General features: G+C 37.6%; 1 protein-coding gene across 3 annotated transcripts; it reads left to right on the top strand.

The window, feature by feature from the left end:
- Positions 1–99,383: 99,383 nt before the first annotated feature.
- RNF128 (ring finger protein 128) lies at positions 99,384–235,002 on the top strand. Of its 3 annotated transcripts, none has more exons than XM_045817551.1 (7): positions 99,384–99,909; positions 200,042–200,289; positions 215,592–215,663; positions 223,160–223,242; positions 224,364–224,460; positions 225,247–225,415; positions 233,718–235,002. In XM_045817551.1, exons 1-7 carry the CDS (start codon positions 99,504–99,506, stop codon positions 233,849–233,851), a joined length of 1,209 nt encoding a protein of 402 aa, XP_045673507.1. In that variant the 5' UTR covers positions 99,384–99,503; the 3' UTR covers positions 233,852–235,002. The 3 variants fall into 3 exon arrangements, with proteins under 3 accessions (XP_045673507.1, XP_045673508.1, XP_045673506.1); XM_045817552.1 differs by lacking the exon at positions 99,384–99,909 and adding an exon at positions 162,057–162,771 and having other exon boundaries at positions 225,251–225,415; XM_045817550.1 differs by lacking the exon at positions 99,384–99,909 and adding an exon at positions 162,057–162,771.
- The last annotated feature ends 53,356 nt before the right edge of the window (positions 235,003–288,358 follow it).

Below are 288,358 nucleotides of genomic sequence, written 5' to 3'. Positions count from 1 at the left end.
CAGTGGGAATTTCCCAGAAAAAATACTCACCTTCCTTTAATGCAGAGGTATCAAAGTCATTTTCACCAGGGGCCACATCAGCTTAATGGTTGCCTTCAAAGGGCTGAATGTAATTTTAAGACTGTATAAATGTAACTACTACTTAGCTAGGGGCAAGGAGCTTGGCACTGCCGCCAGGTAGAAACAAGGTGCTGGGCCAGATAAAACAAGGTAGAAGGCTGGATTTGGCCTGCAGGCCTTATGTTTGCCACCTGTGATTTAATGTGTTCTTGAAAGAGTGTCCATGCCAGCTGGAATGGAGATTACGCATAGGCTCAGAGAAATGGACCTTTATTTAACATGCCTGATTTGACTACAGCTACATTGGACACCAACAAAATATGGAAATATGGCATCATTTCTCAGGAGTCTAGAGAGCTACCTGGTTTTAGCTTCATTACTGTGGACTGCTTCTATAATGGAAGGCCCATTTTTTCTCACAGTAATGCACACAGACTTTAAATAGAACTTCACCTTCCTTTCCTGAAATAATTTTGCCAAAGCTACCATGCAATAACTTATAAACCATCATACCTATAACCAGACTATTCTACATAGCATCCTTTCTGATCAAAAAATTATTTCATACTAACATATAGCAATAGGCTGATATTCATGAAATTCATAGCTCTGGCCACTGACCATGTTTCCCACCATGATGAAGCAACTGGCCTAATGGAAAATTCAGTGGCTTCTAGATGACCCAGTTAAAGAGCCAGCTAGAAGACATCATCTAATGGGGCAGGACAATGACCTCTCTGATATATGTTCTCTAAATCGGCATCCAAGATATGGTTCTGTTTCTCCAATAGCCTTGACTCACAGGTTCAGGAACCAAGAAGTAAAAGTGTGTGTGGATACTTTCATTATTCCCCTACTAATCCACCAGCACAATGCTTGCATCCTGTTCCAATGAACTTGGATCTCCTGTTTCAAATGACTTAATTTTCAAATGACTGAATGCTTCCACCATGGGAATCAACAATGGTTCCATTGAACTTGTAGTTGAGATTACCATTTAGTCATTTTGGGTTACTCATGCCATTTAATCAATAGGAAAAGAGGGAGATCAGAATATTAATTGACCTGGTAGATTCTGATTATCAAGAGAAAATTTCATTGCTGCACAAAATGGGGTTTGTAATGCAAGAGTTTCCTAGGGATACCTCACAGTACACCCATGTCCTGTGGCTAAACTCAATGGAAAATGACAGAACTTCATACAAACAGGATTTGTAATGATCCAGAACTTCCAGGGATGAAGAATTGGGCCACTCCACCAAGCCAAGAATCTTGACCAGCTAAGTGGCTTGCTCAGGACAATGGGAATATGGAATGATTAGTGGAAGAAGATAGTTGTAGATACTAGTTATGACCACCAGATCAGTTGCAAAACATAGGACTGAAAGTCATCTGTATTTCTTCCTTATTTTTATATCAATATATATTAATTTATGTTAACCACTTTCATTTACCTCCCTTTCCCTCATTCCTTCCTATTTATATAAGGTGTGTTAATTATGTTTAACTTTAATTTCAGTGTACATGTTAAAGGATATGAAAGGGAACTCAGTAAAAATGAACATTACTTAAATAGATAAGGGACCATTGTTTTTCTTTTATGAAGAAGGTTAGCATATTTTCATTGTATATAAGATTGTTGAGTTGCATAATGAAAAGTGGAAGTAAGACTTTGTTCTTTTCTTTACTTGGAAGTGTGTATGGGTGTCAAGTTGACAAGGGCTGGACTATGGAAGTTCTGTAACATGTCAACTTGGCTAATAAAAACTATTTTTCCCATAATCCTTTCCATGTTTCCAGTTAGAGTTGGCCTACATAAATTTTGCCTAAGGTTTGGGAAAGCAGAAATGAAACAGTAGCTATGTTTTACTCTTGAAAGGATGATGCAGGTCAGGAGCCCTGTTGTGGATCACACATTTTTCTGTTCACTTGCTGTTCCCCCTTGTTGGCAGAGGCAGTACCCAGTCTCACAGCTCTAGGTACCAAGGTCATATTCTTCCAGCTTTTCTAATTTCTGGACTAGGTTCAAAAGTAACTTTGTAACAAGAATTCTACTTCTCTTACAAGTCATTCATGGCATCAAATTTTTAGACTTGATGATAAACAAAGTCCACAATGCATTCCAATGCAAAAAAGGAAAGCTACAGCTTTCATTTTCAAGTTGCCACTTTCCTCACATTTCCCCAGTTCATATTCATTATTACTCCTGACCAAGTGTCCTATGATTTAACGATCAGCACCAAAAGCCAAAGAAACAGCTGAAGCAAGATTGTTTTTACCAGTTTCCGCAATAGTATAAAGTCAAATCTCTATTATAAACCCATTCTTCTGGGGGAAAAGACTCAAGGACCCTCTGAGAGTATAAGGACATTTTAAGCAGGCAAAGTGGAAACTGTCCTGTCTAGACAGGGGTCATTTGAAACCCACCTTAAGTGACTCCTCCTTTCTTGAGAAAATCCCACTTATTTTGACCCTTACTGATTCTTTCAGCTACGCAGTCTGTAGTCAATACATTACATGTAAAGAAAGATAATTTAGTTATAGATTAATTTCACATTCAGCCTGTTTCCCCCAGACAAACTTTTTGCTCCTTATTTCCTGGGACTGTAGCACCTCTTTCTCAGTCCCTGGCAATATTTTCATTTTGTGTTGTTTCCAGCTTTATTGGGCAATAATTGACAAATAAAATTATACATATTTAAGTTATACAAATATACAAGATGATTATTTGCTATAGGAAAACCTTGTTTAATGATCATCACAATCAAGTTAATTAACATTTGGTTGATGGCTTTTAATAATGTAAAAATTCTTAGCACGATGATGCAAGAAAATGATGTACTGGTACTTGAGCAACTGAAAGATGTAAAAATTAAATTTTCATGGGTTGAGTAACCAATGACCTTCAACATTGAATTTATCTTTAAGTCAAATGAATACCTTTTGAATGAAGTTCTAATGAAAACATACTGCATGCTATCAGACTTCAATAATTCTGATCTCTCCTTCTCCAAAGGGCCAGAAATAATCAGCAGCATGGGATGAGAGATCTAGTGGAAAGAAGGGAACAATGTCACTGTGAAAACTAGCAGGCCTCAGAAGTGTGAGGTCTGTGAAAGTGGTGTATCAGCCACTAGGAAGGTGCCCAGCTATTCTTTCTTCACCTAATTCAATCTTCCTGCAGATAGAGTGTTGGATGTTACCACTGATTATAAACTGGGCTATTTTTTCCATGAAGTTCAGATCCCAAACTCTGTATTATTCTTCACTAATGAAGTGAGTGAATATAAGTGTGAAGAGTCTGCTGAACAGGTCCAAGAAGCTGTAGGTGAGGAGTAAAGCAATAATGAAGAACCAGAAGGTCCTGAAAAGGATCTGGACCCAACAGAGGGAAGCCTGAAAAACCCAGGTATTTGCATGTAGCTTTGAGTATCCTGACATACACCTGCTATGTTGTCCTTTATTTTTTTTGCCACAAACTAAATTATAAAAAATTGGTTAAAATCTAGTTGAAAACCACTTAATGTTGATAATACTTGTATGTCAGATAATATGGAATACAGCATGTTGTGAAATATACTTCATTCATAGTTACAGGTCCCCTGAGCTATAGCTTTAAGTCTCACATAAGTGGAAGATTCATCAGACCTGGTAGCAGAGACAATTATTTGCCTGAAACACAGTTATCAGGACAAGCTGCTAAAGATATGTGCCCTGAGAGAAGATGGCAGACAAGTGGAAGCTGAGTCCACTTTCTCTTGCCCCAAACTGGGATACTCAGGTGCTGTCAACAAAGAAACTGAGCATTCAAAGGAATCTTAGCTCATATGAAGTTCGTAAGGCAAGGAAAACAGATGTGCTTCACAGTGGGTGGTAAGGATATTTTAAGGGTTGTAGGGGAAATATCCTGCATGTCGCACCTGCAGCCACAGAGAGCCTAGTCAGAAATGGCAGCTTTGTGGCTCCCTCCGCTCCCAGGGCAGAGAACACTCAGACCCAGGCCAGGAGTGACTTGGATATACAAAGTTGGGGAGACCCAGTCTACACACACACAGTGCAAGAAGCACACCATAACTGCAACAGCAAACACCATCTGGGAGAGTGCCAAAGAGAAAGAGAGGAATTCCATCTGCACCTGGGACAGGTAGAGGCAGACCATGGCCAGCCATGAATTTGAGAAACATTTGGCTTTTTTGGAGAGGTAGTGTGTGTGTGTGAAAAAGTGGACAGTGACTCAGTACAGCAGTGGGTGTGCCCAGAGAGACTTTTCAAAAGGGGAGCTGAAGTATGCTGGGCAAGGACCATGTGCACAGCTGACCTGACATCAAAGGGAAAAGATTGAAAGTGCAGTTTGATCCCACCAACTACAGCTCGGCAGAGAGATCAGAAAGGTGCAGAGCAAGGGAATTTCTTGGCCCCATCCAGCACAGCTTGCAGACTGGAGGCTGCAGAGTGTGAAGTGTGGGACTGTGTCTGCTGTGAGGGCAGTGGGCTGGGAATTAGATGGGCAAGAGTTGACCACCTGAGATTATTTACAGCCAGGCAGAGCTCCCCTTCCCAGCTGGCACACATTAAACCTCCAGGAAAGAAAGGACACACCCAGCCTCTACCTCCTGCAGGATTGCAAGCATCACCAATGGGGAAGCTCTGCAAAACAGTCAGGACAGGCTCAAGAATCCCCTGCAGGGTGCATACCTGCAAGAGAAAGACAGAAAGAGAAACACCAAAAAGACCCATTTTAAACTTCTCTCAGGGAGACAAAATGCACTGGTTCTTAATACCCTACTCCAATGCCAGCAAGGCAGGGAGATCCGAAACTGGTGCAGCAACAGGGAATTAGTGACCAAGCCTCAGCTCACACACAGAGCTGTCATCAGCACTAAGCAGGAAGGAGCTGACCCTTTTATACAAACTGGTCCCTCCCTTAAAGTGGACAGCTAGATCATCAGAAACTATACATTATTGAAAATAAGCTGAGGCATACAAAGATGGGTGGTGCAGGGGCAGGGAGAATATAACCGCAATTTTCCCAGATAACTGAACAGTGCCTCCCAGGGGAGAGCTAGGGACCCCACACTCCTGCTTGCAATAGAAGCCTCATCTAGAGGCAGGTGAAGGTAGTACAGGTGGTCCAAAGCCAGAGGCAGTAACCAGAGGGAAAAGGGGAGGGAATTTCAGGGGAGAATGAGAAGTGTTTACAGGAACAAATATAAAGGACACATGGACAAAAACTAGGGGAAGTGGAAATGTCAGGGAGGTAGGGAGGAATGGGTGGGTGGGCTGGAATTGGGGTAAAGGACAGAAAAATGTACTTGAACAATGATTAAAATAATTTTTAAAAAAGCCAGAGGCAAATCCAGAAAGAGAAAACATAAGGCAAACACCAAACTTTGATGAGACAAATTCCACCTTGTTCTTCTTCAGAATTTGCATTATTTTTTCTTTTTCTTTCTATTGCATAGCTTTTTAATATTTCTTCTTTTGCTCCAATTTTATTTCACTTAATCCACTATTCTCTGTCTTGTATTTTCTATTCTTTTTATTTATATTTTTATATATTTTAAAACTTATCTTTATTTCAAATCTCACATTGTACTCTTCCTTTGCCTTACTCCATTTTGCCTTCTTCTTGTCCTTTCTTATTTTCATTGTAAATTTTATTTTCCCCATGTTATATCTTGTTCTTATATCTTACTCTTATTATTCTTCCTCCCTCTCTCCTCTCAAAATCATTCTTCATTCCTTCAGTCAGCTCACATTCTTTTTCCTGTTCTTATAATATTTTTATTTTCTTGCCACTTTTATAATTGTGGCTTGTTTGGTGTGGATATTGCAATTATTGCTGTTCTTCTTCAATTGTATTAGTATTTGTTCACTATTTTTTTTTAATTTCAAATCTCATATGTCACTTTCCCCATATCTTACTCCATTTGCCTTCTTGCCCTTGCTTTTTTTGAGTTTGGAATTATATTATCTCCCTTTCTTAGCCTCTATTCTATTCCTGACTCTTATTATTTCTCCTCCCTCAATTCTCTCAAAATAATTTTTTTTCACTGTAGAGCAGGGGTGTCAATTTCATTTTCACTGAGGGCCACATCCACCTTGCAGTTGCCTTCAAAGGTCTGGATGTAATTTCAGAACAGTATAAATATAACTACTCCTTAACTAGGGGCAAGTGAGGGAAACTTCGGACAGCAAATTTCCCCAGGCCTCCGCTGATGATAATAAAGAGTCATCCCAGACATAAACTTGTTGCTCCAGTGGGAAAAAGGGTGGTGGTTCCCTCTAGTAGAGAATGCCCTGAGCCCTTCTCTGGCATGGCTTTTATTAGTTAGGGTTGGGAAGGTGAGGGGGATACAGCACACATGCATAGCTTATCAATCAATGTCCAATAAGGTTATAGTCATAAAAAACCTAACACTATCTATAAATAACAATTGAAGAAACACAGAAATCTTTTCAGGTTGAGGTCTTCAAGAGATGCTGATGCCAGATGGCTATAAAGGTGTATGTCATGAAGTAGGGAGTTTCACTCTTTATGCCTTGAACTCAAACATCTGGGTTATAATGACAGAGCTTATCGCTGAGCAGAGCCAGCTTCAAAGAACAAAAATGTACATTTCAGGCCTGATTCCCAAGGAACCCTCAGTGTTAGAATCAAATCATGCCTGCCACCTGCTTTATGACCTGATTTTCCAGGGAGACTTACCAGCCCCTTTCAGAGCGTGCTCTTGCAGAGCTACAATCTCTAAAACCACACAGTGTGGTCCCCAACAGGCAAGGAGCTCTGCACTACCAATAGGTAGAAATAAGGTGCCAGGCCAGATAAAACAAGATGGAGGGCCAGATTCAGCCTGCAGGCCTTGTGTGTGCCACCTGTACTGTAGACACTTTATATTCTCTTTTCTCTTTAATATAAAATTCGTATTCTCTTTCCACTTTTATTAATCTCTACTGAGCTGTTGTTGTTATTGACCCTGTTGTGGTTTTTCTGCAATTTTACTCCCTTTGGTTCACTATATTTTTAATTTTATTTCAAACCTCATATTATACTCTTCCCTTTACTTACTCCAGTTTACCATTGCCTCCCCCTGTTTCACTTATGTTTCAAATTTTATTATCTCCCTTTCTTCACCTTGTTTCTATTCCCTACTCTTATTATTTTGTCATCCCCCTTCCTTCTCAAAATAATTTTCTCTCCTTTAGTCACCTCATATTTCTTTTTCCCTAGCTTATAATATTTTTAATCTCTTTCCACCTTTTAAAATTTTTGCTCAATTTCTGTTGATGTTGATGAAGTGCTAAGGAGGGATTTTTGCTATTGTCAGTTTGGTTTTTGAAGTAGTATTGCTTTCTTAACCAGCCCCTGTATAAGAGCATACAAGACATGGCAAGGGTTGTGACTGCCAGTAAGCCAGCCAGAGGTGAGAAATCACCAGTGAAGAAGCCATCAATAATTGAAGCCCAAGTACAACAGGAGAGACCACATACACTGAATAAAGGGCAACCTTAGAGCACCCATATCAGGAAGTAAAGTAGACAGCACCACTCTACCCAAAGAGCTCATACTACAGAAATCCACCCCATGAAGAGAGGCAGGCAAATCATAGCAACCTGAGATACAGAAACAAATAAAAAGAGTCACCTAAATTGGGGAGACAATGAAATAACACCCAAATAAATAGGCAAATAAGGATCCTCAGAAAAAGAGCTAAATGAAATTGAGGCAAACAATCTACCAGAGACAGAGTTCAAACTAATGATTATAAGGGTGCTCAAGAAACTCAGGGAGAATGCCAAGAAACTTTTTAGGAGCTACCAGGAACTTAGTGGGAACTACAGTGTCATGAAAAAGGACATAGAAACTTTGATTAAGAATCAGGAAGAAATGAAGAATACAATCTTTGAAATGAAAAATACAACATAAGGAATTAAAAGCAGACTACATGAAGCAAGGACCTAATCAATGAGCTACAAGACCAGGTAGAAATAAATACCCAGTCAGAGCAACAAAATGAAAAAAGAGTAAAAATGAATAAGGATATTTTGAGAGGGAGGGAAGATGGAGGAGGAGTGAATGGAAGTCACACTGACCTCCTCCCACAGAAAATCTGGAATTACAACTCAATTGTGGAGAAGCTACCCAGAACAAACAACTGAGCAATAGCCAGAGAGAAGCTGTATAACTTCAGACAGGCAGAAGAACCACATTTGGCACATGTCTGGTAAGGAATACAGTAGAGACTCAAAAGGGCGGACTGGGTGCCCACAGATGGCAGCACCACAGGAATAATTAAATGGCTGTTTGGACCACCCTGAGAAGAGTGAGGTCTAAATTCTAAGCTAGGAATCCCAGCCTGGAGCACTAGAGCCAAAAAAGTACACAGATAACAACCAAGAGCAAAAAGCAGCAGGGTGTTCTCTGCCAGAGATGGATGGGTGGAGATGCAAAGAGCTATTTAAAGGGCCAACACACAAATTTTTATTTTTAGACACTCACCCGGGCCTCTGACAAAGTCAGAGTGGCTGAAGATGCCTGAGGAGAGATGGGATGGAAGCTTTGGGGAGAGAACTGAGCGAGTAGACACTGGGATCCCAGTTTTGAGTTATCCCACAACTGTAGCAAACTTTGTCTTCGGGCAGACCCATCCCCTCTCATCAGCAGTAGCCTGAGGGGAACAACAGCCAGGACCCCAGGAGGGTGACTGTCCTGGCCCTTTGGTGCTTAAATCTGACTGTTCAGTGTAGAATGACTAGATTAACAACTAAGAAGACAGCCAGAGACAGCAGATCCCTGGCGAGGAATGGACTAGAGAGACTTGAGGAGAAACTGGGGACAGAGCTCTTGGGGAGAGAGCTCAGAGAGTAGCTGCAGGGATCCCAGTGCTGAGCCAACCCCTGGATGACAGCAGCCTTTGTCCTCAGACAGGCCACTTCCCTCCAAGCAGCAGCAGCCTGAGGGGAAAAAATAACCTCCATCCCAGGAGGGATACAAGCCAGCCCTACAGTGCTTAAACCTGAGTGTTGAGTGCAAAGTGACCAGATTAAAAATTGAAGGAGGCAGCCATGGACAGATCCCTGGAAGTATCTAACAGGATGCCTAAGGTCAGACAGGGTCAACATCTGACATCACCAGAGGCAGATCCAGAAAGAAAAAAAAAAGTGGTAAATACAAGAGGTTATCAAGACAAAAGCCACTGTGGTCTTCTCCATGATTTGTGATATTTTCTTTCTTGCATAGCTTTTTCACATTCATTTCTTGTCCAGCAAGTTTGTATATATTAAGACACTAGATTTTACACTGTAGTGTATTTCATTCACGTTTTCCCCTCCCTCCTCTTAACCCATTTCACCTTCCTCTTTCCACCCATTATTTTCATTTCAAATTTTGTTTTCTCTCTAGCTACAACTTGTGTCCATTACACATTCTTACTATTTCTCCCCATCCAGACACACAAAACCAATTTTCTTTTCAAGGGTCATTTCACATCCTTTTGCCCTGCTCTTAAAATCTGTGTTCTCTCTTCACCTTTAACAATCTTTGCTAGTTGGTTGTGGGTAGAATAGTTGTTGTTGTATTATTTTCTCAATTTTATCTCTACAGCTTCAGTAATTCTGTTTTTCATATATCAAATTTAACTGGTCCCCTCATATACACTTTTTTTGTCTCAAAGTTTAATTTTGCCATCTTAGCCTGTTTTTTCTTTTCTTTTTTGTCTTCTATTTCTCTTTCATCCTGCCCTTTACTTTTTCTTTATTCTACTTTTTTTCTTTTCCCTTACATTCCAAATTTTAATTTTTCCCTCTCTTAGCCTGGTTTTTATTCCTCACTCTTAGTATTCCCTCACCCTCTATCATTTCAAAATCACTTCCCATTCCTCCAAGCATCTCAGACTTTTTTGTTTCTTTTTCCCTTTCATTCCCACGCCAACAATGTCCATTTTAGCTTGTTTGCTGTTGATAGTACTGTGGTGGATCTTTCTTTCCAATTTGCCTCCTATATTTTTATTAAGTATTTACTATATTGCCTTCCTTTTTCTTTTTCTCTCTCACTTTATTTTATTTTATATTATATTTAAACTAAATATTATATACTTCCCTTCTCATACTCCGTTCCACATTTTTCATTAACTTTTGTACTCATGAGGTAAATTTTACCTTCTCTCTTTCCATTCCTCCAACTCTCAGCCCCTATTCATGTTCCTCCCTCTACCCTATCAAAATCATTTTCTTTGAGTAGGTTGTCTCGTATCCACTCTCCTTCCTTATAATAGTCTTAATCTGATTACTCCTTTATTAACTGGTTCACTTGCTGTTGATAGTGGGATTATGGGGGGATTATTTTCGTGGATGTGTTTGTTTCCTGGGTTTTGTGACTTTGTTCTGGAAGCACCTACACAACAGCACATAAGATGTGGTGGGTGGAGTAAGCCTCAGTCAACCAGATGCAGGGAAATACCAAACAAAGAAAGACCCAACAAAACCCAAAACCCAATTATATCCAGAGAACCAGCATAAAAGGCAAGAAGGGCATCTCAAGAGCATCAAGTTCATGAGGTCAATGAGACTGCTCCATTGAATCTCACAAACCTCCTAACATAGAAGTTCACACCACAAAGTCAGGGTGTCAAAACAGATCAATTTAAAAAGCAGAAGCAAGCAAGAAGAGTCCCACAAATAGTGGGAAGACAAAGAAACAATCTTCAATCAAAAGGTAAGGTGGAATTCTCAGAAAGAATGCTAAGTGAATTAGAGGCAAGTCAACTATCAGATATGAAGTTCAAATCAGTGGTTATAAGGAAGCTCAATTAGCTCAGTGCAAATTACCAAAAACTACAGAAAAACTATGAGTAACTTAATATAAACAAGAAAATGAAAAGAGAAACTATCAACAAGGGTCTAGGGGAATGAAGGATAAAATTTTTGAATTGAAGAACATAATAGAAGGAATCAAAAGGAGCCTCAATGAAGCAAAGGATCAAATCAGTGAGCTAGAAGACAAAGTAGAAAACAACTCCCAGAAAGAACAGGAAAACAAAAACAAACTCAAAGAGAACAAAGAGGGATTAAGAGAAATTCACGACAACAGAAAATGTAGTAACAACCATATAATAAGAGTACCAGAAGGAGAAGAGAAGCAAGAAATAGAAAACCTGTTTGAAAAAGTAATGAGGGAAAACTTTCATAATTTGATGAGAGAAAAAGCCACACAAGTCCAGGAGGCAGAGAGGTTCTTAATCAAGAGGAACCCAAAAAGTCCCATGATTAAGACACATTATAATTAAAATGGAAAATTTTAATGACAAAGAGACTATCTTAAATCTTAACGGCAGCAAGGGAGAAACAGGAAGTAACATACAAGGGAGCCCTGATAAGGCCAGCAGTTGACTTCTTAACAGAAACATTACAAGCCAGAAAACAATGGCAAGAAATATTCCGAGTGATGAAAGGCAAAGGCATGCAACTGAGATTAATCTAGCAAGTCTCTCAATTAAAATGGAAGGCAAAATAATGAGCTCCCCAGACAAAAGAAGATGAAAAGAATACAGCTGAACCAAACCAGCATTGCCAGATATGCTAAAATGACCACTTTAAGAAGAGAAAGAAAAACAGTGAGAAAGGAACAAAGGTACAAAGGGAGCAAAGTGGCAATGAATAAGTACCTATCAATAATAACCTTAAACATAAATGGATTAAATGCTCCAAACAAACTGCATTTAAAAAGCCAATGAATAAGAAAACATGACACACACATATGCTGTATACAAAAGACCCACCTTAGAACAAAAGACCTACACACACTAAAAGTGAAGGGCTAGAAACAAATATTCCAAGCAAATGGACAGGAAAAGAAACCTGAGGTAGCAATATTTATATCTGACAAAATAGTCTTCAAATGCTATAAAAAAAGACCTAGAAGGACACTTTATAATACTCAAGGAAGAACACATTAAGAAGACATAAACATAATAAATTTATATGAACCCAACACAGGATCACCCAAACACATAAGGAAAATCTAGGAGGACTTCAAGAAAGATATAGACAGCAACACACTTATACTAGGGGATTGTAACACTCCACTGTTAACAATGGATAGGTTTTCCAAACAAAATATCATCAAGGATATTATGGAACTGAATGACATTTTAGATCAATTAGACTTAACTGATATATATGGAAACTTTCACCTCAAAGAAGCAAAATATACATTCTTTTCAAATACACATGGAACATTTTCAAGAATAGAACATCCGATAGGACACAATGCAAGCTTCAACAAATTCAAGAAAATAAAAATTATATCAAGCATTCTCATGGCCCATAGGGGTGTGAAACCAAAAACCAACCTCAAGGAAAAAACTCAAAAATATTCAAGCTCATGGAGATTGAAGAGCACGCTATTAAACAATGAATGGGTTAAGAATGAGAACAAGGAAGAAATCAAAATGATACTGTAATTTGAATGAAAGTTAACACAAAACAGTCCAAAACTTACAAAACACAACAAAGGCAGTCCAGAGAGGGAAATGTGAAGCAAGACAGGTTAACCTGAAAAAGATACAAATACTTGAAACAAACAACCTAACCTAACATCAACAAGAACTAGAGGAAAACAAACAAAGCCATAAGTGAGTAGCAGGAGAAAATAACCAAGGACAGAGGAGAAATAAATGACATAGACACTAAAAGGACAATTGAAAAGATGAATAAATCCAAGAGCTGGTTCCTTGAAAAGATAAGTAAAATCAATAAACCTTTAAGCAGATGCATTGACTAAAAAAAGAGGAATGCCCCAAATAAATAAAATCAGAAATGAAAGAGGAGAGATTACACCTGATACCACAGAAATACAAAGGATTATAAGAAATTACTACAAAGAATTATATGCCAAAAAAATTTGAAAACCTGGGTGAAATGGACAAATTTATAGAAAAATATAATCTTCCAAAACTGAATGAAGAAGCAGGAAGCCTGAAGAGACAAATAACAGCAGACAAAATTGAAGCAGTAATCAAATACCCCTAACACACAAATCCCTGGACCAGATGGTTTCACAGGTGAATTTTACAAAACATTTAAGGAAGAGCTAACCCCCATCCTTCACACACTATTCCAAAAAATCCAAGAAGATGGAAGACTCACAGACTATTTTTATGAGGCCAGCCTCATCCTAATACCAATACCAAATAAAGACACAACAAAGAAAGAAAACTTCAGGCCAATATTGCTGATGAATATTGATGCTAAAATCCTCAAAAAAATATTAGCAAACCACATCCATCAATACATTAAAAAGATCATATACCATGTTCAAGTGAAATTCATCCCAGGGATACAAGGATGGTACAATATTTACAAATCAAAAAACATAATACATCACATAAACAACAGCAAAGACAAAAATCATATGATCGTATCAATAGATGTGGAAAAAGTATTTGATAAGGTACAGCACCCATTTATGATAAAAACACTCAGCAAAGTGGGAAGAGAGGGAGCCTTCCTCAATATAATAAAGGCCATATAGGAGAGACCTACAGGCAACATCATACTAAATGAGCTAAAACTAAAAATGATTCCTCTAAGTCAGGAACAAGACACTTTCACCACTTCTATTCAACATAGTATTAGAAGTCCTAGCCACAACAATCAGAAAAGAAAAACAAACAAAATTCTCCAAATTGGGAAGGAAGAAGCAAAACTCTCACTGTATGCAGATGGCATGATAGTGTACATCAACAAATGTTATAGATCCCACCCAAAAAACTATTTGACCTAATAAGTGAGTTTGGGAAAACAGCAGGATACGAAGTCAATATTCAGAAATCAAAGGCATTTTTGTACACCAACAATGAAACATCAGAAACAGAAATCAGGGAAAAAATCCCATTTGATACAGCAAAAAGAAAAATAAAGTACCTAGGAATAAACCTAACCAAGGAGTTAAAGGACCTGTACTCAGAAGCCTACACTACACTGAAGAAAGAAATTAAAGAAGGCAGAGGTACACAGAACCATATACTATGTTCATGGACTGGAAGAATTAACATCATCAAAAAGTCCATACTACCCAAAGCAATTTACAGCTTCATCACAATGCCCATTAAAATAGTAATGATGAATTACACAGATGTAGAACAAACATTTAAAAAATTATATGGAATCATAAATGACTCCAAATAGCTTCAGCAAATTTGAGAAAGAAGAACAAAATAGGAAATGTAACAATACATGATATCAAACTATATTACAAGGCCATGATAATCAAAACAGTCTGGTACTGGTATAAAAACAGACACATAGATCATTGAAACAGAATAGAGAGCTCAGAAATAGACTCTAGTCTCTATGGTCAATCAATACTCAACAAAGCAGGCAGAAGCATCCAAGCAGTAAAAATAGCCTCTTCAACAAATGTTCAGAGATCTGGACAGCTACATGAAAAAAAATTAAACTTGATCTTGCTTTTGATCAAGTACCTTTGTAATAGGTACTGGGCTAGCTTCCTTTTTAGGGCAGTAGTTTAAAGTAGGAATTAGTTTAACATTTCATATATGAGAAAATAGAGGCTTAGAGAGAGGATACATGATTTCCAAAATGTTACAAAGGAAATAAGTCTAAGAACCAGAGTAGAAATTAATTTTAGGCTGCATTCATACTGCTTCAGCCTAGATCGTAAAGAATGAGCAAGATTTGCAGAAAGTGAAAAGGGAATGTTGTTGCTAATTTTCTTGCAACTCTAGGTGACTCTGTTTTAGAGATTTTACTAAAAATAAAACAAATGATTCCTCAAGGATACAGGACTTCATCTAATTGAAAGCTGATGCTGCCACTTGTTCATTTAGGGATTCTCACTGATGAAGAAGCAAAACCTTGGTCTTTGAACACAGTGAATTATATTATGGAGTTCTTGCCACACAATATAGGCTAGGATAAATGTGGGTGAAACTCAGGTGATCTCTTAGTACACTTTCTAATACCACAATGAGCAGTTTGAAAGTTAATTTTTTTTAAAAAAGATGTTATAGCCCTGGCTGGTATAGCACAGTGGATTGAGTGCAGGCTGTAAACCAAAGGGTTGCTGGTTCAATTCCCAGTCAGGGCACATGCCTGGGTTTTGGCCAGGTTCCCAGTGGGGGCCACATGAGAGGCAAACACACATTGATGTTTCTCTCCCTCTTTTTCTCCATCCCTCCTTCTCTCTCTAAAAATAAATAAATAAAATCTTAAAAAAAAAGGTGTTACCCTAAGTGGCACATGGAGAACTGCAAGAATGTGTGCCTCAACTGAAGCAAACCTGAAGAATTCCAAACCTGTCAGAATAAAAAAAAATTGTAACTCTTGATTCTAATAAAAAACTTAACATAGACAGGGGGAGAGAAGATGGTGGTGAGATAGGTAGGAGTAGAGCCCAGTTCTCCCTATGCCCACTGGAACACCTAGCCAATCTTCTGAGGAACAGAGTGAACAACCAATGGAATCCCAGCTTATATGAAATTTGGAGGCCAAAAATTGCAGATGACATTGAAAAACAGATGGTGAGGAGATTGCGCTGGGATGGTGAGGTCCCTGGGATCTGTGCGGGGACCAGGGTTGCTGTGGCCCTGGGGTGGTGCCTGCCACAGGATATGGGGAGGAGAGTTAAATCACCATTCCCTCCCCTACAACAGAAGGGAGGGCAGCCTAGCACAGGGAGAGCAGCCTGGCACCAGGAGGGACCTGGATGCTGGAAGTTGCTGAGGGAAATAGAGATGAAGTTGGAGACACACAGAGGTGGTATACATCCAATTGGACTGTGGATGCCAGCACCAGAGAAATTGGGGTGCTGGATGACACCAGAAGAAGACAGGAGTTGGGCCTTGTCAGACTCTGACATGGATAGTCTCTGGACTGGTTGGAAATTTGGCCTGTGCAAAAAGCCATGCACTTGTTAAGAACTGCAGACAGCTGCTTTGTAAGGAACTCTCAGCAGCAGTCAGCATGCCTTAAGGGTGATTTCAGCCACACATACCGAAAGTGAGTGGCTGAACAGAACTGTGCACCCTGCTTGTCTCTCATTGTGTGCCCAGAGACATAAGCTGAGAAGAACCATGTGCCCACTTGTCTCTCACTGTGCACCCAGAGAGAGTAGCTGAGCAGAACCATGAGTCCTGCTTGTCTTAGGCTCCATGGGAATGTTTACTTGCACTGTGAGAAGGTGAGTGGCTGATTTTAGCCTGACAGCTCACAGAGGACCTGGGTTGGAGGCCAGGAAACTCTGAATATTGAGACCCAGACCTGGTCCTCATCCTCTCAAAACCATAGGAAGGGAGAAAAGTGAAGTCCAGCCCCCCTATTCCTGTGGCAACCAGGAAGACCAGCACAACTTGTTTAACAGGTTTAAAGTCAGCAGGAGGCTTCTTAGAATTTTTTTTCTTTTTGTATCCTCTCCCTTTTTCCCCACCTTTTTTTCTACCCCCAAGTGAGACAATAAGACATGGACTTATGAAGTGTCCATCTCTGGACAAGTGGATGGACAAGTGGATGGACAAGTGGATGGACACTTCATTCAATCTGGAGATTGAATGAGGGAGCACAAGGCTAACCCCCCAAAACTGAAAAACTGAGATAAATGTCACTTTGCTATCTCATAGAGGTGGCTTTTTATTGTTTATATGTATTATTATTATCTTTTCATTATTTTTACCACTTTTATTTTATTAGAATTTTTAAAATTTTTCTTCTTTATGTTTAGCTTTTCTCATTTTATTTTTCTGTTTAATTGCACTGTTTGACTGGTTTTCCTCATTCTCTCTTTATTGTATTTTAATTTTCCTCCTTTCATTTCATCCATATTGCAATAACACACAACTCTTGATCAGGGACGTTCTATTTTGTTTATCCAAATCCTATATTTTATGTCACATTATTGTTCCAGTAATATTGTAAATAATTGTTGTTCCATACAACTGTACATACTACACAGCAACTCTCCATGATCTTAACCCACTTCACTTCAATCCTGAGAATTATTATTGTTGTGGTTAACTCTATTATTTGTCATACTACATCTACTTTCTATCCTTTATTCTCATTATATCTCATCATCTAACCTTACACAAGTGCTCTGTTTTCTGGATTCAGCTTACAATCAACCTCCGTGCTAACAAGTTTTATCTTATAAGACTCTTTTTTATAAAAAGTGGCTAGTTGGGGGAAATATCACAGTTAATGCTATACTTATACAAAGAATCTCCTATCTCTTCTCTACTTGCTGGTACTTTAAATCCCATAAAGTACTCTCCTGTTGTCTTAATCCATATTGCCTACCCCCTGCCACTGATCACATACAAGAATAGGTGGGAACTACGAACATCAGTATAGTTGCTGGAGGAGAGAAGCCCTCAACAAAGGAACCACCAAAAGGTAAAAATTCAAGTACAACAAGAGAGCCCACACAAACAGAAGAAAGGGAAAGCCTAGAGCATCAAGACAAGAAGATCAAAGAGACCACACCACTGAATCCCATAGAATTCCTACCATTGGAGTTCACCCAACAAAGACAGCTAGTAGAGTGAAACATAAGGAAACACAGAAACAAACAAAAAGAGTCACCTAAAGTGGGGAGACAAAAAAAGAACATGCAATCTTAGGGAATGGAAGACTCCCCATTAAAGAGCTAAACGAAATGGAGGTAACCAAATTCAGATATAGAATTTAAAATAATGGTTATAAAGATGCTCAAGGAACCCACAGAAAACTACAAGGAACTGAGTGAGAACTACATCAGGATGAAAAAGGAAATACAAACTATAAACAAAAAACAGGAAGAAATGAACAATAAAACCTCAGAAATAAAAAAAAATACATTATAAGGAGTTACAAGCAGGCTGGATGAGGCAGAGAATCAAATCAGAAAGTTGGAGGATGAGGTAAAAAAAAAACTTGCTGATGGGGAAAGAAAAGGAAAAGAGACTCAGAAAAAATAAAGAGATGGTAAGGGAGCTGCAAGACAACACGATAAGTAATAATATCTGTATAATAGGGATAGAAGAAGAAGAAGAAGAAGAAGAAGAAGAAGAAGAAGAAGAAGAAGAAGAAGAAGAAGAAGAAGAAGAGATAGAAAATCTGTTTGAAAAAAGTAATGATGGAAGTTGTCTTTCATTGCCTGGCTTATTTCACTTATGATCTCACCATTAATAGCAACCTAATCAACAAAATGAACAACCAAGCAAAATATAGCCAAAGACATTGAAATTGAGAACAGGCTGACAGCAATCAGAGGGGAGAAGGGAGAGGATAATGGGAGAAAGGAGTGAAGGGTATTCAGGAATAATTATAAAGGACATACGAACAAAAAAAGGGAGTGGAAACCAGAGCTAGGAGGGGAGGGCTGGCGTGCTGTGCTAGGGTAGCAGGAAAAGGCAGAAAATTATACTTGAACAACAATAAAAATTTTTTAAAGTAATAATGGAAAATGTTCAAATTTGATGAGAGAAAACGTCACACAAATCCAGGAAACACAGAGAGTCCCAATCAAGAGGAACCCAAAGAGCTCCATTTCAAGACACATCATAATTAAAATGGCAAAATTCCAAGACCAAGTGAGAATCTTAAAGGCAGTAACAGAGAAACAGGAAATAACATACAAGGGAGCCCCACTAAGACTAGCAGCTGACTTCTCAATGGAAATGCTCCAAGCCAGAAGAGAATGGCAAGAAATATTCCAAGTAATGAGAACCAGAAGGCTGCAACCAAGGCTACTTAACCAGCAGGGCTGCCAATTAAGATAGAAGGCCAAATAAGGAGCTTCCAGACAAAAGAAGTCTAAAAGAATACATCTCCACCAAACCAACTCTGCAACAGATGCTAAAGGGACTACTTCAGGGAAAAGAAGGAAAAGAGTGAGAGAGAAGGGAAAACAGTTATGAAAAAAAGGCAATGAATAAGTACCTATGAATAACAACATTAAATGTAAGTGGATTAAATGTCCCAATCAAAAGACATAGAATAGCCTAATGGATAAGAAAGCATGGTGCACACATATGCTGCCTACAAGAGACCCATCTCAAAACAAAAGACCTCCACAGAATGAAAGTGAAGGGCTAGAAAAAAAATTTTCCAAGCAAACGGACAGGAAAAAAGCCAGGGTAGCAATACTCATAGAAGACAAAATAGATTTCAGAAACAGGGCCATAAAAAGAAACTCAGAAAGTCACTTCATAACAGGGAAGAACCCATCAGGGAGACATAAACATTGTAAATATATATGCATCCAACATAGAAGCACACACACCCAAAAATAAACATAAATAAAAATTTAGAGGACTTAAAGAAAGATATTGACAGCAACACAATTATAATAGGGAATTTCAGCACCTAACTGTAAAAGAGAGATAGATCTTCCAAACAAAATATCAACAGAGATATTGTGACATTGAACAACATCCTAGATCAAATGAACTTAACTGATATATAGAGAGCCTTTAATCACAAAGAAGCAAAACACATTCTTTTCAATTGCATATGGAACATTTTCAGACAGACCACATGGTAGGATACAAAACAAGTCTCAACAAATTCAAGAAAATTGAAATTATATCAAGCATTTTCTCTGACCACAAGGGACTGAAACTACAAGCCAACATCAAGGAAAAGAAAACATAAACACTCAAACTCATGGAGATTGAACAACATGCTATTAAACAATGATTGGGTAAAGAATGAGATCAAGGAAGAAATCAAAAAGTTTCTGGAAACAAGTGAAAATTAACTCGCAACAACACAAAACTTATGGGACACACAAAAGGCAGTCCTGAGATGGAAGTTCATAGTGATACAGACCTACTTAAAAAAAATAGAAATATTTCAAATAAACAACCTAACTGTACATTTTCAAGAATTCAAAGAACAACAACAAAGACAGCCCAGAGCAAGTAGATCAAAGAAAATAACCAAGATCAGAGCAGGATTAAACAACATAGAGATTAAAAGAACAATTCTAAGGGTCAAAAAATTCATGAGCTGGTTCTTTGAAAAGATAAATAAATTAACAAGCCTTTAAGCAGCCTCATCAAAAGAGAGAGGGCCCAAATAAACATAATCAGAAGTGAAAGAGGAGAGACTACAACTGACACCACAAAACTACAAAAGATTGTAGGAAATTACTATGAAAATCTATATGCCCAGAAACTTGTAAACCAAGGTAAAATGGACAAATTTCTAGAAAAATATAGTCTTCCAAAACTCAATGAAGAAGAAGCAGAAAGCCTGAACAGACCAATAACAGCAGACAAAATGAAAGCATTAATCAAAAAACTCCCAACACGCAAAAGCTCTGGACTGGACAGTTTCACAGGAGAATTCTACAAAGCATTTAAGGAAGAACTAATCCCTATTCTTGACAGACTACTCCAAAAAATCCAAGAAGATAGAATAGTTCCAAACTCTTTTTATGAATCCAGAATCATCCTACTCCCAAAACCAAAGACACAATAAAGAAAGAAAACTTCAGGCCAATATTCCTGATGAACATAGATGCTAAAATCTTCAACATAATATTGGCAAATTGCATTCAACAATGTGTTTACAAGATCATCCACCATGAAAAAGTGGGATTCATCCCAGGGACACAAGGATGGGACAATACTTGCAAATCAATAAATGTAATACACCACATAAACAAAAGCAAGGATAAAAATCACATGATCATATCAATGGATATGGAAAGAAAAATAAGGAATTAATCCAACCAAGGATGTAAAAGACCTCTACTCAGAAAACTACACAATTCTGAAGAAAGAAATTAAGGAAGACACAAATAAATAAAAACATATACTATGTTCATGGATTGCAAGAACTAACATCATCAAAATGTCCATACTACCCAAAGTAATTTATACATCAACAGAATCCCTCTTAAGGTACCAATGACACATTTCACAGATATAGAGCAAACATTTCAAAAATTTATATGGAACCATAAACTACCCCAAATAGCTGCAGCAATTTTGTAAAAGAACAGAGTAAAGTAGGAGGGATCACAATACCTGATATCAAACTGCATAACAAGGCCACTGTAATCAAAATAGTCTGATACTGTCATAAGAACAGACACATAGACCAATGAAAGTTAGAGATCCCAGAAATTAACCCAAGTCCCTATGGTCAATTAATATGCAACAAAGGGGACAGCAATATAAAATGGAGTAAAAATAGCCACTTCAACAATTGGTGTTGGGAGGTCTGGACAGCTACATGCAAAAAAATGAAACACGATCAACTTACACCATACACAAAAATAAATTCAAAGTGGATAAAATACTTAAATATAAGTCGTGGCACAATTAAAGTCCTAGAGGAAAACATTGGCAGGAAAATCTCAGACATTCCATGCAGCAACATCTTCACGGATATGTCCTCTAGAGCAAGGGGCATAAAGGAAAGAATAAACAGATGGGATCTCATTCATATAAAAGGGTTCTGTATCACTAAAAAACCCCAGCATTTTGAAAAATGAAAAGGGAATTAATCATATGGGAAAACATATTTGCCAATGATATTTTGGACAAGGGTTTGATTTCCAAAATACATCAAGAACTCACAGAACTCCACTCTAAGAAGACAAGCAACCCAATTAAAAATAGGCAAAGGACTTGAACAGACACTTCTTCAAGGACAAACATAGGGTCCAGAGACATATGAAAAGATGCTCAGTATGGCTAGCCATCAGACAGATACAAATTAAAGCCACAATGAGACACCGCTTCACACCAGTGAGAATGGCTATCATAAACAGAGACAACAAGAGTTTGAGAGGTTGTGGAGAAAAGGGAACCCTAGTGCACTGCTGGTGGGAATGCAGACTGGTGCATCAACTGTGGAAAACAGTATGGAACGTCCTCAGAAAACTAAAAATGGAACTGTCTTTTAACTCAGGAATCCCACTGCTGGGATTATATCCTAACAACCCTGAAACACCAATCCAAAAGAACCTACGAAACCCAATGTTCATAGCAGCACAATTTACAATAGCCAAGTGTTGGAAGCAACCTTAGTGCCCATCAGTAAATGAATGAATCAAAATACTATGGTACATTTACACCAGAAAGAAAGAAGGAGCTCCTACCTTTTGCAACAGTATGGATGGAACTGGGGAGCATTATGCTAAGTGAAATAAGCCAGGCAGTGAAAGACAAATACCATATGGTCTCACCTTTAACAGGAACCTAATCAACAAAACAAACAAGCAAACAAAATATAACCAAACTTTGGATAATAACCAAAGACACTGATATTGAAAAGAGGCTGACAGTGACCAGAGGGGAGTGGTGAGAGGATTATAGGGGGGAAAGGTGAAGGGCTTACAGGAACAATTATAAGGGAAACATGGACAATAACAAGGGGGGTGGACACAGGGGAGGGGGTGTAGGGTAGGCTGGGGAGGTACAGAGAGGTGGGGTGAAAAGGCAAACACCTGTACTTGAACAACAAGAAAAAATATTAAAAAAAAAAAACTTTACATAACCATCTCTGGCTGGTGTGGCTTACTGGATTGAGTGCTGGCCTGAAAACCAAAGGTCCACTGGTTCGATTCCTTGTCAGGGCACATGCTTGGGTTGTTGGCCAGGTCCCCAGTAGGGATGTGTGAGGTTCAAACATACATTGATATTTCTCTCCCTGTGTTTCTCCCTCCCTTTTCCTCTCTCTAAAAACAAAAACAGCCAAGCAAGCAAATATAACCAGAGACACTGAAATAAACCACAAAGTGACAGTAACCAGAGGGGATGGGGTAGAGGGATAATGGGGAAAAATAAGGAAAGGTCTGTCAAGGAACTTGTATAAAGGACACATGGACAACGCCAAAGGGGGTAGGTTTGAGGGTTAGAGGTGGGGATGGGTGTGGGGGAGGAAATAGAGACAACTGTACTTGAACAACAATAAAAATTATAAAATAAAAAGAAATGAATAAATAAATATAAAATTTAAAAAGAGAAAAAATCAGTAAAAAATAAATAAATCTTTTTAAAAAACTTAAAACAACTATAAAGTTGCCTAATATGTAAATTGGTTTTAAATTTTAGGAAGAGAGTATTGTGTCATCCATGTTTCACAGCTTGCCTGTGTTCCTGGTGCAGCTTGCTTGTACCAGGGGGAAATATGGACCTTTTACTCAAACAATACTACCTGTTCACTTTGACCTTTCTGGTAGTTACCTGAAATATCAACTCAGAGACTTGCCTTTTTTACCCCCTTGGGATTCTCTCAAGACAAGAGCAGCCTCCCTGACAGCATTAGCCAACAGCATTTAAGATCATTTACTATGCAGTTACCTGAGGCAAGGGACTGTACACACAGTATTTTGTTGTTGCTGTTGTTTTTATTGAGTTGGATGAGTTCTTTATATGTTTTGGGAACAAACCCCTTACCCAATACGTGGTTTGCAAATATTTTCTTCCATTCCATGGCATGTCTTTTTATTTTCTTATGATCTCTTTTGCTATGCCAGTACTATACTCTTGATTATTATAGCTTGGCAGAATAGTATGAAATCAGAAAATATAATGGCTCCTGAATGTTCTATTTTTCTCAAAAAAGTTTTGGCTTTTGGGGGACTTTTCTGAATCCAAACAAAATTTATGGGTTGACCATTGGAATTTTTATAGAAATTGCATTGAATCTATACATAGCTTTGAATAGTATGGATACTTTAATAATATTAATTCTTTTGATCCATGAACACAGGATATCTTTCCACTTATTTTTGTTTTCTTCAATTTGTTTCATTAATATCTTGTCGTTTTCTGTGACAGATCTTTCATTTTTTGCTTAAATTTATTCCTAAGTGTTTCATTGGTTATGCTACTATTTTGAATAAGACTTCTTTTTCAGATATTTTGTTGTTAGCATAAATAAAAGCAACTAATTTTTTTAAAGTGTATTTTATTATGTGATTAAAGTTGTCCCATTTTTTCTTCCCTTTATTCCCCTCTACTCTGCACTCCCCCTTCCACCATGACTCCCTCCCCACTAAGTTCATGTCCACGGGTTGTACATATAAGTTCTTTGGCTTCTACATTTTCCATACTATTCTTAACCTCCCCTATTTTGTGCCTACCATTTATATATGCTTCTTATTCCTTGTATATTTCCCCCATTCTTTCCCTCCCCCTCTCTGCTGATAACCCTCCATGCAATCTCCATTTCTGTGATTCTGTTACTGTTCTAGTTGTTTGCTTAGTTTGTTTTTGTTTTTTAGGTTTAGTTGTTGGTGATTTTGAGTTCATTGTCATTTTAGTATTCATAGTTTTTATCTTCTTTTTTCTTATATAAGTCCTTTAACATTCCATATAAGGGCTTGCTGATGATGAACTCCTTTAACTTGACCTTATCTGGGAAGCCCTTTATCTGCCCTCCCATTCTAAATGATAGCTTTGCTGGATAGAGCAATCTTGGATGTAGGACCTTGCCTTTCATGACTTTGAATATTTATTTTCAGCCCCTTCTTGCCTGTAAGGTTTCTTTGGAGAAATCAGACGATAGTCTTGTGGGAACCCCTTTATAACTAACTGTCTCTTTTCCTCTTGCTGCCTTTAAGATTCTCTTCTTCTCTTTAATCTTGGGTAATGCAATTATGATGTGCCTTGGTGTGTGCCTCCTTGGGCCCAAATTCTTTGGAACTCTCTGAGCTTCCTAGACTTCCTGGAAGTCTATTTCCATTGCCAGATTGAGGAAGTTCCCCTTCATTATGTTTTCAAATAAGTTTTCAATTTCTTTCTCTTCCTCTTGTCCTTCCGGAACCCTTATGGTTTTGATGTTGGAACATTTAAAGTTGTCCTAAAGGTTCCTAAGACTCTCTTCATTTTTGAATTCTTGTTTCTTTGTTCTGTTCTACGTAAATGTTTATTTCTTCCTTCTGCTCCAAAGTGTTGATTTAAGTCTCAGTTTCCTTCCCTTCACCGTTGGTTCCCTATTTTCCTTTATTTCACTTTGCATAGTCTTAATTTTTCCTCTATTTTGAGACCATACTCCACCATTTCTGTAAGCGTCCTGGTTACTAGTGTTTTCAACTCTGCATTTGATAGGTTGGCTGCCTCTTCGTCATTTAGTTCTATTTTTGGAGTTTTGATCTGCTCTTTGGTTTAGGCCATATTTCTTTAGCTCAGCACACCTGTTATGTTGTAAGCACCAGAGCCTTAGGTATTTTCCAGGGCTCACTTTGCTGCATTATGGTACTATTTGTGGGGGAGGGTGCTAGAGGGAACAATGACAACTGCTCGGCTTTCAGTTGGCTTTCAGTCACTTCCCCTGCTACCCACAAGCCAGTTGGGCCATTCTGGTGCTGAGTCCCACGTGGGTGGGTTTGTGTACATTCTAGGACTCTGTGGGTCTCTCCAATGAACTCTCCTGTGATCCTGGGAGTTACTTCTGCCACCAAAACCACCACAGCTTTTTACAGCCAGAGATTTTGAGGCTTTATTTTCCCATTCTGGAACCCTGAGCTACATGGTCTATCTTGCTCCCCATTTGTTCCCCCCAGTTTATCTGCATGTAAATATTGGACTGCTCCATCTGCCAACCACCGCCTTGCCCATGCAGTCCTCCAGCCACTGCCTTGTCATGTGTCCTCTCTGCCCCAGCTGCCCATCTCTGCCCCTTCTACCAATCTGAATGAACATTTCTTCTTTAACTACTTGTTTGTCAGACTTCAATACAGTTTTGTTTTCTGACAGTTCTGGTTATTTTTTTGTTTTTAAACTTGTTGTCCTTCTTTTGGTTGTTTGAGGAGGCAAAGCAACAGCTGATTTTTTATACTGATTTTATTATATCCTACAAGTTTACTGCAGTTATTGATTAGTTTTACTCTTTTATGTCAGAGTCTAGAATTTTCTCTATATAAAATCATATCATCTGCAAATAATAATTTTACATATTTCTTTACTACTTGGATGCCTCTTATTTCTTTTTTGTTATTTATATTTTAGAGATAGGGAAAGGGAAGGAGAAAGAGAGAGAGAGAAACATCAGTATGTGGTTGCCTCTCATGCACCCTGTTCTGGGGACCTGACCAGGAACCTAGGCATATGTCCTGACTGGGAATCAAAGCAGCAATGCTTTGATTCACAGGCCAGCACTCAATCCACTGAGCCATAGCAGCCAGGGCTCTTTATCTTGCATGTTTTCTCTACCTAGGACTTCCAATAATATGCAGAATTAGTGTTATGAGAGTGGGGATCCTTGGCTTGTTGTGGAGAATGCTGCATGTGCACTTGATAAAAATATGTGCTGCTGCCATGGAATATTCTATACCCTGTCTATTAGGTCCATTGTTCTAAAGTATAATTCAAGTCTAACTTTTCTTTGTTTATTTTCTGTCTGAATAATATACCAAATGTTGAAAATGTGTTACTAAAGTCCTACTATTATTGTACTTTTGTCTATTTGTCCCTTCATATCTGTTACTATTTGCTTACTATATTTAGGTGCTGTGATGCTGGTGCATATTTATTTAATTAATTATTTTTATTTATTTATTTACTTATTTATTCTAAGATTTTATTTATTTATTTATTTTTAGAGAAGGGAGGGAGGGAGGGAGAGAGAGAGAGAGAGAGAGAGAGAGAGAGAGGGAGAGAGACATCAATGTGTGGTTGCTGGGGGTCATGGCCTGAAACCCAGGCATGTACCCTGACTAGGAATCAAACCTGCAACACTTTGGTTCACAGCTCATGCTCAATCCACTGAGCTACACCAGCCAGGGGGTGCATATGTATTTATGACTGTTATAAATTTTGGCTGAGTTGACCCTTTCAGCATTATGTAATTACCTACTTTATTTCTTGTTAACATTTTGGACATAAAGTCTATTTTGTCTGATAATAGTATAGATACCCCTACATTTTTTGGTCTCCACTCACATGGGTTATCATTTTACATCTCTTCATTTTAAATCTATGTGTGCCCATAAAGTCTAAGTGAGCTTCTTGCATGCATAACATAGTTGTATCTTGTTTATATCCATCCTGCCACTAAATGACTTTTCTGAAAAATTAAATCCACTTACATTTAGAGTACTTAACTGATATGTAAGGACTTACTAATGTCATATTACTGTTTTCTGGTTGTTTTTGTATTTCTATTTGTGTTTTATTTCTGTCTTCCTGTTTAACTTTGTAAATTGGTAGTTTTCCATATTGGTATGCCCCGATTCCCTTCTGTGTAACTTTAGTGAAGCTATTATAGGTTTTTGCTTTGTGGTTAACATAAGGCTTAAACAAGACACCTTATATTTATAACAATCTATTATAAGATAATAACAACTTCAATCACATAAATCTCCCTGGCTACAGCCTGGGTTTTATTTTTTTAAATTTTCTTTTTATATTTTTTATTTTGTTTTTTAAATTACTTTTTGTTGTTGTTCAATTATACTTTCTCAGCGTTTTCTCCCCACCAATCCCCCAACCCCAGCCAAAACCACCTCCCTCCCTTGTTTCTACCCTCCCGCTTGGTTTTGTCCATGTGTCCTTTATAGTACTTCCTGAAAACCGTTCTCCCAACTCTCCCCTCCCCCTGCCCCTCTGGCTATTGTTACATTGTTCTTAATTTGAATGACTCTGGTTATATTTTGTTGGCTTTTTTCTTTTGTTGAATATGTTCCAGTTAAAGGTAACATCATAGGATATTTGTACCTCACTGCCTTGCTTATTTCACTTAGCATAATGCTTTCCAGTCCCATCCATGCTGTCGCAAAGTAGAGGAGCTCCTTCTTTTGCTCCGCTGGATAGTATTCCAATGTGTAAATGTATCATAGCTTTTGATCCACTCATTTCCTGATGGGCACTTAGGTTGCTTCTAGCACTTGGCTGTTGTAAATTCTGCTTCTGTGAACATTGGGGTGCATAGGTTCTTTTCAGTTGGTGTTTCAGGGCCCTTATGGTATAATCCCAGCAGTGGAATTGCTGGGTCAAGAGGCAGTTCCATTTTGAGTTTTCTGAAGAAATTCCGTACTGTTTCCACAGTCATTGCACCAGTCTGCATTCTCACTAACAGTGCACTAGGGTTCTCTTTTCTCCGCATCCTCTCCAACACTTGTTTGTTGATTTGTTTACGATGACCATTCTCAATGGTGTGAAGTAGTATCTCATTGTGGTTTTAATTTGCATCTCTCTGATGGCTAGTGATGCTGAGAATCTTTTCATATGTCTCTGGGACCTCTAAATGTCCTCCTTAGAGAAGTGTCTTTTTAAGTCTTTTGTCAATTTTTAATTGTTTTTTTTTTTTGTCTTCCTGGAGTGGAGTCATGTGAGTTCTTCATATATTTTGAAGATCAAACCCTTCTCTGAGGTATCACTGGTAAATATGTTTTCCCTTATAGTTGGTTCTGTTTTCATTTTAATGCTGTATTCTTTAGCAATGCAGAAGCTTTTTAATTTGATGAGATCCATTTGTTTATTCTTTCTTTTATGCCTCTTGCTTTAGGGGACATATCAGAGAAGATGTTCCTGTGTGGAAGGTTTGAGATTTTCCTGTCTGTGTTTTCCTGTAGGACTATTATGGTGTCACAACATTTCAGAAATTTATATGGAACCATAAATGAACCTGAATAGCTACAGCAGTTTTGAGAAAAAAGAACAAAGCAAAAGGGATCACAATAGCTGATACAAAATGGTATTACAAGGCCAATGCAATCAAAACAGCCTAGTACTGGCATACAAACAGGCGCATAGTCCAATGGAACAGAATGGAGAACCCAGGAAGAAACCCAAGTCTCTATGGTCAATTAATATTCGACAAAGGGGGAGGAAGCATAAAATGGAGTAAAAATAGCCTCTTCAAAAAATGGTGTTGGGAGATCTGGACAGCTACATGGGAAAAAAATGAAACTCGGTAGTAGTTGAGGGGAGGCTAAGATGGCATTGGTGTAGGAAGGAGCAGATTCGGCTTCCCTCTGCTCAGGGGAGAATATCGTGACCGATCTATGGAGTAGAGAAGCAAGCAACCAACATACTTCAGCATTTGTGATAATAGGGGACCAAGGATTGCGGCTGAACCGAAAAACTGGACCCTAACAGGAGTGCTGCAACAAGGTAGGGTCCCAGGGACCAGCATGTGGTCCTGGGGCTGCAGCCCCAGGCCCAGGGCCCACTGCTGGGTTTGCCACAGAGTCCTTTGGAGAGAACCGGGACAACTGCTTCCTCCCCAGCCAAACAAGGTCTGAGCTGCACTGGGAGGATTCCAGGTGCTAGCAAACACACAAGGGCTGTGAGCACCTTTGGAGGCTGTGGACACCACAGGGGCTGGGTTGCACAGCAGGCCCTGGCCCTCACAGTCACCAGTCTGGCTGGAGAGTTGGGCTGCGGGAGAAGCCAGTCCATTGTGCAGAGAGGCGGGCTTGAACAGGAGGAATTTCTCAAGAGGAAGGAGTGAATAGACAGACACTGTTTGGGGAATTCTCCTAAAGTGATCAGTCACTCCAGCCTCCCTGCCACACAGCCTTGGGCGCCAGGCACACAGGCACACGTGCAGGGAGAGCATCCCCACACCCCAGTCCACAGCAGTAACCCTGGGGAAAGACCTGATTCCCACACCCAGGTTGCAAGGCTGAGGAGCCTTGTTAGCTTCCCAGACAGTGAGGGAGCAAGTGCCAGCTCTGACCTAGGAAGAAAAGCCATACCAATCACCCCTCAGCCTGCCACAGCCAGTAAGAGCAGAAAAACCAGTTTGGACACTTTGAAACCAAGAGACTTTTTAATTTGATTCTATTTTTTTAACAATTCTTAATTTTGTAATTTTTATTGTTTTTATTCTCTTTTGATTTCTTTTTCCTCTCTTTCCTGATTTATTGTTTTATTCCTTCCTCCTTCCTCTCCTCCAATTTTATCTCTTCTTCCTTCCTTTGTCTGCCTTTACTATTTTTAATTTTAAAATTTTTTCTAAATACCTACAAGTGAGACAAAATCCTGCATCTGTGAAAAGACCAAAGTTGAACCCAAAGAAGGGGCATCACAACAGCTAGGACACTGAGACAAATTTCACTCTGCTATTACAGAGAACCTGCAAGTTATTGCATATTTGTATTATTATTATTTTTCCACTATTACTACATCTTTTTAAATAATACTTTTGTATCCCTCTTCTTTTTGTATAGTCTGCTTTGCTGGGCTGGATATATTGTATGACCTGACAGCTTTCCCCTGATATCTCTTTCCATACTGTATTGCTAATCTACTGTCTTTTAACTCACATGTGTCCCATTAGCACACTACTTGAGGTTCTGTACTCCCTATTCTCATTACCTAGATCTCATAGATTCTGTCATATGATTGTTGCCATAATATTATTGTAAATCACTGCTGTTCCATGCAATTGTAATTACTTCACAACCCCCCCCCCCAGATCTTAGCCCATTTCAAAGTTTCCTGCACTCTAATACTGTAGTGGTTAACTCTATTCTCTCACACACTACACCTATTTACTATCCTTTACTCTCACCTTACCTCAGAATCTGACCTCCCACAACCTCCCTGTTTTATAGATCCAACTCACAATCCTTCCTTCCACAACAAGAGTCTTATCTTCTTTCCATCCTTTCTAAAAATCAGCTAGCTGGGTGGAAGATCATGGTTAAAACTATACATAGTCAAAGGATCTCCTATCTCTTCCTTACTTGCTGCTACTGGAAATATCATAAAATTCTCTGTTGCTGTCTTAAACCATTTTGCCTTCCCCCTCCAACTGATGACCAAAAAGAATAGGTGGAGGTGGTGAACACCAGGATACCCACTGGAAGAGGAAACCCAACAACAAAGGAACCACTAACAGATAACAACACAAGAAGGTGAAGGAGGGAGTGGTAACCACACAAACCTCAATCCAAGACCTATCTGGAAATACAACTAAACAGTAGAGACAGTACCCAATACAAACAATTGAACAAGAGCAAGAGAGAATTCTTCAAACCTTATACACATGGAAGAACCTGCTTCAACACAAACTGCCCTCACTAGCACAACAAAATACAGGAGGTGGTGGACAGAGTGACCGTCATTTAACCAGTTGCTGGGAAGGAACCACCAAAGAAAGACCCAACAATAAGCAAAACCCAAAGGCAAACACAAAGCCAACTTAAATGACAGCCCAAGACCAGTGAGCTGAGGAGATCAAGGAAACTGCACCACTGAAACTCACTGCTATTCTACTAAAGAAGTTCACACCACAAACCCAGGGAGCCAGAACAGATCAATTTAAGAAGCTGAGGATAACAAGAAGAGTCTCACAAACAATGGGAAGACAAAGAAACAATTCCCAAATGAAAGGAAAGGAGGAAGCCCCAGACAGAATGCTAAATGAAATAGAGGCAATTCAACTATTAGCTATTGAGTTCAAAGCAATGATTGTTAGGAAGCTCAATGAGCTCACAATGAGCTACCAGAGACTACAGGGAAGCTACAATGAACTCACTGAAAACTACATCAGCATGAAAAAGGAAATAGAAACTCTCAACAAGGGCCAAGAGGAAATGAAGACTTCAATTTCTGAACTGAAGAACACAGTAGAAGGAATGAAAAGCAGAATCGATGAATAAGAAGATCAGATCAGCGAGCTAGAGGACAAAGTAGAAGAAAACACCCTGAAAGAGCAAAAAAGAAAAGGAGGCTTAGAAAGAATGAACAGGGATTAAGAGAAATGCAAGACAATATGAAACGTAATAATATCCGTATAATAGGAATACCAGAAGGAGAAGAAGAACAGCAAGGGACAGCAACCTATTTGAAAAAGTAATGATGGAAAACTTCCCTAATTTCATGAGAGAAAAAGTCACACAAATCCAGGAAACAGAGAGAGTCCAAATCAAGAGGAAACCAAAGAGGCCCACCTCAAGGCACATCATAATTAAAATGGCAGAATTTCAAGACAAAGAGAAAATATTAAAGGCAGCAAGGGAGAAACAGGAAGTAACATACAAGGGAGCCCCATAAGGCTAACAGCTGACTTCTCTATGGAAACACTCCAAGCCAGAAGAGAATGGCAAGAAATATTCCAAGTAATGAGAACCAGAGGTCTGCAACCAAGACTACTTTACCCAGCAAGGCTCTCAATCAAGATGGAAGGCCAAATAAGAAGTTTCCAGACAAAAGAAGTCTAAAAGAATACACCTCCACCAAACCAGCTCTGCAAGAGATGCTAAAGGGACTGCTTTAAGGAAAGAAAGGAAAAGAGAGAGAGAGGAACACATGTACATAAAAGACAATGAATAAGTACCTATCGATAATAACCTTCAATGTAAATGGATTAAATGTTCCAATCAAAAGACATAGAATAGCTGATTGGATACGAAAACATGACCCACACATATGCTGCCTACAAGAGACCCACCTCAGGGTTAAAGACCTGCACAGGCTGAAAGTGAAGGGCTGGAAACAAATTTTCCAAGCAAATGGATAGGAAAAAAAAATCCAGGGTAGCAATACTCATATCTGACAAAATAGACTTCCAAAAAAGGCCCATAAAGAGAGGCCCAGAAGGCCATTTCATAATACTCAAGGGAAGAATCCACCTGGAAGACATAAATATTGTAAATATATATGCACCCAACACAGGAGCACCCAAATACATAAAGAATATCTTAGAATACTTCAAGAAAGATATTGACAGCAATACAATTTTTGGGGGGTATTTTAACACCCCACAATAAAAAATGGACAGGTTTTCCAAAAAAAATATCAACAAAGATATTGTGGCATTGAACAATACCCTAGATGAAATGGGCTTTACTGATATATACGGAGCCCTCCATCCAAAAGAAGCTAAATACACATTCTTTTCAAATGTACATGGGACATTTTCAAAGATAGACCACATGATAGGACACAAAACAAGCCTCAACAAATTCAAAAAAAATTGAAGTCATACCAAGCATTTTCTCGGATCACAAGGGACTGAAGCTAGAAACCAACCCCAAGGAAAAAACCCTACACACTCAAAATCATGGAGATTAAATAGCATGCTATTAAACAACAAATGGGTGAAGAATGATATTAGGGAAGAAATCAAAAGGTTTCTGGAAACAAATGAAAACGAACTCACAACAACCCAAAACTTATGGGACACAGCAAAGGCAGTCCTGAGAAGGAACTTTATAGTGATACAGGCCCACCTAAAAAAGATGGAAACATTTCAAACAAACAATCTAACCCTACGTCTACAAGAACTCGAGGAACAACAACAAAGATAGCCCAGAGCAAGCAGAAGAAAGGAAATAACCAAGATCAGAGCAGAATTCAATGACATAGAGACTAAAAACACAATTCTAAGGATCAATGAATCCAAGAGCTGGTTCTTTGAAAAGATAAACAAAATCGACAAGCCTTTAAGCAGACTCATCAAGAAAAAAAGAGAGAAAACCCAAATAAACATGATCAGAAATGAAAGAGGAGAGATTACAACAGATACCACAGAAATACAAAGTACTGTAAGAAATTACTATGAAGAACTGTATGCCAAGAAATTGGAAAACCTAGATGAAATGGACAAATTTCTAGAAAAATATAATCTTCCAAAACTCAATGGAAAAGAAGCAGAAAGCCTGAACAAACCAATAACAACAAAAAAATTGAAGCAGTAATCAAAAAACTCCCAACACACAAAAGCCCTGGACCAGATGGTTTTACAGGAGAATTCTACAAAGCATTTAAGGAAGAGCTAACCCCTATCCGTCACAGACTATTTCAAAAAATCCAAAAACATGGAAGACTTCCAAACTCTCTTTATGAGGCTAACATCATCCTAATTCTAAAACCAGATAAAGACACAACAAAGAAAGAAAACTTCAGGCTAATATCGCTGATAAACATTGACGCTAAAATCCTCAACAAAATACTGGTAAACTGCATCCAACTGGACATTAAAAAGATCATACACCATGACTAAGTGGGATTCATTCCAGGGATGCAAGGATGGTACAATATTCGCAAATCAGTAAATGTAATACATCACATAAACAAAAGCAAAGACAAAAACCACATGATCATATCAATAGATGCGGAAAAAGCATTTGATAAGGTACAGCACCCATTCATGATAAAAACACTCAGCAAAGTGGGAATAGAGGGAGCATTCTTCAATATAACAAAGGCCATATATGAGAGACCTACAGCCAACATCATACTCAAAGGGCAAAAGTTAAAATCTTTTTCACTAAGATCAGGAATAAGACAAGGATGTCCACTTTCACCACTTCTATTCAATATCGCATTGGAAGTTTTAGCCACAGCGATTAGACAAGAAAAAGAAATAAAAGGCATCCAAATTGGAAAGGAGGAAACAAAACTGTCACTGTTTGCAGATGACATGATAGTGTGCATAGAAAATCCTATAGACTGCCAAAAACCTGCTTGACCTAATAAATGAATTTGGCAAAACAGCAGGATACAAAGTCCATATCCAGAAATCAAAGGCATTTCGGTACACCAGCAATGAAACAGCAGAAGCAGAAATCAAGAAAAAAATCCCATTTGAAATACCAAAAAGAAAAATAAAATACCTAGGAATAAACCTAACCAAAGAGGTAATAGACCTGTATTCAGAAAACTACATAACACAGAGGAAAGAAATCAAGGAAGACACAAACAAATGGAAACATATACCGTGTTCATTGATTGGAATTATTAATATCATCAAAATGTCCATACTACCCAAAGCAATTTACACATTCAATGCAATTCCTATTAAAGTACCAATGGCTTATTTCACAGACATAGTAGAAATACTTCAAAAATTTATATGGTACCATAAATGACCCTGAATAGCTGCTGCAATTTTGAGAAAGAAGAGTAAAGTAGGAGGGATCACAATACCTGACACTAAACTATATCACAAGGCCACTGTAATCAAAACAGCCTGGTACTGGCATAAAAACAGGCACATGGACCAATGGAACAGAACAGAGAGCCCAGAAATAAACCCAAGTCTATATGGTCAATTAATATTTGACAAAGGAAGCAGCAACATAAAATGGAATAAAAATAGCCTCTTCAACAAACGGTGTTGGGAGAACTGGACAGCTACATGCAGAAAAATGAAACTCGAGCACCAACTTACACCTTATACAAAAATGAATTCAAGGTGGATAAAAACCTTAAATATAAACCGTGACACCTTAAAGTCCTAGAAGAGAACGTAGGTAGGAAAATCTCAGATATTTCATGCAGAAACTTTTTTACTGACATGTCCCCTAGAGCAGGGGACATAAAGGAAAGAATAAACAAATGGGACCTCTTCAAAATAAAAAGCTTTTGCACAGCTAAACAAAACAGTATCACAATAAAAAGCGAACCAACTGTATGGGAAAACATATTTGCCAATGATACCTCAGACAAGGGTTCAATCTCCAAAGTATATAAAGAACTTACACGACTCCACTCTAAGAAGTCAAGCAACCCAATTAAAAAATGGGCAAAGGAGTTGAACAGACACTTCTCCAAGGAGGGCATTCAGAAGATCCAAAGACACATGAAACAAATTTCAGTATCGCTAGCTGTCAGATAGATGCAAATTAAAATCACATAGATACCACTTCACACCAGTGAGAATGGCCATCATAAACAAAGCAACAAACAAGTGTTGGAGAAGTTGTGGAGAAAAGGGGACCGTAGTGCACTGTTCGTGGGATTGCAGACTGGTACAACCACTGTGGAAAGCAGTATGGAACTTCCTCAGAAAACTAAAAATAGATTTTCCTTTTGACCCTGCAATTCCACTGCTGGGACTATATCCTAAGAACACTAAAACACCAATACAAAAGAACTTATGCACCCCAATGTTCATAGCAGCACAATTTACAATAGCTAGGTGGTGGAAGCAACCTAGGTGCCCATCAGTAAATGAACGAATCAAAAAACTATGGTACATTTACACAGTGCAATTCTATGCAGCAGAAAGAAAGAAGGAGCGCCTACCCTTTGCAACAGCTCGGATGGAGCTGGAAAGCATTTTGCTATGTGAAACAAGCCAGGCAGTGAAAGACAAATATCATATGATCTCACCTTTAACAGGAACCTAAACAACAAAACAAAGAAGCAAGCAAAATATAACCAAAGACAATGAAATATAGGACAGACTGACAATGACCAGAGGGGAGAGAAGATGGAATTTTAGGGGAGCATGGAGTTTACAGGAACAAATTTAAAGTACACATGGACAAAAACTAGGGGGAGGGTGGTAATGAGAGGGAAGTGGGGAGGGTTGGGTGGGTGGGCTCAAATGGGATTAAAAGGGATAAAACTGTACTTGAACAATGATTAAAATAAAATAAAATTAAAATTAAAAAAAGAAAAAAATTGAAACTTGATCACCAACTTACACCATACACAAAAATAAATTCAAAGTGGATAAAAGACTTAAATATTTATTTATTTATTCATTCAGTTTTATTTTACAATTTTTTAATTGTTTTTCAAGTACAGTTTTCTCCTTTTTCCCCCCACCACACCAGCCCTCCCCACCTTTCTAACTCATTTCCATGCCCCTCTAGTTTTCCATACATCCTTTGTAATTGTTCCTGTAAAGCCTTCACCCTTTTCCCCCTTTATCCCCTCCCGTCTCCCTTCTGATCACTGTCAGCCTGTTCTCAATTTCAATGCCTTTGCTGATACTTTGCTTGCTTGTTCATTTTCCTGATTAGGTTCCTGTTATTGGTGAGATCATATGGTATTCGTCTTTCATCACCTGGCTTATTTCACTTAGCATAATGCTCTCCAATTCCATCCATGCTGTTGCAAAGGGTAGGAGCTCCTTTTTTCTTTCTGCTGCATAGCATTCCATTGTGCAAATGTACCATGGTTTTTTGATCCATTCATTCACTGATGGATGCTTGAAGCACTTGGCTATTGTAAATTGTGCTGCTATGAACATTGGGGTCTCTAGGTTCTTTTGGATTGGTGTTTCAGGGTTGGTAGAATATAATCCCAGCAGTGGAATTCCTGAGTCAAAAGACAGTTCCATTTTTAGTTTTCTGAGGAAATTCCATACTGTTTTCCAGTCTCTGCACCAGTCTTTATTCCCACCAAGAGGGTGCTATTGTTCCCTTTCCTCCATATCCTCCCCAACACTTGTTTGTTGATTTGTTTATAATGGCCTTTCTCATTGGTGTGAAGTCATATCTCATTGTGGTTTTAATTTGCATCTCTCTTATGGTTAGTGATGCTGATCATATTTTCTTTTTTTTTTAAAGATTTTATTTATTTATTTTTTGGGAGGGAGGGAAGGAAGGGGGGGAGAGAGAGAGAGAGAGAGAGAGAGAGAGAAACATCAATGTGCGGTTGCTGGGGGTTATGGCCTGCAACCCAGGAATGTACCCTGGCTGGGAATCGAACCTGGGACACTTTGGTTCCCAGCCCGCGCTCAATCCACTGAGCTACGCCAGCCAGGGCTTGATCATATTTTCATAAGTCTTTGGACCCTATGTATGTCCTCCTTGGAGAAGTGTCTGTTCAAGTCCTTTGCCCATTTTTTAATTTGGTTGTTTGTCTCCCTAGAGTGGAGTCATGTTAGTTCTTCATATATTTTGGAGATCAAACCATTTTCTGAGGTGTCATTGGAAAATAGTTTTCCCATACAGTTGGTTTCCTTTTCATTTTAACGTTGTTTTCTTTAGCCATGCAGAAGCTTTTTAATTTGATGAGATACCACTTGTTAATTTTTCCCTTTATGTCCCTTCCTCTAGGAGACATATTAGTGAAAATAATGCTGTGTGGAATATCTGAGATTTTCCTGCCTATGTTCACCTCTAAGGCTTTTATTGTGTCATGGCTTATATTTACATCTTTTACACACCTTAAATTTATTTTGTGTATGGTGTAAGCTGGTGGTCTAATTTCAGTTTTTGCATGTACTTGTCCAGATGTCCCAACACCATTTGTTGAAGAGGCTATTTTTACTCAATTTTAATGCTTCTGCTTCCATTGTCAAGTATTAATTACCATGGAGACTTGAGTTTATTTCGGGGCTCTCTATTTTGTTCCACTGGTCTATATGTCTCTTCTTTTTAAAAAAAAACCTAATTTTCAGATTCTGTTTTTTTTAAGATTTTTTAAATTTATTTTCAGAGAGGGAAGAGAGGGAGAAAGAGAGAGAAACATCAATGTGCAGTTGCTGGAGGTCATGGCCTGCAACCCAGGCATGTACCCTGACTGGGAATTGAACCTGCGACACTTTGGTTCGCAGCCCATGCTCAATCCACTGAGCTACACCAGCCAGGGATTATATGTCTCTTCTTATACCAGTACTAGGGTGTTTTGAATACAGTGGCTCTGTAATACAATTTGACATCAGATATTGTGATCCTTCCTACAATGTTCTTCTTTCTCAAAACTTACTGCTGCAACTACTCGGGATCATTTATGGTCCCATATAAATTTTTGAAATGTTTGTTCTATATCTGTGAATTATGTTGTTGGTACTTTAATAGGGATTGTCTTGAATCTATGAATTTCTTAGGTTAGCATGGACCTTTTGATAATGTCAATTCTTCCAATCCACGAACATGGTATATGCTGACATTTGGTTGTGTCTTCCTTAATTTCTTTCTTTAGTGTTGTGTAGTTTTCTGATTACAGGTCTTTTACCTTTTTGGTTAGGTTTATTGCTAGGTACTTTATTTTTCTTGTTGCTATATCAAATGGGATTTATTTTCCTGATTTCTGTTTGTGCTATTTCATTGTTGGTATACAAAGTAGCTTTCAATTTTTGAATATTGACTTTGTACCCCACTGTGTTGCTAAATTCACTTATTAGGTCAGGTAGGTTTGGGGCAGAGTCTATAGCATGTTCTATGTATACTATCAGGTCATGTGCAAACAATGAGTGTTTTGCTTCTTCCTTTCCAATTTTGATGACTTTTATATCTTTTTCTTGTCTGATTGCTGTGGCCAGGACACCCAATACTATGTTGAATAGAAGTGATGAAAGTGGGCATTCTTGTCTTGTTCCTGATCATAGTGGGAAAGCTTTATTTTTTTCCCATTGATTATGATGTTGACTGTAGGTCTCTCATACATTCCGTATAGTATGTTGAGGTATGCTCCCTCTATTCCCACTTTGCTGAGTATTTTTTATCATAAATGGGTGCTGTAACTTATTAAATGCTTTTTTTTGCATCTATTGATATGATCATGTGATTTTTTTGTCTTTCCTTTTGTGTGTGTGATGTGTTATGTTTATTGATTTGTGAATGTTGGCCCTTCTTTGCATACCTGGGATGAATCCCACTTGATCATGGAGTATGATCTTTTTAGTGAATTCCTGGATGCAGTTTCCCAATATTTTGCTGAGGATTTTGGCATCCATGTTCATCAGCAATATTGGCCTATAATATTCTTTCTTTATTGTGTCTTTATCTGGTTTGGGGATTAGGATGATGCTGGCTTCATAAAAAGAGTTTAGGAGTCTTCTATCTTCTGGGATTTTTTTTTTTCAAGTAGTCTGTGAAGAATAGAGGTTAGCTTTTTCTCAAATGTTTTGTAAAATTCTGTGAAATCATGTGGTCCAGGGATTTTCTGTGCTGGGAGTTTTTGATTACTGCTTCAATTTCATCAGCTGTTATTGGTCTGTTCAGGCTTTCTGCTTCTTCTTCACTGAGTTTTGGAAGATTATATCTTTCTAGAAATTTGTCCATTTCACGTAGGTTTTAAAATTTCTTGCCATAAAGTTCTTTGTAGTTATGTCTTACAATCCTTTGTATTTCTGTGGTATCTGTTATAATCTCTCTTCTTTCATTCTGATTGTGTTTATTTGGGACCTCACCATTTTTTTCTTGATGAGTCTGCTTAAAGGGTTGTCAATTTTGTTTATCTTTTCAAAGAATCAGCTCCTTATTGATCCTTAGAATTGTGCTTTTAGTCTCTATGTCATTTAATTCTGCTTTGAGATGGTTATTTCCTTCCTTTTACTTGCTCTGAGCTATCTTTGTTGTTCCTCCATTTCTTGCAGTTCTAAGATTAGGTTGTTTAATTGAAATGTTTCTATCTTTTTAGGTAGGCCTGTATTGCTATGAACTTCCCTCTCAGGACTGCCTTCACTGTGTCCCATAAGTTTTGGATTGTTTTTTGTTCATTTTCATTTGTTTCCAAAAACTTTTTGTTTTCTTCCTTGATCCCATTCTTAAAACTTTCATTCTTTAATACCATGCTATTCAATCTCTCTTTTTGTTTTATATTTTATTTATTTTATTTTGTTTCTTTTAAGACAGAAGAAGAGAGCCTTAAAGAGGAAAAAAAAACATCAATCTGTGGTTCCCTCTTGTGATCCCCCTACTAGAGACCTGTTCTGCAACCCAGGCATGTGCCCTGACTGGGATTCCATCTGGTGACCCTGTGTTTCCCATGCTGGTGCTCAATCCATTGAGGCACACCATTCTGGGCAGAAAGTATGACAGCAGTGGGATCTGATATTCATTCTCAATGAATTTGAGTGCTTTTGAGCTTTTTCATTTAGGTTGGTTTTGTAGTTTCAGTCCCTGGTGGTCAGAGAAAATGCTTGATATGATTTCAATTGTCTTGAATTTCTTGAGACTTGTTTTGTGTCCTATCATGTGGTCTACCTTTGAAAATGTTCCCTGTGTTTGAAAAGAAGGTGGATTTTACATCTTTGGCATGAAAGGTTCTACATATATCAGTGAAGTTCATTTGATCTAGGACATTTTTCAATGACACAATATCTTTGTTGATATTTTGTTTGGAAGATCTATCCATTTTTGACAGGGGTGTGTTACATCTTTCATGAAGTCCTCCAAGGTTTTCCTTATGTATTTGGATGCTCCTATGTTGGGTGCATATATGTTTATAATGTTTATGTCTTCTTGATGGATTCTTCCCTTCAGAGTTATGAAGTATCCTATGGGCCTCTTTTTCTGGCACTTGTTTTGAAGTCTATTTTGTTTGTTATGAGTATTGCTACCCCAGCTTTTCTTTCCTGTCCCTTTGTTTATATATTTTTTCCAAATCTTCATTTTCATTCTGTGTAGATTTTTTTTCCTGAGGTGGGTCTATTGTAGGCAGCATATGTGTGGGTCATGTTTTCCTATCCATTCAGCTACTCTCTGTCATTTTATTGGGGCATTTAGTCCATTAACATTTAAGGTTATTGTTGATAGGTATGTATTCATTTACCCGCTTTGTACCTCTGTCCCTTTCTCTCTCACTCTTTTCCTTTCTCTTCTTATAATAATGCCTCTATTATATCTTGTAGTGCTGGATTGGTGGAGATGTATTCTTTTGTCTGGGAAACTCCCTATTTTGCCTTCCATTGTAATTGAGAGCTTCACTGGGTAAAGTAATCAGGTTTCCAGGCCTATGTTTTTCATTACTTGGAATATCTCTTGCCATTCTCTCCTGTATTGGAGTGTTCCTGTTGAGAAATCAGCTGCTAGACTTATCAGAGCCCCTTTGTGTGTTACTTCTTGTTTCTCCCTTGCTGCTTTTAAAATTATCTCTTTGTCTTTAATACTTGGCATTTTAATCATGTGTGTTGGAGCAGGCCTCATTGGGTTCATCTTGACTGGAACCCTCTTTGCTTCCTGAACTTACATGGTTTTTCCCTCTCCAGGTTTGAAAAGTTTTCTGTCATTTTTTCCAAACAGGGTTTCTGTGCCTTGTTCTTTTTCTTCTCCTTCCGATATTCCTATGATTCAATTTGTTGTGTTTCATGTTATCTTGGAGTTTCCTTAAGCTATCTTCATATTTTGGGGGTCTTTTTTCATGGAGGTTCTCTACCTGGGTATTTCTTCCCACCTTGTCTTTCAGCTCATGAATTTGGTCCCCTGCTTCATCCAGCTTGCTTGTAATTTCTTCTAGTGCCTTTTTATTTCCAAAATTTTGTTTTTCATTTCTTTCTGTTTTTGTTTATAGTTTCTATTTACTTTTTCATACTGTTGTAGTTCTCACTCAGTTCCTTGTAGTTGTCTGTGAGTTCCTTGAGCAACCTCATAACCATTCTTTTGAATTCTATATCTTGTAGTTTGCTTACCTCTATTTCATTTAGCTCTTTTAGTGGGGATTCGTCCATTTCTTTTGATTTCAGGCTTTTTCTTTCTCTCCCCATTTTAGGTGACTCTTTTTATTTGTTTCTGTGATTCCTGGTGTTCCACTTTACTAGCTGTCTTTGTAGGGTGAACTTCTATGGTAGGAATTCTTTGGGGTTCAGTGGTGTGGTCTCTTTGATCTCCTTGTCTGGATGTTCTAGGTTTTCCCTTTCTTCTGTTTGTGTGGGCTCTTTTCACTGTACTAGGGTTTTTACTTGTTGGTGGTTCCTTTGTTGGTGGGTTCTCTCCTCCAGCAGCTATTCTGATGTCTGCAGCTCCCACCTATTCTTGTATGTGATTCATGGCAGGGGGTAGGCAAAATGAATTAAGACAGTGGGAGAGTATTCTATGGGATTTAAAGTATGAACAAGTAGAGAAGGAGATCCTTTGCATAAGTACAGCATTAACCATGATATTCCACCCAACTTCCCATTTCTTATAAAGGTGAAAAAGAGATAAGACTCTTGTGGAGGGGAGAAAAATTGTGAGCTGTATCCAGAAAACAGCTCTTGTGCAAGGTTACATGAGGAAATATAGTGGGAGTGAAGTATAGAAAGTATGCATTGTGTGCGAGAGAATAGTTAACCACAGCAGTAATAAATCTCAGGAATATAGTGAATTGGTTTAAGATCTAGGAGAGATGCTGTGTAGTATTTACAATTATATGGAATAGCAATTATTTACAATAGTACTGTAACAACAATAATATGACAAGAAATAATGTGATTTGGATAAGAAGAATAGAAAGTACATGATCAAGAGTATTGTGTTATTGGAACATGAGTGAAGTGAAAGAAGGAAAATTCAAACACAATATGAAAGAGAGAATAAGGAAAACTGTCCAAACAATGAAATTAAACAAATAAATAAAATGAAAACTAAACAGAAAGAAGAGAAATTAAAATATGCTAATAAAATAAAATAAGTAAAAATAATGAAAATAATAATACATATAAACAATAAAATGCAAGTTCTATAGGATAGCAAAGTGAAATTTGTCTGTTTCTCAGTTGTTGGGGTTAGCCTTGTGCTCCCTCTTTGGACCTGTCTCTGGACCTTTCACAGGTCCACATCATATTGTCTCACTTGGAGGAGGCAAAAAAGAAAAAGAAAAAAAAAGCCTCCTGTTGACTTTAACTCAGAGAGTTCTACTGGTCCTCCTAGATACCACAGGATGAGGGGGGCTTGGCTTTGCTTTTCTCCCTTTATATGGTTTTGTGAGGATGGGGCCATGTCTTGGCTGCATATTCACAGTTGCCTAGCCTCCAGTCCAGGTCCTCCATGAGCTGCGGGACCTCCAGTTTCCATCTGCACAAGGCTGGTGCCTTTAATCCACCAGTTGTGCTGAGATCTGTGCATTGTGCTCCTTGCCCTTTGCAAGCCCACCGTGGCCAGAGCCCACCACAGGGCAAGTGCCAGTCAGCTGACAGGCAAGCAGTGCAAATTAGCTGCCGGGCTAGTGGCATGAGACAGTCACTGTGCCAGAGTTCCTTAAACAGCAACTGAGAGATTTTTCTTTTAGTAAAATCCTCTTGTTTAAGCCTGTCATTATTAACAAACTCCCAGATTTTCTAACCAGACCAGACACTATCTGGGTCAGGGTCCCCCACAACTCAACTCTTCTCCCTTCTCCGGGTGTCACCTGGCTTCCCAATTTCCCTGGTAATGACCTACCCAGTGTCCGCAATCCAGCATGTGAACACGGCCTCTGTGTGTCTCCCACTTCATCTTTATTCCCACCAGTGACTTCAAGCATCCAAGTCCCTCCTGGTGCCACTCTGTCCTCCATGCTTTGGAAGGGGAAGGAGCTGGTGATCTGACTCTCCTCCGAGTATCACGTGGCAGGCACCAGGCCGGACCGTGGCAGCCTTGGTCCCTGCACAGATCACAGGGACCTTCCCATCCCAACGCAATCTCCTTGCCATCTGTTTCTCAATGTATTCTACAATTTTTGGCATCCAAACTTCATATAAGCTGGGATTTCATTGGCTGTTCACTCTTTTCCTCAGAAGATCAGCTACGAGTTCCAGCTGGGCACCAGGAGAAGTGGCCTTTGCTCCCACCTACCTCACTGCCATCTTCGTTATTTGCTTATTTTTAGAGAGAAGGAGGAGAAAGAGAGGGAGAGAAACATCAATGTGTGGTTGCCTCCCATGTGTCCTCTACTGGGGACCTGGCCTGTAACCCAGGCATGTGCCCTGACTGGGAATCAAACCAATGACCCTTTGCTTCACACACCCACAGTCAATCCACTGAGCTACACCAGCCAGGACCTTTTGTTTTGCATTTCACAATTTACCTATTTTTATTTTTTATATTCATTAACAAATTATAATAGCTGTAGTTATTTTATGCCCTTTCCTTTAAATTTTATACTATAGTTAAGTGCTTAACCCTCCATCATATTACAGAATTAGAGTTTTCTAAATCTGACTGTATATTACTTTTACCACTGTGTTATATATTTCCATGTTACTAATTAGTGAGTGGTTTCTTTTTTCATTTCAGCTTGTAGAACTTTTAGCATTTCTTGAAAGGTAGATCTCATGGTGCTGAACTCCCTTATCTTTTCTTTGTTTGGGAAAGTCTTTATTCTTCTACATTTCTTAAAGGTTAACTTTGACAGATAGAGTATCATTGGTTACAAATATATTACATAGTTTTATTTCTACACTTTGAATATATCATTCCACTCTCTCCTGGCCTTTAAGGGTTTCCTAAAGATCTCTTGAATTCCTACTGGGTGTTTCCTTAAAGGTTACAACCTTTCTTACTAGTGTTGCTTTCAGTATTCTTCCTTTGTCTTTGATTTTTACAGCTTCATTATAATGTATCTTCAAGGAGGTTGTTGTTTTGGATTAAAATAATATGGTGATATATTACCTTAATCAACTTGAACATCCAAGTCTCATCCCAGGTTTGAAAAGCTCTGAGTTATGATTTCTTTTTTTATTGTTGCTCAGTTATAATTGCTCCACCTTTTCCCTATTGGTCACCCTTACTCCGACCCCTCACTCCCATAGTCATTCTTCCTCCCCTTGTCTGTGCCCATGAGTCCTCTAGTCATGTTCCTTTTCTTGACCCTCCCCCCTTCTTTTCACCCTTATTCTCCCTCCCCCCTCCCCTCTGGTCACTGTCATTTTATTCTTTTTTTCCAATTATTTGGTTCTATTGTGCCTGATTCTTTGTTTTGTTTATTAGTTTGCACTTATAGGTGAGATCATATGGTATTTGTCCCTCACTGCCTGGCTTATTTCACTTATCATAATGCTCTCCAGTTCCATCCATGCTGTCACAGAGGGTAGGAGCTCCTTCTTCCTCTATGCTGTATAGTATTCCATTATGTAAATATACCATAGTTTTTTTATCTACTAATTTATTGATTATCACTTAGGCTATTTCCAGCACTTGGTTATTGTAAATAATGCTACTATGAATATCGGGGTGCATAGGTTCTTTTGAATTGGTGTTTCAGGATTCTTAGGGTATAGTCCCAGCAGTAGGATCACTGGATCAAAAACCAGTTCTATCATTAGATTTTTTGAGGAAATTCCATACTGTTTTCCACAGTGGCTGCACCAGTCTGCATTCCCACCAACAGTATACAAAGTTTCCCTTTTTTCCACCACCTCACCAGCGGTTGTTTATTGATTTGGTTATGATGGCCATTCTGACCAGTGTGATGTGGTGTCTCACTGTGGTTTTAATTTGCACCTCTCTAATGGCCAGTGATTCTGAGTATCTTTTCATATATCTCTGGGCCCCCTTTGTGTCTTCCTTGGAAAAGTGTCTGTTCAGGTCCTTTGCCCATGTTTTAATTGGATTTCTTGTCTTCCAGGTGTGGAATCGTGTGAGTTCTATGTATAATTTGGAGATCAAACCCTTGTCCGAGGTATCATTAGCAAATGTTTTTTTTTTTTTTCATATGGTTGGCTCCCTTTTCTTTTTGCTGATGTTCTCTTTATCCATGCAGAAACTTTTTTGCTTGATGTAGTGCCATTTGTTTATTCTTTCCTATATATGCTTTGCCCTAGGGAATGTATCTGGGAAAATATTGCTTGGTGGAATATCTGAGATTTTGCTGCCTGTTTCTCTCTAGGACTTTTATGGTGTCATGACTTACATTTGAGTCTTTTATACATCTTTAGTTCATTTTGGTGTAAGTTGTTTATTATTTCTTTTTTAAAGATTTTATTTATTTATTTTTAGAGGAAGGAGGAGGGAAGGAGAAAGAGACAGAGCAAAACATCAATATGTGTTTGCTTCTCACATGCCCACAACCAGGGACCTTCCCTGCAACCTAGACATGTGCCCTTGACTGGTTATGGAACCGGTGACCCTTTGACTCACAGGCCAGCACTCAATCTACTGAGCCATGCCAGCCAGGTCTGGTTATGATTTCTTTAAATAGACTTTATTCTACAATCTCTCTTTCTTCTCTATCTGGACCTCCAATCATTCTAATATAGTGTTCCAAAAATTACATAGGCTCTCTTTATTCTTTCATTATTCCTCTTATTGTTGTTGTTGTTCTCCACTAACTGGATTATTTCAAACTTTCTATCCTATAACTCACTGATTCTATATTCTGTTTGGTCTATTCTGCTATTGATGTTTCCTACAGTAAACAACATGCGGGTTCCCCATGATACAGTGAAGCCACAAGTGAATCGTGACATAGCGAGGGATGACTGTATACTTCACTGGTGAGTACCCATATAAAATTATATGTTGTTAAAATTACACAGGTTTAAAAGTATAGAAAGTGTTTAAGAACATATTAAGTGTTTATAATAGTGTGGGGAAACATTAATAAGAGAGTGGGAAAAGTTTATAGGAGTGTGGGAAGGGTTTATAAAGCCTTAACATATATAAATATATATAAATAAATATAACAGTGCTACTTCACAGATTTTCACCTATTGTGGGTGTCTCTGGAATGTAACTCCCATGACAGATGAGGGATCACTGTATTTCAGTTTTCATTACATGCATTGAATTCAGCTCCAGAATTTGTTTTCTTCTTATTAATAATTTCTTTCTCTTTGTTAAATTTCTCACTTTGTTCATGTATTTTTCCTGATTTTATTTGTCTTTCTGTGTTTTTTTATAGTCCATTGAGTCTCCTCAAAATAGATATTTTTAATTTTTATCTTATAATAGTAGATCTCCATGGCTTTAGGTTTTATTACTGGAAGACTAATATGATCTTTTAGTAATGTCATATTTCGTTAATTTTCATATACTTTGGAGTTTTGTGTTTCTGGTTTCACATTTGAAGCAGCAGTCAACTCCTCTAATATTTATTAACTGTCTTCAGGAGAGAAATACCTTTTTTTTTCACTCCTTTTATAGATTCTGAGGCTTTCTCATATCTTACATGCATATACTTACTTCATGCTTCTTGCTCCCTCTTGTGGAAGAACTCTTAAGTTTTAATGTGTTTTCTCAATTCTACAACATGTCAGACTGACTGCTGGTAGCTTACCTTTTGTTTCCCATAAGTGGTGTTACAGTTCAAGTTTGTGGTTTTTGTCTTCGCTATAATCCATGGTTTGTTTTCTAGGCATAGTCCTTGTCTGCCAGAGCTTGTTCTTGTTATCACCTTGAGGATATGCATAACGATCTGACTTTAGAGTGCTCACAGGCCAGGTGAGAGGATCCATCAATTAAGTTTGCCTGTGGCTCACGGGCAGGCTTCTTCATGGAGTTCAGAATGCCCTCAGGAAAAAAAAGCCTTTTTAATGACCTTCGATATTTTTGCCTGCATCTTTCCTGATTTCCTCCCTCCCCTTAGTCATCTAGTTCCCACTTCAGTACTGTGGGTACTGCAGGAAAGAAATGAGTTTTTCCAGCAGTGGTTGACAGGGCATAGAAGCTGGCACTCACCACTCTTTTACCCTCATGGGAAAGGTTGCCCCTGGCAAGTCCACCCCCACCTTGTGAGAAGAGCAATGTTGGCAAAGTTCCTCTTACCTTTTCCAATGCACTCAAACTGTTACTTTTGTGAGGATGGTTCTCCAACAGAGTGCTGAAACTTCTCTCTGGAAATCTGGGCTTCTATAAAGACTCCATTGGGATCTCCCCAAGTCAGTGGTCTCCAGGTGTTACCTGACAGTGTCCAAAAGAAGCTGAGGCCAATTCACAGGTTCCACTTTGTTCCAAAGCTCATTCTGTGGTCTGTCTTCCTTATTATCCAGTGCACAAAAAGGCAATACTGTTCCTGGCTTCACTGGCATATGATGATAGATCCCACAGCTCCAGCAGAGGCATTTTTTTTAATTCAAGGTAGATGTCACATTATAGTTGTTAAAAGGGGGGACAAGAAAGAGACATGTGTTATGTCACTGTTGTTGTTGATATTATCTCCTCCCCATTCAATATTTTGTCCTAATTGGAAAGAAAAGAGTGAAACTATATCAATTTAAAGATAAGATGCTATACAAGTTCTGGCATAAATAATGCACTTTTTATTACAAAATATTTTATTACAAAATCATAAGCATGCAATTCTGTAACATAACACTATTGTACTCAAGTATACCATATGACAACTTAAATGAAATGTTCAAATTAAAACTATAAATTATTACACCCATATTATTACCCTACCAACCACGCTCAAGCAGTTCTGCCAGACCCTGTGTACAGAAAAACCTAAATAAATTCTAAAATTTCATAGAGCTAATAAACAAGTTTAGCAAACTTGTAGGATGGAAGATCAATATACAAAAATCACTTGCCTCTCTATACACTAGCAATAAACAATCTGAAAATAACATTAAGAAAACAATTCCATTTGACTTTATAAAAAATAATAAAATAATTAGGAATAATTTAAACCAAAGAAATATTTTACTGTAAACTGAAAATTATGAAATATTGTTGAAAGAAATTAAAAAGTCTAAATAAATGGAAAGAGATACATGTTTACATATTGTAAAACTTAATACTGTTAAGATGCCAATACTGCCCAAATTGATCCATAGATTCAATGCAATTCCTATCAAAATTCCAATGGTTGTTTTTTGTTTTGCAGGAATGGGAAAGCTAATCCTAATATTCATATGGAATGGAAGAGATTCTAAACAGCCAAAACAATCTTGAAAAAGAAACACAAAGTTGGAAAACTCAAAGTTTTTTATTTTAAAACTTACTACAGTCCTGGCTGGTGTAGCTCAGTGAATTGAGCATGGGCTGCGAACCAAAGGGCTGCCGGTTCGATTCCCAGTCAGGGCACATACCTGAGTTGCAGGCCAGGTCCCTAATGGGGGCCATGTGACAAGCAACCACACACTGATGTTTCTCTCCCTCTCTGTCTCCCTCCCTTCCCCTCTCTCTAAAAATAAATAAATAAATCTTTTTTAAAAAACTTACTACAAAGCTACAGTAATTAAGAGGGTATAGATAGTACTGACATAAAGCTAGACATATAGACTAATGGAATATAACTAACAGTTCAGCAATAAATCTGTATATTTATGGTCTATCCATTTTCAAATAGAGTTCCAAGAATATCAGTGATGTCACCGAGGGGGTCAGTGAGGAAAGAATAATTGTTGAAATAAATGATGCTGTAACAATAAGTTAGCCCTGTGCAAAAGAACAAGTTTGGAGGCATACCTCATGCAATATATCAAAAGTAACTAAAAAATGATAAAAAATCTAAATGCAAGAGCTAAAACTATAAAACTCTGAATCAAAGTAGGTGAATACCTTTATGACCTTGGATTATGCAATGGATTTTTAGATATCATACCAAAAGCATAAGCAAGAAAAAATAGACCAATTAAACTTCATCAAAATTAAAAATGATCATGCATCAAGAGACACTATCAAGAAAGCAAAAGACAACTCACAGAATGAGAGAAAACATGGGCAGACAATATATCTAATAAGTGTTAAGGGTAAAACTAACCTTATAAAATGAATAATCTCTTCTTTTCTACTGACTGAAAATATTGTATGAAATTTATGTCAATTGTTCTTTAACTATTTGTTAGAATTCTACAGCAAAACCACTGTGACTGGAAATTTCTTCTGAGACTTTTTAAAATTAAAATTTTAATTTATGTAATAATTATAGAGTTATTCAAATGAGTAATTTCATATTGATCAGTTGTGGTAGTTTGTGTTTTTCAAGGAAGTGTTCTATCTCATGTATGTTCCACATTTATGTGTGTAGTATTCTCTTATTATACTTTTAATACTTGAAGGATCTGTAGTTATATTTCCTATTTTATTGTGATATTGTTAATTTGTTTCTTCTCTTCTTTTTCTTTGACAGTTTTGCTACAAGCTTGTAAGTTTTATCAATCTTTTCAAAGAACCAGATATTTGATGATTCATTTTATCTATTGTTTCTCTACTTTCAATTTCATTGATTCCTACTCTTTATTTTCTTTTTCCCTCTACTTAGGATTTGTTTTTCTTTTATATTTGCTTGTTACTTTAGTAGGAACTTAGATTATTGGTTTGATATTTTCCCTTTTATCATGTATGCATTTTGCATATAAATTTCCCTTTTCAGTGCTGTTTTGGCTGTGCCCAACAAGTTTTGACATGTAGTGATTGCATTTCAATTTAGTTTTCTGAACTTTTATTTTTCTTAAAACTTGCTTCTCAACCCATTGGTTGTTTATTTATAAGTTCTATTTAGTTTCCAAGTATTTAAGATTTTCCTGTTATCATTTCTTTATTGATTTCTAGTTTGATTTTGTTGTGGTTGCAGAAAATTATTCTGTATGATTTCAATTCTTTTCATTTTGTTTAGGTTTATTTTATGGCCTAGAATACAGTCTGTCTTGATATATGTTCCATGGTCACTTGGAAACAACGGGTTTTCTACGATAATTTTATTTAGTGGAGTGTTCTAATGTTTCCTTGATCTTATTATTGGGGGTGTTGTTGAGATTCTGCTGATTTTCTGTCTAGCTTTTTAATCAATTATTGAAAGATGGATATTGAAGTATTCAACCATAATAGCAGAGCTGTTTCTCCTGTTTTTGCTTTACATATTTCACAGTTTTATTGTTTAACATATATTCTTTTATGATTGCTATATCTTTTTCATGGATTTGCCCTTTTATTAGTATATAATGTTCCACTCTATGTCTGGTAATTTCTTTTTTCTTCTAAAGTCTATTTTATATCACATCAATATAACCACTTCTTTTTTCTTTTAATTCACTGTATGATTTTTTCCATCCTTTTACTTCTACCTGCCCATATCATATGTTAAGTAATTTCTTATACACAATATATATTTGAGTCATGTTTCTAATCCATTCATCCGATCTCTGTTTTTAATTGGTGTACTTATATCATTTCTGGCCAGGAGAGATGAAAATTTTAGGCTCCTTACTTGGCCTTGTCTGACACCATTCCAGTGGGGGTGTTGAGATGTCTTGTTAATAACCTCAGAAGAGTGAAAGCCTAGATATTGTATTCTACTTTTTTCTAGCATGAGTGAGGGTAGGGACACAATACTTTATGTGGCATTTGACTAAAGTAGAGAAGTTACTGTGTAATTTTTTTTTCTTGCTAAGCTGCCCCTTTCCTGGCGCTTTGGCTAGAAATAGCAGACTTTCATGGGAGCTTTTGTTTTTTGTTTGAACCTGTTGAAGTATTTGGATTTTTCTCCATGCCTGGTGTATATAGGGTAAAAAAGAATACACCAATGTCATTCCTTGGGTCTTGAGGTCCCTGATTGATCTGCTTTTTCTCTACATTTCAGAGTCTTCTTATGTGTGTTTATATATATAATTCCCAGGATTTTCAGTTGTACCTAGTGGAATGAATAGGAAAAATACATCTACTCTATCTTTCTAGAAGTTAACAGATAATTGAATGCTCAGAAAGCAGCTGAATATATGAACCAGAAGTTCAAGGCAGAGTTTGGACAGGAGATATTAACATGGGAGTCACCATAAGATATATGACACATAAAGCATAATATTAGATGAGACCATTATATAGGGAGTTACTGTAAGTAGCAAAGAGAAGACATCCACAGACTGAGCCCTGAGGCACTCTAATGTTTAAAAGTTGGGGATATGAAAAAGATCCAGCAACAGAGACTGAGAAAGATAATCAGAAATGGAGAGAAACCTAAGAGACTATGGTTTCTAAGAAGTAGGTGAAGTAGTATTTCAGGAAGTAGAGTGTGGTCAATTGTGTCCATTGCTGTTAAAAATTAAGTCACCAGAATAATGAGAATGGACTATGGATTGTAGAAACAGATACAATTATTTGTTGACTAATTATATGACTGCCTGAGTGAATTATCAACTTAATTATTTTTATCAGGCATACATCCTCAAGATTATTATTAGTTACAATAATATAAAAAGCTATCCATCCAATCACTCTCTTGTATTTAAAGGATCTCTGACAAGAGTTTGTCCAGTCTTTAGTTAAGCACCTAACAGTGGCAATTAGCTCACAACTTTATAAAGAAGTAATTTTCATTTCCAGAGAGGCTCTAATAACTCTTTGTGCTATATACCTTTATACTTTAAATTCCTACTCATCATTCATTTCTGTTCTTTTAAAATTTTTTTACTGTTGTTCAATTACAGTTGTCCTCATTTTCCCCCATTACTCTCCACTGCCATACCCACGCCACCTCTCATGTTCAATCCTCCCTGCCCCCATTGTCTTTGTCCATGGGTCCTTTATACATGTTCCTTGACTTGACCTTTCCCCTTCTTTCCCCCATTATCTCCCTTTCCCTTACCCCTGGTTACTGTGAGTTTGTTCTTTATTTCCATGTCTCTGGTTCTATTTTGCTTGCTTGTTTGTTGATCAGGTTCCAGTTATAGGTGAGATCGTATGGTATTTGTCTTTCACCATCTGACCTATTTCACTTAGCATAATTCTCTCCAGTTCCATCCATGCTGTTGCAAAGGGCAGGAGCTCCTTCTTTCTTTCTGCTGCATAGTATTCTGTGATGTAAATGTACCATAGTTTTTTTAGAGATTTTATTTATTTATTTTTAGACAGAGGGAAAGGAGAGAGAAAGATAGGAGAGAAATATCAATGTGTTGTTGCCTCTTGTGTGCCCCCCACCAGGGACTGGGCCTGCAACCAAGGCATGTGCCCTGACTGGGAATCAAACCAGTGACCCTTTGGTTCACAGGTCAGTGCTGAATCCACTGAGCCACACCAGCCAGGGCTGTATCACGGTGTTTTGATCCACTTATTTACTGATGGGCATTTATGCTGTTTCCAGCACCTAGCTATTGTTAATTATGCTGCTGTGAACATTGAAGTGCATAGGTTCTTTTGAATTTGTGTTTCAGGATTCTTAGAGTTTAATGCAAGGAGTGGAATTGCCGGGTCAAAAGGCAATTACATTTTTAGTTTTCTGAGGAAATTCCATACTGTATATTTCTGTTTTTGTGGTCACACAATATAAAGAAATGCTGCTAAGTATTCAGAAGATACTTTTGATATTTGGAGGAAAACTTGCATTGCTTAACTTCTGCCCTCTTGGAGCCTTCCCAAGGGTGGCAGCTGCAAGGATGACATCCCCACAGGCAGACAGTACACAGTTTCAGGTGTACCATGCTTTGGTCCCCTTTCACCACTTCATCCCCAATTATACTCAGAAAAAGAAAAAGCCCTTCTAAGTCCAGGTGGTCACTGAGCAATGTTTCCCATTCCCACTTCTAAATAAATATATCTCTTCTCCTCTATGCCAGTTTTATCATTGGCTATCTTTCATCTTCCCTATGCTTTATTTATCACCAAGCAGTTAGAAGTCACTACTCTGAACTTATTAGAGGCCTGATGTTTACAATTTCTTGTTTAGTTTACTTAGTCTACAAGTCCTTACCTATCCACTACTCAGGTGCCCAACCCCTAAATCTGATGGTGTCTCAAATACCATTGCATATTCTAACACCAGCTCATCATAATACCATAACCAACTCACCTTGGGACATAACAGCAGAAAAAGTAGCCAGCCCACTTAAAATAATGTTGCTACAAGGTCATTCATTCTAGTGGGCATGAGAATCATTTCATCCCAGTTACTAAGCCTTCCTTCCATACATGGAGGAGAGAATAGTCCAGAAACGAGTATAACAGGTACAGAGGTAAGGTCAAGACAACATAAATGAATAAAAGTCACTGGCTGGCTGATTTCCCACACATTCAGAGAAACTTTTCCAGAGGAATTATCAAAGTCACCCCTCTACCAATAAACCTTGAATGAGAAACAACTCACTTTGACTTAATTGAAGAGTCGACAACAATTTCTGTGATTGTATTTTGTTGCAGCATGATTGGAATGTTTTGTTATGTGGCATTTTTGTTGTTTGCATAACTAGTTCTAGGATATGGGAACAGCCAATAGCATCTCAAGTAGTTCCACGCAGAGGGAAGAAATGTCCATATGCAATCAACACCTTGCTCCTACTTTACCACTCTTCTCCCATTATTAACGTTAAAAAATAAAGCCTTTCAACAACACATTATCAATTATGTACACTTTTCTGTTTTCCTGTGCCAGGAAACATTTACTTTTCAGTGTATATTATTAATTTCTCAACTATATTTTAAATTCATGTACTTTGTCAGTTAGAATTCATGTCTCAACAGTTAGAATTCATGTTCTACCTTCTATTTCAATCCCCATTTCTAGATCTGGTGGTCACTCATCTACCTCCAGCCCTATATGTTATTAAGCAGTTGGAATCCATAGCTCTCAGCATATTAGGGCAACTTGAGAAACAAATTGGCTACCTTGTTTTTGTTTTACCAGGCAGCAGCCCCACCAAAACAGCATAAACCTCAGAGCAGGACCTACATACACATTATCTTCACATTTCAGCTTTCCCAAAGCACCCAACATTCCTTTTTCTCCTACATTTCTGCTGCATGATCGATCATATCCTAACATCAAATACATTTTTAGAGAATTTAGGTTTTTTGGTAGCCAGTTTCTGTATCATCAGACTTTGTGCTTCAAACACGGCCTTAGCACAGTTAGAGTTATCACTACTGTTATCATTGTATTTTTTGTTATAGCTAGCTATAGTTAAAATTATTAGTTATGATTATGCTAGTTATAGTTATCTATAATTAGCTGAACTTAATATAGCTAGTTATAGTTACAAACTTGTAGTGCATTCTAGCTATAGTTAATTCTAGTCATATGTAGTTACCATTGCTAACTATATACTTGTAAATACTTATGGCTACTAATTAGCTATGGACACCATTCATAAATGCTAACTAGTAATGCTTATCAGACATGGCTACTAACAAGTTTTTTTTTTACTGATTATGACCCAAATTAGTTGCCGTTATTTATTGTGGCTACTAACTAGTTGTGACTACTGGATATGAATGGTGGTAGTTGTGTTTCCAGGTGATGACTGGTTTAAGTTGTGGTTATTTGTAGTTTTTATAAGTATTTTTAAAAGTCATATTTGGTTATAGTTATATATAGAATATTAAAATTATAGTTATTTCACCTAGAATGTAATAAACTCACAGATTTATCTTCAGATCTTCCAAAACTTTAATGATCAATGCATACTGGACAATACTATTTTATTCAATCACAAACAGACAACTTTATTATTTGAAGAAAACCTAGTGTCTAATGTCAACACAAAGTCAAATATTTTGGTATAGTGGAATATGGTTATTATTCTTAGGTATTTGTGATTATAGGTTGTGCCTACTAAGTCATGGTCACTTAAGACCACAACTAGCTGTGCTTATGACTTCTAACTGTGTGTTTGCTATGTATGGTTAGTTGTAATTATGATTAGTTATAATGATGAATGCTTATGGTTGTGGTTGATTAACTAGTTCAGATTGCTAATCATTGCCACCAATTAGTTGTAGCTATTGATTATGACTACTAACTTGTTCTGTGACTATTTATGTCTACCAGCTTGTTGTCATTGATAGTTGTGGGTGGTGAGAGTTTTGGATGTTATTGATTTTTAGTTGTTATTTGGAATAGCTGTGGTTCTTTATTTTGTGCTTGATTATTATTCTTTATTAGTTTTGGCTACTAGTTTGACAACTAACTACTCACAGATGTTATAGTGACTACTAAATATATGTGGTTGTTATGTGGCTACTAACTAATCGTAGTTACTCAGTACAGTTAGTTTGTGATTCTGTATTGTTATAGTTTGTTGTGCTTGTGTTTGATTATGATTCCTGACTATCTGTGGTTACTAATTATAACTATTAACCACTGTGGTTAGTAGTTGTGCCTGCTACTCAGTTGCAATTACAATAATAAATACTAACTATAGGCATACCTCATTTTATTGTAATTCATTTTATTGCACTTCATTTTATTGCACTTCACACATATTGCATAGGATTTCTTCCTTTTTTTTTTTTTTACAAATTGAAGGTTTGTGGCAACCCTGAATTTAGCATATCTATCAGCGTCATTTTCACAAAAGCATTTACTCACTTTGTGTCTGTTTCACAATTTGGTAATTCTCACAATATTTCACTTTTTCATTATTGTATTGGTCATAGCGATCTGTGATATTACTATTGTAATTGTTTGGAATCACCATGAACCACACCCACATAAGATGGTAAACAACCAATAAACATTCGGTGTGTTCTGATTGCTCCACTGACTGGCCATTTATCCATCTCTGTCCCTCTCCTTATGCTTCCCTGAGACACAACAATATTGAAATAAGTCCAACTAATAACTCTACAATGGCTTCTAAGTGTTCAGGTGAAAGGAAGAGTCACATGTCTCTCGCTTTATATCAAAAGGCAGAAATGATTAAACACAGTGATGAAGGCATATTGAAAGCTGAGATAGGCTAAAAGCTAGGACTCCTGTGCCAATTAGCCAAGCTATGAATGCAAAGGAGATGATCTTGATAGAAACTAAAAGTGCTACTCCAGTGAACACATGAATGATGAAAAAGCAAAAGAGCTTTGTTGCAGATGTGGAGAAAGTATAAATGGTCTGATAAAAGATCACATTAGCCACAACATTCCCTTAAACCAAAGCCTAATCCAGAGCAAAGCCCTAACTCTCTTCAATTTTTTGAAGTTTGAGAAAGTTGAGGAAGCTACAGAACAAAAGTCTGAAGATATCAGAGGTTAGTTCATGAGGTTTAAGGAAAAAAGCTTTCTCCACAACATAAAAGTGCAATGTAAAGCAACAAGTGCTAAGGTAGAAGCTACAGCAAAGCAAGTTATCCAGAGATTTAGCTAATACAATTAACGAAAGTGGCTACACTAAACAACAAATTTCCATTGTAAATAAAACAGCCTTAGACTGGAAAAAGATGCCATCTACAACTTTCATACCCAGAGAGAAGTCAATGCCTGGTTTCAAAGTTTCCAAAGACAAGCTGACTCTCTTGTTAGGGAGAAATGCAGCTGGGGGCTGTAAGTTGAAGCCAATGCTCACTTACCATCCTAAAAATCCTAGAGCCCTTAAGAATGATGCTAAATCTACTCCGCCTCTGCTCTATAAATAGAAAAACACAGCCTGGATGATAGCATATCTGTTTACAACATGGTTTACTGAATATTTAAGCCCATTGTTGAGACCTACTCTCAGACAAAAGATTTCTTTCAAAACAGTATTGTTCAAGCATGTAGTAATCCAAGAGCTCTTATGGATATGTAAAATGAGATTGCTATTTTTATGCCTGTTAACACAACAGCCATTCTGTACCCCATGGGTCCAGCAGTAATTTCAACTTAAGAAACACATTTTGGTATTTGTCTTTCACCAACTGGCTTATTTCACTTAGTATAATGCTGGAGTGGGGGGCAGTGATGCGAGGAAAATGGAGACAACTGTACTTGAACAACAACTAAAACATACAATATAATACAATACAAAAATCTCTCCAAGCTAAAAAAGAAGAAACACATTTTGTAAGGCTATATCTGCCATATATGGTGATTCACCTGATGGATCTCCAAAAAATCAATTTAAAAACTTCTAAAAATTATTCACCATTCTAGATTCCATTAAGAACACTAGCCATCAGAGAGATGCAAATTAAAACCACAATGAGATATCACTTCACACCAGTGAGAATGGCCATCATAAACAAATCAACAAACAAGTGCTGGTAAGGATGTGTAGAAAAGGGGACCCCAGTACACTGTTGGTACAGATGCAGACTGATACAGATACTGTGGACAACAGTATAGGACTTCCTCAGACAACTAAAAATGGACCTGCTTTTTGACCCAGCGATTCCACTGCTGGGGTTATATCCTAAGAATCCTGAAACACCAATCCATAGGAGCCTATGCACCCCAATGTTTATAGCAGCACAATTTACAACAGCCAAGTGCTGGAAGCAACCTAAGTGCTCATCAGTAAATGAGTGGATCAAAAACCTATGGTCCATTTACACAATAAAATACTATGCAGCAGAAAGGAAAAAGGAGCTCCTAGAGCAGCAGCACAGATGGATCCAGAGAGCATTATGATAAGTGAAATAAGCCAAGTGGTGAAAGATAAATACCATATGATCTCACCTATAAGTGGAACCTAATCAACAAAACAAAGAAGCAAGCAAAATATAACCAGACACACTAAAATAAAGAACAAATTAACAGTAACCAGAAGGGATGGGGAAGGGGGATAATAGGGGAAAGAATAAGAAAGGTCATCAAGGAACATGTATAAAGGTGCCATGGACAAAGCCAAAGAACGGAAGGATTGAAGGTGGGAGGATTGAAGCGGAAGGATTGAGGTGAGTGGGACAGGAGAAAGTGGTGGTGGGAAAATGGAGACAACTGTACTTAACAATAAAAAAAACTGATGCTGTGTTTTGAAAAAAATAGAATATGCTATTTTGCTGGTATTCTTATATCAGCATTCTTAACCATGAACACTCACATATTTGTTCAGTTTTTTATATAAGTGATATGAATTAAGAGAACTAAACTTAGCCACTTGAACAGATATCCTTTATTTTCATTGTTACAAAATAAAGATCTAGTAAATATCAGATATAGCAAATGAATTTATAGTTTTAATCATGCTCTAGAATATATTTATTCTCAAATGTTACTACAATATTACAAGTATTTACATGTATTTCTTCATTTCCTAATTTGTAAGACCATAACTATTTTGCCATGTAATTAGATTTAGATAAATTTTTTAAAAATTGAGTTAATGAAATCCCCCCCAAAAAACTGATATAGTTAAAAACAATTGATAGTTCTTGAAAATAGTTGAAGTCTTAAAGACATCATAATCTTATTTTCAGGGATTCTTTTTAGTCTATAAGTTGGTTAGCAAGGTGAACAAAGAATATGCTATCTAAGCCCTATCATTGAGGCTTAAAGTCTACTCAAGATTAACACATGTAAAATACTTGCATAAGCAAATTCAGACTAATACTCTACAGCTCTCTCTGGTGGAAGGAGTCAGAGTAATTCAGGGATCAATGTTAAAATGAGTTGATCAGTGAAAGCGTCATGGGGAAACAAAGCCTTTTTTTCTCTGTAAGAAATAACTGTTCACATTCTGTTTGTGCCCCATCAGAGAGACTCCTGCCGTTTTCAACTGTGCAACAGTAGTGACTTCAGTTATGTGCAGCCCATTGTACTCTCTAAGGGAAAGAGAAGTGTTAGATCCTTTATCTGAAGGAAAAGGTGTTAGATCCTTGTTGCTCCAAGTGTGGTCAAGAGACTGGCAGCACTAGTATCATCTAGATGCTTATAAGAAATTAACTGAATCTTAATTTGCATTTTAACAATTGTTCCAAGTGGTTCTTATATTTATTAAAGTTTGAGAAGCACTGTGTTAGATCCTCATCTTGGTATGTCCTCTCTGAAATGCACAAGTAATTTTGTGTTTTCATTTCCTCTTCTTTGAATAATACAGTTATAGTTTATTTATTTATTTTTACTGTTGTTCATTGTCTTCATTTTCACCTCACCACACCCATCCTCACCTCCCACCCTCAAATCTACCTCCTTTGGCTTTGCCCATGTATCCTTATACATGTTCTTTGATGGCCTTTCCCTATTTTCCCCAATTATTCTTCTCCCACTCCCTTCTGGTTATTGTCAGTTTGTTCTTAATTTCAATGTCTCTCGTTATATTTTGCTTGCTTGTTTTGTTGTTGTTGTTCTTATTGATTAGGCTCTACTTATGGATTAGGATTACTATTACGTGAGATCATATGGTACTTGTCTTTCACCGCCTGGCTTATACTACAGTGACATATTTCTTGTGTACAAAGTGAAAAGTTGTCAGAAATAACACTCAGGTGCCTAAACTGCTTTACCTCACCACCACAAGTGAGAGTCAAGTGTTTATTACTGGTGAGCAATTTCTTTGTATATACTTTGGAAATGTAGTATATTTCTCCTTCATTAAAATTAACTTTCACATTACAACATTCAACCACAAGATAACTCTATTTTGACCTTCATTATCACTAAAAGAATGTTTTAACAGAAAATATTTAGCCTGTGAAATATATTGCTCTTAGATTATTTACTATTGAAGCAATGATTTTGTGACTCACTAAAGAATTAATTGTATTTATATCCTTTGACTAACTTTAATTCCTGCTTGCTGTAAGGTAGGTAATCATAAATTGGTTGATAGATTGAAGACTGTTAGGCCCCATATCATAATAGGGATTCAATTACAATATCTTTAAATACTAAGTAAAACAAAAATGTGCATCTAAATTTGGCCCTGGGATCCCACATTTTACCTATGTAGCAGGAAGAGTTTCACTGCTTGTCTACTATTTACACATTATTTTTCTCTATTCCTTTTGAAAATGGGGTAAAAACAATGGAGATAATAGTTTCCTGAGGAATGAGGGAGGAGGCTAGAATGGTGTGATTACTGGAATGCCACCATATTAGTTATTAGGAAATTTGTCAAAAGAAGAGTCCTAGAAAGAGTATAACATGTATCTATGTCAGTAACTCATTTTATAAATACTAATAACATCAGACATAAACAGAACTTTTTTATATTGGAAAAATTTTACTTTTACAAATCTTTACAGGTCATTGTTTAATGTCTGTACTTGTTATTGGAGATTTTTACCTTTCATTGATAGTTACTGTGCATTAGATCCATGACATTAGGCTACATGATTTTATTTTCAGAGCCCTAGTGCAGTGATTTGAACAGCTCTTAAACAGATGCCATAGTAAAGCCTGCATATATTTCATTTAATATTAATTTATTTTCCTTACAAGCCACTTCACACACAATCTATTGAGGAAGCTAAAATAACTTTTGCTCCATTTTCTTAAAATGTGCCCACTTTTTTTAAGTTTATAATAATTTAGGTCATCTGAAGGGCTTTTCAGATGAATGGCTTTTACTTTTTTTTAGTCAAATCTCAGTTATAGAGTTCAATTTATTATACATTTAATTTACATTTTATTGTTGTTCAAGTACAGTTTTCTGCCTTTTCTTCCCAACCCTTCACACCACCCCAGTTCTCCCCACCTCCTTCCTCTGTTTCCACCCAATCTCGTTATTGTCCATGCATCCTTTATAATTGTTCCTGTAAACTCTTTGCCTTTTTCCCCCATTATCCCCTCCCGTCTCCCCCCTGGTCACTGTCAGACTGTTCTCAATTTCAGTGTCTGTGGCTACACTTTGCTTGCTTGTTCATTTTGTTGATTATGCTCTTGTTAAAGGTGAGATCATATGGTATTTGTCTTTCACTGCCTGGCTTATTTCACTTAGCAAAATGCTCTCCAGTTCCATCCATGCTGTTGCAATGAGTGGGAGCTCCTTCTTTCTTTCTGCTGCATGGAAATACATAGTGTAAATGCACCATAGTTTTTTGATCCATTCATTTACTGATGGACACTCAGGTTGCCTCTAGCACTTGGCTGTTGTAAATTGTGCTGCTATAAACATTGGAGTGCATAGGTTCCTTTCAGTTGGTGTTTCAGGGTTCTTAGGATATAATCATAGCAATGGAATTGCTTGGTCAAAAGGCAGTTCCATTTTCAGATTTCTGAGGAAATTCCATACTGTTTTCCACAGTGGTTGGACCAGTCTGCAATCCCACCAACAGTGAACCAGTGTTCCCTTTTCTCTACAACGTCTCCAACACTTGTTGTTTGTTGATTTGTTTATGATGGCCATTCTCACCGGTGTGAAGTGATAGCTCACACATTGTGGTTTTAATCTGCACTGCTCTAATAGCTAGCGATACTGAGCATCTTTTCATATGTCTCTGGACCCTCTGTATGTCCTCCTCAGAGAAGTGTCTGTTAAAGTCCTTTGCCTATTTTTTAATTGGGTTGCTTGTCTTCTTAGAGTGGAGTTGTGTGAGTTCTTGATGTATTTTGGAGAATAAACCCTTGTCTTAGTTATCATTGGCAAGTATGTTTTCCCATACAGTTCATTCTCTTTCCATTTTAATGATGTCTTCCTTAGCCATGCAGGAGCTTTTTAATTTCATGAGATCTCATTTGTTTATTCTTTCCTTTATGTCTTTTGCTCTAGGGGACGTATCAGTGAAAATATTGCTGGGTGGAATATCTGAGATTTTCCTACTTATGTTCTCCTCTGGGGCTTTAATGGTGTCTCGACTTATATTTAAGTCTTTTATTCACCTTGAATTTACTTTTGTTTATGGTGTAAGGTGTATGGTGTATTGTGTAAGGTGGTGATCAAATTTAATTTTTTTGCATGTAGCTGTCCAGATCTCCATTTGGTGGTGAGGCTATTTTTGTTTCCTTTTATGGTTCTGCCTCCTTTATTAAATATTCATTGACCTTAGAGACTTGGGTTTATTTCTGGGCTCTCTTTTCTTTTCCCTTGGTCCATTTGTCTGTTCTTATGCCATTACCAGGCTTTTTTTTTTTTATCACAGTGGACTTGTAATACAAGGTATCAGGTATGGTGATCCTTCCTACTTTGCTCTTCTTTCTCAAAATTGCTGCAGCTGCCCCAGGCAAATCACCCACCAGGTCTGCCACAGGATTCTTGAGAAAGAGCCAGTTCAAAGGCTTGCTCCCCTCCCAAACAAGGTTTGAGCAGCACCAGGAGGGATCTGGAAGTTTGAAGTCACTGGGGGCAGGGATACGAATGAAGTGACAAACACACAGGGGTCGTGTGCACCCAGCAAGAATGTGGAAACTGGTTGGGAAGAGTTGGGCAGTGATGGACCCTGACCTAGTCAGTCCCCAGTATGGTTGAAAAGTTGGGCTGTGCTCAAGGCCAGGTGCTTGTTTGGAGTGGCAGACTTGAATAAGAAAAAATTTTCAAAAAGAAAAAGAGAAAAAAGAGGCAATCAGTGGCTCTTTGGGGAATTCTGCTGCAGCAGCCACCCCCACCTCCTTTGCCCATACCCCCACCTCCTGCGCCCTTACCCCCACATAGCCACAGTGGCTGTGCTGCTGCTGTGGTGGCAGAGGCCCCACACTCACACCCAAAGCCTTGGGGAAGGTATGTACTTAAACCTGTGGCCCAGCGGCTGCCCATCATACCCCAGGACAGAACAGGCCTGACCCCGCCACCCAGAGGCACCTCGCAACTGGCCTCTGCACCCTGGGCACTGTAGGGCCAACTGGCTCTCTAAGATGAAGGCAGAGACACCCCCAAAGAGAAGAGCTGCAGACCTCAGGGAGTCAGCAATCCCCAGGAAGACTTAACTCAGTGGTGGGGGGGTGGACAGAACTATCCTGAAAGGACTCTGGGAGTCCCTAGCATCTAAGACAGCAAAGAGCGAGAAGGTGGTGTGTGAGTTGCCCCTAACTGGTGCACCTCAATGACAGTGCAACTGGTGGACTGAAGGCATAAGCTGGGTGCAGAAAGGCACAGGGGGCCCAGCAGCAAACTGAGGAACTGGGCTAGAGGCTGGGCAACTGGGAAGAGTGTGGCTCAGGAAGGGAGAAAAGTGAAACCAATTCCCTCTCAGCCTGCTGTAGCCAGGAGGACCAGGAGAACTGGATTGGCTGATTTGAAGCCAGCAAGAGGCTCTTTTTCATTTATTTTTTTAATTTTCTTTTTCTTTTAATTCCTTCTTTCTTTCTTTCCTTCTTTCTTTTTTTATTCTTTCTTCCTTTCGTCCTTTCTTTCCTTTTTAATTCCTTCTTCCTTCCTTCTTTTTTTCTTTTTTTTTTAATTCCCACAAGTGAGACAATGAAACCTGGAACTGTGAAAGGACCTAAAGAGCAGTCATCCCAACAACTGAGACATTGAGATAAATTCCACTTTGCTACTCCTGAGAACTTGCAAGGTATTGTATATTTGTATTATTATTTTTTCATTATTCTTACACCTTTTATTTTATTAGTGTTTTTATATTTCTCTTCTTTCTGTTTAGTCTTTTTCACTTGCTGTGTTAAATTGCATTGTTTGACTGGTTTCCCTTGTTCTCTCTTTCATAGTTTATTTTTAATTTTCTGCCTTTCATTTCACTTGTGTTCCATCAGCACACTACTCTAGTTCCCATACTACCTATTCTTGTTATTCAGATCACATAGATTCTGTCATATGATTTTTGCCCCTGCACTATTGTAAATAATTGCTGTTCCATACAATTGTAAATACTACACAACACCCCTCCAGGATCTTAGCTCACTTCACTCTTTCCTAAATTTTATTACTGTTGTGGTTAACTCTATTCTCTCACACACTACACCTATTTTCTATATTTTACTCTCACTTTACCTCATAACCTGACCTCTGACAAACTCACTGTTTTCTAGATCAAACTCACAGTTCGTCCCACCCCCCAAAAGAGTCTTGTCTCCTTTCCACCCTTTCTAAAACGTAGCTAGTTCAGTGAAATATCACACTTAACACTATACATATCCAGAGGATCGCCTATCTCTTCTCTACAAATTGGTACTTTAAATACCATAGAATAAATTCCCGCTTTCTTAAACCATTTTGCCTTCCCCCTTCAAATGATCACAAAAAAGAGTAGGTGGGAGCTGTGAACATCAGGATACCTGCTGGAAGAGGAAACCCACCAACAAAGAAAACCACAACAGATAACAATGGAAGAAGGTAAAGGAGGGAGTGGAAACCACACTAACTTCAGTCCAGGACTGATTTGGAAATAGAATTAAATGGTGGAGAAATGACCCACAACAAACAACTGAACAAAAGTGAGAAGCCTCATAACCTTGTACACACAGAAGAAACAGCTTCAACACAACCTGTCTACACCTGCACAACAGAATGCAAGACATGCTGGACAAAGTGACCCTCAGTTAACCAGCTGGAGGGAAGGACCCACCAAAGAAAGACCCAACAACAATCAAAACACAAAGACATACAGAGAGCCAAAATAAACAACAGCCCAACACCAGCAAGCTCAGGACATCAAGGAGACTGAACTGCTGAATCTCACACACCTTCTGCCATAGAACTTCACACCAGAAACCCAGGGAGATGAACAGATCAATTTAACAAGCAGAGGCTAACAAGAAGAGTCTCACAAGCAATGGGAAGGCAAAGAAACAATCCACAAATTAAAGTAAAAGAGGAGGCCTCAGAAAGAAAGCTAAATGAAATAGAGACAAGTGAACTATCAGATATTGAGTTCAAAGCTATGGGTATCAGGAAGTTCAATGAGCTCACAGAGAATTATCAGAAACTACAGGGGAACTACAATGAACTCACTGCAAACTATATCAACAAGGAAAAGGAAGTAGAAACTATCAACAAGGGCCAAGAGGAAATGAAAAATACAATATCTAAACTGAAGAACACAGTAGAAGGAATCAAAAGCAGGTTCAATGAAGCAGAGGATCAGACCAGTCAGCTAGAGGACAGGGTAGAAAAAAACACCCAGAAAGAGCAAGAAAAGGAAAACAGGCTCAAAAAGAATAAAGAGGGATTAAGAGAAATGTAGGACAACATGAAATGTAATAATATCCATATAATAGGGATACCAGAAGAAGGAGAAGAAGAGCAAGATATAGAAAATCTGTTTTAAAAGTAATGATAGAAAATTTCCTTAATTTGATAAGAGAAAAAGGTAACACAAATCCAGGACACACAGAGAGTCCCTATCAAGAGGAACCCAAAGAGGCCCACTTCAAGATACATCATAATTAAAATGTCAAAATGCCAAGACAAAGGGAGAAACTTGAAGGCAGCAAGGGAAAATAGGAAGCAACATTCAAAGGAGCCCCGATAAGGCTAGCAGCTGACTTCTCAACAGAAAAATTACAAGCTAGAAGGGATTAGCAAGAAATATTCCAAGTAATGAAAAAGAAGGGACTGCAACCGAGACTACTCTATCCAGTAAGGGTCTCAATTAAAATGGAAGGCCAAATAAAGAAATTCCCAGACAAAAGAAGCCTCAAATAATACACCTCCTCCAAACCAGCTCTGCAAGAGATGATAAAGGGTCTGCTTTAAGAACAGGAAGAAAAACTGTGAGAGAGGAACATGAGTAGAAAAACATGGCATTAAATAAGTACTGATCATTAATAACCTTAAATGTAAGTGTATTAAATGCCCCAATCATAAGACATAGAACAGCTGAATGGGTAAGAATGCATGACCCACACATATGCTGCCTACAAAAGACCCACCTTAGAACAAATGATCTACACAGATTGAAAGTGATGTGCTGGAAACAAATATTCCAAGCAAATGGACGGGGGGGAAAGCTGGGGTAGCAATTCTCATATCACACAAAATAGACTTAAAAAAAGGAGCGATAAAAAGAGACCCAGAAGGTCACCTCATAACAATCAAAGGAAGAATCCATCAAAAATACATAACATGGTAAATATATATGCACCCAACATAGGAGCATCCAAATACATAAAAAATATCTTGGAGGACTTCACGAAAGATATTGACATCAATACAATCAAGGTAGAGGATTTTGACATGCCACTGTCAAAAATAGACAGCTCTTCCACAACAAAGATATTGTAGCATTGAACAATGCCCTACATGAAATGTACTTAACTGATATATATTGAGCCTTTCATCCCACACAAGCAAAATACATATTCTTTTCAAATGCATATGAAACATTTTCAAAGATAGACCACCTGATAGGACACAAAACAAGCCTCAACAAATTCAAGAAAAATGAAACCATATCAAGCATTTTCTTTGACCACGAGGGACTGAAGCTAGAAAGCAACCACAAGGATAAAACCTGAAAACACTCAAACTCATGGAGATTCAATAGCATGCTATTAAACAATGAGTTGGTCAAGAATGAGATCAAGGAGGAAATCCAAAAGTTTCTAGAAAAAAATTAAAATGAACTTACAACAATCCAAAACTTATGGGACACAGATAAGGCAGTCCTGAAAGGGAAGTTCATAGTGACACAGGCCTACCCAAAAAAATAGAAACATTTCAAATAAACAACCTAACCATACATTTATAAGAACTCATGAAACAACAACAAAGACAGCCCAGAGCAAGTAGAACAAAGGAAATAACCAAGATTAGAGCAGGTTTAAATGACGTAGAAACTAAAAGCACAATTGTAAGGATCAATAAATCCAGGAGCTGATTCTTTGAAAAGATAAAATCCACAAGACTTTAATCAGACTTATCAAGAAAAAAGAGAGAGGACCCAAGTAAACACAAACAGAAATGAAAGAAGAGAGATTACAACTGACACCACAGAAATGCAAAAGATCATAAGAAATTACTATGAAGTTCTATATGCCAAGAATCTTGTAAACCAAGGTGAAATGGACAAATTTCTAGAAAAATATATAATATTCCAAAACTCAATGATGAAGCAGAAAGCCTGAACAGACCAGTAACAGCAGACAAAATTGACACATTAATCAAAAAACTTCCAACATACAAAAGCACTGGACTGAATGGTTTACAGGAGATTTTGCAAAGCATTTAAGGAAGAGCTAACCCCATCCTTCAGAGATTATTCCAAAAAAATTCAAGGAGAAGGAAGACCCCCAAACTCTTTATGAAGCCAGCATCATCATAATCCCCAAACCACATAAAGACACAAAAAAAAGAAAGAAAACTTCAGGCCAATATCGCTGATGAACATAGACGCTAAAATTCTCAACAAAATATTGGCATACTGCATCCAACAATATATTAAAAAGATCATACACGACCATCAAGTGAGGTTCATCACAAGGATGCGAGGATGGTACAATATTCGCATATCAATAAGTATAATACATCACATGAAAAGAAGCAAATACAAAAATCACATGATCATATCAATAGATGCAGAAAAAGCATTTGATAATGTACGGCACCTATTTATTGTAAAAACACTCAGCAAAGTTGGAATAGAGGATGCATACCTCAATATAATAAAGGCCACATACAAGAGACCTACAGCTGACATTATACTCAATGGGCCAATCTAAAAGCTTTCCCACTAAGATCAGGAACAAGACAAGAATGTCTGCTTTGACCACTTCTATTCTACATAGTACTGGAAGGCCTAGAGACAGCAATCAGACAAGAAGAAGACATTAAAGGCATTCAAATTGGAAAGGAGGAAGCAACACTCTCATTGTTTGCAGATGACAGGATAATGTACATAGAAAACCTTATAGACTCCACCAAAAAATTATTCAATCTAATATATGGACTTGGCAAAATTGCAGGATACAAAGTCCATTTTCAAAAATCAAAGGCTATTTTTGTACGCCAACAATGAAATATCAGAAACAGAAATAACGAATAAAATCCTGCTTACTATAGCAACAAGAAAAATAAAATACTTAGAAATAAACCTAACCAAGGATGTAAAAGACCTGTACTCAGAAATCTACACAACACTGAAGAAAGAAATTAAGTAAGTAACAAATAAATGTAAGCACATACCATGTGCCTGGGTTGGAAGAATTAACATCATCAAAATGTCTATACTATCCAAAGCAATTTATAGATTCAACAAATTCCCTATTAAAACACCAATGACATACTTCACAGGTATGGAACAAACACTTCAAAAATTTATAAGGAACCATAAACCATCCCAAATAGTTGCAGCAATTTTAAGAAAGAAGAACAAAGTAGGTGGGATCCCCATACCTGACATGAAACTATACTACAAGACCACGGTACGGTAATCAAAACAGTCTGTTACTGGCATAAGAACAGGCCCATAGACCAATGGAACAGAACAGAGAGCACAGAAATGAACCCAAGTCTCTATGGCCAATTAGTATTCAACAAAGGGGATAGAAACATGAAATGGAATTAAAATAGCCTCTTCAACAAATGGTGTTGGGAGGTCTGGACAGTTACATGCAAAAAATGAAACTCAACCATCAACTTACACTATACACAAAAATAAATTCAAGTTGGATAAAAGACTTAAATATAAATTGTGATACCATAAAAATCCTAGAGGAGAAGATAGGCAGAAAAATCTCAGATATTCTACACAGCAATATTTTTACCTATATGTCCCCTAGAGCAAGGGACATAAAGGAAAGAATAAACAAATGAGATCTCATCAAAATAAAAAGCTCCTGCATGGCTAAAGTAAACATTAGCAAAATGAAAAGGGAACCAACTGTATTGAAAACATATTTGCCCAGGATATCTTGGACAAGGGTTTGATCTCCAAAATATATGAAGAACTCACATGACTCCACACCAAGACAAAAAATCCAATTAAAAAGTGGGCAAAGGAAGACATAGAGAGGGCCCACTTCTCCAAGGAAGACATACAGAGGGCCCAGAGACATATGAAAAGATGCTCAGCATCACTAGCCATCAGAGAGATGCAAATTAAAACCACAATGAGATACCACTTCACACCAGTGAGAATGGCCATCATAATCAAATCAACAAACAATAAGTGCTGGCAAGGTTGTGGAAAAAAAGGAACCCTAGTAGACTGTTGGTGGGAATGCGAATTGATGCAGCCTCTGTGGAAAACAATATGGAATTTCCTCAAGAAACTAAAAATGTAATTGCATTTTAACCCAGCAATTCCACTGCTGTTTTTTTCCCTAAAAATCCCGAAACACTAATTCAAAAGAACCTATGCACCCCAATGTTCATAGCAGCACAATTTACAAGTGTTGCAAGCGGCCTAGGTGCCCATGGGTAAATGAGTAGATCAATAAACTATGGTACATTTATACAATGGAATACTAGACAGCAAAAAGAAAGAAGGACGTCCTACCCTTGGTAACAACATGGATGGAAATGGAAAGTATTATGCTAAGTGAAGTAAACCAAGCGGTGAAAGACAAATACTATATGATCTCACCTGTAAGTGGAACCTAATTAACAAAAGAAACTGGTGAGCAAAATATAGCCAGAGACATTAAAATGGACAACAAAGTGACAGTAACCAGAGGGGAAGGGAGAGGGAAATAATGTGGGAAAGAATGGAAAGGGATGTAAGTGAACATGAATGAGGAACCCATGGATGGAGAAGCCAAGAAGAGGTGAGATTGAGGGTGGGATGTGGGCATGGGTAGGCTGGGGGGAAGTTGTAGTGGAAAAATGGAGACAACTGTATTTGAACATCAATAAAAAATGGGACAAAATCAAAAAGAAGTTAGCATTGAGAAATAAAATACAATAAATGAGATATTATAATTTCTTCATTTCATTCTACTGATAATATTTACTCCATAAAAAGAGAAGGTGAACAATACCATGGTTAGATAAATTTTTTAAAATCATTTTCAGTGTCTCCTAAGAAAACAGAAAGCACCATAAGAAAGATTTTTAAGTAATGGTTGTTGCCTGATAAGCATTTACTAATTTGAATTAGTGACAAAAATATTGTGCATTTTTTATCATTATAAATTATTTCTAATTTGCTTATATTAGCAACTTCTCAAAATTATGTTCTTGTTCTTTTTTATAATGTCTTCTGCTTTTCTCAATTGAAGGCACTGAAAATAATTCTTTCAGTTAACTTATAGAGCATTTCAATATATAATGTGAGATTACTTACATTGCCTTATTTGATTCTCAACATCCCTGTAAGGGAAATACAAGATATATATTTCAATTTTTTAGAAGAGGAATCTGAGATTAAAAAAGGACAAAATATAGGATTTATGCATGTGTGTATGTATAATAAGTATTTTAAGTTTCTTTGCATGAAAGATACTTTTTAAGACAATAACATTAATTATAATTCTGTTATATAGATACGGGAGCGACATATAATAGAATCTATATGAATTATCTAAGCTCAATAAGTTAGTGAACAGGGCAAGATTACAGCACAACTATAGCCTCTGACATAATTTGTATAATATTTTGCCACTACACATCATATGTATCTTTATTTTCTCTCATTTTAGCCCTCTTAATCCTCTCTGTCCTCAGTTATCCTGCCATGCTTCTTTTTTCCATTTTTATTGTTGTTATGTACAGTTGTCTCCATTTTCCCCTACACTTATTATCTTTTCATTTTATCTCTCTTTTTCCAAGTTCCTCAGTTGATACACATAGACATTTTATACTCCACTTGTCATTTAGCAATTTTAAGATATTTAAGTCACACAAACAAGTGATTACATATTCCAGTAAAAATCTCCTAAGCCACATTGCAAAATTCTGTACAATATAATGGTGCTATTAGAGCTAAGAGAGCTTTCTTCTAATTTATTTCAGATGAAAAATACTTTTAATACCATGTATATAGAGAGCAGGCTGTCGGCTGTCCTGGCGATTTGGAGGACTGAGTGAGGGGTAGAGGGATTGAGCAAAAAAAAAAAAGAAAAAATTCATGGACATGGAAATCAATGTGGTGATTTCTGAAGAAGAGAATATGAGTGGAGGTGGAGGAGGATGTAGGAATAATAAATGGTGATGGCAGGAGACTTCACTTGGGGTGGTGAACACATAATACAATATATGGGTGATGTACTATAAAATTGTGCACCTGAAACCTGTATAATTTTGTTAATTAGTGTCAGCCCAATAAATTCAATAAAAAAGAAAAATTAAAATTAAAAACTATATACATGGTGTTTGATTAAAAATATATCTAATTAAGATTTTAGTTATTTACATTTCTCTCAGAATTAATGTTTTTAGCTTACTAATTTATAGAAATAATGTTTTCAAAAATCAAAAAATTAAAATTACAAGTATAATCTTTATTTACAATAATCAAGTGCTACAAGTAGTCTAGTTGCCTATCAGTAAACGAGTGGAGAAAAAAACCGTGGTACATTTACACAGTGAAATACTATGCAGCAGAAAGAAAGAACTCCTACCCTTTGCAGCAGCATGGAAGGAAATGGAAAGTATTAAAGCTAAGTGAAATAAGCCAGGTGGTGAAAGACAAATACCATATGATCTCACCTATAAGTGAAACCTAATGAACAAAACAAACACACAAGCAAAATAGAACCAGATAAGTGGAAATAAAGAACAAACTGACAGCGACCAGAGGAGACAGGGGAAGGGGGGAGGGGGAATGAAGAAGGTCTAGTCAAGTAACATGTATAAAGGACCCGTGGTAATGGACAACAAGGTGATGATTGACTTCAAAATCAGCCTTCAGTTCAGCCTTCTTTTTTCTTTCTATTTGGCCTCTCAACATTCTCAATATCCCCTACACCAACATTCCACATCCCTCCTCCCCCCCACCCCAGGTTAACCTATGCAGACAGTGTGGTTTGCATTCTTCCATATTGTAATGTCAATACTTCAAAATTATAATTTTTTCCAAATATTTAAAATCAATTTACTATTTTACTAATGATGTATTAAAATGATCATTTCACTGGATATAATATTTTATTTTTATTAAATATTTAATTGTTATTCTATTACAGGTGTCCCAGTTTTTCCCCTTTTGCCCTCATCCACCCAGTCCAACCCCACTCCCACAGTCAATCCCCATCCTGTTGTGCATGTCTATGGGTCATTCATACATGTTCATAGCCTAGTCCCTTCCCCTTCTTCCTACCCTTATCCCTTCCCTCCTCCCCTCTGGTCTCTGTCATTCTGTTCCATGTTTCTGTGCCTGTGGTTCTATTTTATTCATTAATTTATTTTGTTCATTAGGTTCCTCTTATAGGTAAGATCATATATTTGTCTTTCACTGACTGCCTTATTTCACTTAGCATAATACTCTCCAGTTCCATCCATGCTGTTGCAAAGGGTAGGAGCTCCTTCTTTCTTTCTGCTGCATAAGTATTCCATTGTGTAAATATACCAGTTCTTGATCCACTCATTTACTGATGGGCACTTAGGCTGTTTCCAGCACTTGGCTATTGTAAATAAAGCATGAACATAAGGGCGCATAAGTTCTTTTGAATTGGTGTTTCAGAATTCTCAGGGTATAATCCCAGCAGTGGAATTGCTGGGTCAAAAGACAGTTCCATATTTAGTTTTCTGAGGAAATTCCAAACTGTTTCTACAGTGGCTGCAGCAGTCTGCATTCCCACCAACAGTGCTCTAGGGTTCCCTTTTCTTTACATCCTCACCAGCACTTCTTGCTCATTGATTTATTAATGATGGCCATTCTGACCAGTGTGAGGTGAAAACAATTTCTTTTTAGTTCATTAATAACTTGCTACTATAAAAGAACAATATCATGTGGCATTCTACAACATGAAATTTCTGTATTTTATGCTTTTACTTTTGGAAATGCAATAGATAAACCTCATCACAGAAATATGCCAAAATCCCATACAATAGAAATCTTTCCTTATAAAAGCAGGCTTCACTTCAGCTGCAAAATAAAATGTTTCCCTTTCTTTCCATTCAGCACAGTTCAATAAATAGTTAGTGAGCAGATAATATGTAAAGATATAAAAATGAATAAAATGAAGTCTATAGTTTTATTGAGCTTATAGCAGAATCAGATGGAAAAGAAAGACTCATAAACCTGTAAATTCAATCCAGTGTGATGAATACTATGGTAGAAGTTTATTCATGGTGCTGTGAGAGTACACACAAGGAGCAGTAAGTCTTGACTAGCAATCAAGGATGCCTTCTTATAGCAAATAATGCCTGAGTTCAATTTTGAAGGATGATAGAAAGTTAACCAAGTAAAGAAAAGTGGGTATAAGGTTGTTCCTGGCTGAAAGAAAAGTATGAAGACTCAAAGAAGTATGAAGCTTATAAAAACTGTGGAATGAGATTAGAGAGTTAAGACAGATAGTTTTCCAGAATATTTGAACAAAACAACCATGAAAATAGGCCACTGAAATAATTTTTAAAGTCCTATCATAGAAAATGAAATATATATATATATATGTGTGTGTGTGTGTGTGTGTGTGTGTGTGCATGTGCACGCGCATGCATATGTGTCTGTGTGTGTATATATATCTTAGTTGTTATTTAATAAAGTTGAATACTTCCTTTTGTGGAATACTCCTTAAAAGAATATCTATATCTATAGCACGATTTGAGTAGCTATATATGAATATTTGTTCATAAGTTGAGTGTATTTTCCTTACATTTAAAAAATATATTTTATTGACTATGCTATTATAGTTGTCCTAGTTTTCCTCCTTGTCTCCCTCCATCTGGTGCCCCCCTCCAGCAATGTTAATACATGAACATTAGTTCATGTCCATGTGTCATGCATATAAGTTCTCTGACTTCTCCACTTCCTATATTATTCTTAGCATACACCTGTCTATTTTTTACCTACCAATTATGCTTTTTTTAAAAAATATTTTTAAAAACGATTTTATTAATTTATTTTTAGAGAGAGGAAATAGATGAAGAAAGAGGAAAGAAACATCAATGTGTAGTTGCCTTTACATGATCCCCCACTGAGGATCTGGCCCACAACCCAGGCATGTGCTCTGACTGGAAATCGAACCAGCAACCCTTTGGTTCACAGGTCAACACTCAGTCCACTAAGCCACACCAGCCAGGGCCAATATACCTCTTAATCCATGCACCTTGTTCCCCATTCTTCTCCTCCCCTTTTCTGCCTCATAACCCTCCAAATGATCTCCATTTCTATGATTCTGTTCCAGTCTGGTTGTTTGCTTAGTTTGTTATTTTTTTTAGATTAAGTTGTTGATAGTTGTGAATGTGTTGCCATTTTAATGTTCATAATGTGAACTTCATTTTCTTAAATAAGTCCCAAACATTTCATGTAATAAGGGCTTGGTGATAATGAACGCTTTTAGTTTTACCTTGTCTGGGAAGCACATTATCTGCCCTTCCATTCTAAATGATAACTTTCCTGGATAGAGTAATCTTCATTGTAGGTCTTTGTTTTTCAACACTTTGAGTGCTTCTTGCCAATCCATTTCTGCATGCAAAGTTTATTTATTTTTAGTGGTTTTCTTTTTTTAAATTTTCTTTTTTTATTATTTTTATTTTAATTGTTGTTCAAGTACAGTTTTCTGCCCTTTACCCCATCCCACCCCACCCCCTCAATCCTCCCCAAATCCCTCTCATTTCTGTCCTCCCTTGTTATTATCCCTGTGTCCTTTACACTTGTTCCTGCAAACCCTTCCCATTTTCCCCTGAAATTCCCTCCCCTCTCCTCTCTGGTCACTGTCAGACTGTTCTCAATTTCAGTGCCTTGGGTTATATTTTGCTTGTTTGTTTGTTTTATTGATTAGGTTCCCGTTAAAGGTGACATCATATGGTATTTGTCTTTCACGTCCTGGCTTATTTTACTTAGCATAATGCTTTCCAGTTCCATCCATGCTGTTGCAAAGGGTAGGAGCTCCTTCTTTCTTTCTGTTGCATAGAATTCTATTGTGTAAATGTATCATAGTTTTTTGATCCACTCATTTACTAATGGGCAACTAGGTTGCTTCTGGCACTTGGTTATTGTAAATTGTGCTACTATGAACATTGGGGTGCATAGATTCTGATCTCACCTTTAACAGGAACCCAATCAACAAAACAAACAAGCAAGCAAAATATAACCAAATACACTGAAGTTGAGAACAGGCTGACCATAATTTTTATGAAATGGTTTGTTATTTTTATATTTATTTATCTTTAGAGGGGAATGGAAGAAGAGAGGGAGAGAAATATCAATGTATGGTTGCCTCTCGTGCATCCACCACTGGGAACTGGCCCGCAACCCAGGCATGTGCCCTGACTGGGAATCGAACCACGATCCTTTGGCTTGCAGGCCCGTGCTCAATCCACTGAGCTACACCAGCCAGGGGAAGGAGAGAATCTTAAAAGCACCAAGGGGAAAGAAAACTGTTACCTACAAAGGAGATCCCATAAGACTAACAGCTGATTTCTCCAAAGAAAATTTGCAGGCCAGAAGGGGCTGGGAAGAAGTATTCAAAGTCATGAAAGGCAAGGACCTATATCCAAGATTACTCTATCCAGCAAAGCTATCATTTACAATGGAAGGGCAGATAAACTGCTTCCCAGAGAAGGCCAAGTCAAAGGAGGTCATCACTACAAAACCCTTATTATATGAAATGTTAAAGGTACTTATCTAAGAAAAAGAAGATAAAAAATATGAACAGTAAAATGACAACAAACTCACAAGTATCAACAACCAAACCTAAAAAACAAAAGCAAAAACAAAACAAAACTAAGCAAACAACTAGAAGAGGAACAGATTCAAAGATTCACAGATTCACAGAAATAGAGATCACATGGAGGGTTATCAGTGGAGAGGGGGAGGGGGCACAATGGGGGACAGTACCCTGACAACTCTCCATGTGATCACTATTTCTGTGATTCTGTTCCTGTTCTAGCTGTTTGCTTAGCTTGTTTTGTTTTTGTCTTTTTTTTTCTTTAGGTTTGGTTGTTCAACCTAAAATGACTCAACAACTGGGGAAAAGGTACAGGGAATTGGAAGCATAAATGGTAGGTACAAAATAGGCAGGGGAGGTTAAGAATAGCATGGGAAATATAGAAGCCAAAGAACTTACATGTATGATCCTTGGACATAAACTATGGTTGAGGAATGATGGTAGAGGGGTACAGGGCAGAAGGGAATAAAAGGGAGAAAAAATGGGACAGCTGTAATAGCATAATCAATAAAATATTTTTTAAAATAGTAAAAGAAAAGACTTCCAAAAATAATATGTACAGTAAAATGACAACAAGATCTCAACTATCAACAACTGAACCTGGAAAAAAAAAAACAACAAAAACAAACTAAGCAAACAACTAGAACAGGAACAGAATCACAGAAATAGAGATCACATGGAGAGTTAGTAACAGGGAGTGGGAGGAGGGTAATTGGGGAAAAGGTACAGGGAATAAGAAGCATAAACGGTAGGTACAAAATAGACAGGGGGAATTTAAGAATTGTACAGGAAATGAAGAGGTAGAAGAACTTATAGGTATGACTCATGGACATGAAGTAAGGTAGGGTAATGCTGGTAGGAGAGGGTGTGCAGGGTGGAGGTGAATAAAGAGGAGAAAAATGGGACATCTGCAATAGCATAATCAGTAAAATATATTTGAACAAAATAATGTTCTCTTATAGTACAATTCTGAATGTAAGTGTTCATTGGACCTAAGCGGTATTCACATGGATCAGTGCAAATTCTCCTCTTCTCTCCTTTTAACTCAGGCAAGACAATTTGTCCTTTCACCTTTTAATTGTCTGACATTTTAATACCTCCATAGTATAGCACAGTAGCATTGTTTTTTCTTATGAATGCTGAGTTATTCAAGCGTTATGCAATAAAATCCTTGAGGAATGCTACAAGTATGTGTAATCCCAATAGTGAAACCATTCAACCAACTATTATTTAAGTTACTACATAATATAACAAACTTATTTATATATTACCAAAATTATTTAGATATACCTATATAATGATGTGCCCATAATTACCTTTTTCACTTTCTGTTGTCATGTCCCTTTCCTAAGTATATGGTAAAGTTTCTACCAGTTTTTTTTAGCATATAAGGATATGACATTTAAAAGAGCATTTTACAAATGAGATATCATTGAAATAAAAAGCTTCTGCATGGCTAAAGAAATCAGCATTAAAATGATAAAAGAACCAACTATATGGAAAAATGTAATTGCCAATGACACCTTGGACAAGGGTTTGATCTCCAAAATATATAAAGAACTCGCACATCTCCATTCCAGGAAGACAAACAACACAATTAAAAAATGGGCAAAGAAAAAGAAGATAAAAAAACACGTACAGTAAAATGATAGCAAACCCACAGTTATTAACAACCACACCTAAAATAAAAACGGAAACAAACCAAGCAAACAGCTACAACAGGAATAGAACCACAGAAATGGACATCACATGGAGGGTTAGCAACAGGGGAGTGGGAGAGGGAGAGAGGGGGAAAAAGTACAGAGAATAAGTAGCATAGATGGTAGGTAGAAAATAGACAGGGGGAGGGTAAGTATAGTATGGGAAATGTAGAAGCCAAAGAACTTGTAAATATGACACATGGACATGAACTGAAGGGGAGGAATGTGGGTGGGAGGGGGTGTGCAGGGTGGAGGGGAGTGAAGGTGGGAAAACAGGACAACTGTAATAGCATAATCTATAAAATATTTAAAAAATAGGCAAAGGACTTGAACAGACACTTCTCCACGGAGAGCATAGAGAGGACCCGGAAACATATTAAAAGATGTTCAGCATCACTAGCCATCAGAGAGATGCAAATTAAAATCTCACAATGAGATACCACTTTACACCAGTCAGAATGGCCATCATAAACAAACCAACAAACGAGTGTTGGGGGTGTAGAGAAAAGGGATCCCTGGTGCACTGTTGGTGGGAATGCAGACTGGTGCAGCCACTTTGGAAAATAGTTTGGAATTTCCTCAGAAAACTAAAAGTGGTTCTCACCTATACGTGGAACCTGATCAGCAAAACAAACAAGCAAGCAAAATATAACCAGAGACATTGAAATTAAGAACAAACTGACAGTAATCAGAGGGGAGGTGGGAGTGGATAATGGGGAGAAAAGGGGGGAAGGGTTTTCATGAACATCTATAAAGGACACACGGAAAAAAACAAAGGGGGGTAGGATTGAGGGTGGGAGGTGGAGATGGCTGGGGTGGGGGTGTAGTGGAGGGGAAATGGAGACAACTGTACTTGAACAACAATAAAAATATTTTTAAAATATTTTTAAATAAATAAGAGCATTTAAGAAAGACTATTATCTGGGAATTTTTTGGTGAGTCTTTTTGTGTTGATGAAAATTGAGTGTCTGTTGTTTTTAAATAAGTTTTATCCTCCGTGCATGGGGGGGGGCAGTAAATGTAGACAAGTGTACTTGAAAAACAATAAAATAATTATAAAGAAATAAATAAACAAATAAGCAAGTCTTATTAGCTGTGCTTGATGATTAGTAAATTTTGGCATTAATGTTTACTGCAAACTGAATTTGAGTAGCCAGTTTTATGAGATGAGGTGTTTTATTTTTCCCTAGTCTATTTTAGAAATGATTATTAGTAGACTTACAGTGTTATTTCCTACACTGCATCTCCTTAGACTTCCAGAAATATCAGATTCCTTAATTAGTGGCCTAATATGTACTTACATATTTGTGCTCTCATGTTATTGCTTTATACACTATCCATTCCATCATACTTCTGCTATATGTATATGTTATTATTGAAATAAAATATCAAGGCAAAATTCTCAGCTGCCTACTAGTTGCTAGTGCCAGTATTCTTCCAAATGTCACTAACATGGTCACATGAAAATATTTGGTACCACTCTGCCAAATAAGTTAATATTTGTGAGAAGGACAAAAATTGCTAGAAGGGAAAACTGATGTGATAATTAGAAGCAAGGTGATTTATTTTGTGTTTTTCATGACATAACATAATTAATAATATAGTGTCCATTTAGCTCTGTGCCAAGCACTTTGCCTGAACATTTTTATAAGTTATAGTTAACCCCAATAAGGTGAACATTATTATCCCCTATTTAAGTATGATTACAGTGAAAGTCAGATTTACCAGAGCATGGGTAGCAGTGGGATATGAAACCAGATCTTTTTTTAAAGACCTTTTATTTTTTTTAATTTTTTAATTTTCTTTTTATTTTTTTATTGTTGTTCAAGTACCGTTGTCTCCATTTTCACCCCACCATGGCCCCCCGCCCCTCCCATCCCCACCTCCCACCCCTGAAACCACCCAGCATGGCTTTGTCCAGATCTGATTTAAATTTTTTCATTCCTCCCATGATTCCAACGTAAGATAAAAAAAGGTACAGAACAATGTAATGCAGTGACTTATAGTATATCATTGGTGTCATTTTTTAAACATTTTTATGAACTAGTTTATTTTCATTGCCTTGAAAATATGGAGACTTACTTTGCTCCACTACAAAAATTAAAAATTAAATATAACTAAATATGGTTTTGAAGTGCCAGCCCATATCTTGATGTTATTGGTAGTATCTGCTTCATGTATTCACTGTTATCTGAAGAAGTTACTATAGCATAATTTTGATGAATGTGTGAGATGCATTAGAAGGAAGAGAGAGAATATGAAGGACAGTGTTAATATTATAAGAAAAATCAGCCTATGTGATATTAAATGCAAGTAAATATTTAACTGTTTTACAATACTTACCAACTGCTTTTTACTTTTAGGTGATCAGTAACTGAAGTGGATAGACTGTGTGTCATCTGTATCTTGGATATCTGTAATCTGGGTAACAACAAAGTAGAAGACTATTTGCATAAAATTTATAGACCAGATAATACTTCTTAAAAATTGACAAATGTAATTATTACAGTTTATTAAAGAAGGCATTAATTTAAAGATAATCTATCATTTTATTGGTAATGCCAATAACTGTTTTTCTGCAAGAATATTACATAAGCTCTAAAGTTATTAAGTGGTCTAATGTTTGTCTTACATTTGGAGCTAGCACACTGCAATTTAACTCATTACTGAACTAGTTATCAGAAAAAGTTTTTCACCTGGCTGGTGTGGCTCAGTAGGTTGGGTGCTGGCCTGCAAACCAAAGGGTCACCGGTTTGATTACCAGTCAGGGCACATGCCTGAGGTCCCCAGTGTGGGGTGCATGAGAGGCAACCACACGCTGATGTTTCTATTTCTCCCTTCATTCTCCTCTCTCTGAAAATAAATAAACAAAATCTTTAAAAAAGAAACATTTTTGCATATCAAGAATATTTACTCTATTTTGATGTAACTATTATCTTGACTTGTAATAATTTATATTCACTGGCTTATCTGTGAAGTGTGTGTTTCTTCTAAAGCATCAGTGCAAGGCATCTTGACTTAGAAGAGTAACTTTTCATGGACATTTAACATCCTGCCACTTCTATTCACCTATAATGGGATCTTATAAATTGGTAATTTGAAGATTAAATGTTTCCAAAATGGTCAGCCTGAATTTTCTAAAACCAAGGTGGTTTCTATCATTTTCAAAAGCACACAGTAATTGTTATGCTCTAGTTGCCCCAATCTTTAGTTTGGTCAGCTGTATAGTATGCATACCAAATTAAATTGTCTTAAGGTTTTTTTGTTCTATATTTAATATCTTTATCATTCTTTATTAATGTTTGAACACAGTTCTCTCCATTTTCCCACCACCATTTTCCCCAGTCCCACCTCCCACCCTCAATCCTACCCCACTTTGGCTTTGTCCATGGGTCCTTCATACATGTTCACCTACAACCCTTTCCCTTCTTTCTCATGTTATTTCCCTCCCCTCTTCCCTCTGGTTACTGTCAGTTTGTTCTTTATTTCAATGTCTCTGGCTATATTTTGCTTGCTTGTTTGTTTTGTTAATTAGGTTCCACTCATAGGTGAGATCATATGGTATTTGTCTTTCACTGCCTGCTTTTCCACTCCCTACTGTGACTTCATATCCTTTGATTTCTAAATGTTTTACCCAGTCTGTGATCTTAAAACCAGAGGCTACAATATGTCTAGATTCTTGCTGTATTCATTTGTAATTAATTTTGGTACATGTAATGTGAGTTTTAAAACTGACTTTTTATCTCATGTTAACACTTTAAGTGTTCAAATTGAAAATATAAAACAGTAACTATAGGAATTTATTTTATTCAGGTTGTCTATTATACTTCATTTTAATTGTAAGTAGCCTTCCACATTTGCAAGGCCTTATGGTTGACATCTATGTGGTTGACATACATGTGCATCTATGACCATCACATGAGTTAAAAATTATTCTGTATCATGATGAATCTGATTATAGTTAAGCTACTAATTTGGGGGGTTTCCTTCTAGCCCTATGGTTCTGTGATTTCACATGAAATACATTTAAAATGTGTTGGCAGCTCATCAGCCTAAACATGGATGCTGCAGTTTGGTCCTAAATGTGTTAAGACTTTTCTTCTTTATAACTGTGTTTAAATGTTAATTAGAATTGTGAATCCATCTTGTGTTAAAATTTGAGTGTATTGTTAAAAAATTAAAATGCAATAACTTTTTTGGTCACCTGTGTCCTTTTGAATGGATTTTATATCTTTCTTCCATATTTTTGGTCTATGAGAGACCTACATGTACTTGCTAAATGAACCAGTGTGATTCTTCCATATGGGTGGAAAACTGTTGTTTTGTCAAATAAAATGTAGGTTTTTGTATTTAGCTATAATAAACTTTATAAGGCAATTCAATTTTAGGGCCACATAAATGTTGGGTAAAGAAATAATACTTAAGTAGCTATTGACTAAAACCTCAGGCTGAGATTTCAAAACTACACATTTTTTAAATTATATTTTATTGATTATGCTATTACAGCTGTCCTGATTTTTCCCCTTTGCCCCCTCTGCCTAGCATCCCCTACTCCCTCAAGCAATCCCCCCACCATTGTTCATGCCCATGGGTCATGTGTATAATTTCTTTGGCTATTCTATTTCCTATACTGTACTATACATCCCCATGACTATTCTGAAACTACCTATTTGTACTTCTTAATCCCCTTACCTCTTCACCCATTCTCCCCTTCTCCCCTCCCATCTGGTAACCTTCTGATAACCAACTTCTTTTCTCTTGCTTTTGAGAGTCTCTCTTTATCTTTAACCTTTGTCCTTTCACTAATGTTGTGTCTTCTAGTGGGCCTCTTCGTATCCATCATAATTGGAACTCTCTGTGCTTCCTGGACTTGCATGTCTATTTCCTTCATCTAATTAGGGAAGTTTCTTTCACTATTTTTTCAGATACATTTCCAATTTCTTGCTCTTTCTTTTCTCCTTCTGGCACCCCTATGAGGTGAATGTTGGACCTCTTAAAGTTGCCCCAGAGGCTGTTTATACCATCCTCATTTCTTTGGATTGTTTGGATGAAACGGAGAATCAATTCAATGATTTGGAGCATAAGGAACCAAAAAAACAACCATGCATAACAACAAGAAGAAAAAACAATCCAAATCATTGAATTGATTCTCCGTTTCATCCATTCTACTGTTGTTTCCCAGTAAATTGTTATTTATTTCAATTAGTGTATCCTTCATTTCTGACTGGGTCTTTTTCAAGCTGCTGATGTCCTCACTAAGTTCCCTAAGCATCCATATAAACAGTGTTTTGAATTTTGCATCTGATAGATTACTTAATTCCATTTTGTTTAGCTCTTTTTCTGGAGTTTTGATCTCTTCTTTCATTTGGGCTATGTTTCTTTGTCTACTCATTTTGGCAGCCTCCCTGTGTTTGTTTCTGTGTATTAAGCAGAGCTGCTTTGACTCTCTGTCTTGGTAGTGTGGCCTAATGTAGTAGGTGTCCTGTAGAGTCCAGTAGCACAGCCCCCCCTATCACCCAAGCTGGGTAGTTGAGGTGCACCTTTGTGTGGGCTGAGTACATCCTCTTCTTATGGTTGAGCCTTGGTTGCTGTTGGCAGATCAATGGAAGGGATTTACCTAGGCCAGTCAGCTGGGACCACTTACCACCAACCTCCTCCCTCTATGGAGGATCAGCTGGGCTGGGACAGGGTGGTGGTGCTCTGACTTGGTCTATAGCTATCTACTGGGTGCATTGGCCCTGGGGTTTTCCAGGTGGTACAGGCCAAGTTCAGCCCCCACCTGTATTTTGCCTGGGGCACCATGCCTGGGCTGTAAAACAATCTGAGATAGCTGCTACTTGTGCTGGGCTTGGAGATTCCCAGGTAAAGCCAAGCTGTGACTCTAATGTGGCTGCTACTAGGGCTCACTGTAGCCAGCTGTTGCTTGTTTGATAGGATTCAGGAGCCAAGACCAGCCATTCTTATGGAAAAGCTGTTTGGGTGAGCCCATAAGTTGGGTCAGGTAGATTCTCTGGGGATCTCCAAAGTAGGTCACACATTGTTAGCCATGTTGATGGAGTCTCAGATATGGCATCAGCCTATGAGCTCTGTGGGGAGAGGGCTCAGCAAAGAGACAATAGCCCCTGCTCACCCTGATGCCAGACACTTCAGTCTCCCCCTGCATACCACTGGTGCACTTCAAGCTGCCATCCTGGTGCTGGAGCTCACAGGGAGTGAGTCTGAGTAGGTGAGAATGTGTATGGGTTCCCCAAAAGGAACTGCTTGGGGCTCCAGCAGCCTCCTTCACATTCTCAATTCCACCTGTTTTCGCAGCCAGAAGTTATGGGGACTCATCTTCTTGGCCTGGAACCCTGGGCTTGGGGGACTGGTGTGGGGCTGGGACTCCTCACTCCCAAGATATCCCTCCTGAATTTTTATCCACATGGGTGTGCGGCCAGCCTGTTCCACATCCACACCCCTCCTTCAAGTCTGGATGTATGTGGTTTCTTTAATTCAGTAGTTGTCAGACTTCTATTCAACTTGATTTCTCACATTCCTGAGTGATGGTTATTCTGTATTTTAGTTGTAATTTTGCTGTGGTTTTGTGAAGGGGTGAGCCATGTCTGCGTACATTGCCATCTTGAGCAGAAGTTCCCAAAACTACACATTTTAATAGGCGTAATTTTTGTTTTCATATTGAATGAGATATCTGAACATTTTTTAATTTAGAATTTTTAACGAAAATTGTCTGACATTTTATTTTACATTTATAGTAATGTTTCTATGCAAATTTTGAGTTAAACATCTGTGTCCTTAGTTTGGGATGCTTCTAGATCACTACTGCAGCAGTACCAAACTACCCTCAGAAGACCTTAACTTCAAGTGACAATATGTGTTCATTAATTCCAGATCCAACACAAATTTATTACTGTGATGTCACCTTCATATAAACAAATCAATTAGTAAACTATGAAATATTATATAGTCTACCAGAAGACCACAGACTCTCACTGAAGTTTCTAATTTTAGATGGTACATAGATAAACACATTGAAATCCTTTGGTAAGCTATTAAAAGAAGAATCTTAGCACATGTTCGCTACACTATTTTTACTTCTTTGTTGGAAATATGGCTCATTCATTTTATTCACAATAAGAAGTGGGTTTTTAAAAAATTTGAAATCCTTATTTCGTTACACTAATACTATTTGATGTTTTTAGTTAGAAACTATACGGTAACATAAACTATAGATTATAACCAATTCTATTATTCATAAGTTATTTACATGGTTTATAATTGAGTTGGTTTCTATCTCACTTTTCAGTTACATTTTTTTCTTCCTTTTTTTCTTTTTCAAGCATTGCTACCCAAGAATTTGCAGGTAAATTGATGAGGAGGTTAAATATGTATTACTTGGTCCTGCTTTTTTCAGTAGCCAACTGATTTCAGTAAAGGAACTTAAGAAAGTGTTAAATTAATAAATAAAACAGCATTTAGAAACTATCTTATGATTCTAGTTATCTAAGATTGCATTTGAGTAAAGTCATATTATATTATATTTGTGCTAAGTATCCAAAAGATAATCATTAAATATAAACTTATTTCTTGGTCCAGGTCATGCTATTCACTATATTCTCCATCGTTTTTACATTGTTATGTTGATACCATTCTAGCTCTAAGGTTTTGTTTTCCTTTACACTTAAGAAATAAAAAGTAGATTTTCAAAAACAAAAATACATAAAGCTAGTCTCAAATCTATCTCTAAATACTTGTGGAACTTTAAAAACAGCCACTTGAATTGCTTGGCCTTAATATCCTTATCTGTAAAATTTGCAAAATTATACTCCTGCCCAGTTGCTATATAGCAGCAATTCTCACACATGGCTTCATATTAGTGTTACCTGGAGAGATTTATTTTATTTTCATTTTTATTTTTTGTTATATATTTTTTTCCTTTTTTAAATCACTTTACTGTTCTTCAAATACAGTTGTCTGCATTTACACCCCACCATCACCCCCACCACAGCCATCTCCACCTCCCACCCCGGCTTCCACCTCTGCCTTGGTTTTTTCCAAATGTCTTTTCTACTTGTTCCTGAGAACCCTTCCCCACTTTTCCCCATTATCGCCTCCCAACTCCCCTCTGGTTACTGTCAGAAGTGGTTTTTTTTTAAATTTTTTAATTGTTGTTCAAGTACAGTTTTCTGCCTTTTCCCCCACCCCAGCAAAGGATTCCAACCCTCCCCAAGTGCCTCCCCTGTTTCCACCCCGCCCCGTTATTGCACATGTGAAATATAACTGTGCAACCCCATCACCCTTTTCCCCTGAAACTCCCTCCCCTCTCCCCTCTGGTCTCTGTCAGCCTGTTCCCAATTCCAGTGTCTTTGGTTATATTTTGCTTGTTTGTTTGTTTTATTAATTAGATTCCTGTTAAAGGTGAGACCATATGGTATTTGTCTTTCATGTCCTGGCTTATGTTCTTAGAATAATACTTTCCAGTCTCATCCATGATGTTGCAAAGGGTAGGAGATCCTTCTTTCTTTCTGCTGCATACAATTCCATTGTGTACATGAACCATACTTTTTGATCCATTCGTTTACTCATGGGCACTTAGGTTGCTTCCAGCACTTGGCTATTGTAAATTGTGATGCTATGAACATTGGAGTGCATAGCTTCTTTTGGATTGGTGTTTCAGGGTTCATAGGATAGGATGTAATCCTAGTAGTGGAATTGCCAGGTCAAAAGGCAGTTCCATTTTTAATTTTCTGAGGAAATTTCATACTGTTTTCCATAGTGATTGCACCAGTCTGCAATTCCACCAACAGTGCACTAAGGTTTCCTTTTCTCTACAACCTCTCCAACACTTGTTGTTTGTTGTTTTGTATATGATGGCCATTCTGACAGGTGTGTGGTGGTGTCTCATTGTGGTTTTAATTTGCATCTCTCTGATAGCTAGTGATACTCAGAATCTTTTCATATGTCTCAGGACCCTCTGTATGTCCTACTTGGAGAAGTGTCTATTCAAGTCCTTTGCTCATTTTTTAATTGGGTTGCTTGTCTTCTTAGAGTGGAGTCGTGTAAGTTCTTTATATATTTTGGAAATTAAACCCTTGTCTGAGGTATCATTGGCAAATATGTTTTCCCATATAGGTGGTTCTCTTTTGGTTTTAATGCTGTTTTCTTTAGCCATGCAGAAGCTTTTTATTTTGATGAGATCCCATTTGTTTCTTCTTTCCTTTATGCCCCCTGTTCTACAGGACATATCAGCAAAATTATTGCTGCATAAAATATCTGAGGTTTTCCTGCCTATGTTCTCCTCTAGGACTTTAATGGTGTCACAAATTATATTTAAGTCTTTTATCCAGGTTGAATTTACTTTTGTGTGTGGTGTAAGTTGGTGTTCGAGTTTCATTTTTTTTGCATGTAGCTGCATAGCTCTCCCAACATCATTTGTTGCAGGGGTTATTTTTGCTTAATTTTATGGTTCTGCCCGCTTTGTCTAAAATTAGTTGACTGTAGATACGGCATTTTCTCTGGGCTCTTTGTTCTGTTCCACTGGTCTATCTATATGTTATTATGCCAGTACCAGGCTATTTTGATTACAGTGGCCTTGGAATACATTTGGTATCAGGTATTGTGATCCCTCCTACTTTGCTCATCTTTCTCAAAATTGCTGCAGCTACTCTGGGTCATTTATGATTCCATATAAATTTTGAAGTTTTTTTTCTATATCTGTGAAATAAGCCATTGGTACTTTAATAGGTATTGTATTGAATCTATAAATTGCTTTGGGTAGTATGGACATTTTGATGACCTTAATTCTTCTGATGCATGAACACAGTGTATGTTTCCATTTGTTTGTGTTTTCCTTGATTTCTTTCTTCACTGTTGTGTACTTTTCTGAGTAGAGGACGTTTACCTCCTTGGTTAGGTTTATTCCTAGATATTTTGTTTTTCTTGTTGCTATATCAACAATGGGATTTCCCCCCAATTTCTGCTTCTCATGTTTTATTGTTGGTATACAAAAATGCCTTTAATTTCTGGATATTGACTTTGTATCCTGCTGTTTTGCCAAATTCATTTATTATATCAAGCAGTTTTTTGGAGGATTCTATAGGATTTTCTATGTACACTCTCATGTCATCTGCAAACAATGGCAGTTTTCTTTCCTCATTTCCAGTTTTGATGCCTTTTATTTCCTTTTCTTGTCTGATTGCTGTGGCTATAACTTCCAATACTATGTTGAATAGAAGTGGTAAAAGTGGATAACCTTGTCTTGTTCCTGACCTTAATGAGAAAGATTTTAGTTTTTGCCCATTGAGTATGATGTTGGCTGTAGGTCGCTCATATATGGCCTTATTATGTTGAGGAAGGCTCCCTCTATTCCTTCCTACTCTGCTGAGTGTTTTTTTATCATAAATGGGTGCTGTACTTTATCAAATGTTTTTTTTCTGCATCTATTAATATGATCATGTAATTTTTGTCTTTTCTTTTGTTTATGTAATGTATTATGTTTATTGATTTGTGAATATTGTTCCATCCTTGCATTCCTGGGATGAATCCTACTTGGTCATAGTGTAGAATTTTTTAATGTATTGCTGGATGCAGTTTGCCAACATTTTGTTGAGGATTTCAGCATTTATGTTCATCAGTGATTTTGGCCTGTAGTTTTCTTTCTTTGTTGTGTCTTTATGTGGTTTGGGGATTATGATGATGCTGGCTTCGTAAAAAGAGTTTGGAGTCCTCCATTATTTTGGATTTTTTGGAATACTCTGTGACATATAGGGCTTAATTTTTCCTTAAATGCTTTGTAGAATTCCCCTTTGAAACCATCTGGTCCAGGACTTTTGAGTGTCAGGAGTTTATTGAATACTGCTTCAATTTTGTCTGATGTTATTAGTCTGTTCAGGCTTTCTGCTTCTTCTTCATTCAGTTTTGGAAGTTTATATTTTTCTAGACATTTGTACATTTCACCTTGGTTTTCAAGTTCCTTGGCATATAGTTCTTAGTAGTAATTTCTTACAATCCTTTGTATTTCTGTGGTGTCAGTTGTAATCTCTCCTCTTTCATTTCTGATTGTTGTGGAGGATACTTGCCAGCAGTATCCATCCCTGCTGCTGATGTTCATCGAAACATGAGAAAAACATACACAAGGACAACCGAGCCTTGAGGGGGAACAGTGACCAAACAGCCACTCTCTCTAGTGAAGAATGCCCTGGCCACCCTCTCTAAGGGAGAGCACCTTGTTCTCCTGCCCAAGCAGGCTTGTAGTAAACATATCAATACAGTTTGTGAATTACAAGTAGTTAGCTTTGAAAGGTGCTGGCAGAGCTCCTGCTGGGATCCTAAGCCAGAGATTTGGGGGTTTTATCATTTAAAAAGACTACAGGACTTAAAAACAGTTTCATTTCCTGCCTGTGCCTTCATATTCTAATTAAAGAGCATCCTCCAGCAAGCAGATCTCTCAGGATTTTGCATATTGTATCTTTCAGGCCTGATTACCCCAGGGGTCCACAGACTCTGGTTTGGACTGCACCACCCCTATTATTTCCACAGGCCTGAGTCAGGCAGAGGAGACAAAGGCAGCCGGGAGACTTGGATTTCTCAAGGACTCAGGCTTTGAAAAGCCAAGGGGGCAGGGGGCAGTGTCGATCACCCCTTCATTTCCACAGACCCCTGAGTTCTTCCCTTAGGGCATTCCCATGTGATCACATCTGTCTTAGATTCATTCTCTTTCCTAGAGAATTGTTACCCGTCACTGACTGCCGATCATGCAAAGGGAGCCAGGCATTAGAACAGGCAGTGTTCATGCCAGGGAAATAAGTTTTTGTCTCCTTAGTGTCTCCTGGTCCAGAGGTCTTTCACTCAGCCTAAATCATGGGGGGTTACAGCTTCCTGAGACCAGGCAGGGCGGACCTCAACAGATTTTGCTGATTTGGGCCACCTCTCTCTTTTTCTTGATGAGTCTGCTTAAAGCTTTGTCGATTTTCTTTATCTTTTCAAAGAACCGACTCCTGGATTCACTGATCCTTAGAATTGTGCCTTTAGTTTCTATGTCATTTCTTTCTGCTCCAACCTTGGTTATTTCCTTCCTTCTACTTGCTCTGGGTTATTTTTGTTGTTTTTCTTCAAGTTCATGTAGGCATAAAGTTAGGTTTTTTATTTGAAATGCTTCTCTCTTTTCTAGGTAGGCCTCTATCGCTATGAACTTCCCTCTCAAGACTGCCTTCTCTGTGTCCTGTATTTTGGGTTGTTGTAAGTTCATTTTTGTTTGTTTCCAGAAACTTTTTGATTTCTTCCCTAATCTCATTCTTGACCCATTCATTGTTTAATAGCTTGCTATTAAATCTCCATGAGTTTGAATGTTTTGTTGTTGTTTTTTTCCTTGAGGTTAGTGTCTAGTTTGATTCCCTGGTGGTCAAAGAAAATGCTTGATATAATTTCATTTTTCTTCAATTTGTTGAGACTTGTTCTGTGTCCTACCATTTGGTATATCTTTGAAAATGTTCCATGTACATTTGAAAAGAATGTGTATTTTGCTTATTTTTGATGAAAGTCTCTATCAGTTAAGTCCATTTCATCTAGGGCATTGTTCAGTACCACAATATCCTTATTGATAGTTTGGAAGTTCTGTCCACTTTTGACAGTAGCATGTTAAAATCCCCTACTATAATTGTGTTTCTGTCAATATCTTTCTTGAATTCCTCCAAGATTTTCTTTATATATTTGGGTGCTCCTACATTGGGTGCATATATATTTACAATGTTGATGTCTTCTTGATGGATTCTTCCCTTAAGTATTATGGAGTGACCTTCTGTGTCTCTCTGTATGGCCCTTTTTTTGAAGTCTGTTTTGTCTTATATGAGTATTGCTACCCTGGCTTCTTTTTCCTATTGATTTGCTTGGAAAAATTTTTTCCAGCCTTTCACTTTCCGTTTGTGTAGGTCTTTACTTCTGAGGTGGGTCTCTTGTAAGAAGAATGTCTCGGGCACTCTTTCTTATCCATTCAACTATTCTATGTATTTTGATTGGAGCATTCAATCCATTTACATTTAAAGTTATTATTGATAGGTACTTATTCATTGCCATATTTCATACCTGTGTTCCTCTATATATTTTTCTTCTTTTTCTTAAAGCAGTCTCTTTAGCATGTCTTGCAGAGCTGGTTTGGTGGAGGTGTATTCTTTTAGACTTCTTTTGTCTGGGAAGCTCTTATTTGGCCTTCCATCTTGATTGAGAGGCTTGCTGTGTACAGCAGCCTTGGTTGCAGGCCTCTGGTTCTCATTACTTGGAATATTTCTTGCCATTCTCTTCTGGCTTGTAATGTTTCCATTGAGAAGTCAGCTGCTAACCTTATTGGGTCTCCCTTGAGTGTTACTTCCTGTTTCTCCCTTGCTGTCTTTAGGATTCTCTCTTTGTCTTGGCATTTTGCCATTTTAATTATGTATCTTGAAGTGGACCTCTTTGGGTTCCTCTTGATTGGGATTCTCTGTGTGTCCTGGATTTGTGTGACTTTTTCTCTCATCAAATTAGGGAAGTTTTCCATCATTACTTTTTCAAACAGATTTTTCTATCCCTTGCTCTTTTTCTTCTCTTTCAGGTATCCCTATTACATGGATATTATTATGTTTCATGCTGTCCTGCATTTCCCTTAATCCCTCTTTATTCTTTATGAGCCTCTTTTCCTTTTCTTCATCTTTCCGGGTGTTTTTTTCTACCTTGTCCTCCAGCTCGCTGATCTGATCCTCTGCTTCATAAATCCAGCTTTTGATTCCTTCTACTGTGTTCTTCAGTTCAGAAATTGTATTCTTCATTTCCTCTTGGTCCTTGTTGATAGTTTCTACTTCCTTTTTCTTGTTGATATAGTTTGCAGTGAGTTCATTGTAGTTTCCCTGTAGTTTTTGGTGATTCACACTGAGCCCATTGAGCTTCCTTATAACCATTGTTTTGAACTCAATATCTGATAGTTGACTTGCCTCCATTTCATTTAGCATTCTGAGGCCTCCTATTTTCCTTTCTTTTGGGGATTGTTTCTTTGTCTTCTCATTGTTTGTGAGACTCTTCTTGTTCACCTCTGCTTGTTAAATTGATCTGTTCTGACTCCCTGAGTTTCTTGTGTGTACTTCTATGATAGAATGCATATGAGATTCAGCAGTGCAGTCTCCTTGATGTCCTGAGCTTGCTGGTGTTGGGCTGTCATTTAGGTTGGCTCTCTGTTTGTCTTTGTGTTTTTATTGTTGTTGGGTCTTTCTTTGGTGGGTCCTTTCCTGCAGCTGGGCAATTGAAGATCACTCCATACACCACAACTTATATTCTGTTGTGCAGGTGTGGACTGGTTGTATTGAAGCTGGTTCTTCTGTGTGTACAAGGTTTTGAGGCTTCCCTCTCACTCTTGTTCAGTTGTTTGTTGTGGGTCATTTCTCCACCATTTACTTATATTTCCAAATCAGTCCTGGATTGAGGTTAGTGTGACTTCCACTCCCTTTCACCTTCTTCCATTGTTATCTGTTGGCGGACCTTTTTTGGTGGGTTTCCTCTTCCATCAGGTGCACTGGTGTTCACAGCTCCCACCTTGCAAGTTCTCTGGAGTAGCAAATTGAAATTTGTCTCACTGTCTCAGATATTGGGATGACCCCTCTTTGGGTCTAACTCTTGTCTTTTCACATCTCCAGGTTTTATTGTCTCACCTGTGGGAAAAGAAGAATAAAAGGAAGGAAGGAAGGAAGGAAGGAAGGAAGGAAGGAAGGAAGGAAGGAAGGAAGGAAGGAAGGAAGGGGAAAAAAGGGAGAGAAGGAGAGAAAGGAGGAAGGAATTTAAAAAGAAGAAGAAGGAAGGAATAAAAAGGAAAGGAAGGAAAAAAGTAAGGAAGGAATAAAAGAAGGAAGGATGGAAGGAAGGAATTAAAAGAAAGAAGGAAAGAAGGAAGGAGGCATTTTTAGAAAAAGAAAATGAAAAAAAAAAGCCGTCTGCTGGCTTTAAACTGGTTAAGCATGTTCTGCTGGTCTTCCTGGCTGCATGAGGCTGAGGAGGGACTGGTTTCACTTTTCTCCCTTCCTCAGCTGCACTATTTTCTGTTGCCCAGCCTCTAGACCAGTTTATCAGTTTGCTTTCAGGCCCTCAGTGTCCTTCTTCACCCAGACTACACCTTTGGTCCACTAGTTGCTCTGTCCTTGAGGGGCACCAGTTGGTGAAAACTCACACACCACCTTCTTGCTCTTTGCTGTCCTAGATGCTAGGGACTCTCAGCGTCCCTTCAGGGTAGTTCAGTGCCCTCACTGAGTCAAGTCTTTACTGGGACTGCTGACTCCCTGATCCCTGCAGCTCCCCTCTGCAGGGCATTTCCACCTTCTTCCTAGAGAGCCATTTGGTTCTGCAGGGCTCTGGGTGCAGGGGCCAGGTGGGAGGTACTTTGTCCCAAGTGCTTGGTGCTTCAGGTGTGAGTGCCCAAGGGCAGTCACTAGACTGTGGATTGGGTACGCACCGACTTGATGCTTTGGGTGTGACTGCCTGTGGCAGCCAGGCTACTGATCAGGTATGTGCCATCTGGGGGCCACAGGGGTAGGGGTGCAGGAGGTGGGTGGCTGCTGCAGAGAATTCCTCAAACAGCCACTGAGTGCCTCTTTTTTCTTTTTTTGTTTTTGAAAAATCCCCCCTGTTCAAGCCCCATGATCCAATCAAGCACCTGGCCTCTCACACAACCCAGCCTGGCTCTCTCCCAAGAATCTTGCAGCAGACCTGGTGGGCACCGGGCCTATGGCTATAGTCACCCTGGTCCCCTCGCTGGTCCCAGGGACCTTGTTCTTAAGCACTCTCCTTACTGACAGACCTAGGTAGGCCTAGGAGGAATGGAAAATCACCAGGGAAGAAAAACTGTACCATTGAAAACTGTAGCCTGGGAAAATACCTGCCTGGGAAACTGCCTTCCAACCCTACCCAGGACAAACAGATGCCCAACTAAGATTGGGGTCTGGGGTTGGCCTATCCAACATAACAGGATGCAGCTTTAACTTGAGCCTGACAAGATATATCAAGAACAATGGTCAGCAAAAATGGCACCCAACAACCAGCTGTGGCCAATCAGACTCTGACACCCAAACCAGTTACCCTTGGAGGGTTTTTGCGCTTAAAAACCCTGCCCTAAGAACAACTGAGTGAGTCTTAACCTCCCTTGGTTGGCTCCCCAACCTCCTTTGCTTGGCTCCACTTTCCCTCTTATTTCCTGCTAATAAACCCTGCTTCTTAGCTCGCTGCATCCATCTGGTTTCTTGGGTGACTCCAGCCTAACACTTACCATCTGATTTTTCAATGTCCTCTACAATTTTTGGTCTCCAGTCTTCATATATGCTGGGATAATGCTGGCTGTTCACTCTGTTCCTCAGAAGACCGGCTAGGTGTTCCACCCATGCACAGGGGGGAGTGGACTCCACTCCAACCTATCTCAGCACCATCTTCCCTCCCTCCTCCAGATTGTTCTTAATTTCAATGTTGTTGGTTATATTTTGCTAGCGTATTTGTTTTGTTGATGGGTTTCCACTTAAAGGTGAAATCACATGGTATTTGACCCTCACCACCAGCTTATTTCACTTAGCATGATGCTCTTGTTACCTAGAAAGCTTTAAATTTACTATATACCTAGCATTATTCACAGTGGCTAAGACATGGAAAGAACCTAAGTGTCTCTCCATACATGATCAGATAAAGATATGGTACATATATACAATGGAATAGTACTCAGCCATAAGAAAATATGAAATACTGCCATTTGCAACAATATGGCTGGATCTTGAGAATATCATGCTAAGAGAATAAGTCAGACAGAAAAAGTCAAGAACCATATGATTTCACTCACATGTGGGATGTAAAACTGAAAGCAACAAATGAACAAATAAACAAATCCCCTAGACACAGACAACAGTATTATAGTTACCAGAGGGAAGGGAGGTGGAGGAGTAGTAAAGGGTAAAGAGTATTAAATATATGGTGACAGAAGGAGATTTTACTTTGAATGGTAAATAAACCATGCAATCTACAGAGAATATAATATAAGATTGTACACTTGAAATCTATATAATCTTATTGACCAATGTCACCTCAATAAATTTAAGTTTTAAAAACTACTATGCTGAGATGTGTGGAGGATACCCTCCAGCAGTATCCATCTCAGCTGTGGATGTTTGTCGAAACATGCTAAAAAACATACACAGAGATAACCAGGTCCTGTGGGGGAATAGGAACATAAGGGCCACTCCTCTCATGGGGAGCACCTAGTGTCCATACCCAAGCACATTTTTATTGAGAAAACAGACTTAGTTTGTGGATTCACAGTCTTGCAGAAAAGATCAAAAGATGTAAACAACTTACAATGGTGGGGACAGCGCTCCTGCTGAGATTCTGGGCAAGGTTTGGGGTTTTTAACATATTGCTTAAAGGGCTAGTTTTGTTTTCCTGTCTGTGCTTTTAAATTCCAAGTTAATAACATCCTCCAGCAAACAGATCTCACAGGATCTTGCATATTCTATGTCCCAGGCTTGATTACCCCAGAGGTCCCCCGTTTCTAGTCTGGGCTGTTTCACCCCTGCAGGCCTGAGTTAACAGAGAAGACAAAGGCAGCCAGGATACTTGGATTTCTCACATCCAAGAACAAAGACTCAGGCTTTGACAAAGCAGAAAGGGGCAGGGGTTGATGTCGATCACCCCTTCATTTCCACAGCCCTGCAAGTCTTGTCCCTGTCATTCCTTCATGAACGCGTCTGTCTTAGATTCATTCTCTATCCAAGAAAATTGTTACCCATCATTGACTGCCGTTCAAGAATGAAAAGGAGTGAGGCATATGAACAGGCAGCATTCATGCCAGGAAAATAAATTTTGTCTCCTTCAGTGGCTCCTGGTCTAGAGGTCTTTCACTCAGCCTAAGTCATGGGGGGTTACAGCTTCCTGAGACCAGGCAGGGAGGCCCACAACAAGATGTTTCCCCAAGTTTCTGATTTGGGGATGTGGCCTGGGCATCAAGATTGTTAACAGCTCCCCAAGTGATTCTAAAGTACAGACATGTTTTAAAAACACTGGTATATAATAACATTTCAAGCACTTGTTAAATTTATTAAAACTGAACCTTTGCCCAATACTTTGAACTTACCTCCTTTAGTTTCATCTCCTCTCAGTGCAGCTTTATCATGAATTGTGCTTACGGGAAGGAAATAATAAAAATTCGTAGTTCCTAAACATTCAGATCTAGAAAAGACCTAATAAATAAATTCTAATCCAACCTCTTTTTTCGTGAAATAAAGAAAAATGAAAAAGTCCCACTGAGGTTTTTGTTTCCTGAGAATATAGTACTAACTGTTGTAGAATCAGCACTTGTACAAACTTTTGGTTTTTAAGATACTTCAGAAATGTGCAGAATACCACCTAAATTACAAATAAACATAAAACATTTACAGATTGTAAGTTGAACAACAAAGAGGTTGAAATAAAATTACAGCAGCTAATCTGCCAAAATTAGAAGTAGAGCCCATACTATTCATCATGTATAATTTATCTGATCTAAAGTTTTTCAATTATAAAGTACATAAGAATTACCTGAAGAACTTATTTAAAATGAGAATTCCTAGATATTTCCCTCAGATTCTGATTCAGGATGACTGGGCATAGGACCCAGGAATTTTAACTTTCAATGCACTCCTAAGTGAGTCTAACGTAGGTTCCACAGACAAAATTTAACAATGTTGAATAAGCACTAGACCACTCATTCTCCAGCAACTTGCCTTAAGAGTTAACAGAGAAGTTGTATTGATGGGTATGTATTGTTTCAGGGCCTATTTTACTAAACTGTAAATTATTTTTAAAGTATAGAAAATTATTTTTTAATTATGATTCTCTTTCTCTCTCTGAAAGTCACTAAAGAGAACATAAAAGCACTCATATACAAGGTATATAATGCTGATTATCATATAAAGTCTTGCACTTCAAACTTCACAACAATTTAAAATTGTTTAATAGTCCTGGCTGGTGTGGCTCAGTGGATCGAGTGCCAGTCTGCAAACCTAAGGGTCATCCATTCAATTCCCAGTCTAGGGCACATGCCTAGGTTGAGTGTCAAGTTCCCAGTAGGGAGCATGAGAGGCAGCCTCACATTGATGTTTCTCTCCCTCTCTTTCACCTTCCCTTCCCCTCTATAAAAATAAATCTTTAAAAACTAAAATATATACTAAACTAAAAACTGTAAAAACTAAAAACTATAAATTTTTAAAAACTTTAAAATGTATAAAATCTTTAAAAACTAAAATAAAATAGTTTAATAAAGTTTTCGTTAATACACAAGCATTGCCACAAAGTGTTATGGGAAAGTCATCATTTTTAAGGCACATAATGATTTAACTTATGTAAAAACTATAATGTGAAGATTTGAGTGTTAATATTATTTAACAAAACTTGACTTCTAATGGATTTAGCGAACTCCTCACTAATCAGTTTTTAAACTATTTCAGGGAGAGTTTCCTTTAGAAACAAATTAATAACTGATAGAAAGAGGTTAAATCAAATTTCTAGGACTTTGCATTTTGAATACTGATGTTGAATTTATTACAGATGTCTATTAGCAATCATCAAACTAGAGATTTTCACAATAACGCTTCCATTTTCAGTTTGATAGTTTTTTGTCTAGTGCATACAGGCTTTATTGTGAGTTTTAACATCGATATGATAGTACTAATACCAAGATAATAAACTATTTGCATTTGCTCTTAAATTGACCATAAGCCAATACACAAGAGCTTTATACTTTTCAATTCAATTCCATGAATAATTATTAAGTGATTACTATGCGTAAAGTGCCATTAATGTCAAGCACTGTACTGGAGAGAATACACAGATGCATAATTGACAGCTATAATATGATAGAAAGGTTTATATTTACATTATGCTTCTGTTGGGGTTTATTCATCAGGTTCAAATGTACATTCTCTGAACTCTTTACCTCTACTGAGTGGTGTTAACTGCTGGTTTTCACCAGCAGGGTCCAGTGCAAAGTTAATATCTCAGATGCCTAAGAACATACAAGAAGTAGGAGGAAGAAATAGCCTCATTGATCACCTTCAACAATATCTCATATTTTTCTATTTTTTGTTGTTCTGTCCCCTTGACTCTAGTAGTCTTCCTGATTCCAGACTGCCTTCCTTGCACTTCAGATTACCATTGTGCCCACCCACTCTTTGACCTGGTGGTGTCTTTCTGCTTCTGTGACAGCATAATGTGTGTTTGTCTAGTTTGCTGACTCTTGACCCAATCAGACTCCTGATATCTTTGTTTGTCCTCTTCTCCATTTATATATTCCTTCACCAGCCCTTAGCACACACTAAAATCTCCCTGTCCCAGTAACTTGCCCAGAGCATCTGACCCCATAGCAATGATCAAGTACTGCTAGTGTCTAGTGCACTCCTGGTTAAAAACAGAGCTTACAACAAAGGAAGCATTGAAATAAATAAATATATCTATACATTTGAAATAATGAGAATGTAAAATTCTAAATGTTAAAAATTAAACCTTGAACAATTGTGTTAGAGTATAACACATAGGACATAAATATTAATGGAATGCAGCAACTCCTAAGTATCAGTCAATGAACAAATATTTGAGTGCCTACCGTGGGCAAGGTACTGTACTTGAAAGGATCTCTAGGCACTGAAATATGTTTACTTTTCAATGAATAAACAAGGTGCCACAAGATATTGCTTGGGGAGCCTCTTAATAACAATTAAAAATAAATAAGTCAAACGTATGTAAAATCAATTCTACTAATGCCATAGCAATTAAAATTATGGATCTTAACTTACTCTTGCCTAAATTGGTTGATAGCATATTTCAACAGGGCTTGGAAATACTGTTTGGTGTTTTAGATATTCTGAGAGAGGTAACTTTCAGACTTGTCATGTATATTGCCAAGAATCCAGTTCCTTGTTCCAATCCACTCCATATTTATGAAAGTGCATTAGCTGGGACAGTAGGGAAAAAATGTCCTCACAGGAAGTCATCCAACCCTAATATGCGGACATGTATAAGGTTGGTGGTATTGTTTATTACTAAATTAGGTCTGGTTAAGGATTACATGTGTGTACAGTTGGAGGAGGGGAAGGCCAAAGGGAATGTAGATAACTAAAGTGAAATAGAGCTGATGTATTCAGAGCTTGTGTTGCTTGAGGTGAGATCAATTACCTGCTTGCAACTGAAATTTCAAACTTCTGCTTAGCAGGGACCTGAGTGGACAAATGGTGACTGACAGTTGGAAATATCAGCAGACATCTTAAATTTTATGCGCAAATGAACAAGCAATGAACCAGGAGAATAAGTCCAGTTGTTTTCAGTTGCTTATATTTTTTACCTTTTTATTTAGAATCACAACATCTTTTCCAATGAATGCCTATGTAATTGTGAATTACTACAATGAAACCAGCAACTACACTACAACAGAGACATGTGAATGTGGTGTTTATGGATTAGCCTCACCAGTGGCTAATGCTATGGGGGTGGTGGGCATCCCTAAGAACAATAACCACCAAGCTTGTGACTACAACACTGAGTTTACTAATACTAAGAAGCCCTGGATTGCACTGATAGAAAGAGGTAATTGTACATTTTCAGAAAAAATTCAAACAGCAAGCAGAAGAAATGCTGATGCTGTTGTAATTTACAACAGTCCAGAGACTGGCAACCAGACGATACAGATGGCAAACTTCGGTAAGTAACAATACATAGATTTCCTCAAAAGAGTTAATGTCTTTGTTTATCTTAAAATGGCATTTCCATTTAAAATTACTCTAGGATCAGGCAATGAGGGTGTAAAACAATTTTACTTTAAATTTTATTGCCTGGCACTACTTGAAATTAATTTACTATTATTTGATATTTATAATCAATTTGGTTCAAGGACAAAAGGAATTTATGAACTGCTTCCTGTTTTCTTTAATGATTTTCTTAGCTTATTAGTTTTTCTTGTTGTGTCTTATATAATTTCGTTTTAATAATATGGGCTTTTACCTCTAAACATTAAAGAAAATAAATATTTTTACTTCATTGTTAATCTGTACTTTTCATTTTGATTCATTTTCTCATGTAGAAGGGCTGTTTGTATTCATGTATTACTATAGTTGCATAATGAACTCATTATGATTAAACAATAGCATATTGTAAGTGTGCAACATGTTTACATAAATGAAAATTCAACTGTCTGCTGCATGCAGGTGAGACTTGAATCTATTTGTGGAAATAATACATATGAAAGTACTATGTAAGAAACATTATACATTGCAAAGGATATGGCAGAAATAAAATAACATGTATAGTTCACATCAAAAGTAAAGTTTTCCCTTAGAAACATTTACTTATGACTTCTTAAGTAAATGTAATCATAAATTCATTAACTTTATAAGGGGATTTACTTCTCAGAATTACAATTTTTATTTTATTTTATAAAAAAGCCACATTGCAAACACATGATTTTTTTTTTTTTACCACTGAACAAAAGTATACTTCTGACCCAAGTTTTCTATACTTCAGGTGGGTATGGGTATTTTTCCCCCATACTTGGTGCCTCTCCATAATGGTAATAATAACAAACAAGGTAAGAGTTGACAGAACACATCAGGATAATTGGTGTTACCACTGTCAAGTTTGGCCTTTGAAAAAAATAATGTAAATTAAATTAAACAGGTGTCAGCATTATGAAAGAGAAAGTTAAATTTGCATTAAGAATAGTAGAGTAATTGGAACATTAAAGGTTGTACACATATAATAATGATAATTTAGTACTAATGTTTGAAAAACAAGCTGTCATTTTCCTGGATATTGAAAAACCAGGTGAGTGAATCTTTCAGCAGTACAAAATTATTATAAATGTACAAAACTCTACTTGCTATCTTTTGTAACATATCCTAGAAATTGCCAGAATTCAGACATTCAGACTTCATTTTTAAGAGCACTTCATAAGTATTCCCTATGTATTCTTATATTTTTATAAGAGTCTTTTATACTATATTTTTATACTTTTTTTCAATTTTATTTATTTTTGGAGAGAGGGGAAGGGAGGGAGAAAGAAAGGGACAGAAACATCAATGTGTGGTTGCCTCTCATGTGGCCCTCATGGGGGACCTAGCCTTCAAACCAGGCATGTGACCTGACTGGAAATCAAACCAGCGAACCTTTGGTTCGCAGTCTGTGTTCAATCCACTGAGCTACACGAGCCAGGACTATTTTTGTAGAAATAAATGAGGCAGTTTTGTGAAATGAAGCAGTTTTCTAATGAAAATTAGAAATTAATCTTGTTCTAAGGAAACTACTTGCTCTATGTTTCAATTTCTAGGTTCTGAATACTCTAGGTTCCCTTTTACATAGACAATCACATTCTACTTCTTCATTCCCTGGATATTTTTTAAAGTACAAAAAGTACAAAACTAAATGGTAATCCTGTATTCTTTTTTTAAGTATATTTTATTGGTTACTCTATTACAGTTGTACCATTTTTTTCTCCCTTTTATCACCCTCCACCCAGCACCTCCCTCCCTCCAGCATTCCCCCCTCTTTAGTTCATGTCCATGGGTTGTATATAAAAGTTATTTGGCACTCCATTTACCAAATATTATTAACTTTCCCCTGTCTATTTTGTGCCTAACAATTATGCTTCCTATTCCCTGTACCTTTTCCCCCATTCTCCTCCCACTACATCCCTGCTGATAACTCTCCATGTGATCTCCATTTCTGTGATTCTGTTCCTGTTCTAGTTGTTTGCTTAGTTTATTTTTGGTTCTGTTTTTGTTTTTTAGATTCAGTTGATGGTAGTTGTGAGTTTGTTGTCATTTTACTTTCACAAATTTAATCATCTTCTATTTCTTAGATAAGTCCCTTTAACATTTCATATAATAAGGACTTGGTGGTGATGAACTCCTTTAACTTGACCTTATCTAGGTAGCACTTTATCTGCCCTTCCATTCTAAATGATAACTTTCCTGGATAGAGTAATCTTGGATGTAGATCATTGTCTTTCATGACTTTGAATACTTCTTCCCAGCCCCTTCTTGCCTGCAAGGTTTATTTTGATAAATCAACTGCGAGTCTTATGGGAACTCCTTTGCAGATAACTGTCTCCTTTTCTCTTGCTGCTTTTAACATTCTTGGTGTGTTCCTCCTTGGGTCCAATTTCTTTGGGACTCTCTGGGCTTCCTGGACTTGTATGTCTATTTCCCTTGCCAGATTGGGGAAGTTTTCCTTCATTATTTTTGCAAATAAATTTTCAATTCCTTGCTCTTCTTCTCCTCTGGCACCCCTATGATTTGTATGTTGGAATGTTTAAAGTTGTCCCAGAGGTTCCTACATCTCCTCAATTTTTAGAATTCTAGTTTCTTCATTATGTTCCAGTTGAATGTTTATTTCTTCCATTTGTTCCATATCATTGATTTGAGTCTTGGTTTCCTTCTGTTTCCTGTTGTTTCCCTACATATTTTCTCTGTATTTCACTTTGTATAGCTTTCACTTCTTCCTTCATTTTGCAACCATACTCAATCATTTCTGTAAGAATCCTGATTACCAGTGTTTTGAACTCTGTAGCTGATAGGTTGGCTATCTCTTTGTTGCTCACTTCTTTTCCTGGAGTTTCGATCTGTTTTTTGGGGGTGGGGGGTGGGGGGCTATATTTCTTTGTCTCAGCACACCTATTACATTTTAAGGGGCAGAGCCTTGAGTGTTCATCAGGGTGGGGCAACCCACTTTGCTGCATTGTGGTGCTGCTTTGGTAGAGGGGTCAGAGAGGGAACAATGACTCTTGCTTGGCTCTCAACCTGCTTTCAGTCACTTCCCTCACTTCCCACAAGTGGATTGTGCCCTTTTGGGTGCTGATTCCAAGGTGGGTCGGTTTATGTATGTTCTAATATTTGATGGGTTTCTCTAATGGACTCTCCTGTGAGACTGGGAGTTTTTCCCACTGCCACAACTCCCACAGAATTTTACAGCCAGAGGTTTTGAGGCTTTAGTTTCCTGCACTGGAACCCTGATTTGCAGTCTGTCTTGCTCCTCAGTTGTTCCTCCCAGATTATACACATGTGAATAGGGGATTACCCAGTTGCCAGCTGCTTCCTCGAGTACCTGGTCTGCCAGCCTCTACATTGCAGTGCATCCTGTCTTCCCCAGCTACCCATCTCTTCCCCTCCTATAAGTCTGGATGAATGTTTCATCTTTAACTTTTTGGTTGTTGAACTTGTATACAGTTCGATTTTCTGGCAGTTCTGGTTGTTTTTTGTTTTTAAATTGGTTGTTATCCTTTTGGTTGTGTGAGGAAGCAAAGCACATCTACCTATTCCTCCATCTAGGCCAGAAGGCCTGTTTTCAAAACTTGCTTTGCAACATGCAGTAGGAGCCAACATCTAGTATAATGTAGGTACTCAGCCACTTAATTTAAAAGATTTACCAAAGGTCACTTACAAGTACATCTTACCAAGAGGTGTACACACAGTCATTTGAATATACAGCTCTGAGTCATATTCTCTCTCATCTATATCTGAAAAGCTGTGTTCATTACCTGTTGCAGAAAAGAGAGAATGTATACCAAGGAAATTATAGGATATCTCAATAAGAGGGTGATATAAAGGATTTACAAGATTTAGGCTTGCTTTTCATGATTTGAAGGAAGCAGGCTATTTAACAGCCATCCCATTTTGTCCAAGACTGAGGGCTGGAATATGGGACTTTTAGTGCTAAAACTAGGAAATCCCTGAGAAAACCAGACTGAATTGGTCACTCTAGCAGGCTTTGTTCTGGACTGGGATGCTGTCAGGACATGGGGATAATTCGGTGATTGGATTTTTAAATAAATCTGATTTTTAAGTGGGAAAGACTAACCCAAAGCTACAGCTATAATTGTTAAAGAAGCAACAGTCACTCATGTTAGCCAGGATTGCAGATATTTGGTAATTTTTGTGGCTTCGACACTGTTCATATTTTGACTGAGTTCAAACATAATGATGGAGTGGTCTTTTTTTTTTCCTTGATCTATTTATTACAATTACAAAATGACCTTTTCTCATGTGGATGTTCTATGAGATTGTTTATGTTCAATAAGAAAACACCAAGGCTGGATTGATAGTGACAAACCAGGCCCCAGATGCCAGGGGCTGCATGTCTCTTTCTCACTGACAATGCATTAGCTGTACAGCAGTGCCCTTACTGTTGTACAAATATTTTCTCTCCCCCTACTTTATATTTCTGTGCCTTTCCCATCCTCTATATGCTGCTTTCAAAGTCTCATAAAAGCCTAAGGAGTGCTTCTGCACCCCTTGCCTCTCATGGTTTCATGCTGTGGAGACAGAATGTCCTTCCTCCAGTGCCCAGTCTATTTATAGCCTCCATATTAACAGGATTGTTTTTGCTGAAGGGGAGAACTTACTGAGAAGAGCTCCCACTGAAAGGGAATGGTCTATAGCCTAGTACTTAGAGGTAAACCTTTAAATCAAAGTTTCCTAAATTGCAGTGTGTCTTGACTTGGCATTTGATGGGACTGGAAATAAAAGGATATGCTTATGGTATCCTTAAGTGATCATGTAACTTCACAATCCTTTCCAAATGATTCAGAAACTCCCATCCAGTTCTGTTCCAGATGTGCAAGAAAAGTTAGGACTCAGTTATTAAAACAGAAAATTCAGAACAAGTTTAGTACTTGCTCAGCAAACAGATTTTGAAAGTTAAATACTCTGTAAAATAGGTAAATTGCCTAAGAAATGCTTAAATTTGAATGTAGTTCATTTCAGCAAAATCAGTATTTTTGGAGAATGGTTCTTATGTTTTCACCATTTTAACTGTGTCCAACAAAGTGAGATTTGTAGCATTTCAGAATCCCCAAAACTCAACAATTCCAGAGCAATTAAGTGCATGGAAAGGAAGGGTTTAATCAGAGGAGCAAACTTATGTATTTTAGAAAAAAAAATATTTTCCAGAAATGACAGGAGAAATTTAAAAGTAATATAAATAAAGTGAAAAGATAATAACTTTAATAAGGTTTAGACTCATATACATCTAAAGAACAGCTAAATTTAAAACACTGATCAATTATAATTCAAGTGGATCTCAAATATGTCTGGATTTACTCATCTCCAAGACTTCATCCTCAGACCTCTGGAAGAACTTCCTAACTGATCTTTCTGCTTCTCTTGTCCTCTTCCAATCTCATTCCCAACAGTGAAACCAAAGTGGCTTTTTACAAAAAAGTAAGTCACACTCTGTTTAAAATACTGCAGTTGCTTCCCATGGCACTTAGAGTAAATGAAAATTATTTTTCATGTCTTTACCCCATCACGAATCACCTAGCTCCTGTCTACCACTTTGAACTCAGCTCCTTTCATCTACCCACACACTTACTGAGCACTAGCAATACTGGGTTCATTAAGTCCTTCAATTCCTCTAAACTCTTCCTACCCTTGACCTTGCAAGTACTCGATACTTTCCTCTTCTTCACTCCTACATATTAAACATAAAGTTCTGTTGACTCCACCTCCTCTATTACTTTCATTGAAGCCCAGGTCAATATTGTCTCTCACCTGGATTACTGTAATAGCCTCCCAATGGGTGTCCCTTCTACTATTGCCAGTCTACAGAGTTTAGTCTACATAGCAGCTAGAGTGATCCCATGAAAAAAGTAATTCGATCCCCACTGGAATAAAGTCCAGGCTTCACGCCATGTCCTATAAAGCCCTATATGAACAGACCTTATTCCATGCCCCTCTCTCTTATATTATTATGATTCAGTCCCCCTAGCCTTCTGTTTCTAAACCAATAGAGAAATATGAACAAGCTTCTGCACCTGCTCTTTCTTCTACCTAATTCACTAATTTCTTCTTCATATTTCCACCTAATGCTGCCTCCAAAAATATAATCATGTGCATTATGACCAATCTAGTTCAGGATACTATCATCTCTTACAATGACTACTGCAAATGTCCAACCAGGACTTCCAGCCAAGATGGAAGCATAGGTGGACACACTGTGCCTATTCACACAACCAAAATTAAGGACAACAAAAATTTAGAAACAAAAAAACAACCAGAACAAACAGAAAACTGAACTTTACAGAAGTCTGACAACCATTCATCCAGACTGGTGAGAGGGGCGGAGTCAGCAGCTGGCAAAGAGGGGTCGAGGCAGGAAAAACTGGTGTCTGGCAGACCCCAGGTGCACAGGTAGCAGCTAGCAGACCCCGGGTGTGGGGAGGCAATGAGCAGACCCAGTGAGGAACGCAAGGCTGCTGGCTGACTGCAGACACACATTCACATGCAGATAAACCAGGTGAAAACTGGGAGCAAGATAGACCACATAACCCAGGGACCCAGCGCTGGGAAATAAAGCCTAAAAGCAATGATTGAAAACACCTGTGGGGGTTGAACTGCAGTGCTGGGAGAGACTCCCAGCCTCACAGGGGAGTTAGTTGGAGAGACCCACAGGATCCTAGAATATACAGAAGCCCACCCACCTGGGAACCAGCACCAGAAGGGCCCAATTTGCTTGTGGGAAGTGGCAGAGGGGAATGAAATCTGACAGAGAGTGGAGCAAGCACCATTGTTCCCTCTCTGACCTCGCCCACACATACAACAGCACAACCCAGCAACTGGGGTGCCCTGCCCTGGTGAACACCTAAGGCTCTTCCCCTCATACATAACAGGCATGATCAGAACAAAGAAAAAAAAAGATGGCTCAAATGGAAGAACAAATGAAAGCCTCAGAGTCAATACTTTTAAGTAACCAGAGAGATAGCCAAACTATCAGATGCACAGTTCAAAACACTGGTGATCAGGATGCTCATAGAATTGGTTTGTTTTGATCACAAATTAGATGAAAAAATGAAGGCTACAGTAAGTGAAATGAAGAAAAATGCACAGGGAAAAAATAGTGATGGAAAGAAAACTGTGTCTGATATCAATGGAGTGGACCAGAAGGAAGAAAAAAACATAAAATCAGAAAAGAATGAAGAAATAAGAATTCAAAAAAATTAGGAGAGACTTAGTAACCTCCAGGACATCTTTAAGCATTCCAACATCCAAATTGTAGGGGTACCAGAAGGGGAAGAGGAAGAGCAACAAGTGGAAAACTTATTTGAACAAACAATAGAGGAGAACTTCCCCAATCTGGCAAAAGAAATAGACTTCCAGGAAGTCCAGGATGCTCACAGAGTCTCAAAGAAGTTGGGCCCAAGGACAAACACACCAAGACACATCATAATTACATTAGCCAAGATTAAAATGAAGGAGAGATCCTAGAAGCAGCAAGAGATAAGGAGACAGTAACCTACAAAGGAGTTCCCATCAGACTGTCAGCTGATTTCTCTATAGAGACCTTGCAGGCAAGAAGGGGCTAGAAAGAAGTATTCCAAGTCAGGAAAGACAAGGACCTACATCCCAGATTGCTCTATCCAGCAAAGCTTTCATTTAGAATGGAAGGGCAAATAAAGTGCTTCCCAGATAAGGTCAAGTTAAAGGAGTTCCTCATCATCAAGCCCTTATTATATGAAATGTTAAAGGGACTTATCTAAGGAAAAGAAGATAAAAAATATGAACAGTAAAAAGACAGCAAACTCACAGTTATTAACAACCACACCTAAAACAAAAGCAAACTAAGCAAACAAATAGAACAGAAGTGGAACCACAGAAACAGAGATCACATGGAGGGTTAGCAACAGGGGAGTGAGAGGAGGAGAGGGGGGAAAAGGTACAGAGAACAATTAGCATAGATGGTAAGGAGAAAATGGACAGAGGGAGGGCAAGAATAGTATGGGAAATATAGACACTAAAGAACTTATGACACATGGACATGAACTAAAGGGGAGAAATGTAGATGGGAGGGGGTGTGTAAGGTAGGGGGGAATGAAGGGGGGAAATGGGACATCTGTAATAGCATAATCAATAAAATATATATATGTTTTTAAAAATGTCCTCTAATCTGACCTCCTGCTTTTACTTCTGATGCCTATCCAATATTTTCTCTGCATGGCAGCCAGAGTGATGTTCTAAAACTATAGGTTATATCACATCATTCACCTACTCAAATCCCCCTGTGACTTTCTATTGTTCTTCAAATGAAATCTAAATTTTACCATTCCTTAAAGGGTTTATATGATATGGCCTCTGCTGGCCTTTGTAACCTAACAACACCAATCTCTCACCCTCATTATGCTTTGAACTTCAGATATTTTCTCCAACACCTGAAGCTTTTTCTTTCTGAGACCCCTTTTCCTTGCTTTTATCCCCATTACCACTATCACACACAAGTCCTCCAAATCACATTTTAAATATCTCCTAAGTCTCCCTCAACCACATTATTTCATGTCAAAACCCCACATTATTTAAACTGCTCATTTCTGTTTAAATGTCTTATAAGGCATAATTATTTTGTTATTTTCTCATAAATGTCTCTCCCACTTTAGTGTAAATTCCAGGAGGGCAAACACTATCTCTGCATGCTTGCCATTGTATCCATTATATTGAGCATAGTGCATGGTCTTCAGTAGTTGCTGAATAATGAAAAGTTTAAAAAACTAGAAAGCAATTTCTTCTTATATATGAAAAATTGGACAAGTTTAAATGAAGTAATTAGGTGAACACAGCAAACTATTGCATTTAAAATTGTTTTTATAATACTTTCTCCTTTAAAAACTCTAAAGATATAAAGTCCCCTTGTCTGCTCTTTTGCAGATAATACTTCAATGAACATAATTATGGCTTATAATTAAGGAAGCTATTGATATTGACCTTGCATCACTATTGATGTTGCTCTTGCATCTGACCAACCTGTTGAACTCCTACTAATTTTAATAGTTTGTCCATTGATTCTCTTGAATTTTCAAGATAAATGATCATTACTTTACATAGTTTTGCTTCTTTTTTCATATTAATTGTGCTTCTTAATTCTTTCCAGTGATTTTATTCCATTGCCTTGGAATCCAGTAGTGGTAATAGTGTACATTCTTGGTAATAGTGTACATCCTGATTTTACTAAAAAAAATGTTCCCACTGTTCTACATTAAGTGTATTGTTTGATAGAAGTTCCTGAGAGGTAGTCCTTGTCAAGTTTCAGGACTTCAGTAAGGCTTTTGAATCTTGTAACTATTACTGTAAAGCTAGAATATAAATATATATGTATATATGTATATAAGCATGTTTGTAGATCAACATACAGGGTGTGGCACAAATAACACCCCTTTTATTAAACAATCTTTTATTATAAAAATGATAAGCATGTAATTCTGTAACAATATCACACTCAAGTACACCATATGACATTTTAGGTTAAATGTCCAAATTAAAACTATAAATTATTCCACCCATATTATTACCCTACCAACCACATTCAAGCAGGCATCACTTCTGCCAGACCCTGTATAAATACAGATACAGTCACCTGCAGCTTAACAGCAGGGATACTGTACATTCTGAGAAATGGAACCTTAGGAAATGTCATCATTGTGCAAATATCATAGAGTGTTCTTATACAAACTTAGCTGGTATATCCTACTACACACCTAGGCTATATGGTATAGACTGTTGTTATAAATGCAGTCATAGTTGACAGATATGCTATTATGTCCCACATGACTGTATATGCATAATTGTAGCGTATGACGCAAATGGAAAAGCCAATGGTTTATTGTCAGGTTAGGATAAATAATACAGTGAAATACAGAAACAATAATTTAAAAGAACAGTTTCCTTATCCTTTTTCAGATATAGTTTTATTGTTGCCGTGAACAAAAGTAAATATATGTTCATTGCTTATACATATAACTTCAAGTTGAGTGCCAAGTTGTAAGATATAAACAAAATTTAAAAGCATCTTAAAAATTAGAAATATCAGTTATTAAAAAAGGTGAAGTGTCAGAATAAATAGTAACGAATAATAAATGTAGAAAAATATAAAAAATAGAAAAACATGGGCAAAAAGACTTATAGGCAAAATATTTTTAATTTTATTTTTCAATTACAGTCTATATTCAATATTATTTTATATTAGTTTCAGGTATACAGCATAGTTGTTAGAAAATCATATACTTTACAAAGTGTTCCCCCTGATATTTCCAGTACCCACATGGCACCATAACATAGTTATTACAATATTATCTATACACCCTATGTTATACTTCATATCCCTATAACTACTTTGTAACTATCCATTTGTATTCCTTAATCCTTTTGCCTTTTTTACTCAGTTCCCCAACCCCTCCTATCCTCTGGCAACCATCAACCAGTTCTCTGTGTCTATGAATCTAATTCTGATTTGTTTGCTTAATTATATTGTTCTTTAGATTCCACATAAGTGAAATCATATACTATTTGTTTTTCACTGACTGACTTATTTCACTTAACATAATACATGCTATGCCCATCTATGATATCACAAATGATAAGATTTCATTCTTTTTTAAGCCAAGTAATATTCCATCATATATATGTACACCTTTTTTTAGTCACACATCTATTGATGGGCACTTGGATTGCTTCCACATCTTGCCTATTGTAAATAAAGCTGCAATTAGTATAGTGGTGCTTATATTCTTTTGAATTCATGTTTTGGATATTTTCAGAAAAATTGCCAGAAGTGAAATCACGGGGTCATAAAGCAGTTCCATTTTTAATTTTTTGAGGAATCTTCATACTATTTTCCATTAGACTGCACCAATCTGTGTTCACACCAACAGTGCATGAGGGTTCCCTTCTTTTCTATTCTTCACCAACACTTGTTTGTTGATTCTTTTAAGTACAGCCATCTTTATGTATTCTTTGGAGAAGTGTCTATACAGGTCTTCTGCCCATTTTTTAATTGGATTATTTGGGAGATTAGTGTTGAGTTGTATGAGTTCTTTATAAATTCTGGATATTAACACCTTATTAGACATATAATTGGTGAATATGCTCTCCCATTCAGTAGGTTGTCTTTTATTTTGTGGATTTTTTTTATGTACACTTCTTTTTTAGTTTCATGTAGTCCCATTTGTTTAAATTTTCTGTTTCCCTTGCCTATCTTCCCTTGAGGAGATAAATTAGGAAAAATATTTATAAGCAAAATATTTGACAATCACATCATACCATGAGGTAAATAAAAAACACAGTCATTTAAAACACTGGTATGCTCATGATATGTACTAACAATAACAGAACACATTAGGTCTGGAAAACACATTGGTTATACTCAAAATTTATGAAATTTTACAAACATCACAAGTTTTAATACAATGTGTCTTGCAGTAACAGGATTTTGATAGTTCTCTCTCAAACTCTCACATGAATTTCCAAGTTCTCTTCTTGTCTCTTTCTCTTTGCATTCAGGCACATACATAATTACATAAGCATATGTTTTTTATTAAAAAGTCAAAGATACAGTATCTCTGGATGCTGGTCTCCAGAAAAAAAATAGCACATTTACTTTGAACTCTGTAAAGTACATTTCATTGCCCTTTCTCCATCTTAAAATAAAGTAATGTTTTATGAGCATCAAAACACATGCTTTTTGTTCATTAACATGTTCTTTGCTTAACTTTTGGCCTCTTCCTCCCAAAATTTTAGTGGTTTATATATTATTTTGTGATTTGCTGCCAGGGCATTGATTTTCCCCAAAATTGCTGACAATTATTTATCAGGAAAGAATTATGCACATGTGTGTATGCATAAATACAGAAAAGTATCTGAACAGGATTGTACAAAATAGATTTATTTCTCTTAAATACTCTCTCCCTTTCTTTATATAAAATATTGGTTTCAAAATCCTGTTATCTCAGCTAGCTCTCTTCCATCATGCAAGCCTATCTTCCCTAGGCAACAAGGAATTTAGGTAAATAAATTATATCATTTTGCATCTATACTTTCAAGTCTCACATCCTGCTCATTTAGGGAATTGTTAGCTATGCAGAGGCTACTCTGATAATGTATCTCAAGGTAGGTACTTTACTTGTTGCAACTGGAGACAACAAGACTTAAGCAAACAAACCCAAATTCTAACAAGTGATACTATCAGGACCTTTGCCAGAAATATGGAATGATAAATTTAGAAAAATGGTATTTTAGAACATCCCTCATCACATCATACAAGTGATAGCCTATGCCACCTATGCTCAGAACCTGCCATGATCACATAAACATTTAGCAATATAATAATATTAGTTAAAACTTTTTAGGTTTCTAGACGTATATCATATTTAATCCAAACTTTAATCATATGCATTCTCACTGTGACTTTCTAATGATGTCATCATGCAATGATAGTGGGCAAAAAAATAGTCTCTGACAATAATCAATACATTGACATCTCCTCAGTGGAAAGTACAGATAGAACAAAATGAAAACTTGTTTGCTAATTCACTTGCTTTCAATTTCTATTTTAAAATGACTGTCTCTTTGTTTCATTGTTCCTAATCATCAAAGCTCTCTTTTAAATTTTATTTTCAGTTACATTTTGCTTTCATATTTTTTTGTATTAGGTGTACAGCATAGTGCAAAGGTGTTAACCTCATTTTCACAGGGGGCAACATCAGCCTTGTGGTTACCTTCAAAGGGCCAAATGTAATTTCAGGACTGTATAAATGTAACTACTCCTTAACAGTTAAGTGAGAGCTCAGCACTGCCACTGGGTAAGAACAAGGTGCCAAACCAGATAAAACAAGGTGGAGGGCTGGATTCAGCCCGCGGGCCTTTTGTTTGCCACCTGTTGCATAGTGGTTAGAGTAGACAATCACATACTTTACAAAATGATCCACCTTATATTTCTAGTACCCACCTGGCACTGTACACAGTTATTACAGTCTTGTGAACCCTATTCCCAATGCTTTACTTTACATTTCCATGACTATATTGAAATTACCAATCTGTAATTCTTAATCCCTTCACTATTTTTACCCAGTCTCCCCAAACCCTCTTCCCTTTGGTAAATATCAGTCTAATCAGAGGTCTTTATTTGCATTAAAATATATTTTCTTTATACTTTATGAAAGCAGTTGTTAGTAAGTAGTCTATTAGCTGTGTGCCAAGCATTCATCTACATGTAATCATTTCAATAACTCCATGAGGTACATAATGTTAATATCCATATTTTATATATAAGGGAAATTAGGCATAGAAAGGTTGATTAACATCCCCATGGACATACAGTTAGTAGGCTGCAAAGCTAGAGCTTAAACCCTAATAACCTGACTCAAGAGTTCATGCTCTTAATCAGTACAAGATACTACCTCTGTAGTGAGCATATACAATGCAAAGCACTGTCCAGAAATGGTTAGAAAAACATGATCATTGTCCTCAAGGAGGAAAATGTCATAGGGAAAACCAACATTTATAGAACTACTAGAAGACAGAATATGAAAAGCACTATCATGGAAGTGTTAAGGCTATTGAAGCTGAACAGATTTAAGAAATTCCAAGGTGTTGAAACAGTCATTGACATGAATGTAAAGTTATAAAATATGATAGCATAGAAGTAAATGATCAACAATGGAAGTATAAAAGGGATATTCACAAGGTAGGCAGTCAGAAACTGGAATATTAGAGATCCAAGATAGCAGCAGAATAGGTGGAACCTATGCTGAACTCCTAGCAGACAAAATTGAAATTACAAATAAATTATAGAACAATAATTTAACCATCCCTGGCTGATATGGCTCAGTGGATTGCATGCTGGCCTGTAAACCAAAGGGTCACTGGTTCGATTCCTACTTGGGGCACATGCCTGGTTTATGGGCCAGGTCCCCAGTAAGGAATGCATGAGAGGCAACCACACATCAATTGATCTCTCTCTCTCTCTCTCTCTCTCTCTCTCTCTCTCTCTCTCTCTCTCTCTCTGTCTCTGTCTCTCTCTCCCTTCTCCTTTCTCTAAAAATAAATAAAATCATTTTTAAAAATCCTGACTAACCAACTAAAGACTAGCTGAAGAGATGTCTTATAACAAAGGATTTAAAGGAGAAGCCACATCAGGACAGCTCCAAAAAGATTACTGAGGGTCAGTCACAGACAGCATCTTATACCAGCCTGCACCAGAGTCCCTCCCAAGAGACCCAGAACCAACACAGCCAGTGTCCATCTTCAGACAATATCAGAGCAGGCTCCACTAAACTTCTCATGAAGCATATCTACAGGGAGATCTCAGCAGGTGCCAAATCATACTGAAGTGAATTCTGCTTCATATGGTCAGCACCTGCATAGCAACTCACATGTCATGGTTGGGGTTGAGCCACATAGTCAGCCAGACTAAGGGTTGCTCCCATGCATAAATGGGCCAATAAAAGTCAAGATGCAATTATAACAGGAGGGGCCACTGAATGCCCACAAGGAACATTCCTAGGATACTCAGCTATGATGATCAAGGAGACTCCATATGACACCTATTACACAAGGCCACCCCATGAATCCTGGGAGACATAACATATCTATCTAATACATAGAAACAAACACAAAGAGGCAGGCAAAATGAGGAGACAAAGAAATACACCCCAGATGAAAGAAGGAGAAATTTCCAGAAACTTCACTTCCTCACACAACCAAAAGAAGGATAACAATGAATTTAAAAACAAAAACAACCAGAACTGCTAGAAAATTGGACTGTATGGAAGTGCAAAAACCAAGGAGTTAAAGAAGAAACATTCATATAAACTAGTAGGAGGGGCAGAGACAGGCAGCCCCTCCTGTCTCTACCCCTCAGAGATGATGTGAAGCCAATGGACGGGGCAGTCCCACATTTGCATGTGGATAAACTGGAAAGAACAACTGGGGAATGAGACAGACCATGAAACCCAGGGATCCAGTGCCAGCTACAGCCTCAGAAACTTTGGATGTAAAAACTGGTGGGGGGTTGCAGTGGTGGGAGAAACCCCCAATCTCACAGGAGAGACCACTGGAGAGGCCCATGGAGTGCTAAAATGTACACAAATCCACCCATCCAGGAATCAGCACCACAAAGGCACAATTCACTTGTGGATAGTGGGAAAAGTGACTGAAAGCAAGGTAAGAGCTGAGCAAGTGGCACTGTACCCTTTGTGACCCCTCCCCCACATACAACATCACAATGCACCAAAATGGATTGCCCTGCCCTGGCAAATACCTAAAACTCTGCCCCTTACAACCTAATAGGTGCACCGAGGCAAAGAAATATGGCCCAAATGAAAGAACAGAACAAAACTCCAGGAAAAGAACTAAGTAACAAGGAGATAGCTAATTTATCAGATGCAGAGTTCAAAACACTGGTAATCAGGATGCTCACAGAAATGAATGAGTACGGCCACAAAATAAAGAAGTGAAAGCTATAGAGAGTGAAATAAACAAAAATATACAGGGAATCAACAAGGAAAGTAAGGAAACTGGCACTTAAATCAACAATTTGGAACAGAAGAAAGAAATAAACATTCAACCAGAACAGAATGAAGAAACAAAAATTCAAAACATAAGGAAAGGCATAGGAACCTCTGAGACAACTTTATACATTCCAATATCCAAATCATAGGGGTGCTAGAAGGAGAAGAGGAAAAACAACTAATTGAAAACTTATTTGAACAAATAATGAAAGAAAACTTCCCCAATCTGGCAAAGCAAATAGACTTTCAGGAAGTCCAGGAAGCTCAGAGAATCCCAAAGAAGTTAGAACCAAGGAGGAATGCACCAAGGCACATCATAATTATATTACCCAAGATTAAAGATAAGGAGAGAATGTTAAAAGCAGCAAGAGAAAAGGAGACACCTACAAAGGAGTACCCATAAGACTATCAGATGATTTCTCAAAAGAAACCTTGCAGGTAAGAAGGGGCTGGAAAGAAGTGTTTGAAGTCATGAAAGGCAAGGATCTGCATCCAAGATTACTCTATCCAGGAAAGTTATCATTTAAAATGGAAGGGTAGATAAAGTACTTCCCAGATAAGGTCAAGTTAAAGGAGTTCATCACCACCAAGTCCTTATTATATGAAGTGTTAAAGGGACTTACCTAAGAAATAGAAGATGATCAAATATATGAAAGTAAAATGACAACAAACTCACAACTACCATCAACTGAATCTAAAAAACAAAAACAGAACCAAAAACAAACTAAGCAAATGACTAGAAGAAGAATATAATCACAGAAATAGAGATTACATGGAGGGTTATGAGCAGGGAGGTGGAAGGGGGAGAATGGGGGAAAAGTTACAGGGAATAAGAAGCATAAATGGTAGGTTCAAAATAGATAGGGGGAGTTCAAGAGTAGTATAAGAAATGGAGAGGCCAAACAACTTATATACATGACCCATGGACATGAACTAAGGGAGTGGGGAATGCTGGAGGGAGGTGGGGTGCAGGGAAGAAGGGGATGAAGGAGAGAAAAAAAATGAGACAACTGTAATAGCATAATCAATAAAATATACTTTAAAAAGAAGCCATCATCAAAATGAAATGACAATCCACTAAATGGGAGAATGTATCTACTGATACATCTGATTATGAGTTAAGATAAAAATTTTATAAAGAACTTATAAAACTTAACACCAAAAAAACTAGCAATCCTATTAAAAATGCACAAAGGACCTGAATAGACACCTCCAAAGAGGACATACATATGGCCAGTAAACATATGAAAAATACCCAATTTCACTAATAATCAGAGAAATACAAATTAAAATGACAACGAAGTGTTACCTTACACCTGTCAGAATGGCTATCATTAATAAATCAATAACATAAGTGTCGGCACACATGTGGAAAAAAGTGCACGGTTGGTGGCAATGCAGACTGGTGCAGCCACTATGGAAAGCAGTATGGAATTACCTCAACAAAATTAAAATGGAACTGCCTTATGATCATGCAACTACACTTCTGGGATATTATCCACAGAAACCCAAAACACTAGTTGAAAAGAACATATGCACCCCTATGTTCATTGTATTATTTGCTATAGCAAACAATTGAAGTAACCCAAGTGCCCATCAGTAGATGAGTGGATAAGAAAGCTGTGGTACATTTACAAAATGGAACACTACTCAGCCATATAAAAAGATGGAACATTTACCGTTTGTGACAGCATGGAGAACACTATGCTAAGTGAAATAAGCCACTCAGAGAAAGACAAATATCATATGATTTCATTCATATTTGGAATCTAATGAACAAACTGAACTAACTAGCAAAATAGAGATGGACTCAGATACAGAGCAGGCTGACAGCTGTTGAAGGAGGTTGGGCTGGGTGTGGGGTGGAAGAATTGAGCAAAAAGGAAAAAAAGGTGGAGTATTTTTGTTAACATTTCAGAAGTTGAGCAGATCAGGATGATGATAATCCAGAGTATGACCATCGTAGTTAGGTGCCTAAAATGAAGTGGAGGCAAAGATCCCTGAAGTTAAATCACATTGAGGTCAGACTGCTGGATGATTAAAAAAACTTAGGTTGGGGAGGATGCCTGTGATCAGAGGAAGTTGTGACAAAGTCTTCATATATGTGGAGGAATGACTAGGTGGTTGTCCATGATCAAACAGAGAGGAAAGGAATGCAGGGTGGTAAAAGCTATTGCCATGAGTCTCTTGACAACCATGAATCTCTAAGAAGCAAGAATATTTTATCACAAGAGTGAGGAAAAGCAGTCTTGAAACAACTATGTGGGTCCCCTTATAAATTTAAAATATGTGGGGTACAGGAAGTTTTCCTGCTTCTATTGAAAATAAATGAAGGATAAGTGGTATCCTCAGAGGTAAGACGGGTCAGGAATGGAAAAGAAATATCATAACCCTTAGTATAACACTCAGTGAAGAGTAAATGATGGGATTTTACCAGTTAAGCATTATGTCATGTAACCAGAAAGCTAGAAGACAGTGGAAACTTTTGTGAATAGAGCAGTGGAAGAAGAAAGTAATAAGCAGTATGGAGAGGGGAGCACAGAGGTGAATATTAACCAAATTAGCTTTCCTTTAGGGCCATAACTGAAGATTGCATTTATGTGAGACCATGGAACAGTAATGTCAATGTTTCAAACTAAATTCTGGAATAAAATTGTCTCAGACAAATACTGAACTTCATTTATCAGTGTAGAAGACTGGCAGTGTACTCAAAATATAAGGGGATTATTCACAAAATACTTTTTTAAAGATTTATTTATTTATTTATTTTTAGGCAGAAGGGAAGGTAGGGAGAAAAAGGAGAGATATATCAATGTGTGGTTGTCTCTCACGTGCCCCCTACTGGGGACCTGGCCCACAACCCAGGCATGTGCCCTGACTGAGAACTGAACCACCAACCCCTTGGATCATAGGCTGATGCTCAATCCACTGAACAACTCCAGTCAAGGCAAAAGATGATTTTTTTAATCCTCACCCAAGGGCATGTTTTTATTGATTTTAGAGAGAGAAAGGGAGAGGGAGAGGGGGAGAGAGAGAGAGAGAGAGAGAGAGAGAGAGAGAGAGAGAGAGAGAGAGAGAGAGAAACATCAATGTGAGAGAGAAACATCGATCAGTTGCCTCCCATATGTGCCCCAACTTGAGATCAAACCTGCAACCTAGGTATTTGCCCTGACCTGGGACTGAATCTATAACTTTTTGGCATATGGGATGATGCTCCAATCATCTGAGCCAACCAGTCAGGGCAAGAGCAGGCAACCTTGAAGGAGCTGAGAAGGGCGAGCTGAATAGGGTAGTGATAAATATAGGAAAGAAGTTAGATCAGAAGGGTCCTAGAGCTGTGATTGTAGATTACAAGGGTAAAGGAGGAGCATATAATCTTTGGGCAGGGAGGAGGAGTACAGGGGAGGATATTGGTGCTGAATTACCTCAATGTAAAATTAACTGGCCCCAAAGTTCCAAATACAACTGCTTTAAATTCCTAAATCAGGCAGAAGTCAAGGCTTGAGTTGAGTGGTACCTGTGTATCTGGTGGATGTTGCATAAAAATGTGAAATTATAAACAAAGGTATATAAAAAAAGTATTTTGGGCCATTTTAATCAAGTAAGTCTTATGAAAAATTATTAATTATGAGTAATGCTAAATACCTATGTGTACATTAAGAAGATTCATATTTTATTAAAAACTGGTAGAAACTTAGTCAAGGGCTTAAGATGTTAAAATTGAATACATTAGTCTAGTCAAGATGGAGGTGTAGGTAAACACAGCTCACTTCCTTGCACAACCATAGCAAAAATTATAACTAAACTTCAAAATAACTATTACCCAGAATCATCAGAAAATCAAGCTATATGGAAGTCTAACAGCCAAGGAATTAAATAAGTCACATTCATTCAGACAGGTAAGAGGGGTAGAGATGTGGAGACATGTAGACACAGAAACACAGAATGTGGGAAGGACAGTCCCACATCCACATGTGGTGGATAAAAATCATGAAGGATATCTCAAAAGTGAGGGATCCCAGCTGCACAGCAGACCACCCAGCCCAGGGTTCCAGTGCCAGAAAGATAAGTCCCCATAACTTATAGCTGTAAAACCAGTGGGGGCTGGGATGGCAGAAGAAAACAGGATTCTCATGCATCTCCTCTTAAAGAGCCCAGAACAGTCTGAAGACTTATGCATACTCACTCCATCTTGACTCCAGCAATGGGACAGAAGCTTGAAGGGCATCAGTAGTATACAAGGAGAAAGTGAAGTGTCTGGCATTGGGGTGAGTGTTGGGGGATAGCTTCCTTTTACACAAAACTCCAGAGGCTAGATAGCCACCATTGTCCCTTTTCTGAGTCCTCTCTCACACAGAACCACAGACGAGCTACACCATCTCTGAGACTACATCAACCTACTTCATAGGGTTGCCCTGCCCTGACAATTACCTAAGCCTCCACCTCATCCAAATTATGGGTGTACTTTTCTACATTAGGCCACATTAATAAGACAGGAATCCAAGCACCTCCACCTAATACATAGAAACAAACAATGGGAGGCTGGAAAATGAGGAGACAAAGAAATATATCCAAAATGAAAGAACAGAACCAAACTCCAGAAAAAGAACCAAAGAAAATGGAGATAAACACTCTTTCAGATGCAGAGTTCAAAACACTGGTTATTAGGATGCTCAAGGAATTCATTTGGGTACTTAACAGCATAAAACAGACCCAGGTGGAAATAAAGATTACACCAAGTGAAATAAAGAAAAATTTACAAGGAATTAAAAGTAGAGTGGATGAAACTGAGAATCAAATCAATGATTTGGAACACAAGGAAGACAAAAATGTAATGAGAATAGCAAGAAGAAGAAAAAATAAAAAAAAAATAAGGATAGGGTAAAGAGCCTCTGGGACAACTTCTAACGTCCCAACATTCAATTCATAGGGGTGCCAGAAGAAGAAGAGAAAGAGCAAGTAATTGAAAACTTATTTGAAAAAATAATGAAAGGAAACTTCCCTAATTTGGTGAAGGAAACAAACATACAAGTCCAGGAATCACAGAAATTCCCAAGCAAGATGGACCCAAAGAGGACCACACCAAGACACATCATAATTAAAATGCCAAAGCTTAAAGATAAAGGAAAGCATTATGCTAAGTGAAATAAGCCAGACAGTGAAGGAGAAATACCATATGATCTCACCTATAAGTGGAACCTAATTGGCAAAACAGACAAGCAAGAAAAATACAACCACAGACATTGAAATAAAGAACAAACTAAGAGTAACCAGAGGGGAGTGGGGAGAGGAATAATAGGGAAAGGGCCATCAAGGAACACGTATAAAGGACACATGGACAAAGCCAAAGGGGGTAGGTTCGAAGGTAGGAGGCAGGGATGGGTGGGGTGGGAGTCTGGTGGGGTGAAAATGGTAACAACTGTACTCGAACAACAATAAAAAAATAAAATATAAAGAGAGAATCTTAAAAGCAGCAAGAGAAAAACAGAGAGCTACCTATAAAGGAGTTCCCATAAGACTGTCAGCTGATTTCTCAAAAGAAACTTTACAGGCAAGAAGGCGCTGACAAGAAATATTCAAAATGATAAAAAGCAAGGACCTACACCCAAGATTACTCTATCCAGCAAAGCTATGATTTAGAATTGGAGGGCAGATAAAGTACTTCCCAGACAAGGTAAAGCTAAAGGAGTTCATCATCACTAAGCCATTATTATATGAAATACTAAAAGGATTTATTTAAGAAAAAGAAGATCAAAACTATGAACATTAAAATGGCAATAAATTCACAACAATTAACAATTGAATCTAAAAACCAGGCTAAACAAATAAGCAGAACAGAAACAGAATCATAGATGTGGAGGTCATTTAAATGGCTACCATTTAGGAGGGAGCAGGGGAAGGGGCAGATTGGAGGAAAGATGCAGAGATTAAGTACAAATTTGTAGTTACAGAATAGGCAGGGGGATATTAAGAACAGTATAAGCTATGGAGTAGCCAAAGAACTTATATGCACAACCCATGGACATGAACTAAGGGAGGGTGATTGCTGGAGGAAAGGGGGTACTGGGTGGAGGGGGGAAAAGGAGGAAAATTGGCACAACTTTAATAAAATAATCAATGAAATATATTTTTTAAAATTGCAATCATTAAATGCCTGGATGCCCTGCATTACAGAATTGAATTAAATCCAATCTCAATTTACTTGTATATATATTTAGCTTTTAAATGAAAATGTAAGTTGATTTCTTTTCCTCAAAACAGTCTTTTCAGCAGAGGAGAGGTTGGAGAAATGTAGGGTCAAGTCAAATAGGATGTTTGAGATTATGTTAGCACTAAAAATGTCTACATGGACAAAATAACCATTTTTCAAAATAATTTAATTCCACTGATTATTTTTAGGAGTCTCATATAGGATATAACCAGCATCTAAATGCACAGTAACTTAGGTACAGTAAGACTAGTTACAGTTGGAGGCCACAGTAGTAAATTGTGAGAAATTTAGTACCATTTCAAACATACAGGCAAATGCTCCTAGAAAATTTATCAAAAATCCAGGATATGCCAAAGAGCCTTGTTTACTAAGGGCTTTGTGGAGAATTCTTGAAACAGAACTCAGATGGAGAGAGGGATAAATTGGATTTTGGGTAAAGGAAGACATGTAATTTCTCTGACCATTTCACATGCATACTTCCTCTCCTGAAAACTGCAGCCCTTCGTCTCAACAAGGGAAGATTAAACAAGGTCCGAATAGAAACACTAGGGCTCTAACGTGTTGCATATTACCACATCCTACCTCACTCACCTGGGGTACAAGAGGTGAGTTAAACCCTAGAGGATAAAGCCCTGGAGTGCTATTCATTCTTGTTTACATATCTGTAGCCTGGGCTAAGAGGAGCTGTGCAGAAGCTGTGCAGAAGCTGGCTAGAAGATAAGCTCTTGGGAAAAGCAAGTTCTGGCTGACTATTGGGTTTTCTAACATGGGAACAAAAAAGGACATAAAATGTGGGTTTTTTTTTTCATCTAAAAAGCAAGGGTTTACTAATTCATTCAATAAATATTTACTGGTGGGGAGGGCTGGGGGTGGGCTGGGATGGGAGTAAAAAACAGAAAACTTTACTTGAACAACAATTAAAATAAAATTAAATTAAATTAAATTTAAAAAATAAAAATGGTTAAGATGGTTAGATTTTTTAAAAAATAAATAAATATTTACTGATGGCCAACTATTTGTTCTGGCTTCCCAAGTTTTACATCTCATAGTTTTCTGAGCCTTCAGGCATACAACATGGATTCTTTGAAAAGTATTGGTATTGTTACAGAACAAAGCGGGGCCTGTGGTGATACACTATTACTCAAAAGGAACCCCCCAGGTTTGTTATTTCCACCACCAGAAGAAAGACATCTCTCAATTCCAGAGATTCCTGAAAAGGAAAGTAAATGTTTATTTAATGCTATCCAGACTTAAAGTAGTGACCTAATGTCTTCATCAAAATCCCAAAGTCCCTTAAAACACCCACAAACATACACAGTCCTTCCTTCCCCCTTTGCCCAGTCTGGGGTGCTGTATGTCAGGAAAAGAAATAGAAGTCCATGGCTCAGGCAGTCCTCGGTTCTTCCCAGTAACCCATCTCAGCTGGTAGGCCTCCCTCGGTTCCCAGCACCATCAGCTGTGTCACCAGGATCTCTGCTAAAGCCAGGTGGTCGTTCCCGCTTCTAAAGCTGCGGGGGTCCACATGGTCCTCTCTTACATGGCTGCAGCCAAGTGGCTCTCCTTTCTTCACTGCCCCAGCTGCGTGGTCCTCTCTACACAATGGCCAAGGGAGTCCCCACTCTGGCAAAGCTGTGTGGTTCTCCCTGCCAGGGCCGCATGATCCTCTCCCCTCAATGGCTGCCGAGTCTGGGTTTTAAATCCCCGTGCCAATCTTCCTCTGCAGCCCCATTTCTGACTCTGCCCACAATCATTTACACCTGCCAGCACTCTCACATCCTTCCAGCTTTACTAGACTGTCATCCTGAGTCTGGGCAGGCATGGCCCCATGTCAGGGAGCCAAACTTCTTCAAGCTCCCACACAGGCACTGTAACTCGGGGGACCTGCCCCCCAGTTACGTCTTAGGGGGAAAGTCACTCCCATCCCCCTGGCTCAGAGCATGGCCACAGCTATTTAACATATCTATGCAACCAGTTAAAGGTTATAGATATGTTAAATGACCATGCCAGAGGTTAGTTGAAAAGCTGTTGCTATGCAAAACAGCACTCAATGGCCCTGCTCCATTTGTCCCTTCCCCCAACCCACACCTGTGGTGGGAGGGTGAGGACATCATAATATTTCCTGGACACCCTGAGTTCTGGGTACCATTCCAAATCTCTATTTGGGGTCCCCCTCTTGGCTGCACCCTGTTACAGTATGTAGTAGTGATTTAGGTCATGGGCTTTGTGGGAAGATAGACTTGGATTTGAATATCAGATTTACTATTTGTTTTCTAGCTATGTGATCTTGGGGACAAGTTATTTAACCTTTACAAACTCCAGCCTTCTCATCTCAGTCATCTCATCCATAAAGTGAGAATACTCCAGTAATAGTTTATACGGTGCTTATAAGGATTAAATGAGATAACATGTAACAATACACTTAGCATGCTGCCTATTGTATAGTAGACACTCAAAAAATGGTAATAGTAAAAAGATGCCGATGAGGTCATCACCCTTCTTGGTTTATTCTTCCCCTTCTTCACCTGTCCATGTCTGTTTCTCACTTTTAAATCTTGGACATTTATGTCCTGTTACAAGTCTTTCTTGACTAATTGTTTACCCTGCTATCTCCTTTACTTGGACCTATTCAACAGTTATAAACATAATTTAGGTTGTGTTAATTTGTGTGTTTTTTTGCCTATTTTTTTTGTATTTTTATGTATCCATTTGTGTATTTTCTGGATTCCTGATTATCACTAATAGATTCATAGACTAAAGATTAAAAAATATAAACCTTCCATGTACTTCAGGAATCCCTTCAAATAAAACCCTGTCTGATGACCATCCATTTACTACTTGTACACTTTCAGTGACAGAGAACTCATCACCTCACAAGGCAGTTCACTTCATTGCTGCACAGCTTCATTTTAGAAGGTTGTTTTTCAGACTACACCAAAATGTGCAAAACTTTTTTTCATTCATTGCTCCTAGTTGTGCTCTCTTAAACAATGTAGGGCATCAGTTCACTACATGAAGTTGTCTTCTATTTAACTTTATACTATCCATTCAATTTTCAATCAGTGTTAACTTTTTTGCTTTTTACTAAAGGTAGAATTTGAATTTCAATCTTTCTTACCACTAAAATCTATGGGGGGTTTTCTATTAATCAGGAGAGGTCATTTCTTTTGCTTCTTTTTATTTATTTATTTGTTTGTTTGTTTGTTTTTTAATTGTTGTTCAGTTGCAGTTGTGATGCAGACACCAGCCCACAGTGTCTGCATCATTATGGATGAAATGAGACATTCACATGGATTACCAAGTCTGGTGGAGGAAAAGGGACAGCATGATTTTTCTCTCAAGGGGAGCAAAAGCCATGGCCTCTGCTATGACAGGCCTTTATTTCTCTTTTCTGCCCATTACATGAATGGTCCTTATTTACTATGCACAGGTTCACTTTAGGTGGTTACCTTTTACAGAAAACAAAGGAGGCAATGCTGGTAATCACATCACAGAAGAGGAATATTTGCAAATGAAAAGGCAAAAGTGGTTGAACTTGTTACACTCATCCTTGGAAGGTTTAGCATGGATTTTAGGAAGTTACTTTGCAGTGAATGTCCTCAATTCAGGGTGAAGGAATTGTTTAGTAAGAGCAAGACTCAAAGCAGTGTAGGCACATTGCAGGCATGATTCCCCATGGAAGAACCTATCCATGGGCATGGGTCCTGTGCATCTCCCATTGGTAGCTGGGCCCATGCCACCCAACACAGTCTCCTACACAGTTGTCCCTATCTTGGGGAAGGATTGGGGAGCCAGTCACCTGTGTGATGTTATATGCTGGGTCCCAGGAATTTTCCTGCCCAACAATGTCCTCATGCTTATGATATATTATCTGAAATTTCGTTCATCTTTAAAGCAGCATGGATTTGGGTTTTAAAAGCTATAGGGTCATTGAGCCTCTGTTTAAAAGGCACATGGTCCTAGTAAAGGTAGCATCTTAACTTTAACAACTGATACTATAACAGGAGCTAATTTGTGATAGTGACTTGAGTGCAAAATAGCAGATAGGATGAAGTGTGATCTGGAAGCAGTACTTAACTGCTGGAGATCCAGGGACCTTGTTCCATTCCTGTCATTATACACAGCAAAGTGACTGACTAACACCAGGCTCTCATGGGTGAACAAATAAATTAATGTGTTTGAAGAGGAGAGAATACTCTCTCCCAAACAAATATTATCTACCTCACAATTTTGTCTATATCCATTAGAGTGTGGTAACACCAGAAATATTGGGGTCCCTCGGCTTAGTGACAGCCTTGCTGGCTATTAACAATGTTGTGTTGTTTTTAATCTCTATTTCCTCTCCCTAAAGCTATTTGGTATCTCACCTTCAGCTGGAACTAGGGGACATGACTTCTTTGTTAGGCTGCTTCTATGTAAAGCTCTGGCAATAGGAATTGCCTGGATTGCCAGCTGTGATTGACATACCTACACAAAGTACTTACACCCACACAGGGTCATGGAGTGAAGGAACCAAATTCTAGCTCATATCTTGTTTCCCTGGACAATATTGTGAAATTAACATTGTTCTTCCACTTATTTATATAAACTATTGTAGATTTAGTGGTCTGTATCATATTGTATGATGTCAGGTAAAGAATAATTTAAAAAACCTGTTTAATTCTCATCAGTGTTTAATCTATGTTAAAAATGTGGGGTTGGACCTGGCTAGCATAGCTCAGTGGATTGAGCGCAGGCTGTGAACCAAAGTGTCGCAGGTTCGATTCCCAGTCAGGGCACATGCCTGGGTTGCAGGCCACGGCCCCCAGCAACCGCACATTGATGTTTTTCTCTCTCTCTCTAAAAAAAAAAAATAATAATAATAATAAATAAATAAATAAATAAATAAATAAATTTAAAAATGTGGGGTTGGCACTTAGAGGAGTAGAGAGATGATTAACTGCCTCAGAGAACAGAAACTCTTTAAGCAGTACATAACAGCAAATATTTTCCTGCAAACAATCTTTGCCTATTCATTAAAGGGTAACCAGCAGTGCTTCTCTTTGGTGTGATTTTAGTAGCAAATAAATTTGTATTTTGTATTTTGTTAAGACTTTAAGAGGAAAGCCTATCTGACAGGAAATCTCTGAAATATGGAAAGGTAGTTTAAAAAGGAATTGTTCAGATATATACAGTAATATAATTGAAGTTAATTAAACATAGAAATCTGTTTAAAAACAGTGTAAATGATTTTAATTAATAGTCCAATTTCTTTTATGTAAATGAATATCTCCTAAGGGACTAGAAAAAATAGGTTTTCTTGTACAAGGTAACTGATGCAGAGCTTATATATACCACAGTGCAGAGCTTATATATACCACAAATTTCCTTTCTCATAGAATAAGTCCTGGCTTTTCTCTAAAATAATGAAATATTACAACATTCTACAATTCCAATGATAGAACTGACAAACTTCAAGTGAGTGGATTTAGTAAAGTTTTACTCCATTTGCAAAATAATTTCATAATGAAAGTAGAGTTCTATTTTCTTTATTCTGTATGTTTGGACTATACTTGTGGCAATGAAAGATACCAAATCTCAAAGGATATCCACATTGTTCATTTGTGAAAAATTGTTTACCTGACTGGTGTGGCTCAGTGGACTAAGTGCAGGCTGTGAACCAAAGAGTCACCAGTTCAATTCCCAGTCAGGGCGCATGTCTGGGTTGCGGGCCAGGTCTCCAGTAGGGGCCTCGTGAAAGGCAAACACACGTTTGTGTTTCTCTTCCTCTCTTTCTCCCTCCCTTCCCCTCTCTCTAAAAATAAATAAATAAAATCTTTTAAAAAATTGTTTAAACCTTTGTCTCTCCTATTGATACCCCTCTGAAAACATGAAAAAAAAAAAAAAAACAGATGTCCCAGCCCATTAAATCCTCATTCTATGAATACTTAAAATGTTAGTAAAGCAGTAAATACTGAGGAAACATGTCACCTTCAAGCAGCAATACTTCAGAAATCTTACATTTTAGGCTTTCATTTAACTGACCTGTACCCTTAACCTATAATTACATTTTTTTGCATTTTTGTTTCCCTTATTTTTTTTATTTTAATCCTTGTTCAAGTACAGTTTTCTGTCCTTTACTCCCATCCCAGCCCACCCATCCTTCCCTCCCCACCTTGCTCCCATATCCACCCCCCCAGTTTTTGTCCATGTGTCCTTATATTTGTTCCTGTAAACCCTTTTCATTCACCCCTGAAATTCTCCAACATTTTAAAAACATGAAGTCATGGTGTTTTGTGAGGTTTTATTTAATATTTGCTGAGAATATTTTTATGCTATAACTTGTTATGGAAATATTTTCATTTCATAAAACTAAGATCTTGGGAATAGTGATATATATATATATTTAGATGTCTTCTCAAATCACATGCCCTATTTCCACTTCTTTAATAAATTATTTTATGACTATTCAATTACAGTTGTCTACATTTTCTCCCCACCACTCCCCCCACCCTAGCCAAACCCACCTCCCTACCTTTCTTCTACCCTCCCCCTTGGTTTTTCCCACGTGTCCTTTATAGTAGTTCCTGAAAACCCTTCCACCCACTATCCCCCCCCCTTCTCTGGCTATTGTTAAACCATTCTTAATTTCAATGTCTCTGGTTATATTTTGTTTGCATTTTTCTTTTGTTGATTATGTTCCAGTTAAAGGTGAGATCATATGGTATTTGCTCCTCATCGCCTGGCACTCAGCATAATGCTCTCCAGTTCCATCCATGCTGTCACAAAGGGTAGAAGTTCCATCTTTCTCTCTTCAGTGTAGAATTCCATTGTGTAAATGTACCATAAATTTTTGACCCACTCATTTGCTGATGGGTACTTTTAGGTTGCTTCCAGCACTTGGCTATTGTAAATTGTGCTGCTATGAACATTGGAGTGCATAATATTTTTTTGGATTGGAGTTTCAGGGCTCTTAGGGTATAATCTCAGCAGTGGAATTGCTGGGTCAAAAGGCAATTTCATTTGTAGTTTTCTGAGTAAATTCCATACTGTTTTCCATAGTGACTGCACCAGTCTGCATTCCCACCAACAGTGCACTAGGGTTCCCTTTTCTCCGCAGCCTCTCCAACACTTGTTTGTTGATGTGTTTATGATGGTCCTTCTCACCTGTGTGAGGTGGTATCTCATTGTGGTTTTATTTTACATCTGTCTGATGGCCAGTGATGCTGTGCAACTTTTCATATGTCTCTGGGCCCTCTGTATGTCCTCCTTGGTGAAGTATTGGTTCAAGACTTTTGCCCATTTTTTAATTGGGTTGCTGGTCTTCTTAGAGTGGAGTCATGTGAGTTCTTTATATATTTTGGAGATCAAACCTTTGTTTGAGGGATAAATGGAAAATGTGTTTTCCCATATAGTTGGCTCTCTTTTCATTTTAATGCTGTTTTCTTTAGCCATGCAGAAGCTTTTTAATTTCATGAAGTTCCATTTGTTTATTCTTTCCTTTATGTCCCTTGTTTTAGGGGACATATCAGTGGAGAGTTGCTGTGTGGAATGTCTGAGGTTTTCCTGCCAATGTTTTCCTCTAGGACTTGTATGGTATCACAAGTTATATTTAAGTCTGTTATCCACCTTGAATTTATTTTTTTGTGTATGGTGTAAGTTGATGATCAAGTTTCGTTTTTTGCACATGTGCTGTCCAGATCTCCCAACACCATTTTTTGAAGAGGCTATTTATGCTCCATTTTATGGTTCTGCTCCCTTTGTCAAATATGAATTGGCCACAGAGACTTGGGTTTATTCCTGGGCTCTCTATTCTGTTCCATTGGTCTATGTGCCTGTTTTTATGACAGTACCAGGCTGTTTTGATTACAGTGGCCTTGTAATACAGTTTCATATCAGGTATTGTGATCCCTCCTACTTTGTTCTTCTTTCTCAAAATTGCTGAGACTATTCAGGGTCATTTATGGTTCCATATAAATTTCTGAAATGTTTGTTCTATATCTGTGAAATATGTCATTGGTACTTTAATAGGGATTGCATTGAATCTATAAATCACTTTGGATAGGATGGACATTTTGATGATGTTATTTCTTCCAATCCATGAGCATGGTATGTGCTTCCATTTATTTGTGTCTTCCTTAATTTCTTTCTTCAGTGTTGTATAGTTTTCTGAGTACAGGTGTTTTAACTCCTTCCTTAGGATAGTTCCTAGGTACTTTATTTTTCTTATTGCTATATCAAATGGGATTTGTTTTTCTGACTTCTGTTTCTGGCATTTCATTGTTGGTGTACAAAAATGCCTTTGACTTCTGAGTATTGAGTTTGTATCCTGCTGTGTAGCCAAATTCATTTATTAGGTAGTTTTTTTTTGGTGGAGTCTATAGGATTTTCTATGTACACTATCATGTCATTTACAAACAATGACAGTTTTACTTTTTCCTTTCCAATTTGGATGGCACTTATTTCTTGTTCTTGTGTGATTGCTGTGGGTAGGACTTCCAGTACTATGTTGAATAGGAGTGGTGACAGTGGGCATCCTTGTCTTATTCCTGATCTTAGTGGAAAAGCTCTTAAGTTTTTCTCCATTGACTATGATGTTGGCTGTAAGTCTCTCATACATTCCCTATAGTATGTTGAGGTATGCTCCCTCTATTCACACTTTGGTGAGTGTTTTTATCATAAATGGGTGCTGTAGCTCATCAAATGCTTTTTCTACATCTATTGATGTGATCATGTGATTTTAGTCTTTCATTTTGTTTATGTGGTATACTATGTTTATTGATTTGTGAATATTGTACCATCCTTGCATCACTGAGAAGAATCCCACTTGATCACAGTGTATGATCTTTTTAACATATTGCTGAATGCAGTATGTCAATATTTTGTTGAGGATTTTAGCATCTATGTTCATCAGCGATATTGGTCTGAAGTTTTTTTCTGTTATGTCTTTATCTGGTTTTAGGATCAGGATGATCCTGGCTTCACAAAAAGAGTTTGGAAGGCTTCCATCTTCTTGAAATTTTTTAATAATGTGTGGAGTATGAGAGTTAGCTCTCCCTTAAATGCTTTGTAAAATTCTCCTGTGAAACTGTCTGGTCCAGGACTTTTGCATGTTGGAAGCTTTTTGATTACTGTTTCAATTTCATCAGCTGTCATTTGTCTCTTCAGGCTTCCTGCTTCTTCTTCATTGAGTTTTGGAAGATTATATTTTTCTAGAAATTTTTCCATTTCACCTAGGTTTTCAAATTTCTTGGCATATAGCTCTTCTTAGTAATTTCTTACAATCTTTGTATTTCTGTGGTGTCAGTTGTAATCTCTCCTCATTTATTTCTGATTGTGTTTACTTGGGTCCTCTCTTTTTCTTGATGAGTCTACTTAAAGACTTGTTGATTTTGTTTATCTTTTCAAGGAACCAGGTCCTGGATTCATTGATCCTTAGAATTGTGCTTTTAGTCTCTATGTCATTTAATTATGCTCTGACCTCAGATATTTCCTTCATTCTACTTGCTCTGGGCTATCTTTGTTGTTGTTCCATGAGTTCTTGTAGGCATAGGGTTAAGTTGTTTATTTGAAATGTTTCTGTCTTTTTTACTTAGGCCTGTATTGCTATAAACTTCCCTTTCAAGACTGGCTTCTCTTTGTCCCATAAGTTTTGTACTGTTGTGAGTTCATTTTCATTTTTTTCTAGAAACTTTTGGATTTCCTCCTTGATCTCATTCTTGACCAACTCATTGTTTATTAGCATGCTATTAAATCTCCATGAGTTTGAGTGTTTTCAGGTTTTTATCCTGTGGTTGCTTTCTAGCTTCAATCCCTTCTGGTCACAGAAAATGCTTGATATGATTTCAATTTTCTTTAGTTTGTTGAAGTTTGTTTTGTGTCCTATCAGGTGGTCTATCTTTGAAAATGTTCCATGTACATTTGAAAAGAATGTGCATTGTGCTTCTTTGGGATGAAAAGCTCTATATATATATCAGTTAAATCCATTTCATCTATGGCATTGTTCAATGCCACAATATCTTTGCTGATATTTTGTTTGGAAGATCTGTCCATTTTTGACAGTGGCATGTTAAAATCTCCTGCTATAATTGTGTTGCTGTCAATATCTTTCTTGAAGTCCTTCAAGATTCTCTTTATGTATCTGGATGCTCCTATGTTGGGTGCATATATATTTACAATGTTTATGTCTTCTTGACAGATTCTTCCCTTGAGTATTATGTAGTGAATCTCTGCTTCTCTTTTTATGGCTCTTTTTTTGAAGTCTGTTTTGTCTGATATGAGTATTGCTACCCCAGCTTTTTTTTTCCCTGTCAATTTGCTTGGAATATTTGTTTTTTGCCCATCCCTTTCAGTCTGTGTAGGTCTTTTGTCCTGAGGTGGGTCTCTTGTAGGCAGCATATGTGTGGGTCATGCTTTCTTATCCACTCAGCTATTCTATGTCTTTTGATTGGAGCATTTAATCTATTTATGTTTAAGGTTATTATTCATAGGTACTTATTTATTGCCATTTTTTGTACTTGTGTTCCTCTCTCTTTCACTGTTTTTCTTTGTCTTCTTTAAGCAAACCCTTTAGCATCTCTCGAAGAGCTACTTTGGAAGAGGTATATTCTTTGGGTCTTCTTTTGTCCGGGAAGCTCCTTACTTGGCCTTCCATTTTAATTGAGAACCTTGTTGGATAAAGCAGTCTTGGTTGCAGGCCTCTGATTCTCAGTACTTGGAATATTTCTTGCCATTCCCTTCTGGCTTGGAGCATTTACATTGAGATGTCAGCTGCTAGTATAGTCGGGGCTCCTTTGTACATTACTTCCTGTTTTTCCTTTGCAGCCTTTACAATTCTCTCTTTATCTTGGAATTTTCCATTTTAATTATGATGTATCTTGAAGTGGGCCTCTTTGGGTTCCTCTTGATTGGGACTCTCTCTGTTTCCTGGATTTGTATGACTTTCTCTCATCACGTTAGGGAAGTTTTCCATCATTACTTTTCCTATTTCCACTTTAAAGAAAGAAAATATTACTTAGAGTATAGGGGTAATTCAAGACTTCTTTGTCTTCAGCCAAACAAAATGGGAAAAACAAAAGAAAATAAAACAAAAAAACACTTTCCTAAATTTTTTTCAGATAAATGTAATCATTGTGTAGATTGTATTCTGATTTCTGAGAAGCTAAACAGAAAAGTACCACATTCTACTGAAATATAAAAAATAGATAATCCCAAATTCATTAGTAATGTATTTGTTTACCTGTGCTTGAGTCAGGTTCACCCTTGGCTTTGACATACCACTAACATCCATAGAAAAGGAAAACAGTGAAGATTAATATACACTAAAGGCAAATGTATAATGCTCCAAGTGCTATTTTTGCACCTGTTAGTATCTATTTTGTTAGTAGCATAAGCAGTTAAGGACAACATTTAAGAAAACTCAGAAAACAATGATTTAATTTATGATATTGATTTAAATGAGTCCAGAAGAATTTCAGTTTGATAAAATTAAAATCTTTTTTTTACTCTCAGGGTATGAAAAGCTGATCTTGGTGCCTTAGGAACAAATTTATAAAGAAAATAGCTAGCTATATTTTGGCTAGTTCTAGCTCTGAGTGCCATTTGGAACTGTGCAGAATAGAAACAGTAGGCTCTCTAGATTCTTTCTAGTTTCATAATTTGCTTCTTCTGAAGCTATAAGAAAGAATATATGCTCAAATAAAATGTGGTTATGTGTGCAATTATTACAAGTGAATTGTGTACAACCTCCTTTGTGAAAAAAGTTGTTGGGAAGATAATTACTGGCTGTTTTTAATTCATCACACAGGATGTTGAAAAATATTTTCAGCCAAGAAAAATATGTAAGTAATTTTGCTAAAGAAAACACTGAATCTAATTATCCATTCTTTTCCATAAGCAAAAATTATAGTAATATGTGCTGATTTATAGAGTTAGACCTCAGATAAAACCCTTGGGTTAGAAGCAGGGTGTGGAAATACATCTTTGCAAACCCTACAAAAATCTTGAATTAAAATCCACCTGTTACATGGCTGGTTCAGCTGAGTGGATTGAGCACTGGCCTACTAACCAAAGTGTTGCTGGTTTGATTCCCAGTCAGGGCACATTACTAGAATGGGGGACAGGTCCTCAGTAGGTGGTGCCTGAGAGGCAACCACACATTTATGTTTCTCTCTCTTTGTACCTCCCTCCCCCTCTGTCTAAAAATAAATAAATAAAATCTTTTTTAAAAATCCACCTCTTCACACATATTTTCTTGTGGCAGAATTATTTAGTTGGCTTACATAATAATTTAATAATTTTATAATAATGGTAGAATAATTTAGTTGGTTTACACATTTATAGAGGGATTACCTGCCAATAATAGAATAAAATAATCTTATTCCATAAAATATAGGGGAGTTCCTAAGCATATAACAAAGTTTTAATTTTTGGGGTCTAAATAGCATTTTAAATCTTCCTTTTAGTTTTGAAGCTAGCTAAATGAGACAGACTTATCCATGTCATAAAGACTTGTGAATTTGTATTTAGGGTTTATTCAACACATATGATAGTTACAGGGGGATTTCTTTTCTCAACCCACTGTACAACTGGATAACACAGCATTTTTCTGTTCCAACCATATAAAATAAAGATCCAGCAGAGAGCATGTTGAGCAATTTCATGGCTAGTCCAAACATGTACTTCTCTCAGGCCTATTTAAAGAGTAACATACCATATTGGCATCTGGTAAAATATCCAGTGTCTTACGACACCATAAGGCAATCCTTTCAATTAAGAGAGCACCAAGATACTCAGTTAGTCAAGGTCAGCCAAATAGATAAAAAAAATCAATCTAATTGACTACTTTAAAACCAAGCACCTTGAAAATGTGAATACATTCCCAGAATGAATAAGACCAGTGGGTCTATAGATTTTCTTTAGTGTTTACATGTTCATGGGAATAATGTGATATACAGAATAGAAATATATTGCTATGCCATTAACTTAATTATCTGCACGAAGCCAGTTTACCAGCAGTGTTTAAATATCAGGCTAACTTTCTTTGATCATTCACGATACTTCAGAGCCACAGCTTATGGGCCTGAAGAGAACGCTAATTATAAAACATAAGATGAAAATGTGCTGAAAATGAATTTCAAAGCCCTGAAGCCAACCCAAAGTGTTTTTTGTATTATCTACATCACTCCTTCCCATCTACCAGTATCTATGATGAGATAGATACTCAGACTCAATGCTTTTTTATGGAACAAATATACAATGACCCTGAGAAAACTAGGCCTTCAATATAATAAGGTGTACCTAACCTTAAGTGTAAAATGAAATTCAATTAAAAAAAGAAAAAGGTTGATTTTGATATTTGAAGGAGAAAGCCAGGAATGCAACATTATTGTTTATATCTTAAGAAGGTAATTCTAATAAAAGAAACGTCATCAGAGCTTTGGTAAATGACTATCACTTTAAGCATGAATACCTTCTATTCCTAAATACTTGACAAACTACAATGAACTAGAAAGCAATTTGTTGTAAGACACAAGTTCCCTTACTTTTTCTTCACTTTTTTACAGCCTCCATAACTAAAACGTTACTCAATTCAACTATTTACTTTTCCTTCACAGCACTTAAAATCTTATTCTTTCCTCCATTTTACTAGTACTTTGCCCCAGTTACTATCATATGTGTTTACATGGCACTAAAATAAGTAAAAGATACAATTGGAGCAAAGCAACTGAATACTTCACTTTTAAACAACTGTTTTAGTATTATGTGGATAAGCCTGACTCTTGGCTATCTCCTAATACTATTCATCCATTTCTGTTATCCTCCAAAATACTTATAGTTAATGCACTTGAAACAATTTTTCATATTTGCAAGTACCAGCCCTGCAATATATAATAATGAAAATCAAAAAAATTTAGGATCTATAGCCTACATATTTCAAAGGAGATTCAAAGTATTCCCTTGGTTAAACCCAATAAAAAAGAAAACATTTATGGATAATATATAATACATCTGAGGAGGGGGTTCTTATGCTGGGGTACTTGGAGGCACACAGATGAGCCACACAGTATCTTTATGCAGATGAAATAGTCATGAAGTTATATGGGCATTAAACTGATTTTTTAAAAATAAAGTAAATCTCCTTTCTCACTCAGCCCCTGACAACCCTCCCCTCTGGTAATCCCCAGTTTGTTCTCTGTATCTGAGTCTGTTTCTGTTTTGTTTTGTTTATTCATTTATTTTGTTCTGTAGTTCTACATATAAGTAAAATCATATGGTATTTGTCTTTCTTTGTCTATTTCACCTAGCATAATACCTTCTAAGTCCATCCATGCTGTCACAAATGGCAAGATTTTGTTCTCTTTATGATCAACTAATATTCCATTGTATATGTACATGTCTCATGTTCTTTATTCATTCATGTATCAATGGATATCTATGTTGCTTCCATATTTAGTTATTGTAAATAATGCTGTGATGAACATAAGGGTGCTTATATCTTTTCAAATTAGTGTTTGTTTTCTTTGGATAAATATCCAGAAGTACAATTGTTGAGTCTTACTGTAGTTCCTTCCTTTTTAAATTTTTTGAGGAAACTCTATACTGTTTTCCATAGTTGCTGTACCAACTTACAATTCCACCAACAGTGCATAAAGGTTCCCTTTACTCCAAATCCCCACCAACGCTTGTTATTTGTTGACTTTTTAAAAAAGATTTTATTTATTTATTTATTAATATATTTTATTGATTATGCTAATACAGTTGTCCCATTTTCCCCCCTTCATTCCCCTCCACCCTGCACACCCTCTCCCACCCACATGTCCCCCCTTTAGTCCATGTCCATGTGTCATAAGTTCTTTAGCTTCTACACTTCCCATACTATTCTTGCCCTCCCCTGTCTATTTTATACCTACCATCTATGCTACTTATTATGTGTACCTTTTCCCTGTCTCTCCTCCTCCCATTCCCCTGTTGCTAACCCTCCATGTGATCTACATTTCTGTGGTTCTGTTCCTCTTCTAGTTGTTTGCTTAGTTTGTTTTTGTTTTAGGTATGGTTGTTAATTGTGAGTTTGCTGTCATTTTACTATACATCTTTTTTATCTTCTTTTCCTTAGATAAGTCCCTTTAACATTTCATATAATAAGGGCTTGGTGATGAGGAACTCCTTTAACTTGACCTTATCTGGGAAGCACTTTATTTGCCCTTCCATTCTAAATAAAAGCTTTGCTGGAAGAGCAATCTGGGATGTAGGTCCTTGCCTTTCCTGACTTGGAATACTTCTTTCCAGCCCCTTCTTGCCTGCAAGGTCTCTATAGAGAAATCAGCTGACAGTCTGATGGGAACTCCTTTGTAGGTAACTGTCACCTTATCTCTTGCTGCTTCTAGGATCTCTCCTTCATTTTAATCTTGGCTAATGTAATTATGATGTGTCTTGGTGTGTTTGTCCTTGGGTCCAACTTCTTTGGGACTCTGTGAGCATCCTGGACTTCCTGGAAGTCTATTTCTTTTGCCAGATTGGGGAAGTTCTCCTTTATTATTTGTTCAAATAAGTTTTCCACTTGTTGCTCTTCCTCTTCTCCTTCTGGTACTCCTATAATTCGGATGTTGGAACGTTTAAAGATGTCCTGGAGGTTCCTAAGCCTCTCCTCATTTTTTAAAATTCTTATTTTTTCATTCTTTTCTGATTTTATGTTTTTTTCTTCCTTCTGGTCCACTCCACTGATGTGAGACCCAGCTTTCATTCCACCACTATTCGTTCCCTGGCATTTTTTTTTATTTCACTTACTGTAGCCTTCATTTTTTCATCTAATTTGTGACCAAAATCAATCAATTCTGTGAGCATCCTGATCAGCAGTGTTTTGAACTGTGCATCTGATAGGTTGGCTATCTCTCAGTTACTTAAAAGTACTGATTCTGAGGCTTCCATTTGTTCTTCTGTTTGCCCCATCTTTTTTTTTCCTTTGGTCTGCTCATGTGTGTTAAGTATGAGGGGCGGAGCCTTAGGTGTTCACCATGGCAGGGCACCCCAGTTGCTAGGTTGTGACACTGTATGCAGGGGTGGAGTCAGAGAGGTAACAATGGTGCTTGTTCTGCTTTCCGTTGGGCCTCAGTCCCTTCCGTTGCTTCCCCCAAGTAAACTGGGCCCCTTTGGTGTCAGTTCCTGCGTGGATGGGCTTGTGCACCCTGTGGGACTTTCCAACAACCTCTCCTGTGAGGTTGGGAGTCTCTCCCTGCACCTCAACCCCTACAGGTGTTTTTAGTCAGTGCCCCAAGGCTCTGTTTCCCAGTGCTGAGATCCTGGGTTGCATGCAGTGCCTTGTTTCATAATCGCGGCCTCGCTGGGTCTGCTGGTTACCACCCCTTGGCCAGAGTCTGCCAGCTGCCGCTTGCATGTTCAGGGTCCACCTGCTGTGGTCTTGTGTGCCCTGGATGCTGTACGCACCTGGTCCAAACACTCTCTGCTCTCTGCACCACCACCCGAGCCTGGTTGCCTGACTCTGTCCCTCCTACTGGTCTGGATGAACTTGTCTATTTTGACTTCTTCGTTGTCTGACTTCCTTGCAGTTCAATTTTCTGTCAGTTCTGGTTGTTATTCTGTTTCTAAATTGTTGTCCCTATCTTGGTTGTGTGAGGAGGCACAGTATGTCTACCCATGCCTCCATCTTGGCCAGAAGTCCTATTTATTTATTTTTAGAGAGGGGGGGAGGGAAGGAGAAAGAGAGGGAGAGAAACATCAATGTGTGGTTGCCTCTTGCATGCCCCCCCTACTGGGGACCTTGCCCTCAACCAAAGCATGTGCCCTGACTGGGAATCAAACCAGCACACCTTTGGTTCACAGGCCTGTACTCAATCCACTGAGCTACACCAGCCAGGGCTATTTGTTGACTTTTTGATTATAGTTATTCTGACTGATGTGAAGCAATATCTCATGGTTCTGATTTGCATTTTCCTGATCATTAGCAATGTTGAGCATATTTTTACTTCTGTTGGCCAATTGTATGTATCCTTTGGAGAAATGTCTATTCACATCCTCTGCCCACTTGTTAAGCAGATTGTTGTTTTTTGATGTTGAGATGTATGAATTCCTTATATATTTTGGACATTAACCCCTTATTGGATATATCATTTGCAAATTTCTTCTCCCATTCATTAGGCTGTCTCTTTATTTTGTTGATTGTTTCCTTCACTGTGCAGAAGATTTTTAACTCAATTTATTATAAAATAAATAAGTCATAGGGATGTAGTATACAGCACAGGGATATAGTCAATAATTTCTCAATGACTTTGCATAGTGACAGACAGTAACTAGAGTTATCATGGTGATGACATTGTAAGGTATATAAATGTCAAATCACTATGTTATACACCTGAATATAATATTGTATGCAAACTATACTTTAATAATTAAAGTGAGAATGGTGAAATAAATAGGATACAACAAAAATACACATGCATATACGTACCTACTTACATATAATGGACATCTGAATGGTAATACTGCGACTTTAGCCTTTCATTTTTCTCCTTTCAGTATGGCACAACTAACTTTGATTAGAATATTAAAATTCCAGGAGTTCTACAATTACAAAATATATTAAGAAAACCTCATAATAACAAAGATTTGGGTAAAATATATCACCATGACACAGGATATTTTAAGATTATAATTATCTTCCTTTTTCTTTTGTGTGAATAAAAAACTTTTCCACTCAAGAATCTTTAAATTGCATTTATAATATTTTGGTATTCTTGAAATATCCTACTTTACACAGGGTGCAATGATTACAAGTCAAAAACCTTCAAATAGAATCATACATCCAGAAAATAATTTTCTGGCTAACTTATTTTGTATATTTTGTATTAGAATATGTAAAAATCATCATTCCCTAATCAGTACTGCTTCAGGAAAAGTTTAAGAAAGATCTTTCATATCATGCTGATGAAGAAGCCATTGGAATGTGGAAGATTTATTTTTTTACTTCTTTTTTAACTTTATTGAATGTATTGGGTGACACTGAGTAATAAAATTACACAAGTCTCAGGTGTACAATTCTATAATACATCATCCATATATTCCATAGTGTGTTCACCAGCCCAAGTTAAGCCTCTTTCATTGTCATTTATCACCCCATTACCCTCAAATACCTCCCCTGACCCTTTTCCCCTATAGTAATCACCATACATTTCATTTATCTATGAGTTCTTCTCTCTTAATACCTTCATCTTTTTCACCCAGACCCCCAAACCCCCTCCCTTCTGACAGCTGTCAGTCAGTTCTCTGTAGCTATAAGTCTATTTTGCTTGTTTATTTGTTCATTAGATTATAAATGTGAGTGAAATCATATGGTACTTGTCTTTCTCTGACTGGCTTATTTCTCTTAGCATAATGCTCTCCAGGCCCATATATGCTGTCACAAAAGGTAAGATTTCCCTTTTTTATGCCTGAATAATATTCCATTGTGTAAATGTACCACAGTTTTTTATCCATTCATCTACTGCTGGACATTTGAGTTGCTTCCAAATCTTGGGTATTGTACATAACCTTGCAACAAACATAGGGATGCATATATGCTTTTGAATTAGTGATATGGGTTTATTCAGATAAATTCCCAGTAGTGGGATTGCTGAGTCATAAGGCAGTTTCATTTTTAATTTTTGGAGGTATCGCCATACTGGTTTCCATACTGGCTGCACCAATCCGCATTCCCACCAATAGTGAACTAAGCTTCCCTTTTCTCCACATCCTCACCAACACTTGTTGTTTGTTGATTTATTCATGATAAAAATCTAGGAAAGTCTTTCATACCATGACTGATTAGAAACCATTGGAATGCAAAGAAAGAATTAAATAATGCAATCTCTAGAATGCCAATAAATAAAGTAAATCTTATCCTAAATGTTATAGAGCAATGCTATCCAAGACAACAGTATGGAGTAATACAAACTTCTATATCTTGCTGTCCAATACATAGCAGCAAGTCACCTGTGGCTATTTAGCACTTGAACTGTGGCTAATGTGCCTAAAGAACTAAAGTTTTAATTGTATTTAATTTTAAATGGCCATATCAGGCTATTGGCTACCATACTGAATAGAATAGCAGTGGATAAATATTAATACCTGGTCACTGGATAAGCTTTGTAAGGTCCATACAACTCCTTGAAATTGTGCACAAAATTATGTGTTCATTAATTCTGTACATAGTTGTCATCAAATTTGCAGAAGTAATTCTTATTCCCAAAAAGTTATGAAGTAGCTGCCCCTGTTTGGGCTCCAAGTTTCCTGACAGCATGATTAAAACTAGAAACATGGCAATTTTTTTTAGTTTTATGCCAAAAGAAAATATCCAAATTTCTTAGCAAAACAAACAAATACAGGGAGATCTAAGATGACAGAGGAGTGAGTGGAAGTTACACTAACCTCCTGGGACAAATCTAGAATTACAATTAAATTGTGTAGAAATCACCTGGAACAAACAACTGAACAATAGCAAGAGAGAGATGTCTTATAAACAGGGACAGACAGAAGAATCAGCTTCAGTACAACCTGACTGGTAGGGAGTGCAATAGAGATGCAAGAGGGCTGGCTGGGCACCCACAGACAGCAGCACTGGAGGGGTAATTAAGCAACTGGCTGCATCCCCCTGAGAAGTGTGGGGTCTAAACCCTAAGCTGGGACCCCCCCCCCTACAGCACCAGAGCCCAAAAAGTACACAGATAACATCAAACTGTGAAAAGGAGAAGGATTTCTCTCTGCCAGAGATGGACAGCTAGAGACACAAAGAGCTGTTTAAAGGGCCAGCAATAAATTTTCAGTTGCAGACACTTACCCTGGCCTCAGGAAAAGGGAGGGGCAGAGTGGGCTAGAGATGCTTGAAGAGAGACTGGGGACTGAGGCTTTGGAGAGAGACCTGAGAGAGTGGCTGCCAGATCCCAATGCTGAGTCATCCCCCATAATGCAGCAGCCATCCTGCTCAGGCAGACACCTCTGCTCTGAGCATCAGCAGCCTGAGAGGAAACAATAGCCCTGAGCCCCAGGAGGGATTCTGCCCTGCCCTGTGGTGCTTAAACCTGACTGCTGAGTGCAGAGTGACTAGATTAACAACTGACTGAGACAGCCACAGACAATAGATGCCTGGCAGTCTTGAACAGACTGCGTAAGGTCAGATAGGGCCACTGACATCACCAAAGATGGATGACATCACCAGAAAGGAAAATCAGTGCTAAATATTAGCTTCTACTGGGACAAAATCTACTCTGGTGTTCTCCATTATTTGCAATATGTTCTTTCCTGCATAGCTTTTTAACATTCATTTCTTATCCTTCAAGTTTGTGCATATTAAGACACTAGATTTTTTACTATAGTTTATTTCTCTTCTTTCTCATATTAGTCTTAACCTCTTTACACTCTTATTAATACTAGTTCATTTGCTGTTGCTAGTGGAATTGAGAGGTGGGTGATATTTTTGAGGATGTGGGTTTGTTCCCTAGGCTCTGTGGTTTTGTTCTGGCAGCACCTGCACAACATCATATAAGATGTTCTGGGCAGAGTGACCCTCAGTCAATAGGATAGAGGGGAGGACTCACCAAAGAAATACCCAACAACAATCAAAACCCAATTACATCCAGAGAGCCAACATAAAGGGCATAAAGGGTATTCCAAAAGAATCAAATTCAGGAGATTAAGGAGAGTGCACCACTGAAACTCACAGGTCTCCTACTATAGAAGTTCACACCACAAACTCAGGGAGTCAAAACAGATCAATTTAAGAAGCAGAGGCAAACAAGAAGAGCCTCACAAATAATGGGAAGACAAAGAAATAACCCCCAAACAAAAGGAAAAGAGGAATCCTCAGAAAGAATGCTAAATGAATACAGGCAAGTCAATAATTAGATGTTGACATCAAAACAATGGTTATTAGAAAGCTCAAAAAGCTCACTGAGAATTACCAAAACCTAGAGGGAAACTCCAAGGAATATACTGAGAATTTCATCAGCATGAAAAAGGACATAGCAAGTATCAGCAAGAACCAAGAAGAAATGAAGAATACAATTTGTGAATTGAAGAACACAGTAGCAGGAATCAAAACCAAGCTAGATGAAGCAGGTGAGTGGATTGAATCAGTGAGTGGGAGGACAAGGCAGAAAAAAAAAAAACTCCCAGAAAGAGCAATAAAAGGAAAAAAGACTCAAAAAGAACAAAGAAGGGTTAATGGAAATACAGGACAACATGAAGCACAACAATATCTATAAAATATAGATGCCAGAAGAAAAAGTGGAACAAGGGATAGAAAACCTGTTTGAAAAAGTAATGATGGGAAACTTCCTTAATGTGATGAGAGAAAAAAGGCACCCCAGTCCAGGAAGCACAGAGGACCCCAATGAAGAGGAACCCAAAAAGCACATCATAATAAAAATGACAAAATTCGAAGATAAAGAGAGAATCTTAAAGGCAGCAGGGGAGAAACAGGAAGTAACATACAAGGGAGCTCTGATAAGGCTAGCAGCTGACTTCTCAACAGAAATATTACAAGCCAGATGGGAATGGCAAATAATATCCCAAGTAATGAAAAGCTAATGCCTGCAACCAAGATTACTATACCCAGCAAGTCTCTTAATTAAAATGGAAGGCAAACTAAGGAGCTTCCTTGACAAAAGACAGCTAAAAGAATACTGCCTCCACCAAACCAGCATTGCAAGATATGCTAAAGAGACTCCTTTAAGAAGATGAAAAAAAGAGTGAGAGAGAGAGAAACATAGGCACAAATGGGTAAAATGGCAATGAATAGGTACCTATCAGTAATCCCTTTAAATGTAAATGGATTAAATGCTTCAATTAAATACATAGGGTAGCAGCATGGATAAGAAAACATGACCCGCAAATATGTTGCCTACAAGAGACCCAACTCAGAACAAAGGACCTACATAGACTGAAAATGAAGTGTTGGAAAAAGTATTCCAAGCAAAGGGACAGGAAAAACAAGCCAGGGAGCAATACTCATATCAGACAAAATAGAGTTCAAAACAAAGGCCATCAAAAGAAACCAAGAAGTACAATTCATAATACTCAAGGGAAGATTCCATCAGGAAGATGTAAACATTATAAACATATATGCACCCAACACAAGAGCATCCAAACATATAAGGAAAATCTTGGAGTATTTCAAGAAAGATAGAGATAGCAACACACCTATAGTAGGAGATTTTAATAATCCACTGGCAACAATGGATAAATCATCCAAATGAAATATCAGCAAAGATAATCTAGCATTGAACAGCGCCATAGATCAAATTGATTGAACTGGCATATTAATAACCTTTCATCACAAAGATGCAAAATACACATTCTTACCAAATGCACAGGGAACATTTTCAAACATAGATCACATGATAGGACACAAAAGAAGCCTCAATGAAGTCTTTAAAATTGAAATCATATCAAACATTTTCTTGTACCAAAAGGGCTTCAAACTAGAAGCCAACCTCAAGGAAAAAAACTCAAAAACAATCAAATTCATGGAGACTGAATATCATGCTATTAAACAATGAATGGGTTAAGAATGAGATCAAGGAAGAAATAAAAAATTTCTGGAAAGAAATGAAAATGAACACACAACAGTCAAAAACGTATGGGACACAGGGAAGGCAGTCTTGAGAGAGAAGTTCATAGCAATACAAGCCTACTTAAAAAAGATAGAAATGGTTCAAAAATGCAACCTAACACCACATCTACAAGAACGGGAGGAACAACAACAAACAAAACCCAGAGAAAGTAGTAGGAAGGAAATAATCAAGATCAGAGACAAATGTAATGGCATAGACACTAAAAAACAATTCAAAGGATCAATAAATCCAGGAGCCAATTCTTTTGAAAAATAAACAAAACTAACAAGCTTTTCACCACACTCAAGAAAAAAAGGGAGAGGACCCAAATAAATAACACAGAAATTAAAGAGGGGAAATTACAACTGATACCACAGAAATACAAAGAAATTAAGAAATGTATTTGTATTTCTTTGTAATTTCATGTAAGAAATTACTATGAACAAATACATGCTAAGAAAATTAAAAACCTGGATGGAATAACAAATTTGTAGAACATATAATCCTCAAAAACTGAATGAATAAGAAGCAGAAAGAGTGAACAGACAGGTAACAGTTAATGCAATAGAAGTCATAATCAAAAAAGACTCCTGGCAAACAAAAGCCCTGGACCAGAAAGTTTCACAGGAGAATTTTATGAAACATTTAAGGAAGTGCTAAGCCATATCATTCTAAAACTATTCCAAAAAATCCAAGAAGAGGGAAAACTCCCAAACTCTTTTTTATGAGGCCAGCATCATCCTAATCCCCAAAACAGATAAAGACACAACAAAGAAAGAAAACAACAGGTCAATTTCACTGATGAACAAAGATGCTAAAATCCTCAACAAAATATTGGCAAACCACATCCAGCAATACATTAAAAAGATCATACACCATAACCAACTGGGATTCATCCCAGGGATGCAAGGATGGTACAATATGTTAAAATTAATAAATGTAACACATCACATAAGCAAAAAGAAAGCAAAAATCACATGATCATATCAATAGATGAAGAAAAAGCATTTGATAAGAGACAGCACCCATTTATGATAAAAACACTCAGCAAAATGCAAGCAGAGGGAGCATACCTCACATAATAAAGGCCATATAGGAGAAACCTACAGCCAACATTATACTCAATGGGCAAAAACTAATAGCTTTCCCACTGCAATCAGGAACAAAACAAGGGTTTCTGCTTTCACCGCTTCAACATAGTATTGGAAGTCCTGGCCACAGTGATCAGACAAGAAAAAAATAATAAAATCAGCCAAATTGGAAAGGAGTAAGCAAAACCGTCATTATTTGCAGATGATATAATAGTGTGCATAGAAAATTCAATGGACTTAACCAAAAAACTACTTGACCTAATAAGTGAATCTGGCAAAGCAGAGGGATTCACAGTCAACATTCAGAAATCGAAGGCATTTTTGTACACCAACAATGAAATATGTGAAACAGAACTCAGGAAAAAAGTCCCATTTGTTATAGCAACAAGAACAATACAGGATCTAGGAATAAACCTAACCAAGCAATTAAAAAACCTGTACTCAGAAAACTATATAAGACTGAAGAAAGAAATTAAGGAAGATAAAAATAATTGGAAGTATATATCGCATACATGGATTGGAAGAATTAACATCATCAAAATGTCTATATTACCCAAAGCAATTTATAGATTCAATACAATACCTATTAAAATACTAATGACATATTTCACAGATATAGAACAAACATTTCAAAAATTTATTTGGAACCATAAATGATCCCAGATAGTTGCAGCAATTTTGAGAAAGAAGAACAAAGGAGGGATCACAATACCTGATATCCAACTGTATTACAAGGCCACTGTAATCACAACAGCCTGATACTGGCATAAGAACAGACACATAAAACAATGGAACAGAATAGAGAGCCCAGGAATAAACTCGTCTCTATGGTCAATTAATATTTGACAGAGGACAGCAGCATAGAATGGAATAAAAATAACCTCTTCAACCAATGGTGTTGGGAGACCTTGACAGCGACATGCAAAAAAATGAAACTCAATTATCAACTTACACCATACACAAAATAAATTCAAGGTGAATAAAAGACTTAAATATAAGTTGTGACATCATAAAAGTCCTAGAGGAAAACATCAGCAGGAAAATCTCAGACACTCCATACAGCAATATCTTCACTGATATGTCCCCTAAAGCAAGGGGCATAAAGGAAAGAATAAACAAATGGGACCCCATCAAACTAAAAAGCTTCTGCATGGCTAAAGAAAACAGTATTAAAATAAAAAAAAGAGAATCAACTATATGGGAAAACATATTTGCCAATGATAGCTCAGACAAGGTTTTGATCTCCAAATTATACAAAGAACCAACATGTCTCCACACCTAGAAGACAAAAAATCCAATTAAAAAGTGGGCAAAGGGCCCTGGGTAGTGTAGTTCAGTGGATTGAGCATGGGCTGAGAACCAAAATGTCACCAGTTCGCTTCCCAGTCAGTGCACCACCCTGGCCCTGGGTTGCGGGCCAGGTCCCTAGTCAGGGGCACATGAGAGGGAACGACACATTGATGTTTCTATCCCTCTCTTTTTCTCCTTCCCTTACCATCTCTCTAAAAATATATAAATAAAGTCTTTTTAAAAAATGGGAAAAGGACTTTAACAGACAGTTCTCCAAAGGAGGTCATACAGAGAGCCCAGAGACATATGAAAAGATGCTCAGCGTCACTAGCCATCACGCAGATGCAAATTAAAACCACTATGAGATACAAGTTCACACTGTTCAGAATCACTGTCATAACCAAATCAACAAACAAGTGCTGATGAGGCTGTGGAGAAAAGGGAACCCTAGAGCACTGTTGGTGGGAATGCAGACTGGTGCAGCTACTATAGAAAACTGTATGGAATTTCCACACACACAAAAAAAAAAGCCTAAAAATTTAACTGCCTTTTGACCCAGCAATTCCACTGCTCAGATTATACTCTGAGAGTCTTAAAACACCCATTCAAAAGAACCTGTGTTCTCCAATGTTCATAGCAGCATTATTTAGAGTAGTCAAGTGCTAGAAACAGCCTAAGTACCCATCAGTAAATGAGTGGATCAAAAAACTATGGTACATTTACACAATGAAATTCTATGCAGCAGAAAGAAAGAAGGAGCTCCTGCCCTTTGCAACAGCATGGATGAAACTGGAGAGCAGTCCATTATGCTAAGTGAAATAAGCCAGATGGTGAAAGACAAACACCATATGATCTCAGCTTTAACAGGAATCTAATCAACAGAACAAACAAACAAGCAAAATAAAACTAAAGACACTGAAATTGAGAACAGGCTGACAGTGATCAGAGGAGAGAGGGGAGGGAGTTTCAGGGGAAAGGGAAAAAAGGGTTTGGAGGAACAAGCATAAAGGACACATGGAAAAAAACAAGGGAGGGGGATGGAAATGCGAGGGAGGTGGACAGGGCTGTGGGGGTGGGCTGGGATGGAGGTAAAAGGCAGAAAACTGTGCTTGAACAACAATTAAAATAAAAATTAAAAAAACTGTGGTACATTTACACAGTAGAATACTACGAAGCAGAAAGAAAGAAGGAGCTACTACCCTTTGCAACAGAATGGATGGAACTGGAAAGCATCATGCTAAGTGAAATAAGGCAGGAGGTAAAAGATGAATACCATATGATCTTACCTATAAGTGTAACCTAGTCAACAAAGAAACAAATGAGCAAAATAGAAATAGAAACATGGAAATAAGGAACAAACTGATAGTGACCAGAGAGGAGGGAAGAGAGGGTTAACAGGTGAAAGAAGGGGTAGGGTCATGTCAAGGAACATGTATAAAGAACCCATGTACAAAGACAACAGGGGTGAGGATTGAATGTCTGAAGTGGGGGTGGGTAGGGCAGTGGAGAGTAGTGGGGGGGAAATGGGTACATTGGTAATAGAACAACAATAAAATAATTAAAAATTTGAATCACACAGGTTAATTTCAAAAATAATTCATGCATGTGAATGTAATCTAGTTTCTCCATATTGTCACCATAATTTAATGCAATTTTTCTTTTTATCTTTATTTTAGATTTTTTAAAAATTATTTCCTAAAGTTAAATTCAAGTAATGTATTATACATTTCTACAACCGACACATAGTCCCCTTTTTAAAGAAATTAATTTAAGATTTAAGTAGACTGATATACAATTGTAAGAAATAGAGATCCCATGTATCATTCACCCAGTTTCCCCCAATGGAATCAGCTTACATAAGTGTAGTACAATATCACAACCAGGAGATTGACATGGATACAACCCACCCACCTTATTTAGATTTTATTAGTTTTATAAATTGCATATTCTGTGCAATTTTATCATATGTGTAGGTTCATGTGGTATCACCACAATCAAGATTCAGAAAAGTTCCATCACAACAGGTCTCCCTCACGTTGCCCATTTTTAGCAACACACATAATCCATCCCACACCCTCTCCTTAACCCTGGGAACCATTAATCTGTTATCCTTAACTCCTTAACCATTAATATGTTCTTCATTACTATAATGTTTTCATTTCAAACTTGTTATATAAGTGGAATCATATTGTATATAACCTTTTGAATTGACTTCTTTTCTTTATTTAAAAAGAATTTTTTATTTTTGTTCCATTACAGTTGTCTCCATTTTCTCCCATTACTCTCCCCTGCACTGCCCACCCCCCCACACTCCATCCTCCTCCTGCCCCCTTGTCCTTGTCCATGGGTCCTTTATACATGGAATGGCTTTTTCACTCAGCATAATTCTCTGAATATTTATCCATATTTTGCATATATTAATAGTTTATTCTTTTTTATTTTTGAGTAGTATTCTGTGGTATAGAGATATTGGGTTGGCCAAAAAGTCCATTTAGTTTTTTCCATAAAATAAAAGATACATTTTTCATTATCACCAATAACTTTATTGATTTGGATATTTTTAATATGTAGTATAACATTGATTGTTCTCAATTAATTTTTCGATTTGATCACTATCAATTTCAACTAGACTACCCAACCATAGATCATCATCCACAGAGACAACTCCAGCATGCAACTTCACAAACCACTTTTGACACATTCATTCAGTCACTGCTCCTTCTCCATACACTGCACAAATCTTTTTCTTTTGCGTTTCAACCTTTCTTGAGATAAGAAATCATAATATGCTGAAAATATTACTTACTTTCTTCCATCCTCAATATTACAATGGCTGCACAAAAATTCACCAATTTTGATAAGTTTTTAAAATGCACATTGGTATGACACCTGTCACAATGTAATCTAACAAAATTGTTTCAAATGAAGTTAAAGACAGCTAAGCACTCCCAGAGCCATGTTATTGGGGAAAAAATGAATGAATAAACTTTTTGGCCAACCTAATATAACAGGTTGTTCAACCATTCACCTATTTAGGTTATGTCCAGTTTGGGCAATTATGAATGAAGCTGCTATGAACATTCATATACAAGTTTGAGTCAACATAAGTTTTCACTTATATGAGATAAAGGGCCATAACTGAAATTGATGACTCATGTGGTAGTTGTGTGTTTAGTTTTATAAGAAACTGTCACTTATAGGTGAGATCATATGGTATTTGTCTTTTGCCACCTGGCTTATTCCACTTAGCATAATGCTCTCCAGTTCTGACAGTAACCAGAGGAGTGGTTGGAGGGGATAACGAGGAAAAGAAGTGGAAGGGTCTGGTCAAGGAACATGTATAAAGGACCCATGAACATGGACAACAGGGTGGAGATTGACTGTGGGAGCAGGGTGGGGGTAAAAGGGGCAGGGGAGAGCAATGGGGAAAAATTGGTACTGGGACAACTGTAATTGAAAATCAATCAATCAATCAATCAATCAATAAAACTGTCAGACTAATTTCCAGATTGGCTGTTCCATTTTACATTCCCATGAACAATATATGTGTATGTGTGATCTAGTTTCTTCACATTCTTGGCATAACTTGGTCTTATTTATCTCTTTCCTTTTTTCTTTTTCTTTTTTTAGCCATTCTGGTAGGTATGAAGTGATAGCACATTGCAGTTTTAATCTGCATTTCCTTAATGGTTAATAATGTTGAAGATCTTTTCATTTGCTTATTTTCCATCTGTATATCCTCTTTGGTGAAATATCTGTTTTTGTTCCAGAAAAAAAAGTGTTAAAAATAGGAATGTGTTATTTTTACATAGGAATTTGCATAGTATCAGTGGATAATTTGGTTTTAAGAAAAGAAAGAAATGCTGTTCAAGTGGAATTTGTATTTCCTATTTGCTAAGACAGAAGTCCTAATATTAATTCTAATGCCAGTGAAGATATTTCTGTAGACAACTAGGAAAATAGGATTCAGGAACAATAGCTGACATTTTGATACCTTGACCATAGAGAGAATTGTGAGAATACAAATGAATGGAGAAAAAAAAAGAGCCTTTGGTGGGTATTGGATTCAGGCATTTAATGAATACATTTTCTAGCAAGTACCAATAGTGCGGATATTTTATGTCTTAAGTAAGCTTTTGATATATGTAGATGGATGGATTTTGTTGCCTTGTTTGAGGGTAAGTAACATTTCTATACTCACCCAGACAAAGAGCAGTCTCCTTTCAGCTCAGGCAGGGTGGCAAAAATACCTACAGGCAGAACTATTATTATTCTACTCGTAAAAAGCTTGAATCAAAAACCTGCAATGGATGTCCACTGTCTAACAAATCAAGACCAAGTTCCTAAATATATTATTTGAGGTCAAGCTCATCTACCTTTGCTGTCCTGTATCCTATTACACCTCCTCTTGTGCTATGGCCAAACTTAATGTTCTCCAAATCTGCTCTGCTCTTTTCTGACTCAGAGCTTTTTTTCCTGCTATATATCCTTTACTAAAATATCCTCCCTCACCATTTGATCTTATAAAAGCCCCACCTATTTCTCAAGGCCCTGCTCAAATGTTATTTTCTCCTTGAAATTTCACCTAATTCCTTGAGTTAGAGCAAACAGTCCTGCCTGTATTTTCATACTGGGCCTACCTTTCTGACCACTCTTTTGTTTAAATATCATGCCAATGTATTAACATTGATGAAGCTCAAATGCGTTGTGCTAAGGGAAAGAAGTCAGACACAAATAAATATACACTGAATGATTTCATTTGTATGACATTCTAGAAAAGGTAAAATCATAGGGACAAAGGACAGACAAGAGGTTGCCAGGGGTTAAGCATCAGGGGAAGGGTTTGCTTATAAAGGCACAGCACAAAGAATTTGGGGGTGGTAAAACTATTCTATATCTTGACTGTGGTAGTTGACTAGATGATGGTATATCTTTGTCAAAACTTATAGAACTGTACACTGAAAAGGATGAATTTTACTCTAGGGAAATTATACATTAAAAACAGTGAAAAATCCATACCCCTAGCCAGCAAATTAGTCAGTCTGTCCTCCAGTTCTTGTCATCAATTTACTTGCTCATCAGACATACTCTAATGTGCCAAGCTAACAGCTCAGCCACAAAAAAAACAAAAATACATGGTCCCTCTTCTCAAGGAATGCAGTCTGTGATAAAGCAGAAAGGTAAGTAAATAAATTCAACATAGTATGGAGATGCTATATATAACTTAGGTATGTGTCAGATACAATGGAAGTGAAAAGGGAGCAGTGGTCAGATAAGCCTAGATTGTTGAAGGCCTAGCTTTCCAAATTTAGAAATTTATATTTAATTCAATAGGTAATTAAAAGTGACAATCATACCTATGTTTTAGAAAGTATAATATGACCATAATATGAAGAATAATTTGGAGTAGGGGAGAGGTTAAAAGCAAGGAAAATTATTAGAAGGCTATTTACAATAGTCTAAGAAAAACATTAATGTTACTTCTTTAGTAGGAGACAATTGAGATTATACTATGCTTTCAATTAAAGCTTGTGTTGCTGATAATCTAAATGCATGTAGGCAAAAACAAAGAGATGGCCCACAAAATTTGTCCTGGTACAGATTTCCCCAACAGTCTTAAATACTTAATGGAGGGACCTTGTTTTATTCATCGTTTTATCTTTCTCTATCATAGGACTGTATAGACATTAGATGTTCTAATAATGTTTATTATTCTAATGAGTAAATTAGATAATGGGTAAATTTTTAAAAATGAAAGAAATTTCAAAAGAAAAAAATACTATTTCTATAGGCCCAATTATGCTTGTCTCTTACAGTTTTGTATGACAGACAACCCAGAGGGTCAAGGTTAGTAAAAATATTTATTCCTAAATTTGTATACTGACCACACTCATCAGGTAGGATTAGTCTACCACATTTTCCCCCAGAAGGTCTGCTAGTTCTTTGCTTGTTCACTGCTACCTAACAACTTGCCGTGACAGGGAGTAAGGTTTTATTAAAAAGAAAGGTGGATATCAGCAGTCATTATAAATCCACTTTCCAGTATATTACTTTTAAGGAATTAACAATTATCTCTGTCTTGGAACTTGAAAATGCTTAATGTGAAGCATAACTGAAAGCACTAATATAAGATAGCCTTCTTCATGGAATGTGCGTGCTGAAAAGTTTTCATCCTTCCTTGAATCCAACAAAATAGAAGGTCCTAAAACCATCAGGGCACTGTGCCCTAAACACTAGGTAGGGCCCAAAACATATGGTCTCATCAGGGTTCTAAACACCTCAAATATCACCACTTATAAGAAAAATGAAGATATTTAATGAACTGCTGGGATAACTGAAGGTAAACTTCACAAGCATCTTCTTCAGACAAACAAGAGCTTCAGGATTTCAATTTCTGCCTTTTTTCCTCCTAAAAAGCAAAATTGCTGAGCCACCTCATTGCCTCTGGTGAAAGTCTTTCTGTGACTCCAGAGTTGACAGCCTCCAGAATATTAAACAGACATTGACTTCTGCTCTTGAATTAGTTTTCTTTTTTTTATTGTTCAAATACAGTTGTCCCAATTCCCCCCCTTACTCTCCCCTGCCATACCCACCTCCCCCACCTCCACTCTCAATCCCCTACCACATTGTTTTTGTCCATGGGTCCTTTATACATGTTCCTTGACTTGACCCTTTCCCTTCTTTCTCTCCATTATCCCCTCCCCCTTCCCTCTGGTTCCTGTCAGTTTGTTCCTTATTTCCATGTCTCTGGTTCTATTGTGCTCACTTGTTTGTTTTATTGATTAGGTTCCACTTACATGTGAGATCATATGGTATTTGTCTTTCACTGCCTGGCTGTTGAGGCTTGTTTTGTGTCCTATCATGTAGTCTATCTTTGAAAATGTTCCATGTGCATTTGAAAAGAATGTGTAGTTTGCTTCTTTGGGATGAAAGTCTCTCTCTATATATCAGTTAAGTCCATTTATCTTGTGCAATGTCCTGAAATAGTTTTCTATGAAGAACATGAAATATACTGATGCTATCTCTACCCAAAATAACACAGAGAGAACTTAGGAATAAATGTGTACTTTCTGTCTGCTAACTGGAAGATAGTAGCTAAAGAAGAGTGATTTTATGGATTCCAGAGTGTACTGTAGTTCAAGGAACCTGAGCATTTTTCCTTTTGATGTTCCCATTAGTATTTTTCCTCATTAAAGTTCCTGTACTGCATGATTTGTAGTGAAATCAAACCAAAGTAATTATGGTAGCCATAAAATACCCTTTTGTTGAAGACCTGTTTGTCCGTTACCTGTTTCCTATGACCAACCAGCATAAAGCAAAACAGTTACCAAATTCTTAATTACTGTGCTAATCATGAGTGGAAAGCCAGATGATTTTAGTTGTTTCAACTATATGCTAGCACCTTGTCACTTACTGCAAGATGCTTATTTACTCCTAGTTATTAATCAATTTTGAGCTGTGACCAGCTGCAGCTAATCTTAATGCATATAGTTGGCAGCTGTGAATTTGTGACTTTGCCCCTTGGAATACAAAGGCTGCTTTTACTCACACTCAGGCTAACTTTAGCTTCTAAAGGACAAGCCTTGGCCTCAGTAGGTGATTGTGATTATGCACTATATTATAAGTATGATTATTCTTAAATTGTTTTTCAGAAGCCTAAGTTTTGCTGGGAATTATCAAATTTGGTCCCTATTAAGAAAGAATCCCATTCTGTCTGTATGTTAAAATAAACTCACTGTTCATGTGCATTTTAAGAACTTAAGTCCTCCCTAATTTGGTAAACTGATCATATCCATGCCTGCCAGGCCCACTTTCTTCTTTAGCTCACTTGGCCTAGGCAGTGGCAAGATCATAGATATTTATTTCACATATACTGTTTCATTTGTTAAGCTTTAATCTGAAGATTAAGTGGTTCAAAATATATCTATATAATTTTTCATTACTATTATCTCTATTTTGTAGTTGAGAAAGAAAAAAGAGAAATTTCCTCAGTGTCACATGACCAGTCAACAGCATATTTAAAAATAACAGAGACTGGAATGGGGGAGTTGTGTGGTTCTAGTCTACTGAATAGTATGAATGGATTGGAAGTAAACCTCAGACATGCTCTTATCTGTAGGACACAATTCATAAAAACATTTTTCTCTTCTAGTATCCCCAAGTTTTTAAAATAACATGCACATAAATTTATTGTGGTCAAAGATTTTATTGTTTTGAAATCATCTTACTAGAAACCTGAAAAGGAAGGAGAGGAGGTAGCATGAGACCAGATGAGTTTCCCCAGTAGATTGCCCTGATAATGCAATGCAGGGTAAAAACCACTCATGTCCAATGTTCCCTGCAGCAGCTCCCCTGCCTAATTTTTCCCTGAAGCCATTCCTGCCCCTATGCCTTGGGCCCTTGCCCACACTTATTCCCCAAACTCAAGATAGCTGACTTGATCCCCTAGTACCAGTCAAGTCAACACAATTTAGCTCAAAATTTCTGTATTGTCCTCAATCAATATAAGTTCATTCTGTACCAGTTTTCATCAGTGGACATAAAATGTCCTTTCTGCACATAACACAGGTTTAGGCATTCCTCTCCACACTCTCATGTGAGCAAGTGTGTACAGCTGAAGATGCAGACACATATACATGATGAAGCACTGTACTAAATAGTATACTCCCATAATCTTTGTTACCTACAGTTTCTGGGGCTGCTCAGCAGAAAAGCAGAGCCCTTTAGTGAGGGGTTTATTAGTGTGCTAAAATGTGTTACTAGATGTGGCTAAAAAACACCCATTCTTTCTACCTGGTAAGAAAGGTAGTACAACAAAGGGAAAATGACAGAATTTGGAGTCGAACATACTCCCATTTGAATTCCACCTCTGCCACTTACTAACTGTGTGAACTTTGGCAAGATACTATACCTGTCTCTGCCTCATTTTCCTCATCTGAAAAAATGGGAATTATTTTATAGTAGAATTGTATTACCCATTGTAAGAGTCAGATTATATAATTAATGCATGTGAAATGCTTGAATATGTTTCCTTCCTACCTCTGCTTTTAAAGGTAGTGTTGTGTTGAGTGGAAAGTTCTATAATGAGAAGAGTGTAGTTTTGTACTAAGACATGGGGGTCAAATTCTAATTGTCATTTGGTTGCCTTGGGTTATCTCAGCAAGTTGCTTAATCTGAACCTCAGTTTCTTCTTCACTAAGATGTAGCATAATAATGTTTATGTCATAGGTATAAGGTACCTGGCCCAGAGTAGACTCTCCATGTTATCTGTTAGTGTTATGGGTATGAAAAGATTCTTCTCAGTTTCATATATAGCACATATACTGTTGTAAAGCTCCTCTCTGAAATTCTGCCTCTTGAGCGTATGAAAGCTTTAAAAAAAATCCCCCTGTTTTCTAAGGTTTGTATACCTACTTGTGCAGACTGAGGCTTACTTGCATTTACAAGTGATATTATATTATTTGAAAGTATGCTGTAGCATCACATTTGGATTTTCATTTTGTTTTCTTTGCCTGCTTTCTTTCTGTACACCCCCATAATTTTCTTCTTGGTGTTTGTAGAGCAGCTGCCTAGAGAGGACATTTATTGCCATCCCTCTCCACACATTCTCTATACCTATTTTGTCGAGCTGTGTAGCCACAGCATTGCTCAGATGCCAGGACGCTAGTTGTCCCAGATGGTGCTTTGCCATTTACTTAATTGTAGGAAGCTAGATGTGATGCCTCATTTCTAGCAGATATATTAAAGGCTGAACAGTATAGTTCATTTCTGCACCTCTGCAGAAACTCAGTGTGACTGGAAACTTAATCGGCCATAGTGGTGCCCTGCTGTTGCTTCTGCGGGATGCTGCTCTGTTTATTAGTTCATCATTGCTCAGGATAGCTTTCTGTTTAGTATTGCTGATATAAACATTTGGAAGGGCTAACATTTTTTATAAGATTTGAGGAATTCAAAAAGGCTCCTGTCTCAAATACATCTCCCTTGCTGGTCACAGTGCCTGAAATGCATACAAGAAACATTTCACTTAAACTAACTTTTTTTGATATAAGGCAATGTTGAAGTACAAATGCCACTCTCCAAAGGGAAGATACTGAGTCACTATTCAAATATTAATACTTACAGTCAGAACTGCATTGAAATCCTCATTCTGTTACTAGCTATATGATCTTAGGTAACTTGTTAATTCTCTCTGGGCCAGTTTCCTCTTCTGAAAATTTACATAATGATTGATGATTGTGAGAATCAAATGAGATGATGCATGTATAGCCCATAATTAATACTCAATGAGCAGTTCTTAGCCTTAAAGACAGAAGGACCCTGAGGAGATATATATAGTAAATTTAGTTTGAGGGCCAGGAATCAGGTGAGGTCTGGTACAAGGAAACTGCTCAAGGCAAAGGCCCTGGTGGCTATAGCCAACAAATAGCACAGAAACATGGGGTTGGAAGAGTCAGGCAGGAGGAAGAGGAAGGACTGAAACAAAGTCAGACAATGCTTGTAAGAATTTTGCTACAAGAAAAGTGTAATACTACTCAAGATGTGATGCTTTGTGAGGTAGTAATCTCTGACACTGAATGTGTTCAAGCAGAGGTTCGGTGCTGGCTACACATCAGGAATATTCTAGTCTACTCCAGGGCTTCTCAAACTTATATATGTGTACAAATCACCTGGGAATCTTGTTAAAATGCAAATTCTGATTCAGCAGGTCTGATGAGGGACCCCAGATTCTTCTCTTTTTATAAGTTCCCTGAAGATGCTGCTGCTGTTTCCCATTAACAGACCTCATTCCTAGCCAGGCTCTGCAGCAGTTTGAAAAGAAATCACACCAAGACAGGTATATGGTTGGGGAAAGACAATTACCCAGACAAGTCGTCATAGAGTGGAAGGACTTTGATGCAGTCATGTTCTTAGCTTTGTAAGCTTTGAGATTTGATTTGTAGTAGAACCAGAGGCAGGGTTCCTGAGGATTGATTCACACTTAAGTAAATTCACAAGACACCAACATATAAGCCAGAATGCTAATTGATTAATTTATAATGAGAAGTACAACTTTCAAGTTGACTAGATACTAGTGTTTACCCATCAGTGCATTATCTTCCCCTATCCATATTTACACGAGGAGCTAAATGATAATAAGAAGATTGCTTGATGTGGATGGATTTGTAGCAAGGGGAATTCATGGGATGATTTTAATGGTTCATGTCATCAAGCTATCATAGTCTGACACCTCCATCACCATGATTGAGCCAGACCTCCAGAATAGTCCTTGGAATGTTAGCTTTCTCATTAGTCTCTCTGTGTCCTGTTTGTCCTCATAATTCAGAGGATCTATTTAGTGCTAGGTCTGATCATATTCATTTGTTCCACATACTTTAATATAAATCCACAATTTTAAAATAATTTCAAAAAGAAGTTTAAGATATAGAGAAAAATTGAAAAATAGTACATTGAGCACTTACATACCTACCACCTGGATTTAATAATTATTATTTTGCCATATTTACTTTATGTATATGTGTGTGAATGTGTATGAATATGTATTGTGGCCACAATCATTAACATATTGTAGTTTTCTAAACTCTTCATGTTCTGGCACAACCTACTTGACCAGTGTTAGTTTCCTTGGCTCTCCTTTTGCAACTTATATCTCCACCATACTTGACTACTGAATGTGGCATTTTCATGTAATATACTATTTCCTATGTCTGCATATCCTTACTCTCTTTGCTTGATTAACTCTATTTGTCCTTAAAGACTCAGCCACACCCATATAGCCATAGAATCCTATGCTTTTCTCAGTCATGACATTTACTACACTGTACCATTATTATCTGTTTACCTCTCTGATTTTCCTATTAAACTGTGAATGCATTGAGGGCAGGGACTGTTTCTTTTGTCTCTGTATACTCATGCCTCTCCAGTGAACACTTGGTAGGTGTTCAGTAACCAGAAAATCCAACTGCCTACCAAAGAGTTCTACCTAGCTACATCATAGGTACTTAAAAATCAACATTTCAACATTAAAGTCATCTCTCCCTCCTACCTACTCTATACACTTATAAACTTTTTCCTGATCAACCGAGTGTCAACCAGTCTTCCAGGCCAAAAACCTCAGAGAAATCCTAACTCTTCTCTCTCTTTCATCCTCCAAACAAATTCTTTTGATTCTACTTCCAAAATACATTTCCAATTTGTCTATTTATCTTCATTCCCACTACCTGTCTAGTCCAAGCCACCTTCATCTCTCATCTGGAGCACTGCCAACAACTTTCTATCTTCTTCTCTTGTTCCCTGCAATCTATTATCCACAGAGAAGCCATAACGATGTCCAAATTTCAAATCTGATTATATATTACTCCATTATTAAACCTTGATTCTATTATTGCTTGCTTCTGGATAAAGTCCAAATTCCCTAGCTTTTCCCAAAGGACTCTCAAGAAGTGCCCCCTGTGGACCTCTAGAACTTTATCTCTTGTGCTCTGGGTAGCATCCAACCATGCTGTGTTTATAGAGCCCATAGTGCTTGTTTTCCAGCATTTTCAGTTTCATGCCTTAACACTTTTCCTTGCACTTCTCTATGCCTAAAAAGGCTAACCTCTCAAACTTGGAACAGGTATAAACTCTGTAAAGCTTTTCCTTATTTCCCAGCCTGGGTTGGATTCCTCTTCTCTATACCCACTACTGTCCTATGCATACCTCTATCAGAGGTATAGTGTATATTTACACTATATACATATAGCACTCTATACTGTAATCATCAGTTTGCTTGTTTGTTTCATCAAAGTTACTCTTGAGCTTTTGGAGAGCAGAGTTGATGTCTTAATTGTTTTTTTTTTTACCCCAATGCTTAGCCCATCACTGGTATACAGATGTGCAATAAATATTTGTTTGAGAAAAGAATGAATGAAGTTAACAAATACCTCTCCAGATGTAAGATCTCTTTTCTTTTGAACACATTGCTTCTCCATAGTACACATTGCTTCTCCAAGGTTGATTGTCATGCAGGTAACATTGAATTTTGAAAGCTCTTCATAACAAATTCAAACAATTTTTGGAATTGTACCATTTCTGAGAGGTGGTTGATCCTACCATTTTCTTTTCCCACAGCTAATTTTTATCTTAGATGTTTAAATCATCAGTAGTTAGGAGTTCCATATTATTGGTCCCATACACCTGTCCCCTTGAGCTCTAAAGTCCCTTTCAACACCTAGGGTTCATGTTCCACAGAATTGCCCATTTATTTGAAATCTAGGTGCTTTTTGGTTAGGATGTTAACTTTCCACTAGGTTTCTTTCAAGCTATAAAAGTATCAAGTGCAGAATTGTCCCATGTTTACTCTTTGGGAATAATATTAAGTAAATGTCAGGCCAGGACTTAGGGGAGTGATTGGCTGGTCAGGAATTTAACAAATGTTTGGCTGGATAGAGTAACTTATGTTTCTTTGAACTGAAAAAGTGTCTAAAGCTGAATATTCTGAACATTATTGTCTCTGATTATTACCTCAAAGTAACAACTTGATTATTTCAAAAGTATCAGACCCTGAACCTGCTTAATAATAGTATTTAAAGATAGAATTTTTACATTCTGCTTAACACTATTTTAAGTACTTCACATGTGTAACTCATTTAATCATTTGAATAACTCTAAGAGGTAGGTAAAATGGGTACATTTTACAGATGATAAAGAAAGTGAGGCACAGAGAAGTAATTTCCCCAAGGTCAAAAATTATCTGACACCAGGTATATTAATTCATTTAATCCAATGTGTAGTTATTGAGCACCTACTAAATGTAATAACCAACAGAGTGCATAAAAGTTGACAACTTAAAGTAAGGAGAAATCATAATGCAATATGAGGGGGCGCCCCCCCAAAACCGGAATAATTTCTGGAGGGCAGGTCCTTTGTAGTACAGACTTCCCACACTAGGTGAATGTTCTAGGAACCCATTTGTATCAGTGTAATAGATGGTGTTGTGAGAGGCTGTGTTCAGCTTTAGTGAATTTTTTTTTGAAGATTTACAGGAGTACCAGCCCACGTGGTGTTCAACATTCAGCAGTTTTTGACCAAAAAACAGCATGAGCTCTGTGCCTCACCATTTGTATACACCCCATCTTGCCCCAAATGATTTTTATTTTGTTTCCCTGGATGAAAAAAGTCCTCAAAGGGAAACATTTTGCTAATAAGAAAGAGTCGAAAGAAAAAACAGCAGAAGCACTAAAAGGTATTAAAACCAAGTTCAAAAGCTTTTTTGAGCAGTGAGAGAAAACGTCTCAATAAGTGTACTCCATCAAATGGAGAGTACTTTGAAGGTGACTGAAGGTTAAACATGTAAGAATAAATACACAATTTTTATAAATAAATTCTGGTGTTTTAAAGATTTTATTTATTTATTTTTAGAGAGAGGGGAAGGGAAGAAGAAAGAGGGAAAAAACATCAATGTGTGATCGTCTCCCATATGATCCCCACTGGGGACCTGGCCCACAACCCAGATATGTGCCCAGACTTGAAACAGAACGAGCAACCCCTTGGTTCTCAGGCCGGCACTCAATCCACTGAGCCACACCAGCCAGGGCTAAATTCTGGTTTTGTGGGTGTCCTCCATCATAGTGCCATGAATAAATTGCCAAGATGAGTCACGCTTCTTTTAGATAGTGAGAAATGGAAAAAAGATGATAGTACCTAAGGTCATGAATTGTGCAGACATATCCATTTGGATAACCTTGGTTCATAGAAGACAAAAAAAAGGCTTAGTTTTGACATGTGTGAAAACGTAATTCTTTTTTGAGGACTAAGATTACTTTTTGAGGTGGGCTCTGTTGCAGTATATTTAGTATGGGGTAAGGGTAAGAAAGGAATACACAGGTATGACGCTTGTTTGGAGGAGGAAAGGGGAACGGTTCATTTATTAAAAACAAAAAGTAAGTTGCTCTTCCTGCCCTGCCCCTCCCCCACTCAGAGACTCCATAAAGAGCTTGCCTCTAGCACCACCCACCTACTCAAATTCTTTTGACTACAACACAGACCCTCCAGATCTGTGCTTTTTAGTATTTACTTTCACTTTCTGGCACCGTAAGCCTGAAACTCACTTTAGGCAAATGTTAAGATACAAAAAATGTTTTTGAAATTCAAAACGGACTCTAATGTTACCAACGAATGAACTTTTTTATGTTCGCAGATTCTATAGTTCCTCACCTGTGCATTTTCCCTAAAACCACTGCACACACCTGGCCACAGCCTCAGATCCTACTCTAATGCCTGTCCATTCTGTTACCCTTTTAAGAGGCGGATCCCTTAGTTTCCTGCCCTCCTTCCCAGCCACCTCTACCCCCAGTTGGTTGGGCGGAGCTTCATGCCAAAGCTCCAGAGCCCTAAGCAGCCACAGCGAAGGGTACTGGAGCAGCGAAGAGCTGCATCTGAGGCAACGTCTGTACCAAAGCTACGTGCTTCGGGGCTTGAACCTAGCTGCTGCTGGCGCCAATCTCACCCCACCTCCTCCCCACCTGGCGAGCACCTAGTCCAGGCCGAAGTCTTGACTGGAGGAAGGAGGGCGCGTGTCATCGGCCTTAGAGAACCGCAGAGCGTGCGCCATGGGGCCACCGCCCTGGGCTGGGGTCTCCGATGGTTGTGGCTTTTCCCGATTGCTGATGTGGTGCTTCCTGCTGGCCCTGAGTCCTTGTGCCCCCGGCTCCCGAGTAGCAGAAGCTGTGTGGACAGCGTACCTCAACGTGTCCTGGCGGGCTCCGCACACCGGGGTGAACCGCACCGTGTGGGAACTGAGCGAGGAGGGCGTGTACGGCCAGGATTCGCCGCTCCAGCCTGTGGCCGGGGTTTTGGTACCGCCAGACGGGCCGGGGGCACTCAATGCTTGTAACCCGCAAACGAATTTCACGGTGCCCACGGTCCCAGGGGACTGGGGAAGCACAGTGCAAGTCTCTTGGCTGGCCCTCATCCAGCGCGGAGGGGGCTGCACCTTCGCAGACAAGATCCATCTGGCTTATGAGAGAGGGGCATCTGGAGCCGTCATCTTTAACTTCCCTGGGACCCGCAATGAGGTCATCCCAATGTCTCACCCGGGTGAGTGCAGCTACTAAACTGTCCCCTTTCCAAACCCCTTTCAAGGCCAGTTTCTCTTATTTTCCTCAGTGCTCTCCTCCTTCTATCCCCTTGTTCCAAAAGAAAATGAGTGCCCTTTCTGTTCCCACCAAGTGAAGCAGGATCTTTTCCTCCTGGAGATTAACCCTGAGCGTGGGGGAGGTTTGGGGGTTGGACGGAAAAATCCTTTAGAATTTGCCTCTGTGGTAAAAAAGTGTGGAGGCTGGCAACTCGAAAAAGAGTGTTGGGGAGCTTTGCATCGCCTTTTCCTGATGTTTCACAAGGGTGGCTTGCATTTGATTAATTGGTGGTGGGCACTGGCTTTGAAATGACTTGGTAGAATACTGTCTGGAAATCCTTTCCTCACTCTTTTCTGTTTAACAGCCTCAGGCCTGCAGCAGATTTTCCCCTCTGCTCTCCCTGTTATTCTCTCCATGTTTCCTAGTATCAGGTACAAGATTGTGTTACTGTGCCCTGTTAACTTCATTGCAGTTTATGTGGAAAATTTACTTAGCCCTTGGGCTCTTCTCCACCCAGGGATCTCAGGTTCCAAGTGATTGTTGGTATCCGTGCCTTCCTTTGCCTTTGAAAAATCTGATTTAGTGTTATTGCATGACAAAAGAGGTGATTAATGTTATTGGAAAAAAGAAGTTTGTGCATGAGGATATCAAAGGCCTAGACTTAGGAAACAGTAGGCCAAGTGGGTCTTAAATTTGTGGAGATGATGTGGGTTACTATTTTCCCCTATGCAATTATCCTTCCAGAAACCTTTCCCCTAATTGTGATTAGGTATACAGACTATATGTATAGTGATCCTAAGCCCCAGAGAACAAAGAATAAAATCCTGAATGAAAAGGAAGCGACATAATAGCAGTATATTGTAATTGTTGAGAGCTGGGCCTCAAGTCACGCCTTGGAATTCCAGATTCATTGCTTTCTAGTCCTGTGACCTTGGGCAACTTATCTGAAGCCTTTGAGTCTGGGTTCCCTCATCAATCAAATGGGAAAGAACTAAGAACTACTGGCATAGGTTTGCCTTGAGGATGAAATGAAATAATGCCTATAAAGAATTTAACACATCATCTTCCTCAGTCAAGTTTAGCTAATAGGATTAGCCATTTAGGAGTCACTGGAGAGATGAATCTACTTATTTAAGTACTTAGAGGGTTTTTTTTCCCCTAAAGCAGTGTGTTTAGTACTGCCTAGAGAGCACTTGCATTGAGTACCTGGGTGGCACAATGGAAAGAAGACTGAATTGGAAGTTGGGAGACTTAGCCTCTTCTTTGTATCTACTAGCTTTGTGACCTTGTACTTAGTTACTCACTAGTCAAATGATACTACAGAAGTAGGAGTTGGAGGCCGAATTGGCAGAGTGTAGAGACAAAAGTGATCTAGATGAACTCTAATATCCCTTCCAGCTCTAAAATTCTATGATTCAATATGATTTTATATTGATTAAAGGAAAAACTGTATCTCTCTTGGTTGTTAATTCACTGATTAGAATGAAATTACTTTTTCATTTAAAAAAATATTGACTTTATTGGGGTGACATTGGTTAATAAAATTATGTAGGTTTCAGGTGTGCAATTTTATAGTACATCATCTGTATAGTGTATTGTGTGTTCACCATGCTGAGCAAGTCTGCTTCTGTCACCATTTATCTCCCCATACCTTCTCTTACCCACCCCCCCCTCTTTCTTTCTGGTAATTACCATAAAGTTTGTTGTCTTTGTCTATAAGGGGTTTTTTTTCTGCTTACCTCCTTTTCAAAGGCTAATGAAAATGAAGAATAAGGACTTGGTAAATTTAAAAGTCCTTACATTTGCATTGGATACCTAAATGCAAAGGTTTGACTTTGTCTCCTCCAAATAAGACTCACCTGCATAAATGATTTGGAATTAAAGAATTCCCTTTAATTCGAGAGTCTCTATTTAGTCTGTTTTCATCCTACTTCTATTAAGGATATATGTTTAATATTTATCCGATAGTTTTGGGGAATAATAAAATTAATTTTTGCTGTGCTCTTGCTATGTGCCAGGCACTCTGTATACATTTTACTTATACTACATTGAAAGACAGTATGGTGTGCTAGGAAAAGCACAGGCATTGTAGTCAATGGGAATCAAATTCTGTATTTAGCATACAGCAACTTTGTTTCCTTAGTCAGATTATTTAACTTTTACTGAGTCTCAGTTTCCCCATCTATAAGATGGAAATAATATTTACATTGCTGCGATTGTTAAGGATCACATGTGGAAACTACTTAGCAGATAATAAACACTCAATTAAAGTTAGTTATGCTTACTAAGCTTTCCTTAAAGATGTAATGTATTAAAAATTTATATGCTAGGTTGAGGTTAACAACAAGATGCAGAAATTTAACATACAAATATATGATTATGCAACTGTCATTTTGAAGACATGAATACACTGAGAATCTAATCATGGCTGTTTACTTCAGGATACTATGTAGAAATAAAGCCCTAAATATTGATCAATTAATTAAACTATATTCCAAAAGGTATTTTGGTACTTTAAAAATTTATTATTATCTAAGATGATGACTATAGCAAAATTTACCATTAAACTAACTAGCTAAAAAAGCTGCCTAGTTATTGAGGTGTAGAATCACATTTCTCCCTTAAACTCCTGGAGAAACTACTTTTCAACATGGGGAAAATCACTTTGCATTTCATTCATGTGTGTTGTTGAACTTTTTTTTTTTGAAAGGGCTGTTTTCTTTGTTTTGCTCATTCCTGAGATAAATCCTAGGGTTCATTGTAATCTCTGGTCAAAAATTACCTCTCTTGGATCTTAGCTGCAGAGAGGTAGGACTGAAGTGTAAGTGTTGATTATCTCAATATATATTGCTATGAATTGCACAAGGGCCACCAAATGTGGAAAAGCTAATGCTGTCTTCTTTGTTCACAAAATCTCTTGTCACCCACTCGCTCAGGGGACTGTGCTTGAATTGTTTGGCCTTTCAGTTTGTGCTGAGCACCCATCCACACTATTACAGTACTTGACATATTACAGTACCTATTATAGCCCTATGACCATGAAGACCCATCTTTTCCACCTTACCAGAACTAACTGGTTTAGTTCTGGTTTAGAACTGTTTCAGAACAGTTACTTTAAAACTGTTGTTTATTAGAGAGAAATTCCACTGTATTAGAGCAACTGATTAGGAAAAATTAGGCTGTTTTTATGTATAGTGACATTTTACAAAAGGTAGTTAGTTGTAGCCTTGCATCAACCTATACAGTTTATTTCTGTATAGTAGTATTTCCTTGCAATGTATCCAGTGAATTTTGTTTCACTGTAAATGATAATTGTAAATGGTATATGTTTATTAACAGCTTGTCTTACAATCACTGAATATTTTTCAGTCAAGTTGATCCAGAAACCTGGAGGAAATTAAGAGATCATTTTGGTTTCAAAGTTTAATTACTATTCATATGTCTACTATAAAAATCAGATAAGAAGCAGCCAAAACAGACTAAGCACTAAAACCATCTAAAATGTAGGATTGTCACAATGAGACAAGGTACGCATGCATTTGTTATTGTTCTGCTTTTACCACACAGATGGTTCTGAACTTTGCATGCTATCTAATTGAGCATAGCCCACAGGTTCAAGTGATGTAGATGCTTTCTTGTACAATTTTCCTTGAGTCAACATGTGCAGCCATGAATTTATTGAAATACCCGTGGAGAGCTACAGCTGTCATAATCCATGACACATTTACAAGAACTTGAAACATATTCAAAGTTGACAGGAGAAGCATTATTGCTAAGGCCTGTAAGAAAGTGAATGAACTAAGTAGGTTAAGTTAATGATTGGGTAGAAAACAGTTGTTTCAATGCATTATTGGAAGGCAGTAAGAGCATATTAAAAGGCTGGGCTCTGTCACTATTCTTAAAATCTTAGCCCAGTTATTTTACTTCCCTAAGTCTCAGTTTTCTCCTGTGTAAGATGGGCATAATAATAAACTTGCCTTGTAAGGTTGCTGGAATTAAATGAGATAATACAGATAAAGTGTTGCGGACAGTGCCTAGCATAGATGAAACTACTATAATTTTTGCATCACAGTTAAGATAGTTAAATATATTTAGAAAATGCAAATTAAATCTTATGTTTGTAGTATACAACTTGGAAATTAATAGCCTAGAGTACTTCGAAGTCCACATTATGTGAAATCCTAAATTTAACTCTTTAGGAAGAGGGTGAATAGATTGCATTCCTTACAAGAAATTGATCTTTTGACACATTTGTGTTTGTCATTCTTTTCTCAAATAAATGCTTCTCCTTCAATCTCCTATCAATCTTCTATTCACAAAGGACTTGGGAGAGTATTTTACTCTGATATATCACCACCCAGTCCCTTCTCAGCCACTTGATATTTAGTTTTTATTCTGTTTTTTATTCCCCTAGGATGCTGACTTTGAAAATAACCTTTTTCAGTGGTGTAAGAAGTTCAAAAGAGGATGAGAAGAGATTGGATGTGATGATTTACCATAGTAAAATACCATTCTTAAATCTGTTTCCAGATACATCCTCTTTGGTATCTCTGCAGCACTATATTTGATACTGTAGACCAATCCTTCGAAACCCTCTCTCAAGCAGTCTCTTGCTTTTCTTGCCTGTCTTCTGTTTTATTTTTAGTATTTTATTAATTCATCCATTCACCTAACACATCTTCTTAACTGCATTCAAACCTAGGCCCTCAACATCACCCCTCCAATAAATAACTGCCACATCCAGTTGATTCTATCACTTTAAATCTTCTAACATATGGTACGTTTGCCTTTCTCTTGCACCTGTTATTATACTGCTTTCAATTCCTGTCTTCTCATAGGAACAAATGCTTAGCCTCCTAATTGGTCTCCCTGCCTCCAGTGGTTACTTTCCTCTAGTTCTTCTTCCACAGTGCCACTGGAATACAGCTCTCATCACATACATGCCATTGCTCAAAAGCCTATTACTTATAAATTTTAGACAACATTTCCCAAAAGACTCTTAATCTACTCCCAACCTACTTTTGAAGCTTTATATGCCTCTTCTCTCATGTTGATCCCTAAACTTTCTCTCGCCTTCCCCATTATCATTCATTTGCCTGTACTTCTACTTTTGCTTACATACCCTTTTCTTCTCAGCTCTGCTCATCAAAACATACCCATCCTTCAAAAACCAACACAAATTCCTCCTTATCTTTGAAGTATTTCTCAATTCCTTTTCCCTTTCCCACCATAGCCCACACAAAACACCAAAATAATACCTTTTCTTTGCTCCTTTAGCATTCTATCTCTTATACTACTTTCTGCATTTTGATGGTAGTTGTTTGTTTATATATTTTATCTTCCTACTAGATCATAATCATTTTAATGCTTATTAATTTTCATATTCCCCATGGGAATCTTTGTTCTGTGTGTACTCTGGAAATGCTTATGGAGTTGCCTTAAATACCCAAGAATGACAGAGGATCTTAAGATTCACTAGAAAAGTATCTAGTAGAAAGATTTAAATTCAATTCATTGAGGATTTATCAAGGGTCTATGGTATGCTATGTACTGTGCTTCTTATATGAATATACAAAATAATTAAGGAAAAGTAGGAGAAATAAGAGTGTACAAATACTTCAAGGTTGCAAGTTTCCTAATTTTTATGGCAATCACCATCATGGGCCAGTTTATGGGTTTCTAATGATAAAATGACTGAGATAACAAAGGAATGGTGACAATGGGTTTTTACATTCAACTTTTCCATTTTTGAGTATTTTAAAAGCTTGATTTATACCAGCATTCAATTTATGTCTCCAACTGCAATGCTTCCATTGAACATGTTGGTGAATGTGGGATTCTATAACATAGAAACAGGATGGAAGGAAGGGAGGGAGGAAGGGAGGGAGAGAGGGAGGGAGGGAGGGAGGGAGGGAAGGAAGGAAGGAAGGAAGGAAGGAAGGAAGGAAGGAAGGAAGGAAGGAAGGAAACATAGCTTGGTCATAGCTTAAAAATTGTTTTTCTAAGCACATAAAAAACCTTTCTGCCCCAGTCAATGGAATATATCTGTTATCTTATATAGAATGCTATATTTAATCTCTGTTTCCAGGCTTAGGGAGGAAATAGAGGAAAGTACCAAAGACATTTTCTAAGTTATTTTCTATTATAAAATTAAGTATGCTTTTTGCAGTAATCTTAGAAAATACAAAAAAGTTTAAAAATAAAAATAAAAACTGCATAATTTCACAAAGGTAGTACTATTGATATTCCTTCCTGTCTCTTTTTCCATGGATAAGTATAGCTTTGTAGCCTGCTTTTATCATAAATATTATTTTTTCATGAGTATTAATGTAATATTAAAAATACTTACAATTAAAAGAAAGACATTAAAATGCATAGACATAACCATTTTAGCATTCGGGATTGTTTTTGTTGTCATTTTCTTCTTCTTTTGTTATGCATATATATAATTTAAAGAATTATATAATGTATGTACAATTTTGAATTCTGCTCATTATTATAAGCATTTCCCCATCATAATTAAAATAGGAGGGTTATCTTATAATTTGAAGGTGGTGGTCTTTGGGGACAGATTGAGTGTCTCTTTTCTTCCTTCAAGTCAGAGAAAGAAAGTGCAAAAATGTTGACAAACAGTGGTGTGAATTGGAACATTTAAAACAAAAATATGCACTACAGAGCTTTATATAAAATTATACTTACCATAAATTTGATCTGATCTAACTTAAGGCCCCTATTGTGGCCTTGGTCTTTTGAAAGGTTTGATCACCATTTGTACTTTAGTTTATTTTCTCCCATAAAATCCTAGAGGTGGTATCTTTGTCACAAATAAAGTTTGCACCCAGTTTTTGCGTTGCTTTGTTAATTAACATCTCATTGACTAAAATCGCTTTTCTTTTTCATGATGGCCACTAAACTGTAAATTATTGTTGGGGTTTTCCCCAAAGCTTACTTGATAGGGTACCACAGGTACTGCCTAGGTATACATGCTTTTTTGTACATGTAAATTTAATTGAAGAATAAATACATACCAGGAAAGTACAGAAATCATTAGTGGATATTTCAGTAAATTATCACAAAGTGAACATACCTGTTTAATCAGCACTTAGATGAAGAAACAGAACAGCACCAGAACCCCACAAGACTACCTCATACCCCAAGATGAAGAATTTTTGAAGCAGCACAATTGTCTACCACTTGAGGGAATGATGTCTTGCAGCATGTGGTAGGAGCCTAGTCACCCATGGAAACAGTGTCCTTCACTGCACTGAAGCTAGTTAACTATAGTGATCATCAGTTACATACTGCATGCACTTTTGATGTGGTTACTAAGCTAGTACAGATTTGCCACATTTTGCTGTTAATACCCACTTTGGAGCCCTTTGAGAAAAGCAGGGGACAAGGGCTCTTTGTTGTTATTCCACTTCCTGATCCGTTTTTTTCTTTATTGGTACTGAGTATATCTTTGTATATATGGTGGTATATAGTTAGTTACTGCTTGAATTTATCCATAGACTTGCTACAATATTGATTTCTTTCAAAAAGAAAGTTTGACGATTCATGCCTAACTTGATGGAGGCTATTAGGTTCACAACCTAGTCAAGATTTACTTGGTTTTAATGCTTGAATGCTCAAGTTAGATATAAATCAGTGATTTTCAAAACCTCATCTAACCTTATTTATTTTGACCTTTTTTAAAAGATAATGGTACTAGAACTTACTTGTTGGTGTGTGTGTGTATGGTTGTCTCAAGATGTTAATCATTATCATTTTGTATAAAATGTTGAAGGAGCTTAGTTAAATGCTGCCTTCAACTAAAAAGTCTCAACTTTTAAAAAGAAAATACACCAAAATGTTACTCTTGGTTATTTCCAGTTGGTGGAATTATGGGTGATTATTTTTCTGTATTTTCTGACTTTCTATAATGAGTATCCTTTATACTTATAGTCAGAAAAGTAAGTTATTAAAATAGTATAGTATCCTATAGTATTGAAAAATCCTAAAGAAACAATAATAATGTGACTTTACCAGCAATAGGAACAAAGCATATTTGATAATAGAAATAATTTGCAGACTACTATGAGAATTTAAAGAATTGGTTTGGCCTTTTGAATATATCTAACACATATGATTGTAGCATGGCCCTTTTCTTATTAACACTATTTTCTTAGTATGTAAAATGAAACTTGAACACTGAAGAACTGCCCTTTCCTATTTTAACATGCAGCGTTTCTCTTCGCTTTACCCTTTGTAACACTATTTGTGTTTTTTTCCTTTTACACACATACTTCTCCCTCCTTAATATTTTTGTTTCCTTCCCATAAGAAACTTTCTTCCTCTCACCAGTGCTCTTCAATATTTATTCTTTTCTATACATTTAAGATTAGTGCTGAGTTTAACAACTTAGTATGAAGAAACCAATATATTGGCAGTTTTCACCCATGATACACTGGGTCCACCTGGTGACAACAGTTTTTTGTCATTCTAGAAAACAGGATGAAATTTTAGAATAAGGGCAGACAGGAATCATGATGTTCTTACTTTATACTTTATTAATGACAAGCAGAACATACAAGGTCAACCAAAATTGCAATCAAGACATCATTAAAATTGAATTACTTTTTAAAATTTTTACTGAATTTACTGAAGTGACATTGGTTAATAAAACTGTATAGATTAGAAGTTTACTTGTTTTTAAAATTAACATTTCCCTTGAAATGATATTCTGCTATACAGAACTTCACCATTTGATGGTTCACATACACAAAAAAAAAAACCTGTCTAATTCAATGGTAGCTTCTGTACGACTTTTCCTCTTGGGACATATTTTGTGACCCACTTTTCTGTCTCCTTCCTCTGACTTTCATAGCTTGATTAATTCTACTTTAGATAATCTCACATACACAAATACACACACACCTTCTTGGAGCCCCATCTTCCTTTTCAAAAAGTTTGAGCTTCCTTTTATGTGATTCTTCCTCTTTTGAACTGAAATTAAACATTATAACAAATCAGTGCTCTCAGTATCTAAGGACCCTAAGTATGTCCATAACTCACTCAGTATCCTCAAAAACCTTCCATCAACATGTAATCCTCCTGATTAAATTAAATGTATTTTTCTTATGTCCTTGTATTTACAATTAATTATAAATGCTTTTGTTTGTTTTGCTTTAGGTATTTCAGTGATACTGCTTTCTGAAAAGTTTTATTACAAATATAGATTAAATAATAATTTATAATTGCTTTGCAGTTTTTAGCCCTCAAAGCATTTCACATGCAATAATCTGTGGACTCATTTGGGAATGCAAACACCATTTAGCAACATTACAATGGGAAAATGTATTGTTTCTAATTGCAAACAACAATCCATTAGTGTTTCTGTTGTGGTTATTATTAATGATGATAGCCCCATTAAATATAGGTTAACACAGTTGACTGTTGAACAGCATGGGTTTGAATAGTGTGGATTCCACTTATATACAGATTTACAGATTTTCCACTTCTATATACAGATTTTCTTCAATCAACACAGTAGGCCCTCCATAGCCATGGGTTTCATATCAACCATGGATGGAAAACAATATTTTGTATTCACAGCTGGAATCTGTGGATGCTGAGGACCAACTGTTTACATTGTTCTATGTCATTTTATATAAGGGACTTGAGCATACTCATTTTATATAAGGGATGTCCTAAAACAACTTCCCAGCAGATACCAAGGGACAAGTGTAATTCAGTTTTGGGGAAGTCAAAATAACAAGGGACAAATGTAGTTAAGTTTGGGGGGGGGTCAAAATTGTATGTGGATTTTCAAGTGTGCTGGGAGGGGCAGGGTGTCAGCACCCTTAACCCACTTTGTTGAAGAGTCAACTGTATATTCTCCCCAGTCAGGCTTCTTTAGAGAGTTTTCTCTAGTTATTCATTTTCTTTGTAATGTTGATCAAAACTCTGCCTTACCTTTTCCATATGTTACTCCTTAAGGACTCTGCATTTTGTTTTCCTAACCTGTAATGAACTGAAAAGAAGTTGGCTTATTTTAATAGTTTGTCTAATGTTCCTAAAAGTTTTTTAAATTTTTTTATTGTTGTTCAAGTACAATTGTCTCCATTTTCCCCACCACTCCCCCCACCCCCAGCAATGCCCACTTCCCACCCTTGATCCTACCCCCATTTGGTTTTCTCCATGTGTCCTTTATAGATGTTTCTGAAAACCCTCCCCTCTTTTTCCCTCCATTATCCCCTCTGCTCCTCTCTGGTTACTGTCAGTTTGTTCTTAATTTCAATGTCTCTGGTTCTATTTTGCTTACTTGTTTGTTTTGTTGATTAGGTTCCACTTATAGGTGAGATCGTATGGTATTTGTCTTTCACTGCCTGCCTTATTTCACTTAGCATAATGCTGTCTAGTTCCATCCATGTTGTCCCAAAAGGTAGGGGCTCCTTCTTTCTTTCTGCTGCATACTATTCCATTGTGTAAATGCACCATAGTTTTTTGATCCATTCATTTACTGGTGGGCACTTAGGTTACTTCCAGCACTTGGCTATTGGAAATTGTACTGCTGTGAACATTGGGGTGCATAAGTTGTTTTCCATTGGTGTTTATTAAAAGTTTTAAGAACACAGCTTTTATTTGTGTCTTGGTTAGCCATTAATAGATTTCCAAGTCTGCATATTTTTTCTCATTAGAGGATTTCAACAGTTATTTAAATTAAGGCTAGAAAAGTATGGGCATATTGAGTAAAATTTTCATTTATAGATCTGCAAACAACCTATATTTAACACATTTCCAAATACTTTGATTTGTAGGGCATTCATATTCCTGTTTTTTAATATATTTTATTGATTATGCTATTACAGCTATCCCATTTTTTTCTTCCCTTCATCCCCCTATACCCTGTACTCCGCTCCCACCACTATTCTCCAACCTTAGTTCATGTCCATGGGTCATACATATAAGTTCTTTGGCTTCTCCATTTCCCATACTATTCTTAACCTCCCCCTGTCTATTTTATACCTACTATTTATGCTACTTATTCACTGTACCTTGCCCCCTATTCTCCCTCCTCCCCTTTCACACTAATAAGCCTCCATGCAATCTCTATTTCTATGATTCTGTTCCTGTTCTAGTTGTTTGCTTAGTTTGTTTTTGTTTTTAGGTTTAGTTGTTGATAGCTGTGAGTTTGTTGTCATTTTACTGTTCACACTTTTGATCTTCTTCTTCTTCTTACATAAGTCCCCTTTACATTCCATATAATAAGGGCTTGGTGATGATGAACTCCTTTAACTCGACCTTATCTGGCAAGCACTTTATCTGCCTTTGCATTCTAAATGATAGCTTTGCTGGTTAGAGTAATCTTGGATATAGGTCCTTGCCTTTCATGATTTGGAATGTGTCTTTCCAGCCCTTTCTTGCCTGCAAGGTTTCTTTGGAGAAATCAGCCGGTAGGTTTATGAGAACTCCTTTGTAGGTAACTGTCTTCTTTTCTCTTACTACTGTGAAGATTCCTTCTTTTTAATCTTGGGTAATGTAATTATGATGTGCCTTAGTGTCTACTTTGTTGGATCTGCTTCTTTGGGACTCTCTGAGCTTTCTGGGCTTCCTGGAAGTCTATTTCCTTTGCCAGATTAGGGAAGTCCTTCATTATGTTTTCAAATAAGTTTTCAATGTCTTGCTCTTCATCTTCTCCTTCTGGTACCCCTATGATTTGGATATTGGAATATTTAAAGTTGTCCCAGAGGCCCTGGCGAGTGTGGCTCAGTGGATTGAGTGCCAGCCTGCGAACCAAAGCATCACCAGTTAGATTTCCAGTCAGGGTACATGCCTGGGTTGCAGGCCAGGTCCCCAGTAGGGGGCACACGAGAGGCAACCACACACTGATGTTTTTCTCCCTTTCTGCCTTCCTTCCCCTCTGTCTAAAATAAATAAATAAAATCTTTGAAAAAATACAAAAAACGAAAAAGTTGTCCCTTGTTTCTTCATTCTGTTCTAGTTGAATGTCTATTTCTTCCTCTGCTCCAAATAGTTGATTTGACTCCTGGTTTCCTTCCCATCACTATTGGTTCCCAGTACATTTTCCCTTATTTCACTGTTCATAGCCTTCACTTTTTCCTCTATTTTGTGACCATACTCAACCATTTCTGGGAGCATCCTGGTTACCAGTGTTTTGAACTCTACATCTGATAGGTTGGCTACCTCTTCATCATTTAGTTCAGTTTTTGGAGCTTTGATTTGTTCATTCATTTGAGCCATATTTTTTGTTTTGCTGCACCTGTTACATAATAAGGGGCAGAGCCTTAGGTATTCACCAGGGCGGGCAACCCACATCACTGTGTTGTGGTGCTGTATTTTGGGGAAGGGTCAGAGAGGGAATAAATGCTGCTTTCTCAGCCCTTGCCCTACTTTCAGTCACTTCCCCTGGTATCCACAAGCAAATTGGGGCCTTCTGTTCCTGATTCCGGAGTGTGTGGGCTTATGTACATTCTAGGACCCTGTAAGTCTCTCAACCAAACTCTCCTTTGAGGTTGGGAGTTTCTCCTGCTGCCTCAACCCACGCAGGTTTTTTTTTTTTTCAGTCAGAGGTTTCAAGGCTTTATTTACCCACACTGGAACCCTGGGTTGTGTGGTCTGTCTCACTCCCCGCTTTTTCCTCCCAGTTTATCTGCATACAAATATGGGACTGCCTGGTCTGCCAGCCACCTCACCAGGTCTACCAGCCATGCATCCTCTCCACCCCAGGTCTTCTCTCCCACACTTCCCATCTGCACCCCTCTACCAGTCTGGGTGAATGTTTCTTCTTGAACACCTTGGTTGTCATATGTCCATACAGTTAACTTTTCTGGCACTTCTCTGTTTTTTTTTTTTAATTTGTTGTTCTCTGTCTTTTGGTTTTGTGAGGAGGCAAAGTGTATCTACCTACATTTCCCTCTTGGCCGAAAGTCCTGCATTCATGTGCTTCTTTTCCAGCAACATCATTTCATTTTGGCAAAGAAACAGAATGTGTAAGAGAGACAGACACTGGCCAGTGGAGAAGCACCAGTCACCTCGATTGCATTAGCCTGCTCCGCTGCCCCACCACACTTTTTGCTACTTGTATCTAGTTGATGTCTTTTGGTTAAACTGGCAAACAAGACAAAGAAATTGACTTACTTGAGTAATGTAATTAAAGTCTAACAAATTATCCTTTGATGGTAAGGAAAGCTACATGATTGCTCTATTTTTATTTCAATCTGTTGTACCAAAGATGAATGTGTTCCATTTTAAATTGGAAGACCCCATATTACAGTGGGAGGATGGGTGTCCTTCAGTCACACTGCTTGGCTTGAATTCTAGCCCTACCAATGAATAAATATGTGATACTGGGCAAGTTGTTAATCTGGACTTTATTTATCTTATTCATAAAAAGTATAATTCCCATGTTCTGTGATACTGTAAATAAAACCTTTGACACAAAATGGACATTTTGTAAATGTTTTCTTAAACCTTTTGTTAACAATTTTTACTACTAAACATAATATTTCTCCTTTGGTAAGTATAACTGTTCACTGCCACATTTTAAAATCTATAATTGTTTTATATGTAGAAGTAGAAAAAATTCTGATATCCAAATTGCTGTTTTTCTGGGTAGTTTCCAAGAAATTCAGAGAGAAATCACATAATCAAAAAACTGAAACAACTATTTTGCCCTACTTTACTGTGTATCACCATTTTAAGCAGCAGCAAGACCTTAAAACAAAGATATTAAGATCTAACAATACAAATGGCTATGGAACTTTTGATGGCACAGTGGTTAAGAGAGGGGACTTAGGAATGAGATGGATTCTGACTTGAACTCAAAGTTGTCATGTACTAGCTCTGTAACCTTAGAAAAATTAACCTCTTTATTACTCAGTTTTTTAATCTGTAGAATAGGAAATGATAATTGTACTTACCTCATAGGGTTATTGCGAGGAATAAATTAAATAATATATAAAGCACGTAGTATACAGCCTGATTCATTAAAGGATAGCTCAACCACCTCCTCACCATCATCTATAGCTCTGTATTGGAGATTGGCAAAGCATGTCACAGTAGGGCTTCTCAGAGCCTTTGATATGCTAAAGAAACACTGTTTAACTTTGTTCAGTGCATTACTTTCTAAACTCATTAATCTATATAACCCCTTTTCTTTCAAAATACTTAATACCTGAAGTATAATTTAGAAAATGCTGATTTTCATGTGCTTAATAACTCCTCTCTCTGTCTGTCTTTATCTCTCATTTTATTGCACTGCACTCTTATGTTAACCATATCAAATTTTGTCAGTGTCAAAGAGTGACCAAACCAGTTATCTCACTATGATAAGGACAGAATGTTTTCAGTGTAATGACAAACACTATATTGATATGGTACTTTTTGTATCAGGTTAATGTGACTTCAAAGTATAGCTTCACAGGATAGGTTTATTCTACCTATTGACTTTCAGAAACAACTTACTATGAAAGGATAAAAACACATGAGGCAGATTTGTGTTTGTTTTTATAATTACTATATGGGCATTAGTGCAGAGGTTAGCTTTTATAATACATCACACAGGAGGAAATTTAATATTTTCAGTTGGTAGAATGTTCTTATTTATGAATTTTTATACTAAATGATACCAGAATTTCTTCAGAGGCATAGTAAGTTCTATTTTTCTCTAATTCAGACACCTAATAGAATACTAATTGGATTTCTGTGACTGTTGTACCCTTAGGTTCTTGTGGCCAGGTCAAAATAAATACCCTATCTCTAAACATAATACTCTTTCTAACTTTAACCTTAATGTGATCTCCAACCTAATTCCCCTATTGTAAAGCATACCTGAAGAAAATTCAAACAAAAAGAGATTTCAATTTCAACAAAAGTTTGAATACCCCTTTCTGACCAGCACTGTGTTGGATGTGGTAGGAGGAAAAGAGTGAGCAGGGAATAGCTCAGGATAAACAATGAAGTGGTCTTTTCCTTCCAGGGAGCTAATATTTTCAGGATCTACACCATTTTTTGACTAATAGTGATATTTTATCCTGGCACTCAAATATCAATTTAGGTAGGGCTTTTAGATGTACACAAAAATGGCCCTCTCTAGAGTTTGTCAGTATTTAAGGTACAGAGTGAATATCTGTCCCTTCCATTCATTCTCGTACTGGTTTTATCAGGTCTAAAAGGTGGGAGGGTAAAGTGGCAAGTGGTGGAGACCACATCCTAATTTCATTGTAAGTGTAGGCTATGGCTTGGTTTTGTGCTCATATTTTCCCCCTTTATATAGTAACAATTTATTCAGTGGAATTCTCTTTTCCAAGATTTCACATTGTTGGAAAACAGAACCAATTTATACAAGGAAAAATGGTACCTGGCCTTGGCCTGGCAAGCCCAAGAGCCTGGCAGGCTCTTGGGAGGCCCCAGAGCCTGCACATCCAGTGGACAGCTATAAGCACAGAGCACCACCTCCACAAATGACACAATCAAGGGGTGGACTCAGCAGGCACCAGAGCTCTGCTGAAATATGTCCTGCTTGTGGAGTGGGCCCCTGAACAGCTAGCTGATCCTACCTGGTGGTTAAAGATTGGTGGTCAGGGGTCAGTCAGTCCTTGCAGCTGATCTGGCTGAGTAAATCCCTCCCATTGACTGGCCAAGAGCAATCAAGGCTCAACTACAAGGGGAGAGTGTACACAGCCCATGTAGTGGGCACACCTGGAGTACTTGGCTTGGGTGATAGTGGAAGCTCTGTCAATGGACCCTACAGGACACCTACTATGTTAAGCCACTATACCAAACCAGGGAGACATGGCTCTACCTAATACATAGAAACAAATACAGGGTGGCTACCAAAAATAAGGATACAAAGAAACATGGTCCAAATGAAAGAACAGAACAAAACTCCGGGGAAAGAACTAAAGAAAATAGAGACATGCAATCTACTAGATGCAGAGTTCAAAAGAGTGGTTATAAGGATGCTCAGTGAACTTAGGGGAAGAGTAGATGAACTCATCAAGAACTTCAACAGTATAAAAGAGGACATAGAAACCATAAAAAAGAACCAGTCATAAATGAAAGATACATGAACTAAAATGAAGAACAATTTACAGGGAATCAATGGTAGAGCAAATAAAGCCAAGAATCAAACCACTGATTTGGAATATAAGAAGCAAAAACACTCAATCAGAACAGCAAAAAGAAAAAGAATCCAAAAGAATGAGGATAGTATAAGGAACCTCTGGGAAAACTTCAAGAATACCAACATTCAAATCATGGGGGTGCCAGAAGGAGAAGAGAGAGAGCAAGAAATTGAAAACCTATTTGAAAAGATAATGACAGAAAACTTCTCTAACTTGGTGAAGGAAATAGACATACAAGTCCAGTAATCACAGAGAGTCCCAAAAAAGATAATCCCAAAGAGGCCAACACCAAGGCACATTATAATTAAAATGCAAAATGTTAAAGACAATGAAAATCTTAAAAACAGCAAGAGAAAAGCAGCTAGTTGCCTACAAGGGAGCTCCCATCAGACTGTTAGCTGATTTTTTTTAAAGAAACTTTGCAGGTTAGAAGGGATTGGCAAGAAATATTCAGTGATATAAATCAAGGACCTACAATCTAGATTAGTCTATCCAGCAAAGCTATCATTTAGAGAAGCAACCCCCAACCTTTTTGGTACCAGCAACTGGTTTTCTGGAAGGCAATGTTTCCATGGACCAGGGTGGAGAGAATGGTTTTGGGATGGTTTAAGCACTACATTTATTTTTCACTTTATTTCTATTATTATACCCAAACTGGGACTGAGACAAGTGTGAAGTGTGGGAAAGATGCACAGAAGGAAGTGGTAAATAAAATAATGGGTGGGCCACGTGTGGACTAAGATAAATGTAGGATTCTGACTTAAAGCCTGCCACCAGATGCACCTGTACTATTGAAGTACATTCACTCATTTGCCACTATAAAGCCTGCCACAGATGCTGCTTGTCACTTGCCACTCACTGATGGGGTTTTGATAGGAGTCTGCAAGCAATTGATTTATTAAGGTCTCTGTGCAGTCAAACCTCTCTGCTAATGATGATCTGTATTTGCAGCCGCTCCCCAGCAGTAGCATCACTGCCTCAGCTCCACCTGAGATCATCAGGCATTAGATTTTAATAAGGTGTGTGTAGCCTCTATCATTTATGCACAATTTACAGTAGGCTTCATGCTCCTAGGAGGATGTAATTCTGCCACATATCTGACAGGAGACAGAGCTCAGGTGGTAATGCAAGCAATGGGGAGAAGCTGTAAATACTTATGAAGCTTCACTTGCTCACCCACTGCTTACCTCCTGCTGTGCAGCCTAGTTCCTAATGGGCCATGAACAGGTACTGTTCTGTGGTCCCAGGGGTTGGGGAAACCTTATTTAGAATCAAAGGACAACTAAAGAGCTTCCCAAATAAGGAAAAGCTAAAGGAGTTCATTTTAAAACCAATGGTATATGAAATGTTAAAGAGTCTTTATGAAGAAAAGAAAATTGAATTGGGTGCAGGATGGCAGAGGAGTGAGTGGAAGCCTCACTAACCTCCTCCCAGGCCCAATCTGGGATTACAACAAAATTGTGGAGAAATGACCTGGAGCAAGCAACTGAACAATAGTGAGAGAGAAGCCTCATAACCTCAGACAGAAGAATCAGCTTCAGCACAACCTGACAGTTAAGGAGTGTGGTGGAGACTCAAGAGGGCTGCCGGGGTGCCCACAGGTGGCAGTGCCAGACGGGTAATTAAGGAACTCACTGGATTCCTCTGAGAAGTGTTTGGTCTAAACCCTAAGTTGGGATTCACAGTCTAGAACACCAGAGCCCAAAAAGTACACAGAAAATATCCAGCATCAAAATGCAGCATGGTTGCTCCCTGACAGAGACAGACAGCTAGAGATGCAAACAGCCATTTAAAGGGCCAATGCATACATTTTCAGTTGCAGTCACTTACCCTGCACTCTGGGACAGGCAGGGGCAGAGTGGACTAGAGATGCCTGAAGAGCAACTGCTGATGGAAACTTTGGGGAACTGAGAGAGTAGATGCCAGGATCCCGATGCTAAGTAATTCCCCCTACTGCAGCAGCCATCCTTCTCAGGCAGATGAGTCACCTCTGAGTTTCAGCCGCCTGAGAGGAAACAATAGCCCTAAGCCTCAGGAGGGGATCTGCTCCACCCTGTGGTGCTTAAGCCTGACTGCTGAATGCAGAGTGACTAGATTAACAATTGAAGGAGACAGCCACATACAGTAGATCCCTGGAAGTCTCAAACAGGCTGCATAAGGTCAGACAGGGTCACCATCTGACATCACCAGAGGTGGATCCAGAAAGAAAAAACAGTGCTAAATACTAGAGGCTACCGAGACAAAATGCACTGTCATCGTCTTCATGATTTGCAATAGTTTCTTTCCTGCATTACTTTTAAACATTCATTTCTTCTTCATGAAGTTTGTACGTATTAAGTTACTGGATTTTATACTATACTTCAATTCACATATTTGCCCCTCCCTTCTCTTACTGCATTTTACCTTCTTCTTCTCATTATTTTCATTTTAAACTTTGATTTCTCTTTTGCTACAACTTGTTTCCATTCCTCACTCTTAGTATTTCTTCCCTGTCTAGCCTCTCAAAACTAATTTTCTTGCCAATGGTCATCTCACATTCTTTTTCCCACTCTTAAAATACCTACAGTATCTTTCCACCTTCAGCAGTATTTGCCCATTGGTTGTGGATAGGGTAGTTGTCCTTGCATTTTTTCAGTTTTATCTCTAGATCTTCACTAATTTTATATTTCAAATCTCAAATTTTACCAGTCCCCTCTCGTACTCTTTTGTCATCTCAAATTTTTATATTTGTCCTGTTTTTTTTTCTTTTTTTCTTTCATCCTTCCCTTTTATTTTTCTTTATTCTCCTTTTTTGTTTTATCTTTTTCTTTTCATCTCCAATTTTTATTTTTTTCTGTCTTAGCCTGGTTTTTATTCCTCACCTTTAATATTTGCTCTCCCTCTATGATTTCAAAATCACTTCCTATTCTTCTAGACATCTCTTAAGTTTTTCTTTTTTTTATTTTTCCCCTCTTATTCCCATCCCAACTATATAAATTTTAGCTCATTTCTTGTTGATAGTGCTGTGGTGCATCTTTCTGTCCAATTTGGCTCCATATTTTTATTTATTTACTTTTTTCCTTCATGTTTCTTTCTCTCTCTCACTTTATTTTTTATTATTTTTTAAATTTCTGTTTAAACCTAACACTATATGCTTCCCTTTTCATACCTCATTCCATCTTCTTCATTCCCTTTTTATTTATGATGTAAATTTCACTTTATCTCTTTACTTTGCTCCAACTCCTAACTTTTATTAATGTTTCTCCCTCTACCCTTTCAAAATCGTATTTCTTTCAGGAGGTCATCTCATATTCACTCCTTTGTCTTATAATAGTTGTAATATCTTTACATCTATATTAATACTGGTTCATTTGCTGGTAATAGTGGGATTGTGGGAGGGAGTTATTTTTTCAGTTGTGGGTTTGTTTGCTGGGCTTGGCGATTTTGTTCTGGCAGGACCTGTACAACAGCATACAAGATGTGGTGGGTGGAGTGACCCTCAGTCAAGTAGCTGGAGGGATGGACCCACCAAAGAATGACCCAACAACAATCAAAACCCAATTACATCCAGAAAGCCAACATAAATGGCATCCCAAGATCATCAAGTTCAGGAGATCAAGGAGACTGCACCACTGAATCTCATAGGACTCCTACCATGGATGTTCACACTACAAAGTCAGAGGGTCAAAACAGATCAACTGAAAAAGCAGAAACAAACAAGAAGAGTCTCCCAAATAATCTGAACACAAAGAAACAACCCCCAATCAAAAGGAAAGGAGGAATACTCAAAAGGAGTGCTAAATAAAATAGTGGTAAGCCAACTATAAGCTACTGAGTTCAAAACAATGGTTCAAAGCAAACTCAATGAGCTCAATGAGAATTACCAAAAACTACAGGAATGCTATGAGGAATTTACTTCAAAGTATATCAGCATGAAAAAAGATGTAGAAACTATCAACAAGAGCTGAGAGTAAATGAAGAATACAATTTCTGAATTGTAGAACACAGTAGAAGGAATTCAAAAGCAGGCTATGTGTACCATGGCAGATGTGTGTGAGTGGATAGAGCACTGTTGTGCAAACAAAGGGATCGCCAGTTTGGTTATAAGTGAATTGTGGGCCAGGTCCCCAGTAGGTGGCACTCTAGAGGCAGCCACACATTAATATTTCTCTGCCTGTCCTTCTCCCTGTCTTCCCCTCAGTCTAGAAATAAATAAAATATTTTAAGAAAAAGCAGGCTAGATGAAGCAGAGGATGGAATCAGCAAGCTGGAGGACAAGGTAGAAAAAAATTCCCAGAAGATCAAGAAAAGGAAAAAAGACTCAAAAAGAATGAAGAAGGGTTAAGGTAATTTCAAGATAATATGAAACCTAATAATATTCATATGATAGGGATACCAGAAGGAGTAGAGGAGCACAGAATAGAAAACCTGTTTGAAAAAGTAATGATGGAAAACTTCCCTAATCTGATGAGAGAAAAAGTCACACAAATCCAGGAAGCACAGAGGGTCACAATCAAGATGAACACAAAGAGGCCCGCCCCAAGACATATCATAGTAAAAATGGCAAAATTCAAATATAAAGAGAGCATCTTAAGGTAACAAGGGAGAAAAAGGGAGTAGCATACAAGGGACCTCTGATAAGGCTATCAGCTGTCTTCTCAACAGAAATACTACAAGCCACATGGGAATAGAAACAAATATTCCAAATAATAAAAAGCAAAGGCCTGCAACCAAGACTACTCTACCCAGCAAGGCTCTCATTTAAAATGGAAGGTGAATAAGGACTTGCCCAGACAAAAAAAAAAAAAAAAGGCTGAAAGAATACACCTCCACCAAACAAGCACTGCAAGAGAGGCTAAAGAAACTGCTTTAAGAAGATGAAGAAAAGATTGAGAGAAAGAAGAACACAGGCACAAAGTGGGGAAATGGCAATGAATAAGTACCTATCAATAATAACCTTAAATGTAAATGGATTAAATGTCCCAATTAAAAGACACAGGGTAGCTGAATGGATAAGCCAGGCAGTGAAAGACAAATACCTTATGATCTCACTTTTAACAGGAACCTAATCAACAAAATAAACAAACAAGCAAAATATAACAAAAGAAACTGAAATAGAGAATAGGCTGACAGTGACCAGAGAGGAAAGGGGAGGGAATTTCAGGGAAAAAGGGGAAGGATTTACAGGAACAAGTATAAAGGACACATGGACAAAAACAAGGGGGTAGAAACAGGAGGGAGGTTGGGAGGGCTGGGGGGATGGGTTGGGCTGGGAGTAAAAGACACATATACTGCCTACAAGAGATCCACCTCAGAGCAAAATACCTACACAGTCTGAAAGAGAAGGGTTGGAAAAAGTTATTCCAAGCAAATGGAGAAGAAAAATAAGCTAAGGTAGCAATACCTGTATCAGACAAAATAGACTTCAAAAGAAAGGCTATGAAAAGAGACCCAGAAGGACACTTCATAGTACTCAAGGGAAGAATCCATGAAGAAGACATAATATTGTAAACATACATTCACCCAACATAGGAGAACCCAAATATATAAAGAAAATCTTGGAGGACTTCAAGAAAGATATAGGCAGCAAACACTTATAGTAGGGGATTTTAACAGTCCACTGTCAACAGTGGATACACCTTCCAAACAGAATATCAGCAAGTATATTGTGGAACTGAACAACGCATTAGATCAAATGGACTTATAATTTTGTAAACACACACACACATATATATTTAATCACACACACACACACACACACACACACACACACACGTATATATCTGAAAGCAGATATACATATATATCTCCTTTTATCCCAGAGAAGCAAAATACACATTCTTTTCAAATGTACATGGAATATTTTCAAAGATAGACCACATGATAGGACACAAAACTAGCCTCAACAAAATCAAGAAATTTGAAATTATATCATTCATTTTCTTGGACCACAGGGGCCTGAGACTAGAAACCAACCTCAAGTAAAAAACCCAAAAACATGCAAATTCATGGACACTGAATAGCATGAATGGGTTAAGAATGAGATCAAGGAAGAAATCAAAAAGTTTCTGGAAAGAAATGAAAATGAACACAAAACAGCCCAAAAAGTATAGGAGACAGTGAAGGCAGTCCTGAGAGGGAAGTTCATAGCAATACAGACCTGCCTAAAAAAGACAGAAACTTTTTAGACAAACAACATACCTAACACTACATCTACAGGAACTGGAGGAACAACAACAAACAAAGCTCAGAGAAATTAGAAGGAAGGAATAATCAAGATCAGAGCAGAATGAAATGACATAGAAACTAAAAGAACAATTCAAAGGATCAATAAATCTAGGAGCTGGTGCTTCCACAAGAGAAACTAAATTAACAAGCTTTAAACTAGAGTCATCAGGAAAAAAGGGAGAGGACCCAAATAAATTCAGAAATGAAAGAGGGGAAATTATAACAGATATCACAGAAATACAAAGGGTTATAAGAAATTACTGGGAACAACTATTTGCCAAGAAATTTGAAGACCTGTGTGAAATGAACAAACTTCTAGAAAAATATAAACTTCCAAAACTGAATGATGAAGAAGTGGGAACACTGAACAGAGTGATTACAGCTGGTGAAATTTAAGCAGTAATCAGAAAACTCCCAAGACACAAAAGCCCTGAACTGTATGGTTTCACAGGAGAATTTTAGAAAATGTTTAAGGAAGAGCTAACCCCAATCCTTCTCAAACTATTCCAAAAAATCAAGACGAGACAAGACTCCAAAACTATTATTATGAAGTCAGTATCATCCTAATCCTAATAGCAGATAAAAACATAGCAAAGAAAGAAAACTACTGGCCAGTATCACTGATGAACATAGACGCTAAATCCTCAACAAAATATTGGCAAGCCAAATCCAGCAATACATTAAAAAAATCATACACCATGACCAAGTGGGATTCATCCCAGGGATACAAAGATGGTACAATATTTGCAAATTAATAAATGTAATCCATTACATAAATAACAGAAAAGACAAAGATTACTTGATCATATCAATAGATACAGAAAAAAACATTTGATAAGGTACACCACCCATTTATGATAAAAGAAAAAACACTCAGCAAAGTGGGAATAGAGGAAGTATACCTCAGGATAATAAAGGCTATATTCGAGAAACCTACAGCCAACATCATATTTGATGGGCAAAAGCTAAACCTTTCCCACTAAGAATAGGAACAAGACAAGTGTGTCTGCTTTCATCACTTCTATTCAAAATCGTATTGCTCATTCTAGCCACAATGATCAAACAAGAAAGAGAAAAGGCACCCAAGTTGGAAAGGATGCACATGGCATTATAGTGTACATTGACAACTCTATCAACTAAATCAAAAACTACCCAACCTAATAAGGGAATTTGGCAAAAACAGTGAGATAAAAGGTCAATATTCAGAAACTGAATGCATTTTGTCCACCAACAGTGAAATATCTGATGCAGAAATCAGGAACAAAATCCCATTTGATATAGCAACAAGAAAAATAAAGTACCTAGGAATAAACCTAACCACAGACATAAAAGACCTATACTCAAAAAATTATACAACACTGCCCTGGCTGGTGTGGCTCAATGGATTGAGTGGTGGCCTGCAAACCAAAGCATTGCTGGTTTGATTCCCAGTGAGGGCACAAACCTGGTTTGTGGACCAAGTTCCCAGTGGTGGGTCCTTGAGAGGGAACCACAGGTTCCCCCTCAAGAAGGAGAGAAATTGATATTTCTGAAATATCAATTTCTCTCCTTCTCTTTCTTCCTCCTTTCCCCTCTCCAAAAATAAATGAATACATTTTTTTATTTAAGAAAGAATGAAAACTACACACCTTTGAAGAAAAAAATTGAGGAAGACACAAATAAATGAAAAGATATATCATGTTCATGGATTGGAAGAATTAATATCATCAAAATGTCCATACTACCCAAAGCAATGTATAGATTCAACGCAATCCCTGTTAACCTACCAATGGCATATTTCACAGATATCAACCAAACACTTCAAAAATTATATAGAACAATAAATGACCCCAAATACCCTCAGCAATTTTGAGAAGTAACAACATAGTAGGGGTGGCAATACCTGATATCAAATTGTATTACAAGGCCACTGTCTTTAAAAGAGTCTGGTATTGGCATAAGAACAGACACATAGATCAATGGAACAGAACAGAGAACCTAAAAATAAACCCAAGTCTCTATGGTCAATTAATATTTGACAAAGGGAGTAGCAGTATAAAATAGAGTAAAACTAGTCTCTTCAACAAATAGTGTTGGGAGATCTGGACAGCTTCATGCAAAAAAAGTGAAACTCAATCACCAACTGACACTATACACAAAAAATAAATTCAAGATAGATAAAAGACATAAATATAAGTCATGCCACCATAAAAGTCTTAGAGGAGAACATAGGCAGGAAAATCTCAGATATTCCATGCAGCAATATTTTCACCAATGTGTCCCCTAGGGCAAGGGGCATAAAGGAAAGAATGAACAAATGGGATCTCATCAAAATAAAAAAATTCTGCACAGCTAAAGAAAACAGCATTAAAATGAAAAGGGAACCAACCATATAGGAAACCATATTTGCCAATGATACCTCGGACAAAGGTTTGATCTCCAAAATAAATAAAGAACTCACACAAGTCTACTCCAGGAACACAAACAACCCAATTAGAAAATGGGCAAAGGACTTGAACAGACACTTCTCCAAGGAGGACATACAGAGGGCACAGAGACATATGAATGGTGCTCAGCATCACTAGCCATCAGTGAGATGCAAATTAAAACCACAGCGAGATAGCACTTCACATAGGTCAGAATGGCCATTATAAACAAATCAACAAACAAGTGTTGGAGAGGTTTTGGAGAAAAGGGAACCCTAGTGCACTGTTGGTGGGAATCCAGACTGGTGCAACCACTATGGAAAACAGTATGGAATTTCCTCAGAAGACTAGAAATGGAACTGCATTTTGACCCAACAGTTCCACGGCTAGAATTATACCCTAAGAGCACTGAAACACCAGTCCAAAAGAACCTATGCACCCCAATGTTCATAGCAGTGCAGTTTACAATAGCCAAGTGATGGAAGCAACCTAAGTGCCCATCAGTAAATGAATGAATCAAAAAAAAAAATGGTTCATTTACACAATGGAATAGTACACAGCAGAAAGAAAGAAGGAGCTCCTACCCTTTGCAACAGCATGGATGGAACTGGACAGCATTATGCTAAGTGAAATAAACCAAGCATTGAAAGACAGATACCATATGATCTCACATTTAAGTGGAACCTAAACAACAAAAAAACAAGCAAGCAAAATATAACCAGAGATATTGAAATTAAGAACAAACTGACAGCAATTAGAGGGGAGGTGGCAGGGGACAGTATGTGGGGGGTGAGGAAGGGTGTTCAGGAAAATGTATAAAAGAAACATGGACGCAACCAAAGGGGGGTAGTATCAATGGTACTACCTATTGAATTATAATCAAATAGGGATGGCTGGTGTGTGGGGGGCGGTGGTAGGGGGAAAATGGAGACCACTGTACTTGAATAATGATAAAAAAAAAGTAAAAAAAAAAGAAAAAAGAATGATTGGCCCAATAAGCTTCCATATCCATCTTTGAAATACCTTGACCTTCCCTAGTTGCTCAAAGAGTTTGGTTTATAGCGGGAGAAGGGAGCTATGAAAGCTCCTGTGGACAAAATGAATATGAGAAGTCCATTTAAATTGATTTCAGATTTTCCAATGGAGAAAATGTTAGAGAACTATGTTGGAATTGTTCACACTTACATCTTGTTCATTCTAGATAAGAGTGAATTCAGTACTGACCTAATCAATTTATTAGGGTATTGGACAGTATTGAATATGAATTTAGTTTTAAAAGAGCTACTTTGGCCTTTAATTGTCTTTACTATTTGTAAATCAATGATTGTGAATACTTTATTTTCTAATGCTAAAACTGGAATACTGGCTGAAAGAGATACTGAACAGTTTTCCTCACTTCCTTGTATCATGTGCCTGAATACAAAGGTGCTATAAGTATGCCAATATTATGCTTAGAATATTTCATATGTTGTAAAACATTTTAGAATTTATTTTACATTTTGATCTGTTAATATTTAAATGAGAAGGGGAAGTCCAGAAACATAGAACTTACCACATAGTTTGTTTGCACTTCATAAATATTTGTTTAATGAAGATGTCTCTGATCACAAAGAAATATGATAACCATAATTTCAATTACAGTTTATATTCAATATTATTTTATGTTAGTTTCAGGTGTATAGCATATTGGTTAGGCAATCATGCTTTACAAGGTATTCCCCATGGTATTTCCAGTACCCATCTGACACCATACATAGTTAAAATATTACAGTATTATCAACTGTATTCCCTATGTTGTATTTTACATCCTGTTGACTGTTTCATAACTACCATCTTGTACTTCTTAATCCCTTCACTTTTTTCACCCAGCTCCCGAGCCCACCGCCTTCTTCCCATGTGGCAACCATCAGTCTGTTCTCTGTGTCTATAAGTCTGTTTCATTTTTGTTTGTTCATTTATTTTTTTCTTTATATCCCACTTGTAGATGAAATTATATGGTATTTATCTTCTTCTAACTGACTTATTTCACTTATACCATTAGTTTTTGAAAGACCTGAAAGGGATTGATCACCAGCAAAATCGTAGATCAAATTTCTATATATTATGAATAATAACTAGAAAGTGGTTTTGTTTTGTTTTGCCAGTAAGCCTGAGAAGAGACACCCTTTATATTAATATTTTAATTGAATGATATTCAGTAACAGTAGTAAGAGTTGCTGTACTCTGTTTTATTACCTTTGTTCTCAAGATAGGCATATGCAAAAACATTGATTTATTGTTAAACATTTGAAATGGGATTCTGTATTTCTTTTGCTACTTAATTGTTATTTATTCCTAATCTGTACCTTCTCCCAAAATACTTTATTTATTCACTTATTTTTAAGGGTTTTATTTATTTACTTTTAGAGAGGGGAAGAGAGGGAGAAAGAGAGGGAGAGAAACATCAATGTGTGGTTACCTCTCATGCACCATCTCCTGGGGACCTGGCCTGCAATCCAGGCACATGCCCTGACTAGGAATCCAACCAGGGACCCTTTGGTTCGCAGGCTGGTGCTCAATCCACTGAGCCACACCAGCCAGGGCTTCCCAAAATACTTTGGATTGCAGAATGAAAATGTGAAAAACTTGAGCCTCATTAGGTTATTAGTGATTCTTAAATAGGAATACACAATACAATATACAAATCATGTATTATGGAATTGTACAGTTGAAATCTGTATAACTTTATTAACTAATATAACTTCAATAAATTCAGTAAAATTAAAAAAATCAATAATAAAGAATTAAGTGACTGCTATATTTGTGAAATCAAGGTAAGTGTGGTTTGCCCTGGCCAGCATGGCAGTGGGTTGGGCATCAAGCTGCAAGGTGGAGGGTACTGGTTTTATTCTCAGTCAGCACACATGCCTGAGTTGTAGGCCGGGTACCTGGTTGGGTGCATGGTAGAGTCAACCAATTGATGTTTTTCTTGCACATCAATGTTTCACGCCCCCTCTTTCTCCCACCCTTCCCCTCTAAAAATAAATTTTAAAAATCTTTTTAAAAAGTGTGATTTAAATTATACTGGACTCAGGAACTGGTGTTTAAGCCATTACAGCCTCAGGTTAGTTATATTTGACCATTAAATTATCAAATATAAAATGGTATTAATACACTAGAATTGTGAAAATGACAGCTTTTTCTGATATTCAACTTTGAAAATTTAGTTTTCAGATATAATGCATTAAAATTTATGAATAAATCCTTGATTTATATCTACAAGTCAGTTAGGCATTTAACTAATACATTTAATAGTTTGTCTTAATGATTTTGCCTAACAGTTCATGAAGGAAAAGGGTGTGAATGGGATAACAATCAAATTTGAAACAAAGTGCAGATTGAGAGAGCTTCAAATCCTGAAATGACAGCTGCCCTATGATGAGAGTTTAGGCTGTAGAAGTTTGTTGTCCAATAAATAGTTAGTTTTCATTATCAGACACTTTTAGCACAGTTTCCTTATCATTGGTGGGGGGAGGGTGCTCTATATTTTGAAAAGCAGAATTAAATTCATAGTTGATTTGTAAATTCCAGGAGAATAGAAGAAGAAATGTGGTCATATCTTTTGCCAGACTTTAGAAATTTAGTACAGCCCTACTTTCTTCAGGCAAACACTGCAATCCAGTGTTCTGATTCCCACTCCAGTGTTATTTTTTGCTGCATTATGCTTCTCCCCTGGATAAAACTCTAGTTTTGTTTCTGGTTACCAATTTTTAAATAAAGAGCACTATTGAATTCAGAAATATCACAGCAAAAACAATTTGTTATTTTACAAATTATTGGACACTGAGGGAAAATAAGGGTTTTTTTGAAAAAAGTATACTAAAATATTAATGATTTTGTTAAAGTGGTAGAGCTGTGTGTAATTTTCCCCTTTTTTCTATTTCATTTTTTAAATTTTTTTATTGTTCAATTACAGTTGTCCTCATTTCCCCCCATTACTCCCCCCTGCCCTACCCACCCCCACGTCCCACATTCAATCCTTCCCCACTCCCTGTCGACTTTGTCCATGGGTCCTTTATACATGTTTCTTGAGCACCCTTCCCCTTCTTTCCCCTGGTATCCCCTCCCCTCTCCCTTCTGGTCACTGTCAGTTTGTTCTTTATTTCCATGTCTCTGGTTCTATTGTGCTCACTTGTTTGTTTTGTGATTAGGTACCATTTATAGGTGAGATCATACAGTATTCGTCTTTCACCGCCTGGCTTATTTCACTGAGCATAATACTCTCCAGTTCCACCCATGCTGTTAAGAAAGATAGGAGTTCTTTCTTTTGGCTGCATAGTATTCCATTGTGTAAATGCATCATAGTTTTTTGATCCATTCATTTACTGATGAACACTCAGGTTGCCTCCAGCACATGGCTGCTGTAAATTGTGCTGCTATAAACATTGGGATGCATAGGTTCCTTTCAGTTGGTGTTTCAGGGTTCTTAGGATATAATCATAGGAATGGAATTGCCGGGTCAAAAGATAGTTCCACTTTTAGTTTTCTGAGGAAATTCCATACTGTTTTCCACAGTGGTTGCACCAGTATGCATCCCCACCAACAGTGTACTAGTGTTCCCTTTTATGCACAACCTTGCCAGCACTTGTTTGTTGATTTGGTTATGATGGTCATTCTGACTTGTGTGAAGTGGTATCTCATTGTGGCTTTAATTTGCATCTCTCTGATGTCTAGTGATGCTGAGCATCCTTTCATATGTCTCTAGGCCCTCTCTATGTCCTCCTTGGAGAAGTGTCTGTTCAGGTCCTTTGCCCATTTTTTAATTGGGTTGTTTGTCTTTCTAGAGTAAAGTTATGTGAGTTCTTTATATATTTTGGAGATCAAACCCTTGTCTAAGGTATCACTGGAAAATATATTTTCCTTCTTATTTTATATAGGAAGAAATTCTGCTAACCAAGAATCAGTTCACAGTGTGATTTGGAATTTTTTTTCCTACTACTGGAGGTGATAATAAATGTGCACCATTTGTTTTCCTGGTTTGGTTCATATTCTTCATAGTAGTGAATGGCTCACATATAAGAGACATTTATTTGCAAGTGCCTAGAGGGAAGGGGATATATTTTGTTCCTTTCTGAAATGCCAAGACCCAGCACAATGTCTGTATCTATACACAATGGCATGTGCATAGATAATAAAAGAATGAAATGAAATTAAAGTTACTGTCTTTTATATAATTGGTTTACAAGAGAGTTAATTGAACCATACCTTAATCTTATTAGTACTATGTTTTAATCAGGTGATCTGTCCAACCCATATTTGGTTTCTTAAGCCTGGTGCTTTCTAAAGAAGATAGTTAGCATAATGAAATTTTGGATAGAAAAGTGTAAAGCTTGGCAACTTGTACAAGAGTCTATGTATTAACATACCAGTTTTGGTTTTAAAGGTTAATTGTAATGTTTTGATGAAATATGAATAATTTTAAAGATTGTATTATAACTGTTTCCACTTAATATGTTGTTGTACTACTATAAGTGAAATAAGCCAAATTCTGCAGCATGAAGAACGTATATTCAAGTATATAGGTTGGTTATCTGTTAATTGAACCTTTCTTAAAAGTCTGAACTCCTACCTTTAAGGAAATTCAATTCTCACAAACACTTGAAGAAGTGCTTTGAGTTTCTCTAGGAAGAGAATATCAGTACTATATCTTTCCATATAGGCAAAAGATTATGTTTTAATCATCCCTTTGAAAAAATGTCATTCTTCACATTTTCTAAAACATGTTTAAGATGAGAAAAGCTTCTAGCCTTTGTATGTGTGTTTTCAATGTCCATTCTCTATTCCTCAACACACCAGAAATTATAGAGATTAAACATTTAGAATAAGTTTTGAATAAGACCACATATAGTGCTTATCTTATAATAAATGAATAACTTTACATACAGAATATGTTTTGTGATGCTTTTTAAAAGTTACTTACAAAGTCACTAATTTTAATGTGAGACGTTTGGAATTAGCTAAACCATATTAACAGCCCCCTGAGTCTCCAATTTTTTAAGGATATAGAAAGCTTAAGGGAGAAAAGGGCTCAGCAAAGCCTGCTTTAGCAACACACACACACCAATCAGAAAAAAATTTGTTTTTCTTATTCCACAAGAAGTCTGACTGCTCTTCTTTGGAATTTAATGTTACATGTTTTATGGTTTTCAACAGAATATCAACTAGAGAAACAAGTTTAACTTGGGATTGTACATGAACTTTGGTTTTTCAAAATAGGTATGAATAATTGAAATAAATAAGCAAAGTAACTCTGTTATGTTTTTAATTTTATCCTGCTTGTATTTAGTTTTAACTCTGTATCCAGTGCTGTGGTAGAATGCTAGAATTGTCTGGCTTAGCCAGTTGTACCCATGTTTTCCCAACTGTACATTCATATGGCCGTGGGGGTAGTATTTAAACTAAGGAAATTGGGAAAAACTAAAAATCAAGGATTCTTCCTTCTTCCACCCCACTACAAGAGCCAGTTTTTAAACATTTACCATTACTGCCCTCAGAATGTAGTTATTAATTTTCATTTTTTATAGTCAAATAATAGCTTTAGGTCTCATCAAAGAGAGAAATAATGAAGAGTGGTGGTGAAGAGCAGATACCATTTGTGAACTTAGCTTGTGTTATTCTAGGCAAGTTAGTCAATTTTATCTTTAATGGGATAACAGCAATGCCTACCCTATAGAGTTGATGTGAAGAGGAAATATTTTAATGCATGTAAAGCACTGAGAACAGGGTCTAGTTTATAGCTAAATCTTATCCAGCAACCTCAATTATCCAGAGTATAGCCAGGATTCGGAATGTAAACAAAAATGTCACTGAGCAACCAATGTAAATATCAGAAGGTACTTGTACTGAAGCCCTCAAGCTCTCTGTCTCTGGAAGCCTGTTTTACTCTTTATTCAAACCCAAGCTTGGTTGAATTTTTAGAGTTAACAGTAGAAGGCCTCTATTATATAGGCAGCAGGAGTGGAAAGAAGGACCTGATAATGAGAGATGCCAAGGAAGTAGAATCTACATGACCTAGTAGGTTAGCATTGAGTATTCAAACGTGGTTCTGTGGTTTCTAAAACAGTTGAACAGAGATTTGTCATGCCATTAATTGTCACTGGGAACACTGGAGGAGGAGTAATTTTTAAACAATTGCAGGAGTGTGGGGAAGAGATGATATATAATAATGCTTATAAATAGGTCCTTTCTATGATTAGAAAGCTATTCAGTAGATAGTTGGACTATATATAGCATGTATGAATATGAACTAAGGAAATTGAAGCACAGCATTGTTCATTATGTATAGACAATGTATTTCTTGACTATCAGTATTTTTTAATCTCCATGTGAAAACAATGGCCAGTATGTTCCTGAACACCCACCTCTGCCACCCACCACATATCTTCTAAAATAATGGAAACATTTCTATTAGTCAAAAAAAGTTTAGAAGGACACATCTGTGATTAAAAAGGAATCTTTAAATTTATAATATATTCTCAAACCTGACTTTTACAAGTATCCATGCCCTTTTTAAAAATATATTTTATTGATTATACTGTTACAATTGTCCCATTTTTTCTCCCCTTTATCCCCCCTCCACCCTGTACTCCCCATCCCATCATCACTCCCCCACCTTAGTTCATGTCCATGGATTGTACATACCAGTTCTTTGGCTTTTCCATTACCCACACTGTTCTTAATTTTCCCTGACTATTTTGTATCTACCATTTATGCTTCTTATTCCCACCTTTTCCCACATTCTCCCTCCAAACCCTCCCCACTGATAACCCTCCATGTGATTGCTATTTCTGTGAATCTGTTCTTGTTCTGTTTCTTTCCTTAGTTTGTTTTTGTTTTGTTTTATTTTGTTTTGTTTTGTTTTAGGTTTGGTTGTTAATAGTTGTGAGTTTGTTGCCATTTTACTGTTTGTAATTTTGATGTTCTTCTTTTTCTTAAACAAGTCCCTTTAACATGTCATATAATAAGGGCTTGGGATGAACTCCTTTAACTTGGCCATACCTGGGAAGCCCTTTATCTCCCCTTCCATTCCAAATGATAGCTTTGCTGGATAGAGTAATCTTGGATGTAGGTACTTGCCTTTTATGACTTTGAATATTTCTTTCCAGCCCCTTCATGCCTATAAGGTTTCTTCGGAGAAATCAGCTAATAATTTTATGGGAACTCCTTTGTAGGTAACCATCTCCTTTTCTCTTGCTGCTTTTAAGATTCTCTCCTTATGTTTAATCTTGGGTAATGTAATTACGATGTGTCTTGTTGTGTTCCTCCTTGGGTCCAACTTTTTTTGGAACTTTCTGAGCTTCCTGGATTTCCTGGAAGTCTATTTCCTTTGCCAGATTAGGGAAGTTTTTCTTCATTACGTTTTCAAATAAGTTTCCGATTTCTTTTTCTTCTTGTCCTTCTGGAACCCCTTTGAATCAGATGTTGGAATGTTTCAAGTTGTCCCAGATGTTCCTAAGCCCTTCCTCATTTTCTTAATTCTTTCTTTATTCTGTTCTGGATAAACATTTATTTCTTCCTTCTGCTCCAAATCATTGATTTGAGTCACAATTTCCTCCCCATCACTTTTGGTTCCCTGTACATTTACCTTTATTTCACTTTTCATAGCCTTCACTTTTTCCTTTATTTTGCAACCATACTCAATGATTTCTGTGAACATCCTAATTACCACTGTTTTGAACTCTGGATCTGATAGGTTGTCTGTCTCTTCATCATTTAGTTCTATTTTTAAAAGATTTTATTAATTTATTTTTAGAGAGAAGGGAAAGGAGAGAAAAGGAGAGAGAGAAAAACATCAATGTGTGGTTACTTCTCACACATGCCCCACCCCCTGCCACTGCGGACCTGACCTGCAACCCAGGCATGTGCCCTGACTGGGAATCAAACTTGTGACCCCTTGGTTCTCAAGTTTGCACTCTCAAGGTTCTCAGGCCAGCACTCAATCCACTGAGCCACACCAGCCAGGGCCATTTAGTTCTGTTTTTGAAGTTTTGATCTGTTCTTTCATTTAGGCCATATTTTTTTTCTTGGCATGCCTGTTATGTAGTAAGGTGTGGAGCCTTAGATACTCACCAGGGTAGGGCAACCCGTGCCCTGCTATAGCATTATATGTGGGGATAGGGTCCAAGAGGGAACAGTGCCACTTGCTCAGCTCTTAGCTGACTTTCAGTCACCTCCCCAGCCATCCACAAGCAAATTGGGCCCTTCTGGTGCTGATTCCCGGGTGAGTGGTTTTTTGCATATTTTAGGACTCTGTGGGTCTCTCCAACAAACTCATTTGTGAGGCTTGGAGTTTCTCCAGCTGTCCCAACCCCCACAGGTTTTGTCAGTTGGAGATTTTGAGACTCTATTTCCCCACATTGGAACCCTGAGTTGTGTGGTTTGTCTCACTCCCCAGTTGTTCCTTCTGGTTTATCCGCACACAAATATGGGACTCCCTGCTTCACCAGCTGCCACCTTGCACTCCCTGATCCTCTAGCCACCACCTTGCCATGAGTCCTCTATGCCCTGGCTGTCCATCTCTGACCCTCCTACTGGCCTGAATGAATGTTTCTTCTTTAACTCCTTGGTTGTCAGACTTCCATACCATTCGATTTTCTGACAGTTCTGGTTATTTTTTGTTTTTAAATTTGCTGTTCTCCTTTTGGTTGTGTGAGGCAGTAAAGTGTATCTATCTATACCTCCATCTTGGTTGGAAGTCCCAATTATCCATGCATTTCATAGGTTATACAGGTTACAACACCATAAATGAATGCTGTTATGTAATTAATTTATCTAATTAATCAAACTTTATAACAATAAATCTTCCTGACATAGGTTTGGTAGAGAAAAGACAAACTCTTTGCTTTTAGTGCCAAAACTAGAAATGTGAAGCCCCCAAATAAATAGAAAAATGTGTCACTCTTCTCGCAAAGTAACCAAATCTCTAAACAAGTGTCCTCAACTTCTGGGCTTCTGACAGGTACCAATCTGTGGCCTGTTAGGAATGGGGAAGCACAGCAAGAGGTGAGCAGAGGGCATGCAAGATGCCTGGGCTCTGCCTCCTTTCCCTGCTGCCCACCCTGACATCCAGGGAAAAAATGTCTTTCACGTGGTCCCTGGTGTCAAAAGGGTAGGAGATTGCTGCTCTAGACCCATAAAAGATATTGTATCATGTACTGGTAGAGGATAAATATGCAACAGAACTTATTTTAGACCCCTTCATTTCCCATTGCTTTTGAGATTTTCCCCATGTAAATGAGAAATTATCAGTGTCTGATTGCAAATGAGTTAGTGAAGTTATAAAATGTTTTAACTAAATGGTTATAATATGGAAAAGTAGTGTCTTTTAGAACTTTAAAAATCTGTAATAATACCTTATGAATATATTATTTTTAAATTGGTAACTTCAAGTGAGGAGATGATCTTTTGAAGACTTTAGTCACTGGGGATGATAAATTTAAAGGATTACTTGGGTAAAAACTCTGCTATGTATTTGCCAGTTAAGGCTTGTACTCTTAAACTAATTATGGAAAGTGTGAATAAGTACTATTTTCATATTGAAGGGCCTTTTAGAGTGTGTGTATGCTTGCATGTGTGGTTTTGCTTATTCCAGATTTCAGTTTGATCATTAACTAAGATAGTATCCTAACCTAATAACAGTAGGAGGTTTCTCTGGTTGGCAATCACATAACATTGAAAGAACTTTATCCTTTTGCTTCATATTTTTGGTCTCAGGTCATATCAAATAAAAGGAATTTAGTTGATTTATCATTTAAACCATGATAAACATTGAAATAGCATGAGTAATTTGACATCCTCATAACATCGGAAAAGAATGTTTGTCCCTTATTTTTTTTCATAAAATTTATGTAATTGAGAGATAGGGAGGACAAAGATTAATTGAGGGTGGGGTAGAGAGAGAGGTGTTACAGAAATTAAGCCTTTAAACTGTCAACTGATGGTCACTGGCACCAATCCAACACCAACAGGAACCCCAAATTTTCACTGTTGTAAAAGGGAAGACTTTATTCAATGCAAACAGCTCAATTCTAATCTAGCACAGTTGTGGAACAGCACAGGTGTGGAATAGTACAATCATTATACAACTCAACTGGAGAACAGCACAGCTATAAGACAACTCAATACTGTTACAGCTCAATTGTGGAATAGCATGGTTTTGAGGTTGCCCCGGGAACAAGGCAGCCCAGGTGTTACAGCTGGCCCTTCTCCAGCAAAATAGCTGAACTTCATTCTAGCCTGCCTAGACATCTCTGCTTTGGTCCAGTTTGGCCCAACCAAACAGGGCAGCTTCATTCTTCTCCTGCAGGACAGCTTGTGTGGTACAGCTCCACCTAGGGAAATGCAATCTTCTGTGGAAAGGGAAAGCATGATCCAAGAGTCCTAGGGGAGCTTACTTATATAGAGAGAAGCTCCCACCCCTTGTTTCTGACTGGTTAGTTCTCATGAAAATGAGGGCTCCAAATCTTCACAGTTTGGTTGACTCAAAAAGCACTGTCCTGATTGATTGGAATGGAGCCATGCACTCTGATTGATCAGTGAAGAGACTGATGAGGATATAGCTGTGCATCTTCAATTGGATGGGGAAAGTCTCAGTCCTATAGGTTGCAATACAATTCCAGGAACTCCTTTATAGTGGTTGGCTCAGATGGCAGAAACATGATGCAGGAAAGCAGTTCAGTGCAGAGGTCATAGGCAGTTTAGTTCAGGCTTCTCCCTGAAGCGAGGCTTCAATGAGAGGCACCTGTTCAGCAATGGCTGCTAGGCTCTGTATATAAATTTGAGCCCAATCAGCCACCAGTAGCCCTTCTTAGTAGGCACCTTCATTCTCAGAGTCAACAAAACTAAGACTTAGACTATTAGACTAAGTAATAAATTTAGTCAAATTTAAGGCTCAACTTTGGTTGGTGTTGAGTAGTAACATTTCAATATGTTGTACATTGTAAGTATTTGTTTTGTTTCAGATTATTAATCTAGATATGTAAATTCTTATGCTTTTTAGTAATGAGCTCATAAGATAGTCTATCACCTTATAAATTGGGAAGTGTATAGTTAAATATTTCTCTTTCCCAAATCTCAGATTCCCTAGGATGTAAGCCATATTTTGTACCAACCAAGGGACTATTAGTCTTTCAGAAAGCCTTCATTTAAGAGGCAAATTGGGCCCCAGACTCAATACTGTTGAATTATAAGTGGTTAACCTGAGGAGAGGGAAGATATTTATTATATATGACAGCTTCCTTACTACACTGAGTTCCTTAAGATCAGTGTTCAAGTCTTGGCACATATGTATCCCCTGTAACTTATATATACATAGTAGATGCCCCCAAAATGTTATTTGAATGAATGAGTATCTTTCCTTTGTCTCATTAGGAATCATTTAAAAGCACTTTAGCACTTGGATTTTTGCACTAAGAAAGCTTTACCAAACTAAAACTAAATTCCTTTTCTTTTATAGGTGCAGGAGACATTGTTGCAATCATGATTGGCAATCTGAAAGGCACAAAAATTCTACAATCAATTCAAAGAGGCATACAAGTAACAATGGTCATCGAAGTAGGGAAAAAACATGGCCCTTGGGTGAATCACTATTCAATTTTCCTTGTTTCTGTGTCCTTTTTTATTATTACGGCAGCAACTGTGGGCTATTTTATCTTTTATTCTGCTCGAAGATTACGGAATGCAAGAGCTCAAAACAGAAAGCAGGTTTGTAATGGTCCCTTTTCCAATTTAAAAATATTTTACTGTTTTAATTGCAGTTTCAGTGTCATGCATTTCAGCACATATCACTTGCTAGACAATGACCCATATATATGTTTTATGAAAACTTGTAGTTTTTAAAAGTATGTCAGCTTTCATCCTCTCAAATCTTTTATTTTCTTAAAATTGTCTGTGGCCTTAATCCTGCCCAATTAAGTCTTCTAACATCTCATTATGGAGCACAGCCACCATTTAATTATATATGGATGTAAATACATATATTCTTTTAAATATTTTTCTAAATTACAAAAGCATTTTATACTCAATATAGAAAATTTAGAAATTAGAAAATACAAGGGAAAAATCTTCACCCCAAACCCCACATAACAAAAAACTAATCACCACACAAAGGTAACTACTGTTATTTCATGCATATGTGTATGTCTGAGCATGTATGTATTTGCATGTGTGGCCAGGGCTGGAAAAAGAGACCATACTGAATGTCATGGGAAGGCAAGTTTAAAGATCTAATTGTGAGTGAGATAGTGTCAGACTCAAAGCAGAGTCACATATTCATAATTTTTATCATATTTTAACAACTGATATATAAACAAGTACAAAGTATGCAAATAATAGAGAGCAAAAATACAAAAAGCATATTTTGAGCTTTTTGAGCAAAAATACAAAAGCATCATTGCACATGGAAGTACCTATAATTATGTGGCATTGGTCTTAAACACCTTGAAACTATCTGTCACTCCCTTGATATCCTCACTTCTCTTCTTACCCAACTTAACTTGAATAATCACTACCATGCATACATCTTGAGTTCCCTTGGCCCCCTCTTTCTCTGTTATACTTGCTATCAAAATCCAACCCTGGTTAAATCTAATTTCCCACCTACTCTGTACCTGCACTTTGCATAACTGATCTAACAGAAAATCATACTGTGTTTTGTTAGCTATTTCCCTTCCCACTTTCTTAGGTGACTAATCATACATGTTCCTTTCTCCTTAAACTTCCAATGTCTCCTCCAACTTTACTCACAACTTGTATTTTGTCTCTTATTCCACTGAGAAATTGAAGTAACCAAAAGAGTACTTCCACTGGCTTCTATCACACCTACCTATCTCTCTGCATCTCTCTACATCCTATATCCTCTGTCTTGGCTTCTGTTACTATGGATGCACAAACATGCTATTGTTGCTTCCATTTTCAAAAACAAAACAAACAAAACAAAACAAAAAACTTCCTTTGACTCCAGACTAAAAACCTTGGAGTTCTTCTTTTTCCTCTTTTTCTATCACTTCACATATAACCTTCATAAGCAAATCCCATTGGTTCTACTTTCATTATATGACGTCTGTCCAGAAAACGTCCAGCCACTGTTAATATAACAAGAGTGGTTTGTGCAACATCAATGTAACCTGGAAGCAAGGACAGTGGACTGAAATGAACATGCATGAACAATGATAACTTCACTATACTGGTCAGTAGGGGCAGCAGACGCCTTTGAATGAACAGGTGTATTATGTGGCCATTGCATTCAAAGGGACTGAGTGAGCAGAGCAATGAATCTGCATCAAATTTTGTATCAAGCTTGAACATTCCTCTGCGGAAACTATTCAATGATTCAGAAGGCCACATCTATGGGCAACTGGTGATTGGCAGCTTCATCAGGACAATGTGCCCACTCATGCATCATGTCTCATGCAGAGTTTTGGTGAAACATTAGATCACCCAGGTGACTCAGCCCCCCTGCAGCCCAGATTTGGCACCCTGCAACTTCTGGCTTTTCCCAAAACTAAAATCACCTTTGAAAGGGAACATATTTCAGCCATCAATGAGATTCAGGAAAATACAATGGGGCAGCTGATGGAGATTAGGAAAACTTTGTGAGGTCCCAAGGTGCCTACTTTGAAGAGGACTGAGGTATCATTGTCCTATGTACAATGTTTCTTGTATCTTGTATATTTTTCAATAAATGTCTCTACTTTTCATATTACATGGCTGGATACCTTCTGGACAGGCCTTTTATATCTAGAATCTGATTACTTCTTACAATGCCACAGCTTCTGCCCTGGTCCAAGCCACCATCATTTATTACATCCTCCCCCTCTCAAGTATTTTCACCATAGCAACAGGGTGGTATGCTATGTCTCCAGAATGCTCAGTACAGATTTAATATTTTCAGCTGATCATATGGTAGGGGCAAGAATACATTTTTATATGAACTGAGAAATTCTTCCAATGTCAGTGAAACTCTGGCTGCTTCATGCATTCTTTCTCCAATAAACGAAGATGAACCTGACTTATTAGGGAATGCAGGAAAAGTGAGGAGTTCTATATGGCAAGAAAGTTTATCAAATTTGTAGGAAGAGATGAAAATTGAAATCTTATTATAAAACCTTCATAATATTTAAACACTAGTGTGATGGAGCTTTGTCCAGCAGAGCCCCTTGTCCATCATGGATGAGAATAATTCTACCAAGACATGATCTGCTTGGAGAGGAAAGGTGGCCAATATCTCAAAGGAGAATGGCCTTGAGCCTGTCCCTCAATGGGCTTTTATTGAGTTTAATTTGCATATGAATACAGGACATATATGTAAAGCTCATCAATCATTGTCAGGCAGTAATTATCAAACAATAGATAACATTCAAAGAACTATGAGGGCTTATTCTGAGTCAGGGTCAGATAGCCAAAGGGCCATAAAACTTTGGGAAACAAACTCATTTTATGCTTGGACTCTTATCATTTAAATTGAAGGCATTCTTAGCAAAGCAAGTTTCACAGGATTTTATGCATTCTTTTCCTAGGGCTGATTGCTCAGGACACCTGCCCTTTCTAGCACACGGCCTCACCTGCCTCCAGCATTGTTTCAGGCTTAAGTCAGGTGGGGGAGTACAAGCAGCCAAGAAATTAGGAGACTTTTTACAGATAGAATGAGGACTCAGGCCCTTGAAAAAGCTGAGGAGTGAGGGTCTATCACCTCTTTTCTATAGTCCCCTAAGTCCTTCCCTGATGATGCCTGTATTAGGTCATCCCTCCCTTGAGGAATCTTACTCACCACTGGCTAACCAGTCATCCGCCCAGGGCCAAGCAGGGTGAAGTAAATGGGGCAGAGGCAGCACCGCTGCCAGGAACATATGCTTTGTCTCCTTAGTGACTTATGGTCCCAAGGTCTTTTTACTCAGCCTTAGCCATGGGGGGTTAACAGCTTCTGAAACCAGGCAGGGTGGATCCCAACACACCAGTATATGGTAATGCATGATCATTATCCCAATGTTTAAAATTAATTGACTTCTGTCTTCTCAAACAAGCAGCTATCATATTGGTGTCAGGTTCAGCTTTTAACTAGCTGTGGTCAAACAGATGCTTCAAATTCCTGTGCCAGGCTATTCAGTAGTTTCACACTGTGTTAATATTTAACATTTGTATATTATGCTGTTTTTATCTCTGAGGTTGGAAGAAAACAGGAGTCCTGTATGAGTAGCTACCCAATGGTAATAGTTATAATGACAAGAGTGCTTGGTTTGCTTATGTTTGTGGTGGGGTCTGTATTTCTGTATTCCTTATAAGCACCATAAAAACTCTATTTATATGGCATTAAACCCTGTCAGCAAGTAATGCAGTTTATAAAGTACTGTCTAATGCTCCACAAGCTTCATTGGATATTTATCTCTGATGTCAGTGTTCATTTAAGTAATTTTCATAGTTTATAGTAATTTATGAAAATTAACTTCTGTAGAAATAGTAAAGAATAGGATTAAAACTTCTCACCTTTTAGAGAAAGTTTTTGAGAGGGCATCTCTCACTATCTAGTAGGCTATATCTGTTTATCCCTCAGTGACTAAAGGATTAATGTGCGACTAAAGGATTGATGTATGACTAAAAATCCCTTTGCTTATAAATACTTGCAAGTGCTAGAATGTCATTTACATGTTATTTCATTTTCCCAAGTTCCTATTTATTTTTGAAAGGTAGAGAGCTTGATGTATATGATGGCTATAACTATCATTAAACGTTTAACCGCATTATCCCCATTTTACCAGTATAAATGGTAATGAAACTGAGTTACAGAAACTTACCTTTATTAGAATATTAGGACTTCATTACAATATTCAGGAATTTCTTCTCTATGAATCATTATGTTGTATAATGTATAATGTCAGGGAAACTGATGGATGTATAACCATACATTTTGATGACCATAATGCCCAAATATAATGGATAGCACATAGTGGCCGCATACCTGATATGTCATAGTATAATGTGTAAGGACATGTATCATTCCTTTTTCTATGGATGAAAAGTGGGTTGTGAATGAAAATAAAATACTAGGCATTACATGTTGGATTCATGTCTCCACTGGGAACAACCCTAATCTGAGACAAAGAAGATTATGGAAACCTTATGGCATGCTCAGACTAAACTGAATTTTGGAGTAATTGCTATACTCTTGCCTCTGGCATAGGAAACCCAGCATTTGGAGGTACAGTGTGTGTACCCTAACTATATCCAGGCAATTAATAGTCAATGGCAACAAGGCATGTGTTGGACTTCACATTGACCAGTGAAATAAAAGTGGGCTCTAGGTGAAATAGAAACTGGCCAAGGTATAATGGAACAAGCTGGATTTACTTTAATGAAGAGTGATTTTTAGAAGAAAATAATTTACTCTCTAAAATAGATGGATTAAAAAGAATCATCTCCCAAGAAGAGGGAAAAGAATGAGAATCCATTTGGAAAGGTGATAAAGCCTTGATAATATACTCATACAAACCTAATGCATAATGCTAGAGAATGCTAGCTCTCAAGACTGGAAAACAGTATATATTCTGACACAAAAGGGTCTACTACCCATTTTACTGCAAATGGAAGCCCAAGTAACCCTGGGGTAATGGCCTTCCATTTTTAGCTATGAAGCTTAGAGAAAGCATCTGCGATACATGCAGATCCCCAAATTTACAAAAATTTTCCAGGTGAAACTATAATTTACATAACAGATCTCTGACTGATCTTGACCAAAGTGTGGACCAAAATAAAATAGCTTTTAGGAATAGGAATAAAACTGAATGATACTCATGTATTCCCCAGGCAAAAGATATGTATGTATGGACTTGCTGAGCAACAGTCAATGTGAACTTACATAATATTAGTTGAGACAAATTATTGGCTTTGTCTTCAGCTAACATGGAACCTAGAATGATGAAATCATTGCTACTGGCAATAAAATTTGAACATAATAATATATGATATATAGGCAAAGATCAATTCTTCTAGGAAGGTTTAATAAATACTCTTTGATACTTCTTTGTTTATTTTGTAACAAAACCAACCTGTATCTTAACTATGTTGTAATATGGTATGTTACTAGTGTTGTTGATAAGATTCAACTATTCTACATAAATAAATCATATGATAATCAAATTATTGGGAAATTAAAACCTCCCCAGGGTATGATAATAATGGAGAGTGATTGGTCTGAAGAAGAACTAGATTTAGTTCATTACTATATTAAATAGCTGTGTAAAGTTTATCACAAAGTTCAAGTTGCCATAGATCAAAGGAGAAAACAGATGTTAAATTGGTACATCAGTATAAATATATTTTAAGTGGTCTTATGGACTGGAAGAATTGTTTCTGAGAGCCTATTTTCACCCTTTGTTGGTTTCTAAAGTATTATATATGCTTATCTTGTTCTTACTGTAACATATATAAATGCTATAGTAACTGTAAAAGCCCAAATAACTATGACTACTATGTTGTTTAAAAGACCTTGACCTAGAACATGAGGATGGATTGTGAGGAGAGATAACACAGTAGATGTAATTGCTTACTCCTTGCAAATTGCCAGCAAATGGATGATTGGCCCTTGGCCAACCCCAGAAATGTGACACTCAAAGTGTTCATTATGTTGGTGACTGATGATTTTGTTATAGACACCTAGAGCAATGGACCATGTTGTAACAGCTTATCAAGGTTGCTTGACACAATCAAGATTGATTGCATGCATCTGGTTTCATTGTTGGAGCCATTTTCAGTAGCATGGCCAGCAACTAGCAGAATTACCTAGTGACCAGACACCCTCGGACTCTGAGCCTCAGATAGGCTCCCTGAGCAGAGATATACCACACATGGCCTTGTAGTTCACTGCCAAAGAATGAGCACTTCTGTGTGGTCTCATACAAGAAAAAACTAAGCTACATTGTCTTAAAATTTGTCCTTGAACTTGAAGCATGACCAAAAATATCTGCAGTATTTCTGGTTATATTAAGTTTTCTCTGCTGGTATGTGAAATTAGTTGGAAGATTTGTCAGCTATCTGCATACACTATCAATATACTATACACATTCATGTTGGGTGTGTTTGTATGCATGTACTTGTTTCTGTCTATATTTCAGAATTAATTAGTGACTTTTACAAAACCATTATTTTGGCTCTTATATAAGAAGAGCAGATTAAACAAATTTTTGTCTGAGTAGGATCTAGATTTATAGTCTTTCTCTGACTTTCTTATAGGAAGCTACTATGGGTCTCAGGATTTTTATATATTTATTTTAATTTTATATTTATATTCTAAAGGTTTTGCTAGTCTTTCTTTGACAAATGCTATAATCTGAACCATATCCTCTCCACTGGGTTGAAATCCCCTTTTTCTCACTGCTTTTCCTGATAGTGCATTTCCTCACACTGTTCACAGTGATTACCTGCATGTGAATGGTCTTCACTCCTGTTTATCCCCATCTTGGGAGTTCTATAAACTTATGGGAAGCTATTTTATACCCTGTACCTCCTCTTTCCTTTAGGAATACTTTCATTCAAATATTATGCATAACTTTTTATTGGAAAAATTGATCTCTTTCAGTTCTTACAGATCTAAATAGCCACATGATTTATACATTGATTTTGTTCACTGAAATATATATGAGGGAAGCAATCTTCTTACTATAAGTTTTGATTTTAAGTATTGTTTTATAAATTCTGAGCCAAATTTTTAATGAAAATTTTTGTTTTAAAAATTGGTGGCTTAAGTGCAGGAAAATCTAGTTTGCTTATATTCACCCTCCTTTCATGCTCTTGCAGACTGTGCCTCCTATCAAGTAATTAGGTTTAACTACATCCCTGTTGTTGTTCGTGTGGGTTTCATGTAAGCTAAAAGCCAAACACCTTGGGACCAAAAACAGGCTGACAAATCACCAGACTGAAACATTTATTTTACTTCATTGGATATAAATACACAAATGAACTAGACAGAATATCATTTTCATCCCAAATAAAGTCCCACTCAGAACCAAAAATACCACATAGCTGAGATTCTTCAGTAACTAGAGCAATCACAGCTTTTGAATAGCTAAAATAATAACATTAAGCTTCAGTTTTAAAAAAATTGGCCAACAACCAAGTTTCTTTCAATCAATCTTTAACTCTACTGCCAAATATTCTTATACCAGGTATCTCTCAGGATGGGGGAGGAGAGGAGAAGTCTGTTGGTATGATATACTTTTTTAAAAGAATTCCCCAAATCTCAGTGAGTAGCAAATATAGGAAGGATTTGAACATTGGTTAATAGCTGACTTTCAGATTTCTTTTTTCTCATTTCTCCTATTTATTCTCTTCATAAGGAATGTGAAGCCTTTTAAAAGCTTCTGTGCTGTTGCACAGTGGAAGCAGTGTACTATAGTGAAGAGATCATGGGTTTTAAAGCCTGTTAGAACCTGGGGTTGAATTGAATCACAGTTCTGCAAATAACCAGTTGCCTGGACTTTAGTCAAGCTTGCGAACCTTTTCTTGTCTATAAAACTTGGATATTAAAATGCCTGTTCCATAAGGTTGTTAATGATTAGACAGACGACACTAAGTTTGCCCTAGTTGAATAGTTCAGTTGGTTAAAGCAACCTCCCAGTATGCCAAGGTTCAGATTCAATCCCTGGTCAGAACACATACAAAAATCAACCAATTAATGCATAAATAAGTGGAACAACAAATCTCTCTCCCTCCCTCCCTCCCTCTGCACCTCCCTCCCCTTCCTCTCTCTAAACTCAATAAATAAATTTTTAAAAAGATGATACCAAGCTTAGTATTGAACCTGACACATGGTGGGAGCCCAAAACATGTTCTCTAAACCTTTCCCCCCCCAAATTTAGTGGAGTAGAGGCATATAATAAGTAAAACTGACTTAAATGAGAAAATCACAAAAATCTGTTTTAATTTTCTGCATTCAGAAGCTAGCCTTTGAACAATGACTAGACACTATGGGGATTTTAAAAAATGATTAAGGCCCATTCCTCACAATCTAGTACACAGGGGGCAAACACAAGGCCCACGGGCTGAATCCGACCCTCCGCATTGTTTTATCCAGCCTGGCACCTTGTTTCTACCCAGTGGTAGCACTGAGCTCTCGCTTAACTGTTCAGGAGTACTTACATTTATACAGTTCTAAAATTATATTTGGCCCTTTGAAGGCAACTGTGAAGCTGATGTGGACCCTGGTGAAAATGAGTTTGACACCTCTGATCTAGTAGAAGAGAAAGACATGAATAATATAATTACAGACTATGATAAGAGATAGAAATAATGTCCTATGGGAATTTACAGGGTAGGAGAAAATTCTGATATGATGGAGAGGCACTGAAAAAGCGTCCAATGTAAGTTCTGTAACAAAGTAGATATATTATTGAAGTTCTTTTTAAGGAATAATATATAAATTACAGTTTGTTTGGGGGCATATGGTATTTAAATGTTGAGGCATATTTGAGCACCCAGAAGTTTGACTTAATATCATCCAAACAATATATATAATATAGACTACTTGGTCTTAATATTCTTCTCATATATGTTTTGTGTATGTTTTCTTATTGTTGACACTATTACAGATATACCTACTTCCCCCCTCTTTTGTCCCCCTCCACCCAGTCCCCACCCCCCAACCTTCACCGCATTGTTGTCTGGGTCCATGGGCTATGCATATATGTATATATATTCTTTGGCTAATCTCTTTTAGTCACCCCAAACCCTCCCATCTGATATCTATCAGTCTGTTCCATATATCCATGTCACTGATTATTTCATTCATTAGTTTATTTTGTTCATTAAATTCCACATATGAGTGAAGTTATATGGTATTTGCCTTTCTCTGACTGGCTTATTTCGCTTAGCATAATAATCTCCAGGTCCATCCATGCTGCCACAAAGGGTAAGAGTTCCTTCTTCTCTAAAGCCACATTGTATTCTATTGTGAAAATGTACCACAGTTCTTTTATTCAGTCATCTACTGATGGGCACTTAGGGTATTTCTAGATCTTGGCTAGCTTGGATGGAGCTGGAAAGCATTATGCTAAGCGAAATAAGCCAGGCAGTGAAAGACAAATACCATATGATCTCACCTTTAACAGGAACCTAATCAACAAAACAAAGAAACAAGCAAAATATAACCAAAGACACTGAAATAGAGGACAGGCTAACAGTGACCAGAGGGGAGAGAAGAGGGAATTTCAGGGGAGAATGGGAAGGGTTTACAGAAACAAATTTAAAGGACACATGGACAAGAACTAAGGGGAGGGTGGTAATGAGAAGGAAGTGGGGAGGGTTGGGTGGATGGGCTGGAATGGGAGTAAAAGGGAGGAAACTGTACTTGAACAATGGTTAAAATTTTAAAAAAAAAGATAACACCGCTATAAACATAAGGGTGCATATATTCTTTCTGATTGGCGTTTTGGGATGCCTAGGACGTATTCCCAGAAGTGGAACTGCTGGGTCAAAAGGCAGTTCTATTTTTAGTTTTTTGAGGAAAGTCCATACTTTTTTCCACAGTGGCTGCACCAGTCTGCATTCCTGCCAGCAGTGCACTAGGATTTCCTTTTTCCCACATTCTTACCACACTTGTTTGTTGATTTATTGATGGCAGCCAGTCCAGCACGTATGAGGTGATACCTCAATGTGATTTTTAATTTTCATCTCTCTGATGATCAGTGGCATTGAGCATTTTTTTCATACGTCTATTGGCCATTTGTATATCCTCTTTGGGGAAGTGTCTATCCAGGTCCTTTGCTCATTATTTTTAATTGACTTGTTTGTCTTCCTGGTGTTGAGTTGTATAAGTTATTTATATATTTTGGAAATTAACTGTTTATCAGATATATCATTAAAGAATATGTTCTCCCATATGGTGGGCTCCCTTTCCATTTTGATGATGGTTTCTTTTGCTGTGCAGAAGCTTTTTAGTTTGATATAATCCCATTTGTTTATTTTTCCCTGTGTTTCCCTTGCCCTAGGAGAAATTTTAACCAAAATATTGCTACAAGAGATGTCTGAGATTTTACTGCCTATATTTTCTTCTAGGATTTTTGTGGTCCCCCAACTTACATTTAAGTCCTGTGTTGATTTTCAGTTAATTGTTTTATATGGTGTAAGTTGTGGTTTAGTTGCATTTTTTGTATAAACCTGTCCAATTTTACCAACATCATTTATTGAAGAGATTGTCTTTATTCCATTGTATGCTCTTGCCTCCTCTATCAAATATTAATTGACCATAAAAGCATGGGTTGATTTCTGAACTCTCTATTCTATTCCATTGACCTATCTGCATGTTCCTTTGCCAGTACCAGGCTGTTTTGATTACAGTTACTTTTTAGTATAGTTTAGCTGAATATAGTTTTAGTATACTATAGTATCTGGTATTGTGAACCTTCCAACTTTGTTCTTCTTTCTCAAGATTGCTGAAACTATTTAAAGTCTTTTTTGGTTCCATATTAATTTTGGGGATATTTGTTCTAGATCTGTGAAATATGCCATTGTAATTTTTCAGGAATTTCTTTGAATATATCATTTGGTAGTATGAACATTTGAATGATGTTAATTATTCCAGTCCATGAACATAGTATATGCTTCTACTTGTTTATGTTCTCTTCTATTTCTTTCCTCAGTGTCCTATAGTTTTTTGAGTACAGGTCTTTTACCCCCTGGTTAAGTTTATTCCTTGGTTCCTTATCTTTTTTTCTTTTTGTTGTAATGGTAAATGGGATTGTTTCCTTAGTTTCAGTCTCTGGGAGTTCATTATTAGTGTATAAAAGTGCCACCCACTTGTGGATATAAATTTTGTATCCTGCTACTTTGCTGAATTTATTTATAAAATTAAGTAGTTTTTTGGTGGAGCCTTAGAGTTTCTGTGTATATCATGTCATCTGTGGATAATGACAGGTTTACTTCTTCTATCCCAATTTATATGCCTTTTATTTTTTCTTCTTATCTGATTTTTGTGGCTAAGACTTCTAGAATTATGTTTAATAAGAATGGTGAAGTCAGACATCCATGTCTTGTTCCTACTTTACAGGTTATATTTCACTTTTTATAAAAATAAATGTATCTTGGAATCCCTTGCTATTAGTGCAATAGTGAAATATTTAAAGCACTAATGGCAGTTTTGCAAATAAATTACATTCAAGCTCCAAAAATACAGTCTGTGCTTCTTAACTAAATCACATGGCTCACATCTATATGTAAAAAAGGACTTTTTTTGTGAAAAGTTAGGAGTAGTGAACTGGAAATATCCAAGTTTTCTTTTAAAGGATTTTTTTATTCTAAGGCTGCTTTGTTAAACATTGATTTCTAGTGTGCTGGATGCGAATCTTTTATAAATTCTTTATAATCAAGTCCCCTGCTTGGAATCTTTTGGCATCTTGGTGTTTGCCCTGTATTTTTGCATCCCCTACTTTATATTAGCATTTATATTAATGTAAGTTCTCTTATCATTGGCATACACTTGGACATTACATTTAAAGCTTGCTTTCAGTCCCATCCCTCAAATGACTTTCAATTAGTCTTGGATATAATATATATTTAACATTCATTCTTAATAAATTGATAAGCACTTATGCTAGAGATTCAGGCATTTCTATTGTGTTGAACTGAATATTTTGGAATAAGAAATCACACTATATAGACTTAACCAAGTAAATACACTAAAGGTGTATCATTTCCTTGTCAGTGCATTTCTCCAATTATGTTGTACAGCTTCTTCGTTAAGTCTAAATCAGAAGTGCTCTAAAGACAAAGTGTAAGATTATTGTCAAAAGCTCATCAACTACATGTTTTTCTTTTCCCATTTTCTCTTGCTTTATTTATCATCTACATTCTTCTAGTTTTGGCGTCTAAATATTTAAGTTCATGAACTATATGAAAAGAAAATAGTGACATTTAGAATTCTAGGCCAGGGTCCTATGGACATACTGGTTGTTCACTTTAAGAACTTGCAACAATTTGACAAACCATAGAATCCAGGAGTTGGAAAAATTTCAAAAGATATTTGAGTTCTTGTAATAGGATCTTGGAATATGAAGAGTTCCTTATTGGAACTCTTCTTACTGGGACAGCTTTATCATTTAGAGGCTGCATGTTCTTTTGGACAAATTTTTTGGTTGTTTCGGTTTTTGTTTTTTTTTCCAAGCCACCATTTTTCATCTTTAAAATGAGGGTATTATCTCTTTCAGGAGGTTGCTGTGAGGATTAAAGGAGGTAACAGATATAAAAATATTTTTAAATCATAGAATAACTATATAAATATAAGGAAGTGATACTGGCTTCCTGCTCCAAGCTGCAGTGAAAAAAGATGGCTACCTTGATGTTGGAAAGAAAGACTTGACTTTGGTCTTCAGTGGGACTGACACTAACAACTCAGAGATTTTGAGCATGGCATTCCTCCTCTTTGGGCTTCAGTTTTGTTATGTCAGATTAGTTATCAGGCTAGGTGACCTCTAAGAATTCTAGTTCTCAAGATCCTAAATGTAGTTCCTTTTACTGTCACTCTATTATTTACTTATGATTCAAGCAACAAAATAGAAGGAAAACATTTGTGCTTAAGATAAAGTGCCATCATAGAATTCTCCTTGTGAGTTGTGGGGTAACTTAGGACATGGCCCCTCCACAACCTCAGAGAACAGGTGGATGCATGGCCAGCAGCCATAAGGACAAGGGAAACAGTCTGTATCTGGATATTGCAGCCCTCTCAAGGCCCCTGTGCCTCAAAGCTCCTGTGTTTATCATAAAGTGTAGAATTTTCACATGCAACTGCTGCTCCCTCCTCCCTCCCTAACCCTATAAATAGCACCAATGCTGGAGGCAGGGTGCATTCCATCTTGCACCAATTCACCACCATTGGTGCACTCCATGTAGAGTGAGTAAAAAACGGCATGTCCATATCTGCTGTTCTTCCAGGTGTTTTTTTTTTTTCCCCAAAATATCATGAACATAAGTGTAATCTCCTGGTTTGGAGTTCCTGGGTTACATGAGTTAACTCACAATTAAGTCCCAAAGTGAGAATAAGGGAGCCTCAATTAGCACTTCTTTCCTTCTGAAGACTAGGCCTTCCTGTTAACTGTTTCTATTAAGTAACAATCAGAATTTTCTGCTGTTCCTGTGACAGCAAAGAAATAGTTTGACTAGTAATCTTTTTGCATTAAGACAAATACCTTTCACAAAATGATATCTGATATAGGAGGTAGGTTTGAGCAGTAATGAATTTGCTCACACACCTACATTCATGGATTATTCCATTCTGAAATATATTTGCTACAGATATATAAAAATGTGTTACAAGAACCTGTTACACATATTTTTGAGTAGTACTTTATATTTTCATTTAATAAACATTTTATTGCTCTGTGTGGTGTGGCTCAATGGATTGAGTGCTGGTCTGTGAACCAAAGGGTCACTGATTCAATTTCCAGTCAGGGCACATGCCTGGGTTGCAGGCCAGGTCCCCAGTTAGGGGGTGCCTAAGAGGCAACCACACATTGATGTTTCTCTCCCTCTCTTTCTCCTTCCCTTCCCCTGTTTAAAAACAAATAAATAAAATCTTTAAAAATACTTTTTATTAAGTGTCTACTGCATGCAAGACATTATACTACAGACTATTTAAATTATTTCTAATTTTCACATAACCTACTGCACACACTATCTCTCTATTCCACACAGCATCTATCCAGCTGTGACACCTGGCCTCTTCCTTGATTTACACATATATTTACTTGAGATATTTGTGTATAAAGTAGATTTTAATGAGACAGAAGATATTTTTGCAGCATCACAAATAACTTCAGAGTAGCAATGAATGTCTCATACCACCTGGGACTTTTTTCTTTTGTCCAGTTCATTGTTTACATTCTTCTTATCTTTCCCGTATCTCTCAGATTTTCCCTATACCCCCACTTTAGTTCTGATTTAATTATGTAAGATATTTTAGTCCTTATTCCCTGTGTGAGCCTGGGGCTCACCTTTGCATGCCCAGACTCATGTAGGTACATGCTCAGTGGGAACAAAACAGTTCAACCACTCTCAGAAGCCACCCTCCTTATAAGGTGGTAGTGATTATAAACAGTAATTTTTCCAAAATACCAAATAACACTGTAAGGATTGGTATTATCCTCATTTTATAGATATGTAAACAAGCTCAAAGACTTAATGACTTCTCCAGGATTATTTATTTAATAAGTAACAAAATCATATTTTGAATCTAGGTTCAATTGAATTTTAATTGTGTGTACTTTCTTCCAAGTGAGAAATGATTTTTAAAAGTGGAAAAGATACACTTTTAAGGTTCTCTGAGCTTGAAAATAGGAAAATTGTCTTGAAAATTCATAGCATCTGAATCCATTTGGAATAGGGACATGTAGCTTTACCATCATAGCCCAAAAATGCTGTTTAAGAAGGTAGGGAAAATGTGAAACGTTTCAGTAATTTGAGAAATACAGCCTGATAAATAGGACATTTATTATGGTTACCATATTTTTGGACTATAAGACACACCTAGGTTTTAGAGGAGGAAAATAGGGGAAAAATTTTTGAAGCAAAAAATGTGGTAAAATATTTAATAATATAAATATCATAATATTTCACCAATGTAAATGTAAAAAGAACTCAACAGCAGCATTAACAACCATTATTCCTCCCAAATTTGGGGCAGGGGAGGGAGTGCATCTTATAGTCTAAAAAATAAGGAAAAAGGAATTTCAGGGGAGAATGGGAAGGGTTTACAGGAATAAATTTAAAGGACACATGGACAAAAACTAGGGGGAGGGTGTTAATGGGAGGGAAGTGGGGAGGGTTGGGTGGGTGGGTTGGATTGGGAGTAAAAGGAAGAAAACTACTTGAACAATGATTAAAAGTAAAAAATATAAATAAAAAACTACTGCAAATGTACATAAAAACCTTTTAAAACATATTTAACTGAATAAATATTTATTAATCTCTAACTTTATCATTACATTTTCTTAAAAAATAGTTTTTCTAATATCTATTTTTCATTACAGAGACAATTAAAGGCAGATGCTAAAAAAGCTATTGGAAGGCTTCAACTACGCACACTGAAACAAGGAGACAAGGTATATTCATGACTTGAAAATGTTTTGTGTTTTAAAGCAACACTTAGCTGGTCACTGTGAAAGCTAAGTGTTCTTCCAAAGTAGTCTTTTCATTGGAATTTATGAGCTTGAAAATAGGAAAATTGTCTTGAAAATTCACTGACTTTTAAAAATGTATTCAATGTTGGGGGTATGCTAAAAATGGCCCCAAAGTTATCTAGGTCCTAATCCCTGGAACCTGTGAATGTTACTTTATATGGCAAAAAGGACTTTGAAGATGTGAATAAATTAAGGATCTTGAGATGGGGAGATTATTCTGGATTATCTAGGTGGGTCATAAATATAATCAATATCATGTTAGAGTGAGGAAGGGGGAGATTTGTCTATAGTACAGTAGGAAGCATGACAATGGAAGCAAGAGTTTGGGGTGATACCAGAAAGGTGCCATGAGCCAAGGAATGCACACACATCTAGAATCTGGAAAAAGGGGGGAAAAAGGGATTCTCCCTTGAATCTTTCAGAAGGAGCATAGCACTGTCAACACTTTGATTTTTAAAATTATGATTTCCATGACAATGAGAGAATACATTTGTGTTATTTTAAACCACTAAGTAATAGTAATTTGTTTTAGAAACAACAGGAAGCTAATACAGTGCTTTGATATAACTTTTCTTGAAAAGTTAGGTTCAGATTTAGGACAGTTGAAAAATACCATCAATGTGTAAAACATATATCAAAGCTATCTATAGAACTTACTGAAATAAAAAATACTATTTATAATAGCATCAAAAACCATTAAATAGTTATAAATTTTATAAAATAGGTACAAGATCTATATGCTGAAAACTGCAAAACATGGAAAAAAGAAATCAAAGAGGACCTAAATAAATGGAGATATATACATGTGCATGACTCAGAAGACTCACTGTTGTCAAAATATCAATCCCCCTATCAAACTATTCTATAGATTCAATGCAGTTTCAATCAAAATCCTAGTGGATCTTTTGTAGAAATTGACAAGTTGATTCTAAGCTTATGAGGAAAACAAAACAACTACAATAACCAAAACAATTTTTAACTTTCTCTTTATTGCTGACACTATTATAGATGTCCCTAAACCTCCCCTTTGCCCACCTCTACCCAGCCCCTGCTCCCCTTTCCCACTGGCTATCCCCTCACTGTTGTCTGTGTCTATGTGTCATGCATATATGTTCTTTGACTAATTCCTTCACCTCTGACAGCTCTCAGTCTATTCCATGTAGCCATACCTCTGTTTTTATTCTGTTTGTTAGTTTACAAGAGGGGACCCCAAAACCCAGAATTTATTTATGAAAAATTGTGTATTCATTCTTACATGTTTAAACTTCAGTCACCTTCAAAGTACTCTCCATTCCATTCAATACAGCAATCAAGGCTTTTTTCCACAGCTTAAAACAATTTTTGAGTTTGTCGATTTTTGTGCCTTTTAGTGTTTCTGCCATTTTTTATTCCACCCCTTCCATGTTGACAAAACATCTCCCTTTGAGGACTTTTTTTTTTAATCTGAGGAAACAAAAAAAAAGTTGCTCAGGGCAAGATTGGGTGAATAGAGGGGATGAGGCACAGGGGTTATGCTGGCTTTGGTCAAAAACTGCTGAACACTCAGCACTGCTGAGTGGGCAGTGGGCAGGTGTGCTCTTAAATCACCCATCATGAAATGGATGGATATGTTGAGAGTCTTCAAAAAAATTTCACTGAAACCAAATGCAGCCTCTCAGAACAATACCAAATGGTACACTGATACAGATGGGTCTCTAGAACACTCACCTAGCAGGGAAAGTTTTTAGTAAAAGGGGCCTGCCCTCCAGAAGAGAATTCAAGGTTTTTCTTGGGTCCCACCTCATATTTTATTAGATTCCACACATTAGTGAGATCAACTTGTCTTTATCTTTCTCTGATTGGCTTATTTCACTTAGCATAATAATCTGCAGGTCCATCCATTCTCACAAAAGGTAAGATTTTCTTCTTTTTACAGCCACATAGTATTCCATTGTGTAAGTATACCAAAACTCTTTTATCCATTCATCTACTGATGGATACTTTGGCTGTTTGCAATTTTTATAAAGAAGAACAAATTGGATGACTAACATTACCTGATTTGCAGGGTTATTTTAAAGCTACAGTAGTCAAGATATTGTTGTATTGATATGATCTCATCTAAAGGTGGAACCTAGTCAACAAAACAAATGAGCAACATAGAACCAGAGACATGGAAATAAAGAACAAACTGACAATGACCAGAGGGGCAGGGTGAGGGGGACAATGGGGGAAAGAAGGGAAAGGGTTAAGTCAAGGAACATGTGTAAAGGACCCATGGACAAAGACAACAGGGGGCAGCAAGGATTGAGTGTGAGAGGGGAATGGGTAGGGCAGGGTAGAGTAATGGGGGGAAAATGGGAACAACTGTAATTGAACAACAATAAAAAATGTTTAAAAAGATATTGTGGTATTGGAGAAAAGAGAGATCTTTATTTAAATCAATGGTACAGAAGAGAGAGTCCAGAAATAGACCTACACATATATGATTCATTGATTTTGACAAATGTACCAATGCGATTTGATAAAGAAAGGACAGCCAATTGTTGGCTCTCCATATACAATGATTGAATATCCACATGTGAAAAGTGCACCTCAATCCATACTTTATGCACTTTGTAAAAATTAACTCAAAATGTATCACATGCCTAAATATAAAATATAGAACTATGAATTTTTATAAGAAAACTTCAGAGAAAAATATCTTCATTATTTGGGTTAGGCAAAGATTACTTTTATGTGATACCAAAAACGTGTCCATTAAAAAAATGAGAAATTTGGCCCTAGCTGGTGTGGTTCAGTGACTTTGTCCCTGGGTTGTGGGTTAGGTCCTCAGTCGGGGGCACGTGAGAGGCAGCCACACAATGATGTTTCTCTCCCTCTCTTTCCCCCTCCCTTCCCCTCTGTCTAAAAATAAATAAATAAATAAATAAATAAATAAATAAATAAATAAATAAATATATTTAATGCAAAATTTAACAGTCAAAATTAAGAGTTTTTGCTCTTTAAAGACAGTGTTAAGAGAATGAAAAGACAAGCAACAGACTAGGAGAAAATATTTGCAAATCCCATACCTGATAAAAAGCTGTATCCAGAATATATAAAGGACTGTCAATACTCAACATGAAAAAAATCCAATGAAAAGTGGGCAAAACAGACATTTTAACGAAGAATACCGAAGATGCTCAATATCATTAGTCATTAGGGAAATACAAATAAAACCACAGTTAGATACCACAGCACATTCATTAGAATGGCTAAAACCAATATAACTGACAACACCAAAAGCGTAGCCAAGATGTAGAAAAATTATAACTCTCAAAAATTTCCTGGTGAGATTGCAATGTATAGCCAGTTTGGAAACAGCTTGGCAAATTTTTATGAAACCAAATATACCCTTTCTGAACAACCCAGAAATCTCACTAATAATATTTACCCTAGAGGAAAAAATATGTTCACATAAAAACTTGTACACAATTGTTTGGCTTTATTAATAATTACCAAAAAATGAGAAAGAACCCAAATGTCCTTCAAATGGTGAATGTAAAAACAACTGTGGTACATTCATATCCTGGAATACTATTTAGCAATTTAAAGGGAAGGGACCCCACCAATACACACAACAATATGGATGAATCTCAAATGCATTAAGTGAAAGAAGCCAGAATCAAATGCAGGAGTCCATTTATATAATATTCTGGAAAAGCCAATAGTATAGGAACTGAAAACAGATCAGTGGTTGCCAGAGGGTGGGGATGAAAGGAGAGGATAACTACAAACAGATACAGGGGAATTTGTTGAGGTAATAAAACTATCTTATATCTTGATTGTGGTGGCAATTAAGTGACTGTATACTGGTATGAATTTGCAAAACTGTATAGTAAAAAGTGAACTTTAGTGTATGTGAATTATATTTTAATTTTCTTTACATTTTCAGCAGTGATTTTATTTTATTTTATTTTTTAATCATATTTTATTGATTATACTATTACAGTTGCCCCAATATTTTCCCATTTTCCCTCATCCACCCAACACCCTCCACTCTCTCATGTATCCCCACACCATTGTTCATGTCCGTGGGTCATATAAGTTCTTTGGCTACTCTATTTCCTATACTGTACTTCACATCCCCATGGCTATTCTGTAACCACCTATTTGTACTTCTTAATCCCCTCACATTTTCACCCATTCCACCATACCCCCTCCCATCCAGCAACCATCAAAATGCTCTCCATATCCATGATTCTGTCTCTGTTCTTGCTCGCTTTGTTTTTTAGATTCAATTGTTGATAGATGTGTATTTATTGCCATTTTATTGTTAATAGTTTTGATCTTTTTCTTTCTTAATAAGCTCCTTTAACATTTCATATAATAATGGTTTGGTGATGATGAACTCCTTTAGTTTTTTCTTGTCTTGGAAGCTCTTTATCTGCCCTTAGATTGTAAATTATATCTTTGCTGGGTAAAGCAATCTTGGCTGTAGATTTCTGCTGTTGATGACTTTGAATATTTCTTGCCAATCCCATCTAGCCTGCAAAGTTTCTTTTGAGAAGTCAGCTCACAGTCTTATGGAAAGTCCCCTATAGGTAACTAACTGCTTTTCTCTTGCTGCCTTTAAGATTCTCTCTTTATGTTTAACCTTTTTCATTTTAATTATGATGTGTCTTGGAGCAGGCCTCTTTGCAGCCATCTTGTTTGGGACTCTCTGTGCTACCTAGACTTCCATGTCTGTTTCCTTCACCAAATTAGGAAAGATTTCCTTCATTATTTTTTCAAATAGAATTCCAATTTCTTGCTCTTTCTCTTCTCCTTCTGTCACCCCTATGATACAAATGTTGGAGCACTTGAAGTTGTCCCAGAGTCTGATTATAGTATCTTTGTTTTTTTTTTTAAAGTTGTTTTTCTTCTTGTTCTGATTGGTTGTGTTTTGCTTATGTTCCAAATCATTGGTTTGATTCTTGGCTTCATCTACTCTACTATTTCCCTATAAATTTTCTTTATTTCAATTAGTGTATCCTTTGTTTCTGACCGGGTCTTTTTAATGCTGCTGAAGCCTTCACTAAGTTCCTTGAGCATCCTTATAACCAGTGCTTTGAACTCTGCATCTGATAGATTGCTTATATCCATTTTATTTAGTTCTTTTTCTGGAGTTTTGATATTTTTTTTTTAATTTGGGCCATGTTTCTTTGTGTCCTCATTTTGGCAGCCTCCCTGTTTGTTTCTATGTATTAGGTAGCACTGCTTTGACTCCCTGTCTTGGCAGTGTGGCCTAATAGAGTAGGTGTCCTGTAGCACAGCTTCCCCTATCACCCAAGCTGCGTACTTGAGGTATGCCCTTCATGTGGGCTGAGTACACCCTCCTCTTGTAGCTGATCCTTGGTTGCTGTTGGCAGGTCAATGGGAGGGATTTACCCAGTCCAGTCAGCTGCAAATATAGGTTGTGTTCACTGACCACCAACCTCTGCCCTCTGTGGAGGATCAGCTGTGCAGGGGCAGGGTGGTGGTGCTCTGACAGGATCTGTAGATGTCCACTAGGTGCACAGGCCATCGAGTTTCCCAGGTAGTGTAGGACAAGGCCAGTCCCCACCTGTGTTTTGTCAGGGGCCACCCTGCTTAAGCTGTAAAGCAATCTGAGATGGCTGCTGTTGGTGCCATGCCTTGGGCCACTTAGCAAGACGTACAGGGGCTGGTGGCTCCCTGAGCCTGGCTGTTGCTTGTTTGAAAGGATTTAGGAACTTGTGAAACATGAACCAAGACTACCAATTCCTATGGAAAAGCCACTGTTAACAGCTGTAAGTTGGGTGGAATGGAGCCTCACAGGATCTCCAGGGTGGGTCAAACAGTGTTACCCAGGCTGGTGGAATCTCAGATATGGCATCCACTTGCCATGTCTGTGGATCTGTGGGAGGAGGGTTCAGAAAAGGGACAATGGCCTCTGCCTACCTTTCTGCCTGGGAGAAAGCTATCCCCCAGCTCTCAGCCTGATGCCAGACATTTCAGTTCCTCACGTATACCACTGGTGCCTTTCAAGGTGCTGCCCTGGTGCTGGAGCTCAGAGGGAGTGAGTCTGAGTAAGTTTGTATGTGGGTTTTTTAAGAGGAACTACTTGGGACTTGAGAAGTTTCTTCCACTGATTCAATCCCTGCTAGTTTTTTTTGCAGCCGGAAGTTATGGGCACTTACTTCCTGGCAGTGGAATGCTGGGCTGGGGAGCCTGGTGTGGGGCTGGTACTCTGCTCCCAAGATATCCCTCCCAAATTTTTATCCACCACACATGGATGTGGGTCCAGCCCATTCCACATCTCAACCCCTCCTACCAGTCTAGATGGATGTGGTTTCTTTAGTTCCATTATTATCAGACTTCCATTCAACTCAATTTCTGATGGTTCTGAGTGATGGTTGTTCTATAATTTAGTTGTAATTTTGATGTGGTTTTATGAGGAGGCAAGAAGTGTTTACTTATGCCACCATCTTGACCAGAAGTCTTAATTTTCTTTAAATGGTACAACATAGCTAAAGAATTGTACAAATTAGCCCTGGCTGGCGTAGCTCAGTGGATTGAGCGCGGGCTGCGAACCAAAGTGTCGCAGGTTCGATTCCCAGCCAGGGTACATGCCTGGGTTGCAGGCCATGACCCCCAGCAACCACATGTTGATGTTTCTCTCTCTCTTCCTCCCTTCCCTCTCTAAAAAGAAATAAATAAAATCTTTAAAAAAAAAAGAATTGTACAAATTGCATTTTGTAAATTCTCAAACTAGAAAAATGTTTAAATTAGTGCTACACATTTCTGTTTGGGCTATTCCCATTTTGGTTGACTTTATATTTTACTCTTTTTACTTGTTATTGAATTTATTGGGGTGACACTGGCTAACAAAATTATACAGGTTTCAGGTGCACAATTCTATAACACATCATCTATACACTGTATTGTGTGGTTCACCACCCCAAGTCAAGTCTCCTTTCATCAGCATTTATTCTCCCTATACCCTCCTCCACTGGCTTCCACCAGTCCCCCTTATAGTCACCACACTGTTGTCCATGTCCATCAGTTTTCTTTGTTTCATTTTTACATTTTAAGTCTAAATACTTTTTATTTTAAATTTCAATTATATAATGTGTTATGAACTATAGTCACCATGTTTTACATTAAATCCTCAGACCTTATAACTGAAAGTTTATACCGTTATACCAACTTCTCTGCATTTCTTCCACTCCCAACACCTAGCAACCACTTTTCTACTCTGTTTCTAAGGTTTTACTTTTCTTCAGATTCCAATTAAGACAAAAGAATTTTAAATTGCTTATTTAAAATAGTCATTAGTGATATGATATTCCTCCTTCTATAGGACTTAATACAATTTAAATACATGTATTTATGATGTTGCTCAGTAGTTTAATGTATTGTTTTTATCTAGCAGAGTAATAATAACTATTTGCTCATAGGAAATTGGCCCTGATGGAGATAGTTGTGCTGTGTGTATTGAACTATATAAACCAAATGATTTAGTGCGCATCTTAACCTGCAAGTAAGTTTGATTTCCATTTATATTATCAATAAGAATAGCTGATTTACAAAATTGATTGTAATGAGGGAAACTATTTTGAATATTTCCAAATTGATGTATTTAATTTAAATTATTTTTTATTTAAATATAGGAGAATGCCTTATTTTTAAATATCATTGAAATTACTGTAAGGCTAATTATATAAAGTTTCCATAACCCAGTACATTTAGGAAAATTGTTCCATATAAATTGAGAACCTAGTCAGCACCATAATTTATTTGTATATACACACACATACTGGATTATTTACATTCATTCTAAAAATCCTATTAAGGAAAAAAAACATAAAACCAACTTATTATCACCTATTTGGAAGTCTTTATTCTTTTTTTACCCCTTTTTGAAAGTTTTCTTAACCCTCTTTCTTTTAGCTATTAAATAGTGGTTCTCTTGGAATGTATTACATTGCCTAAAGTATCAGCACTATGTTGTACTCAGTACAATATTGTACTATATTATTGGGAATGACTGAACATACCATGTTACAGTTAGGGAATGACAAGGTAATTAAGATATGAAATACTGAACAGTCTTAGATCAGCAGCATCTTAGTCATTTTCCAAGTAATAAATACTGAAACTATTTCTTTTTAACTAGAGCAATGCGGCTTTTATATTTAAAAATACTGTATTATACAATTTCCAAATTTTTCTTCTGTGGCTCTTTCTTAGTATTTATGCTGTAATGTAGCAATTTTGAACCAGTGTGCTGCAAGAATTTTTAAAACATGCAAAACCTGACTGTTTAGTCAAGGGCATTGACCTCTTCCCATAGATTGTCAAATAAAAAACTGACAATAGCCAACACAACCACAGCTATCTAGTGTGAATGAATCAAAATTATACCTATTTTTTGTCAGGCAAAAAATATGTTTTAGTGTGCTGCAGAATTTTAGTAATTAGTTTATACTTGCCATGAGATGAAAAAGACTGAAAACCACTACTGTAATAGTGTGTTTAAAAGAAAAAAAGCATCTGTTAAAATATGAACTAAAATTATAGGGTAACCTGTAGTATATTAGGCAAAGTGTTGTTGCTATTTCACAACTGATAAATAAGTTATGTGTTTTTTTCCTTCATTAGCCATATTTTCCATAAGACATGTGTTGACCCATGGCTGTTAGAACACAGGACTTGTCCTATGTGCAAATGTGACATACTCAAAGCTTTGGGAATTGAGGTAAACATTACTAAACTATTTATATGAGGAAACTTAAGCAATGCATTATTTATGTACCTGAGCCTTCAGGAGAATAACATGCTTATTTTAGCTTTGTAATGTGTTATACTTACAGTTTATATCCAAAGTTGGACCTGCTTATATCACGTCCATTTTCATTCCCGACCCCTTTCCTCAAATGTACTTGGTTTTTGGTCAGAATTTGAAGTAATAACCTTATAAACTACCAGCTGGCTTCTGATACCCCTTTCTCATTGTTTTACTGTCTTACTATTCCATAGCAACCAAACTTGTAGCTTAATGAGCTTGTATAGTTCCAGAAAGCATAACAAATATTAAATTTTATTTGGTAAATGAAAAATAAAAACTACCTCTTCCACAGTACAAACAACAGAGAATCAAGATAAAAAAAAAACTCTTCCTGATTGTAGGAGATATATAGAATAACATGATTCTCAGTTCCCTATGGAACAGCATGAGGTTTTCTTTTTAATTGTCTACCTTGTACCAGGCATTATATTATGAAGTGCTAGGATCACCCAGATGGATATGTCAGGTGTGACGAAAATCTGTTTGTAACACCTTTTGCCCCATTGGTGGACCCATTTACTCCAACTACTCTGGCTGGGACCAGCAAGAGATTTTTGTGATTATTAAAAGGGATTTTAGTTTTAAAAGGTTAAAAGCATTGCTGTAATAAGTCACCTATGAATAAACATTGTATGGTATGTTAAAGAAAAGCATATAGTCTGACAGTCTTTTAATTTGTTCAAATGCCTTTCAAAGGTAGATATTGAAGATGGACCAGTGTCTCTACAAGTCCCTGTATCCAATGAAATATCCAATAGTGTCTCTCCTCATGAAGAGGATAATCGCAGTGAGACTGCATCATCTGGATATGCTTCAGTTCAGGGAGCAGATGAACCACCTTTGGAGGAACATGTGCAGTCAGCAAGTAAGCACCATGCTGAGGATCAAAGTGCCCTACAAATAATCCATTGTGGATCTTAGCATTTGTTCCACTCATCCATCAATACACTTTAGATTTTTTGTATGAACAATGCAATGCAGTACGTACCCCCACATTAACTTAATATACATATTCAAATGTACCTGAAACATGAAATATTGAATACATTAGGAATGGGATTATTCACAGAAGAAAAGGTTTTATTGGAAAGCTTCTCTGATTCATTTAAGCACTGTCTTGTTAATTTACAGAGGGTAAGGAGAAACTTCAAACTTCAGAAGCCATTGTTTATTGCACACCAATCAGAAATTAGGAAAGGAGTTCTGAAACAATGAAATTGAATTCAATTTCCAAAAGCTTGATTTATACATAACTTCTCAGGAACCCATCTTTTGCACAAATTGAAATTTTAAGAATAGTATGTGCTGCCACCTGTTGATTATTTATCATGAAATGAACAAATCTTGGAAACTAAAATTGAATACAGTAGTATCCCTTCATCCATGGTTTCACTTTCCATGGTTTCAGTTGCCCACAATCAACCACAGTCTGAAAATATTAAATGGACAATTCCAGAAATAAACAGTTCATAATTTTTAAACTGTGCACTGTTCTCAGTACTGTGGTGAAATCTCACACTGTATAAGCTCCTTGCCCATTAGTCACTTAGTACCCATATTGGTTATAAGATCAACTGTCATACTGCAGTGCTTGTGTTCAAGTAACCCTTATAATAGCCTAATGCTATGTCATAATACCTATGTCATTCAACTCACTCAATCTGATTACATAGGCATTGTATCATCTCACATTGTAAGAAGAAGGGTGAGTGCAATACAATAAGATAAGTGAAAGCATATTCACATGACTTGTATTACAGTATAGTTATAATTGTTCTATTGTATTAATTGTTGTTAATCTTTTACTTGTGCCTAATTTATAAATTAAACTTTATCATATGTATGTACACAGAAAAAAAACTTAGTTTATATAGAATTCAGTGCTATCTGCAGTTTCAGGCATCTACTAGGGGGGCTTAGAACATATGCCCTGCAGATTAGAGGGGACTACTGTACATTATTTTTAAATTCATATCAATCAGAATTGCAACTTAGTAATATCATAGCAGTAAAGACATTTTAGGGAATTCTGTTATTTTTTTCTTAGAAAACCTCTGTAAAAATTTTCCATCTTAAACTTTTACTTTTCTTATGGCTTGAATTTTTTTCTTAATCCTCATTTTGAGATAAATTTTGGCATAAAGTTGAAGAAAAACTAAATGTCAAGATGACTTGTGATATGTCAAATGTTAGCTTCTTATGACATAAACTTTGTCCTCTGTAGGCTTATCAGTGCCATAGGTACCATTTCTGAAAATGTCCCTAAGAATAATATACAAATACAAACCTTTTATTTTGTGTAATCTAATCTTCAGACATATCCTAGAGTATAAAATCATCATAAGAATCTTAATAATCTCTGGATTATTCTTCCTATAATAGGAAATCATTGTCTATTTGCCCCAGATGAGATTTTGTACCCCTAACTGTGTGGTAATAGAATTCAGTGAAGATAAAGGAGAGTGTACAAGATAATTCAGTTTATTGCTAGGCTTGTTTTAAAAAGTTCCAACCTATATCTTTTGATACTCTGTTCTTCCTGTGGGGGCAGGTGGTAAGCAGAACAGTTTTTGCAGAGAATTTGAGAAATAAATGAAATGATGACCCATGTTTCACTTCCTATATTCTTCACAAGGATTAATGATAGTAACACCTACCCAAGTGCCTCAAACCTGAAACAAGGGAGGTACTATCTCTTTGTCCTTGATTCTTCTGTCTTCTTTTTTCTATTGAATCAATATCCTTTTTCTCTAATTCATTTCCTAATTCCAAATCTTTATTCCACAGTCATAGTTTGAGCCACTATCTTTTCTCTGTCCATTCCTTCCAGCCTTCCTCCTCCAAGAATTGGGGAAGACTAGTCTAACTCCTGTTCTTCCTTTAAAACTTGCCACTCTTTGAGAAGGCTCCCTTGACTTGCATATGTGACCCTACTGTCTGCTTCTGTAGAAGTTCTATCATTGCACTTACTGCACTGAATTATATTAAAACTTTTTAAAGTTCCTTTGGGTAGGGACAGCATCTTATTATTCACTGCTTTATATCTGCATCTAGCACAGTCTGCCACATAATAGATACTCAAATAAGTGTTGAATGAATGACCACCTAGAATAGATTTAATTTTAAATGTGATTATGTACCACTACTTCAGGTACCTTGCCTATTAACCATTGATTATTATGATGATAGTTGATTTAAATAACTTTGTAAACACATAATTGATTTGTTTATGTCTATGTGTCCTATCATTGTGCTAAGTTCTATTAAGAGCACTAGTTTTCAAACCTAAGCATGCATCAAATCACCTGGAGGGTTTGCTAAAACAGGGGTGCTACCACCAGTTTCTGACTCAGTAGATCTGGGTTGGGACCTGAGAATTTTCATTTCTAATAAGTTCTCAGGTAATACTGATGCTGCTGGTCCAGGGACACTTTGAGGGCCACTAAATAGAGGTCTTAGTTCTTAAACTTGGCTGTAGATTAGAATCACCCAAAGAAACTTTAAACATTGCTGATGCTTGGGGTGTACCCCAGTATGGTTAGATCAGATCCATGAGGCATAGGAACCAAGAACAGTTTCACAAATTTTTATTAATTTTAATTTGAAATAGTTTCAGGTTAACAGAAAAGCTTCAAGAATAGTACAAAAATGCCCATATACCCATCACATGACTTTTCCAAATGTTAAGATTTTATATAACCATATGCAATGATCACATCCAGGAAATTAACTGATAAGATACTAACTAAACGACAAATGTTACTCAAATTTCATCAGTTGACCCACTAATGTTTTTTTTTATGTCCCAGGATCCCACATTACATGTCCTTTTTCCCCAGATTTATTGAGATATATATACTTGGTAGATAACATAGTTTCAGGTGTACAACATGCTGATGTGATACACATATATATTGCAGAATAATCATAAAATTTTTACATGTGAAAACATTTAAGATCTACTCTCTTAGCAACTTTGAAGTATATACTACAGTATTGTTAACTATAGTCACCATTTGGTACAATAAATCCCCAGAACTTATTAATCTTATAACTGCAAGTTTGTACTCTTTGACGAATATTTCCTCATTTCCATTAATTCCCAGTCCCTGGCAACCACCTCATACTCTCTATTTCTATGAGTTTGGCTTTTTATAGACTCCATATATAAGTGAGATCATATAGTTTCGTCTTTCTCTGTCTGATTTGTTTCACTTAGCACAAAGCCCTCTAGGTCTATCTATGCCACTGCAGATGGTGTGGTTTCCTTATTTCTCACTTCTGAACAATACCCTGTATATAATTTTCTTTATCTCTTCATCTGTCAATGAACACTTAGATTATTTTCACATCTAGGCTATTGTGAATAATGCTGCAGTGAACATGGAGATACAGATATCTCTTCAAGATAGTGATACGATTTCCTTCAGATCAATATCCAGAAGTGGGATTGCTGGGTAATATGGTAGTTCTATTTTTAATATTTTGAGGAACCTCCATACTGTTTTCCATAGTGCACCAATTTACATCCTCACCAATACATACCTTCTGTCCTTTTGATAATAGCTATTCTAATATCTTACTCAAATAACAATATATCATTTTGGTTTGGTTTTATATTCCCCTGATGGTTAGTGATATTGAACATCTCTTCATGTAATTGTTGGCCATTCATATGTATTCTTTGAAAAAATATGTATTCAGTTCCTCTGTCCATGGTTTAATTGGATTATTTGGTATTTTGCTATTGAGTTGTATGAGTTCCTTATATATTTTGGATGTTAATATCTTATGTAATATGTGATTTGCAAACATCTTCTCCCATTCTGTAAGTTGCCTCTTCATTTTGTTGATTGTTTATTTTGCTGTGCAAAAGCTTTTTATTTTGCTGTAGTCTCACTTGTTGATTTTTGCTTTTGTTCCTTGTGTTTTGGTGTCGTGGCCAAAAAATTGTTTTGAGACCAATGTCTTGGAGCTTTTTCTCTATGTATTCTTCTAGGAGTTTTATGGTTTCAGCTCTTATATTTAAGTCCTTAATCCATTTTTAGTTCATTTTTGTGAGTAGGGGTCCAGTTTCATTCTACTACATGTGAATATACAGTTTACAGAATACCATTTATTGATAAGACTCTGTTTTCCACATTGGGTGTTCTTGGTTCTTGTGTCAAAAATAAGTTGACTGAATATACATGGGTTTATTTCTGGGCTCTCACTTCCCTTCCATTGATCTATGTGTCTGTTTTTATGCCGGTACCATATATTTTAATTATTATAGCTTTGTAGTATAGTTTGAAATCAGGAAGTGTGAAGCCTCCCATTTTGCTCTTCTCAGGATTGCTTTTTCTATACAGGCTTTTCTATGGCTATATATTAATTTTAGGATTTGTTAATATATCTGTGAAAAAGCCATTGGAATTTTGATAGGGATTCCACTGAATCTATAGATGGCTTTGAGTAGTATGAAAATTTCAACAATATTAATTGTTATGCTCCATGAACATTGGGTCTTTTCATTTATCTATGCCTTCTTCACGTTGTTCACCAGTGTTTTATAATTTTCATTTACAGGGTGTTTTTTTTTTTTTACTTCTTTGGTTCAATTTATTCATAAGTATTTTGTTGTTTTTGATGCTATTGCAAAAGGAATTTTTTTATTTCTATTTCAGATGTTTCATTGTGTATAGAAATGCACTAATGATTTTTGTATTTTGATTTTTTATCCTGCAACTTTACTGAACTCATTAGTTCTAACTGTCCTTTAGTGTAATCTTTAGTGTTTTCTCTATATAAGGTCATGTCATCTGGAAACAGATAATTTTACTTCTTCCTTTTTGATTTTGAGGGCTTGTTACACTTTCTTGACAAATTTATCTAGCTAGGATTTACAATACTATGTTGTATAGGAGTGGTGAGAGTGGGCACCCCTATCTCTGTTGTCCATGGAACAGCACCAGAATGTTCCCATAGAGTGGACCTCATTTCAGCAACCTGGGTACTTGAGTTCTAGCTAAGAAAAATGTCAGAGCCAAGACTTAAACTATAAGACAAAGTTTATTTAGTAAGTTACAGAGATAGAAGAGAGCTGTAGAAGAAAGAGGCTCAGGAAACAAATTACAGAGGCAAAAGAAGGGCCCTTTGAGCCTTGGGGGAAGAAGAGGAGGAGAAGAAAGGTACAGTGGTGGGGGGGGTGGGAGGTGGGGGTAGGGGATGAGCATGTTCACAAGAGAGAGAGGGAGGGAAAGCCACGTTGGGTCTTCCTCATAAGTGCTTTTAAACATGTGGATTTTAGTGGAGGTCCCAGCAGAGTATCTCAATAGAATATTCATCAGCTTTCTAGGTGTCTCCTTTCAGAGATGTGGTCTCTAATGATAGGTTGGTGCCAGGGGCAGGGGTTCATTAGTCAATATATCTGGTCCTGGTGTCAGCTGTGGCATCTCTCCATCTGGTTTTGCTGCTTTTCTGGGCCTGGAGCTGAAACACAACTGAGGCCTAGACGTATTTGCTGTAGATCAGGAACTCATTGTCCTTGGACCTTAAAGCTGAAGAGCTATTCTCCAACCACCTTGGTAGTTCATCCTCTAAAGGGGTCTAACCACATGACTAGCAACATACCAGGGAAGGAAAGATCAGGGGAGGGTCTGAACCACATGGCCAGAGCTATGAAAGATCAGGGGGTCTAAACCACATGGCCATCAATATGCTAAAGGTGTAAAAGTTATGCTGGGGGTGAGGCTCTTATTTTCCCAGGTTTTCCCCTTGCTACACACTTGGACTTTCTGCCCTGGTGATCTTCTGTAGCTAGCCTATCGTCCTTGCTCTGCTCATGTTTGTGTAACTGCCTACCACAGTCTTATTCCTGGTTTTAGAAGAAAAGCTTACAGCTTTTCATCTTTGAGTAAGATATTATCTGTTGGTTTGTCATATATGGCTTTTATTATATTTAGGTATGTTCCTTCTATACCTAATTTGTTGAAAGGTCCACATTGTATTTAATCATAATGTCTTCTTAGTTTCTAAGCCATGATTATTCCTTAGTCTTTGTCTTTCATTACCTTGACACTTTTGAAGACTATTGGTCAGGTATTTTGTAGAATGTCTCTCAATTTGAACTTGTCTACTGTTTCCTAATGATTAAATGTATTGTCCTTTTCTATTTTAGTCAATAATGCCAGATAAATGATGTTCCCTTTTCTGCCTCATGTCATATAATGATATAATGAGTCATATGATGCCCATGTCCTATTACTGATGATTTGAACTTTACTCAATTGGTTAAGGTGGTATCTGCCAAGCTTCTCCTCTTAAAGTTACTATTTTTCTTTTGTAATTATTATCATATAGAGAAATACTTGAAGACTATGAAGATATCCTATTTCTTAACATACTCTTACCCAATAATTCTAGCAATTATTGGTGCTTCTTACTTGCAGTAATTATTACTGAAGTATGTGCCAATGGTGATTTTTTTATATCCTTCTTTCTACATTAAATAAGCTTCTATTTTCAGGAAGAACTATCCTTTTTCCATTTATTTATTCAATTGTTTATAAGAGCATGGATTCATAGATGTTTCTTTTATTCTATAATATTCTCATGATTTATTCATTACCTAGATTGTTCTAGATTTGGTCATTGAGAACTTCCTCAAGTTGCTTTCTGTTTTCTTTCAGTATGTCCCATCAGTTTTTGAGCACTTCCTTATTTTCTGGCATCACAAGATATTTGGTGCCAGGGATTAGCAAACTTTTTTGTAAAGGGCTAGATAGTAAGTATTTTAGGTTTTGAAGGTTAAAAGTCTGTGTTGCATTTTTTGTTTCTTTGTGTTACAACCTTTTAAAAATATGAAACCACTCTTAGCCATGGATTTGGGCCACAGGCTATAGTTTGCTAAACCTAGGCTAGAATCTAGGTTAATCTTGTACCCTCCTTGCCCTAGCCCTAGAATCAGCCATTTCCTCAGGAGTCCTTTTATTGGAGAACAGTATTTTGAAACCAAGGTCAGGATACTAGGTATGTTCATTGCTATTGAGGTGCCATTGCTATCAACCCCTTTTAATGAACAAGGCTGGGAAATATGTGTTCATGCAAATGTACACACATATCTGCATCCAACTATTCATTTATCTATCTATCCATCCACCCATCTGAAAAACAATGACCACATACTGATACATCCATTTCCAATCCAACACCACAGTTTATTCTAGCCTTCCCCATTCTCTATTTGTAACTTCTTTTTCTGACAGTGAGAAACCTGTCTTTTATTATCTACAGTATATTTACTTACTCATTCAATCCAAGAACACACAAAAATACTTTCAATATTGCTAACTCACAACCCTGTGGAAAACAATTTCACTAAGAGTTCTTTTTGTTTTTAGCCTTATAAGACATAGTCAAACTACTGTGTTCCATTGTTACTAAGTTAGTTCTTTTCTTTCCCACTATCTTCAGGATGGTTATTTTTTAATCATTAATATAATTATGTTCACTTGTTACCATTTGCATTTCATTTTGGCAATCTCCCCAACATCATGGTTGTTGTTTTGTTTTGTTTTGTCTATCTGTGCATTTGAGAAAGAACAGGTAATTTTTTTCAAGTGCCCAGGTGATTGAAATGTGAACCTAGGTTTAAGAACTGTTATATTTAGGATAGAAAAACAGAAGAAAATGTAACTTTTGCTCTTAATGGGGCTATAATCTAGTAAAAGTAAGCACACATGTGAATCAAAAATCAGTAATTATAGCCCTGGCTGCTGTGGCTCAGTGGATTGAGCACCAGCCTGCAAACCAAGGGGCTATTGGTTCAGTTTCCAGTCAGGGCACATGCCTGGGTTGTGGGCTGGGCCCCCAGCTGGGGTCATGCAAGAGGCAACCACACATTGATGTTTCTCTCCCTTTCTATCTCCCACCTTTTATCTAAAAATAAATAAAATCTTAAAAAAAGAATGTTAAAAATGAGTAATTGTAAATATTATAATAATGCCATAGGTGCTTCTATGTAAGACATGGTATAAATCATATAATTATTAAAGGAACAGGGAATAAATATAATAATCAGAGTATTATGGAATTAGAAAAGAAAGACTTATTACACATGAATGTTGAATTCTGTCTGAAAGAAGAGAAGGGTAGAATCATTATAAAATTGTTATTTCTTTCTAAAGATGAAAATCTACAGTTGGTAAACCATGAAGCATGTTCCATGACAGTGGATGTTGTTCCTCATGTTGACAACCCAACCTTTGAAGAAGATGAAACTCCTGATCAAGAGACAGTTGTTCGAGAAATTAAATCATAAAATCTGTGTCAATAGAAATCTTGAGCCTTTAGTAATAACAGAACTGCCAATCAGGGCCTAGTTTCTTATTAATGAACCTGATAGATTTAATAAAGTAAGAATAATATGGAAAGTGCTGAGATGACTAATATTATGGTATACTTTAATGGCTTTAAATATTTAACCTGTTAACTTTTTTCACAAACTCAATATATTATTTTTCATAGTTTCCTCTCAATAGTAATAGCAAGATTTTTAAACATTCAAAACTCTCTTCAAATATAAGTCATGTTTTTCATTTATAACAATTTTCTTATAAAAATATGTTGTTTTTAAAATGTGAAATAGCTGTGATCATTTTGTTTTATGATAGTACCTTAGTTAAAAAATACTACTATTTTAGCTTGGGCTGTATGTGTCAGGTTTTTCTCCAGGTGCTTATGTTGATCTGGAATTGTATTATAAAAAGTAATGCAAACTTAAGCTAGGACTTCATGAAATGTCTATTTAAGCTACATTAAGTTGATAGAACAAGATAAAAGCAAAATAATCATTTTAATTCTTATTTTTATATTAGGTTAAATGTACTTCATGTTAAGTGTTGAGCATAGTTTATCAGAGAATATGGACTGGACTGGATCAGTTGGTATATTAGTGCACTAATGTGACACAAAATTACAGACAAAAAGTTTCCTTACAAAACTGTAACAATTTCAAAAGTAGAGTTAAGTTATCGTACTATTTGAAAAGGATAAGCTGAGTGTACATTTTACCTAAATGGGCTAAAATTACATTAGCTAAACTAAAATTCTGTCTATGTAGCTATAAATTTTGTGAATGCATTTTCTTGGTGTTTGAAAATGATTGGGGGAGGGGGGAGAATTCCAGGTGCCTTAATAAAAAGTTAGAAGCTCCATCCACCAAAGTTAAATAGAGCTATTTAAAAATGAACTTTATTTGTATTCTGTATGGCTTATCTTTTTAGTTTTGTTTCCAGTGCAAATTCCAGCAGAATTTAAGCAAAGGCAAAACAGACATGTATTTTTGTTTCCTAAATGTAGAACAGATGAAACCATTGCATTCTTGTACACTGATTTGAAATGCTGTAAATATGTCCTGATTTGTATTGATTATCTTTAAATATAAAGTGTAAATAAAATATTATAATAAAATATTGTATCTGGTGTTTAATTAAACAGTCCTGAACTAACATTTGATATATAAGGTCTGTCTAGAAAAACTCCAACCATTGTTAATATGAGAACAGTATGTATGACATCAACATTACCTGGCAGCCAAGGAGAGTGGACTGGAATGCACATGTGTGAACAATGATAGTTTCACTGTACTAGTCAGTGGGGGCAGTAGACTTTGAGTAGGCATGTGTACTGTGTGGCTGTAGCATTCCAAATGACTGAGCCAGTAGAGCAACAAACCTGCATCAGATTTCACGTTAAGCTTCAACATTCCTTCACAGAAACTATTTGATGATTCAGAAGGCTTCAACTATGGGCAACTGGTGATTGGCTACTTCATCATGACAATATGCCCACTCATGCATCATGTCTCATGTAGAGTTTTTTGGTAAAACATCAAATTATGAAGGTGGCTCAGATCCCCTACAGCCCAGATTTGGTGCCCCAAAACTTCTGGATTTTCTCAAAACTAAAATCACCTTTGAAAGGGAAGAGATTTCATACTGCCAATGAGAGTCAGGAAAATATGAGAGGGCAGCTGATGAAGATTGGGAGAACTGTGTGAGGTCCCAGGTGCCTACTTTGAAGGTGAACTGAGGCATCATTATTCTATGTACAATGTTTCTTGTATCTTGTATCTTTTTCAATAAAGGTCTCTATTTTTCATATTATATGGCTGGATACCTTCTGGACAGACCTCATATGCTTGAATTTGGGAGGAAAGATTGTAAATGTTATATTGCATGAATAAAAACTAAACTTTTAGTATAATGTAAATTTACATATTTCACTACATAGAATCTGGTGCCATTGTAATATAACTGACTCTACCATGAATTATTCTAAAATGTCAGCATGGTATGGAACTGAAGGTGTTATGCTGAGTGAAATAAGCTAGGCAGTGAAAGAAAAATACTACCATGATCTCACCTGTAAGTGGAACCTAATCGACAAAACAAACAAGCGAGGAAAAAAGAACCAGAGACATGGAAATGAAGAACAAACTGACAGTAACCAGAGGGGTGGGAGGGAGGGTGATTAACAGGAGAAAGAAGGGGAACAGACAAATCAAGGAACATGTATAAAGGACCCATAGACAAAGACATGATGGAATTGAAATTGGAAGGTGAGAGAGTGAGTAGGGCAGGAGAGGGTAATAGGGAAAAAATGGGGACCACTGTAATTGAACAAAAAAAATTTAAGTTAATCTAAAAAAATGTTATATTAACCTTATAATAATATAGGGTTAGAGAAAGACCTTGATGCCAGTCCACCTTTATACCACCTAAGACTTAAGACCATTTTAATGCTTTAAAGTTTTCTTTTGCTTTGGCTTTCTCTTTGGTGATATAACACTTAGGATGCTGTTAATGAGTCAAGTGTATCCCTTTCTTTTCTGAAATATGTTAAGGATAAATAGATGCCTGGAACACCTCAGAACCAAGATTTTCTTTTTTATATATATATTTATCATTTATTTTATTCTTGTTCACGTACACTTGTCTCCATTTTCACCCCACCTTGGCCCCCCGCCCCACCAATCCCTGCCTCCCATCCTCGAATTTACCTGCTTCAGCTTTGACTTTTATGCATGTTCCTTTATGGACCTTCCCCTATATTCCCCCATTATCCCTTCCCTACCACCCATCTGGTTACTATCAGTTTGTTCTTTAATTCAGTGTTTCTGGTTATATTTTGCATGCTTTCTTTTGGTTGATTAGATTCCAATTATAGGTGAGATTATATGGTATTTGTCTTTCACTGCCTGGTTTATTTCACTCAGCATAATGCTCTCCTGATCCATCCATGCTGTTCCAAAGGGTAGAAGCTCCTTCTTTCTTTCTGCTGGGTAGTATTCCATTCTGTAAATGCACCACAGTTTCTTGACCCACTCATTTACTGATGGGCATTTGGGTTGCTTCCAGCACTCAGCTATTGTAAATTATGCTGCTATGAAAATTAGGGTGCATAGGTTCTTTTGAATTGGTGTTTCAGGATTCTTAGTGTATAATCCCAGTAGTGGAATTGTTAGGTCAAAAGGCAGTTCCAGTTTTAGTTTTCTGAGGAAATTCCAAACGGTTTTCCAAAGTGGATGCACCAGTCTGCATTCCCACCAAGAGTGTACTAGGGTTCCCTTTTCTCCACAACCTCACCAGCACTTGTTTTTTTATTTGTTATTGATGGCCATTCTGACCGGTGTGGAGTGGTATCTCATTGTAGTTTATATTTGCATCTCTATGATGGCTAGTGATGCTGAGCATCCTTCATATGTCCTTGAGCCCTCTGTAATGTCTTCCTTGGGGAAGTATCTGTCAGTTCCTTTGCCCATTTCTTAATTGGATTGTTTATATTCCTAGAGTGGAATCATGTGAGTTCTTTATATATTTTTGGAGATCAAACCCTTGTCTGAGGTGTCATTGGCAAATATATTTTCCCTTACAGTTGGTTCCCTTTTCACTTTACTGCTGTTTTCTTTAGCTGTGCAGAAGCTTTTTTAATTTGATGTAGTCCCATTTGTTTATTCTTTCCTTTATTTCCCTTGTTCTAGGGGACATATCAGTGAAAATATTGATGCATGGAATATCTGAGATTTTCCTGCCTCTGTTCTCCTCTAGGACTTTTATGGTGTCACGACTTTATATTTAAATCTTTTATCCATCTTGAGTTTATTTTTGTATATGTTGTAAGTTGGTGATTGAGTTTCATTTTTTGCATGTAGCTGTCCAGATCTCCCAACATCATTTCTTGAAGAGGCTATGTTTACTCCATTTAATGCTTCTTCCCCCTTTGTTGAATACTAATTGACCATAGATACTTGGGTTTATTTCTGGGCTCTCTATTCTGTTCCATTGGTCAATGTGTCTGTTCTTATGCCAGTAGCAGACTCTTTTGATTATTGTGGCCTTCTAATATAGTTTGCTATCAGGTATTGTGATCCCTCCTACTTTGTTCTTTCTCAAAATTGCTGTGGCTATTCAGAGTCATTTATGGTTCCATATAAACTTTTGAAATGTTTGTTTTATATCAGTGAAATATGTTATTGGTATTTTAGTAGGCATTGCTTTGAATTACAGATGACATGATAGTATACATAGAAAATCCTATAAACTCCACCAAAAAGCTACTTGACCTAATAATTGAATTTGGCAAAACAGCAGGATACAAAGTCAATATTCAGATATCAAAGACATTTTTTGTACACCAACAACAAAATATCAGAAACAGAAATCAGTAAAAAAAAATCCCATTTGCTATAGCAACAAAATAATGTACTTAAGAATAAACCTAACCAACGAGGTAAAAGATCTATACTCAGAAAACTACACAACACTGAAGAAAGGAAGTAAGGAACACACAAACATATACCATGTTCATGGATTGGAAGAATTAACATTATCAAAATGTCCATTCTACCCAAAGCAATTTATAGAACCATGATTTTCAAACAGTACACATATGTCTTATGTGGCAATGTTCCAGGTATATATGTGTGATGCCATAAATAAATAAATAAAATAAATAAACTTGGCTATATCCTTAAAATTTAAGGGGGAGGTGATTTATAATTTTTTGAATTTCAACAGCTATATAATTTACATACTCAAAATTCACCATTTTAAATGTACAGTTCAGTGATGTTTAGCAAACATATATAGCTGTGTAACTTTCACCACAATGCATTTTTAAACATTTCTTTTCACTCTCCAAAGTTTCCTCATATCCACTTATAGTTAATTTCTGCTCCCATTCCCAGACCAAGGCAGCCAATAATCTGCTTTCTGCCTCTATATATTTGCCAGTACTGGGACATTTCATATAAATAGAATCATACAATATGTGGTGATTGTGACTGACTTCTACCACTGGACATAATACTTTCAAAGTTCATCCATGTTGAAGTGTGCATCAATACTTCATTCCTATTCACTGCTATGTCATATATCCCATTGTATTGATATTCCTCATTGGTTATCCATTCATCAGTTAATGAACACTTGGGTTGTTCCCACATTTTGTCCATTATGGATAATGGTCCTTGAACATTGATGTAGACACCGGCCCACAGTGTCTGCTGCGTTATAGGTGAGACAGGATAAATTCCCATGGACTACCGAGTCCTGTGGAGAAAAAGGGATGGCAGGGCCATTCTCTCAAGGGAAAAGTGCCCCAGCCCTTGTCTTGACAGGCTTTTATTGGTTTTCTAATAGCATACATCAAAGAAGGTTTTCATTCATTATGTTTAGGTTTGCTTTAGGTAATTACTTTTTATAGATAGCAACAGAAGGGATGTCACTGATTAGTTCTTACAGATTAACAAGGAGAATATTGCAAATGCAAGGGAACGATAAGAGTGACTGGTCTGGTTACACTTTAGTCTTTGGGAGAATTAGCAGACTTCAGGAAGTTACTTTGGAGATATGCAGTAAGCATTTGCTGCCTCAACTCAGGATGAGAAAGTTTTAGCAAGAGCAAGTCATAAAGCAGCCTTGGTATAATGCAGGCCTGATTCCCCATGGGAGAACCGATCCATGGGTTTGGCTCCTGCAGGCCACCACACACCTATGGGCTTTCCCATAGGGCTAAGCTACAAGTGCCATTGCCAGGCAGATTGGTTCCCTACAGAACATTCATTCAGAAGCCTTTTTGTATGTTTTTTTTTTTAATTTTCTTACGTATATACAAACGACAGGAGTTCCATGTTAGTTTTACTTTTTTTTTACAGCTGTTATCTTTTGATAATAAAAAATACAATTAGACCAACAGATTTTATTACTCCCACATATTAATCAAAATATAAGCTGATTCCTTTAACTGGCAGTATATATACTTGTCCATACAGGGAGTCTCTAACTTAAGAAAGAGGAATTTTCTGAGAATTCATTTAGCAGAAGTCAGGCTGTATTATCCTGTAAATAAGAATATACATAGTCCCACATATAAATAAGTAAAAACATTGTTAACAACAGAATTGGACCTGGCTGGTATGGCCAGTGGATTGAGTGCCAGCCTGAGAACCGAAAGGTCACTGGTTCAATTCCCAGTCAGGGCACATGCCTTGGTTGCAGGCTGGGTCCCCAGTTGGGAGCACTCAAGAGGAAACTGATCAGTGTTTCTCTCTCACATGGATGTTTCTTTCCCTTTCTTTCTCCCTCCCTTCCCCTCTCTAAAAATAAATAAATAAAATCTTTAAAAAGGATATAATTAGAATGATGAAAATATTCCTTCTTCCCCCCATATCTAGTTTTGAATCATTTACTAATTATTTTAATTCAGTTCTATAACATCTGGAAAAATTTTACTACCTTATGCTATAACAAATTTTGAGTTATTTACCTCACTCATCACCTATTCTGTTTGGAGTGGGTTTTTAAAATATTTTAAAACATACAAATATAAGATTTAGGTTTACATATTACATGAGAATTGAAAGAAATTCATGGTTCGTTCTAGCCAAGATGGAGGCATAGGTAGAAACCCTTTGCTTCCTCGCACAACCAAAAGGAGGATAACAACCAATCTAAAATCAATAAACAACCAGAACTGCCAGAAAATCAAACTGCATGCTCCGACAACCAAGGAATTAAAGAAAGAGTCAACCAGGCCAACCAGACTGGTAAGACAGGTGGACAGAGAGAACCTGCAGCAAGGCAGCGGACCATGCAGGCAGGGCTGGCTGAACAGGAAACTGAGACTCAGAGCTGACTGTGGACTATGACAGGGGTTGCCACAGTGGCAGAAACGACCAGTCTCACACAAGAGTTCATTGGAAAGTAGGGCTAGAGCCCAGCAAGCGAGCTGCATCATTCACACTCTGACCACTACCCCACAGACAGTGCCACAACAAGCAAAGAGGGTTGTCCCACCCCCTCACAACATAACAGGTGTGCTGAGACAAAGAAACATGGCTCAAATGAAAGAACAGAGCAAAACTCCAGAGAAACTGCTAGGCGATGAGATAGCCAACCTATCTGATGGAGAGTTCAAAGCCCTGGCAATCAAGATGCTCTCAGAACTGACTGAGCTTGGTCAAAAAATGAAAGAACAAGTGAGGACTACCCAAAGTGAAATAAAGCAAAATATTCAAGGAACCAACAGTGACAGGAAGGAAACCAGGATTCAAATCAATGATTTGGAACAAAAGGAAGAAATAAACATCCAACTGGAACAGAATGAAGAAACAGGAATTCAAAAAAATCAAGAGAGGCTTAGGAAACTCTGGGATAACCTTAAACATTCCAATATCCGAATTATAGGGGTGCCAGAAGGAGAAGAACAAGAGCAAGAAATGGAAAACTTATTTAAACAAACAATGAAGAAATACTTCCCCAATCTGGTAAAGGAAATAGATTTCCAGGAAGTCCACAAAGCCCAGAGTCCCAAAGAAGTTGGACCCAAGGAAGAACATACCAAGGCATATCATCATTAAGTTACCTAAAATTAAAGATAAAGAGAGAATTTTAAAAGAAGCAAAAGGAAAGGAGAGAGTTACCTACAAAGGAGTTCTTATAATACTATTAGCTGATTTCTCCAAAGAAACCTTATGGGCAAAAAGGGGCTGGAAAGAAGTATTCAAAGTCATAAAGCCAAGGACCTATATCCAAGATTACTCTATCCAGCAAAGCTATCATTTGGAATGGAAGGGCAGATAAAGTGCTTCCTAGATAACATCAATTTAAAGTAGTTCATCATCACCAAGACCTTGTTATATGAAATGTTACAGGGACTTATCTAAGAAATTGAAGAAGATAAAAAACTATGAACAGTAAAATGACAACAAACACAACTATCAACAACCGAACCTAAAAACAAAAACAAAAATAAACTAAGTAAACAACTAGAACAGGAACAGAATCAGAGAAATTAACATCACATGGAGGGTTTTCAGTGGGGAGGAGCATAAGAATGGGGGGGAAGGTACAGGGAAAAAAAGCATAATTGGTAGGCACAAAACAGATGGGAAGAGGTCAAGAATGATACAGGAAACAGAGAAGTCAAAGAACTTATATGTACAACCCATGGACATGAACTAAGGTAGGGAAAAGCTAGAGGGTTGGGGGTGCAGGGCAGAGTGGAGCTAAAGGGGGAAAATTGGGAAAATTAATAGCATAATCAATAATATATACTCAAAAAAAGAAATTCATGATTGTGGCAGGTATTTTGACCTCCAGAGATGTTTACTGTCTTCTGCCTTAGAGCTAATTCAGTAAGAAAGTTTTGAAAAACCATACCCACTAGTTTTTAACTTTTTTTTTCTATAGGAACATATAATCTCATGAGTGTGGGACACTTTTTGACATACCTAGATTTCAATGGTCAAGTAGTAATATAAATAGGGTTTAGCATAAATAGTGAAAAGTTCTCCTCCAACTGATATCTCAATTCTCAACCACTGCCTTAGAAAATTTTAATGGGCATGTCCTCATAGAAACTTTTTTTTCAAAAAGCAATTTAGTCAGCTAAAATTCACTAACAGAGGTTATTATTTAACAGACACCTATGTATGTCTTAATGGAAGCATAATTAATCACCTCCAGTTTGTTGTAGAGTTTTGTTACAGAAACAAAAGGGGACCAAAGGCAATATACTATTACCAAAGGGAACCCCCCAGGTTTGTTACATCCTCCACCTTATAGGAAAGACATCTCTCAATGCCAGAGATTCCTGAAAAGGAAAGAAAATGTTTATTTAATGCTATACAAACTTAAAATAGTGACCTACTGTCCTCATCAAAATCTCAAAGTCCCTTAAAACACCCACAAACACACACAGTCCTTCCTTCCCCCCTTTGCCCAGTCTGGGTACCGTATCTCAGGAAAAGAAATAGAAGTCCAGGGCTTAGGCAGTCCCTGGTTCTTCCCAGTAATCCTTCTCGGCTGGTAGGCCTCCCTTGGTTCCCGGCACTATCAGCTGTGTCGCCAGGATCTCTGCTAAAGTCGGGTGGTGGTTCCCCCTTCTAAAGCTACAGGGGTCCCCACTCTGGCAAAGCTGCGAGGCTCTCCTTTCTATTGGCACAGCCACATGGTTCTCTGCAGTGCCACAGCCAAGTGGTCCTCTCTCTACACTGCAACAGCCGCTTGTTCCTCTCTACACAATAATTGTGGGAAGTTTCCATGCTGCCAAAACCGCACGGTTCTCCCTCCAATGGCTGTCGCGTGTCCGTTTAAATCCAGGCACCAATTTTCCTCTGCAGCCCCATTTCTGGCTCCTCCCACAGTTGGCTACACTTGTCAGCACTCTCGCATCCTTCAGCTTTACTGGGCTACCATAGTGAGTCTGGGCAGGCATGGCACTATGTCATAGAGCCAATCATCTCCAAGCTCTCACGCAGGCGCTGTAATTAGGAGGAGTTGCCTCCCAGTTATGTCTTGGGGGGAAGTTACTTCCATTCCCCTGGCTCAGAGCATGGCCACAGCTATTTAACATATCTATGTAACCAGTTAAAGGTTATAGGTATGTTAAATGACCACACCAGAGGTAAGCTGCAAAGCTGTTGCTATGCAAAACAGCTCTCAATGGCCCTGCTCCATTTGTCCCTTCCCCCAACCCACACCTGTGGTGGGGGGAGGTGAGGAAATCCTAATATTTCCTGAACACCTTGAGTTCTGGACCTCATTTCAAATCCCTATTTGGGGCCCCCCTCTTGGCTGCACCCTGTAACAGTTTGATTTTCAAATATCTAAACTGCTTTAAATTAGTGCATCTAAATCTTTAATATACCCACATATTACATGGGAGTCTGGTTAAAATGCACACTCTGATTTAACAAGTCTAGAATGGGGTCTGAGATTCTGAATTTCTACCACACTCCTGGGTGATACAGGCGTTGCTGTTCCAGGATCCCCATTTTGAGTAGCAAAGCCATACATGGTGTGCATGTGTATGTGACAGTGGGGGTGGCAAGAGTAAGAAGTTTAAGATTATACCAATGTCCTTAGCTTAAGAATCTTGGTAAACAGTGGTGCTCTCAACTATGAGAACCTAGTAGGAGAAACAACCTTGAGCAAGGAGGATATTGGGGAATTAAGTTTTGCTTTGGATATGTTGTATTTGAGGTATTTATAAGCCATTTGGATAGGTAGTCTACTGTCATGATTTGCATCAACAAATCTAGGTTCTAATCCCGGATCTGCTATTTATATTTTTAAATTAAATTTATTTATTTTTAGAGAGGGGAAGGGAGGGAGAAAGAGAGGGAAAGGAACATCAATATGTGGTTGCCTCTAAAGTGCCCCCACTGGGGACTTAGCCTACAACCCAGGCATATGCCCCAAATGGGAATCAAACCAGAGACCCTTTGGTTTGCAGTATGATGCTCAATCCACTGAGCCACACCAGCCAGGCCTCTGTTAATTATTTAGCTATGTGATCTAGGCAAGTGACTTAAGTTCGCTGAGCTTCCCGTTCTTCATTAGTAAAGTAAGGATGTAAAAATGTGTATTTATTAATAAGGAGTACATCTCAATCTCTCTCTCTCTCTCTTTCTCACTCTCTCTCTCTCTCTCTCTCTTTCTCTCCCCCCTCCCTCTCCATATATATATATATTTTTTTTTCTAGTGTGGTACCAGCATTGATATCTATAGCAGTCTGTAATTCCGGTCCTTCTTCCCTAAAAACAAATTACATTAATGTACACAATTGAATATTGAATAGAGTGACATACTCTATTTTTTAAGGCACCTTCAGAAAAATACTCTTATTTGCAAAGGCTTGAAATATAGTTTATGATCAAGCCAAAATTTATATCATAGGAATAGATTAATTTAAAAAAAAACATTTTACATAATCAGTAAAATATTTATTAAAGCAGGAGCTGTTAGACAGCTGCTGCTGTTCCTGCTGAGCTAAATGCCCCTGCTGAATTAAAAGTGGGGAGCATATGAGTATATCTAGATGGAGTTGCAGAATAAAGAGGCAGATGAACCACCGAGTTCTGGACAGCACTTGCCACAATTTTAATCTTTCAGGGTATTGGAAAAGAATGTGGTTTGATAAATAAGGATATAAAAAGGGAAGGAAAAGGGAGAAAAAAGACACCTCACATCTTTTTACATTGGCTGCATTTACTGATCTTTCACCAGGAAAAAAAATTATCTTCCTTAGTATACATCCAAATTAGGAAGCCTTTTTCCCCAGGGATATATTGCAGTTTGGGAAAATTGCCCCTTTCTATCCTCTCCAGAAAGCTGTCACAGGACTATTCACTGACTTTTAATAGAACAGAATTGTAAATTGACCCTTTACTCACCCCCAAGAAAAATCTTTGCTTCTAGCACACGTCTGCCTCCCTTGAGCTTGCCCACATCTTGCAAAATTTAAGCCAGACACACTGCTCCAAGGCAAAATTCTTTGGCTCCACGACTTGGCTTTGGATGTACCTCATCCCATTTTCTTAGCCAAATGGCCTTAAGGCTTTATTCTCAATACAGCTTACCAAGAACCCCATGTTTTTTGTACATTGTCTCCCAACTCCTTCCTTCTTATAAACCCATCCTCACTTTTAGTGTACTCTTTAATTTGGGTGGGCTTAATTATCACAATAAATAAAAAGGTCCCTCAAATAATTCCCCACTGCAATGTCATGCAAATCACTGCACTCATTTGCCTTCAGCAGCTGTGCATTATTGCCAAAGTACAAAGAGGTGAAGGCTTCCCTAAAAGGGATTTTTTTTTCTTAAAGAGGCTAAGAAAGAAAAATATATACTACTCATAAATTGTTTAGATCCTGAAGAGGAAAATATGATGATATTTTGTGGGTAATTACAGTAAATAACAAGATTGCAGTGGCAGTGGGGGAAGAGAAGGGAGCATGTTGTGAAGAAAACTGGGTGGCTTCTGGAAATTTTATATTCTTCCTGTAAAGGCACAAAGAGGTTAATCTAAATAAGATTTTGAATTAGACAAGAAATCGTGTGACTCCACTTCCTGTGTGACCTTGGATAAGTCAACTCATCCACCTGTGCACTTGTTTACATACAAAATGGGGAATAAAATCTTCGCAAGATTTTTATAAAGATTACATGAGTGTGTAACAGGGTGCTGCCAAGAGGGGGGCCCCAAATAGGGATTTATAATGGGGTCCAGCACTCAAGGTGTCCAGGAAATATTAGAAAGATATATAGGATGTCCTCGCCACCACCCCCTACACAAGGCTGAGCTGGGGGCATAGGACACATGGAGCAAGGCCATTGGGAGCTGGGTTGTATAGCAACAGCTTTGCAGATAACCTCTGGCATGGTCATTTAACATATATATAACCTTTAACTGGTTTCATAGATATGTTAAATAGCTGTGGCCATGCTTTGAGCCATGGGGATGGAAGTGACTTCCACCCAAGATGTAACTGGGAGACAGCTCCACCTGGTTACAGAGTCTGCATGAGAGCTTGGAGAAGATTGGCTCCATGCCATGGGGCCAAACCTGCCCAGACTTACAGTGGCAGCCCAGTAAAGCTGGAAGAATACGGGGATGCTGGCAAGTGTAACTGATTGTAGGAGGAGCTGGAAATGGGGCTACAGATGAAGATTGGTGAGGAGATTTAAACCCAGGTGTGGCAGCCATATGGGGAGAGAATCACTTGTCTTTGGCAGAGTGGGGGCCCCAAGGCTTTGGGGTGCTCCCTTTTGCCACGTGGCTTAGGAAGCAGGAGAAACTTTGCCTGGAAGAAAAGGGGTGAAAGGACTCTTGCTGGTGAGCCATGAGAAGGTGCCACATGGCTTTGGAATAACAGGAGATCAAGGCAGCCACACAGCTAATGGTGCTGGAAGCCCAGATCATGGGCTTCTACTTCTTTTTCTGAGATATGGTATCCCGGACTGGGCAAAGGGGAGAAGGAAGGACTGTGTGTGTTTGTGGGTATTCTAAAGGACTTTAGTATTTTAATGAAGATATGTAGCCACTACTCTAAGTCTGTATAGTCTTTAAATAAATATTTCCTTTTCAGAAATCTCTGGCATTAAGAGACATCTTTCCACTGGTGGCAGGCATAGGGAACCTAGAGGGGGGTCCTTTTGTTAGCAGTATATCATACCCCCCCTTGGCCATTTTCTATAACAAGTAGATGAAATCACTTTAGTACATAATAAGGACTCATTACATTAGTTGATGCTACTGTGATTTCCCAGAATGGACCATTCTTATTCCAAAATTCCAGAAACTTTTTCTGCAGTCTAGTACCCTCAGCTGTAAAATGATGAAAAGAAACACCTTTATACCTGAGGGTCACTTATTTTAACAACAAAAAAAACTGCTTTAAACTTTAGATAGGCAAAATACATTTAAACTGGTGGCGAGGCCTACTTTGAAAGCACCTTCACCCAGTTTTCACTCCGGTGGATGGTGGGAAGTGTAGTTCTGTGCTCCAGAGGTATGAGTACAGAAAAGCGTGTAAGAAACTACAATTCAAAGAAATAAAGTAGTGGACTATTTCCCAGTCCAGCTGAAGCACAGTGGGTGAGAATTGGCGATCTCTCCGCATAAGTGGGAGAGAAGGGAGAGTTGGGGGAAATGTGGAAAACCTGAACCTGAACTGCTGCCTACAGTGGAAGAGTGGGAGGAAAAGTAGGAAGGAAAAGACAGGTGGAGAGTGAGGTGAAGAGGGGATCTAGGTTGCTGCCCACTGGCAGCACAAAGTTCTTGGCAATGTGGCTAAAGTCTGAGGAGGTGCTTCTGGAAAATGCGCTGAACCTGTGACTGATAGAAAGATCCAAGTACTACCTCAAGCTGCAACTGCATCAGGGCTTTGTGGAGGAAGGCAGAGGGAGCTCACAGGTAAGTTGTGACCACCACTACTCATCTTGGGGCCATGGTCAGTGGTATTTAAAAGGTGCCAGGGACAACAGTTAACTCCACCTGCCACCAGATCCAAAGTTTTGGGTATTTGGGGTGCTTCTCTACCTACCACTTTTGCGTTGCCCTCCCCTAGTCCTGAGAATGCATCCCTGGATCAGCAGTTGCACTTTAGGTTGGACTGGGAAAGGGAGGAGCGGTTCCTTCCGAGGTAAAGTACCTCCCCCATCCCTTCTCAAGGGGGAGGAGGTTGATAATGAGTATTAGACCCCCACAGGTCACATTTAGGCTGATTACTGGGGGCCACTTCGCAGTTGTGTTTTTCACAAAACTCCCTATTGATAATCAACAACTTGAGTGTGTGTGGGGGAGGATGGTGAGAAAGAAGTCCCATCACATCCTGAAGGACTGACTTAAAATAAGAAAGCAGGGAGTGGGTGGATGCCTAGGGAAAAGTCTCTCAAATTGCTTGACCTCTCAGAATTTAGCATTTTTTTACTTTGTCTCCAGGGTTTCAATCCTTGGGCTCCTCTCACAAAGTAAGTGTCTCAGTTAACATCTGCCTTGAGTGTTTGACACTGCTCTTATCTTTCAAGACAGTATGATATAGCATAAAGAAGGAAGAGTTGGAAACCCTGCTTTTTAGTCCCATTTTCATCTCTTGTTAAATGGTATTTGACAGATTCTTTCATTTGTTCAATCTTAAATGCCTACTATGTGCCACATGGAATGCTAGGGTACAAAGACAATTAAGATTCGGTTCCCTGCCTTGAAGTGCTTGTAATCCTCGTAAGTGGGGGAGGGTCAGGTTAGGGGGAAGTAACCAGTAGACCAGGAAAATTATAATTATAACCAGTAACTAGTAAACCGGCTAAATTATATTTAGAACCAAATAACTGAAGAACTGGATAGATTTATGAAGTACATGACATTACCTTTCCTCGTCTGTAGAGTGGGGTTTACTTCACAGAGCTGAGACGACAAAGTGAAAGATAATAGATGCCAAATTATTGTGTATTGTTAAGATCTGTGATGTTATTTCCTTTTTTTAAGCCACTCTCAGAGTAGAGAGAATTTTGAGGTTCTACAGGACATTTTTAATAATCTTTCAAGACCTATCTTATCCAGCTTTTGACTCTCTTGTAAATATGGCAATGACAATTGCCTCATTAAAATTGACATTTTTTTTCATTTTCTGGATTTTACAAAGTTGTGTTTTTTCATTTCTTAGAGGAATCTTTTCATTTAGTAGGTGCGTATATCTTCCAGATTAAGATTTGAGACTCCAGTGTTCATAATTACCCAGTGATGTAATTTATCCTCTTAGTCCATTAAGAACAGATCAGAATATGTTTAAATAGATCCTTATAGCCCTATGTCACAGCATAATATTTTGGTTCTCCATAATTTTATTCGACTAGAATTTTTTAGTGTTCTTGCCCACATTTACCCACTTTTGCTCACATTAAGAAGTATATTTTGCTTTGTATAAACATGTCCCCCAAAAATAATAGGCAAGGCATTCTTGAAAATTAAATCACTATAATGTATTTAATGTATTAAATGGCTCTTTACTTGTTGCACATTTCCTTTAAATAATCACTCCTTGTTTTCTGTGTTTGATTTTTCATTTGGCATGGGCCAATTACACCAGTTTCTTATTTCTATCCCACCCACTCCCACTTAATCTTCCCCATATCTGTAGAATAAGAGATTTGTCTGAAGAAATGAACCAAGATTTCTACCACACATGTTTGTTGAGAATAGTCATAGCCCCATTTTTGTTGTTAATTTATATCTCTGTGTGATTGTTTTACCTGTGGTATTGTAAAAATGCTTGAAATTACCACTTGAGAGTTGACACTATGTTTCATGTAAATTAAATAATAGGTAAGAAAGGAGCAAAGAGATTTTTGTTTATTTGGTCCAGAGCTAAAGTGTGTGCTGATTTTCATGGCTGCCCAATTACCAAATTTTACTAAAATTGTGAAGCCAATTTGCTGTTGTTTACCACAAACCCACACGTGGCTTAGCTCCCACAGGAGTTTTACTGTGTGCCAGCATAAGCTCACTTTTGTCCATTTGTCTAGCCTTTGTTTGCTAAAATTCAGTGTTATGTACTATTCCTTTAAAATATTTGTTTATACATTTTGTTTCATGAAGAAAAGATAATGACCATCTAAAAATGTTAACAGTTGTATTTTCTTTAAGATTTCACTTCTTTGGTTTCTAATAATTGGCAATAACCACCAGCAATGTAATGACTTTTGCTGTGGAGATCGTGACTCTATTTTTTTATAATAATGGAATTGGAGCAGTAGAGAACCTTAGTATGGTTACAGTAGGAGACTAGTTTGGAAGTTAGATTTCTGAGATCCTTTTTTAAATTTTGGAACATTTTTGGTGGATATCTGGTAGATTATTTACCATTTGCTTGACATTATCTTATTTAATTGTCCTGGTTCACAGCAGAGTGGAATATCTTGTGGATACTCTTGTTATGCATAGCATTATTTTACAGATTAAGTTATTTTCTTTCATTTAAAGAAGTAATTCACCATTCTGGATTTTTGCAGTTACCTTACATTATCCCTTATTCCTTCTGCCTGATTAAGGGTAATATCTTTTCTATGGCATCTAAATTTGGCACCTGGTTTTATGTAATTAAAATAATTTATGCATATTTGCCTTATTAAGCACAAATTAATTTGCTCTACTTGGCAGGTGGGAGCTACTACAGGAGTGGAAATATGGTGCTATATTCTATAAAGTACATCAATGTATGGGATTTAGAAAGATCTGACAATCAGGAACATAGAATGCTTTGCCCTCCCCAGGGGTTACCCTATGGGATTTTCTTTTTAATAAGTTAATTATAAGCCAACATCCACAAATATATGAATATACCTCTGAGTCCGGCAATTCTACTTACAGCATTAACCCTGCTTCCTTTGTCTTTCCAGATTCTTTAATATGTTTTATGCTTCTATTCAGCTGTAATTGTTCTATAAGTATGTTTTTTTCTCATCTGTAAAATGGGAACAAAATTATCTTCCCTAGGTCGCCATATTGTTAAGTGAGTCAAGTGAGTTTTGAAAGCTGTGAGCAACTGTATAAATATTTGATGTTCGTTTATCTATTAAAGAAGGAGTAAGATTCCCCAGCTGGTGTGGCTCAGTGGATTGAGTGCTGTCCTGTGAACCAAAAGGTTGCTGGTTTGACTCCCAGCCTAGAGCATATGCCTGGGTTGTGGGCCAAGTCCCCAGTAAAGGGTGTGCGAGAGGCAACCACACATTGGGGTTGCCTCCCCAATGAGAAACATGAAAGATATTTCTCTCCCTCTCTGTTTCCCTCCCCTCGCCTCCCTAAAAATAAATAAATAAAATCTTTTTAAAAAGGAGTAAGATGTTGAGTGCTATTTTCCCCCATAATTACCTTTCCCATGTTGTATATAGAAATTGGTTTGGAGTAGCAATACTGAGTATATCCAATATGCAATGATATCACTGTAAAAACAGATACACTGGTAGTTCATTTAAGAATTTTGAGCCCTGGCTGGCGTAGCTCAGTGGATTGAGTGCGGGCAAAGTGTCGCAGGTTCGATTCCCAGCCAGGGTACATGCCTGGGTTGCAGGCCATGACCCCCAGCAACCACACATTGATGTTTCTCTCTCTCTCTATCTCCCTCCCTTCCCTCTCTAAAAACAAATAAATAAAATCTAAAAAAAATAATTTTGGTAGGGTGATGATTGTGCATTTATGGTTTATAATTAGAATAATGTACAACAATTAGAATAAAGTATCACAACAGCATCACCGATACTTTTTGATCTACAGTTGCACAAAAACCTAGAAGTTCTCAGAGCTTCTACAGATATAAGTATCACTTGTCTTACTGAGTGATATTAAAGACTACATATAATTTTAGTTATCATAGTATATTTTTAAAAACATAATACTTAAATAAATAATGATTCAGGTGGTGAAAGCCCATGCTTCTGTTGGACAATTGTAGAAGGACTATGGATATAAAGTAAGCTAAAGTTAATAACAAAATAAAGGGGACTGTAGTGTTTACCATGTTGTGTACAGCTATGACATGAATTTTATACTACCTTTATGTTAGAAAATTTGTCCAGTTTTCCACCTTTTCCTGCTTGCTTTATAAGCACAAAAGGAAACATGATGGTACAAGATATACTCAGTCAACAGATAATTACAGATGCTTTCTAAAAACCAAACACTGTTTTAGGCGCTGGTGAAAACAGCCACGAGGAAAACAAAATCCCTGTTCTAATAGGGCTAACATTTTAGTTGAGGAAGGCAAATAAACCAATAATGTGTTGTGTGGCTGGTGATGATGAGCAATATGAAAAAAAATAAAGGTATAAGGATATAGAGGGGAGGGGCTTGGTATGTAAGCTAAATTTGTTCTGAGAAGACCTCTTTAAGGTAACCTATGATCAGATGCCAGAGGGACTAGGGTGATATAAGCCAAGAAGATATTTGGGGGCAGAGTGAACATACATAATTCTTTCTAGGAATTTTGCTGTGAAGGGAAGCTGAGAATGGTTTGGTAGCTATCTACTGTGCTGGATGTTGGGTATACAGTGGTGAATAAAACAAATTGCTCTTACCCTCACAGAGTATAATCTGATGGGACAGACAGATAATAAGTAAGCAAATATATAAGTACTAGGGTCAATAACATCAGCCTGGTTTTGGTGGCTCCTAAATAGTCACTAATAAGGGGTACTTGAAACCCCTAAAGTAATATTCCAAAACCAACTATGGTGTAAAGTATGCTGATAACATGTCCCAGCAGGGGTGTCCAACCCGTGGCCCGCATGTGGTCCAGGAGGGCTATGAATGCAGCCTAACACAAAATCATAAATTTACATAAAACCTTTTTTTTTGCTCATCAGTTTTCATTAGTGTTTGTGTATGTAATGTGTGGCCCAGGACAACTCTTCTTCCAGTGTGGCCCACAGACACCAAAAGGTCAGACACCCCTGCAAATGATACAAACATTTCCTAAAAACTGGTTAATAACAACAGGTGGTATTCTGCTGGCAGAATTCCAGTGTGACATCTGTGGTGCACCTCGCCAAAAACAAGCTTGGATTGTTTTTGGAATTAAATCAGCCATCTGTAAGCACTAATAGTATCTGGGATGGGGTCAGGAGGGCATTCTAAGTGGGAGGAATAATATGATAGTACAAAAGCCAAAAAAGGCAGTTGTTGGGGACTTAGCAAGTATTCCAGATTCATTTATTTGTGAATGAAAATATGAGAATCAAGAGGTAGTGTCCTTAGTAATTAGAAAAGGTTGAAAAACAATTACCTCATCTATGAAAGATGAAAACCTGAGATAATTAAAGGGACCTGAGAATTAAACCTTTGTTACTTTTGTCTCCATGGCTCTTTCATCTCCAGCCTAGATGTTCTTATTTTCCTCCCTTACTCCATTAAAAATAAGTGAATTTTTTAAATGGATAATGATATTTGTTAACTTTTATCACTATAATTGTTGTCCTCTTGTTTTAAACTAACCAAAATAATGGTCAGCTTTAGTTTCTAAATAATGTTTTTAAGCTACTGTACTATATAGGAGGGTGGGACCCCTCAAAAAATAGAATTATCTTCTGGAGGGCATGCCCCTGGTATTACAGGTGTCCCTCATTAGGTGAGTGTTCTAGGAGCCCATCTGTATCAGTGTACCAGCTGGCATATTGTGAGAGGCTACATTTGGTCTCAGTGAATTTTTTTAATACTCTTTCAACATGTTTGCCCATTTCATGATTGGTGATCTATGATCACACCTGCCCACACTGTGCTGAGTATTTAGTAGTCTTTGACCAAAAATGACATGACCCCCCATGCTCCACCCTCTCTATTCACCCAATCTCACCCTGAGTGACTTGTTTTCTTTTTCCCCTGATGAAAAAAAGCCCACAAAGGGAAATGTTTTGCCAATGTGAAAGAGGTGAAACAAAAACCAGCAGAAGCAGTAAAAGGCATCAAAATCAATTATTTCAAAAACTGTTTTAAGCAGTGGGAAAAACATCTTGATAGGTGCATGCATCAAATGGAGAGTACTTTGGAGGTGACTAAAATTAAAATATATAAGAATAAATACACAAATTTTCAAAATAAATTATAGGTTTTTGGTGGGGCTCCCCTTATAAGAGTTTACTCATTTGCTGCCACACTTGCTTGTTGCTTTTTACCAAGGGATTCAGATGTTGTATTTGGTTTTCTGTGGGGATACTCTTCTGTGTACATTGATGCATATGTTTTAAAATATAAGAATGTGCTGTAAATAAAGATGGTAACAATTCTTATATTTCCCTGTTTTAACCTTTAGAAATATAGCTGGGTTTGATTGATAACTCATGTATTCTTTTTCCCACATGCCATTGTAACCTTCCCTAATTTTTTGTGTAAATCCTTTAATGAACAAAAGTTTCAATTAAGGAAGAAAATTAGTGCTTATGTATTTCCAGTTTTCAAGTAAATCTTTAAAAGAATGCAGGGGAGAGGGGAAAACAGAACAGAAGGATTATTATGAACTGTTTTCCCATCCCTTTAGGTTGGCAGCTTTCAAATTACCAACTGTGGCTATTAGATTATTCTAAAATAAATGTATGTCTCTATGGTCAATTAATATTTGACAAAGGAAGCAGGATCATAAAATGGAGTAAAAATAGCCTCTTTAACAAATGGTGTTGGGGAGAGATGCAAATTAAAATGACAATTAGATACCACTTCACACCAGTCAGAATGGCCATCATAAATAGACAAAAAAAGCAAACAAGTATTGGAGAGTTTGTGGAGAAAAGAGAGTCCTAGTACATTGTCTGTGGGAATGCAGACTGGTGCAGCCACTCTGGAAACCAGTATGGAATTTCCTCAGAAAACTAAAAATGGAATTGCCTTTTGATCCAGTGATACAACTTCTGGGATTACACCCTAAGAATCCTGAAACACCAATTCAAAAGAACCTATGCACCTTAATGTACATAGCAGCAGAATTTACAATAACCAAGTGCTGAAAGCAACCTAAGTGTCCATCAGTAAATGAGTGGATAAAAAAACAACAACTGTGGTACACTTATACAATGGAATACTACCCAGCAGAAAGCAAGATGTCCCTACCCTTCACAATAGCATGGATAGATGTGGAGAGAATCATGCTAAGTAAAATAAGCCAGGCTTATTTGTGAAAGACAAATACCATATTTCATATGAATGTGCTGGTAGTTGCACTACTTTACCCATTAGGACATGTTTCATCTGTAAAGTCAGTGATACTATATCTGTATCCAGCCAAAAAGAAATGGTTTGGGAACAGTAATCAGCATCTGCAAACTGCCTGATTTTTAAAATCATGGAACCTTGTTTTTTTTTGTTATCTTGCTATACCATTTAATAAAAAGTATTTCACATCAATTGTAGTAGTGAATTTCCTTTAGAAGTTTGGTATTATGCTGTCACGGAATCTGCCAGTGCTGTTCTGGAGTAGCTGTGGCGTTTGATTGCCTGCCACCAAGTAGCATGACTCCCAGTGGAAGAGGTTGGTGAAAAAAGAAAGGGATTGTTAATTTCAAGGTTATATAGATTTAAAATAATGGTTAATTTTAGCCATTAGGTCCTACTCCCATTAAAACACCCCCAAAACACATAGTCCTGCCTCCCTTTGCCAAACCAGGGCAGTTTCCAAATATCCTAGCCAGAGGTACCATCTTTCAGAAAAGCAGAAATCTGTGGCTCAGCATTCCATCACAGGTTAGTTCAGCTCCAAGCATCTCTCACAAATCCAGGTGGTCCCTGCACAACTCCATCAGCTCTGTCACCATTTTCTCCGGGTGGGTTTCCTGCTCTTTCTTTTTTTAAAGATTTATTTATTTATTTATTTTTAGAGAGGGGGGAAGGGGCGGAGAAAGAGGGAGAGTGAAATGTCAATGTGTGGTTGCCTCTAGCACACCCCATACTGGGGACATGGCCTGCAACCCAGGCATGTGCCCAGACTGGGAATCAAACCGACGATGCTTTGGTTTGCAGGCCCACACTCAATGCACTGAGCTACACCAGCCAGGGTAGGTCTGCTCTTCTTAATCCAGCTCTTATTCCAAACCATGTGGCAACTCCTACTCCAAACTTCATGGCAATTTCTTATACACCAGACCTCATGGCAGAGCAGGACCCCTTTTCTAAACCCTTTCAAATGATGTGACTTCTCTTTCAGCCCACCCTTATTTTAAATACTCAGCCCAGAATGTACTATGTGACCTCATAACCAGCCCCTCCTATGATGTGATACTTAGGCCAGTTCCCCTGTGTTTTTTAACTTTGTTCAGCTGCCATCTTTTCTTTTATTGTTGTTCAACTAAAGTTGTCCCCATTTCCCCCCACCATTCTCCCCTGCCCCAAGCACCCAACCTCCCACACTGAATTCCATGCCCCTGTTGACTTTGTACATGGGTCCTTCATACATGTTCCTTGATGACCCTCCCTCTTCTTTCCTCTGTTATTCCCCCTCCCCTCACTCTGGTTACCATCAGTTCTTCATTGTTTTAAGGTCTCTGGTTATATTTTGCTTGCTTTTTTTATTAGGTTCTACTTCTGATGAGATCATATGGTATTTATTTCTCTTTTGATTTCTGGCTTATTTCACTTAGCATAATACTCTCCAGTTCCATCCATCCTGTCCCAAACAGTAGGTGCTCCTTCTTGCTTTCTGCTGCTTAGTATTCCATTGTATACATGTACTAGAGTTTTTTGATCCACTCATTTACTGATGGGCAGGCACTTAGGTTGCTTCCAGCGCTTGACTATTGTAAATTCTGCTGCTATGTACATTAAGGTGCATTGGTTCTTTTGAATTGGTATTTCAGGATTCTTAGGGTATTATCCCAGCAGTGGAATTGCTGGTTCAAAAGGCAATTTCATTTTTAGTTTGCTGAGGAAATTCCATACTGTTTTCCACAGTGACTGCACTAATCTGCATTCTCCCCAGCAGTGTACTAGGGTTCCCTTTTCTCAACAATCTTGCCAGCACTTGTTACTTGTTAATTTGTTTATGATGGCCATTCTGACTGGTGTGAGGTGGTATCTAATTGTCATTTTAATTTGAATCTTTCTCATGGCTAGTGATGCTGAACGTATGTTCATATGTCTCTGGGACTTCTGTATCTCCTCATTGGAGAAGTGTCTGTTTAGGTCATTTGCCCAATTGGATTGTTTGTCTTCCTGGTGTGGAATCGTGTGAATTCCTTATATAATTTGGAGATCAAACCTTTGTCTGAGGTATCATTGGCAAATATATTTTCTCATATGGTTGGTTCCCTTTTCATTTTGCTGATGTTTTCTTTAGCCATACAGAAGCTTTTTATTTTGATGAGATCCCATTTGTTTATTCTTTCCTTTATATCCCTTGTTCTAGGGACATATCAATGAAAATATTGTTGATTGAAATATCTGAGATTTTCCTGCCTGTGTTCTCCTCTAATACTTTTATAAGACTTTTATATTATGGTGACTTATTTTTCAGTCTTTTATCCACCTTGAGTTTATTTTTGCATATGGTGTAAGTAGGTGGTCAAGTTTCATTTTTTTTTTTTTTGCACATACCTATCCAGATATCCCAATGCCATTTGTTGAAGAGGATATTTTTATTCCATTTTATGCTTCTGACCCCTTTGTTGAATATTAATTGACCATAAAGACTTGGTTTTATTTCTGGGCTCTCTATTTTGTTCCATTGATCTAGGTGTCTGTGCTTACAACAATACTAGATTGTTTTGATTACTGTGGCCTTGTAACAAAATTTTATTTCAGGTATTGTGATCCCTCCTACTTTGTTCTTCTTTCTCAAAACTGCTGAGGCTCTCTGTGGTTGTTTATGGTTCCATATAAATTTTTTAATGTATTTTATTGATTATGCTGTTACAGTTGTCCTGTTTTCCCCCCTTATTTCCCCCTACCCTCCACACCCCCTCCCACCCACATTCCCCCCCCTTTGGTTCATGTCCATGGGTCATACATATAAGTTCTTTGGCTTCTACATTTCCTATACTATACTTAACCTCCCCCTGTCTATTTTCTACCTACCATTGATGCTACTTATTCTCTGTACCTTTTCCCCCTCTCTTTCCCTCCCAGTCCCCTGTTTATAACCCTCCATGTGATCTCCATTTCTGTGGTTCTGTTTGATGTGGACCCTGGCTCATGGGGTCCACAAAATTGTGGATGAGACACTACAAATTCACATGAACTACTGAGTCCTGTGGAAGAAAAGGGACAGTGCAGCTTCTCTCTCAAGCGGAGAAAAAGCCTTGGCCCTTGCCTTGGTAGGCAAGGCCCCTTTATGGCTCTTTGGGGCACATTACATGATGGTCCTCATTTACTATCCACAGGTTTGCTTTAGGTGGTTACCTTTTACAGAAAACAAAGGAGAGGATGCTGCTAATCACATCACAGAAGGAGGATATTTGCAAATGGAAGGATAAAAGTGGTTGAACTGGTTATACTCCATACTGGGGAGATTTAGCACAGACTTTAGGAAGTTACAGTAAGCACTTGCTGTCTCAATTCAGGGTGAGAGAGTTTTAGCAAAAGCAAGTCTCATAGCAGTCTAGGTACTATGCAGGCCTGATTCCCCATAGGAGAATCTATCCGTGGTCTTGGGTCCTGTGAGTCTTCAAGTGTGAGCTGGGCCCATGCCACACAGAATGGTGTCCAATACTGTTCCTGTTCTAGTTGTTTGCTTAGTTTGCTTTTGTTTTTGTTTTAAGTGTGGTTGTTAATAACTGTGAGTTTGCTGTCATTTTACTGTTGATATTTTTATCTTCTTTTTCTTAGATAAATCCCTTTAACATTCCATATAATAAGGACTTGGTGATGATGAACTCCTTTAGCTTGACCTTAAAGTTCTTCCTCCCCCTGTCTATTTTCTACCTACCATTGACGCTACTTATTCTCTTAGGGAAGAACTTTATCTGCCCTTCCATTCTAAAGGGAAGATTTGCTGGATAGAGTAATCTTGGATGTAGGTCCTTGCCTTTCATGTCTTCAAATGTTTCTTTCCAGCCCCTTCTTGCCTGCAAGGTCTCTTTTGAAAAATCAGCTGACAGTCTTATGGGATCTCTCTTCTGGGTAACTGTCTTCTTTTCTCTTGCTGCTTCTACGATTCTCTCCTTATTTTTGATCTTGGCTAATGTAATTATGATGTGCCTTGGTGTGTTCCTCCTCGGGTCCAACTTCTGTGTGACTCTGAGCTTTCTCGACTTCCTGGAAGTCTTTTTCCTTTGCCACATTGGGGAAGTTGTCCTTCATTATTTATTCAAATAAGTTTTCAATTTGTTGCTCTTCCTCTTTTCCTTCTGGCACCCCTATAATTCAGATGTTGGAACATTTAAAGATGTCCTAGAGGTTCCTAAGCCTCTCCTCATTTTTTTGAATTCTTGTTTCTTCATTCTGTTCTGGTTGAATGCTTCTTTCTTCCTTCTGGTCTACACCATTGATTAGAGTCCCAGTTTCCTTCCCATCACTATTAGTTCCCTGTATATTTTCCTTTATTTCACTTAGTATTGCCTTCATTTTTTCATCTAATTTGTGACCAAATTCAACCAATCCTGTGAGCATCCTGATTACCAGTGTTTTGAACTGTGCATCTGATTGGTTGGCTATCTCTTCATCACTTAGTTGTATTTTTTGTGGAGCTTTGATCTGTTCTTTCATTTGGGCCATTACTTTTTGTCTTGGCATGCCTACTACATATAAGGGGTAGAGCTTTAGGTGTTTACCCGGGTAGGGGAACCCATGTCACTGCTTTGTGATGCTATATGTAGTGAAGGGGTTGAGAGGGAACAATCGTGCTTGCTTCACTCTCTGCTGGATATCAGTCACTTCCCTTCTGGTGCTGATTCCCGGGTGGGTTGGCTTGTATACATTCTAGGACCCTGTGGGTCTTTCCAGTGAACTCTCCTGTGAGGCTGGGAGTTTCTCTCACTGCTGCCTCAACCCCCACAGGTGTTTTAATCAGTGGTTTGAAGCTTTATTTCCCTGAGCTGGGACCCGGGGTTCTGAGGTCTGTCTCGCTCCCTAGGTGTTCCTCCCCGGTTTATCCACATGTGAATGTGGGACCACCCACTCTACCAGCTATACACTTGCCTGCCTCACTCCACAATCTGCTGCCTTGCTGGGTCTGCCAGCCACTGCCTTTCCCATGCGAGTCCTCCACTGCCACTTTACAATGAGTTCTCTCCGCTCCTCCTACCGGTCTGAATGGATGTTTCTTCTTTAACTCCTTGGTTGTTGGACTTCCATACAATTCAATTTTCTGTCAGTTTTAGTTGTTTTTGGTTTTTAAATTGTCATTTTCCTTCTTTTGGTTGTGAGAGGAGGCATAGTGTGTCTACCTAGGCCTCCATCTCGGCCGAAAGTCTCCATATAAATTGTTGAAATGTTTGTTCTATATCTGTGAAATACGTCATTAGTATTTTAATAGGGATCGCATTGAATCTATAAATTGCATTGGGGAGTATGGACATTTTCATGATGTCAGTGCTTCCAAACCATGAACATGGTATATGCTTTCATTTATTTGTGGCTTCCTTAATTTCTTTCTTCAATTTTGTGTAGTTTTCTGTGTACAGGTCTTTTACCTCTTTGTGATATTTATTCCTAGGTACATTTTTTCTTGTTGCTGTGTCAAGTGGGATTTTCTTTTCCTGATTTCTTTCTGATTTTCATTGTTGGTATACAAAAATGCCTTTGATATCTGATTTTGTATCCTGCTGTTTTGCCAAATTCACTTACTAGGTTGAATGGGTTGTGTGTGTGTGTGTGTGTGTGTGTGTGTGTGTGTAGTCTATAAGATTTTCTATGTACACTATGGTGCCATGGGCAAACAATGACAGTTTTGCTTCCTCCTTTCAATTTGGATGACTATAATTTCCTCTTGTCTGATCACTGTGGCTAAGACTTCCAATACTGTATTAAATAGAAGCGGTGAAAGCAGATACCATCTTCTTGTTCCTGATCTTAGTGGGAAAGCTTTTAGATTTTCCTACTGAGTATGATGTTGGCTATAGGTTTCTCATATATGGCCTTTATTATGTTGAAGAATGCTCCCTCTACTCCCACTTTGCTGAGTGTTTTTCACATAAATGGGTACTGTACTTTATCAAATGCTTTTTGCACATTGATATGATCATGTGATTTTTGTTCTTTGCTTTTGTTTATGTGATGCATTGTGTTAATTGATTTGTGAATATTGTTCCATCCTTGCATCCATGGGCTGAATCTGACTTGATCACGGAGTATGATCTTTTTATTGTATTGCTGGATGAGGTTGCCAATATTTTGCTGAGGATATTAGCATCTATGTTCATCAGTGATATTGGTCTGAAGTTTTCTTTGTTGTGTCTTTATCCAGTTTTGGGATTAGGATGATGCTGGCTTCATAAAAAGAGTTTGGGTGTCTTCCATCTTGGAATTTTTGGAATAGTCTGTGAAGGATAGGGGTTAGCTCTTCCTTAAATGTTTTGTAGAATTCTCCTGTTAATCTGTCTGGTCCAGGGCTTTTGTGTGGAGGAAATTTTTGGATTCCTGGTTCAATTTCACAAGCTTTTATCACTCTTTTCAGGCTTTCTGCTTCTTCTTGGTTCAGTTTATAAGAAAATGTTTTGGTAGAAATTTATCTATTTCACCCAGGTTTTCAAATCTGTTAGCATACATTTTTATTCATAGTAATTTTTTACGATCCTTTGTGTTTTTGTGGTAGCAGTTGTAATTCCCCCTCTTTCATTTCTGCTTCATTTATTTGGATCCTGTCTCCTTTTTTCTTGATTAGTCTGGCGTAAGATTTGTTGATTTTGTTTATTTTTTCAAAGAACCAGCTCCTAGATTTATTGATCTGTTGAATTGTTCTTTTAGTCTCTATGTCATTTAGTAGTGCTCTGATCTTGGTTGATTCCTTCCTTCTACTTGCTCTGTGCTTTATTTGTTGTTGTTCCTCCCGTTCTTGTAGATGTAGGGTTAGGTTGTTTATTTGAAATGTTTCTATCTTTTTTAGGTAGGCCTGTATCACTATGAACTTCTCTTTCAGGGCTGCCTATACTCTCTCCCATAGGTTTTAGGTGTTGTGTTTTCTTTTTCATTTATTTCCAGAAACTTTTTGATTTCTTTCTTCATTTCATTATTAATCCATTCATTGTTTAATAGCTTTCAATCTCCATGGATTTGAGGGTTTTTTTCTTTTTTCAGTTGTTTTCCTTGAGTTGGTTTCTAGTTTCAGACTCCTATGGTCCGAGAAAATGCTTGATAGAATTTCAGTTATCTTGAATTTATTGAGGCTTGTTTTGTGTCCTATCATGTGGTCTGTGTTTAAAAATTTTCCATGTGCATTTGAAAAGAATGTGTACTTTGCTTCTTTAGGATGAAAGAGTCTATATATATGTGTTAAGTCCATTTTGGTCTAGGGCATTGTTCAATGCCACAATATCCTTTTTGCTAGTTTTCATCTTCCATCTTTAGTAGGGGCAAGAGTTCCTCCTGACAAAGAGGCATCAGTGCCCCCTGGCTATGTCATGAGTCACTAGATGCTATTAAATTCAAGTATACCTTTTGTTCAGTGCTGCAGCACAACAGTTACCTTGCCATAGTTATGCAATGTATGTTAACTGCCTTATAGCCTACTTCCTCCTTCCTGCAGTACAGGTTTGTGGGGAATATGCTGTTTTGGGGGATACCCACTGTGCACCCTGTTACAGTATGGCAGGATGCTATAGAAACCCCATAGACCTTTACCCAGGTCTAAGACATTGGTATCTTACTCAGTTATAGACATTCATAGGATGGTTTGAATTTATTGATATTTCTTGTTATTTTTTAAATCTCTTGTCATGAAGCTGAGAGGTAGTAACTATTCTCTTCCCAATTTGCTATGGCCATAGAACTTCCTATGTGTAGGTTATTCAACCTTGGATGTTGAGACTGTCAGATGATAAACTTTTGTGTATATGGAAAAGCAACCCAAAGTTGTCAACTTGTTTTCTTATACTTTTAGAACCCAGAATTTGGCACATATTAATTCCTGAATGACTTTCAGACACTTGAAGATTATAGCTTAATGAGCTGAAAGATTTCCTCAAGTGACTAGAAATGTATTTTAGAAATTGCTTCTACATTATCTCTTGCATAGTTTTATACTGACTGCCTGAATTAATGCACTTACAAAAATTGAACTGTTTTCTTCTATATGCAGCAAGGCACCCTATCTTGTAAACATTTCTGCTGCAGAAAGAAATGACCTTTCTTGCCAGTGATTTTGACCAATTTGTCCCCAGTCTTAAAACATTATATCAGAGAAGTACTTGTTATGATGTTAGTGAGGAAATGATTATCTGGCCTCCCCTTTCTTCTCTGCCTTTTCACACATCCATATTCCCACTGTTATCTTTAGCCATGTCAAACTTTTCTTTACCCCTTTGTTCTTTCTCCCTTTCTCCTAATACTACTTTTTTCTAGTGTTTGTCCTTGCTGTTGTTATTTTTTTAGGTTCAGTTGTTGATATTGTGAGTTTGTTGTCATTCTACTGTTCATAGTTTTTGATCTTCTTCAATTTCTTAGATAAGTCCCTTTAACATTTCATATAATAAGGGCTTGGTGATAATGAAGTCCTTTAACTTGACCTTATCTGGGAAGCATTTTATCTGCCCTTCCATTCTAAATGGTAGCTTTGCTGGATAGAGTAATCTTGGATGTAGGTCCTTGCCTTTCATGACTTCAAATACTTCTTTCCAGTTCCTTCTTGCCTGCAAGGTTTCTTTTGAGAAATAAGCTGAAAGCCTTATAGGCACTCCTTTGTAGATAAGTCTCTCCTCTCTTGCTGCATTTTAAGATTCTCTCTGTATCTTTAATCTTGGGTAATTTAATGATGATGTGCCTTGGTGTGTTCCTCTTTGGGCCCAACTTCTTTGGGACTCTCTGGGTTTCCTGAACTTCCTGGAAATCTGTTTCCTTTGCTAGATTGGGGAAGAGTTCCTTCATTATTTGTTCAAATAACTTTTCCATTTCTTGCTTTTGTTCTCCATCTTGCACCCCTATAATTAAGATATTGGAATGTTTAAGGTTGTCCCAGTTTCCTAAGCCTCTCTTCATTTTTTTTTAATTCTTATGTCTTCATTCTGTTCCAGTTGGATGTTTATTTCTTCCTTTTGTTCCAAATCGTTGATTTGAATCCTGGTTTCCTTCCTGTCACTATTGGTTCCCTGAATATTTTGCTTTATTTCACTTTGCATAGTCCTCACTTGTTCTTTCATTTTTTTGATCAAGCTCAATCAGTTCTATGAGCATCTTGATTAATAATGTTTTGAATTCCACATTAGATATGTTGGCTATCTCCTCATTGCTTAGCAGTTTCTCTGGAGTTTTTCTCTGTTCTTTCATTTGGGCCATGTTTCTTTGTCCCAGTGCACCTATTAAGTTGTAAGGGGGCAGTGCCTTAAGTATTCACCAGGGAAGGGCAAACCTCTTTGTTGCATTGTGACAATGTCCGTGGGGTAGGGGTCAGAGAGGGAATAATGCAGTTCGCTTGCTGGACTCTAGCCCCAGTTTCCACCTGAGTCTTGTGTGAGAGTGGGAGTTTCTCCCACTGGGACAACCCCTACAGTAGTCCACAATCAGCTCTGAGTCTCAGTTTCCTCTTCAGCCAGCCCTGCCCACATGGTCTGCTGCCTTGCCTCAGGTCCTTTCAGGTAGCTCCACCTTCATGGTTTGCTGCCTTGTCCCGGGTTCTCTCTGTCCATCTGTCTGCCTGTCTCCCTTCTACCAGTCTAGTTGACTGTTTCTTTAATTCCTTGGTTTTCAGAGTTCCATGCAGTTTGATTTTCTGGCAGTTCTGGTTGTTTATTGATTTTAGATTGGTTGTTGTCCTCCTTTTGGTTGTACAAGGAAGTGCAGGATTTCTACCTATACCTCCATCTTGGCAGGAACTCCTTTTCTATCATTTGTAAATAGGGAAATTGGATTTGAGCTAGTTTTACTGAAAATGTGGTAAATATAAAATACCAGATTTTCCTTGCAAATTTGAAAATACTTTTTTGAAAACTTTTTTAGAATTTAAAATTCTTGGCAGGCAAATATAGCAGTTAAAACAGGGCTGTGTTTAATGCATGACTTTTTGTAGTTAAAATTCCATTATTTTGACAATTTTGCCAAGTGATTATATGTATATTTATGTACACAGGCAGTCATACATTTGATTCAGTTTTCAACCCAAAGAATGTTATGTCATTTGGTTGTCTTTTACTAGTACTCTTTAATATTCCTTTAGAGTATTTTTACTTTGTCTTCAAACTGAGAACACTTTTCTTTTTTCCATTTCCTCAATAATTGCTTTCACTTCTGAGGAAGTTATTTGCATATGTTAAGTTCCCACTTTTCTATCTTTACCCACTTTTCTTTGATCAACTCACACTGTACTTTTTTCATTCTTGATCTCATAGCCAAATATCCAATTTCTCATAGTGACTTCTTCATGCTAGAATTGATAAAATTATTTTCCTTTTATCTCCAGACTTCCCAGGGATTCTGTATGTCTCTCCTCGTTCCCATTCTCCCTTCCTCCACATCCCCTCTTCCATAATATTTGTCTGGATTTTCTTATTTCTGCTTGTTAAACAATCTTAATATAGTAATGTTTTTCATATCAGATAACTTTTTTAAAAGATTTCATTTATTTATTTATTTTTAGAGCGGGGAAGGGAGGGAGAAAGAAAAGAGAAACATCAATGTGTGATTGCCTCTCTCGTGCCCCCTTCTGGGGACCTGGCCCACAACCCAGGCATGTGCCCTGACTGGAAATCTAACCTGCGACCCTTTGGTTCACAGGCCATCAATCAGTCCACTGAGCTATACCAGCCAGGGCTCAGATAACTTTTAGCTATTCTGTAATCTACACATGTTGCTATTGCCAAAATCTTTTCTCTGGATACTTATTTCCACTATCAAAACCCTCTGTCAGGTTGCTGGTTGATATGGTGCTTCTGTGACCCCTATTTTTATTTTTCACCAATTTCTGCATCCACCCTCCCACCCTTTCAGCTAAGCCAAATTTCTCTTTATCTCTTTGTTGTACCTCCTACTATTCTATTTTACCTCCCTCTAAGCTTATAATAACTTTCTACCTCACGTCTGCCAACCTACTCATATTCTCATCTAAAGCTTGCTTGAATTCCTGACTTCTTTTCAGTGGGTTAAGGTAGGAAAATAGTCAGAAGCCTGATTAATAATTGATTCAATGTTTTTCTCAAAAATCTGTAACCTAAAGAGAAATTCCTCATAAATCAAAACCAACACTCAACAAATCAAAACTTCCTGAAAATTAAGGTGGATTTCCATCCCACTCATGGAATTAAGTAAACAATTTAGCTCCTATTGTGCCTAGAATTATGTTGAAAGTTAAAGATACAAATTCAGAGGTAGAAGATGTGGTTATTATCCTATGAGAACTAATAATAAAGATTAAGAGAAAAGATTAATATACTTGAAGCACTTGCTGTAGTTATAATAACTAGCCTAATAATCAAAGTGATAGGTTGTATTGTTTAGACTTTGAGTGGTATTAAATAATTAGAGGAAAAGGAAGCCATTATTATTTGGGGTTGCTAGTGAATATTTAATGGCATAAATGGGTCATGAAGAAAATGTAGAGTTTGGATTAGCTGGGCTGGGCTAGAAGACTTGTGTTAAGGTTTATAGGTAAAAAGAGGATTGCTTAGCAAAGATCCTAAGCTAGAAACTAGATGGTAGCTTAAGAAAACAGCAAACTTTTAGAAAAAAAGTAGCCAACTTTGTTCTAAGGAAGACTAGGGAATATAATCACGTCATTAAACTGAACTAATTGATCAAAAGACTTAAATTCCAAGTGAAAAATTAAGAATTGTTTTAAAAAATCCTTTTCCCTAAGCTTTTTAATTAATCAAGGTTTTATCTTATTTAAAAAGCTAACATTTTTGCCCTTGCTGGTGTAGCCAGTGGACTGAATTCTGGCCTGGGAATAAAAGGGTCCTCGGTTCGATTTCCATTCTAGAGCTCATGCCTGGGTTGCTAACCAGGTTCTCAGTAGGGGGCACACAAGAGGCAACCACACATTAATGTTTATGTCCCTTTCAGTCTCCCTTCCTTCTCTTTTCTCTAAAAATAAATAAAATGAAATATTTTTTAAAGCTAAGATATTTATTTATTTTTTTTATTTTATTGTTGTTCAAATACAGTTGTCTTCCTCCCCTTCACACTCCCACCCACCCTATCCATCCCCACCTCCCTCCCCTAATTCCACCCCCACTTGGTGTTGTCCATGTGTCTTTTATAGTTGTTCCTGAATACCCTTCCTCATTTTTCCCCCATTATCCACCCACACCTTCCCTCTTGTTACTGTCAGTTTGTTCTTCATTTCAGTGTCTGTGGTTATATTTTACTTCTTTGTTTACTTTATTGATTAGGTTCCAGTTAAAGGTGAGATCTTATGGTATTTGTCCCTCATTTCCTGGCTTGTTTCACTTAGCATAGTGCTCTCCAGTTCCATCCAGCTATTGCAAAGGGTAGGAGCTCCTTCTTTCTTTCTGCTGCGTAGTATCCCATCATGCAAATGTACAATAATTTTTTCATCCATTCATTTATTGATGGGCTCTCAGGTTGCTGTCAGCTCTTTGCTATTGTAAACTGTGCTGCTAAGAACACTGGAGTACATAGGTTCTTTTTGATTGATGTTTCAGGGTTCTTAGGATAAAATGCCAGCAGTGGAATTGCTGGTTGAAAAGGCAGTTCCAGTAGGGAGAAGATGATGGCGAGATAGGATGGAGTGGATTCCACTTCCCTCTACACACAGGAGAAAAACCTAGCTGATCTATGGAGAAACAGAGCAAACAGTCAACAGTACCCCAGCATGTATGAAAATAGAAGACCAAAAATTCTAGAGAACATTGAAAAGCCAGATGGTAAGGAGAGTGCTTCAGGACAATAAGATCCCTGGGACCAGTGTGGGGACCAGGGCAGCAGCAGCCTTAGGTCTGGTGCTGGCTGGGTCTGCCACAGGGTTCTTGGGAGAGAACTGGGTCAATGGCTCCCTCCCCTGCCAAATAAGGATTGAACAGCTGCAGGAGAGACCTGGCTGCTTGAAGTCACAGAGAGGGGAATAAGGACTAAGTGGCAAACACATAGGGTCTGTGAACACCCATGGAGTCTGTGGATGCCGACTAGGGAAAGTTGAAAGTTGGGCCATGACAGGCCCTGACCCCGATAGTCCCCAGTCTGGTTGGAGAGTTGGGCTGTGTAAGAGGCCAGGCCTCTGTAAGGAGCAGCAGGCTTGAGTAGGAGAAATTTCTCAAAGAAAAAGTGAAAAAAAGAGACACTGTTTGGGTTATTCTTATGCATTAGCCACTCTGGCCTCCTCCCCACCCAGCCAGGCAGCACTCCTGAGGTGGCACAGAAGGCCCTGCACACCCCATATCCCTGGAAAGGGTGCACACCCAGACCTGAGGAACTGGAGGCAGCGTGGCAAAGTGTGCACACCCACAACCTGGCGAGAGTGCGATCTGTGAAAGGCCCTGAGCCCACACCCCTAACCCCGGGGAGAGTGCACTCTGAGGAACATCTGGACCCCACACCCAAAGCTCTGGGAAGAGGCACCTGGCTATCCCTGGGAATAGTGCGCAACTGAACTGTGGATCCTCAGGGACCAGAGGGTGCTGGAGAGCTAGGTTGGAGAGGTAGGCTGGAGGCTGACTGTGGATCAGGAAGGGGAAAAAAGGGAAATGAATTGCCCCTCATCCTGCTGCAGCCAGGAAGACCAGCAAAACCAGTTTAGCCAGACTGAAGCCAACAAGAGGCTTTTTTTTTAAGTAATTATTATTTTTTAAATTTTTATTTTTATTCTTTTTATCTTTCAACACCTTTTTCCTCTCCTTCTTCTTTTATTCCTTCTTCCTTTCTTTCCCATTTTATTTTTTCTTCCTTCCTCCTCCTCCTTCTTCTACTTCTTCTTCTTCTTCTTTTTTAATTCCCGCAAGTGAGACAAAAAATGCTGAAACTGTGAAAAGACCAGAGTTGGACCCAAAGAGGGGTCACCCTAACAGCTGAGACAGTGAGACAAATTATACTTTGCTACTACAGAGAACCTGCAAGTTATTGCATATTTGTATTATTTTTTTCATTATTCCTACATCTTTTATTTTACTAGTATTTTTGTATTCCTTTTCTTTCTGTTTAGTCTTCTTTGTGTGTCTGGTTAAACTGTATTGTTTGACAGGTTTCCCTTCTTCTCTTTTCCATAGTGTATGGTTAATTTACTGCCCTTCACTTCACTTGTATGCCATTAACACACTAATCAAGATCCTATACTTCCTATTCTTGTTGTCCAGATCACATAGATTATCATATGATTGTTGCTCCATTATTATTGTTAATAATAGCTGTTCCATACAATTGTAAATACTACACAACACCCCTTCCAGATCTTAGCCCATGTAACGGTTTCCTGAACCCTATTACTGTTGTGGTTGACTCTATTTTCTCACATACTACACCTATTTCCTATCCTTTACTCTCACCTTACCTCAGAATCTGACCTTCCACAAGCTCACAGCTTTCTAGATCCAACTTACCACCAAGAGACTTATCTTCTTGTAATCATTCCCTCCCCAATAAGAATTTTATCTTCTTCCCACCCTTTCTAAAAAGTGGCTAATTGAGTGGAATATCATGGTTAACACTATGCACAGCCAAAGGATCTCCCATCTCTCCTCTAACAGCTGCTACTGTAAATATCATAGAACACACTCTTCTGCCTTAAACCATTTTTCCTTCCACCTCCAACCGATGAGAAAAAAGAGTAGGTGGAACCTGTGAACACCAAGATACCTGCTGGAAGAGGAAACCCAACAACAAAGGAACCACCAATGGATAACAACAGAAGAGGGTGAAGAAGGGAGTGGAAGCTACACTAACCTCAATCCAGGACCTATCTGTAAATAGAACTAAATAGTGGAGAAATTACCCAGAATAAAACAACTGAACAATAGCAAGAGAGAATCCTCAAAATCTTGTACACACAGAAGAACCAGCTTCAACGCAAACTGCCCAAACCAGCACAACAAAATACAAGAGGTGGTGGACAGAGTGACCCCCAGTTAAGCAGCTGGTGGGAAGGACCCACCAAAGAAAGACCCAACAACAATAAAAACACAAAGACAAACACAGAGTCAACATAAAAGACAGGCAAAGATCAGTGAGTTCAGGAGATCAAGAGGACTGCACCACTGAATCATATAGATATTTTACCACAGAAGTTCACACCATAAACCCAGGGAGGCAGAAGAGATAAACAACAGAAGCTGAAGCTAACAAGAAGAGTCTCAAAAACAATGGGAAGACACAGAAACAATCCCCAAATGAAAGGAAAGGAGGAAGCCTCAGAAAGAATTCTAAATGAAACAGAGGCAACTCAACTATCAGATATTGAGTTCAAAGCAATAGTTATCAGGTAGTTCAATGAGGCCACAGAAAATTACCAGGAACTACAGGGAAACTACAATGAACTCACTGCAAATTATCAACATGAAAAAGGAAGTACAAACTATCAACAAGGGCTAGGAGGAAATGAAAAAACAATTTCTGAACTGAAGAAAACAGTAGAAGGTATCAAAAGCAGGATTGATGAAGCAGAAGATAGGATCAGTGAGCTGAACAACAAAGTAGAAAAAAATGCCCACAAAAGAGCAAGAAAAGGAAAAGAGGCTCAGAGAGAATGAAGAAAGATTAAGGGAAATCCAGGGCAACATGAAATGTAATGGTATCTGTATAATAGTGGCCAACATCATCCTAAATCCAAAACCAAATAAAGACAAAACAAAGAAAGAAAACTTCAGGCCAATATCACTGATGAATATTGACGCTAAAATCCTCAACAAAATACTGGCAAACCGCATCCAACAATACATTAAAAAGATTATACACCATGACCAAGTGGGATTCATTCCAGGGATGCAAGGATGGTTCAATATTTGCAAGTCAGTAAATGTAATACATCACATAAACAAAAGCAAAGACAAAAACCACATGATCATATCAATTGATGCAGAAAAAGCATTTGATAAGGTAGAGCACCCATTCATGATAAAAACACTCGGCAAAGTGGGAATAGAGGGAGCATTCCTCAACATAATAAAGGCCATATATGAGAGACCTTCAGCCAACATCATTCTCAATGGGCAAAAATTAAAACTTTTTCCATTAAGATCAGGAACAAGACAAGGCTGTCCACTTTCACTACTTCTATTCAATATAGTACTGGAAGTTTTAGCCACAGCAATCAGACAAGAAAAAGAAATAAAAGGCATTCAAATCGGAAAGGAGGAAACAAAACTGTCACTGTTTGAAGATGACATGATAGTATACATAGAAAATCCTATAGACTCTACCAAAAAACTGCTTGACCTAATAAATGAATTTGGCAAAACAGCGGGATACAAAGTCAATATCCAGAAATCAAAGGCATTTCTGTACACCAACAATGAAACAGCAGAAGCAGAGATCAAGGAAAAAAATCCCATTTGAAATAGCAAAAAGAAAAATAAAATATCTAGGAATAAACCTAACCAAAGAGGTAAAAGAACTGTATTCAGAAAACTCTACAACACTGAAGAAAGAAATCAAGGAAGATACAAACAAATGGAAACATATACCGTGTTCATGGATTGCAAGAATTAATATCATCAAAATGTCCATACTACTCAAAGCAATTTACACATTCAATGCAATTCCTATTAAAGTACCAATGGCTTATTTCACAGACATAGAACAAACACTTCAAAAATTTATATGGAATTATAAACAACCCCGAATAGCTGCTGCAATTTTGAGAAAGAAGAGTAAAGTAGGAGGGATCACAATACCTGACACTAAACTATACTACAAGGCCACTGTAATCAAAACAGCCTGGTACTGGCATAAAAACAGGCACATAGACCAATGGAACAGAACAGAGAGCCCAGAAATAAGCCCAAGTCTCTATGGTCAATTAATATTTGACAAAGGAGGCAGCAACATAAAATGGAATAAAAATAGCCTCTTCAACAAATGGTGTTGGGAGAACTGGACAGCCATGTGCAAAAAAAATGAAACTTGAGCACCAACTTACACCTTATACAAAAAATAAATTCAAGGTGGATAAAAGACTTAAATATAAAACGTGACACCATTAAAGTCCTAGAGGAGAACGTAGGGAAGGAAAATCTCAGATATTTCACGAAGAAACTTTTTTACTGACGTGTCCCCTAGAGCAAGGGACATAAAGGAAAGAATAAACAAATGGGACCTCATCAAAATTAAAAAGCTTCTGCACAGCTAAAGAAAACAGTATCAAAATTAAAAGAGAACCAACTGTATGGGAAAACATATTTGCCAATGAAACCTCAGACAAGGGTTTAATATCCAAAATATATAGAGAACTTACATGACTGCACTCTAAGAAGACAAGGAATCCAATTAAAAAGTGGGCAAAGGATTTGAACAGACACTTCTCCAAGGAGGACATACAGAAAATCCAAAGACACATGAAACGATGTTCAATATCACTAGCTATCAGAGAGATGCAAATTAAAAACCACAATGAGATACCACTTCACACCAGACAGAATGGCCATCATAAACAAAGCAACAAACAGCAAGTGTTGGAGAGGTTGTGGAGAAAAGGGGACCCTAGTGCACGGTTGGTGGGACTGCAGACTGGTACAACCACTATGGAAAGCAGTATGGAACTTCCTCAGAAAACTAATAATGGATCTGCCTTTTGACCCTGCAATTCCACTGCTGGGACTCTATCCTAAGAATACTAAAACACCAATTCAAAAGAACCTATGCAACCCAATGTTCATAGCAGCACAATTTACAATAGCTAGATGCTGGAAGCAACCAAGATGCCCATCAGTAAATGAATGGATCAAAAAACTATGGTATATTTACACAATGGAATTCTATGCAGCAGAAAGAAAGAAGGAGCTCCTACCCTTTGCAACAGCGTGGATGGAGCTGGAAAACATTATGCTAAGCGAAACAAGCCAGGCAGTGAAAGACAAATACCATATGATCTCACCTTTAACAGGAACCTAAATAACAAAACAAAGAAACAAGCAAAATATAACCAAAGACACTTAAATAGAGGACAGGCTGATGGTGACCGGAGGGGAGAGAAGAGGGAGTTTAAGGGGACAGTGGGAAGGGTTCACAGGAACAAAGTTAAAGGACACATGGTCATAGACTAAGGGGAGGGTGGTAATGGGAGGGAAGTGGGAGGGTGGGAGGGGGGATTGGATTGGGAGTAAAAAGGAGAAAACTGTATTTGAACAATGATTAAAAAATAATAATTAAAAAAAGAGCAAGAAAAGGAAAAGAGGCTCAGAGAGAATGAAGAAGGATTAAGGGAAATCCAGGGCAACATGAAATGTAATGGTATCTGTATAATAGTGATACCAAAAGGAAAAGAAGAAGACCAAGTGTTAGAAAACTTGTTTGAAAAAGTAATGATGGAAAACTTCCCTAATTTGATGAGAGAAAAAGTAACAAAAATCCAGGAAGCACAGAGAGTCCCAATCAAGAGAAACCCAAAGAGTACCTCTTCAACACACATCATAATTAAAATGAAAAAATTCTAACACAAAGAGAGAATATTAAAGGCAGCAAGGGAGAAACAGGAAGTAACATACAAGGGAGCCCCAATAAGGCTAACAGCTGACTTCTCAATGGAAACACTCCAAGCCAGAAGTAAATGGAAAGAAATATTCCAAGTAATGAGAACCAGAGGCCTGCAACCAAGGCTACTTTACCCAGCAAGGACCTCAATCAAGATAGAAGGCCAAATGAGCTTCCCAGACAAAAGAAGTCTACAAGAATACACATCCACCAAACCAGCTCTGCAAGAGATGCTAAAGGGACTGCTTAAAGGAAAGGAAGAGAGATAGAGAGAGAGGAACACAGGTACAAAAATGTCAATGAATGAGCACCTATCAATAATAACCTTAAACATAAATGGATGAACTGCTCCAATCAAAAGACATAGAATAGCAGAATGGATAAAAAAGCATGACCTACACATATGCTTCCTACAGGAGACACACATCAGGAAAAAAGACCTACACAGACTGGAAGTGAAGGGCTGGAAACAAATTTTCCCAGCAAACAGACAGGGAAAAAAGCCATGGTAGAAATACTCATATCAGACAAAACAGAGTTCAAAAAAGGGCCATAAAGATAGACCCAGAAGGTCACTTCATAGTTTAATAGAATGCTATTAAACAATGAATGGGTCAAGGGAAGAATCCACCAGGAAGACATAAACATTGTAAATATATATGCACCCAATATAGGAGAACCCAGATACATCATGAAAATCTTGGAGGATTTCAAGAAAGATACTGACAGTAACACAATTGTAGTAGGGGATTTTAACAACCCACTGTCAACAATGGGTAGATCTTCCAAACAAAATATCACACAGAATATTGCAGCATTGAACAATGTCCTAGGTGAAATAGACTTAACTAATATATATAGAGTCTTTCATCACAAAGAAGCAAGATACACATTCTTTTCAAATGCACGTGGAAGATTTTGAAAGATAGACCACACAATAGGAAACAAAACAAGCCTCAACAAATTCAAGAAAATGGAAAAAAATCATATCAAGCGTTTTCTGTGACAACAAGGTAGTGAAACTAGAAACCAACCCCAAGGGGAAAAAAAAAACACTCAAAATTATGGAGATTGAATAGCATGCTATTAAACAATGAATGGGTCAAGAGTGAAATTATGGAAGAAATTAAAAAGTTTCTGCAAACAAATGCAAATGAACTGACAAAAACCCAAAACTTATGGGACACAGTGAAAGCAGTCCTGAGACAGAAGTTCATAGCATTACAGGCCTACGTAAAAAAGATAGAAACATTTCAAACAAGCAAGCTAATCCTACACCTACAAAAACTCAAGAAACAACAATTAAGACAGCCCAGAGCAAGTAAAAGGAAGGAAATAAGCAAGATCAGAGCAAAAATAAATGACATAGAGACTAAAAGCAAAATTCTAAGGATCAATGAATCCAGGTGTTGGTTCGTAGAAAAGATAAACAAAATCAACAACCCTTGAAGCAGGCTCATCAAGGAAAGAGAGGACCCAAATAAACACAATCAGAAATGAAAGAGTAAAGATTACAAGTGATGCCACAGAAATACAAATGATTGTAAGAAATTATTACGAAGAACTGTATGCCAAAAAAGTTCAAATCCTAGGTGAAATTATCAAATTTCTTGAAAAATATAATCTTCCAAAATTCAATGAAGAAGAAACAAAAAGCCCGAACAGCCAATAACAGCAGATGTAATTGAAGCAGTAATCAAAAAACTCCTGACAGAAAAGTGCTGGACCAGATGGTTTCACAGGAGAATTCTATGAAGCATTTAAGGAAGAGCTAACCCCTATCCTTAAAGTTATCCTTAACTAATTCACTTATTAATTAGTTAACTTGAAATAGTCTGTGACCTTCACAGACTATTTCAAAAAATCCAAGAAGGAAGACTCCCAAGCTCTTTTTATTAAGCCAGCATCATCCTAATCCCAAAATCACATAAAGGCACAGCAGAGAAAGAAAACCTCAGGCAATATCACTGATGAACATAGACGCTAAAATCCTCAACACAATACTGGCAAACTGCATCCAAGGATACATTAAAAAGATCATATAGCATGACCAAGTGGTATTCATCCCAGGGCTGTCAGGATGGTGGAATATTCACAAATCAATAAATGTAATACCTCATATAAAGAGCAAAGACAAAAACCACATGATCATATCAATAGAAGCGGAAAAGGCATTTGATAAGGTACAGCACCCATTTATGATAAAAACATTCAGCAAAGTGGGAATAGAGGGAGCATTCCTCAATATATTAAAGGCCATACATGAGAGACCTACATTAGGCCAACATCATACTCAATGGGAAAAAACTAAAATCTTTTCTACTAATATCAGGAACAAGACAAGGTTGTCCAATTTCACCACTTCTGTTCAACAGTATTGAAACTTTTTCCAGAGTGATCAGACAAGAAAAGGAAATAAAATGCATCCAAATCAGAAAGGAGGAAACAAAATTGTCATTGTTTGCAGATGACATGATAGTGTTCATATAAAATCCTATAGACTCTGCCAAAAAAAAAACTGCTGGAACTAATAAATGAATTTAGCAAAACAGCGGAATACAAAGTCAATATCCAGAAATCAAAAGCATTTTTGTACACCAGCAATGGATCATCAGAAGCAGAAATCAGGAAAAGAATCTCATTTGATATAGCAAGAAGATAAATAAAATGCCTAGGAATAAACCTAACCAAGGAGGTAAAAGACCTGTACTCAGAAAACTACACAACGCTGAAGAAAGAAATCAAAGGAGATACAAACAAATACCATGTTCGTGGATCAGAAGAATTAACATCCTCAAAATACTACCCAAAGTGATTTATAGATTCAACCCAATACTTATTAAAGTACCAATGACATATTTCACAGACATAGAACAAACACTTTAAAAATTTATATGGAATGATAAACAACTCCTAACAGCTGCTACAATTCTGAGTAAGGAGAGCAAGGTAGGAGGGATCACGATGCCTGATACCAAACTATATTACAAGTCTACTGTAATCAAAACAGCCTGGTACTAGCATAAAAACGGGCACATAGATCAATGGAACAGAATAGAGAGCCCAGAAATAAACCCAAGTCTCTACAGTCAATTAATATTTGACAAAGTGGGCAGCAACATAAAACACAGTAAAAATAACCTCGTCAACAAATGGTGTTGGGAGAGCTGGACAGCTACATGCAAAAAAGTGAAACTCAAGCAACAACTTACACCATACACAAAAATAAATTCAAGATGGATAAAAGATTTAAATGTAAGTTATGATAGCATTGAAGTCCTAGAGGAGAACATAGGCAGGAAAACCTCAGATATTCCTTGCAGCAATATTTGCACTGATATGTCCCCTAGAGCAAGAGACATAAAGGAAAGAATAAACAAATGGGATCTCATCAAAATAAAAAGCTTGTGCATGGCTAAAGAAAACAGTATTAAAACAAAAGGAGAACCAACTGTATTGGAAAACATATTTGCCAATGATACCTCAGACAAGGGTTTGATCTCCAAAAAATATAAAGAACTCACATGACTCCACTCTAAGAACACAAGCAACCCAATTAAAAAAATGGCAAAGGATTTGAACAGACACTTCTCCAAAGAGGACATACAGAGGATCCAGAGACACATGAAAAGAAGCTTAGTAGATGCAAATTAAAACCACAATGAGATACCACTTCACACTGGTCAGAATGGTCATCATAAACAAAGCAACAAACAAGTGTTGGAGAGGTTGTGGGGAAAAGGGGACCCTAGTGAACTGTTGGTGGGACTGCAGACTGGTACAACCACTATGGAAAACAGCGTTAATTTTCTCAGAAAACTAAAAATGGATCTGCCTCTTGACCCAGCAATTCCACTGCTAGGATTATATCCTAAGAACCCTGAAACACCAATCCAAAAGAACCTATGCACCCCAATGTTCATAGCAGTGCAGTTTACAATAGCCAAGTTATGGAAGCAACCTAAGTGCCCATCAGTAAATGAATGGGTCAAAAAAACATGGTTCATTTACACAATGGAATAGTATGCAGCAGAAAGAAAGAAGGAGCTCCTACCCTTTGGGACAGCATGGATGGAAGTGGAAAACATTATGCTAAGTGAAATGAGCCAGGTGGTGAAAGACAAATACCATATGATATCACCTTTAACTGGAACATATTCACCAAATAAAATTGCTGCAGCTCTTTAGGGTCACTTAAAGTTCTATATAAGTTTTTGAAATATTTGTTCTAAGTCTGTGAAGTACGCCATTGGTACTTTATTAGGGATTATGTTGAATGTACAAATTGCTTTGAGTAGTATGGGCATTTTGATGATGTTAAATCTTAAAATCAATGAACATGGTGACTGCTTCCATTTTTTGTGTGTGTCATCCTTAATTTCTTTCTTCAGTATTGTGTAGTTTCCTGAGTATAAGTCTTTTTTACCTTATTGGTTAGATTTATTCCTATATACTGTACTTTTCTTGTTGTGTCAAGTGGGATTTTTTTCCTGATTTCTGTTATTTCTGATTTCTGATATTTCATTGTTGGTATACAGTAATGCCTTTGATTTCTTCTTTTTTAAAGATTTTATTTATTTAGTTTTAGAGAGGGGAGGGAGGGAGATAGAGATCGAGATAGAGAGAAAGAAAGAGAGAGAGAGAGAGAGAGAGAGAGAGAGAGAGAGAGAGAGAGAGAGGGAGACATCAATGTGCGGTTGCTGGGGGTTATGGCCTGCAACCTAGGCATGTACCCTGGCTGGGAATCAAACCTGGGACACTTTGGTTCCCAGCCCACGCTCAATCCACTGAGCTACGCCAATCAGGGCTGATTTCTGAATATTGACTTTGTATTGTGGTGTTTTGCCAAATTCACTTATTAGGTTAAGTACATTTTTGGTGGATTCTGTACGATTTTCTATGTATGCTATCATATAATCTGCAAAAAGTGACAATTTTCCTTCTTCCTTTCCAATTTGGATGTTTTTTTTTTCCTTTTTCTTGTCTGATTGCTGTGGCTGGGACTTCCAATACTATGTTGAATACAAGTGGTGAAAGCAGACATCCTTGTCTTTTTCCTGATCTTAGTGGGAAAGCTTTTAGTTTTTGCCCATTGGGTATCATGTTGGCTGTAGGTGTCTTGTATATGACCTTATTATGCTGAGGAATGCTCCCTGTATTCCCAGTTTTCTGAGTGTTTTTATCACAAATGGGTGTTTTATCTTATCAAATGCTTTTTCCTCATTGATATGGTCATGTGTTTTTTGTATTTCCTTTTGTTTATATGATGTATTACATTTATTAATTTATGAGTGTACCATCCTTGCTTCCCTTGGCTGAATCCTACTTCATCATATTGTATAATCTTTTTACTGTATTGCTGGATGCAGTTTGCCAGTATTCTGTTGAGGATTTTAGCATCTATGTTCATCGGCAATATTTACTGTAGTTGTCTTTATCTGTTGTGTCTTTATCTGGTTTTGGGATTAGGACGATGCTGGCTTCATAAAAAGAGTTTGGGTGTCCTCCATCTTGGAATTTTGGGAATAGTCTGTGAAGGACAGAGGTTAGCTCTTCCTTAAATGTTTTGTAAAATACTCCTGTGAAACTATCCAATCCAGGGCTTTTTTTTTTGGGAGGGGGGGAGTTGTTTTTATTACTTCTTCAGTTTCATCAGCTGTTGGTGGTCTGTTCAGGCTTTCTGCTTCTTCTCTATTCAGTTTTGGAATATTACTTTTTCTTGATATCTCCATTTCACTTAAGTTTTCAAATTATCTGGCATATAGTTCTTCATAGTAATTTCTCATAATCCCTTGTATTTCTGTGGTATCAATTGTAATCTCTCCTCTTTCATTTCTGATTGTGTTTATTTGGGTCCTCTCTCTTTTTTCTTGATGAGTCTACTTGAAAGCTTTTTGAGTTTGCTTATCTTTTCAAAACACCAGCTCCTAGATTTGTTGGTCCTTAGGGTTGTGCTTTTAGTCTCTGTGTTGTTAAATTCTGCTGTGATCTTAGTTATTTCCTTCCTTCTATGTTCCCCAGGCTAACTTGTTACTATTCTTCCAGTTTTTATAGGTTTATGGATAGATTATTTTTTTGAAATGTTTCCATCTTTTTTAGGAAGGCCTGTATTGCTATGAACTTCCCTCTCAGGACTGCCTTCGCTGTGTCCCATAAGTTTTGGATTGTTTTGAGTTCATTTGCATTTGTTTGCAGAAACTTTTTGATTTTTTCCTTGATGTCATTTTTCACCCATTCTTTGTTTAATAGCATGCTATTCAATGTCCTTGAGTTTGAGTGTTTTTGAGTTTTTTTCTTTGGGGTTGGTTTCTAGTTTCAGTCCCTTATGATCAGAGAAAATGATTGATATGATTTCCATTTTCTTGAATTGTTGAGGCTTGTTTAGTGTCCTATCATGTGGTCTGTCTTTGAAAATGTTCCACATGCATTTGAAAAGAATATGCATTTTGCTTGTGTTAAATGCATTCGATCTAGGAGATTGTTCAATCCTACAGCATGTTTGTTGATATTTTGTTTGGAAGATCTATCCATATTTGACACTGGTGTGTTGAAATCCCCTACTATAATTGTGTTGCTGTCAATATCTTTCTTGAAATCCTCCAAGATTTTCCTTCTGTATTGGGTGCTCCTATATTGGATGCATATATATTTACAATGTTTATGTCTTGATGGATTCTTCCCTTGACTATTATGAAGTGACCTCCTGGGTCTCTTTTTGTGGCCCTTGTTTTTAAGTGTATTTTGAGTATTGCTACCCTGGTTTGTTTTTCCTGTCCATTTGCTTGGAATAGTTTTGTCTAACCCTTCACTTTCAGTCTGTGTAGGTCTTTTGTCTGAAGTGGGTCTCTTGTAGGCAACATATGTGTGTGTCATGTTTTCTCATCCATTCAGCTATTCTGTCTTTTGATTGGAGCATTTAATCCATTTACATTTAAGGTTATTATTAATAGATTCTTATTGTTTGCCATTTTACTTCCTTCATAGCTGTGTTCTACTCTCTCTCACTGTTTTATTTCCTTATCTTATATCAGACTCTTTAGCATCTCTTGCACTGCTGGTTTGGAGGAGGTGTATTCTTTGAGCCTCATTTTTCTGGGGGACTCCTTATTTGGCCTTCTATTTTAATTGAGAGCCTTGCTGGATAGAGGAGCCTTGGTTGTGGGCCTTTGTTTTTCATTACTTGGAATATTCTTTGCCAGCCCCTGCTGGTTTGGAACATTTCCATTGAAAAATCACCTGTAGTCTTATCAGAGCTCCCTTGTATGTTACTTCCTGTTTCTGCCTTGCTGCCTTTAAGATTCCCTCTGTCTTGGAATTTTGCCATTTTAATTGTGATTTGTCTTGAAGTATGCCTCTTTGGGTTCCTCTTGATTGGGACTCTTCTGTTTTTCATGGATTTCTGTGACCTTTTCTCTCATCAAATTAAGGACATTTTCCATCATTACTTTTTCAAACAGGTTTTCTGTCCCTTGGTCTTCTCCTTCTGGTATCTCTATTATATGAATATTGTTGCTTTTCATGTTGTCCTGCAGTTCCCTTAGCACCCCTTTGTTCTTTCTGAGTCTTTTTTCCTTTTCTTGCTCTTTCTGGTTTTTTTTTACTACCTTGTCCCCAAACTTGCTTATCTAATCCTCTGCTTCATGTAGCCTGCTTTTGATTCCTTGTGCTGTGTTCTTCAATTCAGAAATTGTATTCTTCATTTCCTCTTGGCCCTTGTTGATAGTTTCTTTTTCCTTTATCATGTTGATGTAGTTTGCAGTTAGTCCATCAGTTTCCCTGTAGGTTTTGGTAATTCTCTGTGTGCTCATTGAGCTTCCTGATAACCATTGTTTTGAACTCAATATCTGATAGTTGACTTGCCTCCATTTCATTTAGCATTCTTTCTGAGGCTTCCTCCTTTCCTTTTGTTGGTGTTTGTTCCTGTGTCTTCCTATTGTTTGTGAGACTCTTCTTGTTAGCCTCTGCTTCTTAAGTTGACCTGTTCTGACTCCCTGGTTTGTGGTGTGAACTTCTATGTTAGGGGACCTTGAGATTCAATGGCGCAGTCTCCTTCATATCATGAACTTGATGTTCTTGGACTGTCATTTATGTTTGCTCTCTGGATGTATTTGCATTTTGATTGTTGTTTTGTCTTTCTTTGGTGGGTCTTTCCTTCCAGCTGTTTAACTGAGGATCACTCCATCCTCCACATCTTGTATGCTTCTTGGGCACATGTGGACCGATTGTATGGAAGCTGGTTCTCCTTTCTGCCCAAGGCTTCTTTCTTACTATTGTTCAGTTGTTTGTTCTGGGTAATTTCTCCACTGTTTAGTTCTAATTCCAGATTTGTCCTGGGTGGAAATTAGTGTGGCTTCTACTCACTCCTTTACCCTATTCCTTTATTATCTGTTGTTGGTTCCTTCATTGGTGGGTTCTCTTTTCCAGTAGGTATTCACAGCTCCCACCTACTCTTTTATGTGGTCAGTTGAAGGGGGAAGACAAAATGGATTAAGACAGTGGGAGTGTATTCTATGAGATTTAAAGTACCAACAGGTAAAGAAGAGATAGGATATTCTTTGGATAAGTACAGTGTTAACTATGATATTTCACACAACTAGCCCCTTTTTAGAAAGGGTAGGAAAAAAGATAAGGCTGTTGTTCGAGGTGGGAAGGACTGTGAGTTTCAGAAAACCATGATCTGTGGAAGGTCAGATTATGAGATATGGTGACAGTAAAGGATAGAAAGTAGGTGTAGAGTGCAAGAGAATAGAGTTAACCATAACAGTAATAAAATTTTGGAAAACAGTGTAATAGGCTAAGATCCAGGAAGAGTGCTGTATAGTATTTACAATTGTTTAGAACAACAAGTTTTTACAATAATATTGGAACCACAATCATATGACAGAATATATGTGATTCAAAGAACAAGAATAAGAAGTACCCGACCAAGAGTAATGTGCTATTGGAACACAATTGAAGTGAAAGAAGGAAAATTGAAAATATACTATAAAAGAGAGAGCAAGGAAAACCAGTCAAACAATGCAGTGAAACAAACAAAATGAAGAAAACTAAACAGAAAGAAGAGAAATAAAAAATGTTAATAAAATAAAAAGTAAAAATAATTAAAAAATAGTAATACAAATTAACAATAACTTGTAAATTCTCTGGAATAGGAAAGTGAAATTTGTCTGATTCTCATTTGTTGGGATGATCACTCTTTGGGTCTGATTCTGGTTCTTTCACAGCTCAAGATCTTATTGTCTAATTTGTGGGGGGGGGGGAAGGAAAAAAAGAAAGAAAAAAGAAAGGAAGGAAAGAAAAGCCTCCTACTGACTTTAAACCAGCCAAGCAAGTTCTGCTGGTCTTCCTGGTTACAGCATGCTGAGGGAGGTTGGATTTTGCTTTTCTCCCTTCCTATGATTTTGCAAGGGTGGAGACCAGGTCTCGGCTGCACTCTTCACAGTTATCCAGCCTCCAGCTCAGTTCTTCCATTCCTGCCAGGCCTATACCTTCTGTCCACCAGTTGTGCTATCCTGGTGGTACACCAATTAGAGGCAATTCACACACCACCTTCTGACTCTTTGCAGTTCTAGGTGCTGGGCACTCTCAAATTGTCTTCAGGGTAGTTCATTTCCCCCACTGAGTTAAGTCTTTCTGGGGACTGGTCCCTGAGCCTTGCTGCTCTCCTCTGTGGGGGGCACCTCCTCCTTCCTCTTAGTGAGCCACCATAGCTGTGGTGGCAGGTGCAGGCACTTGCTGCTGGGGCAGCAGGTGTGGGCAAGCCACTGTGGCCAGGGGTGGGGAGGGCAGGGATGTGACTGCAGTCATGGCAGCAGGGGTAGGCCCACAGCCAACCTCAGATGCATAGCTGGGGGAGGCCAGGGCAGCCACTGCAGACACCACAGGCAAGTTCCCTAAACAGCCACCAAGAGCCTCTATTTGGAACAAATATCTCCTGTTCAAGCTTGTCGCTCCTAAGAAGCGCCCAGCCTCTCTCAGAGCACAACTTCCCAGCCAGACCAGAGACTATATGGATCAGAGTCTGTTACCACCCAACGCACGCTTCTCCCTTCTCTGGGCATTACCCATCTCCCCAATTTCTATGGTAATAACCCAGTCAGTGTCCACAGTCTCAGAGGGTGAACACCACACCTGTGCATCTGCCACTTCATATTTATTTCCCCCCAGAGACTTCAAGCATCCAGGTCCATCCTGGTGCTGCTCTATCCTGTTTGGCAGAGGAGTCAGCCGTTGACCTGGCTCTCTTTCAAGAATCCTGCGGCAGGCCCAGCAGGTGCCAGGCCAGCAGGTGGGGCTGTAGCTGCCCTGGTCCTGGCTCTAGTACCAGGGACCTTATCAAACCAAAGCAATCTCTTTACTATCTGATTTTTCAATGTCCTCTACAGTTTTGGCCTCCAACCTTTATATATGCTGGGATATTGTTGGCTGTTCATTCTGTTCCTGAGAAGATCAGCTAGGTGTCCCACCTGTGCACAGGGAAAAGTAGACTCCACTCCCACCTATCTCACTGCCATCTTCCCACTTCACTTTGTTTTTTGCAATAAGACTCTTATAAGAGGGGAAAAAGAATGAGTTTACTTATGCAAGAAGAGTGCTTATGTGAGGTTAGATGAAGGAGAAATAGTGAGAGAAGAGATAGAACCCTGGTGTAGGGTGAGAGAATATAAAGTATTCACCAACAGTAATAAAGCTCAGGAAGATGGTGAAATGAATTAAAACCAGGAAAGAGTGCTATATGGGACTTGACATAATAATGATATGATAAGAATATGTAAACTGAATAAAAAATATAAGACTAAGAATAGTGAGTTATTTGGGATATGAGTGAAGTGAAAGAAGCAAAATGAAAATGCCATATGAAAGGGAGAAGAGAAAAAAACAAGCAAACTAAAGAAAACTAAGTAAACAAAAGAAAGAGAAATAAAACAAAAAATATGAGTTCTGATGAAGAGGTGAAATTTGTCTCCACTCTTGGTATTTGCCTTCTTATTTCCTGATCCATCTCTGGTTTTCTCTTAGCTCCAATTCTTACTGTCTTACTCTTGAGGGAAAAAAGAAAAAAAAAAACCTGCCCAGCAGGTTTTACAAATCTTCCCATTTTCTGCAGGAGACTGGTGCTGGGTTCCAGTGGAACCCTTTCTTGTGGTTCCACAAGAATGGGGGCTTAGTGTGGCTACCATAATCACAAGTGCCCAATTTCCAGCCCAGGCCCTCAGAGCACTGTGCAGCCCACACTGTCCTCTCTGTGCATTTGCACCGGCCAGCACCAATAAGCCACTTTGCTTTGCACCCCTTTGATCAGTCCATGTGGTGCACTGAGTGGGAGCAAATCATGCCCCCATTCCTCCCTCTTTTTTGGCCAGGCTGCTGTCTGCACAAGGTCCCTGCACTGACCCCTCAGTTGCCCTTTTGAAAAAAGTCTGTGCACTGCTGCCACTCTAAACCACTGCCCGGCTTTCCACACAGTCCAACCCTCTGGCAAGTCCAGAGTCTTTCTGGGTCACATCCAGCCATGGCCCATGTCGTCTCCCAGCTCCAGGTGTCACCAGGTTCCTCCAAATTCTCTGGCAATGTCTCAGCCTGAGTACTCCACCCATTGTGTGTTGCTTGCTGCCCTTCCCCGCCCCCCTGACTTCATGGGTCTAGGTGTCTCCTGTCGCAGGTCTGGGACTTCCCCACCCTGGGAGGGGAAAGAGCCTCTAGGCAGCTATCACTGACCTGGCTCTCTTCCAGTGTACCCACAGCCACAGTCTTTGGCACCAGGCCCTTGGACCTTCCCATCATCCTATCAACCCTCCTACCACCCATTGTGAAGCGCTCTCTGCACACTTTGGCTTCCAAACTTCATATCAGCTGAGATTGTCTTGGCTGTTGACTTTGTTTTTCAGAGGATTAGCTAAGTGTCCCAGTTGGGTGCACAATCAAGTGGACTCAGGTCCCACATATATAATAGCCATCTTCCATCCTCTGTCTCCATTCTTTCTTTTTTGCTGGGTTTAGTAAATCAGGGCCCAAGGCACTGTAGTAGCTCATAGTTTCTAATGAAGGGCCTTTACAAAGCTTTTCCTTCTTTTCCTTGTGGAAATGTACCCGGCAGGAGACTCTTAACCCTGGACTCACTAGGGGTTTGGCTCACCTGTCTTTGAGGGGATCTGGCTGACTGTATCAAATCACAGGCATTCAGCCCCTACTTTCCAGGCCTGAGTCTGCAGCTCTCTTGCAGGAGGTTTGGCCTGAATTCTTCACTCTGAACAGACCTCTGCTTGTGAGCCATGCTGGGTTGGGTCCTACCGTTCATTCGGTATACTCTATCCATCTGAGTTTTTGGTTAGCAGAGCCACTGTGCCTGCACACACAGGTGTGTGAGCCCTGGTTCCCTACCAAATTTCTATGTGGCCCCACAGTGTAGCACTGGTCCCTGTGGGTCCTGTTCTCCACATGCATCCTCTCCTGGAAATTCACAGGGTCTCTCACAGTCAGGGCTGGCCACTGCCTTTCAGACCTTCTGAAAGGTCTTAGATAAAGTTTCTCTCTGAATCTTTCCTAGATGGCACTGGGAAGAGCCCCGTAGCTATACTATAATATAGCAGGGGCAAAGTGCTGACCCCGCTTCCTCCAGAGATCTTCAGTCTTGGGTGGGCCAGCTCCCACCATGCTGTTTCTGATGCCCGCACCTCCCAGGCTTTCTCTCTCCACCCCAGTAGCTCATGATTCCTAAGCCAATTCGCAGCTGCCCTGACTCTGTGCAGCCAGAAGTGCTGAGCTGTGCAACCATGGTGGCTCAGCTTAGAAGGTCCAGGCTGCTGGCTTGGGCATCCTGCAGGTGGGCTGGTTCTTGCACACTCCCTGCACTCATCATCCACTTACAAGCTCACTCACAGATGCTCTCACTCACTCTCCACTCTGTGTTTTGACTGCAAGTTCAGTCCAGGTCTGGGAGCAAGTGGATGGAACTATCAACTACTCTGCCACCATCTTGAATCTCCTCAAATCAATTTTATGTATACACTACTGTTTTATTATTTATATTTTTTAATCTTTTTTTTTCTCCTTAAAGAAAAGACACTTTAACATTTCATATAGTACTGGTTTGATGGTCATGAACTCTTTTAGCTTTTTCTTGTCTGGGAAACTTATCTGTCCTGTTCTAAATGATAGCTTTTCTAGGTAGAGTAATCTTGGTAGTAGGTCCTTGCTTTTCACCACTTTGACTATTTCTTGCCAATCCCTTCTGGCCTGCAGAGCTCCTGTTGAGAACTCAGCTGACAGTCTTATGGGAGATCCCTTATAGGTAACTAACTGCTTTTCTCTTGCTTCTTTTAAAATTCTTTCTTTGTATGTAACTTTGGCATTTTAATTACAATGTGTCATTGGTGTGGGCCTCTTTGGGTGCATAATGTTTGGGACTCTCTGTGCTTCCTGGACTTGTATGTCTATTGCCTTCACCAAGTTAGGGAAGTTTTCTGTAATTTTTTTTCAAATAGGTTTTCATTGTTCTCTCCTTCTTCTGGCACCCCCATGATTGAATGTTGATATGATTGAAGTTGCCCCAGAGGCTCCTTACACTGTCCTCACTTGCAGGGGTGGGGGTATTCTTTTTACTTTTTTCTGTTCTCATTGGGTGGTTTTTGCTTCCTTTTATTCCAAATTGCTAATTTGATTCTTGGCTTTATCTACTCTATTGTTGGTTCCTTATAAATTATTGTTCATTTTGGTGAGTGCGTCCTTCATTTCTCATTGGTCCTTTTTTATGCTGTTGAAATTCTCAGTAAGTTTATTGAGCATCCTTATAACCAGTGTTTTTAACTATGCATGTAGTAGATTTCTGTCTCCATTTTGTTTACAACTTCTGAACTTTTGTTCTGTTTTTTTTTTCATTTGGGATGTATTTCTTTGTCTCTTCATTTTGACAGCCTCCCTATGTTTTGTCTCTATATGTTAGGTGGAAGTACTTTGACTCCCAGTCTTGGTAGTTTGACCTAATATAATAGGTGTCCTGTAGAGTACAGTGGCACAGCCTCCCTGATCACCCAAGTTGGGTACTTATAGTGTGCCCCACAAGCTGTGTACATCCTCCTCTTGTAGGTGAGCCATAATTGCTCTTGGGACATCACTGGGTGGGATTTACTCCAAGGCTGATCAGCTCCAAGAACTGGCTGTAATTCTCTGACCATTGTGGAAAATCAGCTGTGCAGGTGCCCACCCCACACATCAGGATTTACTTCTGCAGGACACTGATACCCACTGAGTCTTCCCCTTGAGTGCATCACTTGTGGAGGTTTGTTGGGAACTGCCCTGCCTGGTTTCAGAAGCTCTAACCCCCCATGGTTAAGGCTGAGTAAAGAGACCTTGGGACCATAAGCCACTAAGGAGACAAAGCTTATCTTCCTGGCAGGGGCACCACCTCTGCCCCCTTTTACTTCACCCTGCTTGGCCCTGGGTGGATGACTGATTGGCCAATGGTGGGTAAGATTCCTCAAGGGAGGAATGACCTAAGACAGGCACAGTCATGAAGGGGCCCTCAGAGAAGGACTTGGTGGGTATAGTAAAAGAGGATGATGGACCCTTGCCCCTCAGCTTTGACATGGCCTGAGTCCTCATTCTGTCTGTGAGAAGTCTCCTGATCTCTTGGCTACCTTACTTCCCCTGCCTAGCTTAAGCCTGAAACAATGATGGAGGGCAGTACAATCCTCAGCAGGAACAGGCAGTTCCCTGGGGTTGATCAGGCCTAAGAAAATACATAAAGTCCTGTGAAAATGGCTTTGCCAAGAATGCCCTCAGTTTTCTGATA

Source organism: Phyllostomus hastatus, unplaced genomic scaffold (assembly GCF_019186645.2).
Source record: "Phyllostomus hastatus isolate PE091 unplaced genomic scaffold, TTU_PhHast_1.1 phas_scaffold_28, whole genome shotgun sequence".
Classification (NCBI taxonomy): Eukaryota; Metazoa; Chordata; class Mammalia; order Chiroptera; family Phyllostomidae; genus Phyllostomus; species Phyllostomus hastatus.
Note: the sequence above shows the minus strand (reverse complement) of the source record. Positions and strands in the feature narration are given on the sequence as shown.

Excerpts from the sequence above, each read along its gene's own strand:
- RNF128 (XM_045817550.1), top strand. The coding sequence starts at position 162,285 with ATGGGGCCACCGCCCTGGGCTGGGGTCTCCGATGGTTGTGGCTTTTCC. Across the intron at positions 162,772-200,041 it reads CATCCCAATGTCTCACCCGG|GTGCAGGAGACATTGTTGCA; the intron begins GTGAGTGCAGCT and ends TTTCTTTTATAG. Across the intron at positions 200,290-215,591 it reads GAGCTCAAAACAGAAAGCAG|AGACAATTAAAGGCAGATGC; the intron begins GTTTGTAATGGT and ends TTTTCATTACAG.